Source organism: Galleria mellonella, unplaced genomic scaffold (genome assembly GCF_026898425.1).
Source record: "Galleria mellonella isolate WM207_F2 unplaced genomic scaffold, CSIRO_AGI_GalMel_v1 utg264, whole genome shotgun sequence".
Lineage (NCBI taxonomy): Eukaryota > Metazoa > Arthropoda > Insecta > Lepidoptera > Pyralidae > Galleria > Galleria mellonella.
In genome coordinates, this window is record NW_026442060.1 from 1321890 (window position 1) to 1610247 (window position 288358).

General features: G+C 31.5%; 1 protein-coding gene across 1 annotated transcript; it reads right to left on the bottom strand.

Annotated features, from left to right (window-relative positions):
- Positions 1 to 6079: 6079 nt before the first annotated feature.
- Positions 6080 to 165157, bottom strand: LOC113522134 (zwei Ig domain protein zig-8). Its single transcript, XM_026907810.3, has 8 exons — positions 164778 to 165157; positions 65344 to 65542; positions 39365 to 39498; positions 28564 to 28641; positions 27642 to 27774; positions 20449 to 20568; positions 12074 to 12271; positions 6080 to 8779 (listed from the first exon to the last, which is right to left on the bottom strand). Exons 2-8 carry the CDS (start codon positions 65447 to 65449, stop codon positions 8646 to 8648), a joined length of 903 nt encoding a protein of 300 aa, XP_026763611.3. The 5' UTR covers positions 65450 to 65542; positions 164778 to 165157; the 3' UTR covers positions 6080 to 8645.
- Positions 165158 to 288358: the final 123201 nt, after the last annotated feature.

The window sequence follows — 288358 nt, forward strand, 5'->3', positions numbered from 1 at the left end:
CTCAAATTTATTTATTACTAGCGACCCGACCCGGCGTCGCACGAGTGGACATTTTTAACATTTCCCTACACTGCTCTGCTCCTATCGATCGTAGCGTGATGAAAAGTATACTATAACCTGCCCAGTAGTATGAAAAATAATTGTGCCAAGTTTCGTTAAAATCCGTCGAGTAGTTTTTGTTTCTATAACGAACATACAGACAGACAAAAATTTTACTGATTGCATTTTTGGCATCAGTATCGATAACTAATCACCTCCTGATAGTTATTTTGGAAATATATTTCATGTACAGAATTGACCTCTCTACAGATTTATTATAAGTATAGATTAATTTTTTTTCCTTAAAAAAAATAGCTAAATTGCATTGTGTTTTCACTATAATTACGTATATAATATCTAAAAAGATTATTATTTAAATAACATTTTCTGTAGAGAGCTACTTTAATAAGATATCAAATCTTAGAAAATCAAAATACGAAACCGGTCAGCTGTTTGTAAATAATTTTGGAAAGTGATATTTGTACCGATATTATCAATACCGGTATCAAACGGCCATCGAAAAGTTTAATGAAACATTTATTAAATGTTTGTCGAACGGTATCAGATGAACGAAATTCAAGAGTTTCTTGTTAAAATTCGACGATAGCTGTAATGAATAGATGTAATTAAATACGTATACTCATTTTTACTATTTTTTTTTTTATACAACTTAGAATGGCAAACAAGCTGACGGCCCACCTGATGGAAAGTGGTATTCAATTAGCTCAAGATTTTAAACATCTTATATTCATCATCATAATTCGGTATCATGGGCGAAACTGTATACTCTGTTATGTCCATGGTACTGCTCATGTCTATAGGCGACGGTTACCACTTTCCATCAGGTGGGCCGTCAGCTTGTTTGCCATTCTAAGTTGCATAAAAAAAACACTTTCCATTAGGTGGGTCGTCAGCTTGTTTGCTATTCTAAGTTGCATAAAAAAATAAAAATAATCTACTTTTTCTTCTGAGTTACCTCAGAACTATGTTAAAGCAGTTGTGTTTTCATGGCTGTGTTTCGGTTTGAAGGATGGGATCTGGCGTGAATTTACAGAGTATAGAGGAATAACATCTGAGTCCTCAGGAATGGCAACGCAAAGGGGGTATCATGGGCGAAACATTATACTCTGTTATGTCTATGGTACTGCTCATGTCTATAGGCGACGGCTACCACTTTCCATCAGGTGGACCGTCAGCTTGTTTGCCATTCTAAGTTCTATAAAAAATAATTGTGTAGGCATGGGTGATATCAGTACCATTCTGCTATCTATATATTTGATTTGTCTGAACAGTAATAGTAAATAAAACGTTATCACTTATTTCGATATCGCCCCAATACAGATATATATATATATATATATATATATATATATATATATATATATATATATATATATATATCTGTATTAATTTCGATCGGGTTCTGCATTTTGCTATTATATGTGGGATAATCGATATGTAATGTATCTGTTATTGGGCCAATATATATTGAAACCACAATATATAGATTTTGTTATACATTACCCACTCCATGGTGTTACGCAACTATTCCCTGTGATTTCATTGCTCGATTCCACTCTTTAAATCGAAACAAAGCCAAGCAAGAATCGCTGCTTTAGTCTACAGCAGAAGTACAAGTAGGGAGTGTACCTCTGTCAGAGAAACTGATATTTTTTACGTACCTACAATGTCTGTTTAGATAATGCATTGAAAACGATATCGTCCTTTTCAAATTCCAAATATTTTCTTTTACTGAAATTCTTAGTGAGATTATTAGAAATATAAAAAATAGCCAAATCGGCTTTATTCTTGTTTATATTCTCAAGTGATTTGCTTACAAACGAACACAACACAATTTCATTTTTATATATACCATACAGAATGAAGTCCAAATCATTAGCATATTTTTTGTGAGTGTTCTACTAAAAGTTTGTTTTCCCAATGAAACTTGTGTATAAAAATGATAAAAAATTTAGAGTTTCCATAATAACATAACATGTCTTGAGAATATAATTTTTTTTGTCATTTATCGACTCGTGCTGCTTATTTTATTTACTTCGATTTTTTCGATTCAATTTGTATATAAGACTAACTTTAACCGCAACATCGTCTGTATGATCTATATATGTTTACTTATCGATATAAAAAGTAGCCTATGAGCTTTTCCATACCATATATGTGTATACCAAATTTTGTAGTGATTGGTTAAGGCGTAAAGCGTAAAGAGGTAATAAACACACTTTTACGTCTGTAATATTAACACTTTGCTAACCGGTGATCAGTTAACTCGTCTTTTCATATTCAACCGTTGCTGATGGGTGACGAGTAAACTCGTCATTGTACTAATATGTAGGTATGTCCTCCTACCACGACGGGCAAGACCGTTTGGATTACAAAGCGTTCCGGACTAAATAATTACTTTTATTTGTATTTAGGTTTTTATCATAATTTTAACATAATTCTAAAGATTATCAACCATGACGAAATTTCCGGTCGGCAAAGTGTTTATAAAGATAAATTTATCTAGTTTTAACTGAACTTAGTATCAGTAGTAGATTTATGTTTTATATGTTGTTTGCATTGACGTCAGGCAGGTGGCCAGTCGTAAAACTAAAAACCAAATCTTTTTGTAATATGGATAAAATCATATTACGCCGACCCCAAATAATAATTGGGATAAGGGTAGGAAGATGATGATGTTGTTTGCATGGACTCTCGATTTGATTCATATTTCTCTCACCAATCTGTTCTATACTTGTCAACTATATTTTGGTTTAAAAATCGAAGACTCATACCGGGTCCGTACAATTGAATATCGACTCATATAATTTCAACGCGCGATTAAGCATTCCAGGAGCTAACAGATTGCTTGAACTGGGGAAATCTATAATTTTATATCAGTAAATATTTATATAAAATAAAATTACAATCTGTAATCTCGATACTAAATTGCGGTTTCTGATCTTGAACCTAAATTGTACAAGCATGATTGAATCGTAAAATCATTTATACTAAACATGTATGTTATGTTAATGTACGAAGTGACTGGTTCGCCGTATGATCCTGGCATAGAATAGGCCACCCTTTTTTTCCCGTAGGTGTCTTAACTATGTGGGTGGTGAAACTTAAACGGTCGGTTGGGGAACTTAAATGGTCGAGGCTGCAGCGTCCATCTCAAAACATTACCCAAGCCTAATTGCGGTTGCCAACCCACATGTCTAGCGTGGCAGGCTATTGGCGAAACCCCCCAATCTATGAAGGAGGCCTATGTTGAGCAGTGGATAGATAACGATTGATATAATAATGCTTATAGAGCCCGGTTTAACTCACGTGCATTTTAGTCGAGCTTTCAAGTCGCACCTTCCTTTCCCGTGGGTGTTGTAAGAGGCGACTAAGGGAGGGTGAGGGTACAGTAACGTCCCTCTTAAAACAACTCTCGCTCTTTTTAAAACTTTAAAGCCTAGCTGTGGTTGCCGATCCGCCTGCCGAGCGTGGCAACTACTGGCAAAACCCTTCAAGAAGGGGGGGGGGGGGGGGGGGTTATGTTCAGCAGTGGACAGTTAAAGGCTGATATGATGATAATGATGGTTGTATCTTAATAAAAGATAACGAGGTATTGTTGAAACTATTACAGTAACATTTCCTAAATGATTAACAAATTTAAACATTCAACTAATAAATCAATATTTGATTCGTGCTACTATTACTACCAGACCATCTAAAGATTTACACTTTCATTGATAATTATTGAAACAAAATTTACTACATGGGGTTAAGGACATAGGCGACGTTTTATCGTAGTCACGCGGACAAAGTCATGGGTAAAGACTAATGTTAAAAAATTGAAATGACGGTATCTATTCATCACGTTTGTGTACTGTTAACTGAATATAATGTAACAAGATAAGCAACAAGTGGAGATGAGATTCGTGTTCACGTTTTTGTTGAGGCTTAAAATTTCAGCTGTCGCGGACTTATCTTGAATTTTAATTAGTCGTTTGCCAAGATGGTTTCGTGGGGGCGTTACTTTTACAAATATCTTATTAATATACTAAAATTGTAGATAATGTCTGTACATCTGTAATAATATTATAAAGAGAAAAGATTTATTTGTTTGTCTGTTTATTTGTAATGGACAAACTTAAAATTTACTTATCCTATTTAAAAAAATCTCTCACCTAACATATTATATAGAAAGTTACATTACCAGAGAGTGACATAGGCTATATAGGTATATCATTTTAAAAAAATATACATACCTGTGCAAAGCTGGGCCGGATTACTCGTAGAACATATGTAGGAAAAAATAGTATTCCCGATAATAACAATAGAAGCCTAAACATTATTTTTTAGAATTTTTGTTTGCCTCTTTGTCTGTGTGTTTATATATGGCATTACGTAAACATTACTGCAGTGAATAGAATATAGTTTTCATAGTTGTATTCCCGGTGCTCTAACCTAATATATGTATATATTTTATTATTTATGTAATATTTTATTATATATATTAAAATTTTATTTAACTGCATATTTGCTTATGTATTAACAGTTGTATCACTTCAGCTGCCCGCTAACGAAATGCTTTCTCACTGTATTGGGTTGCCTGGAAGAGATTTCTGTCAGAAATAAGTCCACCCTTGATCACAACATTTATAAATACATTATTTTATATGTACTTCCAAAATCCATGCATTTGAAGTTATGGATAAAACCTAGTATTGGATAATTTTATCAACGTTGTACAAATTTAATCTTAAATTTTGTAATTACAGATTATATTTAATTGTAAGAATAGATTAATTTACATATATTTTAGTCGAGAATATTCGACTATCTTTAGAATAATTCGAGACTTAGTAATGAGTGGCCACGAAACATTAGGCTCGTATCCGCATATCATCGCCGCTCATGACTAAGAGTCCCGGACGGTTCCGAAGCCAGTTGTTCATTTAACGAATGTACGCTATTTCTATCTCAGTGTATTTCTTTTAGTTAATCTGCAATGTATAAATCTACACCAATATCTTCATTCATTGGTGCTTTAGACATAGACGCTTCAATATATCTGCCAATTGTTTCAAAAATTTCAGAAGCGTATAAGATGTCTTCGAGACGAGTCGTAAAATAACGTTACACACGTATAATGAAGGATAAAGCGACGTCTGTCGGTTTATGACGACGTTTTATTGGCGCGTGTTTTTACTATCTTTTGAATATAAATCTATGGTTATGACTTTATGACCTTCAACACTTCTTGGGCTCTAAAGGAGAATATTATTAGATTTACGACTGCCACTTAAGATAAAGCGGTTGTTTTTTCTATTACTGAAAAATTAAGCAATGATAAAGAACCTCAAATTTGTGGTGTACGGTGGCGTTTCTAATAATTTTATTTAAACTGATGTAAATTTATTACACTCATAATTGTGAATGTTAAAGTTTGTGTAAAGATGTTCAATTGTTTGTTACTCAGTCACAATAATACTTGTGTAAACGGATTTAAAATAAACTAGGAACACACATAGAACATATACGAATAAACAGATATATAGGTATACCTATATTTATAGGTACAACTTCTCCAATCCAAATTCTACACGTACAATGAACAATGTTTGTCTCTGACAATCTTTGTATGTTTGTTTCAGTATCTCGCAAGAACTACAGAATCAAATTCAATGCGGTTTCCAGAGTTGTTTTTCCGAAGATCTAACTTAAAATCTGGTATATGTTTCATCTTGATACACCGTCCAGAAGTAGTATATATAATTTGTTTTTCTTATTGTAAAATCTACGTGCACGAAGTAACGGGCTAAAGTTAGAAAATAGAAACAATTACATGATCTGTGAAGTACAAATTAGAAATGTACTTATGCGATTAAGGTATTCCTTCTATTCATTTCTAAGGTAGCCATTTATAAAAAATGAATGTTGCAAATTTTAATGAAAATAGGAACGTATAAAATCATTAAACATGACATGATTTGAATTTTATTATATTTATGTTAAGGTAAAAATTAAAACACTTCTTAAGTGTTGCTATCTTTATTTGTCAAATTTTACCTTAAATTTATAATTGTAATTACATGATCTGTTTATAAACGTGTCCAACTACCCACAAAGTAAAATAAAATATCTCATAAATAACTTATTTAATTCACTTTTATAAACTCTATTACAAATTCATTTGTAAAACTAAAGAAGTAACGTCATTTATTGTGTCATATTGAATCATAGAAATTACATTTCAAATTATTTACAATACAATAATGCTATTTACAATTTTACATTAATTTATACTTTATAAACAATAAATATTTCTATTTATAAAATTTCACTAATTTTAATCTATAAAATAATACCTTGTTATTTATATCAGTAACGGTAATAAAATAATATTGTATATTTATATATAAAAAAACCCTAAGATATTGTTACAATATTGCCAACGTAAAATATTTTATTTTGTTTTCAGAATTAAAATGATTTTTACTTTCATTCGTATATTTATAACCAAAATAATCTTACTTTTATTGAAGAATCGTGCAATTACTCGAAAAGGGATTCAAATTGCTTTAGTAATCTTTTAAATTCAAATTAAATTCTGTAAAAGCTTTCGTAAATAGAATGAAAGAAAGTGACATTAGGCTTTCAAGTCAAAAGAGGTGAGCGGTGTGCATTTATTTATTTTAAAAAGTTTTATTTGACTCTAGTATCCATAATGAGACCATTAAGTGTTACCTTTACCTTTAATAATCTCAAATTAAACCGTTACCTTTAATAATCTCAAAATTATAATAAACAAGACCAAAACTCAGATAAAGATCCAAAAAATTATAATAACTTTAATTATAGGCAGATCAAAGTGTAATAAACTTTATAGGTAACATATTTTTAGTTAAATCGATGGCGCTACTTATTGCTTATATTTTTTTTTTATTTATAAAAAAACAAATCTCAATGAAATTAACTTTAAAGTCAAGTAATGATAGTGAAACAAATATCAATTCTTACGTATCTGTAATAGTTTAAATACTCTTGTGTGAAACTAAATTTATTTAAAGTATAGTTTGGTCTCATTGAGATTTAAGGTGAATTTACAATTTGTTCTACCGATGTCTATCTCGTAGTTAGGTGATTTAATAAAAAGTGGTACATCAACAGTAATTTTGACTATTTTCTGAATCCTATAACCATACCATAATCCATCGACATGATATAAGCATAGAATTAATATTAAAATTCTATATCACTCACTCGTATAAATAATGTATAATTTAATACATTTTTTTTTAAACAAATCAATGGTTTCGTAATAATAAAATTGATATGGACTAATTGAATCCATATGAAAGTCAATATTTTCGAAGACGTCGTATAATTTATATATAAAACATTTAATTAAATTAATAACATCTTTCGTTTTGTTTTTTAAGAAAATATTATTATTATTAATCTTTACATTTTCTCTATGATATTATGTAGTTATTTTTAATCATATACCATAAACAAATTGATATTGTTTATGGTATATGTTTGTTAATTTATTATTTTGATATAAATCAGATTATAAGATAAAGAAACCATCTATGTATACAGCTGTCTCTGTTTAATTCATTTATTGACCTCCAAGAAGTTATATTTGTATGGCTATATTTTAGTTTAAAGAATAGGATGTCTATAGATGTCATTTACCTATTTTTATCATATGGGCCATTAGTTTCGTTACCATTTACGCCACGTATAAAAAAATAGTCAATCCATATAAATTAATAGACTTCGTTACCTTAAATTATATAGATAGAACATCGAGCCTCAAAAACGGGTCAACTTTTTGTCAGCTAATTGTCAAATTAGCTGACTCGTTATTTTTATCAGTGTTCTGGATACTTATAAAATGTATTTTGATATATAATTTAATAAATAAAATAAGTGTTTACGCATTAAAAAGATGCAGAAATTGAAACAAACAAAAAGGACAAAGTAAATATAGAAGTTATAAAGGAATCAGTCATATCTATTTATCATGCGAAATTGTATGAAAGAGTTGACCAGTTTTTCTCGAAGCATTTCTATGGACACTATCTATATAATTTAAGTTTGTTACCTACAGTTTAACATAATACGCTCTCCGCTAGTCGCACCGCTACCGCCTGTCACTCATTTTAATATCTATCTAAATTTTTTATTTAAGTTATTTACATTTCGTTTCGCCGAAACAAGAAGGCCATTTTATATAGGTACAGTTTCTATGCCTTTATTTTGTATTTACAAAGACCATTAACTTGTACATAAATGTTGGAAATTGTCATTAAGTTGAATTTCTGTATACATTTTTTTTAACTCAGATTCTTTCTCTTGTATTCTTTTTTTGCATAAACTTCAAGTAAATATGTTTCATTGCAATTTATTATTTTTACTCTCAGCATTTTCTGAAATTTTACGAAAATACAACACGACGCCTCCATTTTCTCTTATGCGTTGTGCACATTTTCTCTACAGCCGCATCATTTCAACACAAATCTTACACTATACAAAAGTAAGAAAAAACTACTATGAATTTACAATTTGATGAAACGTTTGTTTAAAGCTGTGTTTTGTAATTTTCATCTAAAACCGTCGACTGTACTGGTGTATAGAGTCGCGAGTGTGCAGTACAGTGAGATCAGGAGGTTGACCGACAGTGCACAGGGTGATGCTGTGTTAGCGTTGCCATGCTGCATTGCAGCAGGATGCTCTCCTGTTAACAATAAAATTAAATTAATTTAAAAATCACTTTTATAATAACAGAATAAACAACTATTTCTTAATCGATATAAGTATATAATGCTATACAAAGAAACAAGCAACCTTTAGCTTTAGATATAACGCTAAGAACAGTAGTTTTAAACATCACAATATAAAAATGGAACAAATTCGGGCATAAATTTTATCGATTGTGCAAAGAATGTTAAAAATCGGTTCAGAATTGTCAACATAATGGTATAAATGATAAAAAAAAATTATTTAGCAAATCATTTAAAAATAAAAAAAATAAGTATTAATCAGAACGTCATCAGAGATTGAATAGACATTCTTATTCATAGTAAGAATACAATGTGTCATCTTTTCGTCTCCGGGTTAAAACAGGAAGTAAATAATATATACTTTAAAATAAACTATACTTTAGTTGCCAAAATACAATACGTCGACCCATGAGATAGTAAACTCGAAGTAAACCCCTATAGGCCCATAAGTAGCTCAGTTTTGCACTCATAAAAAGAAGACCTACTTAGAGAGATTTTCCCTTAGTTATTGATGAATTAAATAAATCAACTGAGACATTATATACATAAACAAATACAAACATATACAAAGCTGATAAGTTAAAATAGAAAACGTTTTAATGGATGTAGGTATCTAACGTCTTATCAGGATTGTATGGGGTCAAGATGCCTGATTACAAGTATCAAACTTTTTTAGAGGATAGTAATATTAAACTAATATGTTTTATATTTGTACTAATTTTATAAGGGGGAAAGATTTTATTTTCTTTTTATATATTTTTTTGTTTGTAATAGATAAACTCAAAAATCAGTCAAGTAATTTTAAAAGTTCTGTCACCTATAAAAAGCTATATTATCAGGAAGTAACATAAGTTATATTATATATATTATTTTCAAAAAATTAGACGACTACGAAAATTACAATAATATAACACAAGGTATCAAAAATTTATTTATTTATAATTTTACACACATTTAAATATGTTTAAAAGGCGGACTTAATACCTGATAGCATTCTCTATAAGTCAACAGAGAGGTGTATTTATTTAAAAAAAAATATATATTGTTATATTATTAACATATACATAGAATAATATACTAACAAAAAATATATATACATAAATAGCATATAATACAATATACATTTATAAATAACTATACAAAGTTCATATTAATTTAATAAATACATAAGTCATAACTAATTATATAATATTACAGATTGAAGCTTATCATTGTTGTAATATTGTTAGTGAAATATAATAATAATAGATATGAAATATCTCACAGTACCTAGTATTTGGACAATGATAGATTGTTGTACTAAGAGAACTTTTGAAAGCTTGTATCAAACTATTTGGCCATCATGAGAATAGCGTGCTAATTATATCTTTTACTTAGAGAGCGACCTGTAATTAGTACTCGTGGTAGCATAGCGCAAAGCGCTGTATACAGCGGTAATAATATTTTAATAGTAGCAAATTGCAAATTAAGATGGTTTATACTATAATAATGCCCTTAACGTCTGGATTAGATGCTTCTTAATGATTTTAAACAACTAGCAATCCGCTTTTTTGAAAACACAATGTCTAGTATTTTAAATGTCAGTTAATAAGGACTTTTTTATTTTATCTATTACAAACAAAATATTACATCTTTCATCTTTGTAATATTATTTTAGAAAAAGTGTCTCCTTTGTTTTACTAAAAGGAAAATATTAAAAAAAAATTGACGAAAAGATTACCTATTTCTAATCAATTTTATATATATATATATATATATATATATATATATATATATATATATATATATATATATATATATATATATATATATATATATATATAGTTGTAAATATATATATATTTACAACTTAGAATTGCAAACAAGCTGACGGTCCACCTGATGGAAAGGGATAACCGTCGCCTATAGACATGAGCAGTACCATGGACATAACAGAGTATACTGTTTCGCCCATGATACCCCCCATGCGTTGCCATTTCTGAGGACTCAGGTGTTGTTCCTCTGTACCCAGTAAATTCACGCCATATCCCACCCTTCAAAACGAAACACAGCTGCTTCACGGTTGAAACACGAATGGGACAGAGGACAATAAATTCATAATCAGAATATATTTCTAATTCAGTTCATTTAGAAATATGTATTTTTAAAGTCATTTAGAAAAAAATTTATTCCATTCTCAAGAATCGTATAAAATAATGAAATTTTATATCGAAATAATAATGGCAAATCGTTTTCTAACGATGTCCTTCACTTTAATATTTTTAGTAAAGAATGTTGCTCTTGTACTTAATTATTTTTAGATGATACAGACCATTACTAAACGTATAATAACGAACATAGCGTTGAAAATATAATAACATGAGTAATTATAAAAGACAACATTTTCAGCTAGAACTTTTATATTATATACTTGAATTTGGACTACTTTTTATATAATCCTTACTGATAAGTCAGTGAAATTGAAAAATTCATAAGTTCTATGTACCTATATTATTAGTATTACCTATATTCTTGTTAGTAATAACTGCAAGTGTCAATAAGTTAAGATAAGGATCAATTAAAAAGGTTAAGTAAGATTAGACGTTGATGAGTGACTGTTTGTTTTTGGGGCAAGCTATTCTTTTACTTTCAGTTATTGTCATATAATGATTGTTAAATCATATTTAATTTAACAATATGTATATTAAATATATGAGAACTTTTAATTTATTAATGAACAATGAATTTTTGGTAATAAATTTGTCGATTATTTTATGTTGTTTTATTTTTGTTTGTTATTTAAGTTATTGTGCATCAAATTTTTCGTTTCGACTTTACGTTGTGTTTTACTATATCTATTTTTTACGTTAAGTCACACCTTTATTTTTCTTTAAGCATTGTTACAATATAAACGAGTATTTCTAAACGAGCTCCCTAGTTTTCAAGTAGTAAAGAAATTTTAATTTTAAAATAACTTGTTACTTTTGGTATACTTTATGTCACACCTTTATTTCTTTTAAGCTGTCTTCAGGTACAAAATGGGCAATTCCATTCTAGTATTAAAAAGTAAACAAATAAGATGTGAAATAATATTAGATTACCGTCAATTTATTTAAATTTTAATCGTAGCCTAACTTCCCAGATTTTTTCTGTATAACCTATATTTCTTGTAATTTTTGTACCTGTTGGGTATTCCTCTAATATTTCAAAGGTACCAATATTGTATATCTATCTATTTTTTAATGATATTAATAATTTAAAACACTAACCATTGATTACATGAACGTTTACCGAAGCTGCTTCGGCCATTGTCGGCACACAACTGTAGTTCCCACTGTCCCCTGGTAGTAACTTCTCGATAGTCAGCCGTGACGTCAGCTGTTCAGTCCATTCTGTTCTCAGTCGAATTCTCGGCTCCTCCGCTATCTCGTTCTCTTCTAATTCCTTATACTCTATTAGTTTTGATCCTGAAAAAAAAATACAATTACAAAAGGATAATTCATAAGTATCTAATTCTAATATTGTATCTATATATTTTAATTAATTATATTATAGCAAAACTAAATGAAAATTACAAATGCCTTATTGGCGAAATATACATAATTTGTAATTCTATTATTATATGACATAATAGTGAATCTAATAGGCGACGTGCTGAAGAATGGCCAAATTAAAAGTACCCGTAATCGGCGAGCATGTATGAAAAGATTGATGAATATGGAAGAAGCAAAAGAGGTTTGTTTGAATCGAAGCATTTGGCGTTCCATTGTTTCTGCCTACCCTAATGGGAGACAGGCGTGACAGATATGTATGTATGTATGTATAGTGAATGTATTTTTTCTTCATCATTAATAAATAACAAGAAAATACATTAGGTAATTATACCTAATGTATTTTCTTACATTCATTAGGTTTCATTGGTGGGACAAAATATAAAGGCTTTCAAGAAAGTGTTTTATGAGGAGTACCATAGATTAATTTCTATAGACACCATTGCCTAATAATAACTATTTATTACAGTTTGTTTGCCTTTCCATGCTGCATAAAAAAATAAGAGATAAATTCTTTAAACTGTAATTAAAGTCAGTTTTTTTTTGTCACTTTCCTTTCACTTTTTAAACAAAAAGTATTAAAATTTAGCTCCGTGAACATTGTAATTTATAATGATTACATTACTTTATACTGTTTTATAGATATGCATATTTAGTACATAAGAAAATACAGTTTTAGAATTCTTTTAAGAATGTAAAAAATCATTTGAGAACGTTTTACATAAAAAAGATAAAAGCATTATAATCAAACAATAAATCGGAGGAAGAATTGTGAATAAAGAATTCGATAAATTCCTTAAAGACAATGGCATAATAGAACGATTGTCCACACCGTACACAACAAAATGATGTAAACGAAAGGAGAATCTGGTCTTTCATTGATAAAGTCCGATGTATGATTAATAGCATTAGAAGTTACTGATTTATTATGGGCAGAAACTATTTTAATTGCGAATAATGTTGTAGATATTCATCTATATATACGATATAAGACAAGAATTATTGCTTATAAAGCGGAGTTCCGAGAACCACTTATAACTTTTTGATTCTAAATCTTTTCGAATAATAATAAACAAGAATATTTTTAACATAAAAGTAGCTACTTTAAAATACATCGAAATAATAAGATATTTTGTAAATATTGTATATTAGATTGATCTTAATTTAGAATGCGGAATAATGTATTCACAATTTTTTACTTAAAATTAGTTGACGGAGTTTTTTTTTATATTATTTATCACATTATATGTTACTGATATAATTACGAGTTATTTTAATTGGTTATAGCTAGAACCCATTCCTACTTCGATTTTTAAATAAAAAGAAATCTCCTTGATTACTCTTCTCCATCCAAAGATTGCCGCCTGGAAGAAATCGCTCTTACCGATCAGGCCACCCATTGTATTGTGTTGTATTTATAATAAGTTTACTATTGTAATCTTATGCACAAAATAGTAAAGGAAATCTATCTATCCCTGAAATAAATTTAATTTTTGTATGTAAAATTAAAGAACCAAGCAGAAGAAGTAACTTTAATGAAGTTCTTTTGTATTTTTGTACCAATATAAAAAAAAAACTACACCAAAGTAATTTAAGAACATTAGTCGACATCAGTAAAGCTAGAATTACCAATACAATTCCAAGAATGAAAATGAGGTAACTGACATACAATGTAGGATACAATTATAAGCCCATATTCCGGGAATAGCACAAATCAATGCATCACGCGAACCGGCGTTTAACATTTGCTTTCATAAAGCAAACAATGTAATTTTTCTAGTAACTTTTTATTGGGTAAAGCCAAGTTGTTTGTAAAAGGTCACTTGCCTTTTGGTTCTAAATTAATACCTGTCATATAAATAACTATTATCATAGCATTTCATATGTATTTCACATCCGCAAAAACCAAAGTGACCGGCATAGCCAGAAAGATAAATAAGCTGAAGTAGCAATGGGCTAATCACATAACTCGAAGAACTGACAACTAGTGGGGAAGATAGTTTCTTGAGTGGCGACTCCGTACAAGCAAATGTAGTGTAGAATTTATTAATAAAATTTAATAGAATATTGTAAATATATTATTTTATATATTCTAACTTGAGAGATAGAGTAATTTTTAGCTCAATAAGAAAAAAATGGATTCAGCGTATATGTTATTTTCTGTACATTTTTACATTGAGCTGTAATTCTTTGAAAGTATTCTAGAACAAATATATAAATATTATAATAAAAAGTAATTCACATTATATCATCTTCTGCATTTCTTATGGTCTATATCACGCAAGCCTTGAAATACATTTCTACGCGTGTTCCACTACATTCTCTTTCACTGAAGAGTGAATGATAAATGTCTCAGTATGTTCCGGGAAAACTTAGATATAGTAACATATTTGAGTACCTTATTTGGGCCAACTTACTCATAATAACATACGCATTCATATTCCCAAGGTAACTAACGGCTTTGTATGAGTAAAGCACTTTCGGTTTTCCCGGCAATAAGTCAAAACACCTGATATCTGTATTGTTGAAGAATATTCTTAAAAATTATTTTAGTATTTCACACAGTTTTTAAATATAATATTTTAAATATAAACGATTAGATATAGCAAAGTAAAATCGGAACTCTATACAATATTTTTTTGGTTGTCGTCATATAGCCTAAAGTACCACAATTATTCTACAATTAGTCAAAAACGTTGATAAACCGTTTATAGAATAGACTCTATAAATAAAAATTAATCAATAAATGTATTAGCGTGTAGAAAGTTCGAGAACGAATGGACTAATTCGCCTAATTTTCTTTTAAATACCCATTGGTTGTTAACTGATAGGACATCATAACCTTCAAGAAAAGAGCATATTCCTTTTTAAAAACTAGTAGCACACCTGCAAAGCAGTTGATGTTGTGGGTGATCATGGGCGTCAGTAATTATTTACCGTCAAGTGTTATAAAAAAAAAAACCAAGGAAAATCTTCATGAAGATAAAAATTGCCTAGAGAATCTTAATTTTGTTTCGCTAGCTTTTGACAGAATGAAGTCCTTTGGAATAACTAAAAGAACATATTTTTGATCGTTCAAAAGAAAAAGAAACTATATAAAATAGAAAGATCCCTGTCTCAGCATTTTGTTAGCCACAGCAGGTACGTACCTAATGTTAGTAGATTTAGTATTCTAGCATATCCCTTGGCGTTGCTACGGGTACGGTAACTTAATAGTGGCATTTATTTAGCTATATCATTGCATATTGCCAATGGTAGAGCATCGAACATAAATAAAGGCACAAATACGTGAAAAGAAAAACAAATTTAACATAATTTAAAATTGCATTTAAAAAAAAAAAAACTGAATTCAATTGTAGCAAAACCGCTTCTTTTATCTATAAATTTAATTATTTAATCCATAGAATTCATATAGAGTCAATCCTAAAGTATATCTTTCAGATAAAAAAAGAAATTTCCAAATCGATTTTGAGATAACAAATATTAAAAAATATGTAACCGAATTAAGGACCTTTTTTTTTGAAATCAGTTGAATAAGAAAAATTAATTCATAATAAGATATAATAAGACATAATAAAACAATTACATTATTATTTTTGAATATGTAGTCTATTTTTAGGGTCCGTTATTTTAAAAAAAAATTGGACTATCTTATATATAGTTGAAAATCAAAGAAAATCTACCATATTTTTCTATTAGCAATTGGCAAAATATTTAAAGTATTTATTTTTTTATACTTTGCACACATTAAAATACTCATATGACTACAGGGCGAACTTAATGCCTGATGGCATCCTCTACCAGTATATCGTCATAATCGTAGAATAGTGACGGATCTGACAAGGATTACATATAAAGATCCGTCAGTATTCTACGACTATGACGATATGTTTATATGTATATTTTTATTAATTATGTATGTCTATATTCATCATAGGTTTTTTAAGTACCCTTTATATAACAAATATTGTTATTTTACTATCATTATAATAAAAATTTAATTATGAAAGTTTTAAGGGTTCATTGATTAATTATTACTAATCAACTGTAATATAAATATTGGTCCTGGCATAGTAAGGGCCCATTCCTTTCCAGTGAGTATTGCAAACCACAAAATTTCTTTAGTTACTTGAACTAAAGAAATTTAGTGGTCGAGAGATAGGCAGCAATGTCCCTTTTAAATCATCACCAACCCTAACTGCGGTAACTAGATATTGACAAAATACCTTAATAGAGAGAGCCTATGTTCAACTGTGGACGGTTAACGGCTGGAATAATAACCTAATAAATCAATTGTAAATGTTGGCCGTGTAGTCCCCGCATAGAATAGGGTACCGCTTCCTTTTCCGTCGCTATCGTACAAGACGACTAGGGGAGCTTAATGCTCAAGGAAAGGGCAGCGGTGTCGCTCTTAAAAAAATATCAAAGCCTAACTGCGGTTGCCAATCCGCTTGCCAAGCTTGGCAACTAGTAACAAAACCTCTCAATGGGGGGAGGCTTATGTTCATCAGGGGACATTTAACGGCTGATATAATAATGATGATGAAATAACTGTAATCGTTGATCAGTTTAAGTCTTTGTATATCGATAAGGACATGTATTTCATTTTAATTAAATGGATGCCCATTGCGTACGCAAACAATATAAAACCACAACTGCCATTGTACAATTAGGGTTACCAAAACGAATGTACATTAATTTGTTAGAGGAAATGAGAAACTCAATTGAAAAATATCGACGACGTAATTACGTAATTATCGTCGTCCGCTAAGCTAGAGTAACAGTGGGATAGACGCTGTACATTTGATAATTCGTATGTATTTTTTTAATTCTAATAGTCTGAAAATAAGACTAAGAATTTATTTAAAAATATTTTTTAATTAGCATGCCAATCTCATTGTACAATGATTCACAAAAAAAAAGTATGTGTTGTGACTACGCATAAGAAATACCCTCTAAAAAGCTAGTACAATAACAAAATAAAAAATACATAAAACATACATATATATGTGTAATATAGTCATTTAATATTTACATAATGCAGGTATTTGAAATGACAGCATATTACGTTCAATTAATTTGGCGGCCATTTTCTCTTGTATTTAAATAATTGTGATAATAATAACACGCAAAATCTCACCAATAATAGAATATTTACTTATTTTAAAATTTAAGATATGTTTTGTCATTTCTAACTACTAACAACTAAGGCGACAATCCTCCTTGGACATTTAACTACATTTCACCCTATGAGTATATAGGACAGGAAGGCAGCTCGATTAGTTTAATCGCTTAAAGGTGAAGTTAGATAAATAGTTCTCGGATTACATCCAATGACAAGTCCCGATGAAAGAATAATGAACAAGAAAACTGAACGAGAAGCCAGGACCAATTTATAAAGGTGAGATTAAATACTTTTTGGGAGGGTTAGAAAATCTATCTGGATTGAGGAACTTACAGGACTTTCTACGCAATAGCTATAAAATATTACCGTTGGTAATTTCCAATGATTTTTGTTTTGTTTGTACCAACAAACTTTTGGTAGGTCGAGATTTTTCCATGTCAATTTATAAAAGCATTTCCCTTATTTAATGATATTATAAAAATAAATTTATCTATATTTATTTTTAGAGAAAATATCTAACATCCAAGAGAACAGTTGGTAGACTACCAACCCGCTGTTCAAATGATATGGTGTGAATAACAGGGAAGCGGTGAATGAGGTTAGCACAGGACCGTTACAAGTGGTGCGATAAAAAATAATCCTATGCCCAGCAGTGGGTTAATATATTCGTAGTAGGCTAAACGGATAGTTAGATATATTACAGATAATATTTTTTAATACTATTTTTTAACGTTAATTAAGTTTAAATGATTCTAATTTAGGTACTAATTAATGTTTTTTTAATTTAATAAATTTGACAATGTTTTGGTATAGTGCACAAAATTTATTGTAAGTAATATTATTACCTACTCAAATAAAGTGGGTACAAATAAATATAGTAGCGCACTATTAACAAAAAACTTTATTTACAAGTATCTCTGAAACTCTGATGAAACATTGAATAAAAATGTAATTCTTTTTCACGTTAAACTTTTTCCTTACTTATAACTTTGTATTCTATGTCTATTATAAGCAAAGAACCACTTACTTACCAATCACGAATTCTCAACAACCAAAACGTCTACAAACATGGAAAATTTTGCACAAAAGATCCACGGGGAAAGGATTTTTAGCTTCTCAAGGGGAAGGGAGAAAATATTTTCCGAGCAGGAAAATCTTCGTATTTTTCCTTTTGATTTTTAACATTACGTTATTGAAAAATTTTATGTGGGTAATCGGAGATTCAATATGTAATGCTATTTGTGTAATTGTCACTAAGTTTAGCATATTAGGAGTGATCTTTAAAAACGATTGTAAAAATAGTAATAAAAATTGAGAATTCCGTGTTTATTAAATTATTATCTTTCTACTATTTGGGCTAGTTAATGTTGATAATCCGATACCGGTTGTACGGCTTGAAGGTCATTTTACCACGCGAGAGAGTACTGTCGCATCGCACCTGAGCTGCTCAGGCTGAGCGCAACTATGTTCGGATAGAAGAAAAAAAAGGAATATGGCATTGACGCGAAAAGTGATCATGGGATGTTAACAGCGTACGCTTTGTTTCGTGTATTTTTTTATAACAAACAACATCTAAATAAAATTCATAGTTTACTACGACGTGGTTTTGTGTGCAACTTGCTAAATGTCATAATAAGACTAAGTTTCTATTAATGGAAAAACTGTTACGTGTCATGGACATGTGAAGTACCCTACATCACGGCATCCTATTTCAATACAAGTTTTTGTGCGTGCTCCAGAGCCCGTGAGGATCCTTAACTGAGCCGTGGAGAAAGACAGCAGCCCAAGGAGGCAGGTGAACTGCAGTATTTCATCAAAGAGGTACGACTAATTTAAGTTGTTGCGAATGGTACTCGTATACCGGTCTAGGAAAGTCATCGTTAACCGCCCTCTCTGCTGACCCCTGGACTTTTAGTTTTTCGCTCATACACCTATCTTTATCCCAATTATATAAATTTCGAGGTTAAGTATATTTTTATACAAATTACCTAATGTTTTGATTTTTTAATATTCCACTAACTTGTATCCAATACAGAAGTAATTGCTTCATAACACGAGCTTTCACTATTTTCAGTCATCTATGTAGTAGAAATAATAAAATGGATATATTTAACATTAGAAGCAGTTATATAAGAAAAATCGTCGTAAATTATTCATTCTGTGATTTTAACAACGTTTAGCCTATGTTTGCACACTTATTAATTATCTAGACTGTAAGCAATTTCAAGTTTCGTTAACTATATGTAGTAGCTTTTAATTAAATTATCGTTTGTCATAATGTTATTATTAATTATTAAGTTATTATAGCTATAAAGTCCTCCCAAAAATAATAAATAAATAATAAGTAAATTTAATTTTACGACCAGCAACCTGCCTGACATGAACCCTCTTTGTGAATGCCTTTGTTGGTAGTACCTGCCACCTACGTTATAGAAAAAAGTATTGAGGAAAAAGGAAAGAGACTTTCAGAACGAGTAAACAAAGTTGACAGAATAGGAATGGAGAATTTATGGGGAAAAGGGAAGAATATAGTTGTGGATGGAATACTGGTCAGAAGTTGTAGTGGTTTAGTAGACCAGAGTCACTGTATGGCCTTACTTTAAAACGGGACAAATTACTAAAAGACCCTAATGTTTAACACATATTGGAAATATTGTTATAAATCTGCCCACTCTAATGGGAAACGGGCGTGGCAGATATGTATGTATGTTTGTATGAAAATTTTAAACAAATACTAGTCATTTCACGCAGATACAGTGGACCTATTCACTCCTACTTTAGTTAGAATATTTTCATGAGAGTAACAAATTTATAAAGAATTCAAGATAGGAATCGACTTGATATAATGCTAGTAATGGGGACTAATGCCCCCATTTACTAGTGCAATATACAATCTACATTTACTATAAAATTCGATGGAAGCACCGAATATTATAGTATAGATTTAGAATTACTATTGCATACTGACCCTTATACCAAAATATGGTGCCCAAATCGTGTGGACCTTGACTCAGGATACACGTAAGTGACAGCGTACTTCCAGTCTTCACGTATAGGTCTACGGGACCCAGGATGTGAGCTTTAGCCTCTGTTGACAAAAAAAAACAGATTATTTCATTAATATAAACTACCATTTTGCATAACTAAACTAAAGTAGTATTTTTTACCGTGTGGTGCCGAGTTCGAATGAGCTGTCCCTTCTTATACCGTGGGTGTTCTAAGAGGCGACTTAGGGAGCTTATGGTGGACGGACAGGCAGCAGGGACGCTGCTATTTATGTATAAGAAATGTAAGTATTTTTTATGGTGTTCTATGTGGGAGGCCTATGTTCAGCAGTGGACAAATAATGGCTAAAATTATGATGATGATAATATTTTTTTTTTTCCAAATTTATACGCTTTGCTTTATTTTTTAACCCTATTTCCGTTTTATTTAATCATGCAACATAAAACAAAAAAAAAAAACTCTTTTTACCTTACCCTCTCCTTAATTTATCCCATTTTCACTTTTGCTACCTTCATTGATTGAATATTTTATTGTATTGACATACCTATATCCACTTTACAAATACCATAACAACAACAAGTCCAAAAAAATTACCCAAATATCTCCAAAATTTCGTGAATTTTTTACCCAAGATTGCGTAATAAATACCTAATCTGCCAACGCTGTATTTCGTAGATATTTTTGAAAATATTTGAAATTTGAATACGAAATTGTGTCTACAAGTAGATTAAGTTTTACAACAAGCAGTTGATTGGTTTTACTAAGAGAAATATCATCTTAACATTAAGATTCACAACAAGAGTTGTGAATCGATAGAGTTTAATGTTATTGCGTAACGTAATCGTAAAAAAAGGTCAAATTATCACCTCCATCATTTTGACTTTCATTACTTAAAAAAATTGTAATATCTTAAATAAGAGATTTTGATCGGTATCATCAAAGACCCTTAAGGGCAGACACCACTTCAAAGTCCTTCATTTACCTAAAAACCTCACATTTTCAGCAATGTAATTTTGTAGATTGTGCTTGTTAAGATATTAGGGACAAAGTAGCTATTGAATAGCGACTAGCTCTGATATAGCACGTTTCAGCACCAAATGACCGGGAGACGACCGTAAAAAATGCTCGTGGAAAAAATTAGAATCGAGATTAAATCTGGGCGCCTTTCTCGTCGTCTTCCGTTTCGAATCGGTATAAAGAATTTCTACGTCTTAGAATTTTTTAGAAAATAGATTTTTTAAAGAATTAATAAAGAAAAGAACTGAGTTTTTATATTCTGAGTAGCATAGTTTATAGATTAACCATTTTTTAAATAATATAATACCTACAAATGCATTATGTTACTAAAAACCAATATACGTATCTCTGTGTAATACCACTGTATAGTTAGTATTTGCTATCTTTGGCGATTCCTAAAAAGAGGTTTTCGTTTTGTCAGAAATTTTTGTTATGCTCTATTTTGCACCAATTTTCAACTAATTTTGTAGATTAATTTTACAGAAATTCAATTAAATTAATCTTTCATTTCATAAAAAAATAAATATAATTAAAATAAATTTCAGTAATAAAATTCATCTTATTTATTTTATTATAATTTTTTGAATTATATTAAATATGAATGAGTACAATAATGGATAAGATTTACTAAGATGTTTTTCATATATTAATTTTGTAATAATTAGAATTATGCTTTTTTTCTGTGGAGTAAAATCTATTTAAATAGATACCTAGATCACGCCGTGTTCTAAATTTAAATAATTAAGATCTAAATAAATCAATTGTCTATCGGTGTGTTTTACTCATTTTAAAATGAGAATAGTAAGATAATAATTTTGGCAGAATTGTCATTGTTTTTTTATTTGTTACAAATGTTGCAATATGATAATTTTAAAGGTAATTATTGGCTGTAGTAATAATTATCATTATGACATAAAACAACAATGATAATTAAACACAAATTTATTTAAATGAATCGAAACGCGATAAGAATATAATAAAGAATAAAAAAGAATAAACATAACGGAACTTGTTGCTAATTTATAATTGACGGGTTTATACTATCTTGAATAATAAAAAGTTATTGCTTTGGTTTGTACAAAAATACTCAATTAGTATTCCAACATCTGCTAGATTTTATGTTTAATAAAATGGAAATTGTTGTTACTTCCACCAAGCTTTCGGAATAAATTTAATGTCTTATTCGGCAGGTATTATTTCAAGGTAGTAATAAGATTAATAATTTTAGCTTTGTATTAACTAATTATACCGATGACTTCATTCGCGTGTACAGCATATATTCCATGTATTCCAAATTTCATACTTAATTGAAGACATAAGGTACCAAGAGGGGACAAATAAACAGATTAACTCGCATTCTTATTTATAATATTAGTAAGTCTAAGGAATGATTATATTGTAAAAACTTTGTATGTTTACATAAGAAGAATTAGAGGTTTTTTTTAAACAGTTTTTTATATAATTGAAAAGAATTGACCAAAATATCTGCATGTACAATTCCGCAAAAGCAATGTTTGTTCATGCCAATCTCCGAAATAGGAAAAATAAATTTTAATAAAATTTTGTAATTGTGTGACATTTAATGGAATTTCGTAATTGTATATCGTTTGCGCCAACTTTAAAAATTAATTTTTAACCTAATAAAAAATATGCCTGACAAATGTTGAAAAGCGACAAATCAAAAGTTTGTGAACAAGTCTATTTGAATAAGGATGACTTGAATTTGATATAATAAATTGGCAAGTTTTTTTTTAAATTGAAGTCGATTTATATTTGGAATAAATAATTGTGTCTCGAAAATTTGCCTTCATTGTTTCAATAGTTATAGACGATAAAATTAATGCTCCTAAAAAAATAAAAACTAAATATTTTAAATATTCAAAGCTGCTTTCAAATTATTTCTATTTTAACTATAATACTCAAACTGAACATACTGTTTTTAAATATTACCAGTACATATTGGAAACCTCTTTCATGTTCGACGCATTTACATAGCTCTTACTAAGCAAATGTAGCTTAGTGCACAGTTTGAAAGGTAAAGAACGTTTGTTAGTTCTGCAGTTACGTTCTGCGTCATTATATTATTCATATTTGACCAAGTAGTTACCTGCAACGGTACACATGACTTCGGCAATAATTTAATGACTAGCGACCCGCCCTGGCTTCGCACCGGTGCAACATTTGTTTGTGTAACTTTTCAAACTGTTCAACATACTTTAGTAAAGCTGGTATTTTGGCGTATGTAAAAATACTGCACTAATATTCTCTTATATTTTAAAATGCTTGTAAATAATATTTTACTTTTAATATAAAAACCGTCTTTTTGGCTCAGATATTAAACTTAGATATAGTGTCGCAGACTTATTTGTAAAGTTAAAAGTAATGAATGCTACTGATGCTTTTCTACTGATTTTATTCCTTTATTTGAAACCACTTTTTGAATTTTGAAGCGCACGACATAGTATAGAATTTTTCAGACTTCAATTATATTATTTGTGATTAATTATTGAAATTATTTATTTATCAAAATAAAAAATATTTTAGAGCACTCAAAGATAATATACCTTTCTAATAATGTAAGAATTCTCCAAAATCAGATCAGTAGTACCAGAGATTACCCCGAAAATGTAAGCTCACAAAATTTACCTCTTTATAAATATTAGTATAGATTTCTAAACATGTCAGGATACAAGGGTGGATAGTTCTATTGCTAATATAATCTGGATATGTCATTGTTGTAAATACTTTTACATCTATTTGAAAATTGTTATGGGAAATCCAAAAACTCTATAATCTAATAGATTTCCCTTACTTACTACGGAATATAATTTATACGGAATATATTTGCATGATTATAATTACACATTTATTTAACTTATATAATTTATGATATAATTAAATAATTATTTTATTTAAACTATTATATAATAAAATTAATATTTTAATTTTATTATATATCTAATAATTATAAATTTACATGTTTGTTTAATCAAATGTAAGTTTATCTATTTATTACCTACTCATTCTCTCTCTCAAATAAACTATTAAGAATGCGACTACAGTTTTATTTATTTATATAAACTTTATCAAAATTAATATTATGTAAATGTAAGTTTTCATTTTATATTTAGTAATGGACAAACACAAAAATAATTAACGATTATAAAAAAAATCTCGTATAGAAAAATACATTCAGCCAATGTTGTGCTGTATTTTATTAAAAATAAAAAATCTAGCTGGAGAAGTATAATTGGTTTTCCCTATTAACAAATCTTTTCCGTGTTAATTTCCAAACGTTGGTTTCAAAAACAACAAAATATTACATAGATATGACTGTATACAGCCCTGCCAAGTCATTAGGTACAATGTAAGTACTAACAAGAGTAGCATGCAAAATTGCAATGTCAAGTGTTGCTAAGCTTAGTGTTGCATTGTAGTTCTAAACTTAGACACGGCAAAGTTTGACATTAATGAAGGTTTGTTTCTAAGTTCAGCTTTATTGAAATTTTGATAAAGGGCGACAGTGTCAAGTTATTGCCGTTGTGTAGATTTGCTTTTGGAATATTAATTAATTCTTTAGGAAAGGAGACTCCTTGTTACTCAAGGATGACGGAGTGGATTTATGAATTAATTACACTCGACTGTAAGAAGTGCAATGTTTTATTTTTGTCCTTGTTTATTTAATGTTTTCACGTCGACAAAATAGGGATTTGTTGTGTTGAATACACTGTTGCTGTTTTGAGTGCTTAATGCAAAATTATTATGTTAAATTATATTATTTGCTAGTATATATTGCTCTGATTAAAAAAAAAAGACTTTAGTTGTAAACGAGAAATTTTTTCACACCTACTTTATACCAACTTATTTCGAAGATACTCGTATAATAAGTACTGTGTGTTTACATATAGATTTTATTTTGCAACTAGCAGATTTTTACAAAGAAAAATGGTGGGTTCAAATATTACAAAATTAAAATAGAACAATGTAGTAGGAAACATCGTTTATTGCAAAAATACTTATTAAAATCGATTCAGTATTAGTGACATAATTGCGTAATATAATCACAAAAAAGTCATAATAGTCTTTGGAGGATTTTTTTAACAAAAAAAAAAGTTAAAATAATATTTTTTTAACTTAACCAGACTGTCTGTTTGTATATATGTATGTTTGTTCCGATATTACGTAAAAATATTGTACCAAATTGGATGAACTTTTCACATTTGTATTTTTGAAGGTCTTAATCGAAATTTGATATACGTTTTATCAAGATAAATATGAAGTGCCGTATCAAGATACGCTAACTAGAAGTGGTTCTATGTGATTTACTTCCTAAGTTTCCTACTTATGAAATCAAGGTCTACGATGCGCGCAAAAGCAAGTAAATAATTATAATTGGTAAAATAGTAATCCAAAGTACGTGACTTGGTAGAAATGATGTGTTATTGTGGTGTTCAGTTTATTTATATATTAATTAAACACATTATTTATTTAATATCCGTTCGTTGTTAAAATATCAAATACCAAATTTTATTTGATACTGAATCACTTATTTGATGTCTGGTTATTTTCGATATTAACAAGATTAAATGAACATAATAATGGACTAATGTTCAATTTATCTTTTATTCGTTAAAAATTTTATTTGAATAGGTAATTTGTTACTTTGTTAGACATTAAAGATACTATTATCACAGAAAATAACACTATCTGTTATTAATAACCGTCTTGTGTATTGAATTTTTTTATTGTAACGTAAATAGTTATCGACATACCGTATAAAAATATAAATTTACGAATGTCAGAGTTCGTTAATGCAAAATCTAATGATCAAATTTTATTGAAGTTTATTTGCGTCGATAAACTGAGTTTGCGTATAGATATATATAAACTCAGTAAGTAACTAAGTAACAGTAATATAATTCAGTAGGAATCATTCTATGTGATTATATATACTGAATCAAATGTCTATTACTCAGTTGCTTACTGAGTTTATATAAAAAGTAGTCATTACATAAAATGTCTAATTTTTACAAAATTAATAAGCACAGAAATAACATAAAAATAAATTATTAAGATTGAAAAAGAAACGATTAAAATTTGATGATACTTTACAAAGCATATATGAGTAAACATAAAAACACAGTCGAATTTAAAAGTATGCCCTTTTCAAAATAGGTTAAACATATAAAATAAATGCCTCACAGAACAAACACAGAAACTCTCATTAAATAGTCACGAAAAAGCATAACTTAAATTCGTAACTAACACTCCATCCCTGATTACTATAGTATTAGTGAAAAAGGTACAGTTTTAACGTTGTTATGCTCCAATTTCGAAAAGTTTCAGTACAAAGTTATTTCTTTGACGGCGGAACTTTTGAGTACTTTTGATTGTATTAAATTACTAAAAGGTGAAATGTTTCTAAAATTTTAAACAAATTACCGACTATGACTACAGTGTGGCACTAGCAACATAATAATTGCATTTAATGTAATGAAATAGGTACAGTGTGTTGAATGGAAAGGACGAACTATTTTAAAAGCACTACAGAATAGGATATAAATTAAGGATAGGTAGGTTCTATCTTCTATCTAAGTAGGTTATATCTCAATCAACGGCAGATAAATTAGTCTTAAAATATTTGAATTTCGAATACGGAAATGATTATTTACAACTAGATATTGCAATGCAATCAGCAGTAATTGCTTAATTTACTGTATTCGTACTGGTACATACATACATACATTATATATATATATATATATATATATATATATATATATTATATATATTATATATATAATGACTTCCCAGTTACCATGATATAAGGTAATAGTAGTTTAATATATTCTTATTGGGCGTGTGGTCCCGGCATAGAATAGGCCACCTCTTTATTTCCCGTGGGTGTGTTAACAGCCGTCTAAAGGAGGACGAGGGATGGGCAGCAGCGTCCCTCTTAAAACATCTCTAAAGCCTCACTGCGGTTGCCAATTCACCTACTAAGCGTGGCAACTACTGGTAAAACCTCTCAAGGGGGAGGCATATGTTTAGCAGTGGACGGTTAAAGATTAGTTCCTTTAATGACGATGATGATAATGATGATTACGATAATGATTATAATAAAAAAAAAAAACTCACCAACGACATTTAGCTGAAATGCCAGTGACATTTTCGGCTCTGTGTTCACTTGACACTCGTAGATGCCCGCGTCTCTCTCTTGCGGAAACTTTATTTGTAATGTCCAATTTTCAGATTTGTCTGGTCTGATAACCTGTGGAAGATATATTTTGTTAAGAACATTATTTTTTGTACAATTCATTGTTAAGAGGTTTGTACTAAAAAAGAAAACTTCTGTGATATTATTGGAATACAACAGACTTAGCATATATATATAACCTATTGGTTGTATTGTTTAAGAGAATAATCTTTATACGGTTCATTGTAAGAGTTATTTATTAAAAAAAAAAACTACGAGGCTTTAACAGAATTAGCAACTACTATAGCGAATGTATTGTATATATTTGTTAACTATTATTCGATAAACTCACATTTAATACATCTATCTATATATATATAGGTAGGTACATTATAATAGTCTACTCTGAATCTATACTAATGTTATAAAAAAGAATGACTTAATTGTTTGTTTGTTCTCTAAACAACTCAAATAAAACTTAACCGATTTAAAACATCATTTACGTATAGAAAGAGTAAGTGTATATTTTTTTTCGAAATTTCGAGAATCTCCTCGTACGAAGCCGGGCCGGATAAATAGTAATTAATGTATGTAGTAAAAGTCAACATTATTATTCCTATAATTAAAATTATTATAAAGTGTTATGTCTTTAATCAAAACAGCAGCATGGGATTCTTTAAAAAGGGGTAAAGAGGTTTCTTCAGAGTCAGCAGTGCGCGTATTGTTCCTAGTAATGCAGGTGTTCATATGTTATGGTGGCCATCAGATAACCCGTATACTTGTTTGCCATCTCAGTGATAAAAAAAAATTTGATAGATAAATACAAAGATGGACTAAAAAGGTTCACGAAAAAGATATTCATACCTGAAATCTTTGATCTGATGTGTAAGTTAATATTCCCGCTGTCAGTATATGTAAATCTCTTTTCCTTATCCACGATACCTGAAACAATATAAAAAATATTGCTTTGTAATAAAAGTAGTGCCTTCTATGAAGGTAACGATTACTTGACTAAATGTTAGAAATAATATCAATACAATTATCTTCTTGGAAATGATTATATTCGTGGATGTATCCTATCTGATCCTTAGAATTATTATAAACCCAAACACGACTTCACACGGATATAATAAGGACGAAAATGTACTATGTCTTTACAGTACGATCATGTAATGAGAACAATAAAGAAACCGAACAAATGAATATTAATTTGTTCTGTCAATAGTTTTGAAAATCGACGTTAGCACAGATCTATCTCACTCACTCACTTTTTTATATGAAGATATTTTAACCGAATTTTTTTTTTCAATACCCATACTCTATTCTAGGGGACTCCAATGTTATGCCTGTTACTTCACTATACTTTGTTATAACACTACTACATATATCCCACTCTACAAATTGAACAACAGCAATAAAAGCATAATCTTCACGGTAAAATCGCAAGTGGGACAGAGTTACCCATAGACATGAATTTTGTACAAAGTCTCTTTCGTATATCTCTGTCTGGTACGAGACAAAGTGATATCTAATAAAACATACGTACTACGTGTTAAATTAGTAAAATACAATGTTTTAATTCTTTTATTCTTCTGACCCTGAATAACTTGATTATCTATACAATTTTATCAATCTATCATCAGTCAATACACAGTCTTTAGTTATATAATATCGTACGAAAAACCACTCAGATACAAGAAAAACACCAGCTTTAGACATGGTAAAGTATCTAAAATATACTACGATTCTATGGATTCTAAATAGAAAGAATAATTGATAATTAATATTTGACCAAACTTTCCTCGTTGCTGAAAGTTTATTTTTTTTCCATAAAACATGCCTATGAAGTATCTTGATTGAAACGAAATATGTACCTATTGGGGAGTCAAGTAAATATACTTCATCTACAAACCAACCCATTATCGAAATAAGTAGATTACAAATAACAGCAGGATATTATCATAATAATACGATTTGTTAGTCAAGTAGTACGATATTGAAATAACCTAAATCAAGTTTGCGTAAATACCGAAATTATACTTTGTTTACCTATTTAGTTCTTACAACAACTTGGAAATTAAGTGGATTATCAAAATATTGTATTTTCACTCCATAATAATAGTGATGATATATACATACAGGGTGTAAGAGACAAGTTAACAAAAACTGAAACAGTGATTTTAAAGAATTTAGACCATTATTCTGAACTAAAAACCAATGGAAATTCTTTCCGGAAAATTTCAAATCCATTTCCTGTTTTATTTTTTATTTTTTTATTTATTTCAAAAAGTGTAATCTATAATATTATATCATAAAGAAATAATAATATATTATAATGAAGTATTATCAAAAAACAGGAGTGTAATATTCATATTAAAATTCTACTGCGATGCGCGGAATCAGCTGTCTAAAGTCAACGTCACAAGCGTCCAATAACAATACGTTGTAATATTCGAAATACATTGCGTAGTATTAAAATTAAGCATTGTCAATTATATGGCTGTGATGCATTTTCGGAAAGAAAATAATCTACCATCCGATTCAGTCCATTCATCTGAATCAGCTGTTTTCGTTTTGGCTAACCTGTCCCTTCCACTCTGTATATAAAATACTGGCATTATTCTCGCTACTTCGCACGTATCAAAAAAATTAAAGAACTGTATTTATTATTTAAAATATTTAATATATATATAATATGTTACTGTAGGGTAATATGTTTATATAATAATTTAACTATGTAATTATAACTTTACGCGTATATGATATATATTCTTTAGCAATATAAAGGTTGTAAGCCTCTTAGTGATAAATAGAAATGAAGCACAAGTATTTACAGTTCATTTAATTTAGATATACTATTAAATCATATATTTACTTCTTTTACTTTGCATATAATATATATGCAAATAATATATAACATAAATACCCAACTTCTGTTAATCCATTGACACTTATTTAATTATAGCTCCTTTAGGACTTCTATCAACAATAATTGTGATATGTTTTATATAATGACCATGTGGTTTACTATACTTGTTCACTCATGATATGTTAGGGAGCTCCGCTCTATTCAACGGTTGGACAAGAAATGTCTCCCCACCCAAATGACAATTGACAATTTTATATCCACACGGCCGAATTCGTGTCGACAAGTCAGTGAGACCACGTGTTCTTACAATTTCATTACTTTTTTTTATTTAAGTATCATGATAATAAATAATTATAAAATCAATTAAAATATAAATTAGTGTTCTATATACATTACAAGAATAATTTATTACCAAATTCGGTATAATAACAATTTTAATACTTTATTATATTTAAAGTAGTTACTTTGATTTTTATTATCAAACACATTTTGACATAAGATGTTTAAGAAAGATAATATAATTTAAAATAAATATTTAACACGGCCATTCTGAAATGCATTTCGCTATCGAAGTACATAATATATCACAGTACAATATCTATAAGACTTAATTTCCCTTATTTCTTAAGTTTAGAAAACAAATATAAATAAAAAAATATATCTAACACACGCGTAGTTTTTAGAAGTTGTAAAATAAATAAAATAGATCACTTATTGATGTTATATATATTTTAAGTTAGATCTTTAGAAATACAATAGCGAAAACTTCATTCAATTTGGTCCAGTAATTTTTGCATAATGTCGGTACATACACTGTATATACAAACAGAGAGAGGAAACTTCTAAACAAATCTCTTACATATATATTTTTTTAATATTTACTATGTACAAACATTATCCAGTTATAATTTAAATTTATTGTATTTTTTTGTATTAGTCGTTAACTGTCCACTGCTAAGCATAGCCTATAAAGGGGGGTTTCGCCAATAGTTGCCACACTTGGCAAGCCAATTGACAACCTCAGTTAGGTTTTTATTGGTGTTTTAAGAGAACCTTTAAGTTCCCTTAGTCTCTATAATATATTTATCTATATAAATTCCTATTAAGTGTTAAAAGTAATAGGTAAGTGCCAAAGCAAGACTTTGTACAAAAGTTGTTTGCGTGGGTGTTTTTATCAAACTCGTGTTCCTAATAAGAAACTGTGCGCGTGGGTTTGTTTCGATTTGAAAGGCGGAATATGAAATAAGTATGTATAATGTGTTCCGTAAATTAAAAACACGACGATTCAAGCATTTATAGTGCCATAAAGAAACTCACATATTTGAATTCTGAAAACATTATGTTTTTTTTTAAGAGTCCTGCAATTATGGTACAAGTACGTTAACTTCTTTGCCAACATAAGTACCCAGCATACAATATATAAAATTCTCAAACATCTAATCCGATAAAATGTAATACGAGCGGTACTCAATGACTTTGAAACCAGAGTAATGGATCTCTCCGTTCAATAATCTCAAATTGCCCACAGCGGAGACGCAAGTGATGAGAATTATTCTCTTTAATGTTGTATCAAGTCTCATCGTTTTAAATTGGACAAATCTGCTAGGATCTTTTTCATATAAAAAATTTGGTTTGATTTTGTGTTTAAAAGAGAAATTCGATACATAAAATAAACATATATACATAGATAAGATACACAGGCGAACTTATTATGTACAGAGATGTCTTCCAAATCCAACTAATCTTGTTAGTGTGTGTTTTTTTAATGGCTGTGTACTGCTATGGACTGGTAGAACACTAGTGAGAGATATTAGGTGGAATGAAAGCAGGTCAATTAGCCCATCGTGACAAATTCCACAATAATTAACTACGATGGTTTCCAAGGGGAATCACATAGAGGTCGCCCTGATAGGATATATCACTAGCAATGAGACTGTTAGAGCCCATTATCATCAATCCTTTTCCCTACTGTTACTGTGTGTATACAAATTTTATGAACTTATTGTATTTGTCTTTTTTGACAATTTCCGTTATATATTACATATTAACATATATACAAATTTCAAATGTGTATAACATTTTTAAGGCATAAATAAAAAAAAAATCCTGTTACTTATTCAAAAATTAAAAAATATTGATAAAATTTAAAGTCTGTGTAATAAGATTAAGATGGTCTACATTACACATGAAGCATTGTTGTCTTTATAAAGGTAGTAATTGTAACAGATTATTATTATAGTCCACAGGTTTTTAACCAAAGTACCTATTAAGACCTCTACGGAGCAGCGAATTAAGAATAAACATGTAACCATTCTTTTTCTTTTCCATAGTATAATAAGAAACAATTAAGATAAGAAACACACTACAACAAATCAAGAGATAAAACTTTATAAAGTACTTGGCCAGTATGGTAGTAATGGGTTATATTCTTTTTATGGGGAGAACCCATACCAAGCAGTGAAACTTGAAAGAAGTTTTTATACTATGGAGTTTCCTATTAAAAAAGATTTCATATTTATAGCAGAAAATAATGGGATTTAATTTCAAGTCACAAGATATCGAGTTAAAATCTAAGTCCAAAGCTTTCACTTTTATAAATTATTGCATAGACCGTTTAGAATTTCATTTACTCAGGCTGTATATTGAAGGCTTTATAACTTATCTTTCAATAAGTCACCTCTAAAGTGTCCACAAATTCGATCAAGAAACTTTTGTCATTAGAGGACTTTATGTATAGAATTAGCAGCATTATTGTCCAAATACTATAAGTAGTAAATAGTGAATAGTGGTAACAAAACAAACAAAATTAATTCATTAAAGATAAAGTTTATTTCCGTTACAACACTAAGAAGAAGTTCTTGAACTATTTTCGGGCGAACAATGACTTAATATCAATGAGGTATTCCGTCCATTGTGAAATTAAAGGCTTTATTTACTTCTTGACAAATGTTTGTTTTGTAGGAAACCATTAGTTAATGCTATTTGAACTAGAACTTTTGAAAAGCAAGGAAAGTTTCATCTAAGTTTACCTCCGTATCTGTATGTGTTACATATATCATCTTTAAATCAGAACTTTGGATGTTTTCTTGCAAACTTAAACTAGTGCAAGTATAGTATGTAGGTGCTTAGAAAATGAACGATGCAAAAGTTTATTTGCCAGATCTTGAAGGAACAGCATTTCTTACATCTGATACCAACATTCGACTTGTACTCGTAAAGGTAATGTGTCTAAAGGATTAATTGTTAATCCATTATTTACAATGCAATATTTAAACGAAATTGCCGTATGGTCTTTGCATAGAATAGGCCACCCCTTCCTTTCCTGTGGCTGTCGTAGGAGGCGACTAAGGGAACTTATTCGTAGAGAGATGAGCAGCAGCGTCCCTCTTAAAGTATCACTAAGAACTTAACTGTGGTTGCCAACCCGCCAAGCGTAGCAACTACTAGCAAAACTTCCCTTATGGGGAAGGCTTATATTCAGAAATGGACGGTTATTGGCTGATGTGATGAAGGTTTAGGTGAAATATATACATATATATAACTCAATGTTTAAAACTTCTTTCTCCACCTATACGTTCATAAATTGATACATTTATTATTAATTGTTTTCCACGAAATCCTTTATCTTCTATTCTCATGGGAAATTTCAATAACCCTATCCGCTTTCAAACCTAGTTACTAAATTTCATCTTAGTAGGTCAAGTGTTTTTGAGACGTCGTATCTAATATTTCACTACTAATAAATAATAACGGGCATTTTGCTTTTTTATGAACATTTGTCTGGAAGTATAATAATATAAAAGTATCAAGAAGAAATTTATTTGTTTATACTTTACTGTACATACTAATAATACATAGAAATATGACACACGTTAGCAAAGAACTTAGCTCTAAAAGAGTTCCCTTCCAGCAAACCCAAAGGGGTAAGGAGCCTCAACAAACAAGATGTTTCTTGAGAGATAGATATATTATGGATTCAGTTACTGTGATTGAATACCAGAGGAAGACTTTGTACAAAAGTCGTTTGCTTGAGTACCTCTGTCCCATTCGTGCTTCAACCGTGAAGCAGTCGTGTTTGCATAGCTGTGTTTCGGTTTAAAGGGTATGATATGGCAGTGAATTTATGGGGTACAGAGGAATAACACCTGAGTACTCAGAAATGGCAACGCATGGGGGTATCATGGGCGAAAGAGTATACTCTGTTATGTCCATGGTTACCACTTTCCATCAGGTGGGCCGTCAGCTTGTTTGCTATTTTAAGTTATACATAAAAGAAAAAAATCTGTTACTATAAAAAATATGAGATAAATTAATTTTATTATTTAAAAAAATATAATAAAATTAATTTTTGTAAATATAAATTAAAAATATTAAAATAGTTTTTGGCACAATCGTATATAAGGTACGGTAAGATTAAAGTTATATAAGGTAAATTCAAAGTAAAATTTATTTCATTGCTTCCGGCTGTAATTTCATTTTTGTAATTTAAAACCTTGCTTGAACAGTAAAAAAGAATTAGAGAATGAAAAATAAATTATATAAAGTAGAATATAAATTTCATGAGAAATAAGTATTTTTTTTATGTTTTTGTTTTTTATGTTTAAAAGACATGATTATCTTGCTTGCTGTTTATAACAAATATAACCAGTATCACTCGGTATAATCTAAGAATTCTAACGATACAGTTTACATCCTAATACGTTTAGGTAATAATTTAAAGTTATCTATGTCTTCAATAATTAGACATGGGTAATACATATAACACCGATCTTATATCTGTATATTGGGTCTTCCAGGACATTGATAGCGGAAAAAAAGGTCATAACTTATTTCAATATCGTCCATATTAGTCGGATATCTGTTTTCGAATATATTAAAAGTCTATTATCCAATATTATTTTTAGATAAACTATAGATATTCGTTATTGGGCTCATATATATACATACATACATACATATCTATCACGCCTGTCTCCCATTATGGTAGGCAGAAACAATGGAACGCCAAATGCTTCGATTCAAACAAACCTCTTCTTCCACATTCATCAATCTTGTCATACACGCTCGCCGGTTACGGATACTTTTAATTTGGCCCTTCTTCAGCACGTCGCCTATTTGGTCGACATACGTCCGTCTAGGGCGGCCCCTACCGACATCTTCATTCATTCTTGCTCGATAAATCTCTTTCGTAATTCTTCTTTCATCCATCCTCTCCAAATGACCAAACCAACGCAACATTCCTTTTTCGATTTTTGTCACTACATCGTCTTTCAGTCCACACTTCTCTCTAATCACACTGTTTCTTACTCTATCTTTTAAAGTAATACCACACATACTTCTCAAAGCTCTCATCTGTACAACATTTATCTTACTTTCATATATATATATATATATATGTCGTTTTAGTAAAATTAATGCATATGTGCGCCGTCAAGGGTTGAGTCGATTTGGTTGCTCGCGCGTGTATATATATGTATATATATATATATATATATATATATATATATATATATATATATATATATATAATAAAATATATATATATATAATAAAAATGTGCAGATATGGCTAAAGTACTTGCACCCATAATTGGGTGCAAGTACTTTAGCATTTATGAATAGTATTTTTTTTTATAAATCTATTATTATTATTATAATTGAAAGACGAACTTTTTCAGGCAGAAAAACCTGTAATGTACTACTTTTCTGTAATTTTTGTGCTCGCCTTTTTTTTAACGTTCGCTGCTAATTCCTATCAGCAATATATAGCAATTTTAAGATGTTATTTATAGCGATGTTTTTGTCTCCTCAGGACATAAAGTGTATTTTCCAAAGGAGATATATCTTGCATGTATGTATGAGGGCTACAGCAACAAATTAAGTTATAAATGTAACGCCTAATTCTAATTGCATTTTCAACTGAGAAGAACGAGCAAGAATCTCGGTTGTTGCTTAATTCCAATAAAAGTTGTTAACAAAAATTGAGAGTGGACAAAGTCACGAACTTCATTTCGATAAAGAACTACAATTAATCACCGTATTCTTGAACAGACCAGTCCCTACTTGAAGCACCCGTTCACTTATAACCCACCCGTTATACTTATAACGGGTGGGTCAGCCATCTTTGTGTTCAACCATATTATAGAGAGTCCATCGACCCGGCTCACCACGCCGCCACCAGTCTAGACATTATAGTGAGTATGACATGTCAAAAACAGTTTGTATAGGAGATTCAATTTTTTATGTCGTTTGTAAATTTTTTAATTCGCGAAATTTCTGTCCAATACATTCCAATATGTTTAACATATTCTATAATATGGGTAGATTCTTAGTTTTATGTACCGATAACATTTTGAATTTCATCTTGTAGGTATATAATTATTCATATTTTTTTTATCTTTTATGCAACTTGAAATAGCAAACGAGCTGCAATTAATCCGAAAAACATTTTTTTTTCTATAGTAATTATGTAAATATTACAAGTATATATACGAGTTAGCTAATATTGAACACACAGCCAATTTATTCAGATCTGAGATTACTCGTTCGAAAATAGACTGATCGATAACTCCAGCTGTCGCGGGCTTGTAGAAACCCCTAGGGTTATGATTTCACTGAATCTCGTGAAATTCACAACCAATGGATTAAATTAAAATGATTTAATTTTTTTTTTAAATAAATGTTTTTAAAAATATGATGCTATCAATTACAATTATATAAATTAAGTACAAAAACAATATCAGAATTCCGGTATTTTGAATAGACTAACTTTTACCAACGAATTTATCTGCGTGACTGGAAAAAGAAGTAGCTTATGTTCTTTTCCATTCCATTACCTGTATACTAAATTCGATAGTCGATGTGATTGATTAAGCCCTTAAGGCGCTAATTACAAACAAACAAATAAACTCACTTTCACATTTATAATATTAGTAAGGATTAATTTCTTCTCTTCAATTGTTATTTATATTCGTTTGTAACTCATTGATAGCTCTAATTTATAATAAGAGATTTGTTATTATTTGTTTTTGTTAAGCGTAATAATTGCTTTATTGGAAAATATATAGAAGAAATAGAAATTGAAAAAAAATATAATATTAAAATTTTGTTAAAATAAAACACTGCTGGTTGGTAATTAGTGCTCCTTTCCACTCAAAGTTAGCTGGAAGAGAAGTTTTATAGAGTTAAGTTTGCCTGTTATACATCTTTATTTAAAATAAATTATAAGAATGCAATCTGTGTACAATGAAGTATAAATAAATAGTTTATCATATATATTTTTTCATATTTTATCAAACTACATAATACAGATTTATTAAGTTGTATATATTAAATAAGCTGATAAAGCATCTAAGTTTATTTTTATATACCAAACCCAAGATATATTAATATTTAACGCAATATCTAAAAAAAGGTTACTTTGAAATGTTACGTGACACATTATACTCGAATAAGAGACCTAATTCTTCAGAAATATCACAGTATTACGGACAATTCTTAAAATAGCTAAGATTTTAAGTAATAAATTTCTAGAAAAAACGACGTGAAGTCTATTTTGTACTTATTTCTATTTCTCGGCATCTAGCTTTATTAAATTAAAGAGTAATGTAGGTGTTTCAGCATTTTCGGAATTTAAAAAAATTAAATATTTTGCTTCATTTTAAAAGATAAATGTCTCTAGGAGGATAACAGGTGTAAAAATCATATTAAAAAGGTATATGTAAATTTTTTATCACACCATTTTGTTATTTTTTGTTATTTTGTAGTGATGGATAGATGGATGTTTGTTACTCATTCATGTAAAAACTATTAAAGGCATTTGAATAAAATTTCGTAATCGGATAGGTTATATCCTAACTTAGCATATAAGATACATTATGTACTGATTCATAAGGACGAAGCCGCAGAATACAGCTATTTTTTACTACAATTTTTAATTTAAATTTTTAAATAATAGTTTATATTACATGAAACGGTTTGCTGATTTTTTTTTGTATTAGAAATAAGCTTTCTTAATTACGTTTAAAATTAAATGCTTTTAGCACAATGTTTGTGTACATAAAAAATAAAACTATAAATGTGAATTCGTTTGTTACTTCTTAGCATTTTAATGTTTAAATTAATCGTCTTGTTTAGTATACACATACTACATAATATAGTGTTAGAGATGGTTTGAAACTGGTAAAATGAGGAATCTGTTGCTTCTATTCTTGGTCCAATATAAAAACTGATCTATTGGCCTATTCCAAAATAACAGACTACTTTAAAATTACATAAATGTTATAACGAAACATTATTTCGACATAGATGACTGTTCTACAGTAAAGAACAGCTACTGTCTCTTTCTAACATACGTTATGTTCACATGCTAGATAGAAAACAGTTCTGTGTTATTATTAACTGCAAAAAGAGAAAGGTTTTTAATTTGTTTGTATTTTTTCATGTTTGTTACCTCATAACTCCATCAGCTCTAAACCGATTTTGAAATTTATTTTATTATTTAAAAATATATACTTATAGATTAGTCCCGTACAAATTTTATCAAAATCGGGTTAGTAATTTAGTTTTTAGACCAAAATAACGAGATTTGACACAGTTGAAGTCGGCTTTTGTTTCGTGCTGTATAATCTTTAATTATTTTTACAAACTTGTTGTGTTTGACAGTTTTGATATATATCTCTCATCTCTATATAGTATGAAGAAGACTTATCTAATATACTATTTATTCCATCAATATATCCTGATGACACTGATGAAGTTAAGGGTAAAAGCTATTATATGTATACATGATACTTACCGCCTTGTCCCCAAGTTGTTCAACCCTACAATGCAGGAAGGCGGTCTGCCCAACGACCGTGGTCACATTGCGTGGAACATTGTACTCGAAGTATGGAAATGAGCCGACACTGTCTTCCCCGTAGTGGGCTGTACCTGTAACAGAGAGAGAAAGAGCTATTGTCACTACGATTTTATGATAAGTACAGTATTATGATATTGGGGGCACCGTAGTAATTTATGTTCATTCCTTCAAATGCCAAATCTTTTTTCACAGATTTTAATGAATATTCTCGTTTACTTATACATAAACTTACTTACTTACTTACTTATAAGTAAACGAGAAGAGAACATTGATTAAAATAATAAAGAATAGAAGAGGCAAAATGCTGGGCCACCTTATACGACATGACGATTTTTTTAAGAGCATAATAGAAGGAAAGATAGAGGGCAAAAGAGGAAGAGGAAGACCGAGGATTAACTACATGGGACAGATAAAGAAAACACTAGGCGTCATGTCGTATAGGGAGATAAAGGATATGGCCTGGGATAGAGCTGGCTGGAGGAAGATGCATGAATTAGTTGGACCGACAAGAGGAAACTCTTAAATGAAAATGAAAAAATGAATGAATATTATTGTGTCATTATTAAGCGAATTTTATAAGTAAGAGGTTCCTAATTATATATCTTAAGGTGGGTTTTATTTTACAGCTGATATTTTTTTTACTCCTCAAAGAAAGAATAGACAAAATTAATAATTAGAGCAGACACTATTGATTGCAAAATTATAAAAATCGATTTAGAATAATCAATGACTAATAAAAATAGTATAAATATTAAGTATGTTTGTTTGTTATCTCATAGTGCCTGAACAGCTTCACCAATCACTATGAAATTTGGTATATACGAACTCACTGGATGAAGAAGGCTATACGCTATTTTTTAACCGACTTCATAAAGAAGGAAGTTCTTAATTCGTTTATATATCATAAACTCACTAAAGATATTACTAACTCATACTGGGTTACCACTGACCGCGTAACTCCACTGTAAAGCTTGTTTGCGTGGTCACATGGACTATAGTCTACTCCGTCTAAACGAAAGGTAATAATATGTTCTTTGATATTTCAAAGTCGTCCGGTGATCACAAGGACAGACACCACGGTATAATGACGCAACAGTGTGTTAGTCAGAAGTATTGTCTACGAGAGGACTAATTCGTTTGTATTGTTTTTTTTTTTTAATATTTTTATCACCTCCTAACTGCGTCAGATGTAAACCGATTTGGAAAATTATAACACATTGTGATTTATTAATATTTGTTGAGTGCCTACGATACAGGTTAGCCTAGTGTGGGCCCCATTGTGTCTTGTGTTTGTAACTTTGTGTTTTTTGTCAAATAAATAAAAATAAAAAAAAATTAAAGGATATAAGAACAGTTTGGTCCTGTATAAACTTTATCAAAATTGTTTCACTAGTTTAATTTTTAAAAAATAATAACTGGATTTGTTATATTGATGTCGTTTTCTTTTATAAATCACAACTTAATTATAAAAAAAACATCAATTGAAAAATAATACAACCGAATTGGGAACCTTCTTCTTTTTAACGTCGATTGAAAATACAATTCTATTTTATTAAAAATCTATATTTTTATTAATGATTAAAAAATCTTTTATCTCTCTTCAATATCATGAACAGCCAACTCCCCTATAAAATATTATTAAATACGCCAATGCATAACATACAAATATACACAGTCAAATTGAGAAATTTCTCATTTTCGAAATCGCTTCAAATTTAATTAAAATTTTTCATTTCAACGTATTTTTGAAAGACAAATGTTTGTATTCGCAAATAATCACATTTCTTGAACGCCTTTGTCATTTTATTTAAAATGTGAACTTTTTTCTTTTGCAAAAATATAAACAAAGCATAATTAAAAAGATAAGGGCAATAAACAAAATCTGTTGCAAAACATTTTCGCCTTTATTCCATCAGTTTTGTTTGAAGCCAAATAGAATTTCAAATGACACAATTAGTGTGAACAAAGGTGTGTTGATTAAGAAATTATCCGGGTTGTAACATCTGTACTGTAATGTACTTACGTGGTACCCTTAATTTTGAGGCTCGTACCCTTAAATTTTATAATTATAACAGTAGAAGTTTTTGGATATGGCAATATCTCTATTTTAAACTCTTTTAATTCGTATATTTATATTTATGACTCTCAGAAATACAATAATAATAAAAATTTGAAAATAATATGAGCAAAGGCGAACTTATCTCTAAAATAGATCTCTTCCAGTCAACCTTACACAGAGTATAGGAAATCTTGAGTAGGCATCAGTAGTAAAAGGGATTATTGAAAACAGATGTCAAATTACCAATAATATGTAACTATAAAATTTCATTATTCTTCAGTGTATAAATCTAAATGTATAAAGTAGCCAGTAAAAAAACAGTATATAAAAAAATCTGACAGTGAGTTGACCTGTGAGTAAAAGTGTTATAAGACTAAACGAACGTACAGGAAAAGCGGCGACAAAAAGCTAGTCTTTATATAAAAATATATGTATTTCCAAGTCGTGTGGAATGAAGGGGAGGATAACCTAAATTCTAAGTGAAATTTTCTGGGTATGCCTTATAATCTAATCTTTTATACATAAATCTAGAAATTTTTGATACGGTAATCTTTAGTAAACTTTCAAAGTTATATTATAATATATAAAAATGAGTTTGTTTATTAAATTTATTGTATGTAATAATTATATTTGTTGAATTAAAATATGACAAGAAGACAGAAGGATCAAAGGGCAGAAGAACAAAGGACTAAATAAGACGTACTTACTATGAGGTTACATTCTTGTTTACACTATTATGCTAAAACCAATTCTTAGATTCTATATTACAATATTATCACTGAAGTTTGAAGGTCATTAACCTTCTGTGCTCATAGTAAAATTTTGTACAAAAGTCGTTTGCATTGACAATCATCTATTCCACTTGTATTTCTATCGCTATTTACTTAAGTTTATATGGCTGTATTTAGATGTATATGTATATGTATATGATAATAAAACTACTAAGTATGAAGAAATCGAAACATATCATAATATAAATTAAAATATCAATGAAAACTTTTACGCATTACCATTTCCAAAAATATAGTGGAATTATAAAACATTGAGGATTTAAAAAAGCTAGTAAACAAGTCTATTTAAATAAAGTTTATTTCTGTTCTATTCTGACATATAAGGATTGTTATGAGTGTACAATAGTAAATAGATATACATAACAGTGTATTCTGTAATATCCATGATATTGTCCATATATTGTAGATAGTCAACGAGTAATTAGTATGTACAAGGAAGTCTAAAAAAAGCACCAAGTTATGAAGAAGTTGCAAAATAATAGAATGTCTTGGTATGGTCATATCAAGCACAGAAATGAAAGCCATATTTTAAGGAAAGTGTTTAGTATAAAAATAGATGGACGCTCGAAGAAAATGTGAATGGATTGTGTGAAATGTTGTAATATAATTGTAAATAGTTAACGATCATTAGTTTCCATCAGGTGACCCATTATCTTGTTTGCCTTTTGAAGTTATTAAAAAAGATACCAACAAGAAAAATAGAATACAACTCTTACCTCGGAATTATAAAGAAAGCATGCTAAATAGCTTATAAAAAGAAATATATGCTTGGTCCAAACAAAGTAAGCAACGTAAAATGATATATCGTCACACACTGAGATGCATTTTAAAATTCTATCTTACACTTCGTTTTAATACTGGTAGCAATAATTTTCGAGGCAACATTGTTCACTAAAGGTGAACATAGAACACTAATAATACAAAATGTATACCAGTACCGTTTATGGCTCAGTTTAAGCTTCACTCTTGCTCTAAAATTTTAAATTGTTCTCTTTGCTGTGTGCAATTGCTTTCAAATTAAAAAAAATACTACTGGTAACTCGTATCTTATCCAGCGCCATCTAGTTCCAGACACCAGAACTAATAGTATGGAGATTTGACACTTTTTATTTGTAAATATATATATATATATATATATATATATATATATATATATATATATATATATATATATATATGTACATATTTATACGAGGATCAAACACCTAAATTTTAAGGTCAGGGACTATGAACCGCTACATCACCGATTCGTTACATAGAAAAAATATTAAAGCTAACGTAATTAATGAATATTACAACATATTTTATTCCAGCTGTTATAGTCAATCAGTCAGACGACGTTTAATTCTAGAAATTTCATAATAATGTCTAGTTTAATATATGATTTTCACTTTAGTCTCACAAAAATAAGAAAGCTACGTCATTGGTCTTTGTATATAACTAAGACGCTCAAATTTTTAAAACTAGTTTACTTTTTATGTATTTCATTGTCATCCTCGAGAATGAAGACAATGTTTGAAATAAAATATTAAATATGAATGTGAATGGCTATAAGGATAGAGAAGGAACTAAAAAGCAATAAATTATGTCACGGCATGGGTAGGTTTCTAACCGAGTACCGATTAGTTTATATTTTCTTTAGCGATTAAGTTCAAAATAAAATAAGTCAAATATTATTCAAGGATGTGAAGACATTTTGGAAAGTGTTAAGATACAAATATTCTTTAGATGTAATAGGTAAAGTCATAAGATTTGATAGATACACAATATTCATGAGATTTTATGACTCTCAACTTATACAATGTATGGCTAATTCAATAGTACTCACTAGTAAATACTATCTAATTATCTGTTTATCGTGTGTAACTAATTTATATTTTAACTGTGTAAAAGATAATTTCAAAACGGTGTGAATGCAAATAGAAATGAGTGGAAAAGTATAACTTATTTCGTTAACCTGAAATAATCGAGATCAAGGCAGGAAAATGCTGATGATTTAATTCTTGAAGAACACTTGAACAAAACTTTAAAACAACTAAAACACAAATAATACATACTTTAGTACAAAACCGTTCTCTAGTAACTTTTCTTTTTTTTTTGTTAACACTTAGATATAATTGTAAAATATTTTTAGAACAAAATTCTACATTCTAAATTATAAAGTACATTAAGTACAGTAATAAACAGAAAGGTCAAACCGTCCATTATTAGCTCCAATTATGATATCATTTGCCGAGAGAAAACAAAACAAAAAAGCAATTTGTCCTTTAATTACCACAAACACGATAATACCGCCTCCAAAACCGCTTCTATCATCTGCGTTGTACCCTTTTACAACGAAACCACCGTCATTTAGCCAAATTGCCAGACTTAAATCGCGCGGTTCACATCTCATTTACCCCCTTTTTACGATACTACTGGATGTTTTTAAAAGAGTTACCAACATCATACAATATTTACGCTTATTAGGCCGTGCCATAAAGTCGAATTTTGCCGAGCACCGCCGAGCCAGGTGTATGACAATGAAAGTGGATGCTGTACGCAATTGCGGTTTTCTTTGCAATTTAATTAACGTAATATAGTTTTGGGCCTAATAATTGAGATAAAAAGTTATATGAGTGAGGTCGCGACCTAAAGGGTAAGGTTATTTACATTTTAATAATATACTAATATATGTGGCATATGTGAATATAAAATATATTGTTGCTCATAAGGGAAACAATTTTATTTAATGCGAAGCAATATTAATATAATATATTCGTGTGTGAATATGATACTATGTCTCCACGCCATGACGATGAAGTGACTACACTGTGACAACTTTCTTATTATGCAAACTACCCCTATTATTTACAAAAACTAAAACTTCCTATAAACCTATTTTAACTATTAGAATGTTCTGTCACAGTCTTTCAAATTAAGAAATTAGGGCAAAACGAAAGGGATAAAACACTTCAACATCTAAATTAGATTTATGAGAGATTTGACATTTTCATTTATAAGAAGGTAAATGTTTATAATTCGCAGAGTTAGGGGTAAGTGCTGAAAACTAGCGCTATAGTATGCTATCTACAGCTAATGCTGAGTTTAAAACTTTTGTATAATATATCTTCTATGATATACATGACTAGTTTTGACCTACGACTTCGTCCATGTGACAAACATATACTCATTGACCAAGATAAAAAGTACCCTACGATATCATTTTATAATGCAATCAACAGTTTAACCGATATTGAACCATTAAGACGTCAATAGGGTAATAAATACACAAACAAACAAACTGACATTCACACTTATTTACTTATAATAAATCTGTAGAGAGGTCAATTATGTACATGAAATATATTTCCAAAATAACTATCAGGGGGTGATTAGTGATACTGATGCCAAAAATACAATCGGTAAAATTGTTGTCTGTCTGTCTGTATGTTCGTTATAGAAACAAAAACTACTCGACGGATTTTAGTGAAAGCCTTATGGCCTTATGGCCTTAATGGCCACTTTTTAAAATGTAAAAATGTCCACCTGTGCGAAACCGGGACGGGCCGCTAGTAGTATTTATTTATTTTACCAGAGGGAGACTTTGTACAAAAGTCGATTGCTTGGATACCTCTGTCCCATTCGTGTTTCTACCGTGAAGCAGTTGTGTTTGCATGGCTGTGTTTCGGTTTGAAGGATGGGATATGGCGTGAATTTACAGGGTACAGAGGAATAACACCTGAGTCCTCAGAAATGGCAACGCATGGGGGGTATCATGGGCGAAACAGTATACTCTGTTATGTCCATGGTACTGCTCATATCTGTAGGCGACGGTTACCACTTTCCATCAGGTGGGCCGTTATCTTGTTTGCCATTCTAAGTTGTGAAAAAAAAACTATATAAAAGGATTATAAAATAAATAACGAGAAATAAATATGATTTATTTTTAACTAAAAGTATAAACAATAGTAGACGGAACAAAATTGGGAACGAGATTATAACAAATTTCTCTGCTAATATACATACGTTTCTACTGTAGTAAATTAGTACTTACATGCCCACAAATTAATTTAAAACGTAATAGAATTTATTTATTTATTATTTTTAGGGAAGATTACAGGTATAACAACATAATAATTAAATGTTATATATATATATATATATATATATATATATATATTTGCACCGTATATTATAAAAAAAAATTCGCTGATGTTCTCTTCTTATGTAACCGGCAGTGGAAAAAGTAAATGGATATATTCAATTATCGTTAAATAATATATATATATATATATATATATATATATATATATATATATATATATATATATATATATACATATGACAACAATAGGCTAATTAAAAGCTACCACATATAGTTAACGATAAATGAATTAGTTACAGTCTAGATAATGAATACATGTGGAAACACAAGCCAAACATCATTAAATCACTGAATAAATAATTTAAAATGGTTTTCCTCATATAATTGCTGCTACTATTCTTCTTTACCGCATAGTCCCGGCATAGAATAGGCCACCCCTTCCTTTCCCGTGGGTGTCGTAGAGATGACTGAGAGAGGACGTGGGATGGGCAGCAGGGTCCTTCTTAAAACATCTCTAAAGTTTAACAGCGGTTGCCAATCTGTATGCCAAGCATGGTAACTACTGGCAAAACCTCCCAAGGAGGAGGCTTATGTTCAGAAGTGGACAGTTAAAGGCTGATATGATGATGTGATGATTCTTCTTTAATCTCTTCGTATTATTATAATTATTATACATACTCGTATTTGTTGTTCGTGTTTTGAAGAAAATAATCTGATAATTTTGCAGTTAGTTTAATAAAAACATCAAGCGCACAGCATGTTCTTAAGCATGTCAGATATTACAGTCTGGACCTAGATATTAATATAACCAGCTTTACGTAAGGAAGCCTACAAGCCACTTGACCTAATAGCTTATACTAACCCGCTTAGGATTTTAAAAGGAGCTCGCAATTTTAAACGGTTAGTACGGCTGCAAGGGTTTTCTATAAAATAAATAGTATGAGGATTTAAACTTATCATTAACTGTCAACTAGTTATACGTGATAACATTTAATAACAGTTCATTTACATTTCCCACTGCCAACTGACAGGAACTACCTAAGAAGACAACATTAGCGAATTTTTTTTTATTATAATATACGGTGCAAATAAGCGGCAAGGGTCGGCAAGACGCGCGTGTCATCCCTGATGTTAGAGGCGTGCATGTGCTATGGTAACCCCGTTTACCATCAGAAGGACCGTATGCTTGTCTGCCATCGAAGTAGTATAAAAAAAAGTGAGTCGCCGCCCATAGGCACAGGCAATATCAGTGAAATCACAGGTGTGTTGCCGTTTAAGAAGAAATATGTTCTTTTTTTGAAGGTTTTAATGCCGGTCTGTCTAGAAATACAGTTGCTAGGAGGTGGTTCGATAAATTGGTCGTATGTGGTAAAAATTATCAACATAAACGCACGGTTAGTGCTTTGTTTTTCCTATTTTCTATTTCATTAAATTAATAATTTCTTATAATATTTTATATGCAGAATATGTCATTTGGGTAAATAAGATGTAATAATTATTATGCATTAATTACGGTGTGATCCCGGTTGAGAATAGGCTACCTCTTTCTTTCCCATGAGTGTCGTTAGAGGCGACTAAGGGAATTTAATGCTAGAGGGCAGCAGCGTTCCTCTTAAAACATCACCAAAGTCTAACTGCAGTTGTCACCTCGCCCTCCAAACGTATTAAGTATTAGCTAAACCCCCCAAGGGTGAAAACTACATTCACATTTACCGAAAAAAATACCCTAATTTCTCCAAGCGCTTTTTATACTTTTCTCGATACTTATATTTTATGTACAATAATTTATTTACTTTTCTCAATACTGCGCTGTGCTCCAACTCTTGAAGAAGCGAGTTGACACAACCATCGCAGCGAAGTGAGTTGGTGCAATTGCGAGGTGTGGCATAGCGCAGTGTTTCCCATGTCTAAAGCCAATTATCAATGATCTTAACATCCTATGTAACTTAAATAATTTAGAAGGTTAAATAGTAATTTGCTCGAATAGGTCTAGTAGAATATACACTAAGTTTTTATTAATATCAAGAAAGGTTGACCAGTAGAAAAAGCTGCTAACATTATATCCACCTTTAGTACCATAAATATTTCTGGTCAATAAAGTTATTTAAATAAATAAATATCTTACTGTTATTTTACAAAAGTCGTAAATATAACTGCTAATGGTGGTGTAATTCAACAAAATGCTGCTTAAATGTGCCGGGCTCAGACACCGCCCACACGCAGTACAAGTGTTGACTGCGCCAAAAATTCGCGGATTTATACCTCTGTAGAGTTATTAAACTTTGGAACTTTCCTCCGGTTACGTGCTTCCTCGTACCTATAATCCTACGATATTTAAATGAGGCATAAAGAGACATATTTTTAGACTTTCAAAATGACGACTGCCAACACATAAAATGTGATGATGACGACCCTCACGTTTGAATTACATTATCTGATTATCATCAAAAGAAATATGGTCACTTTCACTATAATAATATAGCCTTTATTCAGATCAACTTAGTACATTAAAAAATCAAACAAAATTTAAAAAAAAAAACTTAAAATAACTTATTGTAATAAATTGTTTCTTGCTTATTTTTTGAAGATCTGTTTGCCATTTGGCAAAGGCCTTCTCCAACCGTTTCTACTCTCGCCTATCCTGAGCCACTCTGTCCCACATTTTCCAGCCACTTCCCTGATGTCATCATCCCATCTTATTCAGGGTCTGCCTCTTTTCCGTTTGCCTTCCCTGGGATACCATCTTGTCACTTTCTTACTCCACTTGTCATCTCCTCTGATCATGTGCCCTGCCCATCTCCATTTGAGTCTTTTTATTTTTAAATTTACATCTATGGCTTTTGTTTTATTTTTGATGACGCAGTTTTTCAGTTTGTCTGATCTTTTGACATTCAGCATACTTCTCTTCATAGCGTATTGACAAGTTGCGAGTTTACTTCTTATGTCATGAGTTAGAGTCCATGATTGGCAGCCATACACAAGGACGGGTAGTATGCAGGTATTAAACAATTTTGTTTTGATATTAATATGTCACTTTCACTAGCCTCTATAAAAACATTCTGATTAACTAATCAACTATTAATATCTATCTATCTGTATATCTATTAATATCTACTGGAATATAAAATTATAATTAATTAAAATATTTTCTTATAATGTAACAATGATAATATTTCAATTTTAAACACAGCATATTGATTTCCTTTTATAATTTCAATTCACCCTAATTTTCGTGAATAAAAAGACAAAATTTCCGTCTCTTATTTTATTGTTATACCTACAGATTATTTGGAAGATAATATTGTTATGCATGAAAGAAGAGTGAGCCCGGGTATGACGGCTGATAGGGATCAACGGAAAAAGGAAACATACTGCACCAAACTCAAATAAAGGGACAAAGGAAATGGGGCGATTCGTATCCATTTGACCAAATACATATGACACCTTATATAGAATTACTTTTAATCCGATAAGCTGTTTATCTTGACAGCTCAGTTGGACAATGTTTAGCCGCGGTTCGAGGATCACAAGATCAAAGCCCAGCTTAAATATCCAAATTTTCAAATTCATATTTGGATCATTTAAATGACAGTCACTTCTTCCGTATTCAAAGAAAAATTTTGTTGTTTATTGTTATTTTATCAGAGGGAGACTTTGTACAAAAGTCGTTTGCTGTATTTCGGTTAAAGGGTGGGATATGAATTTACAGGGTACAGAGGAATAACACCCGAATTCTCAGGAATAGCAACGCATGGGGGGTATCATGGGCGAAACAGTATACTCTGTTATGTCCATGGTACTGCTCATGTCTATAGGCGACGGTTACTACTTTCCATCAGGTGGGCCGTCAGCTCGTTTGCCATTCTAAGTTGCATAAAAAAATCTGTGACATTGCTTTCTATTTATGCATCAAGTAGGTAGATGCATCGGCGATGTAGGGAAACGACCGACATGAGGAACTACCAAACTCATTTGTTTTTTTTTTTTACACCCAAGCTATGCGTTATTTTATATTTCAAAATCAACCACCAAGTACCATCTTTCACTTGTACCAATTCCAACCCTGTACAGTTTCTAATACGATCAACGAAATGTAGACATTTCAAGTACTACGTTAACCAAAATGGCCATTGAGAAATGCCTTGAATCTAGAAAAAAAAATATGTTCACGTCTAATGTGTATTATAATGGTATGCATTGTTTTATTTTCAATCTTAGAAATTCCAATTTCGTTTTGAATTTGGAATCATTTACTTTGAAATCTAGATTTCTATCCATAAATATATTATTTATGCTTTTTTATAACAATTCTTTTTCGTATAAAAGCTTATTATACTTATAAAAGCCACCCACGCCAAAAACTTTCCCACTCCTTCACAAAGTAGTAATGATTTTACCCGATCAAGTGAAATGTTCGCGGTATCGTGATACACGCTTTGAATACAGATTGCCTTCTTCTGTTGGCACCTTAAACTTTCGGTAGCAATGAAGATCCGACGTTACAAGAGAATACACAATGAACGCCAGTCATTTGCAAATTGGCGACTAAAAGTCGCTTGTATTACAATATTCTACGTATACTTATAATAAGATTGTATTTGATCGATGTCTCGACATAAAATGCAAAAGATATTTCTATTGCATTTTTAGAGTATACTAGTGGTAGTCCGGTGGTCAAAATTCGGCCATAACATATATTGTAATAAATGGATATATTATGTTTGACAAATAATATTAATTTATTCTCAATTTGAACACAAACTTTAACAATAAACAAAATAATATATATGCGTGTGTGTGTCAAATACATGTTAGTGTGTGTATTTTTTTTTACTCAGTTATTGTTTTCTTTTTTTCTAAATAAAAAAATATTACAACACAGGGGGCAAACGAGCATGCGGCTCACCTGATAGTAAGTGACTATCGCTGCCCATAGCTTCCTATACTCCTCTATATAAACTATAAGTGTAGGTACCAAATTTCATACTACTCCGTCCGCGCAATTTTCGTAAACGTCATTGTTCGGGTACAAAGTTTTTGCATCACGTCTTAATATATAGACATAGAAGCCAAAACTGCCTTTTTTAGTTGTAGGACATGTATTATATGCATATATATTTATATGCTTTAATATTATCTAGAAGTTTGAATCAATTTTATTGTTATAGTTAATTTTATTTGTTAATAGAGTAAAAATACAATAACTCATCACTTCTTATACTGGGAGTTGTAAAAGCATGAATTATTGGATAAATATATTGTTTTCGTATAAATCTTACTATTACTATATGCGAAAGTTTGTGAGGATTCTTGATTGTTACCCTTTTATATAGACACTACTCAACAAATATGAATGAAATTAGTACACATGTAGGTTATATCATAATTTTAACACATGAGATACTATAATTACTGATTTACGTGAGTAAAACTGCGAGGTGCAGTTAGTTTTATATTCACATAAATAGTCTAGAGGCCATTAAATTTATATCATATTAGTTGCCAAGCGAATAATTGTATATATCTTTTCAAAGAGATATCACGCCGGCTGGTGGAAACCGAAAGGCTGGCCTATACTTTGGTCAACGCATTTCTATAGCTATTCAGAGTGGAAATGCAGTAAGTCTCCTCAGTACCCTACCAGTTGGCAGTGATCTCAAAGATTTTTTATTTTTAAGTAATTTTTTAAGGTCTTGCTTTTGATATTTATATATTAATATTTTTCGTTGATAATTAACATAGAACTTAGAGATTAGTTCCATAATAATTTTTAGATCAAAATAAATAGTTGTGTATATATTAATTTTATGATGTATGAGAAAACTAGGTGTCACATCATATAGGGAGGTCAAAGTTATAGTATATAATAGAGCTAGATGGAGAAGTACATATGAAATATATGCACTAAGAGCAGATTCATAAATAAAAAAATTGTCGCAGCTGCAATAAAATCGCTCGTCTATACAACTTGTTTTACTTTGATCGGCGGCCGGCGTTACTGTAGCTTCTGAATATTGTACCGTAATTTTCGGTTTATTGAATGGCCTTACTTTTCTTATCGGGGATTAACGACCCACCTGCTACCAGTAATAGTCAAATACGCACCTCAACTTTTGTAGTTTGGAGTTGGCGAGTTCGTTAGAACGTATTGGATGGCGATTGCTTCTAGGTACTGCGATTAGAGGAATTAAGGGTATTTAGTGTAATTATGGGCCATATTTACCAGTGAGAGGTATTGTGTAAAAGTCATTTACTTGGGTAACTCTGTCACACTCGTGTTTCTTCCGTTAAGCAGCTGCATGATAAAGTTTCGAATTGAGGAGTGTAATATGACAGTGAAACTACATAATATGGAACTATAATAGCATAATTCTCAGGATTGGTAACGCATGATGGATAATAGTAGCCCTCATATGTTACCTCATGCGTCATAGCATCACAGGTTTTTCTCATGCAGGATGTTCATGCGTTGCTAATTTATATGGAGACCATTGGCTTGTATATTGTTTAAAGATGCAGAAAAAAAATATTCATATTTCTTCATTGGAGATATTTGTTTACATGAACTTAATTAAAATGTGATACAAAACGGTTATTCTTTTGATATTGTCTACCGTCTATTCTTTATAATGTCCGGATTTATTTACATTTGATATTTCTAATCTAACTGTTATTATATTAACAATTTTTTTTTAAAAGATATCAGATATCACGTTTTTCTATTATCATCGAAATTATATTGATATTATAAGGAATAAAAGGTACACAATAACAATAATACTTATTCTTTGTACCACATTTTATTAGTTGATTAAGTTTATGTAAACAAATATCTCCCTTGAAGAAATACAAATATTTTTTTCTGCAATTTAGAATAACAAATGTGATATTTACTTTATTCTTACTATATTCTATCGATATTGATTTTATTTGTCTATTAATTAATACTCAATCTTTTAAGTTACTAAATTATTATCAGTTATCTAATCCTACTCGCGGTTGCACTTTTAGTTAAATTTATTTACTAAGTTTGTACTTAAGAGCGTCCTTAACTTTAGCTTACTGCATCGTGGCAACATCGTAGTTCTGTCAATTATCAAAAAATATTTAATAATTTTTAACGTTTCTCATTGTTTTGTTAGTAAACTAAAATAATAAGAATAAATATGCTGTATATAAATCTACAAATAAAAATCACGAATCTACTTGACGTTTCGATTCAGAATTTTATTCAATAATGAATTTTTGTCATCAATATTATTACAAGAAATAGAAATAATAAAATTAACAGACAAATGCAATGTTGCTATACTTCAGTAAACTGAAGTTATGAATGCTCTTAATTGATAAGAAATCCTAACCATTGAGCCGTGCGGTTCCGGCATTGAGTGGGCTATCCCTTCCTTTCCCGTAGGAGTCGTAAGAGGCGATTAAAGAAAATTAATAGTCAAGAAATGAGCAGCAGTATCCTTCTTAACATATCACCAGAGGCCTAACTGCGTTTGCCAACCTGCCTATCAAGCTTGGCAACTATTGGAAACCTCTAGTAGATGGAGGCCTATGTTCAGCAGTGGACAGATAATGTTTGATACGTTGATAATGATTATGAATCTGATATAATAATATATAGTAATATTTAGTTTTCAAATTATTCAGCAAAAAGTAAGAAAGTTAATTTTCAGCAGTTTTATAGCTCAGATTTTTTATTTAAAATAGATATTAGATAAGCAAGTTAAAAATTTTAAAAATGTCTTAACGCAGTAAACAGATTTTCAATAACCGTAGCTAAAAACAATTTTAATAAAACCGATCTGATAAAATCAGATAAAAATTCATAGACAAAGGATTTATTAAAGCATCTTTTTTTTAAATCGGTATTTCTTACTAACAGTTTAAATGTGAAAAAGAATATGTTTGTATGTTACCTTCTAGCATTTTAACAGCTTATCCAATCCAAATTTGGTATACACGCACTATATAGGACGGAGAAGGATATAAGTTACTTCTTATATCGATTCGAAAAAATCCTGGTTACGCGGACGAAGTCACGAAAAAAAGCTAGTTAAAAATGAATGGCGAGGTTTTCTAACAGTATAGTATCATGTCCGTAACATGTGAAATCAGACAACCCAGGTAGCAATTATTCGTCATATTGACGCCGATTTTTAGTCACCGACCTTAAAATGATTTAAAACTGATGTCTTATTTTAGTCGCAGAGATCATCTTACTATCTGGATATTCAAGATTTTTTACTACTACAATTCAAGGAAATTTAATTTAATATTTATTACACTTAAAATATTATATTATTAAGTGCGTTCACTGGAAACTTTGCTTTGTTATATTCTATAGATGCCTACATATTAAGTAGCAGTCCTCACTTTGAAGATATTTAAGTAGCTCTTAAGTATACTGTGAAATATTCTCCGCTATAAAGAAACTTTTTGACTTGGTAATTTATCTTGGGTGCGGTAATTGCATGAGGAGGCAAATGTATGGATGAATCTTTAATTTTGAGGAAAGAGATTTGAATATGTTTAGTTTTGTTGAATAATAACTATTGTAAATCATACTGTATTGTAATTGGCTTCATTTTTGTTTTGAATTCGGTGATGCGCGACTAGTTTCAAACTTTATAGGAGCTCTTACTCATGAGCGCGGTTTACAGCTGCGTCACGAGCAGCACTCCGCGACCAGCGCGCTGTTTGTCACTATGCGCGTACGGTCAGTGGCTGTGGTGATGTAGTTGGCCAATTGTACAATACTATATATCATTATACAGTCATGTTCTCGCACCTTTCGCATCGTGACGGGTTTGATTTTCGAGTAAATCCATGAGTTAAAATTGAGTAACCGTATTTATTTAGTTTTATGAATTTAAATTTATTTATATTTGTATTATCAGGTCAGAAATTTACCAATTAATTACAATGGATTCTAATGAATACACAGTAGAAATCGATCTGAGATAAGGAAAAGAGCTCTTTATTAACGATCCTTCCCCTATCTAATCGGTATTATGATCTTTAATTTTGAATGTAACTTAATGTGAATTAAAAAAATTATAAACATACAACTGTAATTTGACAATGACTAATACATAGGAGATATTTAAGAAAATATTAATCATTTGTTATGAGAGTCCTTGAATTTTTGTCTGATTGTATTGATTGTAAATATGTACATTTACTACAACACCAAATTGGACCCGGTTTTGATAGTTGAGTTCCTGATAGTCTACATTAAAATATAGTACTCGTATATGTTTTATATTGATATGCCATCTAGAAATTTTTAACAACAAACAATATTTTAAGTTTTAGACTTTCACGCTGCATGTTTTATGGTTTATAAAATACGATTATTAATGCTATTATTAAGTTAATCATTTAAATGGCTAGAAGAACAGACTTCTCGTAAGCAGAGACATAACAGCACCAAATCAGTCTACTCGTGACTACGACCGATGTAACTTGGTCAAAACATTGAGATAATACAGGTATTAATTGTCATAGTTCACCTAAATGATCGCGTTAATTCATGTCTCTTATGAACTATCATCATATCAGCTTTTAATTGTCCACTGCTGAACATAAGCATCCACCTTGGAGGGTTTTGCCAGTAGTTGCCACGTTTGGCAGGCGAATTGGCAACCACATTTAGGCTTTGGAGATGTTTTAAGAAGGGCGCTGCTGCCCATCACTCGCCCTTCATTGGTCACCTCTTACAACATTCACGTGAAAGGAAGAGGTGGCCCATTCTATGTCGGAGCAGACACAGCGAATTTCCATAGTTTTACCAAAATAATCGCGTTAATCCCCATATCTTATAAACCATATAAGAGTATTTTCTAAAAAAAAAAAACAAAACAGGAATTTCTGTAATATATGTAACTATTTAGTATTATGACGTTGGAGCCACTCACTAGTTATAAATGGTAATGAAATTTTGTGTACGTCTTCGTTACGTTTCATTATGTATACACAAATTGCGTTAACAATTTGCTAAGTGCCACTTACTTAATGTCGATTAAAACAAATTGAAGTAACCTTGTTTTACTTAAATTATTTTCCTTGTCAACTGTTATTAAATGGGTTAAGAGAGATACAATTTAATTTTTCCTTTTAGATTTATTAAACTGATAAAAAAGATTTATGTTCAGATTTTGTATTTTATAAATATCAAATTTAAACAAAAATAAATATTAAAGATAACGACTCTAATCCCTAATAAGGTAGGCAGTTATTAGTCGACTATTATCGAAATAAGATTAACAAAGGATTTACCCATATTTCACCGAGCATATTATAATCGCAAGTATCACAACCAGAAGGTAAGCCTTTTACTCGGATTAATTCGGTTTGTTTTCTATTTGTGGAAAGTTAGACTTTTTACTATATTTAATGATTTTAAATCTTGATTCAATGTTTTTGGTCATAACTAAATTTGAACTCACAACCTTTGCAAATTAATAAGTCAGAGTAGTGTATTGCTAGGCCAAGTCCCTCTTCTCGTTTCAAGTGAAATTTGTATAGATATTATTTGTAATTAAGATTTATAGCGCGAATCAAGTGACATACTTATTGAAAAGTTAAACGACTGTCGTAAATCAACGTCCAATGAACTAAACGTTGGACTAAACTCAGTAATTAATATGGTTATTGCGAAGTTCCTTTCATATTGCTTAATTATTATTCGAACCTTGAGTTAGAAATAATTGGAAAAGTCTTAAGAATTGTTAATAATCTAATTCCTACTCAATATTATAAATGTAAAAGATTGTAGACATTTTTGGATGTTTTTTAACAAATTAAACATAAAAGATTCGTGATTTATTATTTATCCCAAAGGTTGACTGGTAGAGAATGTTACTAGCATTAAATTCACCTTTTGTAGCATATTTTCTTTGGTCAGTAAAGTTAATTAAATAAATAAATAATATTAAACAGAGCTGTATAAATTTTAGTACAAGGTTAGACCATGTCCTAAATTAATATATAGAATAAAGATAAAAGGATATATCTTAATGCATATCTTACTAATATAACAAATGTTAAAGTTTGAAACAATAGTTGGACGGATGGATATTTGTTACTCTCACGTAAACTAATAAGGGATTTGAATGAAATTTGATTTTCTTCTTCTTTTAACTCAATAGGAAAACTAAATGTATTTGGACCAGAACTTAGCAACTTCCATAGCATGGTTGGATACCTTATTAAGTTTTTTTGGGTGTAAAATAAAGGATACAAAGACACGATAGAAAGTAATACATGGTCTGCGATTGCTCTCCAAAGTCGAAGGCCGCCCGAGGTGTAACACTCTGTTTTACCAGGTTGTACCTGCAGCGGTCGATCTGAGGTCGTAGTCTATTAAGGGATTCTAGATTGGCCATTGCAAGTTGTCACTTGGCAGGTGCTCAGCAACTCCAACATAATCTAAAGGAGTAGGATAACTGGATTTCCACAAATCGATTTGTTGTATATTCTAACTTAGCATATAGGATACTTTATATACTGATTTACACGAGTGAAACTGCGGGATACAGATAGTAATTGATATATAAAAGAGAAATACAATGTACATAGCGACTAGTAATGAAATATCCGGAAATAAAACAATGAAACAGGATAAAACAAATATAACAAAAACAAACGAATTCTCATCGTAGGCATTAATTTAAATTTTTAAGAAAAAGCGTGATAAGTAGAAATCATATGCCAATTTTATGCATATTAGCAAACTACTTGTCAGAATTAAGTGAATACTTAATTCTGAGAAGAATTAAGAAGAAGAATCAATTTCAGAGAATATTTCTGTTTCAATAAATAATACACCCTACCTATTTAAATGACAATGTACAAAGTTATCCCTTTGATAAATCCCATAACTTGAATAGAATTTAATAAAAAATTGTAATAATATAGATTTTTTTTATACAACTTAGAATGGCAAACAAGCTGACTGCCCACCTGATGGAAAGTGGTAACCGTCGCCTATAGACATGAGCAGTACCATGGACATAACAGAGTATAATGTTTCGCCCACGATACCCCCCATGCGTTGCCATTCCTGAGGACTCAGGTGTTATTCCTCTGTACCCAGTAAATTCACGCCATATACCACCCTTCAAACCGAAACACAGCCATGCAAGCACAACTACTTCACGGTTGGAACACGAATGGGACAGAGGTACCCAAGCAATCGACTTTTGTACAAAGTCTCCCTCTGGTATTTCTATTTTATTAAGCAATACACATTATATATTTAAAAAAAGACTATGTACAAAGTTTCCCGATTTAGTAAATATTTTTAATAATGCAGATATTCGCAATATTTTCTCTATTCTAATCTTTTCTACTAGTTTTCATATTGAGAATGTATTAATAATTTATCCGTGATTTGCACGGATTCCCACCTCGGTATGGCAAAGGTTTATAAGCGCTCTGTTTTGAACATACTTAAACCAATTAGTCTAAATCCTTTTACTTCATTTATTGAAATAGAATACTTTATAGTGACATTTAACTAACTTAAAAAAATATCTTTTAAAAAGGATTTTTTAATAAAAGTAAATATATACCTATATGAAATGCGACGTAACGAAAGTGACAAAGTTTACAATGAATAGATGTAGATGAATAAATTAATATGTTGATACGGAACAATAATTTCTTATTACCTAATTATAATAATCGATTTTCATATTTTACACGCTAGACTTAGATTTTTTATGTACTTTTTTGTGATTAATAAAAAAAGGTCTAAAAAATTTCGTTAATTTATATGTCAATATTTATCAGAGCTCCAAAATTTTAAGTCTTATTTGATTCCGTTTGTTATTTGTATTTGTATTATTTTTCGAACAGTTATTTGATTATTTAAAAATATATAAACAAACAATTATTTATTATCAGTAACAAAAATCCGTTTAAATATCAAATAAGATTATTTTTTGTTGCTGTATTGTTTATAAAAGGCGACTAAAGGAATAAAGCGCAAATCGAAATAAAACCTTACATTAATCCCCTTCTTAAAAGGAGAGACTAGCACTGAGACATTTGTCTTTGTAATTTCACTTCGTAGCCACTTGTAAAAAAAAGTATTTTACATAAACTAGGTTAAATAAATTGTACATAGATACTTCACCTTCTTCATTCGGAGTGGATGCACAAACACGACATCTAAAGGTTCTATTTTCGAATACAGTTTTCCTTGTTATTCTCTTGTCTTGTTAGTTTATTTTCTGCATTATTTACATGATATATTTTTGTAGTGTACTAGCTTTAACCCGTGACTTTTTGTACGTGAGTGGTAATGTTGATTGACCGGACTCGCCTGTATATTTCTCCATCCCAAATATAATACGTGCATATTAAATTTCATGGTTATTATTTGACGTATTAGAAAAGTGGAGTTGTATATTTTTCGGTAATTTCTTTTTAATTTATATTTTCTTAATTATAACTTTCCTTTGTCGAATATTTGCAAAACAATAATTGAATTGGACCAGCTATTCTTGAGTTTAGTGCTTATTAATACACTTAGTGATTTAATTTAATTTATATAGATATATTTACTGTATTGCTCATTCTATAATCTTAGATTATATAGATAGAGAGAGCATCGAGTGGCAAAACCAGTCAATTTGACGTTTGGTTAACTAAATTTGACACATTTTTTTAATCTAAACAAATCTGTATATATATATATATATATATATATATATATATATATATATATATATATATATATACACGCTATTCACATACACATCAATAAAAAATTCGACCTGTGTTTAGCAAAGCATTTGTATGGCGACACTGCCTATATAATCTATATAAGTTGTGTTAACGTTTCATTTTACTCTGTAATTACACACAGTGTTGTAACATTAATTTTATTAACATTATTATTATTCATAGAGCCATTATCCAGCAAACTTTAATTTCTATCCAACAATATGAATTCTGTCGATAATTTGATACAGTTTACTTATTTATAATATTCCAACGGCCACTTCTAGTTATTCGCCTCTGTGTTCCCAAGCTTTAATGAAACACATTAATAACATCTGCGCACACTAAAATGTCTTTTGTTTCTTGTACGATTTCGGAAATTGTACTCTCTTTTGTGCTATACTCGGTTAATATTACACCGTTATTTTCCAAGGGAAATATTATTTGGTCTAATTTATATGAAATAGTGGGAATTATGTTCAGTTTCATTGTGCTACAGTCATTCATTGAAATCCAGGGAGTAATAATAAAGGTTATATTAAATTTCTCATGAGATATAATGACAGTCCACCTCACTATTGTGTGTCTACTAGTTTTTACCCGCGTCTACGTCTGTATGACCAGTATGTATTGATTGAATGGAATAAAAATTGTCGATGTCTTTCTTTACTCCAAATACTATGTGCATGCCAAATTTCATAAGTGACTGAATCCTTAAGGAACTAGTAACAAACACACAAATACTTTCATATTTTTAATTAGTTCTATCCTACTTTGTTCGCGGGAATTAGTACATAAAGTATCTTATATGCTAAGTTAGGACTTAATTTACACGTATACCAAATTTCATTCATCCAAATCCAATATTTATTTTTTGTTTGAAAAAGTAACAAACATCTAACAAATAAACAAGTAACAATCTGTCCATCTTTACAAACTTTCTCATTTATAATATTAATAGTTTAATATATATATATATATATATATATATATATATATATATATATATATATATATATATATATATATATATATATATATATATATATATATATATATATATATATATATATATATATATATATATATATATATATATATATATATATATATATATATACGTACTGTATGTACCGTACGTATGGCGACTACTAGCCCTAAGGGGAAGACTTATGTTCAGCAATAGATAGTTAAAGGCTGATATGATAATCTACCTGTGTACAAAATTTTATTCAAATCTGTTCAACCGTTAAAGCGAAATGAAGTAATAAATACCCAAACAACTTTACAAATTTTTATATTTATAGAATTAGTAGGATTAGTAAGAATTATAAAAAAAAGTAATATTATGTAAAAAACTTAAATAAGCAATAAATTTACAACTGTTTTCGCTACAGTGAAAACATTAAATATTTATCTACCCTCATTCATAGAAATAAAAAGGTTAACATCAATATGAATATCAAACAAAGTAAGCCAATAACCATCACAGTGCATAAAACATGAAGTTTTATGCAATTTGCAAATATACAAAGTGCATTTAAACATAAATAATTACCTACGTTATATGCATATTAAACATGTAAAACAAAGTTGCGACTGTAACTTTGGGTACCACAAACATTGTACTTGAGCAAATAGTTAACGTTAAATGACATTGCTCCAGGCAGATTTACTCTAGATAGCAAGCAATAGGAATGCTATGAAATAGCTAATTTATTTTCTGACCTAGATGTTATATCATTGGAAGTCCGTAGCAATGGTTATGTAATTAGAATTAGTTTTTTTTTTACGAAACTTAAAATGGCAAATAAGCTGACGGCCCACCTAATAGAAAATGGTAACCGTCGTTTATAAATATGAGCAGAACCATGGACATAACAGAGTATACTATTTCGCCCATGATACCCCCATGCGATGCCATTCCTGAGGACTAAGGTGTTATTTCTCTGTACCCAGTAAATTCACGCCATATCTCACCCTTCAAACCGAAACCCAGCCATGCAAATACAACTGCTTTACGGTTGAAACACGAATAGGACAGAGGTACCCAAGCAATCGAGTTTTGTTCAGTCTCCATCAGTCTTTGGATGTTGGTAGTCCCACAATAATGATAGCAGAATTAAACATAATAATTTTAATCAAAAAATGTAATTTATTTCTGAATTAAATATTAATTAATTAAAAATTAATTAAAATTATTATAGGGGCCATAAAATGAATTTTGTATTTTTTTTTTCTACTAATATAGTTTAAGTCAATTGTTACTAACAAGAATGGATCTTTGTAATCTATAAATAAAGAAATATTATATTATATTATTATTAAATTTAAACTGCTTGTAGAATATATTTTGTACCTATTTGTTGATTTTCTTAATATTATACTCGTAGATACATAAATAAGTTTGTTCGTTTCTTCTTGCAGCTTTAACGATTCAACTATTCCTTTTGAAATTTGAATATTTATTAACAACAAAAAAATGGAACACAGGCCACCTTTTCCTACAATGAATGTATGTTACGGCCACGCAGACAAAGTCGCGGAATAAACATGTTATAAATAAACAAATAAATTAATCACAACGTGTCAATTTAACCTTGTCACAGTCGATGTCATTGTTTTCTTTTTTTTTTTGCGCAGCAAAATCTAAATGTTGTGGAAAAAGTAAATAAAAAATTCAAATCTTAAATTATTTATAACTTCTCTGGCATTGGCCCGTTTTTACTGTCGCTCACTTGGTTTCGCTGGAATCAAATCAATGTATCCATAAATCAATTTGTTACTTTCTTTCCTATTCCCATCGGGCTGTGTGAATTCTGTTGTTTATTGTGACACTTTGAAATATCTAGAATAAAACTTTTGGATATTATTTTACGCTGGAGCAATGGAAACATGGTTGTGCAGGTTTAAATGGGATTGTCTTTTTATTTTTAAGATATTTCTAAAAATCTAAGTGTGTGTGCGTGCGTGTGTCCATGTTATTAATGCATGCATGTTATTAATGTGTGCACATGCTCGCGCGCCTTTGTCTGTGTGTGCGCACCCATGCGAGCGTGCGTGCATTTGTGTGTGTGCGTGTATATGTGCGTGCTTTTGTGTGTGAGTGTGTGTGCGTATATGTGCGTGCTTTTGTGTGTGAGTGTGTGTGCGTATACGTGTGTGTGGTTGTGTTTCATTTTCTCTGTGTATAATACGAAATCTTCCTAAATTCTGAACAGATTTTTATTACTAAACTATACTAATTTTAGACAACATTGAATTTTCCGTAACATGGTATTTAAATTTTTACTTTTCAATTAATTATTGTTAAAATCCGATAAAGAAAATTAATCTGAGTAACAGCGACAAGTTCTCCCCTTGCCACAATGAGTACATTACACAACTATATTACATATTCGGCGAAATGCGGGCATATCGAGTGTTTATTTATTTATTTATTTTCAGTGTTGACTACAATAGTAACAGATATCAAGTGTCTGCGGCTTCCATCAGTAATTATAGTCGTAAATAACTTTATTTTTCAGATAGAGATTTATTTGATGATTCACATTAAGTACTTGTACTGTCATATGCAATTAATTCGTATTAACTCAGAATATCTATTATTAACAAATCAATTTGCAATTAGTTTGAAATATTAAATGAAAATAAAAGTCTTTCAAATCATATATTGTGAGCAGATTTATAGAATTTGTAATTAATAGCTATCACAGTCATAGATAAATCATGTTTTGAAGTGAGTAATGAATACATGTTTGAAATAAATGTAACACAGGCCCATTAATAAATATAAATATTAAAAGCCGGTATCAGTTACTAGTATTAGATTAAACATTTGATAATATAATATATTCGTGTTTCTACCGTGAAGCAGTTGTGTTTGAATGGCTGTGTTTCGGTTTAAAGGGTGGGATATATACCGATACGAAATAACCATCAAGAAAAGAGCGTATTCCTTTTTAAAAGACCGGCAGCACACCTGCAATGCCGTTAGTGTTGTGAGTGATCAAGGGCGGCGGTAGTCACTTACCACCAGGGGAGCCGCATGCTCGTTTGCCCGAGGTGTTGTAAAAAAAAATATGGCAGTGAATTTACAGGGTACAGAGGATAACTCCTGAGTTCTCAAGAATGACAACGCATGCGGAGTATCATGGGTGAAACAGTATACTCTGTTATGTCCATGGTACTGTTCATGTCTATAGGCGACGGTTACCATTTTCCATCAGGTGGGCCGTATGCTTGTTTGCCACTTCAGTGGTATAAAAAAATGAGTACATACACGTTTATTTAAATTTAAATACATTTATTAGAGAAAGTAGTAGTTAGTTTCTAAACTTTTTCCATTTATAATAGATATTACAAGCAATGAAAACTTTAGTAAGACTAGTTATTTTGAAATTGCAAATACGAATGGCAAAACTGAGTATCAATTTAATAATAGATTGTGCCAGGCGTGGCAACTACTGGCAAAACTGCCCTTATGAGGAAGGCTTATGTCCAGCAGTGGACAGTTGAGGGCAGAAATAATAATGAGGGTGCCGCCCTCTTGTGTTAAAAGTTTCTGGTGCGGTTTTTATGAATCTATCACCCAATTTGGAATGCATTTTCAATGCGGAGAAGAACTGGTAACAATTACAGCTGTTGCTTATTTTTCAAATAAAAGTTAAGTTTATAACAAAAAAAATATGAATGAATAATAAGACTATAACAAACTTCATATTGATAAAAGGAAAGAAAATAAAAAAAAAAACTACAAAGCTACAATCAAGCACAGTATTCGTGAACAGACCAGTCTCTACTAGAAGCACCCGTTCACGAGTATGACGGATGAGTCAATTATCACTGTTTTCAACCATATTGTATGAAGCCTAACGATCCGGCCCACTATGCTGCCACATTTAATTTTTTTTAAAGAACTTAGAATGGCAAGAGCTGTAGACATGAGCAGTACCATGGACATAACAGAGTATACTGTTTCGCTCATGATACCCCCCATGTGTTGCCATTCCTGAGGACTCAGGTCTTATTCCTCTGTACCCTGTAAATTCATGCCATATTTCACCCTTCAAACCGAAACAGCCATGCAAACACAATTGCTTTACTGTAGAAACACGAATGGGACAGAAGTACCCAAGCAATTGACTTTTGTACAAAGTCTCCCTCTGGTGACTTTCTATTTGAAGAGTCGTCAGCTTACTTGCTATTTCAAGTTGCATAAAAAAAGTCCTGTACCAACCTTGGCTCTCGTTGAAGAATCCAAGTACCATAATAACAATGACCACCACTCCGATCTTGAGTCGGTAGCTGACTGACATTGTCTGGACTTCCACCGCCCTCCACATCTCGACGATGGCTCAACCCTGTCTCATCCATTCGTTGAACAGTTTCGTGTCTTCAACACGAGGCGACTTGTTCGTTTTTGGATGATGCATTATCTGGAACAACCATGAACACGCATTTGTGATGACAAGTACACTTTACTGCACAAAAAACAGTGACATCTATCGTGAAATATAGCGAAACGGTGTTTCGTAAACTTAAAAAGTTTGAATTTAGAACTTGGATTTGTATGTATAAAAATAGTGTATTACCCTCTAAAAATAACTTTTCTTCTATAATTACAAAATTAATATAGGACTAACACGGTAACAAAATCTATTGATTGCAAAAACAAATCATAATTTGTACAGAATTACGGAAGTTATCATGTAACGTATACATATAAAAATATATAAGTTTATATAATATCTAAAATATATAATATCTCTTCTTATCCTGTGTTTTAAAGCGATATGAAAATACTCGTTTTCTGACGACTTTAAAAAAGGAGGAGGTGCTCTATTTGGTTGCATTTATATGTTACTGTTACTTCACAACTCTATCATCTGAAAGAATATACTTTCAAATTAGCTCTAATGAAATTTTATCAAAATCGTTTAAGTTAAAACATAACCTAACTGTATATATCTGTTCATTGCTGAACATAGGCCACCCCAATGACTGCCATATGAAACGGTTTTAAGTCACCTGCATCCACTAAGTCCCTGCAATGCACTTGAGATCGTCACTTCATCTAGTGGAGGGTCGGGGGGGATTGTTAATAATGCGGACTACCAGTTCCATTGCTAGCAATATATCCTGTCAGGTAAACCTCCACGTGGTCTCCCCTGGAAACCATCGTACTGAATCTCAGGTGTATTCATCACGACGGACTAACTGACGTGCCTTTTCATTCTCACCTGTCATCCCTCACTGGTGTCCCGCCAGTATATACTGTTAACGCAGGCGAGCTAGCCATTTCATTATCATCCATTAAAAAAAAAGTGGAGGGTCGTCCTACACTGCGTTTGCCCGTACATCAAAACATCAAAAGTCGATTGCTTGAGTACCTCTGTCCCATTCGTGTTTCAACCGTGAAGCAGTTTTGTTTGCATGGCTGTGTTTCAGTTTTAAGGGTGAGATATGGCGTGCATTTACTGGGTACAGAGGAATAACACCTGAGTCCTCAGGAATGGCAACGCATGGGGGGTATCATGGGCAAAACAGTATAATCTGTTATGTCCATGGTACTGCTCATATCTATAGGCGACGGTTATCACTTTCCATCAAGTGGACCGTCAGCTTGTTTGCCATTCTAAGTTATATATAAAAAAAAATCTTTATAAATTTCCGCGTTCATAATATAAGTATTATTCAACTGTGAAGTTTAACAACGTGATAATTGTTAAAAATAAAGTATACATAATTCTAGGAGATGCTAATTATTGTACTTTTACCCCGGTGGTCGTGCTATTATGAAATTAGGGTTGGCCCATTGGCGCACGATAAACAACTGGCCCCCGAATCACGCACAGAAAGTTTTTGTCCCAAAACTCTACGACTTGTGGGATGAGTTTTCATACAACTAACTATACATTTTAAATTTAACAGTTTAAACAACTTAGCATAATACATAGGATGGGGGAAAGGGATTGTTAGCAATGGAGTTTGACAGCCCCATTGCTAGCAATATTCCTCATTAGGTCGACCTCCACGTGGTTCCTCCTGGAAACCATCGTGAACAAGTCTTGTTGAATTTATCACGATGGGCTAACTGACCTACTTCATCCTCACCTATCATTCTTCACTGGTGCCCCGCCGGTGTATACCGATAGCGCAGGTTGGGCTACCATTCCATTATTATCCATTAAAAAAATACATAGGATTTTACCTATTTACGATAGAGTTTTGTAGACAATGGGTAAAAGGGAACACTTATATCTAGGACATAGTATTTTTTTTTAATTATTAGTGAGATCTGTAATTACTCAAATTCTATTACTAATTTATATATGAGATATTGTTGATTAATTTACTGACCTATATATCAACGAACGGCCGAAACCGTTAAATCTAGAATCTTGAAATTTTGTAGATAGATTCTTTATATAACATAGGTGAACAATAATAAAGAAATTTAAAAAATCCAACTTTTAAGAGGCTTTGAGGCTAAGAGAGAGAAACGAGGGTTGAAAGTTTGTATGAAATTTCGTCAGTTTAGAAATTAGACACCTGAAATTTTAGATTTAGGCTCCTAGTTAAAAATAAAAATTAATATGTTTATTGTTTTTTTAATAATTAACACCTAAAAAGGTGAAATAGACAATGAAAATTTGTGAGCGAGTTCTATTATAATTAAAACTAGAAATATTAAATTTTAGTTTTTGATTTCTGATTAGAAATAAATACTTTTCAGCATTTTTTGAAATTTCACCCCTAGATAGAAAAGTGATATTTTCGCGAGTAATCACATACTCGTATCCCACTCGAATAAAGCCGCAGGGAAGAGGCATTTTTGCCATGTAATAACAAAAAAACATAACTGCACGGTAAGAAGAGTGGAGCAGTGTGGAAAAACAAAGGAAAGAAGAAAAAAGTCACTGTCTTCGAATAAGTAACGTATTCATTGAATCTCATCAACTTAAATAAAAAAAAATTAAATCACTTTTAACGCAATTTTTTTAATGAAATTTGTCTATACAATACTATGCCTGAAGTAATTTTAAATTAATTTATTATTGTCATTAGAAGGATTTTTAATAGTTACATATAGCTAAAAAAAATTTTTTTATAAAATTATAAAATAACATCTATCTTTTGTTCAATTGTCAACCCTACAATATTTCGGCATCTTTTGTTCATTCGCAAGAAAACTTCTCAATTAGCGAGTTTACCGCTCACAAGGAAAGTTACCGAACCCCCCCAACCATTAAAGCATCTTTTAGAATCACCGGAGTTACCAACGTGCAAGTTTTAATGTCTTCAGAGAGAAATTTCTTTGTTGTGACACGGTTGGACGCACAAATAAAAACATCTCTTTTAGGTTTTACACCCCTTCCTTAAATTAGGTTTGAGGTTTTTTTATTCTATTCAAATTTTTATTTTTTTTAACTTCATCTTGGTCAAGTTTTCAAATTTATAATATAAAGCAAATACCAACAAGTAGGTACACTTTGCGACCCAAAAACGAGATTTCAATTTTACACGGTATACACACACGAACACATTGATGTATGATGATTGACAACTCATAACAATAGATTAAAAATATTTATTTATTTTATATTTTATTGCACCAGTTATACAAAATAATAAATACAGAGTAAATTATTTATGCGAAGCTTGTAAATATAATTTGAATTTAGAATGTAAAATTTGATCAGGCGTTTTCTGTGCATGTTATATTATACAATCACAAAAATTTGGTTTTGACCAGTCAAAAAACATCTGGGAGTTACTATTCGGAATTACATCAATTCATCAAAATAGTAAGGTAGAGTTTTGTCCAAGGTCTCTTGAAAGACGTGGTGCTCTTTCTCTAGATATAAAGGAAGCGCATTTAACAACTTGAATGTCAATTTTTACATATCATCAATAACAGAATAAGAAACGTAAAAAACATTCGTACCAGGAGAACAAAGATTGACACATCTACCATTTGGACGTACACCAGTTCTAAAAAAATTGGTAAGGGTTTTGTTCAAGTCTTGATAGATAGTCATTTAAATCACGTGATGATCTCTTTCCAGATATAAAGGAGGCAATCTAAAAAAAAATTACCTAAAGAGTGCATGCACTAGGAGAACAGAAATCGACAGAGCTGTTATACTCGACCAACTTTAAGAAATTAGAAACAAGTAGCGGCTGTGCTTGGAACCTTTCAGAACATTGTTCTAGAATACTTTAGTATCTGAACGAAAAGTTTAACTATTTACTAACTATATCCATGATAAATATGTATTATATAGAGAGGCCTGGAATGCCTTGATAGCTCGTGATATGAAAAACACGATACCTGTAATACCTGAAAAATATTTTTCTCTTTGTTTTATATCATAAACCTACCCAAAAAGCCATCATTAAATTTTCTATATTGAAATATTATTTTACTCATATTTATATAAAATTGCTGATCCATTTTAAAATAAAAAAATCTCTCTCCTTATTTCAATATATTTACTGTAAAAAATAACATTTCGAGCTTCACCAAAGATGAGGATTAAAAAGGGTTTGAATGAATGATTAAATGAACTGAAATAAAGACACCGTAATCCACATCGAAGAGGGAACTGCTATGTTATACTCTTAATTCTGAAAAAAGGTGAAAATAAAAAGACATACATATATGGTAGCGGAATTATATAAATTTAGAGAAAATAAATAACCAGTAACATGGACTTCCTTAAGATAACACCTAGTTCAGGAAAAAAATAAAAAGAATCATTCGATAAACAGCCTCCTTCAGATGCTAAAAAGATCTAATGTCCTTCAGATATTCCAATTTCGCTCTCACTGACGTGATAAGTCATAATTAAAAGAAATAAGGTCAGAAGCGAGTTGAGTCGTTAGTCGAAGTTACTCACTAATAATCTATAAATAGGGTATTGTTTTATTTAAATAAAAACATTTTGAATTACGTATTTAGTGGATGCAGATGGCTTAGGACCGTTCCTTATGGCAGTCTATGGGGGAGGCCTATGTTCAGCAGTGGACAGATAATGGTTGAGATGATGATGACGATGTAAATATAATAATTTCAATATATAAAGATGATTTAAGTGCTTTGTTCATTATTAAAGTCACTTATAAACCAGTCGAGTTCATGTTACTTAACGTGTCTACATATTTATCGTATTTACATTGTCACACACTAATTATAGACAAACAATGCTTGTTATGTCAAATAAATTATACAGACAAGTTACAATAACTATGTAGGAACCACTAAAATTTCCTGCTTACAGCTACATATTAAATTCTTGTCAGAAAGGGACGCCCGACCATGACAGGGCACACTGGTAATGGCTCTCATTAACTACAGTTGCGAGAAATCCATTAGACCGATATATACCCATGGAAATAGGTTATATTCTTATTTGCCGAAGCGGCAATCATATTTTCCCTCGGTGTTTCCTCGTTTTCTTTGATTCGACCGAATTAATGTAATAAAAATATTATAAGATTATACACAATTTTATTTGTATATAAGAATACCTACCAATACGCACTTTGTCTTTCCATATAAAACTGATCTTATTTGCAATTGGTGAAACAAGATTTAATGAAATATATATAAATACTTAAAGAGAGTAGATTTCTTGACCTGCTTTTAACCTTAAAAAAATATAGAATCTTTTTTTTTCTTTAGGAAATAAGTAATTTCCTAAATTTCATTTAGCCAATTTTGATTTAGTCCACTTTTTATTTAATATGAATAGACTAACATAATAATAGATGTTAAGTATCTCAATATGTATTTTATAATGATTAACTAAATAGTTAAATAAAAAATAAATAAATATTTATTTTTTATTAAATTATATAATGTGATTAGTAGATACCATTTCAATTTCAATTATGGACCCTGTTGGGCACAGCAAGTAGGAGAGAGGAGGCTAACCATTTTTTCCACTTTAGAAATAGTTTAAGTTTGTATTATCCAGTTATTGAAATTATTTCACAATAGGTATGTATTTTCTGTATTATTATTATTCATTATTTAAGTATTGATGTGTATTTATTCATATTGTAATTGTAATTATTATTATATAGTTATTTAATATATTCTGTAGTTTATAATTATTCATATTCATATTTTAAAAATAATCAATAGATAGTTCAATAATAAAACTTTAAAACTATATTGTCATTACATACTAAAACTAAAATAAATAAACGTAAAACTGAGTTAGTTTGTTTTCCAACTTATAACGCTTCAACGGCTTAACCAATCACTATGAAATTTGGTATATACGTACTATATGAGATGGAGAATGATATACGTTAGTTATAACTCGGTCAGTAAACATATCCTGGTTACGTGACAGAAGTTGCGGGTAAAAGCTAAGATAGGCTTTTGGACGATGCAGCCCATCCCTCGACTGTTAAGTTTCCTTAGTCACCTTTACGACATCCACGGGAAAGGAAGGGGAGATCTATTCTATGCTGGGACTACATGGTATATGTAAATAATTAGTAACAATTTATTGCAAATGTCATAGAAATGATAATACTACATAGAAATGTATCATTTATTTAACTAGAATCCTGTTGGTGAAATAACACAAAGTGCTATACTCGGCGTATTTTATAAAACAGTTTGAAGTAATTAAATTTTTGGTCACAGCGTTTCCTGAAAATAACAGTTCCGTAGTGAAACATCATACAATTTACATAAACAAGCCAGAAAGAGATGCTACGAATAATGACATGGTAAAATAATAATAAATTGCTAGTTATTTAGAAGCGACTTTTAAACGAAGAAATGTATCAATTTGCTTGATTTTTTGGCAATTCTATTATGAGATGAAGTCGTCATTTGTAAACCTAATTCCATAATTCGGATCGGTTATATTTTTTTTAATTTGTTACCTCACAACTACGTCAGTTGTAAACCAATTTGAAAAATGTTTTTTTTTTTTATTTAAAAGGATATACTTACAGATAGTTTGTATAGAAATTTTATCAATATTTGTTCAGTAGTTTAGTTTTTAAATCAAATTATTAAAAAGTGTAAAGGCAAGAGCATACTGCAGTCAAAATTGTTTTTTTTTTTTTTGTGGAATACAATTGTAAGCTATTTAGTCTATAAGATAACGACAATCTTACGATATATATAAAAATCTTTTGTCACCGTGTTTGTAGTTACACTACTTTATAGCGGTGCAACCGACTTTTATGAAATTTTGTATAAATATATCTCATACTTACCATTTGGTAAGTATGAGATATATTTAAGATCGTAAAGTATATTTTCTACCGTTGGGTGATTAGGGTATCCCTAACCAGAAAACTCATAGATACTGCCCGCAGGTTTCTCTTCCTGGGGTCCTGAAACAGGCCTGTGTTTCTGCCGGGGGTTAGTCTGCCATGTCCTCTTCTTAAGAGACGTGAATATTATAAAAACTAAAAATAATAATAATAACAAATAATTTTTATTTTTTAAATTAATTAATACTAATTTTTGAATATTTTTTTTTTTATAAAGTACCGCCCAGTTCGAAACACAATTTCAGCTGAGAAGAACTGGCAAGAAACACAGCTGTTGCAAATGTTGCAATTCTAAAATGCGAAACGTCAAAATTTAATAACGATTATTCGGAATAATCAAATTTAATTACAAGATTAATCCAGCTGGATTTATTCGTACTTACGTTTATTTGTGGAGAATGCTCGACTAGTTTTGGGACTGTTCGGGTCCTCTATTAATAGAGTTCTCAATAAATATACCTATGTAAGTAGATATTACTATTACAACTAGTGGTCGAAATTCGACCATAAGATATATTGTAATAAATGATTTTATTATGGTTACGTTTGAAATCCAGTAAAACTATAGACAAATAATATTAAAGACGAACAATATTCTCAATTTGATCACAGACTTTAACATTATTGTTAAAGTTTGTTTGTTTATACAATAAAATATAGATGCGTGTGTGTTTTAAATATATGGTAGTATGCGTAATGTTTTTTTTTTTATTTTATGAATTTTTATCCATAATTTAAAACTAATTAGCATTCTACCCTCTTTCTCTATATGAACTATAAGTGTGTCAAATTCCATACTGACATATATACATCAAGTGCGCAGTTTTCGTAAACATTCACGTATTAATATAGAACTAGGTAAATTAAAATATATACTAATGAAAGTGAAGGACTTTTATAATTGAATTTCTGATAAAAAGTAACTTGCGTATCAATATAAGATTTAATCTGGGTGTTATCAATTTCGATTAAATTCATACAAATTTATAAGTGTTAATGAATAACAAACATACGAACAATTTCAATAATATATTAATAAGCGTAATTGGCGGCGCTCGGTAGAATTTTGTACACATGTTGTTTTTATGGGAAAATATTTGTTGTTTTCTATAAACGTTATTGACCAGTTTTGTTGATTTGATGACATTTTCAAAAATTTATTTATATGTGTTCTTCAAAATTGAAATAAAATATTACTTGATAGTTTATTAACTTCCAAGTGTGAGTAATTAACAAGTGGGCAGATGTATCTAGTAGAAAAAATCAATATGTACTAAAATACTAAGAATCTTTGCTAAACTTAGGTAGTTTTTTTAGATGTAATGTTGCCAACACAAAATAATTATTTTGTTTAGTAGAAAATTTATTATTATTATGTATTTCATTAAGTCCCAATAATTACTACTTATTTATTAATAATTTCACAAACTTACACATTTTGTATATTAGTATATTTAATGAGTAATTAAAATCTCACAACAATCCAAGCGACGCTAACTTATTCCTTTACATTGGATTAATAATATATGCTAATTATATACTAAATAAGCAAAATAAAGTCTATCGAGTGTTACGTTCACCATAATGGCAATAGTCAACAGATACTTCAGATTATTGGTTATTTCATTACAATTATTTTGTTTAATCCCACTACTATTAGTATGTGTGTGACCGCCGACACTCAAAGATTGACCATTAGCAATTATTCTTAAACATTCTCCATGTAACGTGTATAGTCCCAGCATAGAATGGTCCGCCCCTTTCTTTCCCGTCGGTGTTGTAAGAGGCGATTAACTTAATGGTCGAGGAATGGGCAGCAGCGTCCTTTTTAAAACACCACTTAAGCCTAATTGCGGTTGCTAATTAGGCGAGTCAAGCGTGGCAACTACTAGAAAAACTCCCCAATATAGGAGGTCTATGTTAAGCAATGGACATTTTATAGCTGATATGGTATGGTATGGCATTTTTCATGTACAAGTACTATCTAGTTAAAATTTTAAATTAGTAAGTATTTTTTTATGTTACTTAGAATGGCAAATAAGCTGATGGCCCACCTGATGGAAAGTGGTAACCGTCGCCTATAGACATGAGCAGTACCATGGACATAACAGAGTATACTGTTTCATCTATGATATCCCCTGTAAGTTATTGTTCCTGAGGACTTAGGTATTATTTATCTGTACCCAGTAAATTCACTGCCATATTCTACCCTTCAAACCGAAACACAGCTATGCAAACTTTGCATAGCTGTGTTTCAGTTTGAAGGGTATTGCAATGCAAACACTACTGCTTCACGGTAGAGACACAAATGGGACAGAGGTGCCCAAGCAAATGACTTTTGTACAGTCTCCCTCTGGTATATATAATAATTAGTATATATAGTTAAAGTCATCATGAATATTTCTTAAATTATAATAAGAATATTTATGAAACTGCAAATTATATTCGTAGTTCTATTTTAAAAGTCCAACAACAGCCACCAAGAAAGATTATTCGAGATGAGCTTTCCAAGTATGAAACTAACTTAGATAACTTGAGTTTCTTTATAAAGACAAATTAAAAATGTTTTTCGCATTAATCTGGAGTAAGGAAATGGCACATAAAATTTTAGTGTTAACGGAGATTTTGTTCCACAAACAAACCGTGACCTCGAAGTATATTTAGAATTGACTAAAACATTAGATAACTTGTGAAGAATAAATGATAACTTTAATAAAGATAAAAAATGATAAAAAATTATAGCCTTCTCCATTTTTAAGTTCATTAAAAAACGTATATTCGTACGTACGTAAACGTGTATTGTGTATATAAAAAAAAATAATAACAATGCGATAGATGAATGAAATTTTATTATATTTAAATAATACTTATGTAACTTTTTTATGCAATTTAGAATGACAAACAAGCTGACGGCCCACCTGATGGAAAGTGGTAACCGTCACCTATGTCTACTCATGTCTACATGAGTAGTACCATGGACATAACAGAGTCTACATTGTTTCGTCCATGATACCCCCCATGCGTTGCCATTCCTGAGGACTAAGGTATTATTCCACTGTACCTGTAAATTCCTACCATATCCCACCCTTCAAACCGAAACACAGCCATACAAATATAACTGCTTCACGAGAGAAACATGAATGGGATAGAGGTGCCCAAGCAAACGACTTTTGTGCAAAGTCTCCCTCTTTGTAATAACTTGTAATAAAAATAAACTAACACCTTTAAACGAAGAAGATAGAAAATAAACAGATATTAAAACATCTGCGTGTACTTTCTTCATTCTTAAATAAGCTATTATCTGCATTCATTATTATTTTCTTTGTCTCCTTTATTTTTATCGTCAAATAAAAAGATAATGAAACAAATACCAGTTAATAAAACAAACATTGGAGGAATAATCCTTTTTTCTCATTTATCAATACATTGTGCTTCATATAAACGATCAATGAAATTATTCTTGTCTACTAAGCACGTAGACGTTTAACGAAAATGTTCATTTCTCGGAAATTTCCATATTTTTCATGCATGGAACAGTACGACCTTGATTCTAATGACAGAGTTGAAAAATTACATATAAATGCGTGAGGCAATCTACCGCGTCGTCTCTGGAGGGATATTCGTTCGTGAGAAAAAAAAATCCGAAAAATTGTCTTCGGTCTCGCGACGACGTTATGCAGAAAAAAGCAATTTTCGCCATAAGCAATATTTTTTTTTTCCTTTAAAAATCTACCATAAAACCCACCGAGTTTCATGCATATACATTAAAAATGTTCCGCTTGCTATAGAGTTTCTTTGTAGGATGGAATCTGAGACGAAGTAATTCGCCAGAGGACCAAAATTACTAAAGTTGCATAATAGGAAGTTGATAAAAAAGTTTTGATAACGACTAAAAGAAAGAAGATTTAAGTCTATTACATTTAGATAGTCGCCGATACTGTGATGCAATTGGATTAGATTATTTGGAATAAACAATTAATTACACTTCAAAGCAAACTGGACAACAATAGCTCATAATCTACACTAATATAATAAAGAGGAAAGATTTGTATTTTTGTGTGTATGTATATTTGTAATTAATAAACTCAAAAATTACATTGCCGATTTCAAAAATTCTTTCACCATTAGAAAACTACATTCACGCTGAGTAACATATGCTATATTTACAAAAGATTAGGAATCCTTATTAAAACTTTAGTAACGTTACTCAAGGTGTAAAAAAATGCTATAAATGTCCAACTATTATCGTTATGTCACAATAACTACTTTTAACAATTTAAAATTTGATAGAAATACCGACCAAAATTACACCATGTTATTCATACTTCTGTTTAAATCCTTATCCAAATAAATCATATTGTTTTCAAAACTGTTTCAATTTATGTAGATTACTTTCTGAATTGTTCAATTTGGTTATTCCATTCAATAGATATTACGAATTTAATAAGTCATAGAAATAGAAAAAATAACGCCGTCGCGTTGTACATGTTATTCATACTTATTTATTAACCCTTATCCAAATAAATCATTTTGTATTCAAAATTGTTTCAATACCTGCAGATTACTTTTCTTCACAGTCAGTGTACTTTGTTTTGAACGATCATAACTATGAGTGTATCGAATATATTGAATTGACCGGTTGAGTATATCAGCATTTACCAGAGGGAGACTTTGTACAAAAGTCGATTGCTTGGGTACCTCTGTTTCATTCGTGTTTCTACCGTGAAGCAGTTGTGTTTGCATATCTATGTTTCGGTTTGAAGGATGGGATATGGCGTGAATTTACAGGGTAAAGAGGAATAACACCTGAGCCCTCAAGAATGGCAACGCATGGGGGGCATCATGAGCGAAACAGTATACTCTGTTATGTCCATGGTACTGCTCATATCTATAGGCGACGGCTACGACTTTCCATCAGGTGGGCCGTTAGCTTGTTTGCCATTCTAAGTTGTATAAAAAAAAAGCATATATTTACAAAATATACTAAGTAGACCAAAAGAGTATAGCTCTTCTTTAGAAATTAGATAAAAAGCCAAATAATAAAAAATGTACAAGAATGGAACAAATAAACGAAACATAAATCATAGCCTTTATCTACCTGCTGCACGAAACTGTTGGGGAGATAAAACTTCGTGCCTTCTTTAAATAGTTTAGAATTCAAAATTGAGCTGATTTATTATACCATTTCATTGTGGTGCTTGTAAGTTTATCTCTCCCTGTTATATTACGTTCAAAGTGCGGTAAGATTTGTCTCCGTTCCATTTTATCTCGTTTTTAATTGCAATTATAACTTCGTTTTGATCGTCGAGAAGCCTTATTAAGTTATAGCTCAACCAGTAAAGAAGATTTATTTCATTCGTTATTCGTATTTGCAATCTAATTGGTAGAAAATGTGTTATTGTTCTGTGACTATATGTACAGTGGAAATTAAAATTTATAATGTCAGTATAAGGGTTGTTTATTTTTTTTTTTTTCAAAAAACATCTGTCGAAAATAAAAATAAAAAATACTGATCTAACGTGTCCTGTTACTAATGTAATATAGAAGTTCAAAATTTTATGTAATTTTTTATTTAATGATTTTTTTAACAAAATAATAAATATGTCAAATTTAATTAAGGCACAATATTCTCTTAAATAGACGTTAATGGTTTTTATTTTATTATGTAATATTTATATTTATCATTATTATTAATATATGCCATCAGGAATCTCTGGTTATATCCTTATTTTAATGTTTTTATTGAAACAGACCTTCCATTTCCTTTGACAAATTGAAGCAATTGAAAACATATTGTCTATATCTAAGATCTCTAAGATTGTTACCCGTGTGAAATTCGTTTGAGCTTCGTTCCGATAGAGATTTGAGATTTACTCAAATCAATTTTGAATTTAAATAATGTTCTAACCAAATCTTGTAAACATTGTTATCAGTATAGCTAGTTTTTTTTTTTTTATCAGAATAGATTGAAGAACAAAACAACATCGTGATGTCTAAGAACTGATTAAGCGTAAAAGAAAGTACGTATAGGATATATCATTTGTACAAATATAAGTAGAGAACTGCGCAATTTGGAAGGTTAGTGACTCAGCATGACGTTAAGATTTCATGGCCTGATATCAAGCCTTAATAGAATTTAGTCAAATAAAATGGTCCACCTAAATCTTGCAAATGTGGAGTACCGCAGTATTGTATTATATATGTGTAATGTGAAGCTGTGAATTACATGGGCCTACGTGTATGTAAATGTATTTATGTAATACTCTTTGTTGAATGTTTCATTGTACAAAAACAGGGTAACGATATTTTACACAAAGAACGTGACAAATAATATTTCGAATCGAAAAAATATAATAATAATAATTTTTATTTTCAGACATATATTCATTCATATATTCTTTTTATATTATAAATTAAATATGCTCTTGAAATTTTTCGCACCACCTACCCACTACTGTCTATTCTCCATTAAGCAAAGGCTATCTGCGAGAGAATAATAAAACTGCCTTTGTATCATTATGCATATATTTTGATCGGTAATGTATTTCATAATTATCTAATTGGCATTGTATATTTTTACGTTTTTGGTGTAATAAATAAATAAATACAACTCTACTATGCTATTACAGATTCTATCGAGCAGTACAACTCTAAGCGTCTTGTGGCTTAGACATAAATATAATAATTAAGTATTAACATATAGCCTATATAGCATACAGCCTTGCCATTTGGTCCCGGCATAGAATAGGCTAGCCCCATTTTTCCCATGGGTATCGTAAGAGGCGACTAAAAGAACTTAATGATCGAAGAATGGGCAGCAGCGTCCCTACTAAAACACCTCCAAGGACTAACTGCGGTCGCCAACCCACGTATCAAGCGTAGCAACTATTGCGTAACTACTCAATAGAGGGATGCCTACATTCAGCAGCGGACAGTCAACGGCTGATATGGTATCGTATGGTTTAATAAAAGTCTGAATTCCATTTTAAGCGGTTGGGTAATGCTAAAGCTTCAAACATACTTACAGAAACGCATAAACATATACCCAAACACATTATTCACCTTTCCACTGCAATCGGTTAAATACGGAGACTTTTCGAAGCCGCTTGAAAGAAACAGCCAGTGATTTCTGATTCAGTTGCACTTGAGTGGAATCCGTTTAATTTAAGAATAAAATTGACTCCGAGTAACCGAGTCACATTCACTCGGCAGCTGTCAGAAACAAAGCGTTCATTTCACAAACATTTTTCCCCCTATCAGATCTCCCTTCTAAACAAAATTTAATCAACGACGAAAAACCTTCATTTTGTGTATAAACAGTGTATTCTTTTAGCATGAGTTTAGAAGACCGGGCACATAGAAAACGATATTGGAAAGGAGTTTGCCTAAGCCATTCTTGGGGAATTTATTCATGACGTATCCCAAACAAAGCCCCGGGAAAATATATTTTTCACAGACAATGGACATGAGTTAAAGAGAAATGCTCTATTGATATAAAAATTTACACCGATTGCTTGTTGTATGTATATGCATTATTCATCATACGTTTTACGAGGTATTTGAATATTTTTTAGATCATTCCAATTCTCATTGGAGATTTTCGTTTAAAATTTATGAGCATCTGCCAGTTTAGTCCAAGTTGTCAATGTACAAAATACAAATGAAATTAAATTATAATAAACTTTCTTACTTACAAACGTAAAGTTTCTTCAATTGCTTTTTTATTAATTTTTTTTTTATTCTTTGTGAATGTTGTTCAATACGAACAATAATATTGTAATACAAACTATTTCAGAATTGTAAAATACATTTTTGTCTTTCTTTTGTATTCATGGAATGTTCCTTTTGTCTTTATTATTACATCACAATACATTGTTTTTTTTCTATACAACAGAATGGCAAACAAGCTAACGGCCCACCTGATGGAAAGTGGTAACCGTCGCCTATAGACATGAGCAGTACCATGGACATAACAGAGTATACTGTTTCGCCTATGATACCCCCCATGCGTTGCCATTCCTGAGGACTCAGATGTTATTCCTCTGTACCCTGTAAATTCACGCCATATCCCACCCTTCAAACCGAAACACAGCCATGCAAACACAACTGCTTCACGGTAGAAACACGAATGTGACAGAGGTACCCAAGCAATCGACTTTTGACTTTGCACGTTTATATATGACATTTTTATTTTTATCTAATTTTATTCTTCCGGTTCAAAGTTTTTGCCAAATTAACAAAATAATAAAACCAGCGAACAAATGTAATCAAGGAATGGTTTACCGTGTGGCGAGATGATTTTACATAGTTTTATTGTCACCAATACCGATAATAAAATAATAGGAGAGTAATATATACAATTATGTGAAAAAGACAACGATCTGTAATATTTTAACGTACAGTGTTTGTAACTCGCCTAAAATTTATTTTCATTTACGATATCCAAATCTAAATAAATTGTAAATTAGCAGTGCACGAATTCGAATGATTTTGTTATTCGAATAATTAGTAATTACTAGTTTCAGAATTCGACTACTGAATTAGGACTATACTAATATACGTATTCGATTTTATTAATTAGTAATCAATCAGAATAATGAAAACAAAATCCTTTATCTACTACTAACAAGTCCGTTCCCTGTGTACACTACTGCCACTACCTTAACAATAGGTGATAATTAGTGACGCTTAAAAAAAGTAAGTAAAATAATCGAATAATTTGAAAATTATTCGAATATTCCGAACGAATTGCTCGGTCGAATAATTAGTAGTCAAATTAGTAAAGTCACGCATCCCTATTATAAATGTATTTTATGATAACATAAACTATATTTACAATAGTTATTGTTAATATACATTAACAATAGCAAAATTATTATACAGTCTATGCTTGATATTATATTTACCATTGTATTTTTTTAATTTATTCGTATAATTTTAATAACTTGTAATACTTAAAGTGTAAAATCTGCATGTCACTGTCAAGGCAAAAAAATCCTAATTAAGTAAAGAGATAAAACCTTGCGATTATTTGAAAAAATCCTACAAATTTTTTGGAAATTTTTAAACATGTTTTTTAGTTTGTATGCGTGTTACTGTCACGGTACAACCGTGGTTTAAATGTTTAAATGGGTTTGAACAAAATTGTGCACACAGAATATATCCTATATTAACACAAAATATTTTATATTAATTGACGCGAGCAAAGTAGCAGGATACAGTTGATATTTTTATAATATTTATAAAAACAGATTTCCTCCTAAACCTTATAATTAACTCGCTTCAACGAGCGTATAGGATGGAAAAAAATCGTATACGTGTAACCAATAATGCTATGAAGGATTTTATTTTATTAAACAGGGATTTATGTCTAGTAAATCCGAAAATCGGATATCATAAAGCGAAAAGAAAATCTATTATTGTTTGACAGTAATGTTAGAAATAAAAAGAATATTTCACTATTTATAGAAAGAGGTATGATCGCCGAAATAGATTAAATCGGTTTAGTTGGTCGGAGTGATGAGATTGGTTGCAGCTTCTTGTGTTTTGTGCGCAAATCTTTGATTCTATACAACATATCTTCACACCATTTTCTTTATGAAATAGACAGTTCTCTGTCTAGCTAAGTTCCATTTAACGATTTTGTAAAACATGCTGCTTAAAGGTTTGATTTGCTTTTTCAGTTTGTGGAAAAAAAGACAAAAAAATTAAGCCAGCCATCTATAGTCTGAGAGATATATTTTTTATTTATTTATCTAAATAAATAATAGAAAACTGCATGGTAACCATTAGTTTACGCTAGCGGTATACCTGTGAGGAATGAATAATGATAGGTGAAGATGAACTTAGATAAATCTATTTTATTATTAAAAAAAATAATTTCGAGCTTAAACTGATAAAGTTACCGGCTCACATAGTACTGAAGTAAAACAAGAAAGAATTAAGAAGGTTTACTTTAGGAAGGTTTATTGTAAAAGTTAAACAAGAATAAAAAATCGCCTTAAACGCGTTTCTTTTTTAATTTTTATTACCCTTTGGCGCCCGAGGGTGCCTTCAAAGTGCTTTTAAGGATAACACTTTAAAACCTTATAAATACCTGTCTTCACGTGCCATACTTTTATAAATTATTCAAGTGACGTGACAATAAGGACCGCGTTCTTTTTTATTGATTTTAGGGTCCCGTACTAAGTAGGGTAAGCTAAAAAGACACCTATTGAAAAAAATTCGAAGCGGATTTTCTTTATACAATATATACATGGGGGATATAGATAAGGAGGGAGACTTTGTACAAAAGTCGATTGCTTGGGTACCTCTGTCCCATTCGTGTTTCAACCGTGAAGCAGTTGTGTTTGCATAACCGTGTTTCGGTTTGAAGGGTGGGATATGGCGTGAATTTACTGGGTACAGAGGAATAACACCTGAGTCCTCAGGAATGGTAACGCATGGGGGGTATCATGGGCGAAACAGTATACTCTGTTATGTCCATGTTACTGCTCATGTCTATAGGCGACGGTTACCACTTTCCATCAGGTGGGCCGTCAGCTTGTTTGCCATTCTAAGTGGTATAAAAATATATAATATATATATATATATATATATATATATATATATTATTCCATCTGTATAATATGTATTTAAAATAACAAAATTTTCATAGTGCCTCTGATCAAACTGTTTATAACTACTCCCCTCTATACAAAGATAGCCTGGAAGAGATCGATTTTAGCGATAAGGCTGCCCATTGTTTTCTCAGTGTGAACATGGAGGAAACAATAAAGATCTATAATCTATACTTTTAAAAAGTAGGTTTCATAAACTATTTAAGATACATGTCTATTTAAAAACACGTTTAAAATGAGCTTTATAATATAATGTGTCATCACAGACATTGCATTGTTGAGTATTGAATATTGCATTGTCACTTGAATTAAGTGTGTATAAAAACTTCAACTCAAGCGTATGTCAATAAGTAGTTTATTTCTAGCTTAAATATTTAATCAAATCAATTAACTAACATACATTGTAAGTTAAATAAAATCTTATAAAAACTCTCCTGTTTTAGACAATACCAATCAATCCTATATTGAGTTAGCCAATTTTAAGTTGTGTCCATGTAGCGAATCGCATCCTATCGTCCTGAAGTTTCATTCGCACCACAGAAGTAAAATATAAGTCCCCCACACTTTAGCATATTTATGCGCCTTATTTATTCATATTTGGAAACACTCCAAATGGGTTTCGGCCTTTTTATTTATGACTGAATATTTTAGACACTCGTGTGTTTTAACGATATGTGAAAAATATTAAAATATGATATTTTTTTTGGCTTACCGACACTTATTACGGGGTTTATGACCGGCTAACTTAAATATTGAAGATACGAAAGAGCTACAATGTGGAGTATTACCAATATTTTATAACGTTTGAACTGTTTTACAATGAAAACTCCGTGTTATTTTTTATTTTCTGTTTTTAAATAAAGCCTATTGATGAAATGGCTGACTAAAAGAAATTATGAACAGTATGTACTGGTTTAAGATATTATTATACAATTCTATATATATTATATATTTCTATAAACTTCTGTCTTTTTGAGTATTGCTGAGTTTGCATGTTCATGAAAATAATATTAGTATTGTAATAATATTAGTATACTCATAATTTTATGTTGGTAAATATACTATATGGACAATTTTACTTTTTCTACGTGCAGAAGGCTCGGCTGTTCCTTATGACAGTTTATATATGAGGTCTTTGTTCGACAGTGGACATTAATAATTGAGATAATAATGGTAATGATGACTTGTTTCTATCCCAATTATGTGATACAAGCTCTTTGATACCAGTTACTTCTAATTTGACTTTATTTGGTCGCTATAAACGCAACGAAGACGGTACAAAAATTTTAGACCTCATTAGATGCTCTCCTCTCACGACGACAGTTCCTTCAACTAAATTACTCATTTGCTTCTCATCTTGACTTAATATGAACGATTGAGGTGTTCTTTCCGTGATTACTTATTTATTCGAATGGATTTTTTAACCCTGTTTACATAGTTACAAAGTAAGTGATGTGGAGATCGCGGGATATCGTTAAGGTAACACAAAGGATCTATGAAATGATGGTATAAGGCAGGGGGAAACACAAAAGATCCCGATGGGTCGACGTGCAACAGCTTAGCTGACCCCATATGCGAATATAAGTGATGTGGAGGATTTTAAATGAGTCTTCCAATGTAGTTCTTATGTAGAAAACACTTAGGTACAGGGATGAAACTCAATATAGACATGCAATCACGATTTTTACTATTATAGGTGATCGAATAATTGCGATAATAAACCATAGACTGTATATTACGACATGTGAAGAAGCCAATATCCGGCGGTGGAAAATAAATAGATGGATAAAAATTATAATATCATTCGATTTTAAGAAAATCAAATACGTAATCTATCCAAATAGGGCCGTAAGTGTTAAACAGATGGCAAAAAAGATTCGACTACAATAGAATCAGGCGGAATCGATCAATTGAGACAGAGGTTGTGTCAACTTGTTTTGGCTGGGAAGACGAAGAATTTGACTCACGAATGCCATAAATAGAACAATTCTCCTGATAAGGGTTAACATAAATACAACCTTATCGTCATCATTAATAGGCTAATTTTTTCTTTAGTGATCTTATAAGATCGGAAATATACGATATTACATGAACATTTGCAACTTAAACTTTATTCAGACTGCTATAGGGTTAGTATTCAATTAGCCTTAAAATATTCATATAGTAGGAAGCCTGAATAAGGCTATCTAAAGTTAGGTACGTTCTTGTCGTCTCGCCTATTTATAGCTGATCTATATTCACTGGATCTATTTAGTTGAAAGTAGGGTACGCTATTAACAGAATAAATAGGCGATAGCAGAGTTAAGTTTTGTGGTTTCAGCTCATTGAAAACCATGTCTGCGATATGGTTCATGGTAGTTTTCGCTATAGAATCGACGGGAACAAATTTCTGTCATAATCTTCTATTTAAATATACAGATGATAAAGAAATTATTTATATAAATTTACATTTTTTAATTTATTAATATAATTTAAAGTCCTACTTATGAAACTGAGTTGTTTTCCTAAAGAAAATGAGGCGAAAATATTAAAAATTTTGAGAACCCCATAATAAAACAGTGCAGCTGTCAAATTAGTATAGAAATAGCATTATAAATCATCATCATCCTATCATTCACCTGTTCACTGTAGAACATAGGTCTCTCCCTGTTATGGAATTTTGATAGTAGAACTTTTGATTAATATAAAGACTGTATTGAAAAAAATAATAATATTTTAAGTAAAAAAAAAACACAGTAATGGACTTGAAACTCGATCCATCAAGTTGTGACACAAGTGACATCTGACGACAGAAAAATTAAGCTTCCGAATCGTTTTTTAAACGTCAGAATGCCATCAATCATCCGTTGCTTAGTAATTTTTCACTGTCTATTTAAAATGTTTCCTATACTTATGTATTTTCATGCAAATTAATAATGGCAGATAATAATACAGAACTTGTAATGTTCGAGATACACAATAGAAAGTTCCTTTGTTATTTTCCACGATTCGTGATGGAAATTATGTGAACAGTAATTTTACCCGACTGCCGAAGAATAGAGTAATGTCTTTAGTCATTATAATATGTAAATATATATTTTCCTGAGCGAGACTTTATACTAATGTTGTTTTTCTTCGATACTTTTACTTGGTCTTAATATGTTAGTTAATTTTAAACTTTTGCGTTGTTTACATATCTTTTTAAATACACAATCGTCGGTAATAAAGAAGCAGATATATACATACTATTTACCTGTAAAAACTTTTTCATCGCGTTAAGACCCGACCGTGTATTTAATATGTTAGTCCTGATAAATGAAAACACATGGAGGGTGCACAAAATAATAGTAACCATGGAGCTGTGTATGTTTATAAGCTATCATTATCACTTTCATTACGATAGATATGAACTTGTTTGATATTCCATGTTGCATATAATTTAAGTTTGTGTTACACACAAAACAGTTTTTTTTTAATTGAAAACTTAAATTACTAAACCGACTTTGATAAAATTTCTATGCAAAAATAATCTATAAGTATATTCTTTCAAGAAAATACTTATAGATTAGTTGCATAATTTTTGAAAGAATTTTACAAATCGGTTTGTAACTGATAGAGTTATAAGTTAACAAACATAAAGAAAAAAAATACATTGAATTGAAACCTCCTTCTTTTTTAAATCAATTGAAAATAAAAAATAAACGAATTATGATGGTATGCTATTAGTATTTCTATATGTAAATATCTCACTGTTCAACTGCGCATGTTATTGAAGTTTAAAATGGTAACAGTTTTAGTTACAAATTTTACTTGTTAATATTATTTATGCCTCGATTGAAGTTAGTTTTTTTTTTTTGCGTAGCAAAACCAAAAAGTCAATAATTCCGTACAAATATTATTTTCAATATATTTTTTATACCAATAAAATACAGGCAAATGTTATAAAAGATGACAAGACGATTTCTTTTAACAAGGGCGCAACGGAAATTGCTCCATAAGCGTATAGAAAAATACAAACAGAACGTATCTACCAGGTTATGTGGAACGCCATTTTACCTGTTCATGTATTGAAGCGGCTATGTACATACATATGTATGTATTGGTGGATTTTCACGATTTTTTATCACAAATTTTTACGCATGACTTTGTCATATGATCGAGAATAAAAGGTAGCTTATGTCCTTCTCCTTCGCATTTGGTACGTGTATGAGTACATTAAATTTCATGACGATTAGTCTAGGTCTTAAAGCATCAAGAGGAATTACGAAAAAATACTTCGTTTTATATGTTAAATGTTAGTAAGGATTTATTACTCAAAAAAGACTTCAATTGCAAAAACATAAGAGTTATAATACCATAGTAATTTTGTCACGGTACCAAATCCTATTGATAGTGGAAAGAACTATCTAAATCGATTCAGAAGTTGGTGAAGGTATCGTGTGACATACATAAAAAAATATCTGTTGAATTGAGAACGTATTCCATTTTGAAATTTTAAAATATTTGTAGAAATTATACATACATTCAGTTCCCATCTTTTTTTTTGTTTTTTTTTTTTTGTCATACAGAAAAGAATGATGTAAAAATTTGAAATGATATTTATACAAAATATACACAAATAAGTTAAGTAAATATGCAAGCTAAATATTAAATCATGCAGGCAAAGCCGTAGGATAAATCCTTAATATATGTGTAGATTTATATACTTATGGCATAAGAAATGTTAACAGAAGGTTATTCTGTTTGATCTTTCGTGTAAACACATCTCATCAATTTTGATCATAAGAGTTTTTGCATGAACGAGATGTGATAAAGGTGGGGGTAAAGGTCATGACCTCGCTTTAGAAATATTAAGGTGCAGTCACATCAAACGAGCGAATTTAACAAAATAAAATGCTACAAAGCAAGTGGATACTTTCTTTTTAATAATTTAATACATGGCTATAGTTATTTTACTGTTAAATCGGTTTTATATGAAAGATGATTGCTATTTCCTCATTTGCTTGCTGATCACTAATAATAATTGACAAACTGAGAAAAAATCACAATCCTGCAATATTAGAACATTTTTAAAAAAATCACAGCGTTTTTGCAAGAAATTGGTAACAGAATAATTTATGAACTCCTTTCATAAAGAAAAAAATAAAATAAATACAAGCGAATGCTTTCCTCACTCCTCTGACTTTTGTTTCGTGTAAATATGACAGAGCATTCTTTCGATACTTTCTTGCATTCGAATTTTTTTTATTGTTCTAGAAAATTCTATGAATATATGCAATGAATGTATGCAACATTTTTGCGGAATTGCCACATTCACAAAAAATAATGAGTGAAGCTTCTATTGATTCTGTTTCTATTCTTATGAAAGTACATTTCTCTAAAGCGTTCAGTCGAGGTTTTTTTTATATAATAGGCTATATTAATAAATAAATTTAAACATTTATTTATTGTAACCATAAAAATATATGTTTAAAATAAACAAATAAATGCGTAGAATAGGTATATGATTAGTAAATTATTTTTTATAAATACGATTATGTTTCATTCCTCAGCGTGATATAATTACAGTATAAAATTAAATTTCTAAACAATAATATTATATTAAAGTTAATAGCTTCATCTGAAATTATTGTCAATGATGCAATAAAACACTAAGTAAGGTGAAGATCATAAGAGAATTTTAGTGCCACTGCTGTTGTTTTCTTACAACCCTTGTTTGTGCTTTTTTTTTTTTACAACACAAGGGGCAAACAAGCATGCGGCTCACCTGATGGTAAGTGACTACCGCCGCCCATGATCACCCACAACACCAGCGGCATTGCAGGTGTGCTGCCGGCCTTTTAAAAAGGAATATACTCTTTTCTTGAAGGTTATGTTGTCGTATCGGTTCGGAAATACTGCTGCTGGAAGTTGATTCCAAAGAATGGTTGTGCGTATTAAAGAGTCCTAATATATATGTTATACATATTCCATGTAGAAATAAATACATATTTACCAGAGGAAGACTTTGTACAACAGTCGTCAGCTTGGGTATCTCTGTCCCATTCGTGTTTTTACTGTGAAACAATTGTGTTTGAGAAGCAGCCATGTTTTTCAGTTTGAAGGGGGGAATATGGCAGAGAATTTACAAGGCACAGAGACGTAACACAATTCATGCTATTTCTTCGTTTGGTGTAACTGCGCCTTTAGGCATCTAAAGTACATAGAAAATATCAACGGGTGAACCACCAGGTTATTTATAATAGATGATATGGGGGATAATGAATGGTGATACGATCTTGTTTTACGCACACTTTTGTAAAAATTATATTATTCAAGCAACGTCAAAGAGAGAAGATTCATAATTCTTCTATTAATGCTCAAGGTTATTGGCACTTGGTGTAATTTGAAATTTATATTTATAAGTGGGTAATTAATGCTTTTGCCGTATTTTGTGTGTACGTTATACGATTTGGATTTCCTTTTTCTTGCAGTCAAGAGAGTTTCCTTTTGCGTTGATTGATTAGTAGTGCTTAACAACAGCACTATTAGATCGACAGCAGCTAAATTTAGCTTTTGATACAGTTAATAGAAATTGTTAAAAAGACTTGGCTCAAAGCTTCGGAATGGACTCATTTAAAATTTCACAATCTCATTGTCGGCGTCATATACCTATCATCGTATTAGCCATTGATTGTCCACTGTTAAACATAGGCCTCCCCTATAAAGGGGGGGTTTTGCCAGTATTTGCCACGCTTTGCAGACGGGTTGGCAACCGCAGTTAGACTGTTAGTGATGTTTTAAAAGGGACATTATATAGACACTGCTGCTCTTTCCTCGACCATACTTTCTCTTATGATCTCCGTGAGAAAATAGGGGATGGCTCATACTATGCCGGGACCACACGGCATATTAAATGTATACCTATCTAAATTATACGGTTAATATTACATAATAAAACAGGGTAATATTACATTCTGTTAATAATGTATGTAACCATTAAAATATCAATTTTAATATTATTAATAATGAACATTGAAATATCTAACTGAGAGAATAACTCGGTTCATTGTATTTGTATTAGGCTTAATTTCACATAAAATGTGAATGCAAAGCTATATAAATGATTACCGCAGCTAGTGCGCACCAATGCGTTGCCAACCTTTAAGAAAGTATACATTGACTTTCTGATGGTCTTCATATCGTATTAGCTGGTACTTCTAAAATTAAGATTATTTTCATAAAATAATATAAATATAGTATTAATTCAGATGTAAAAGATTTTTAAATGGCAGATCAGAACTGTTCCTTATAATGTAATCTATGGAGAAAGCAGTGACAATATACAGGCTGAAATGATAAGGGTTTCAATCTAGCATAGTAAAGAAGATAAAATCCTACTCTTATGGGGAGAAAATATGAATACGTAAAAAACATATAACGTACCCCAGCCTAAAGCTAAAGCTGGCTGGGCCTGATAATGGTTATTTATCTAATGTAATTGATGAATTTAGTAAAACAAATATTTCTCCATGTATACAAAAACCTACCTATTGAAATGAAGGTAATCCTAAGTCATTTCGCGAAAGGACAAAAAATATTCATTTTATTATTTAGTTAATTTAGCCAATCCTGACTATACTTCGACTATTTGATCTCTCTCCCCCCTCCCATCTAACTTGATAGTTATATCTACCCTTAGTCTCAGTAGCACGATAATAGGTTACTGTGCGCGGAAAGGGATTGTTAGTGATAAAGTTTAACAGTATCATTGCAATACACCTGGTAACCATCGTAGTTAGTTCATGATAAATTCATTACAGTTGACTGACTAACCTGACTTCATCTTCATCTATCATTAATCACTGGTATCGCCAGCGTACATTGATGACGTGGATTATGTTACAATTCACCTTTAATTCTAAAAAAATAAGTTACTACGTTAATCATAATGAAATTATTATTATTAGTTATTTAAAGTTAAAATCATATTCGAATGTCAATATAATAAAGCCACCTGTGAAGTGACTTTCAAAATCATTGACAATTCGTTTTGCATTCGACAGAGTTTGAATCCATTTAATTGTGTAACGATTGGAGCCGCTGTTGTGAAACCATATTTACTTAGCGACAGACGATTCCGCATTCTAAATTCAAATATATCAAATGTAATACATTTGTTTGTTAAAGATATCCTAACTTTATCAGTAAAGAGCTTTTGAAATGCTTTTTCAACCGATTTCAAATTAATGAGGTTCTCTATTCGGTGGTAATGTAGCTATCGAAGACTGTCTGCCAAACATGGCAACTGCTGTCAACCCCCCTCTTTCTGTAGGGGAGGCTTATGTTCAGCAGTGGACAGTTAATGGTTGATATGATAATAATGAGAGCTATCGAAAATGCCTTTACTCCAAAGGAAAGGGTGTTTTCAAATCGGTAGTATTTTTTTTGTGTTTGTTACATAATAACTCTTTTTATCTAAACCGATTTGGAAAATTCCTTTTTACCTAAAAAGGTATACTTAAAGGTTAGTTTCTTAGAAATTTTATCAAAATATGCTTCATTAGTTTATTTTTTATATCAAGATAACCGGTTTTATCACAAATGCAATCGGTTTTTTTTGTGCAACACGAATCTTTATTTGTAAAGCGAAATATTTATACTTGGTAGATAAGAAAAACCGAGTACACTAAAATTAGAACAAAGCTACAACAAAGAGTGCATTGTTGTGGTCATGTTCACCTAGTGACACTAATAAAAGTCTTTGTCTTTCACCGTCGGTACGTGAGGCAATATCAGCTGCATGCGAGGACATTGTAATTTTATTCTTTCTCAACTGTTTCTAAAAGAAAATAGCTGAATTCTTAGACGACATTTTTTTTTTAATTTAAATTTGATAGTTCGACATAAAACTACTTAGAATTAAGGATAAAGTTGGATTTTTAAAACTTGAAAACAGAGATTACATTTATACATATATATGTATGTATTTCATATTATATGAAGCTTTTTTTATTCAGGTCTTCACCGTAATGGAATTTTTACTCAAAAACTCACGGACAACAAGAGAGGTGTGGGCAGGGCATTGTCGTGGTGAAGAATCCAACGCCCCTCTCGCGCCAATTCTGGAGAAGTTGCCACGCTTTGAGGCGTCTGAGCACATCGACGTAGAATTTTCCATCAACTGTCTGGCCTGGAGGGACGATCTTGATGGACAATCCCCCGAACATCGAAAAAAACAATCAACATTGTCTTCGGCCCTCTCTGAATCTTTTTAGCCACTTGTGGACGGTTGGTTCCTTCACAGCATCATCCCCATAAACTGTTCTGAGATCGGCAAAAATTTCACGGCATTCTTGCCGAGTTTCGAGCAGTTAGGCTTTATAGATGTTTTAAGTGACAAGCCAGTTCGCACCGCACGGCGGGGACGAACTGAAGCTGCTCATCTGGCCTCCCCACTCCTCTTTCTCGCATTCGCCCTTTCCCTTAGTCGCCTCTTACGATACCCTTGGGAAAGGATGATCTATTCTATGCCGGGACCACACGGCGATACACAAACAGCCAGTGTTATGTCAAACTAAATGATAAATATTTGTGGACTCAACTCAGACATCCGGACTGGGCCAATTTAGAAAAGTTTGTTATACAACTTGGCCTGACCAAGAATCGAACCCAGTATTTTATTACGCAAAGTGATACAATTCCAACATTAGTTATATTGTTTAGTATCAAGGAATATTAAGGGTTGATGAATTCTAATGGTTGAAATAATGTATTCCGTGTTTACGATGCTGTTCATGTATATATAATTTAGGCGTCCTATTATTTAATACTAAAATATTGATGTACCTATAAATATGTAGATAGACCAAACAGGGTTCAGTGTTACACACATATATTATACGCATAATGACGTATAAATAAAACATAAATCCGTTTTACGCACCTTTAAAAGCACGAGCCTCTGTTTTGATGAAATTACAACAAAAACAAAACAGGAAAACGAGTGCTCGTTTGCCATCCCGAAAAAATAAATGCAACATACTTTGAAATTTGTCTGTCCGTATATAGAGTAACATATCATAAACAAAAAGACTTTCTGTTATTATATCATATTAAAGCTAAATACATAGATATTTTTTGTGACGTGACTTTCAAATGTAAGAGGTTCACAATTTATGTATTTTTTTACGGACATAAATTATCATCATTATATATCATCATATCAACTTTTAACTGTCTACCGCTGAACATAAGCCTTCCCTGGGGGGGGGGGGTTTGCTAGTAGTTGCCATGCTTGTCAGGCGGATTGGCAACTGCAGTTAGACTTTAGTTATATATTTTAAGAGGGCCGCTGTTGCTCATCCCTCGCCCTCACTTAGTCGGTGTCGTAAACACCCACGGAAAGGAAGAGGTGATCTAATTTATGTCGGGATTACACATAATTATATAATCTGGTAATAAATGTTTTATATAAATTGTTATACGACATAGTTAACTCCTATGGGCGGAGCTAGGTTGGCTGTACTAGCCACGACTGATACGCATAACGGCCCAAATGAGAGACTAAGTGCGGAAAATGGAGTCCTATTTACATTTACATTACAGTTAACTCCTATATTACTAGTTGCATTAATTATGCGTTTATTCATGCAATCAGTTTTCTTTACAGAGGAGTTTTCTATATAAATAAATTAGAAAATTCATCTATTTTATATGTAATTTATCTATTAATAATATTTTGTTGTTTATGTATATATTGTTAAAGATCTATTTTCCAAGAGGTTTCTAAAAGAAGATTACTCTTAAATAGATTAGATTTAATTTTTTTGCGTTTATATTGTTTTTTTTTATACAACTTAGAATGGCAAACAAGCTGACGGCCCACCTGATGTAAAGTGGTAACCGTCGTCTATAGACATGAGCAGTACCATGGACATAACAGAGTATACTGTTTTGCCCATGATACTCCCCATGCGTTGCCATTCCTGAGGACTCAGATGTTATTCCTCTGTACCCTGTAAATTCACGCCATATCCTACCCTTCAAACCGAAACACAGCCATGCAAACACAACTGCTTCACTGTAGAAACACGAATGGTACAGAGGTACCCAAGCAATCGACTTTTGTACAAAGTCTCCCTCTGGTAAATTATTATGTAATTATTTTAATTAATTAATTACACAAATTTTTAATTGACAAAGATTTTCTCAATCCTTTTTTAAATGGATAAGGTAATTGTTAATTATTTATTATTATTTACTTTAAAATTTTTCTTATATTAATACTGTAACAATAGAAGCAGTAGTTTTTCAATATAAATCAGAAAATTGTCTGGAAACATGTATTCACACATTTCTGCATTATAATTTCAAATATTTACAATGCAATATATCTAAGAGACAGTCTCGTCATTTATTAATGTGTGTTCACAGTAGAAGCCATTTTTTCATGGAACCAAAAATATATTGTTATAATGCACCTTTATAACTTCTAAAAGGAGTGTATTTATATTCCGTATAATTAAAAGAAAAAAAAAACATTTTTTTTAATTCTTATTGTTGTTTCTCTTTTTGTCATGTTAGGTACTTTGTCTGCTCTCTTTTATATAATGTGTCAGTTTTTTATGGAAATTTCCCTCATTTATATTATTTCTATAATAAATATTTATAAAGTAAAAATAAAATAAATTGTTCCAGAAGCTTCTATTAAAAATGTGTTATCCAAATAGAAGTATTCTCTCGATTTATCGGGAAGTTTCGAGAAATATCGACTGTATCAAATCAGTATATAGAACTATAGTTCTAGAAAGGCTCATTGACCTTGAAGCATAAATCTAGAACATAATTATTTTCTATACATGTACAGCATAAGCATGTTTTTATGCATCCAGTAAATACAATTCAATTATTAGTATAAAGATTTCGAACTTTTTAGTACTCATTACTACTTTCTAGAACTTTCTGGATACTGGTACGGAGGAATTTTTTTACACAACTAAGAATGGCAAATAAGTTGATAGGCCTCATGATGGAAAGTAGTAACTGTCACATACAGACATTAATAGCATCATGGACATAACAGAGAATACTCTGTCGCGCATGATTGCCATTATTCGTTGCCATGCCTGAGAACTAAAATGCTATGCCTCTGTATTATGTAATTTCATAATTATATAAAATGAAAGTGACGCGAGTCGTTTACAACTATAGCAATTCGATTACCTCTCAAGTGAAGAACAATAATCAACTACAACTACTAGAAACTAATATAGACTGTGAAGACTAAAAACGGTGACTTAGATTGTTAATTCAAGATATTTGCGCCTAATTGTTAGTACTAGGTGAATAAACGTACATACATATCTTCACAACTCGGCATTTAATTATCCTGATTATTTAAGTAGAATTGTTTTATTTAATGTCGGTAGGGGCCGCCCTAAACGGACGTATGTCGACCAAATAGGCGACGTGCTGAAGAAGGGCCAAATTAAAAGTACCCGTAACCGGCGAGTGTGTATGAAAAGATTGATGAATGTGGAAGAAGCGAAAGAGGTTTGTTTGAATCGAAGCATTTGGCGTTCCATTGTTTCTGCCTACCCTAATGGGAGATAGGCGTGACAGATATGTATGTATGTATGTATGCTTTATTTAATAGTGGTTAATATTCCATTTTAAATAGCAGTGGTCTATCTTCGAATGTTGGCAGTCACACGCACACTAATGGTATCGGAATTAAACAAAAGAATTATAATAACTAGCCTATATTACTGTTTATAAGTTGTCATATCTGTGAACTAACATATTATTTATTTATTTATACTTTAATGCACAGTGAAACAATATACATTTGGCGGACTTAACAGCAGACGGTGTTTTCTACTAATCAACCATTGGACAAACTGAGAAATAAATTATCAAAAAAGTAACCAATTATATTCATTTTGTTTAGTAAAATACTTATTTATTCCACACGAAATAATATTTTATGTTTAGATTCGCCTTTTTTAATTAAATTCAAAAAGAAGAAAATTCTCAATAGGGATGTAAGTTTTTTTTTAATGTTTGTTACCTCATAACTTCATCAGATATAAACCGATTTAGAAAATTATTTTTTACCTAAAAGGATATACTTAAAAATTGGTCCCATAGAAATTTTATTAAAATTGGTCCAATTATTTAGTTTTTAATTTAAAATAACCGATTTTGCCGCAAAAATGAAATCGGTTTATTGTGAAATACAATGTTAAATTATTGTGTACTTGTTCACATCCATGATCAGCAATGACTACGGAACAACATACAATCAATACAAAATATGCTCATTTTCAATTTCTAATATTTATGAGCAAATGAATGGAGTACGTGTGAATGGTTGTGCGAGCGAATGAAACGAATGGAATCGAATTAAGGAATCGAACGGAAATTATTTACAGAGATGCTTTTGTGTGGTCGTTTTTATCTGTCACGAATTAATAAGGCGTGAAAGTTTCATGTAATTTTTACTTTACTGATCTGTAGTACAGGTTTCGACCTAGTTCAGACTCTAGACTCTCACAAGGATAATAATTTTAAGTTAAAATCCTAAATAGTCATACAATGTAAAATGTTCCTTGTGAGTAGTAAATAAAGATTATTTATTATTATCATTACTTTATCATTTTTGTTCTAGTTAAGTTTCTCATTATACTCGTACTTTCACATTTTAAGAAGTGACATATATCACTTGAGCTGAGTTATTTTACGTTTTACTTATTCTGTTAGCGATTGTGTTCTGATTGATTTGGATTTTATGTTTCATTTTTTAATTTCAATGTTTACATTATCAATATAACTAAAAATGTTGCTAATTGTATTAATTGGCTGTAAAGAAATTTATTGTCATTTCATAATTAATGTAATTTTCTTTATATTAATTTTCTATGAGACTGAAGTTAAAACAGAATAATCAAAATTGTTAGAAAAATGGACTTTGTTCAGAATAAACTAAAAAATTATATAACGATAATTAAAATTATCAGAAAAATGAGATTGAATAGGAAATCTAATAATATTAGAAATTTATTTTTTTTGTTATTTATTTAATTGTTTTTTTTTTAAATGAACATATCACGACTTTATGTAAATACTTAAATTTTTTTTCATAACACAGGGGGCAAACGAGCATGTAGCTTATCTGATTGTAAGTGACCATTGCCGCCCATGATCACTCGCAACACTAGAGACATCGCAGGTGTGCTGCTGTCCTTTTAAAAAGAAAAATGTTCTTTTCTCAAAGGTTATGATATTATACTTATTTCAATATTAACAAAAGTGAACTGTTACGTAAAATAAAACATTAACTCTCTGTTGGACAAGGACTCAAACTGACTTCAATGCGGATTCAAATATGAATTTTTATCCACTTTATTCACCGTCAAGGAAGTAAGTCTCTAATACAAATGTAAGCTGGAATTAACTTTGAGCTTTGTTTACGGATGAGTCTAAAATATAATCAATGATCGTTCGAACAGGATAATAAATTACTATCGGGACGATATTTACGACCGCACTGGTTTATAATTAATCGCCGGGTTATAAGTTATAGTTAGGGTAGATTCGGTTGCCAAATACTGGATGTATCATAAAGTTACTTTGTAAGTAGTCTTTGTAACGAGATGTAAATTGCAACATTGTCCTCGTGAATTAGGAAACAAAATATATATAGTACTAATCTGAATGTGATCTATATATATATATATACAAATTTTCGTTGAAATCTGTTTAGAAATTTAGATAACTTCATGAGCGATTTAAAACATAACATTCTAAATCCGCTTATTTTTTTCTTATATGTGTGTTAATGCAGTATTTCTGACAATTTTGTCTTTTTTTGTAAGTGGTAGAAAATTTTTTGTTAAAACTTAAATAGGTGTAGCTACTTGTTGAATGAAATTTAATACAATATTGATAACAAATAGTTAAGATTATTGTTTAAAAAAAAACATAGTTCAAATCGTCGTAAAGTCAAAAACCTCATAAAACAGAATTCTAATATATAATAATATTATATAAAAAAAATTGTTAATTGATAACTTTCTTCATTTTTAAGTTGATTTTAATAATTGAAACAACGAAGAGCTTGTCAAACTTCGTTATAAGCGCTCTTTATCTGATCTAAATATATTTTTTATGCAAATTGGAACGGAAAACAAGCTGACAGTCCACTTGATGGAAAGTGGTAACCGTAAATTAACACCATGGATGTATTGAAATACACTGTTTTTCCCATATTACTATTTTACTGAACTAGGTGTTATTTTGCGGAAATTCATATTACTGGTTATTTGATTGTAATTAATTTGTTTAATTCCGCCATTTTTTTTTTGATGGGTTGTAAATGGAATGGAACCCCGCCTGCGCTAATGGGATACGCTGGCAGAACACCAGTGAAGGGTGATAGATGAGAATGAAAGCAGGCCAGTTAGTCCATCATGATAAATTCATCAGGAATTAACCATGATAGTTTCCAGAGGGAACCGCGAGGAGGTTCTCAGTCTCCATTACTAATAATTCCTTTCCCCCCATACTAATAATGGAGGGCTATTAAACAATTAATATATGTATATAAGGTCTAATTTCGAGTGTTGACAGTCACACACATACTAATGGTAACGGAACTAAACAAAATTGTATAATTATTATTATTTCAGCCATTAACTGTCCATTACTGGATATAAGTCTTTCCCATAAGAGGAGTATTGCCAGTAGTTGCCACGCTTAGCAGGCGGTTTGGCAACCGCAGTTAGACTTTTAGAGATGTTTTAAGAGGAACGCTGTTGCCCATCCCTCGCCCTCTCTTAGTCGCCTCTTACGACACCCACGGGAAAGCAAGGAGTGGCTCATTCTATGCTAGGACACACACGGCGATTAAACGTAATAATTCAAATCAAATAACTAGCCCATGTTACTGTTTATAAGTTGCCATATGTGTGAACTAACATATTATGTCTCCATACCTTCTGATTTCACTGCCATATAAGATATGTTTCACTTCAAATCATACACATTGATGATCACGGTAATTCCTTATGAGATTCTACAGTTTCTCAGTTTTATATTGTACCCTTCAAATAGAAACTCTTTATTTATTTTACAATGTTTTTATTATCTACATGAGTATAGACTGAATAACGGAATAGTAGTAAAGGATATAGTCTCTAATAGTCAATCCCTAGTGTTAATAGGATAAAATCTGATTGATGCCGTCTTTTGCAGGTTTAAATGGCAATCCATAGATTGCGGCGAAGTGAAAGCAGCCAACCCGGGTGCATTTAATTGTGATTTCATTTTTCATTTAAAACAAATTTCATTAAAAAACCTTATACCTACAGAAGGCAGAAAAATCTTAACCTATAAATGTTGGTAACTGCACGCATACTTACAAATTGAACAAAATAATTCTAAACAAATAACACAGTATTTATTTTACTTTAAAAGTAAATTAATATCTCAATAATAATTAAGATTGTTTCACAAAAAACTCTTTGATTGCGACAAAAACAGTTGTTTTGATTTAAAAACTAAATCATTGAACTGATTTTGCTAAAATTTCTACGTCACCAATGTATGGGTATATCTTTTCAGATAAAAAATAATTTACAACCAAAAAAAAAATACTGAAAAGCTCCTTCTTTTTGATGTCGGTTGAAAATAGTAATCATACCGATAAGGAAGGCCATTAAAACAACCGTATATCGGTTGGCCAATGTATTCTTGGCAAGTGCTGTGAACACATTGCCAACGGCCCATTTCTTGTACTGATACATGAACTAGGACGATACCGAAACAGCGAATACAGCTTTTGGGTTTTAGCATCACAGATGGCGTTATACTAGTTTAACATTTTTCTAGTTTCTTCCAATAACAGTTTACGTGTGGATTTTAGAAATAAGTAATATACGATATATATTTTAGGTTGGATAATATTTATATTTTATTTTGTATTTAGTAATTTCCATTTTTATATTACAATAAAAAAATAGCTTTTTTTTATTGTAATATAAAAATGGAAATTGTAATTCAAACTTCAATAATTTGTTAATCCTATTAATATTATTGATGTGAAAGTTTGTAAAAACGTTTAAATGTGTGGAACATTGTATGAAATTTAATACATATATAGGTTATGTTCAAATTTTACATATAAAATACTTCAGTCGGAGGAACAATTGAGAAGAAAATTTATTTATAAAAATGCAATAATTTGAGCATGTTATAATTCATATTAACAATAATATTCCTGTAATATGTACCTAAATAACAAAGAAAACTAATAAGACAATATCGATTGATTACATGACGCTAGCAGCTTACGGCGTAGCGCCGAGTTAATTGGCACATCTTTCATGCCTAGAACAGTAATTAATTCAATTGAAGATGAAACTCGTCTCTATTATGTACTCGAACAGTATTATCATTATAATAATTATTGTAAATTTTTATATAAATATTATATTTTTTTTATACCACAAAAGTGGTAAACATGCATACAGCCCGTCTGATGGTAAACGATCACTGTAGCCTATGGTCACCTACAACACTAGAAGTGTCACGTGCGCGTTGCCGCTCCTGAAGAAATCATAATATACCCTTTTTCAAAAACTTTTATTAGATAAATATTTTTCTCTGCCTTATTTTCTTTTATCTGCTATTCTAATTTATTATCATTAGAATTATAATGACCACGTGTTTAACTATACTTGTTCACTCTTGATACGTTAGGGAGCTCCGCTCTGTTCAACGGATGGACAAGAAGTGTCTCCCTACCCAAATAACAATCTTTTATATCTACAGGGCCGAATTCGAGTAAACAAGTCGGCGAGACCACGTATTCTCACAATCTTGTTACTTTTTATTCAAATATCATGAGAATAAATAATTATAAGATCAATTAAAATATAAATTTATGTTTTATATACATTACAAGAATAATTCATTACAAAATTTGGGATAATAATAATTTTATTATTTTATTATATTTAAAGTTAGTCTGATTTTTATTAATGCACGTTTTGACACAAGATGTTTAATAAAATAATATAATCTAAAACTATATAAAGGATAACAGAAATTCATTCGATGTTGTTTTGTTCTTAAAAATAATATATGATTCAGTAAGTCTTTATTTATTACATGTAATAAACATAATATTGTTTTTCATGGAAATATACTGTATATAGTTAGTTTAACAAACAAAATAAATAAATCCAATCAATGTAAATTGAAATAGATTCGGAGAAACGGAATTACAAATGGATTTTAATCGTTAAATATTGTTTTTCATTTCAAATAAATTTAGTACCTCGGTCTCTTGATAGTAATATACATTATTATGTTATACATAAATAATATAATCTAAAATCATTACTTTTCGAAATGAATGGCAATTAGTAATGTTTTGGGACTATTACTTAGCAACAGCAATTTGAAAACATGAACAGACAAATTTTGTCCTCGTATTATTATTTTTAGATATTACCATGTAGTCCCATTATAGAATAGGTTACCCCTTCTTTTCCCATTGGTATGGTAACAGGCGACTAAGAGAACTTAATGGTCGAGGGAGGGGCAGCAGCGTCCTTCTTACAATATTATTATGATAAAATACCCGTATATATGTAATTTATTTTAAAATTAACTATATATGATTTAATGAAAGAAAGCACTAATTTTTTTACGTGCAATTAATCTTTTATTATTATTAATAATAATTCAATTCAAATCAATTTATTCGACAACAATATTGCATTGTGATGAATATGATAAGATTTTAGGACTGTACGAGTGCTAAATCATAAACATACAAAAATTTTATATATGTATTAACAATGTCATACACAAATAAGGTAATAATAATTAGCTTGAATTAATATGAATAAGGCCGTCTTCTATTTACTATACTTATTTCCATCAACAATTCATATAATATCGGCGCAATAAAATGGTTAAATAAATAAACAATTTTCTTTTAGCCGCATATCAATCAAATAAACTTTGAAAAATTTAGAATGGTCTCGAGGAACAGCAGCACTTAAGCCGTCTCTCGCAGTGGACCCGAAATGTATGTTGTCAGAAACATTCCAAGGTAATATTTCACGTGTTCACCTTTATCAAATATCACGGTTTTATTGAAGTGACGTTCCATTACACGTGGTAGCGTGTGATAGGTATACGTGACGCATTTTGTGATAAACACATTCAGGCGTCGACGCGTGAAAAGGAACGGTTACGATAACTCGTTACGTTAAAACGATCTGCTTATAGACGACACGTCTAAAGTGTTCTGAGAAACCATCCATAATACACCATACATTTTTGTTTTTGTTTTATATCGTCACTGAATAAGTGGCTAAGACAGTTTTCTTCGAAAAAAAAATAATAACTTGGATGTGAAGTAAATAATTTTTTTAATGCATGATAATGGAACGGCAACGTCGCCTGCGCTATCGGGATACGCTGTCGAGGTATCAGAGAGCGATGATAGATAAGAATGAAAAGGCAGACTAGTTAACTCATCGTGATGAATACACCTGGAATTCAATACGATGGTTTCCAGGGGAGACCACGTGGAGGTCGACCTGTCGGTATATATTGCTAGCAATGGGATTGGTAGTCCGCATTACTAAAAATCCCTTTTCCTCAATTAAATAATATTGACTTATAATTTCATTATTTTTATTTTGAAATGACTAAAATGCATCGACGAATGACAAATTTTGTCGTAGACGTATTCGATTGAAAATATAAATATTTGAATTGAGAACGCGGAATCGGGTTTACAAGTAAATTGTGCTTCGCAAAAAATCGTTTTACTTTACGAAGAAAAATGATGCCTTTAATCGTCACGGGAATAAATTTTTTGATTACTAAAAGCAATAGTCAAATTTAATTCAAAAAGTGTAACAAATTTGCAAATTGCAATTGATTTTTCTGTTTTTGAAAATCATTCAAAGAATCCATTAAGTCATTTACATTGATTTGAAAGTTAAGTGAAAGTCAAAACTTGAACAATATTACCACCTCTGTGGTACAATAGAAGGTATGTTGATGATGTAAATAACATCGCGGGTGCGACTCCCGGTCGGGTCAATTTAGAAAGTTTTTTCTGATTTTTTTTATACCATGAAAGTGGCAAACAAGCATACAGCCCGTCTGATAGTAAACAGTTACTGTAGCCTATGGACGCCTGCAACACTAGGGGTGTCACGTACATGGTACCAACTCTAAAAAAAACCTTAATATAACCTTTTTGAAGAACTCCATACTGTAGTCTTTAGGGAAAACCTCGGCAGGGAGCTCATTCCACAGTCTGAGTATTCGCGGGTTGGTCCGAGGCAGGTTGTTGTCAATGATGTCCCCAGATATTTATTGCCTGGTTCCTCATAACACAAGGTTGAGGGCCAAGCGATTAGTGTTATTATCTGGTACTTATTATATTATTATTACAAAACTGAACACCAAGTCCGTTAAGAAGTTATAATAACAAAACTTTAGTAGATACCTACTTACTACAATACTGTCACCTCCAAATGCCCTAGTTACGTCAAATAAGAGAATTGACGACGCCCCGGGGAACGCCTGGCCACGTAGAATGTGATATTTCTGAATACCTAAATCTTTTTCGAGAACAATGAAGCTTATTAGGAGGAATCGATTTTTAGTAAATTCAATTTTCAAGGTTCTTTTTTTTTACTTTATTGAGAATTGCTATTATTTATATTACTCCGTAATGTAAAGTGTTGGAATCGACTTCGGCTGTGTGATCCCGGCATAGAATAGGCCACCCCTTCCTTTTTCGTTAGTGTCGTAAGAGTCGATTAAGAGAACTTAATGATCGACGGACGGATGGATTTTAAAACATCACTAAAGCGTAATTAACTATATATATAACAATTTGTTAGAATTTGATGAATACTTACCTACATACATGAAACTATAGTTACCTTTCTGTTACTGGTTGGTTATACTTACGATAGATGTCATTCAATATGTAAATAAAGTTTTGCCTACTTTTCTTTAGACAATTAGTAATCTTATTTTTTTTTAAATATCTTAATTATAAATAACACAAGCTCTATTTATTATAGAGCAATTAGCTTAAGTTAGTACTACTGAGAATTAATGGTAAGTAAACGTAATCCATCTATATCTGTAATTCGAACTTAATTGAATTGCGCCCTTAATGCAACCGCAATAAAGTTTAAAATTTAAAAAAGCAAAGAATAAAAAAGTAATTTCTAACCCCGTCAGGAGAATATGAAAACATAATGTGCACAAATATGTTATGTTATTCCATCCATGGTAACGAACTTTGTCTATTTCTACGTGAGACCTAATAAAATATTTCATAGCATTATACAAGGAAAATGAGAGGGAAAATAGGATATAAAGTATCTAACCTACTCATAACATCCTGCAAAGGAGAAAATAATATAAAGATACCTTGGAGAGATAAAATTTACTCGAATAATCATCATAAGTTAGACCCGTGTAAAGTTATAATATTTGGTATATTTTAATTTTTACTCGGATATATACAGATCTTTCATAGGATTGCGAAGTTTTTTATAGTTATTGATATTTTCTTCAATATTGTAGAACATACTTTTATTCTATTACCAATAGTTTCCGCAACGCACGCGACGATAGCATTTTTTTACACCTTGAGTTACGTTACTAAAGTTTTAGTAAGAATTCATAATCTTTTCTAGCAATAAATATAGCATATGTTACTCAGGGTGAATGTAGCTTTCTAATGGTGAAAGAATTTTTGAAATCGGCAGAGTAGTTTTTGAGTTTATTCATTACAAACATACACACAAAAATACAAATCTTTCCTCTTTATAATATTAATGTACATGTAGGTATAAATTGAGATAAATAGTTTTATGTTTCACATGAAGTAAGATTTTAACCATGTATTTCATGACGCTGTTTACTCACATAAGTTGTTGTTCTCCAGTAATCTATTACAAACACAAATCGAGTTATTTACTCTCAAAATCAATTACTAGTAATATTAACTTTGTGATTAATATTAAATATTATATCAATGCAATACGCACTGTATTGATTTATTGGAGCAAGAGTAGTGATGTTTATACGATTAACAGTTCCTCAGCAACTAAATGATGGACAAATATTAATGATTAATTATTACTTATAAACTGCCATGTGCAGAACCGTAGCGAAATGTGAGAAATGCCACGACATATTGACTTATAGCCATATGATGGTATGTTGTTATGGAACTGTCTATTTGGGCCGTAGGTATAAAATATACTATATATTGTGCTGTATTGATAGAAAAAATATTATATATATTACAAAACGTATACACTCATAGTTATATATATATATTTTTATTTAAAAGTACTTGATCATAATTTCACTATTGATATTAGAACATATTGTTTGTCCGAAATAAAAAAGTAACCCATATTTTTCTCCATCACAAATAGTATCATCATCATCATCATCTCATACATTACACGTCCACTCCTGAACATAGCCCCCCACATAATTGGGTGTTTTGGCAATAGTTTCTATGCAAGGCTGGAGAGTTGGCAACCAGCACCAGCAGTGGACATTTAACAACTAATATGATGATGAAGATTAAACAGTCACATTACTGATAAAGTCGTTGAAGCGCCAAGCAAAAACAAACAAACAAACTCACTTTCCTTTTAATCAGGATAATAAATTTCATCGTGAAAAAATGTCTTAAAAAATATATAACTGTTACTTCGATATCTAAACTTACCAACAGTCAATATGATATTTTTCAATAACTGCTTTTACCTGTAAAAAATTAAATCAAGTTAAATTTAAAATTTTACGTTAGTATGTATCTACTGAAGTAACTTTAAACTTTAAAATTGAAAGTAAATCAATGTTTAAAATAACAGTTTCAATTTGGGCCCGTATAATCCGCTTGTAACTAACTGGTTTACTTCTGAAAATCAATTTGGATCGTGTGATAAAGGACTTTTCGGAATCACCCATATAATCTGTGAACGTACAGGTGTTATTATAAATAGTTTTTATTGTAATTTTATAATAAAAAAAAAACAAGTAAAAAGCAGTGTGTATATTTTTCCGCTGGCCGATTTAAAAATTTTATTAAAAAAATAACATTAATTTATTACTCCGTCTGTTTTTGTTTTAAAAAGATCCGATAAACGAAGATACTTGTATACATCTCAGACGCATTAGATATTTGCCCGCTACCTCTTACGTGCGAAATTTAGAAATAGGAATCTAGTCGAATGAAATAAACCACTTGTAGATGGTGTCTTGAGATGATACATATTCCAGTCTTTGAGCTGAATCTTTAGGTACATAACTGTGAAAACCACATCCAATTGCGTGCAATAATCTTTGTGTGATGCCGGGATAAACATATAAACAGACAGACAGATAAACAAATGAGCAAAAATTCAAAAATATATTGTTTTCGCTGCTATTTATCGTATTAAAACCCCTTATATGTAGATATATATGTACATATTTTAAATATCTCCCATACACAGACATCGTCTAGTCGCGAAATCCTGTGTCCATATGCATATTTTTAATCCGCAACAAGCAGATAAATTAATAAGAAACGACACTGAAGTAAGCCGGTAATTGCAATAATAGTAACTGGCTATATGCGCAGATTAGTATAAAGAATTCGAGAATCATCTATTCCCGCTGTTTCATTTATTGTAGAATTATCAAGGTATATTCTGTGATTTCCACTACATTTAACTCTTTTAAAAAAACATCACTCTTTACCAACAGACCGTATCTTGTTTGTCTGAAATGGAAATTTATAAATAACCCCAAAAATATACAAGATATAAAAACGATATATTTTTCTAGGTCAAGCAAAAATGAAAAGAATACATTATTCCATAATGAAAAAATAATACAGCATATTTAATTTAACTCCTGTACCTTCCACCGCTTCAAAGGTTTCAAATTTAGCAGAAAAACAAGATTGTTTTTATGTAACCCCATTAAAGTCTTACAGCTTGTGTTTACATAACGTTATCACGGACGGTAAATTACAGTTTGTATGTAAAATTGGTTATTTTTCTTTCCATTATAGTACAAACTCGCCTTTGAACTGTTAGCGTTTAGGTCTAAATTTGATTCTCATGCATTACTCCGATAGGACTTTTTTTATTTATGAATGTGTATGTAAAGGAAGGGTACCACTAAAGCAAAAGACGGGTGGACTTTGTGAAAGATGATATGCGAAAAAGAAAAGTAAACTCAGGGTCAGATATAACGATAATAAAGGTTAGCGACAAAATTAACTTAGTATCAACATTGGAGTAAAATATATCGATTGCAAAAAGTATTATCAAAATCGGTTCAGAATTAATCAATTCTAATAAACTAATATAATGTTAACAATATATTATTGGAACCCTTATAGAATCTAAATAAAATATATATTTATTTATAAGGAATTAATAATTAAAAATAAGAAAATATAAATAATCTACTGCATTTGTCAATTTTAATTTCTTTTTTATACCACTGAGGTGCCAAACAAGCACACAGCTGAGCTGATGGCAAGCAGTTACCTGAAGAAAACTTTTCGCCGTTTGTTTTAAGAACCCCATGCTATAATCTCTAAAAAAAACCTCGACAGGGAGCTCATTCCACACAATATCTATTACTTTTAGTATATATAAATTAATTATTATTATTATTTACTGACTTTTACCCATGATTTCATCCGCTATAATATATATATATATATATATATATATATATATATATATATATATATATATATATATATATATATATATATATATATATATATATATATATATATATATATATATATATATATATATATATATATATATATATATATATATATATATATATATATATATATATATATATTATCCGCGATAAAAGTAACCTATATTCTTCTCTATCCTAAAATAATACTATTATTATATACTATTATTATTCTAGTTTACGATACGATTGGTTAACCCATTAATACGCCAAGAGATAAACAAACAAATTCACTTTCTCATTTATAAATATATTATTAAAGGTTTCAAGCAACTGGTGCCTATAATAGATATGTCAATATTCAAGCATGTATATTATATATATAATATACATGCAACTACTTTATACGAACTCTCCACATAAAAGTATAATATGCTACAATTTATCTCACTCAACAAATTATCAATCAATCGGCCCATCTCATATTTTCTCTAAGGAGTAACAAAGAAAACTATATCGTGCCACTTTCTTATATGACAGTAATGGGTCAAAGGTGCCATTTGTCACAAAATATACCCAATTTGCTCATTTTTCTTCCTCTTGATCTTATAACAAAATAATAAAATATAGAGTATTTCTGATATTGGTGTGGCAACTCTTAAATGATTAATATTAGAAAGTTTAATGATTTTTCTACTTATTTTTAGAAAAGTTTTCAACAAAAATAGTTGTGTTATTATAAAATTATAAGATATGAACAACTTATGAATATTTTTTTTTTGTTTTTCTTATATTATTTTATTTTAATAATATATATTGTTATACTTATTTTACTGAACTAGGTGTTGTGGAAATCCATTTGAATTTGGTTATTTGAACAAATTTATTTTCTTTAATTTCGATATATTTTATATGTGTTTGACTGTCAACACTCGAAGATTGACCACCAGTATTATTACCAGAAGTTCCACAACTTTCCATATTAGCCATCATTCTCCGACTGCTACTCTGTCCACGCACGTTTTGCGATAACTGTTTCACCTCTAAACGAGGCATCTTCAGGCACATTATTAGATCGCTGCTACTAGGAGCTAGAGTCCGAGTCTAGTGTTAACCTTTCGACACCCAAATTGCGAATATATTGCTAAAAGATACTATTACGACCATCGTATATTTACTCTTTTATTTTCAGAAGAAGGGAGAGACTTTTTAGGTCAACCTATCAAGGCATATTGATAGTAACGGGGCCGCCATTACTAGCAAATATACGAATTTTCTCGAAAACCATTGTGGTTAATTTTGCGGTAAAATCGTGCTGAATGAATGAAATTGTCGTGATAGGCCCACTGATCTGACTTTATTCTCCACTAACCCCTACTGGTATCTCGTTAGCATAAAATAGCATAGGCGGGGTTTCCATTGAATATTCAATCGTCTTCTTATGTAAGAGGTCTGTGCCCAATAGTAGTACATTAATTAATGGGTCGTCAAAATAAAGAAATAAAATCATTTACGAGTACTACTTTTAATTAGCCCAAATAGATCTTGTGATTTTATGATCATAAACAATATAGACAAATCCACTTTTAAAATTTATAATGAAGACTCTGTGGAGTTTAGAAAACGAAATATTATATTGTCTAAAGCAATGTAATTAGCTATTTAGTTTATGTATGCTCAGGCTTCAAAATAAATACACTTGCAGAATTTAAAGTCATTTTATTACATAGTAAAATCTATTGTGTAGTGTGCAAACTGCACACAGAATATTCCAATCTATTCAGAAATGAAGTTGGAAATTTGTATTAAAATAATTGTCTGCTGTCCATAATGTACATACGTTTATGTACATAAATTTAAATTAAGTTTTAAAAGTGAACTGACTTATAACGTTGCCTCTTTTATATGTCAATTTTAAAAACAATTAAACACTTTTCAATATTACCGAATAATTTTTAAAAAGATGATCTGATAGTGAATTATTAATTATTGATCATTAAACATTATGTATATAAATCTGTCGTTAAATATCTTGCAGTTACGTCATATTTTGCCTTTAAAATTTCGAATCATATTTTTATAGCACACAACTGAAAGTTTCGGTGACGAATTAGTAAGCATCTTACTGCAAAATTAATGTTTTATTTTTGTATCGGATGAATTTAAAACTTTTTGTTAATTATTAATTCGTAGGTACTATTATTTGTAAATGAAAGATGGGCAGCAGTGTCCTTTTAAAACATTTCCAAAGCCTAACTGCGGTTGCCAATCCACTTGTGGTGGTAATTGTTGACGAAAGTCCCAATAAAGGGAGGCATATGTACAGCAGTGAACAGTTAATAGCTAATATGTGTGAGTTGATACAATATTACAATACCAAATTATTGGCGGGACTATTGACAATAAAAAAATACAGCAAAAGGTTGTGCGTATGAGTCGTAGCTGTACTAACCATGACTTATACGCACAACGGTCCAAATGAGAGGCAGCGTCCCTCTTAAAACATTTTTAAAGACTAATTACGATTGTGCGTTAAGCGTGGAAACTACTGCCATTACCCCCCAAGGAGGAGACTTATGTTCAGCAGTAGACAGTTAAAGACTGATATTATGATTATTTGTAACACCTCTTTTCTATTACTACTTGCGTAAGGGTGGTGTTATTGTGGTGCCCTCTAATATCAAAATTAATTTTAATGTGACGTTAGACATAAATTCACCTACAGTTAGTAAAGATATGTATTTTCAATTAAAAGGTTTAGCTTCTATTTAACCCAATTCTTTGCTCTATATCATTTTTCTGAATCAATAATTACTTTCTTCCTCTGCATTGAAAGGTCTTGCTTACTGATTTTTTTAATAAAGTAAATTAATGAATTATTATTTTTTATTTTACGATGAAGATTAAAGTTATTAATGAATATTAATACTATTAATATTCACACCACAAACAGTGAATTATTGCGATAAATGTGCTCACCAATATTGTCCTTAGAGCGAGAGGATAGTCACAGGTCAAAGGCATTGTAATTTCTAATCGTTTAAATAAAAATATGAACACACATTCAGTATTATTTAAAAATCTAAACCGTTAAAGTCTACCAACAGTACTGAAAAGCCCTGGCGGCGTATTATTCAGGTTAGCGCGTAGAACATAGAGAGATTCAACAATAGGCCCCTGAGGACGAAGTAATCAAAGCTTCCTAAATTAATATTGACAGGAGTATTAACGTACTCCAGAGGATCCGCCGAGGATGCTATACCGAATATTATTTGATTGTTTACTCTATTATTGACGAGCGTTGTACGAAACGTGTTGGTAAATTATAATCAGATGTTTGTTGATGAGAACAAGGAAAAGATTGTATTCCACAAATATGTATATTTATATAATATAAATCCTGTATCTAATCAACACATACAAAAGTAAGAGGGATTCTAATACACACTCACATGGCCATTCGATTGAAAAACAGAATTGGCGAAAATAATAATATTGCATAACAAACATTAAAAGAGACAGAGGTGAAAGGTGAAAGTGTGGTTCCAGCATAGATTTTTTTTAATAACCAACGGAAGAAAATGATAATGTGATATAACCTTATGACATGCCGCTTAACCAGAATAGTAATTATAGTCTTAATATATCTTCCCGTAATTAGGAGAGACTTACGCCTAGTAAAACGACGTTAAAGTTGATCATTATCTATTTTTTTTTGATGGGTGAAAATGGAATGGTAACCTCGCCTGCACTATCGATATACGTTGATGGGGTACCAGTTAGCGATGAAACGTGACGATGAAAGCAGGTTAGTTAGCTCATCGTAACAAATTCTATTAGAATTAACTAGGATGGTTTCCAGGGGGAACCGCGTGGAGGTCGACCTCATAGAGTGTATTGCTGGCAATAGGTTAGTTAAACTCCATTACTAATAATCTATTTTCCCCCTCCGGCATAGAATTAGCCACCTCCTTCCATTCCCGTGGGTGTAGTAAGAGGCGACTAAGGGCATTTAATGGATGTGGGATGAGTAGTCACGTTCCTCATGATACCACTACCAAAGCCTGACTGCGGTTGCTAATACTCCTGCCAGGCATGACAACTACTGGCAAAACTCTCCAAGAGGGAGGCCTACAGTGGTCAATTAATAATTGATGTGGTATATAGTTAAATAGTAGATAAATTTAAAGTGTATTTAATAGAGAATTGAGAATACAAATGAAAATATATTGTCTAATATTGACTCAAAAAAAAAGGAACTAAAAACTTTAGTCCATGAATAGGCTTACTCAAAAAGTTTTTAACACTCGGTCGCACGAAGGGCGAATAAGCTAACTCTCTATGTTCACAAATTATTTATACACAAATATATTATTAGTGAATAGAAAAGTTTACTAAAATTTCTATCCTGTAGCTCAATACTCTATTTATTTTTAAGCAACTAAAAGTAACAATGGCGGTCCACTTGATAGAAAATGACTTTCGTTGTCTATAATAATATTATATTATGAATATCACAGAATATGTTCTCACGCTCATGACATAATCAAGATTTACCATTTTTTTTTTGAAATTTACATACGGCTTAATTGGCATAAAAGTATCAAATATGGTTTACAATTGGCGATTTTTAAATTTAAAGTATGTTTTTAGAAATTTTCTATTTTTAAAAACAGCTTAAAAAATTGAAGTTATCTTCTTATATTACTCATATAATAAAATTGTAACTAAAGAATATGTGTACATAGGAGTTATTTAAAAATAATTATTATAAGAGGCCTTAATACAATAAGACTACGAGATACCATAACAATATTTCTTTAGAAGCTTTGTATCTGTATGTTTGTTCCGGTATCAGCTACTATACATTTTGGAAATCGCTAAAAATTTAAGCTTTTTAAAAATAAGTAGTATAGAAATATAGCAATCATAACAATGCCAAGTATTCATCGTCATTATTAAAAAAGATAAACATAAAATAATAATAGTTGAAGCTGAAGTAAACTCTAAGAGTTTCAAATTATCAAAATCTGATTAAAATAACCAATGATAAATGAATTTAATAACATTTACATTAAAAAGCCACAAAATAAATAATTAAAAGCCACTAGAAATTGAAGTTTTTTGGTCCTGTTTATCTCTAAGGAAAAGGCAAAGAGTACTGACAATAAAGCTCATAATTAAAGTCTCTTAAATACAATGGTACATATCGTCCATAATAATGCCAAAACCAGAAATATTGACAAGAAAAAAGTACAAAGCGAAAGAGGTCTGTTTGAATCGGGACATTTGGCGTTCCATTGTTTCTGCCTATTCGAATGGGAAACAAGCGTGACGGATATATATGTAAAATATGTGTATGTAAAAAATACAACAGAAAGATAATTGAAGTGGAAGTAAAATTTTATTGATAGTCCAATTTTTGAAAAGAAGCCAATTTGTTTCAAGTTTAAAATTCGTATAATGTACACAAAAATTTAAAATGATAAATAACCTTTTCTTTACCAAAATTTTTTAAACTACTAATAAAATAAAATATCTTTAACATAGCGACACATCATATAGCATTCGTAATATTGCCAAAACTTTGCCAGGAACATTGACAAGAAAAAACACAATAGAGAAATGATTGAAGCGATGCTAATATTGACCCGAACAAATCTGAGATCATAATGAAAGGGCCTTGTTTGTTTGGCACTTTCACCTTGAGCACAAAGTTTTATATCTCCAAAATATAGACTGATTTGGGTTCCTCATAGATCGATAAGTAGGAATTAAGATATTCTCTGCAAAAAGAAATAGATCTTAGAAAATAGTCTTTTATCATAACAAAATTAACATGAAGCCAATATGGAAGCTAGAGTTTGAATTGTTGCAAAAAGAGCCATCAATATTAGATTTTAATTTATAGGATATGATTTCATAAAATTATTCCAATTTCTTCGAATTTTGCTTTATTTAAAGAAGAATTTATCTTTAACAAAGAATAAACAACGTACGTCGAAAACAAAGAAAATGTAATCTTTCAATTTCACTAAACAATGTCTTGAAAAGTAGTTACCCAATATTTCCCTCGAGTGTGATTGGGTTAGTTGGTTATCGCTCAGTTGTTTATTTTGATATAAACCAGAAAACAATCGTTTTACTTGAGCTTAATATACAATTATCATTCGGATATATACCTAAATATTTATGCTTTTTTTGTAAATTATATATATTTTAATATTTTAAAGTTTACTGTGAAGTAAAATTAAAAGTGTCATTTTACATCTATATTCAGCAGAGAGAAGGTAATAAATTCAAATGACAATTCTAATATTACTTATAAACGATTATATTATTTCCAAAAAAAAAAAATGAAATATTTCATGTCAATCGTTTCAGTGTTATTTATAATTTTAAATTTTCTTAGAAGTGAGATGTCCTAAATTACTGAAATTATATAATCAAAGAAAGTAAAGAAGAACTTACTTTTTTATAAAGTCTTGAAGAGGACACGCGAAATGCTGTTTATTTTGATGATTGTTAAAATGTATTGTTTCACATTACACTTAAAATATTTGAATTTGGACCGTGTAATCTTGTACATTTTTGAGTAAACAGTCATTGCTAAGCACGAGTCTATCCCAATAAGAGAAGATTAAGTTTTAATCTATAATTACTACATTGGGTATGCCTAGGTATTGTTTTAATTTAAGATTTTTTAAGCATCAGCAATTCGCATTTTACACCCCTGGTATTGCAAGCGTTATGAAACCTACGATAAACGTTTACTATCAAACTAGCTATGTTTTTATTTACTACTATTGTAGCATAAAAAAAAAGGCTCAGTCAGGCTCGTGCTCGCTTTACAGCCGCTCATGATCGAGGATCACAAATTGTTCCCGAAACTAGTCAAGCTTTCTTGATCTAATTACATGTAAGTTAAATCGGTAGTTGTTACATTACAATTGAAAAAATTCTTCGAATTCAAAACGTAAGTAAAGACGACATAACCAATTGCACCTTAAAATTCCTTCATAGTGATTGGTTTCGTGTATAAACGGAATCTGTGCTTTCATTGAAGTTCAAGCTTGACCATTCTTTTTTATTTTCAACAAACATCGTATATAAATTGGCTGCACGGCTTGTCAAAACAAAGTGTTATTCTCTCGAATTTTCTTGTTTGCCGTCATTTCGTCGATGTGTTTGTTTGTTGGCCTTTATTTATTTCTTTAGTGTGGTAGGCGGTAATGACTGCTCTAGTGAAATATCGCTGGAACTCTTGAGTTCTAAAAGGCTTACTTACAAAAATAAATAGGGTGAAAGGCTTTGTAGGTTTTCCTTAGTATAAGGAAATATATTTTATGTTTCATTATTCATGAAGGAAGAAATGCTTTGCTTTGCAAATCGTATTTTTTTTATTCATCTTATAAAGGCAAATAAGCTGACGGCCCTCCTGTTGGAAAGCGGTAATCATTGCTTTTAGACATGAATAGCATAATCGTCATCTCAGCCATTATTCATCCACTTCTGAACTTAGACCATAGAATGTCACAAGGAACGGTCCTTGGAGATATATAGTATATTGTCAAGTCTATGGTACTTGTCATATGTCGCTGTTTCTTAGGAGTAGGATATTATGAATCCATGGCATGTGATTTCACTATATAAGATTCTATAAGAGTAGACTCTTAGAACTGAAACAAAGCTGTCCAAATATAACTCCTTGACAGCAAAACAGGAATGGGAGAGAGGCATCCATGCGGACGACTTTTGTACAAAAGTCTCACTGTGGTAATTAACAGATAATAATAAATTAATGTAATCATAGAATTATTTCTAATGTAAAGTAGAAGATGCGAGTTAAAATCCTGCAAATAAAAATGAATTATCAAAATATGATTTTATGCCAGATTTTGTTTTTGTTTATTAGATTTGGGTACATTGATTGATAGTTCAACTAATCATTGAATAAATTAGTGCTAGAAATACGAGTATTAGCAACAGTTATTACCCGCCACTTTTTTTATATACCACGAAGGAGGTAAACAATCATAAAGTCAGTCTTATTGTAAACGGTCACTGTAGCTGACAGATACTTGAAACACTAGGGACGTCACGTGCGCGTTATCGACTTTGAAGAAACCTTAATATGCTTCTTACATGTGACTGGGATATTGATTTAGCAGGATTAAAAGTAACCCTTTTCTTTCCCTATCCCAAATCATATCAGCCTCTAACTGTCCACTGCTGAATATAAGCCTCCCCGTTTGCCAGTAGTTGCCACACTTATCAGACGGATCCTATCCTATCCCAAATACTAAGTGGATACTAAATTTAATAACAAATAGTGTTATTAAATAAACATATTTATAATTTCAGCAATAACATTAAGACTTATCCATTGTAAACTTGCAAACCAACGCTCGATTGAAACTCAAATTACTAAGAGATATCAGTAGCTCCAAAATTATTCAACTTTCAAGATACATTGTTCTCAACTGGGGAATGCGTGAGTTGAGATATGGCATGACAATATAACTTGGAGGGATTAATGTTGAACATGGGATACGATAACAGCACTTCTAAACACGGATCATTGTTTGAAACACGGTGCAAAGGATAAGTCATGTTAACTTTAGTATGTAGAAACATAAGTGTGTTTGTAGTAACGAAATCATTAGTACAAATATTAGATTAAGAATTTGGTTTTTGGATTTGTTATTATACATAAGTAATATCGGATATATTCTGATATCTATATATTGGATTCTACTGAATACTGACAGCGAAAAAAGATCATCACTCATATTTATATCGCCTATACCGGTCAGGTGTATATATATATATTAATTCTAAGTCTATTTTAATTTCGATTGGGTTCTTCATTTCGATATTATAGATTGGATAACTAATATTTGATATATCGATCATTAAACTAATATATGGATATGTTATTAAACCAAGTAATTGTTTTTGCTGTATACAAGTCCAAGAAAAGGTCCCGTAGACTTTATATGCGATAGAGAGATGATGTCCCACAGGTATTAGTATAACCTATTGTCTTATGACTATGGGAGGTAAAACATTTGGGGAAGTTCTTTGTTCATCAGTGGGGTCCCATAGAGATTTTTGTTTATTAAAAAAAAAACTGATTTTAACCTAAACTGACTTGTCCATTTAATAGGAAAAAATTTATTTAAATTGAATAAAAATTTTATTTATTATTTACCTAAATTCACGGTTAACGTACGAGATGAGTATATTTATATCATATACAATAGCCGCATCGATTATTATGTTTTATATATCTAGCAGAAGGGATGGGGAGTAAAAAAAACGCTAATTTTACGCTTCCCCAACCAATCACGCATGAAAAGATGTGTATTTAGTGGGGGTCTGAAGTGAAGTGCGTCAATTTCACGCCTGGCAATCTCTGACCACTGGAACACAGCTCTTCACGCATGTATACTTCTGCAGTTTAATTAATGGCTCTTGTATTTAGTTTAGATATTTTGTTAGGTAGCTGTAGCTAGTTAGACTCGTGATTTATATTAATAATATAACAATATTATAACTGTAGTATAATTATGTGGGTAGTGTAAGATGAGGTTTCTATAACCTCATATATGAATAAACAGTATTCAGCAAAACAAAAACTATTTAGTGAAATAGAACCTTGCTAGCTAATTTGCAGGTAATTTACAGAAATCTTAATAATGATGCTAAAACAATATTTTTATAAATGCTATCTGTATGTTTGTTCTGATATTACGCAAAAATTACTGAACTAAATTAGATGCTGTTTTCATGGTTGTGTTCCTGAAGATTTAATTTAAAATCTAATATGTTTTAACTTGATACGTCATCTAACATATAATTTAATTGGTTTTCCTACTTCTGAAATCCATGCGATTAAAGTAGCGGGCAAAAAGTTAGTCATAAATAATTCCTTTTAAAAAAACAGGCACAGAAAGTACTTTATATATATACCTACTATTCCAAGGAACAATGAAAAATTTTAAAAAAAAATACAATAAATTTAATGCATATAAATAAATATCGTAAGATTGAAAAAAAAAATAATTAGGGATTGCATGTACTACAAAAATAATAATAATAAACGAATTGAGAATCTTTATCGTTTCAAAATTCTTATAAATTTACATAAGCCTAGTTTTAGTTACTTTTGTAATTATAATTTTACTTTGTAAAGAAAAAAATTCAAGTGTGATAAAATTAATATTAAACCCACAACCGAGCAAAGTAAATCTATTGTAAAAATAAAGTATTAAAATATCAGTTTGGTTTTAGTATAAGATGTTGCGTAATACACAAAATATAAAGAAAAACGAAAAACAAATTAATTTAGAAACATTCCACATTGAAGTCTTTTGAAATAAACCTATATTAAAGCATTTTACATACCACTAGAGTGACATTGCAAGAAAGATAAAGTTACATTTATAGACCTTACTGTAGGTCCAATGCTTTTAGTAGAGCTTTAGTCGAATTATATTATGAAATTTAATTTAGTTCGGACACTGTAACCAGGGGCAACCTAAATAAACTTACTAATAGAAAATGGCTTGAGTTAGGAGAGGTAGCGAAAAGAAATACTAAGAAAAAAATTATACTTACGACTATAATCACTAGTGGGGTAGTCATAGGCAGTTACTGTAATAATAAAAGTAAAGCTCGATATATTCACATTTCGCCGAGCATATTAGAGTCTAATGCAGCAGGTAGTGAGCCTACCGTTGTTACTTGGATTAATTTAGTTCCTTATTAGCATTTTCCATAATCGAAGAAATTGTTAGAAATTTAAATTGACCTACAACTATATGTCAAGATAGTATATTACTAGGTGGTGAATAATGCTTACTATGTATACCAATGTTATAAAGTAGAAAGATTTGATTGTTTGTTTGTAATAGATAAACCCAAAAATTACTCAGCCTATTTAAAAATTCTACCACCTATAAGAAGCTACATTATCAGCGAGTAACGTAAACTGTATATTATTTTAGAAAATTCTATCTATCACAGGGAAGTTGGGATTGCTAGTAAATTGTTTATGGAACTTAGAATGATAAACAACCACCCACCTAATGGAAAGTGGTAATCATCGCCTATAGTACCGGGAGCATTGAGCAGCACCATGGATATAACAGGAATACTGTTTCGCCTATGATACTTTCCATGCGTTGCCATTCCTGAAGACTAAGATGTTATACCTCTTTACCCTGTAAATTCACTATCATATTTTACCCTTTAAATCGAAACACAGCCATGCAAACACAACTGTTTTACGGAAACACGAATAGAACAGAAATACCCAAGAAAGCGAGTTTTGTATAAAATCTTCCTCTGGAAAATGTAATTAGAAATTAATTTAACTTGAAATTTGCTAATAATTAAAATTACTTCTCGACATACAAAAATAAATTTGATTTTGTAAGTTATTTATTAAATGCAAGTTGACCCAACAGAAACCACCCTATCCAAATTTCAACGCGATTACCTTACTCTGAGTTGCTACTGTTTCAAACCCTTCATCATGTTACTTTGTTGCCAGTATTTCTGGGATCAACTAATAAAATCTCTTTGAAGCACTTTGTACATATTATAGGAGCGTATGCGAATCTCTTTTCTGCACTTTGATGTCATGATATTGTTGATGTGTCAAACTTGTACAATTCCAAGAATCAACAAAATATCTCGTTCTTATCGTCGGTCATGGTCGGGAGAGCAGGAAATGCAATTTTCTTTATTTTTGTTCCGATTTTTTGGGTAACATTTACAATTTTCCTTTCCTAAAACACCTTAATTTAATATAAGATTACAAAAAAGCCAAATCAATCGATCGTTCGTAAGTCATGCCCTTACTGAGGAAGAGTTTTTTTTTTCTTTTCTGATAGTTCAGCTCATAAAACGATGACTAAAATAACATAGTGTTCGTATATTCGTTAGCGGTTTGCTGTGAATAAATAAGATGATTTTTTAAAATAGATTATTCAAGATAGACGGTTTATTAAAGAAAGTAACTTTTAGTACGCTAACCTATCATGTGAGAAAATGGCGAGAAAATAAGTAATAACCCTTTTAATATTTAAACGCGAAAGCTTGTAACGATGAATAGATGAATGTTTGTTACTATTTCAAGCAAAAATTATTGAAACAATTTGAATGAAATTTAGTACACGAGTAGGTTATATTCTAATCTAGTACATAGGCTACTAATTCACCTGAGTGAAGCAGCAGAATACAGTTGGTAAATCATATTTAAATATAGTTACTAATATTACAATATATTCCATCAATCATTACGAAACTAGCCTATTTGCTATGCGATTTATCTTAGTCATAGTGGCGAATTATAAGCAAGCTGAAGTGGCATTGGCCTGGCCACATAGCTCCAAGAACCGACAACTGATAGGAAAGAAAGATTCTTGAGTGACGAGCCCGTATAAGCAAATGCAGTGTAGGACAACCCTCCATTAGATGTAGTGATGATTTCAAATACATTGCAGGGAATCAGTGGTTGCAGGTGGCTTAGGACCGTTCCTTATATCAATCTATGGGAAGGCCTATGTTAAGCAGTGGACAGATAATGACTGAGATGAAGAAAATGACATGGACGAACTTAATTATATTCATGAGGAATGCGTAAACATTAACAATTACATTTTATAAAAAGATATTATTAGATCTCAAATAGGTGAGTATTTATATTTCACGAACATTTTACGAAGCCGACGGCAATAAGAAGTTTGCGTTCACTACCGCTCCAGCTTTCTCCCTACGGCAATCAGTCTGTGTTTCTAACCCAACTTTATTAAATTACCCCGTCTTGGAAGTGTATAAATTGTCGAATTTATCGCCGGAGCCTTTGGTGTGTACATTACGAGGTCTAGAGTGGTCATCGTTTGATGTACATTTTGTAAGCCAATGTTAAATTGGGTCAAATTGTTTACCTTTGTCTTTGAACAAGGCTCCACAGATAATAGTTCATTTGAAGTTAAATGAATCTCTGAATCATGAATTAATGTTTCAATATGTATAAGGTAAGAAATGAAATGTCTTTTGAAGAAGGTATTTCTATTAAATTTGAGAAAATTTCCAAGAGATTCATTCCAAATTGAAACAGTTACATTTTCAAGTCAATATCAAAGAAGGGCACTTTCATTTATAGACTCGTCGGACAACTATTATATAGAAAAAGTTTTTATACATATATATCTTAAATGTATATTTTTTCGTGTTGTATTAAGAACACTTTCCTTGTATGAGAATATTTTTTAATGGGTGGAAATGGAATGCTAACGACGCCTGCGCTATCAGTATGGTAGTTATGCGTATGAGTAAATACTGTGTAAATTGGTCTATCTACATGAAAACCTGTTAATTATTGATGAATTCGTCATGATGGGCTTAGCATGATGACTGGTTAGCCAGCTTATACATCTAAAACTACTAACTTCATTCTGAAAAAAAAAAATGTACTGCTCAAATATCACCGTTCAAATTTGAACACAGCAAGTCAACTAATTCATCGCAAAATAAAATTGAGATAGAAATACACGGAGACTACTTTGTAGGTAAAAAAGTCTCCCTTTTCGTGGTCTGATATCTTGTTATATCCCTCCCTACTTACTTAAATTTCATTGGACTATTCCAGGAATGTACCCTTTATTGAAATCTTGTTTACCCCTCTACATTGTCCCTGTAAACATGTAAAGTACTTTCTAATCACCTTTATAAATTATGTGGGTGTATTATTTGTCATTTTACGTAGGTAAAGTGACAAATATATTATATGTATATATAAATATAGTAATATGTAGATATTATCGAAAACTTTTTCACTAATAATAAATCTTTGCTGGTAGCTATACAACATACTAATAGATCGAAAATAGAATACGAGGGTCGCCGATTCGATCCTTGCACAGTAAGAATTACTAAAATTTGTGATATTGTATTAAATTAAAATTATATCTGTAAGCGATTTCCTATAGAAATAAGTTTACCACCTAAATTATTATTATACGAGTAGTATTTAGAGTGCGACATTCATAAACCCCTATGCCTACGTCTGTTTCTATTGATCCAAGTATTTTTTGTAATTATATTATTTTAACTCATATGTTTATTAATTTATTTATTACAAATAAAAATAAAAATTTGCAAATAGAAATGAGTATACTACACACCAGAAGTTATAAAATATATGTAATAAAATATTTTTAATAAATTTATAAATCAAATTTATGTATATCTATTATAAATAATATAAGCTTGCTCTTTAATATGGGACTAGATGCAACTGTGTGAGTGAGTAGCTCAGTCCTAAATAGGAATTAAATTTAAACCAAATTAGTTTATTTTAGTTATTTTTATAGTATATTGTCTTGCGGAATATTATTATGGGTATAAAACAATTGATAAACAATGCATGTTTGTATTACATAAACGTGCAGTTAGCACAATTTATTCTAGGAAGTACTTACGTTAGTTGGAAATCTTGAATCATTAAAAGTAATAGGATATATAAATTGTAATTCAGAAACATTTACTTTTACTTAAATAATAAACGTGTATGGTGTTAGTCGGTCATGCACGGACTTTTTATTAATCATGTAATTTCAGTTAAATGTACTATAGATTTAAGTTAAGTTAGTTGAAATTGTTATATAATACTAATATTAAAAGAAAGTTACAACTTTCATATTATTTCATATAATAAGTTAAGGAAATATTTATTTGTTTACAATATAAACAAAATGTTACTTAAATCTCTATCGTATTCCAGAGTATAGTTTGGTCTGGAAACAAAATAAACATGTTGCCTTGAATCCAACATGTTCACGCTCCCTTTTTTACTTTATCCGAGCAGTAAGTGCTTTATATTATTCTTAATATCGTGTATAATATAGTATATGTCATATATGTGTAAGTATATTTGTTATTCATATATATTTATTCATTCGTTTATATATTTAATTTTAGTATGTATGTATATCAATAATTAGTAGCACCGCATTCGAGTATTCTGACACTTCCCTATGGTTGACTGGGAGAGAATGCTTTTAGTATTAAGTCCGCCATGTATTCATATTTGTACTAATGAATAAATAAATAAATAAATATGTAATAATCCTTCGCAGTACTATCTAATTATGTTATAAAATAGATACACTAATTGTTTTAACATACATAATGTTACAAAAATTTAAAACAAAAATTGAATTTCTTGCGTGTTTTTCCCTACAGATAACTACATTCCGAATCCTGCAGTAGATTCATAAATGTGACAATTTTAAAGTGTTTACAAACAAGTATATTAAATAAATATGATTTAATTTTTTTTAATTAAAATATATAAAAAATTTTCGCCATTAAATATCAAATTTATTTGCCAATAAAATATCTTTTCAAACTTACTTAGTGCATAAAACTTTTAAATAACCGAGTGAAAGAAAACAGTAAAACAAAACAACGCCACTTGGTCCTAAAACAAAAACTCTGTAAAATATTTACCATAAAACTTCAAGCTGACTCGATAGATTTTATGGAGTAAGCAAGCAGTAAAGAGTAACATCAGGCGTCGTGGTTGCCAAGTGGAACAAGAATCCAGCCAAGTTTGCCAGTAGCTCGTATTAAAGTTAGATTTTTTGTGACAATTTGCCAATAATAGCTACGTTATCTTATGTTCTATAAAAATGAATAATATATTTGTCATCTCTTAAGTTTATATTGGATCAAATAAAATAACTAAGCGACTTACAGGAAAATAAGATTTTGTAAGTATTTGTTATAAAATATTACGATTTACTTCTGCGGTGGTTTTATAAAATATTGTGATTATTTCTGTTTTAAATCTTTATACTTATTTATACTTCATACTTATCATCATTATCATCATATCAGACGTTAACTGTCCACTTCTGAATAAAGATATATGACATAAATAGACTGTCATAAAGAATGGTCTCAAGCCATACGCATCCACTCTCTGCAATGCATTTGAGTCTATCGTTCCATTTAGTGAGGTGCTGTCTGACACTGCGTTTACCTGTATAAGGTCGCCACTCAAGAACCTTTATTTCCTATTGGTTGTCGCTTTTTCGGACTATGTGAATAACCCATTGCCGCTGGGGGGAAAGGGATTCTTAGTGATGGGATTTAACAGGCTCATTGCTAGCAATACACTCTATCAAGTTGACCTCCACCCGGTTTCCCCAGGAAACCATAGTGATTAATTCTTGTTCAATTGGTTACTATGGGCCAACTGATCTGCATTCATCTTCACTTGTCACACGTCATTGTTCACGTGTCATATATGTGATACATTGCCATCTAGTTTTAAACTAAGCAGAACTCATATTATGGATACAACTTACAGAAATACGATTTTTTTTTATAAAAAGCTAAATTATACGTAGAAGACACGCAAATAGGTATTATTATATTACAAAATTTGTTAATATTACATATTACAAATTATGTGTGTACATGTCGAGGTCGTGACTGCCAGAAAAGCTGATTCTAAAGTAGCATTTCTCAAAATTTATCATTTTACCTAATGTTTTAAATTGATAATTATGTAAAGTTACTGTTAAAATTTAAAAAAAATGTTAAATCTATTAGAAGTTATTTCATATTGGTCCTTATAATAGATATTTCGCTGTGATATCAAATTGAAATTAGAATTTTAAACATAGGTTTAGAAAAATTAATCAAGAATCATTATTTCAAAATCAACTCCATTGCGTTAAACCAGTATACCACTAAGGTCTTCAAATCTAAAATCTAAAAATATGAGTGAAACAATATATTTATTCGCATTTAAAATTTGTTTTACTCTACTGCGATTATTGTTTCTGAACTAGAAAAGAAATCAACAACTATGTGAACTATTTCATTTTAAAAATACGGAAATCTTTAAAAATGTCATAACTTACCCATTCGCTTCTTTTATAACTTTGTGTCAAGTATGATTTTATAGCTTGGAACATAAATTGTTATGTGCTAAATCGAGTCACTATATGATTTTGACTACTTCAGTTCGTTTTATTTTCCTACGTATATATATATATAACGCTATCATTCTTTTATCTCATAAATCTTGTAGAATTTATCGTATGCATATAAATTGTTTATTTTAATCATGAGCCACTATCTTTTAAGTATGATCTATAAATTTTGTGTTTTAATTCAATACACCACTATGAGAAAAATAAGTTGAAGAAAGAAGCTTGATTTGCTTGGTATAAATCCATCATTAACTGAAACATCGTCATGGTAATTTCAGCCATAATATTACTCTAAGCGCAATAGTATGATGCAAGAGACAGTGCACTAAAATCAGAGTAAAAAAAAAAGTTAAAAAAATACTAAAACAAATTTATACATTCAGCACAATATTGAAAGAAAGTCTTATGATTTTAGATAAACTTCGAATTTAAAAATCTCTCTAAAAATAGTAATTTTACTATATTTTATAATAAAGAACGCAAAAAATATTTGTTATCGTTCGCACTATTTCATAATGAGCAGATTCTGATTGCCCTCTCTTAATCATATATTTCTTCCATAGACAAAGAACAGTCCTATACCAATTGTATATTGCCATGTAACCCCGACATAGATGGGCCACGCCTTCATCTCCCATGGGTGTCGTAAGTGGCGATTAAGGGGATCCAACAGTAGAGGGATGAACAGTAGCGTCCAATATTTTATATTATCAAGGTCTAACTGCGGCTTCTAAACCACCTGCTATATAAGCGTTGTAACTACTGGTAAAATCCCGCTGGCAAAAACCCCCCAAGGGGGAAGCCTATTAATGGCTGATACTATCTTCATCATATAATTGTACATTCTACTACTTATAGTACTACTGTACTTCTTATTGGATGAAAATGGAATGGTAACCCCTTCTGCGCTAACGAGATACGCTGGCAGGGCACCAGTGAATGGTGATCGATGAGGTTGAAAACAGGCCAGTTTGCCCATCATGATGAATTCATCTGGAATTAATCATGATAGTTTCCAGGGGGCACCGCGAGGTGGTCGACCTGGTTAGGTATATTGCTAGCAATGGGATTCTCAGTCTCCATAACTAACAATCCCTTTCCCCCCACGTAGTACTACTGTACTGTATTGTATTACTACTTATATTAGGGTAGCGCTCTCTAGTGTCTAGAACTTTTAGGCCACCTTTGTTATATTACGTGAAAATCTCGTGGCTTATCTCTTTACCGCTTTACATGTCCTGCAAAACACGAATGAACTAAAAATCATTTTCAAATATTCTAAATTTAAAATTTTAAGTTTTAACCTAGGAATCGATCTTAGGATTCCTAGACTATCTGATTGAGCTATTATCGCTTCAAATATATCCACTGATTCCCTTTATTATATTTGAGGTCGTCGGTGCTTCTAATAGGGAGTCATTGTATAGTGAGTGAGACTACACGGTCGCTACTCAGAAACTTTTATTCTGTTAGTTATCCCTTTAATTAAGTGCTACCAAATTTAATCTTTAAATGTCATAATAAAGTAATTGAAAGTCAAAATTCTAAGCACCTCGCCTATCGCAACTGAACCCTAAGATATAATAAGTAAAACGCCTCCGGCACCCAGTAGGTATTCTTGTATGTTGCTGGGAAGTTATAATATTAGGGATTTCGTGTAATACCCAATGATAACAGAAAATTACGAAATATTCACGGAATATACGATGTAGTATATTGTCTATTACATATTTTTATTGGAAATATCTAATCATATAATAAATTACATAAAATTAGATTTTTAATAGAAATTAACGAAAATGCAAATAAAGGAATAATTGTCCTATCCATAAGACAGATTGCAGATGTCCAATAATGAAACATACTAATAATTATTTGAATGTTTCAATTTGTAACTAATTTTATTTAGAGAATTTCTGTGATATTTTTACACAACTATAGGTGCAATATATTCAGTGAGACGACATTTCATTATTTGGTATAAAATATTTTTTTATTAATTGAGGACCTAGTAACATCATCATCTTCCTACCCTTATCCCAATTATTATTTGAGATCGGTGTAATATGTTTTTATCCATATTACAAAAAGATTTGGCTTTTAATTTTACGACCGGCTGCCTGCCTGACGTCAACCCGCTTTGGGACCTAGTAACATATAATAAATAAATATAAATATACATAAAAACTTTCAAGTTACTAAATATAAATAATTGTATATAAGAAAAGTTTTAATTCGACTATAAGTTTGTCCTTATTTTAGTCTATTGCAAATAAGCAATTAATTATTCGCTATTTAGGCACCGAACAGTTAATACTTGGCTCCGAGCAGCTATTTATAAATAAATTGCCTAAACATGCCTTGTTTAGAGGCGAAATACGTATCTCAAAATATGCGTGGATAGAGTGGCAGTCGGAGATTGATAGCTAATATAGAAGGTTGTGGAACATCTGGTAATAATAATGGTGGTCAGTCTTCCAGTATTGGCAGCCACACACATACTAATGGTAACGAAATTAAACAAAATAATTCTTATCAGATAACCATTTAGAAGACTGACCGTGTGATTCCGGCATAGAATAGTCCTCTTTTTTCTTTCCTGTGGGTGTCCTAAGAAGCGACTAAAGGAATTTAATGGTGGAGAAATGAGCAGCAGCGTCTCTCTTAAAATATCTCTAAATACCTAATTGCAATTGAAAATCCGACTGCTAAGCATGGCAACTATTAGCAAAACTCCCCATAGGAGGAAGGCTTATGTTTAACAGTAGATAGTTAATGGCTGAAATGATAATCCAGTTAGAACAATTTGTAAACGAATCTATTTGAATAAAAAATATTTTTTATTCTTTCTTTTCATTTAAGAGTTTCCTCTTGTCGGTGCAACTAATTCATGCATCTTCCTCCAGCCAGCTCTATCCCAGGCCATATCCTTTATCTCCCTATACGACATGACGCCTAGTGTTTCCTTTATCTGTCCCATGTAGTTAATCTTCGGTCTTCCTCTTCCTCTTTTGCCCTTTATCTTTCCTTCTATTATGCTCTAAAAAAATCGTCATATCGTATAAGGTGGCCCAGCATTTTGCCTATTTTTTCTAGTTTACTCGTATTATATTTAATAATTATTAGAATATGGTTGTCATATTTAATTAATATTTCAATTTCAATAAATTCCTAATAATCTCATCTCTCTGCGACATATACATATATATACCGCAATTCGTCTGTTATACATATAAATTACAGCAATTAATATACGACGGGCTTAGTACAACCCATATCAGAGTTACCCATATCAATTTTAGGCTTATGGTAAGGTACAATAAATTAGTTTTTGCCACGTAACTTGGGGTATTCATAATAATTGCCGTAAACGAGGTTTCGTGTTTATCAGTTAATGTTTTTAACTGTTGATATTTGGTTAAATTTATGGGTAATACGTTTGTATAGATATTTAATTGTAAAGGGTGGTCAGTTTTTGTTACGCCAAGCTTTCGCCTTCGGGAGTTAATGGAATATAATTATAATATTTTATTTACTTTGATTGGAGATTCACTTTAGAACAACCATACTTTAGAATCAACTTCCAGCAGCAGTATTTCCCAAATCGTTACAACATCGTAACCTTCAAGAAACGAGCATAAAATACCGGCAGCACACCTGTAGTGCCTCTGGTATTGCGGGTGCTCATGAACGGCGGTAGTCACTTACCATCAGGTCAGCCGCATGCTCTTTTGCCCCCTGTGTTATTAAAAAAAATACCTATTTTGTTTCGTAGAATTTGGAAATCATCTTTATAACAAGAAAATATTTGCACTTTTTCCATAGATATATATATATGTAATGTATATATATATATATATATATATATATATATATATATATATATATATATATATATATATATATATATATATACAGAAGCTGCTAAAAATTAATTTTAAATAAACACTAGAACTAAATTTGAATCAGTATTTTTATTTATTTATTATTTTTGAGAGAAGCATACAGTTATAATAACTTAATAATTAATAATATATGACAAACAATAAGCTAATTAAAACCTACTACATATAGTTAACGAAAATTAAAATTACTTACAGTCTAGATAATTAATAAGTGTGAAAACATAGGCTAAACGTCGTTAAAATCACAGAATGAATAATTTGCGACGGTTTTTCTTATATAACTGCTGCTAATATTAAATATATCCATTTTATTATTTCTACTACATACATAATTGAAAATAGTGAAATACGTCAAAATTATAAATGAGTGTATCTAAGAAATGTCTCATAGTTCATATTTTATCAATTTTTAAACAAAGAATAATTTTATTATTAGCCAATATATAATAATAATAATTACAAATAGTGCTTAACTTAAAAAATATATTAATCTTACCATCAGGTGGGCCGTATGCTTGTTTGCCACCTCAGTAGTATAAAAAAAAAGTTTGGAAGAAAATAGCAGCGACTTAGATTACTTCTTTTTAATTTACTCAGTTGTGATGGAAATGCGTAAATGGATATAAATGAACGAAATGTCAACTAATTTGTCCGTTCGTACAGTCTATTTAGCTAAACGTAGCCGATTTAATAATTAAGTGATATTTATTGTTCCGAATAGACACCGCAAATTAATAAATAGATTTATAATACATATACATATAATAAAATTGTAACTAAATGAAGTCTGTTCATAAGAGACAGGCATTTAAAAAAATATATGAGAGATAGTATATATATATATTATATTAGTTAGATATTTGGTGATATTTAAAACATCGTGTGGTCCCGGTATAGAATGGTCTACACCTTCCGTCCCTAAGACTTAAGGTACTTAATGATTAAGGGATAGATAGCAGCATCCCTCTTAAAACATCACCGAAGCCTAACTGCAGTTATCGATCCGCCGGCTAAACGTGGTAACTACTAGCAAAACGCCTTTATGGAAGAGGCCTAAGATCAGCAGCGGGCATTTAACGGTTGATATGATGACGATGGTCGTAAAAAAAGGCATTTTTTTTTATGCAATTTACAATGGCAAATAAGCTAACGGCCCACCTGATGGAAAGTGGTAACCGTCGCCTATAGATATGAGCAGTACCAAGGACATAACAGAGTATATTGTTTCGCCCATGATACCCCCTATGCGTTGCCATTCCTGAGGATTTAGATGTTATTCCTCTGTACCCTGGGGGTCTACCATGAAATGAAATTCGAATTTTCGGACTCAATTTCGTGTTTTTGTTCGTACCGAAATCGCTCCAGTAAATGGAGCGTAACGTTTCGTTTATCATATATCCTACCATAATAGTTCAGAGGAACGATATTTTAACATTTTTATTAATTTTAAACGCTATGTATTATGTAATTTTAACATCAAATTTCTATTTCGTTCGTCCCCGAAATTTAGAAAAATATTTCATGGTAGGCCCTCTGTATATTCACAGCATATCCCACCCTTCAAACCGAAACACAGCCATGCAAAACACAACTGCTTTACGGTTGAAACACGAATGGGACAGAGGTATCCAAGCAAACGACTATTGTACAAAGTCTCCCTCTGGTAAAGATTGCAAGAGTTCGTAACAGTGATCACTTACTATTTGTTTTCCACTCGTGTTTTATGAAAAATATTTGTTTTAATTAAGCAGTCTTTTAATTTACTTGGTATTTAATTATGAATATTAAACATTTTCCTTATTCAACTCAGTTGATGTAAAATATTATTTTACGCACAAGTCGGCCTCGTGTCCATATAAATTACTTATCAGGAAAATGAACTTTTGCATCCTTTGTTATTCGTTAAAAACAACATGTTCTCGGAATTCATAAGGAAAGTTTTTTTTTTCTTTTATGAAAAACAACGTAATTATGAAAGTAGACCGCTGTGTCAATAAATATCGCATTCATCATGCCAGCTTTTAACTATTCAGTGCTGAATATAAGTCTTCCCCTTGGGGGGATTTTTCCAGTGGTTACCACGCCTGACAGGCGGATTGGCAGCCGCAGTTATACCAAGAGGGAGGGGTGAATATTGTATTACGAATGAATATATTAAAATGAAAATAAACATAGGTTAATTATTTCAAGTATGTTTTCAATTTCAAGCGACTTTTGAAACTAATAGAATATAATCAAAAACATTTATTGCCAGTAAACATACAATTACAATATAAAATATAGGTAATATATACAAAAAGTCCCATACTAGGCAAAAAAAACCAGCTCAGCTGATGCTGTGAGTGTACCAGCTGCACAGCGCTGGTTTTCAGCCAGTCCCTCTCTTAACAAAATAATTATAACCAAAGTGCAGGGTACCACTGTAAATTGCTTCTCACAAGAATTATTTCTCTAACAATATACTAATTAAAAAAAAAGGAAAGAAGATTAATAGATTAAGATAATAGATTTCTGAATTCCCAATTTATAATTATTTTTTGTGATGCGATTATGTTTCTAATTATAAACCTCTTTTTAACCGACTTCAAAAAGAAATAAATAACAATTATGTTAAATTGTTACAACTTCCAATATGTTTTGTTCAGGGTAGAATAATAGTGGACTGTATAATAATAAAGGCTGATTTAATAATTACTGGTTTTAAAGTACAAACTTTAGCCCGTCAATTAAATTTACGGAACGCATATGTGCGCGTACGGTTGCCACTATGCTGATGACCTGATGACAGTTTACTGTCATTGTTACTAGGTCGTTTGGTTGTTTTTTTTTATGTTTATCTCATAATTCTGTCCATTGTGAACCGATTTGGAGAATTCGTTTTTTATCTGAAATGAACTTACAGATTATTCGCATAGATACTATTTACCTAAAAATTTTTATTTAAATAGTTGCATAGTAAATTTATCAAAATCAGTTCAGTACTTTAATTTTTAAACTAAAATAACTGGATCTAACATTTGAAGTTGTTGTTTTTTTTTTGTGAAACATAATCTTAAATTTGAATAAGTATTTTCATACTTTACAGCGCATATTTATATTATTGTTTTCCAAAAAAACTACTCACTTAAGAGCACCTTTTGATTATTGACTATTTTCTCCTCAAAATATTGTAAATCAAGAAAATAGTGGTAGAAATTTTGCGTCATAAAGGTCATGCGTTTGATTGCCAACTCAATGTCAGAAAAAGGAGCTTTTCTAATTGGGCTACGGTCTAGTTTTTCTACACTGTGCCACTTCTTCCTTATCTACTCTCATAAAAAGTTGTGTTTAATATCGAAAACCAAGAAAATTATGCAATTGGCACTTTTTACAATTATGTATTGTAAAATTTTATATTAAATCTATTATTATACACACAGAACCCCCAGCGCGGAATTACGACTCGTACTTGTGGGTTTTATTTCAACGATAAAATTTTATAACGCCGTAAAATAAAAAAGCTCCATGGCTCTATAATATCATGCCTTGAGCTATGAAGTTGTTAAAAAACCTCGTAATAAGACAAAGAATCTTTTCACGGGTTAATTAACTGAAAAAATGAGCTGCAGAAGTAACTGCAAAGTACAGTCGGAGTTATTAAAACGTGTTGTCTACAATAACATGATAAATCCAGCGCTTGTAGCCGACATGGCAGGTTTGGACGTTTGCCAAATCATTTTGCTACATTTTCTCTATGTTTCGGCGTTGCGGCCTAAAGTACAAGAGATAGCGGTAATTTGACGCCACACTGCAAAGTTTAAATGAAGATTGGTATTAGTAAAAGATGACGCTGCCAAATTTTAATAAAAGTGAAATATTTAGTTCAACTTATTAGTTTTTTTTTTTTTTTTAATATATATATTTATTAATATTCACTATCGCCATGTAGCTCTCGGCATAGAATAGGTGACCCCATTCTTGCCCATGGGTGTCGTAAGAGTTCATTAAAGGAGCTTATGGTGGAGAGATGGGCAGCAGCGTCCATCTTAAAATATCACCAGAAGCCAAACTGTGATGCCAACCCGCTTACCAAGCGTAGCAATTACTGGAAAAACCCCCTTTATGGGGAAGTCTATGTTCAGCAATGGACAGTTAACAGTTGATACAACAATAGTTATTATAGTGAAATTTAATCTGTTTGTTATATATGACGTCCTACCATCTCAATTAATTAGTATAAAAATTGCAATATAATACTCGGCTTGGGGGAAAACATTAATAAATCAATTATTCAAGTCATGTAAAATAAATACGTGATTTCTTTAGTTTATTTATCCATACAATTTGTAACAGCAGACGTAAACAGGAAAAACATCATATTGAAAGTGTATTTCATTACATTAATATTTCTATCTACAAAATAACAATATTAGTTGATTCGTAGATTATATATAATTATTTTACTAAACTAGATTTTATCTTGCGGAAGTTCATAACACTGGTTATTTGATTTTGATTAACTTCGCTACCTAGTGGTATGAGTGTGACTACCAACACTTATATTTTTTTTATACAATTTAGAATGGCAAACAAGCTGACGGCCCGCCTGATGATGACATGAGCAGTATCATGGACATAACAGAGTATACTGTTTCGCCCATGATACCTCCCATGCGTTGCCATCCCTGAGGACTCAGGTGTTATTCCTCTGTACCCAGTAAATTCACGCCATATCCCACCCTTCAGACCAAAACACAGCCATGCAAACACAACTGCTTCATGGTTGAAACACGAATGGGACAGAGGTACCCAAGCAATCGACTTTTGTACATAGTCTCCCTCTGGTAGTACTTGAAGATTAACCACCACTATTACTACCAGAAGTTCCACAACCATTATTATTATTTCAGCTGTTAACTGTCCGCTGCTGGACATAAGCTTTCCCCATAATGGGAGTTTTGTTAGTAGTTGCCATGCTTGGCAGGCGGATTGGCAACTACAGTTAGGCCTTTGAGGGTGTTTTAAGAGGGACTCTGCTGCTCATCCCTCGCCCTCCCTTTGACGCCTCTTACCCATTTCATGTCCATTCTATGCCGAGCACACATATATAACATAAGCATATTAATCTTCTGCTACCATTTTGTTATTGCACGTTATGCGATACATATCTCGCTTCTAAACGAGGTATCTTCAGGCAAATTATTAGATTGCTGCTCGAAGTCTAGTGCCAACTATTCGGCACCCAATTGCGAGTAACCAATTTTTGATCGTGAAAAGCAATAGTTCTGTATCGTGGACAAAGTAGAAGAAAATTGATTCTATTGTTACGCTGTGAAAATTTTAATTTAACGAACAATTATGATAGCTTTCTGCTATTTAGAATACCAAAAACAACAAATCAAAATGTAAACTTCGCCGTGCGAAATTTACATTCTACTATCATATTCATCAGAGTATTTAAGTTTAAAAATGGAATAACATGAGTACAGCGAAGATTTGGAAAACAAAATCGAGCACACGCATTCAGGATACATTGTATAATTTTTTTAGTTCGAACTAGGAGACATTTTATAAATATAAATAGAGTATCGGCATATTGAATTTGAACAAAACTAATACTTTAAATAGTTTAATTCGCATCTCAACATTCAAACAACCACACAGTCCATGCAGAACCTCTGGTCTTTTAAATCAATTACGCATGACATCTAGTACGTATATTTTAAATTGCAAAATTTTGTCCATAACAAGACCGAGATTGCGTACATATGACACATGTTCTATAACATTTCTTGATAAAATAATGAGTGAGAAGTAGCTATTATAAATACAGATAAACTTATCTGTATTTATAATAGCTACTTGTCACTTGGAGTTCAACGACATGTACATAGAACTTATTGGGAATTGTAATCTGTTCTGGTCAGACTAAAAAGTTGAGATCCAAACTTTCATTAATTTTATTTGCTACTAAATTTTAACCTCTTTTGACAATGATAGCGTGCCCTCGAATTGAAGCACATAAAATGCGCGTAGCTTTTTAATAATAACAATAGTTGAACTAAACTCTTCAGACGGGTTATACAAAAACTAGTAGAATATTAATGTAGTGTAATATATTTTTTCTTTTAGTTTTGATTGTTCTGCTATCTCTTTATGTCTTTATTATTCTAATTAACTTCATTATGGATATAACTTCGCTTATGAATTGTACCATTTTTTTTTCAAGAAACTATACAAAACCAGAAAATAAGGAACAACAAGCTTTAATAGGAAAAACTTTAATTAACTTCAAGTTGTTTTTGTCGCCTGCTATTATGGAATAGAACTTTTATTTTGTCCTAAACGTTTAAAGTTTTACACAAAAGACTTTTTTAATAAAACATTATGCTTTTTTTAGTTTTTTAAATTACACGTCTATTATAAACTTAATTGACTTAAAATTTATTCTGTCTTAATAAAGATCAAAAGTCTCTAGAACCTGTGTGTATACAGAGACGACATATGAAAATGCAGAAAGCAAGAGACATATGTAAGAGATCTTTTGCACTTAGTTTTCTCTACCTACCCCGCAAGGGACTTGGCGTGAAGATAGATAAATTGAAAATAAAATTAAATATATATATATATACTTGACGCTGAGTCCCTTTGATGTAAGAAGCGGAAAATGAGGGTCATCCATCTCTCTCCTTACATTAAATCTTTTGCTTCATATAACTTCATAATTTACCTCATAACAAACATGTCTCTTGACTCCTCCTACATGGTAATACACGGTCTATCTAATAAGGATAATTAATCCTATTAATATTATTAATGTAAAAGTTTATAATAATTTTGCGATGTTTATTACTCAAACAGCTAAATAAATTTGAATGAAATTTGGTACTTGGTTATGTTATATTCCAACTTGATGTATAGTATACTTTATATACTAATTCACGTGGGAAAAACCACTAAAAATAGCTAGTAACAGATGAATATACATAAGCTCGTATAATGATAATCATAACAAATGTTTTATAATATATAAATTTTAAATAGAGTAGTGTAATTAAAAATGTCTACTTGATAATATACTATGTACTTTCTAAAGTGGTTGGGCGTGGAAGAAAGTACCTTGAAAAACACACGATAGAGGATCACCATTCATCTAGATGGTTGGGATGAAACTTTATATGTTACAAGATTCTAATTATTTTGTTTTCATTGAAGACAAAATTTACTCACTTAGTCCAATACAAGGTAGTTAGCACAATAGAAATTTATAACTGGAACAATATTGGTTCGGATATATTGTATGTATACATATAGATATGTGTAAATGATTGTTTGGTCCATCGATTGCCTTTTAGGGTTGCCTATTGTCATCGCAGGGTTGGATGCGGTCATTGATATTCAAATTTACGGTAACTCAATATGCGAAAGTGATAATAGCCTCTATAATTTTGCGGACATCTGTGGCAGGTTTGTTACATGGGTAGGGTTGTTCAATAAAGTATCAAAACGTTTTAATTATATTTCATAACGTTGGTATCGGTTTGGTTCCCTCGAGGCCTTTGCAAACGGTTGATATTTTTTCTGCAAATTTATTTTTGTGTAAAATATGTTTTTTTTTTATACAACATAGAATGGCAAACATGCTAACGGCCCATCTGATGGAAAGTGGTAACCGTCGCCTATAGACATGAGCAATACGATGGACATAACAGAGTACTTGTATACTGTTTCGCCCATGATACCTCCAATGCGTTGCCATTCCTGAGGACTCAGTAGTTATTCTTCTGTACCCTGTAAATTCACGCCATATTCCACCCTTTAAACTGAAACAAAGCCATGCAAACACTACTGCTTTATGGTTGAAACCCGAATGGGACAGAAGTACCCAAGCAAATAACTTTTGTACAAAGTCTCCTTCTGGTAAATGTACTTGCATAACACGTATACATAGTAGCGTGAAATTGTCGGAGTTTATTAGGATCGAGCTATATTTTATGTCAAGAAGTGCGATTAGCTTGGAAAAAAGACACAAAAAGGAAATTTTTTTTGTGGACAAAATTAATAAATAAGTTTATAGTTGCAATTGTTAATGTCAGTATCACTCAGTATCACTCCAACTAATGATACTTGATTCACATTATCTATACCTTTTATACAAAAGTCATCCGCATAGGTAGTTCATACATACATACATATATATATATATATGTATATATATATATATATATATATATATATATATATATATATATATATATATATATATATATATATATATATATATAGGCCCTCTTAACACGTATCAGACGGGCATGCTCACATGATACTCACAGCTACCTTTTATCATCGCACTGCTCACCATCGACAGAGAATTCATCCTCACATGCTTTAACCGAAATAATCACGTACAATGCGATTTAAAAAGATTTTTTTCCCGTGAACGCTCAGACTGTGGAATGAGCTCCCTGCTGAGGTTTTTCCTAAAGACTACAGTATAGGGTTCTTCATGGTTAATTCCTGATGAATTCATCATGATGGGCTAATTGGCCTGTTTTCATTCTCATCGATCACCCTTCACTGGTGCCCTGCCAGCGTATCCTGTTAGCGCAGGCGGGGTTAATATTCCATTTTTACCCATCGAAAAAAACACCCCCAGTGTCGCAGGCGTTCAAAGCCTACAGTGATCGTTTACCATCAGACGGGTTGTATACTTGTTTACCACCATAATTATCACTATCACCTCTTAAGAGATTCTAAGGACGAAAAGAAGTGTTAACCTATTGTTACCTATATAAGTCTTTTACATTCGGAAAAATACAATTATCGAATCATGCATTGTTAATGTATTCGATTAATAAACTGTTTAAATTAATGGTATTACTTTTATTTGTCGTTTACACAAATTAATGCAAGTTAGCAAAGACGTAGTCATGCTGAGCAATCTTGCTCTCTGATGTACAGATATCCATATATCAAGGAACAAAGCGCTGATGAATGATGAGTACGAAGGAAATAGGTCGTCGTAACATCAAAAACAAGGGGAGTAAAAGTAGACGAGGAAATATATTTGACCGACGATGCGGTAAGTAAACACGCTCTGATTTAACAGAGCGGTTACGAACTCGCCATTGATTCGTATCAAAATTAATCAAGTACGAGTATTAACTACATAACTAAAGCTATTGTAGTTAATGAGTATTGTGAATTACTGAGTATATTTTTATAGACAACATACGGAATAAAGGAACATAGTATTATTGAGAGAATAAAAAGAGCATATTCCTTTTAAAAAGGCCGGCCGCACACCTGCAATGCCGTAGGTGTTGTGGGTGACCATGGGCGGCGGTAGTCACTTACCATCAGGTGAGCCGCATGCTCGTTTGCCCCCTGTGTTGTAAAAAAAAAAGACGGATTTTTTCAAGCAGAAAAAGCTGTTTTTTTTTAAGTTTTTTTTTAAAGTTCGCTGCTAATTCCTATCAATGATAGGAATTTTAAGGTGTTTTTTTTAACGACGTTTTTTTATCACCTCAGTTTTTTTTTGATGGGTGAAAATGGTACGGTAACCCCGCCTGCGCTAACGGGATACGTTGGCGGAGCACCAGTGAAGGGTGATAGATGAGAATGAAAACAAGGCAGTTAGCCCATAATGATCAATTCATCAGGAATTAACCATGATAGTTTCCAGAGAGAACCGCGAGGAGGACGACCTGGTTTGGTATATGGTGATGTTTTAAGAAGGACGCTGCTGCCCATCCCTCCAAAATAAGCTCCCTTAGTCTCCTCTTACGAGACCTACACATACTATTTCATTACCATGCACTTGTATAATAATTAAAAGTTCAGTTATATTTTTTTAAATATTCTTTTTTACACAGCAAACGTAGATGGATTGTTTTTTTACAACGCAGGGTGCAAACGAGCATGCGGCTCACCTGATGGTAAGTGACTACCGCCGCCCATAATCACCCACAATACTAGCGGCATTGCAGCTGTGCTGCCGGCCTTTTATAAAGGAATATACTCTTTTCTTAAAGGTTATGTTGTCGTATCGGTTCGGAAATACTGCTGCTAGAAGTTGATTCCAAAGAATGGTTGTGCGTGGAAGAAAGTGCCTTGAAAAACGCACGGTGGAAGACCGTCACTCGTCCAGATGATTGGGATGAGTAAATTTAAAAAAAATATTATTTTTTGACATTGCTTTTATTAAGATCCGTCATATCAATTTTTATTTAACATCTTATACATAAACACATCATGTACTAATCTAATTTAATTATATATACATATAGATAAATGTACTTATCTAGTTGACAGTAAATTTATAATAAGATTAAACAATCGATAAGCTTATGAACTACTACTGTTCCAATAAATAGAAGCGTGTATACAGAATTGTGATATAACATTCACGTTACAATCACATTTAAAAGTTACAACAAGTTACCTGTATACAAACTATGGCGTGTCCCTGGGAATTTCTGGTTGTGTATTATTCTATTTTGACATGTTTGTTCCTTAAGGTGGTTAATAAACAAAATTGGAAACGAAATACTAGATGGCGCTGGAATCGAGGCTTGTAATTTTTGTTGATTATTTTTTAATTAAAGATAATTTAAAGTAAAATTGAATAATTAGCATTTTTATTACTTTTATTATTGTATTTTATACACATGCGAAGTGACCGATAATACGCAATCTTTACGTAAATGAGCTATAATGCACACAATCGCAATGTTTCTTGCTAATATGTTCTTTTTTACAGAGTTGTATATTACAAGAGTATGAGAATTAAAATTATAATAAATTATTACTATATGGGAATTAAATAAATAAAACCACTCGCCGATTTAGAAATTGTACTTCAAATTATCTTTAATTACGAAATAATGAACAAAAACTACAAGTCTCGATTCTAACGCCATCTAGAATTTCGTGTCCAATTTTTTTTAGTGACCAACTACTAAAAATATTTTTTTATCAATTTTTTATACTTTGTTGGACATATTTGTTTTTTTTTTTTAATTTAAAGCTTTAAGCTAATGAAACCAACTATATTAGTAGTTGTGGAATCCATTTAAATACGGAATCTATGGGAAAATACTTTCCATCAATAGACCTTTGCTTGTTCCATGGTTGACTGGTAGTGAACGTTTCTAAGTGTTATGTCCGTCATATGTATCTGATTATTTTTGCTATGTACATAAAAGTCAAATAAATCCTTATTAACATTATAAATGTGGAAATACCTTTGTTAACATATAACGCCTTAACAGTGAAATTTGGAATTCACTTATTATTATATTATTTATTTATTTATTTAGAGACAACCAACAAAGCATACATTTATATCTATTTAAAATACATTATAATAAGGTTACATTATAAAATGCTGCCTCAATTAAAGGCCGCCACGAGATGCGTACGAAGTACATACGACATGAAGAAGTACATAGGTTACTTTTTTATATCTTAGTCAGGGAACGTATATCGGAAAGAAATCGCGGTTGAAAGCCAGTAAATAAATAAATAAAACGTTCTTTTCTTCAAGGATACTAAGGCTTTGTTAAACTTCTTGAGAAGGGTGTACAGGTGCTAACTCTGGTACTCAAAGAAGTATAAGAAAATCCGGTCACGTACCATCATAAATTGGCCGAAAGCGGTAACATTTGGCAAAATTTTCCCTTTTCACGGTGTATCATGTGTGTTAAATGAAAAACACCATACAGGCATGTGTTGTAACTTCTTACAATATTACGAGTACTAAATATACAGTTCCTTGTATTACTCTTGTTTCTTTTTCGGAATTTTTTGTTTATATCACTGAAGTAGCATTCAAAATACAACCCGCGTGGTAGTAAACAGTCTCACACAGAGGATACAATGACAAGACTGGAAGCTTTTGGGATGTGGAGATACCATCATATTTTGAAAATCTGATGGCGTAAACGAGTTATAAACATTGAAGTATTGGGTAGGCTTAGGAAATTTGAAGCGTTAGTTGAAACATCGTTATATATTAGAAAATGTACTACGATCATGTGATCGTATTATTTGAAGTATTTTATACTTTCATTCAGAATGTCATTCCCGGGAGGAGAATGAAGAACCAGCGGGAGTAGTTTAGCTGTAACACCATCTAATTCTTCAGAATGGCAGCTTCAAATATTAAAATTGCCCTTATGTTGTCCAAGTTTCGATAGTAATGGAATCTCTAAGAGAAGATATATGCTAAACAGTTACTTTAACCATAATTTTATAGTTAGATAGTTGATGTATTTGCCTATTATTGCTATAAGAACATCCTTAAACAGCCTCCTTACTGTGTTATTAAAAAAAAATTGCTTGCAATCTAGTATTTTATGTTTTATTCGCTTTAAAATAAAATATCAATTTCATTGCGAAGGAAACTAACAAGAAGAAAGCTAAGGTGATCCAAGGTATTGCAAAGCAATTTATATTTATGGCCAAGTAGGTTATCTCAGTATGATGCTTTTATTTGCTCTCTTAATAAAATATCTCCACAAGATAGGCCAAATTTATGGCCCAATAAAGCTGTTAGCTGTCACATAACCAATTTAATCTTCTCTCTATGATGGTTATACGATTTGTTATAAAGTAAGATTAATATTATATGTCAGCAGGAAACATGCAAGTGATTTCTAAGTTGCATTCAATTTTATGTTTCTTACTAGTGCACGTTTTAATAGAGATAGTTTGTATACAATAGCCTTTTGAGGTTTAAAAAGCCCACATTACATGATTCATAACAGGAATCGCTTTGTGTAATCTGCCGATGTAATAGTCAGTTAATAATGAGATAATAATCAGATGTAATAGTACGCTCTTAGCACAAAAGGTATATTTGACTCGGTGGGTTATGCAAAGCCATTCCTAATATGGTTTATCTAATATGAGCTTATTAATAATCCTGTTAATAATGTTGGGAATTTCTCTCCCCTCCCTCTCTTCTCTCTCTCTCTCTCTATCTCTGCTACTCATATGGCTGTGTTATAGTTTATGAAGGTCCTCAGAAATGATAATACATCTTAAAATTTAAATTCAAATCTTTATTAAAATAGACTTGTTTACAAGCACTTTTGAATCGTCATTTTACTTTAATCTACTGCAGTGTTCGGAAGGTTGTTATCTGTTAAAAAGAGCTCGCAAGAAACATAACAATTACGTGAGGGATATTACAGATGCTACAATGTTCTGTTATGTCCATGGTGCTTTTATTATCTAGACTACAATATGAAGTTCTTTAAAAGGGGCGTATTAAGGCTTGTTCAGGGCCAGCAATGCACTTGTAACATCTCTAGTTTTACAGGTATCCATAGGCTACAAAGAGGTTAATACGAGATGAACGCTTATTCACTTTTAATCAGGTACATTCTAAATTGCTTAAAAAGTAAAAAAAAAATTCTAATTCATTTTTATAGAACAAATTGGAACAAATAAAATTATAAATCATAATAAAAATAATGGGATAAGACCAAGTTTATGATATTTTAATGACTATTTCAATTCATGAGAATGTCACGGGTGGCAGTTTGTATGTAAATTCCAAAGTCGTTACCATTGGTCTCTTATACGGATCACAAAAAATACATCCAAAGCTTTAAATCACCCAATATCCCTCTATCCCTTCAACAATAACAGAAATCAAAGGTAGCCATAAGTATATAGAAATAACCAAGACGCATGTCACCAATACGAGACGACCAAATAAAGTTGATCTGTGACGTTCTTTTGTAAAACATACATCTTATACTAATGGATATGGTTCCATAACCTCATGTGGTTCAAGCTATAGTGGGAGCTTCATAAAGAGATTTATATCTCATTTCGCGTGACAGTCTTGACAGGCGTTACAATACGTTGAGGAAAGCGAAAATAAGAAATATTGATATATCATCTGTAGGAAATAATAAGCCATATTGTCCAAAAATCAGTAGTGAGTGATCACTGCATAGTTTGTGAACTGCGACTGTTTTTCTTTATATTTTTGGATGTCGTATACTAGTTGATAGCTGATGTAAAATGTACTAATCGTTATTTTTAAATAGGAATTTGTGACATTCATGGTACGTTTTTCAGTTGCTATTCATGATCTACTGTTTAACAAACAACAAAGTAAACAGTGATCTCTTGCTTTACTAATTTGTAATAGCAAGAAGAGCTATCAAAGACCAAAATTCATTTAACAGCGTTTCAAAATCAGAAAGCTCAATGACGAACTTAGCACGTACAATTATATTTTAATACAACAGATTAAGGAATTTGTACTTAATATAAAGTCTCATAAAGTGCACTGCAGTAGCTTTTTACTAATACTCCAATTACAAAATTGTACTTAAAATTCGCTTGCTACTTACTACCGGTGAGACAGGTATTTTAATAGTAAGAAATAGTTTGAAGACTATCATGTAGCAACTAGTGAATGAACTGCAAACGTTTTCTAACAACTGTATCAAGCACTTACATCACTTTTTCTACTTATGTCGCTTTCCTCGAAAACAGGATAATTCCTTTTTAACGAGGATTTAACGACAGTTCCGTAGAGTTACTCTTTTAAATAATGACGATCAATCGATCAATCGATATTGGGTTTGTATCGTTTCGCACTCTTGAATTGCAATCTTGGCAACATAATATATTTATATTGAGTTGTCATTTTCCTCTTTTCATTTAAGAGTTTCCTCTTGTCGGTGCAAGTGATTCATGCATTTTCTTTCGGCCAGCTCCATTCTAGGTCATATCTTTAACCTCCTTATACGAGATGTCACTTAGTGTTTCCTTTATCTGTTCCATGTAGTTATTCCTCGGTCTTCCTCTTCCTCTTTTGCCTTTTCATTAAAGCAACTAAAAAGTTATTCAGTTAATATTGTAATACATTTAATGGTCTTATACCCTTGCTAATGTGAACGAGATCCCAATTCTAACCCTCCTTATTGTTGCGTTTCAAGAGGACGGTGCAAAATTGTCGTTAGCAATAGATTGAATTGGGCGTAATATTGAAATTAGATTTAAGGATAAATCTGTATTTCGCATTTAATACAATGATTATGGGACACATTATTGGCATATTACTTTTATTTGACATTGACTGGCACTATAGACATGTATTTTAATAAAAAATAAATAAATAATCATGGAAAATGTTAATTTTTAAATATTACACTATTGATCTTTGGATCCTCTGGTATGTACTACTCGTAAATTCCAAAACTTGTGAGTTCGAATCAGACTATCTGTACAATATCAAAATATTTGTATGTCAATTTAAATTCACGAGTAACTCTGCAATGCTAGAAAACATTAACAAACCAAACAAGTTCAAGTCAAGGCAGTAGGCTCGCTCTCTGCCACGTTGAATTTTGATATGCTCGAGGAAACGTGGGCATTTCCAGTGTATCGTTCATCGTAACAGTAACAATCCACAAATTCCTTTGACCACCTCATTAAGGACTGTAATTATGGATATACTAGCTTTTACCTGTGACTTCGACCATGTGACCAGGATATGTTCACTGACCAAGAAGTGAAAAAGTAGCCCATATTCTCCATCCCATATAATACGTATATATCAAATTTTAAAGAGATTCATTAAGTCGTTAAGGCACTAAGATGTAATAAAAAAGCACTCTTTCATATTTGTAATATTAGTAAAAATTTATCTTCATTTAATATTTATTTAAAAACTGGAAGAATCCTAAAGTTTACTTGTAAAATAATCAGGGAAGTCTTTAAGCGTAATTACGAAAAATTCCAAATATCCTTTACGAAAAACCTTTAAGTAAATAAATAATAAACTAGGTATAATATTCCGAGTAATCTTGTTTGAAGACAGAATAAACTTGGGAGATAAGAAACAGTCTTATTTCAAGCTTTATGGTGTACTTTTATTTTTCGCCGAGTTTACCAAAGTAGGTCAATACCTCTTTATACTTTCACCATTAAAGATTAAACATTTATTTGCCTACATAAAAAGTAACAAAAACATTTAAAAAAAAACATGATAATTTCAATCGAGTGTACTCATGTATGTTCAATATAATTACTTCTCTCCATCCAAAGGTTGCCTGGAAGAGATCACTTTTCGCGATAAGGTCGTCCATTGTTTTCTCATTGTGATTATTTCTTGTAATTATTTATATTTATAATAAGTTTACTTTTGTAATCTTTTGGAGGAAACAATAAAGAGTGTCTATCTATCTATCTATCTATCTGTATGTTAACTTCGATGTGTATGTACAACACCCACACTCATCATAGAGCAACAAAGTGATTCATAGACACATTAATGTTAGATGCAAATATAAATAAGAATACAGAATTATGTCTACATGACAATTCTACGATGCTATATCAATTATAAAATACAGTTGCGTTTATTTACTCTGCAAAAAAATTTAATATGCGATCAATACAGAAACATATATATTAAAGACTTGTCAAAATCATACCAAGCTTCAGTGGCGAGCGAATCCATCGATGGAATCGTTATCGAAAGCGAGTCAATAAGTTGGAACGAGACATCTGACGTTGCTATCTCATTCTATCTCACGGACTCGCTAGCGATGTCTATTCCAACGACGAATTCACTTGTAACTTGTCTAGAAGGTGATCGGTGATGTAATCGTTTAACTTAACCACGAAAAATACATATAAATTGAGATATTCTGTGTTTTGGAATTTACTTAGATATAAAAAAGTCGGTCAAGTAATAGGAAAGTGATTGAATAACATATTATTTCAATGTGTGCAGATTAGACTCACATAAAAGCATTCAAAACAATAGTTTGCTAGCGCTAAAATTTCACACAGATGTCGCCATTTATTGCCTTACGTTTCTATCGTATGTAAACTAACAGGGACAGCATATAATGCCTAGTTGCAATATCCATAAAACTAATTCTGTGAGCCTTTCGTTGTAACATTAAGAATCCATTTCCAAAATTACATCTCATTGACAATTGTAAAATACTATATACTGTATACATAATGCGTATATATAATGCGTTTAATTAAAATAATATTGTACTATTGTAACCTTTTTTGGAGGAAAGAATAAAGAGTATCTATCCTTATAAAATTATGACATCTTTTAGAATTCTATACAAAGATTTTTTTATGATGTGATTTCGCGTGTCTATTTTTCAGTACATCTTAAAAAATAAATTTTGAAATTTTAAATCATTTTAGTTATTATTGACCCACACATATTGCAAAATAAATGTATATATATTTAACTCTTTTCTGAGTTGAGCAAAATTTCCAACTGGATATACTAATCCACATAAAAGGGATTAATTTGTAAATGCCAAATCCGTTTTTATTTATTTTTATTATGTAATTTTAAATTCACAATAAAAAACCCTTCTTTTTTGCCTCCGAAGATTGAGAAAAGAAAACTTTACAGTCTATGCATGTCTACTACAGTTATTGAGAAATTATCAAAAGACTTCTAAAAACAAACTTATTTACGGCATCACAGAAATTACCTCCTTATCAGATGACATGTGTTGTTATTCCTAAAGACTAACATATTACGAGTTACTATAATATACACTGAGCATTGTCTCGTACCCGACGAATTGTTAGACAGAAATGATAAACACATTTATTATTGCCCGACGCGTTTTACCTTGAAACGAAATAAAATACTGTTGATGGAAAACAGGAGCACATTAAAACTTATTGTGAGTATATGTATATATATATAGAAATGTTTTAAGAGGGATGCTGCTGCCCATCGCTCGGCCTCACTTGGTCGCTTCTTACGACAATCACGGAAAAGATACGCACAGCCCATTCTATGCCAGGGCACACACGGCCAGGTCTTTTTTATATTCATACATATGTGTATATTTTTTTTTTCATATTCTTTTTGATATATGTTTTTGCATACCTTTTTTTGTTATTGCAAATGTTTTGTTGCAGTTTACGTGACATGCATTGCTTTTATCGTTTCTTCAGTTTTAAATAGATATAATGATTTACCATATAACTTACTTTCGTAAATTATGATGATGCCGTGCAAAGCTGGGACGGATAACTAGTGTATTATATAAACAGGTCAGTATATTATTGAAACTACGACTTCGTGGAATGTTTTGCTTAAATAAAAGTAAATTATGTTGTTTACAAAGGAGAGAATTATTTGTTTTTATGGAAACATCTCGAAAGTCTGTATTATGTTCAGAATAATTACCTAATGCTTTGTTTTAGATACAAATATTTACTGCTAATTTATAAAACAGCGTTGTGATTGTGTACAGGAAGGTTTGAAGGCTATAATTTAAGATTTCAAAGAAATTAAGCAAAATCGTAGAAAAAGAGTAGATAGAGTGTTGACCTCAAATACATTGCAGGGAGTCAGTGGATGCAGGTTGCTTAGGACCGTTCCTTATGCCAGTCTATTGGGGAGGCCTATGTTCAACAGTTGACAGATAACGACTGATATAATAATGATGATGAGGTAGAAAACTGTAGGGGTACTAGAAAATAAGCTAAAACAATATATTTATATCTTTATATTTTATATTCTAGGTTAAAGGTTACTATAATTGTCACATATTTTTCACCACATCTGCCCTTCATACGCTTTCTGTTTTTACCTAATGGTTAGCTGGTAGAGAATACCATATGGCATTAAGCTAGCCATTTGTACAAAATTTTATTGTGCAATAAAGAATAAATAAATAAATAAAGGATCAGTAAAGGTACACACACTCACAAATACACACACACATACACACACACACGCACGCACGCAAGCACGCACACGCACGCGCACACACACACACACACACACACACATATAAACTAGCATATCTCTTGTTCCAGCGTTTTCGTAACTCATGCAAACACACCAGTTTAGGAGACCCTTGACTTTTCATACAAATAGAAGACGCTCTATCTCATCATAATTAGTCGACTAATTCCACTTGTCCCTACCAACTTTTCCCCTGGGGGGTAAGAGTGCAATTTTTTTTCCTTATGGTGTTATATTTTTGTCTTCATAATAAAGGCTGGGCTGTGGCAGATTGGGTGAAAGAGATCTCTTTCAGAGATAAGCCCACACTTGCTAACAAGTTGTTAACAAACCACTTTATCTATTTTTTTTAAATGCAATAAAGAAAATATATATAACATACATGTATATGTAAAGTTGTGAAACAGACAGCATAGACAATTTCATAATAGAAATAAAATTGTTAACATAACTAAAAATGTCACATTTCGTTTACGTTAAAGAACATAAAACCACTGAGTCGTATTTCATATAAAGTTCGTCTGACCTACTATTTTGTTTAGCGCATTCTTATTCCATCGGGATAGAATACGGGCGTTGTAGCACAATTTCTGATATTTATTCCTGACTATTCCACAACAGAATCATTTTTCAAAATAGATTATATTATGCACCGTAGAGGCTACTTTATAACTTGGCAAAAGGCGTAACTCCCGCGAGAAACTGAGAAATCACATCCTCGCGCATGGGTCGGCATATGAGGTATTTTTAGAGAACTTTTTTGATTTAACTTAAATTGGCAAGCAAGCTGATAGCCTATAAATAGCTGATAATTTTTTTTTTTTATATAACACAGGGGGCAAACGAGCATGCGGCTCACCTGATGGTAAGTGACTACCGCCGCCCATGGTCACCCACAACACCTACGGAATAGCAGGTGTGCTGCCGGCCTTTTAAAAAAGAATATGCTCTTTTCTTGAAGGTTATGTTGTCGTATCGGTTCGGAAATACTGCTGCTGGAAGTTGATTCCAAAGAGTGATTGTGCGTGGAAGAAAGTGTCTTGAAAAACGCATGGTGGAGGACCGCCACTCGTCCAGATGGTTAGGATGAAATTTTAGTTTATGGCGGGTTATATTTTAGTTTATAGCTGATAAATGATGAACAGTACTATGAATATTACAAAATTCTTGAAAGTAAAGGACAATCAATGATTGAAAATTTTATGTAAGTATATAACGCAGTATAAGAAGATACGCCACTATTACCTTACCTTATCTTAGTTATGTAGTAAGAAGTCAATCTATGTAAATAGCTCAGAACAGTCACTTATGGCAGTTTAAAGACGTCCTATAGCTTAATTACGGTTGCTAAACCGATTGTCGAGCATGACGATTAAGGGCAACGCCCCCCAAGGAAAAGGCCTATGTTCTCACAGCTGAACATGAATGACTGTATCGTCATAATAAAATAAATTAATTTTTATTTAGCATTATATTATAAAAATACTGTTCATTCCAAGAGAAGATATCACACGGTATGACTTATGTATATGCTAGATATAAAAGTAGACACTACGAATACTTTGTTGCTGCAAGATATTCGAAAATTTAAATTTGTATGCAACAAATGGGCACGGAATATACCAAATTCCATCTGAAGGTGCCTCTGACAATACAGAACAATTTCGCAATTGTCAAAACCAAATTTTTCTTCGCTCTGCAACACGAACGGAGGTATTATAATTTTACTTCGTATTGGTTTGTTTTATCTACTTTATTCCTTTGTTTCAAATTTCTGTGATTGTGAAAATGAACGGCACAATACGAATCATCAAAGTGACGATGCCTTTATAAATTTGCTCTCTTTGTACGTCTTGTAATTTTATTATTGTGTTATTAGTTTGTATTCAAAGCTGAAGCATGAATTTGCTTGCTTTAAAACTATCATCCGTAAATTTGCTGTAGAGACCACAGACCCGTGGGATGTTGCGAAGTATTTCTATTAGACGATCGCAGCGCGTTATAGAGGTTACTGGTGATCCAAGAGCTGGTAGTTACTTTGCACGAAAAACAAAACATAATGCATACAGGTAATGCTATCAACAAATTTGGGTGCACTACCTCGATGTTCAGGATACTATTAATTCATAAATTAAGAATTTAGGTCTAAAATTAATAATAAATTCATAAAGTATATTTACTTTTTAAGGAACTAAATAAAAAATATTCTTTTTTTCTATTTATTTTTTTATTATTGTAAAAAACAAATACTAAGAAAACCAGAGGGAAATCTTGTACAAAAATCATCTGCTTGATACCTCTGTCCCGTTCGTGTTTCTGCTGTGAACTAGTTGGTTTGCATGGCTATGTTTAAGTTTGAAGGGTAGGATATGATGATGAAATTACAGGATATAGAGGCATAATACCTTAGTCCTCAGAAATGACAACGCATGAAAGGTATTATGGGCGACATACTTATTATGTCTATTGTCCTGTTCATATCAATAGGCGACGGTTGCCACTTTTCATCAGGTCAGCTGTCAACTTGTCTATCATTCTAAGTTGTATAAAACATCTTAGTTCTTATTTATTACGGCCCGTAATGCAAGACGAGATTCTACACATAAATACCGTACTCGCTCTGAATAAGACTTCCGGAAGAAGTCGAAATAATTGTCGGAAACGACAAACATAGTAAGTTCATTAAAATTCTATTGTGTAGTTTTATATAAACCGTAGAAGCTATTGAAACTCAATTATCTTTGTCTACTCCATAAGAGACTTCAGGTAAAGTAGTCGTAAATAATTTAAATATTATTTTATTACCCTAACAATAACGAACTTAATAATATCATAATAGGATTTATAGTAAGTATTTTCTATCTTGAATTTACCAAGAGGTATAATATAAATTGAATATCTGCGATTATGTCAAGCGTGAAGTGGATTGTACTACATTCGAGACGTGGTTCCGATTTATTTATTTTTTTACGACCAGATTCTCGGAATAATCATACAATTTTATGACTGGAAAAACATTGCTTTATGTTCATGAAAGTAGAGTTTTTCTACGTCATTGGTCGTCCTTTAATAGGATTTTCTCAATCGATTTCCTTTTTTAATTAAAAAATAAAGAAGACGTATCTCTGTATATGAATATGAACCAGAGGGAGACTTTGTACAAAAGTCGATTGCTTGGGTACCTCTGTCCCATTCGTGTTTCTACCGTGAAGCAGTTGTATTTGCATGGCTGTGTTTCGGTTTGAAGGGTGGGATATGGCGTGAATTTACTGGGTACAGAGGAATAACACCTGAGTCCTCAGGAATGGCAATGCATGGGGGGTATCATGGGCGAAACAGTGTTATGTCCATGGTACTGCTCATGTCTATAGACGACGGTTACCACTTTCCATCAGGTGGGCCGTCAGCTTGTTTGTCATTCTAAGTTGTATAAAAAAATATATATTGTTAACTATTCTTTAAATACAACATTGCTGGCGTAAATGGGATACAAATTAGCCCTTCGCCATACTAAATAGAACGTGTATATTAAATTTTACGACACATTAAACACATACAATATTACGACTGGTTAATACGTAAAAGCTCAGAAAAGTAACAAACAAGGGATCAAACGAAAAAAATAAACAAAAAAAAAAGGTTATATAAAGGACTTTTCATGATAAAAAATACGGTACGCATCATGTCACTTTTGTTCGTATCCTTTTAGAGTTTCTGCTCTGAAATTGTTTACTTTGATTCCAGACTAGTATTATATAAATTATATATATCATAGACGAGGTCTATTTATCTATCCTATCACGGTAATCCTTCACGGGGTAGGCAGAGAGAATCGAATGCGAAAAATCTATCTATCTATACATCTCTTGCATCCTATACTTTCTACATTTTCGTCTCTTGCATGTAGGCCGGTTCTGAAGTCTCTTGATATTTCCTTCAAATAGAATACAATCTTCTGATTCATCTGATTCTAATAGGTCAATCTAGATTTTCTCTGTATTTTCGAATCCAGCGAATACGCCTTGAGGTATGTCGTGACATTTCAGTGGGTAAAACTCCCACACACTATTCCTCTTCCTACGGCAGTTAATACGATTTTTGGAAGATTGTTTCACGTCAAGGAAAAAACTCTTCATATACCTACATATTATATACGTATTTGCCTACATAAACATAGTTATTGTAATCACATAAAAAAAGCTTATCAATGATTAAAAATTATATCAAAACAAAATCAGCACATTATTCTGTTATTTACCCATGAAATGAACTTCTGTATTATTTAGTATGAAATATAACTACTCTATATTCTTGTTCACAGCTATAGACAAATTTAAAGGAGGGCTGGTTAGGCCGTGATCATTTCATAATCATCTGGTATCGACCCCAAGAACAGAAGCGTAACTTTCAGCTATAGGCAGAGACATGTCTAAAAGTATATATGTGCCTTCTTATAAGGGGCTTCCCCTTACCTGGAAAATAATCTAATATACGTAGGCCAACGGCTACAACAGTTTTGTGTGCGTAAATCAGAATGTGCCAGCATAGAATAGGTCAGTATTTCCTTTCCTACGAGTATCGTAAGAGGCGACTCAGGGAGCTTATGGTGGAGGTATGGGCAACAGCGTCCTTGGTAAACCATTATCAAAAGCCAAATTGTGGTTGCAAAGCCGCCTGCTAAGGATAGCATCTACTGGCAAACCCCCCCACCCTGATGGGGGAGGCTATGTTCAGCGGTGAACACTTAACGGCTGATACAACATAGCAGGATATCATGGTTAGCACTATATAATCAAGCTATATTTTATTGCATAACTTTACAATATTCAAAAAAAATTAATTCTTTAGTACATATTTACAATTCTGAATCCGAATCGACTGAATCAAATTTCTTACAAAAATATCCATCAAAAGAATTACATAAACTGTTACAAAGTTCCGTGAAAACGTATCGTATAAAGCGTTTGATATATTGGACTATTTGTTCAAGTTAGTACTTGGAGATATAAGTAAGTATAAGAAGCAAGTGCTAAACACGATTCGTGGAATCGGGCCAAACAATGGCTTACGTAAATAGCTGAAAGAGGACATCAAATATATAGTACAATATAAATGCTATATGTCAAAATAAGTACGGTATGTTAGCCTTGGTCAAACCAAATAAGACGACACATAGTGTGACGTTTGTTGATTATGCTTTGCTGTTCATTAATATTGTTATACTATAAAAACTTCATACTATAAGGTTAATAATAAAAAAAAATATTGTAAAAAATTACATTATAAAATATATTTTTTCTACAAACTGAGTAATAAATGTATATTATGGTAACCCTATTCACTCACATATAAATAAAAAAGTTGAGCTATTTTTGGCGAAGCATTTGTATGGTGACATTCAATATCTTTATTTAATTTTAGTGTCGCCGCGTGGTCCCGGCATAGAATAGGCCACCCCATCCTTTCCCGTGGGTGTCGTAAGAGTTCACTAACGGACGGCAAGGGATGGGTAGCAGCGTCCCTCTTAAAACATCTCTAAAGACTTAACTGCGGTTGTCAATCCGCCTGCCAAGCGTGGCAATAAATATAATTTAAGGCTACACGGAATTCTTTAATAATAATATATAATATAGTACACGTAATTACGTTAACAAATAAATCGAATATATTTAAATTCAAATCCGTTAGAACAAAAGCTAATTCAAAATTATACTTTCTAATAAAATTCTTTTAAATCTCAGTAGGTGTAAAGAAGTGTTACCGGATTTCCGCTAAATCAAGTTCACTTGTAACGCTTACGGAATAAGTAACTTTTTCCTTCGTTTTTGTTCTATCTTGACATTCTTTGTTTGGCGGTTCTTTGATGTGGATGGAAATTTTCATCGTGTGTACTGTTTTTAATGGAAATACCATCAAAAACAGTATAATAATATAAATAAGTATTTAAGTATAAGTTTCAGAAAATAGAGGCTATATTCGTGTACATACGTTGAGATATAAATAAATATATATTAAAAAATAAATAAATATAAATAAAATATTTCACAGATATACTAAATGTTTAGTAAATTGTAAATATTTGAATTGCGGACGGATAATTTAGTTTTTATATACATACTAACTTTTACCCATGACTTCGTCCATCTGATAGGAATATGTTGAAAGACAGGTATAAAAAGTAGTCTATAATCCTCTTTATCCTTTATTTTATATACGAGTATATACCAAATTTCATAGAGATTGGCTAAGCTTTTAATGCACTAAGAGGTAACAAACAAACTTAATTTCTCATTTATATTATTCGTAAAGACTTTGTTTCTCATTAAAAAACATTTTTCTTCGTAAAAATCTACAGCATATTCTGTAATCTTAAAATGTGACGAATACGGGAGTAAACCCTGTCAAATGCAAAATAATTGTGAAAATCTCCATGGATTTGTCAACATATTTACGTAAAACAACCGCAGAAAAAAAAGTCAAACGAATTGGGAAACCCTTTTTTTAAATTGTTTAAAAATATAAACAAGCTACTGTTTAAAACTCGTAAATTGATAAAAAAAAGACACAGTTGACTGTCATCCTTATTAAGATTATAATTATAAAAATGTGTTTGTTTGTTTATAAACTTATAGCGCCTTAACAGCTCAACCAGTCACTATGAAATTTAGTATACACGTACTACATAGGACGCATTATACGTTACTTTATTGACCTTGTTAAACCTGCGGGTCTACCATGAAATGAAATTCCGAATTTTCGGACTCAATTTCGTATTTTTATTTATACCAAAATCGGACCAATAAATGGAATTTAACATTTCGTTCGTCATACATCCTATCATAAATGTCCAAAGGAACGATATTTTAACATTTCTAATATTTCCAAACGGCATGTATTATGTTAAAATTTAACATCAAATTTGTGTTTCGTTTGGCTCTGAAATTTCGGAAAACATTTCATGGTAGGCCCTCTGGTCATTAAACATATACCGATCACGCGGACGAAGTCGCTAGTAAAAGCTAGTTTGTTGTAATTCTTTTTTTCATTCGTTATTTTATTTATTGCTATAGAAGTCTGGGTATGATAAAAAATTTTTTACGACATAATTTATTAATAGAAATACATAAACAAATTTAAAATTGTTTTTTCGAAATAAATCTAGATTATCTATATTTCACTTCTACTACATACATATACATTAGGCATGGGTAACATGAATATCGGTCCGATATCTATATATTGGGTTTCAATATATAGATGTCGGATTGATGGGAAAAAAACTTCTTCACTAATTTCGATATCACCCATATCGGTCGGATATCTATTTTCAAATAAGTCAAAAGTCTGTTAAGCAATATTACTTTTTGGATAACTTTTAACATATTCGTTATTGGACTAGTATATAGATATTGCTAAATATTATCCACCGATTATATATATATATGCACATATGGTCTGTGTGTGTGTGTGTGTGTATATGTACAATATTCTAATAATATTATAAATGGGTTATGAATACATTAGATCCATGAATAGGATATCCTATCATAATACATAGGACACTTTATATACTGATTAACAAGTCATAGAAAATAGCTAGTATTATATATAATATCATTTTTATTTATTTAATACTTTATTGTACACACTAGTTATAAGAATATGACAGAGGTAAACAAAAGTACAAAGGCGAGCTTAACTCTGATAGAGTTTTCTTCCAGCAACACCCAAAGTGGAAAGGAGCATCAATGTCAGCAGATACAGCAGTCTAGATAGAATAGATAGGATCATATTATATAATAAGCAATAAATAAATGTGATCATATGTTAATTTCTCTTAATTAGTTTGTAATTTTCAAATGAATTATAATATTCTTATTGAAAAAACTCATTCGACTTCACTCCGGCGTCTAATTAATTTTCATTGCATAAATTAACTTCATTACATTCAAAAATTTTAAGTCTGCCATAGAATTATTTACAAAGTCGATTATTTTTAATTAGGTTAACTTTTTACATTAATATTAATATTCTGTTAATTCAATTTTTTTTTATGGAAATACATTTTGAAATTGAAGTTGTTTAAATTTTTCTTAAGCGCTAAATTGTCTATTTAAAACGCTCTAATTATTATAGTCTAATAGTTAAAGTTTGTAGTTATTATGAATAAAATGGAAAATTGTTAAAATCAAATAATCTATCATCATCATATCAGCCTTTGACTGTCCACTACTGAACATAAGCCTCCCCTTTGGGGGGTTTTGCTAGTAGTTGCTACGCTTTGTAGGCGAATTGGCAACCGCAGTTAGGCTTTGGAGTCGTTTTAAGTGGGATACTGTCCTCGTCCTCTCTTAGTCGGCTCTTACGACACCCACGGGAAAGGAACGGGCGACCGATTCTATGCCGAGACCACATGGCGAAAATAATATAAAAATAATCTATAATTCATTTTTATTAAAAAAAAAACAGTGCATAAAATACATAACGAAATATTTGAAAGTAAAATTCTTTTATTACTTTATTAAACAACTTATTAGTTTTTTTTATTTTTTAAATACTTGAATTCCATAAAAAATCGCTATCTCGAGGGAAGCCAGACCCTATGCTAAGCTGGTCAAAATTAGCACGCCTCTGTCACTTAATATGCTACCATGACTATAGAACCATTTGACAATGTACTGAGAATAAAAATACATGCATTATACAACTTAGAATGAATGGCAAACAAGCTGACGGCCCACCTGATAGAAAGTGGTAACCGTCCTCGATAGACATGAGCTGTAACATGGACATAATGTGTTATTCTGCGTATCCAGTAAATTCACGCCATATCCCACCCTTCAAACCAAAACACAGCCATGCAAACACAACCGCTTTACGGTTGAAACACGAATAAGACAAAGATACCCAAGCAATCGACTTTTGTACAAAGTCTCCCTCTGGTTCCCTAATTATATAAAGTTGCAAATATAAATCCTAATGCCTATATTTAGCAATGAACATATAACGGCTAATTAGATGACAAGTATAAAAGAAAAATATAATTATTATCGTTACTTATTACAGTAAGTACTTAATTATTCAATAATTTATATTATAATGGTGAAAAAGCATACGGCTCATCTGATGAGATGTGATAGCCGTCGTCTATAGACATGAACTGCATCATGGAACGCACATCACAGATTACTGTATGCTATGGTATCCTAATGCGTTACCATTTTTTATTACTATGGTGTTATGCCTCCTATAATAATATTTAAACAGAAAATTCATTTAAAATTGTTTTTATCACTCCATCAAGAACCAAATCAAGACCTAGGCTCGAAATCTCATCTAGTAACACGAGTCTGCGTAAAATAAATGCCCTCATTTCCACCGCGTTCCAGATTGCACATCTAAAAATACTGTCACATTTTGTCAAGGTTGATCTCCTATTTATAGCTTGGAGCTTCATATGAAACTAGCTGACTCCTATGAGTTCATATCACAAAATAATATAGTCGTAGAATATATTGGATAGCATATATCGATCTTATAGTAAGAAAGTCCGCGCTTCCCCAACAATCTCTTAGGAGGAAACTTTCAAGATAAACTTAGACACGAAAAATGAGTTACTTAACGTTATACGAGATATCTTGATCGAGCCATCGATATATAATAAACCCTAGATGCACAGTCTAAAGAAAAACTAAAGAACGTCACTGAGAGTACGGGTAAATTAACAAAAAAAATGGCACATTTGACTATAAACATACGTGAACTGAATGGTTAGAAGTAAGTATAAAATTTAGTTAAATATACTCGCATCGCTTCCTTTTAAAACGATGTTCTACCATTGAAACTATTTATTACAAAGAAATATACATTGAAAATGTTGTGTCTCTCATAGTAACGCGACGCGTTTAATGGCCAAGTAACTATGTAATGGTTTAATTTTTTTTTTACTATTTTTACCCTGTTTCTTAAATATAAAAAATATTTACTTATTACTACCTATTACTATATTTTGTTTTCAGAAATTTTTTTAAACACAGCCTTAAATATAATATTTATATGAAATTGTGGATCTTGGGGTCTTAGTATATCGCTGAATCCTGTTAGTAAAAAGAGCTGACTATACATTTTCTAATAAAATTATGTTATATTATATTATATATTTACAATATTGAACCTTATTTTAGTTACTTTGAGTGTCAAGTGAATAACACTATTGATTTTTTTAACCTTGTTTATGTTCAAGCTTGAATTCACATGAATGACTATAACAATATCATAGGTATTTTTCCATAGAAAAATAAGAACACAAATTTTAATTGGTTATTGAGAAGACTGAGCTAACTGGTAATTTAGTACAAAAATACGTATATAATAGTAAAGTGTTATCTCATATTACAATATTGTATTGTTATAATTTATTATCTGAATATAAATATTTATTCAAATAAAATATCTAAAAGATTTAACATCCATGTATTCCGATTTTTCATAAAGGTTTGTGAAATATAAAATTAAATCATTCCTCAAATATGAAGCCATATTTTAAAAATTATTATGGGAATATGTATATATCAATAATGCAATTAATACATTTCCAAATATCTAAAAGTAATTAATTGTTAAAAAAAAAACTAATTTTTACTCGTCACGCAGACGAAGACACGGGTAAAAGCTAGTTAGTGTATAAAGTAACATATTGTATGTGTTATATAACTTACCCGTTTTACAATTTTTATTCAAATTCATTCATCTATTTAAGCGTAACTGATTTGTGTTTATACTTTTACACACGTAAAAAAATGTCTACAGGACGGATTTAATGCCTGATGGCATTATCTACCAGTCAACCGTAAAGATAAACAGAGAGAGCAAATGGCGGTGCATTGATCTAACAAAATCAATTTATAAATTATCAATTACAAATTTTAATTTATCGAATTATAAATGATTGAGTAACAAACATTCAAACATCTAAACAACCTAGCGTATTTGCATGGTTATTAGAACGATTATGTACCTGAGGGAGACTTCGTATAAATTTCTATGCATGGGAAAATCTCTCATCTAATAATTCCGTCGCTGCACAACTGTTGTTGGGTGGCTGTATTCCGATTTGAATAGTAAGATTATGGCACTGAAATTATAGTGTACGAGCATATAACATTATTATAACACCTTTGAAACCATGAGAAATAATGTCACAAATGTTACACTGTTTTGTGTAACGTCGATGAGTCTATTTATATTTTTAAGGTTTCATATATATATAAAATGTTTAAACAACTTAGATATTTGTTGTTCCAAATTCAAATTGAAATAAAATAAATAGATACTCTTTATTGTTCCCTCCTAAAGATTACAGTAGTAAACTTAGTAAAAATACTATAAAAATTATGAGAAGAGTTAACACTGAGAAAACAATAGGCAGCCTTATCATTAAAGGCGATGTTTTCCTAGCAACTTTTGGATGGAGAGCAGTATTGCAAAAGATGCTATCTTTCTTATATCTTTAGGCTAATTTCAATTATTCCAAATATTCCAAAACCAAATCTTTTCCTTCTAACAGCTAATTCAATTCAAAACAATCTTTTCAATTCAATTCATAGATTGATAACAATTCTTATAAATTCAATCCCTGACTGCTCTTAAATTAAAATTTAAAAACCGAACGATGGCGCTCGGGAACCGAGTAAAATTTAAAAACGTAGTAATTTACGAGTATTTTCCAACACTGATTGGGAAATAAACAAGTCTATTTGAACATTCCAGGAACATATTAGAACAGTTGGAATGTCAAATGATGTTTAACCTGAAATTTGAACTCATTTACCCGTCAGTTTCAAGTTCTGCGCATGTATTGTTTATTGATTGGGATTTTAAAATATATTGTAAATAGGTATGTTGGTACATCAGCGAAGTTACAGTTTTTGAGTTGTTTAAACGTAAAGATTCAGTACTCAATCTGATGATGGAAATTGTGCAATAACAGGTTATGGGCGCAGTTTGAGGAGGGAACGAGAAGGAGGAATTTGAAATTGTATAAAACATAGTATAAAATACAACACCGTACTTTAGAATGGTTACGGGTTCAATAAAAAGATATGTATTTATCAGTATGACTTCAATTTGTTGTTGTTCTAAATTATTGATCTGGGTGTTTTGATGTATGTATTTATATGTATGTATTTACGAGGAAAAAAGTACGTATGTATGTCTTTAAGTTGTTTAATATACATAATACAAGATTTGCTTAGTTTTGGACTAGACTGCGCTATGTGATATATTCAAGAGTATTTATACAGTATTTATTTATTTTAGCAAGTTTTCACTAGACACTATAGCATCGGGTACTTGAAAAGGAAATGTCATTGTTTCTTTAAAGCTTCCAGTGCGCTCGGGGGTCGGGATACCCCTGATATTTTAAGGGGTTCATAAGCCACTGTTACCATTTCCCATGAGATGAGCTGTTAGTTTACTATAAAAAGATCGGTCAGGGCAAGGGCAAGATGTGTAGATAGATTCCCAGTGGGAGATATACACCAACGAAGATTTTTGGGTTGTATTTGCGATATATTGTAAACAGTAGCCTATTTTAAAACTTTGCCTTGTCTGGCCTGCAACAGACTAATTCCTGTAAAACTAAGCAGTTCAAATATCGTTGAAGTAAAATAAAGTAAATTGTTTTAAATATAATTAAATTGTCTTCACCAAAAAAAAAAAAAAACAACCTCAGTTGTGGTAAAACCAGTTATTTTAGTTTCCAAACTAAACTAAAACTTATCTAGTTTTGTTTTTAAACTAAAATAATTGGTGATAACTTAATAAAATAAACTAAGTATATGTTTCAGATAAAAAAGAATTTTTCAAATCGGTTTGCAACTGGCGAGGTTATGAGGTAATCAACATAAAAAATACAATCGAATTTAAGAAGATTAAAATTAAAAAAAGAAGATTCTTTTTGAGCCGATTAAAAATATAATAAAAAAATGCAGTTGTATTAAGAATTTCTTTAAAAAGAACTGTATTTTATAGTGTCATAAATGTTATTATAAAATCTCGTGACATATCACTGAAGATTATATCAATTAATCATCGAATTAAAAATGAGATTCAATTTTTTATCATTCATGATACACTATTCACAATTCAATATACACGAGTTAATACCAAATAAATCTTTAGTAACGTAACCTAATGTAAATACTCGGGACGAGATTCGAATAAATATACCAATCCGCACTTACCAGTGTAGTGGACCATAATCCCAACATCTTCAGCCCAACCCTCATGGGTAGGATCAACACTTACACAAGTATATGTAAGCATATATTATTTACATTTTACTACAGCTACATTATGAACTTGGAGGAAACTACGCATCTTTACTCGCACGGAATCCGTTATTTTCAGTTCCCGTGAGAATTTCCAAAATTTCTCTCTTACTTTTGGCTCGCGTATTATAAAGAGCATATGTAACACATTTGAAGTATGTATGCCATAGACTGTATACTTTAGGTTCATATTCAGAAAAGCCGAAAAAGTATGATGATTCACACAATTAATGTTCTTCATTTATTTCTAATAATATGGGTGTATCGCTCGAAGTTTCTATGAACTTCAGTCGAATGAATATTAATTGACAATATGACTTTCACGAAAGAAATTTCACCAAAAGAAGTAACTTGTTCTGTTGCTCTTGTTGAATTAAAGTTGAATTCTCAATTCTGTACAGAACTGTATGATGAATATCTTAACATTAATGTGTGTTTTACTGTTTTGCTACGTGTTTTAGAAGCCATGTAAAGTAATTATTATCCAGTAGGCAACGAGTTCCATACGGTAGTCTATGAGGGAGGCCTATGTGTAGCAATGAACAGATAATGGCTGAGATGATGATGATAATGTGAAGCCATGAGTGAAGGTTTAGTTTATAATAAAGGTTACTTTTAGTCTTTTGACACAAGATGATTTAGTTAGAAGAGAATTCCGAATGTTTATGTTACTTGGATTAGCAAATAAACTACATAAACAATCCAATAGACAGAAAGTAGCATTAATATATGAGGGTTTCAAAAAGGACGCATAAAGTTTTCTTCAGGGTTGGCAACGTGCATATGACATCCTCGGTGTAGCAGGCGTCCATAGATAGTTTACCATCAGACTGGCCATATGCTTGTTTGCCACCAAAATCAGTACTACGAACTCATGATGAAGGTTATCATGCGTTATCATTTCTGAGGGCCAAGGTATTATGCTTCTATATTTTGTGATTTCAGTATATTGGATCCGATCAAACTGAAACACAGCCTAGGAAGCTTAACTTCTCGCCAACACAAACACTGCCTTTTGTGCAAAGACTCCCTCTAATATTCTTATTGAATGCCTGTAGCTTAGGCATCCGAAAGTTATAATAAAGGGATGGCCTGAGTTTAAAGGTTTTTATAAATTTGCACTGTCATTAAGATATTATTGAGAGATAACCGTTGCTTGCGATGTCTTTTACGTATACATTCATTGTATTATTTTATGGTTCTACCTATCTATACGTCTTTTCAATTGTAAAGACATTTTATTTATTTATTTTAAAATATAACATTTAAGTCGATTGGTACACATGTATGACTGTAACTACTAATAAACTGTCAGTTTTCTCATATTGGGTTTGCTGGAAGAAATCTCTATTGGAGATAAACTCGCCTTTGTGCACTATTATGTTTGTTTTTACATTTCTTGTTTACACCTTTGGTGTACAATAAAGAATAAAGAATACTCTGTATACTCAGTATATGTATATTCAGTATTATCTGTTATGTCCATCGTACTGCTCATGTCTATAAGCGACGGTTACCACTTTCCATCAGGTGGGCCATCAGCTTGTTTGCTATTCTAAATTGTATAAAAAAATATAAATCTTTATAATAATTAGAGATTGCTTAGCGATGAGGCTGCCTTTTTATATCATTTTGTATTAATAAGTTATTATATTTCTTATTTATGTAACTGGTGTAATAAAGTATCAATTAATAAATAATTTACAATTTGTAAATTAAGGAAACTTAATCTGTAAATTTTAAATTATTTACAATTTGTAAATTAAGGAAACTTAATCTACAAATTGTAAATTATTCTATTAGGTAATAATGCCTGCAGTACTGTTTCCCAACAGAAATGTATAAGACCGTTTAAATTAATTACTCCTAATAACTCTGAGGAATCTGAATAATCAAACTGTCTGAAGTTGAGTGGAGCATTGAGTTAGTAACGGAATCATCGCCTGTCTAATACTCTTACAACTTGGTTCAACTCTGATTATCATACCTATATACTTTACACCTTGGGATTCCAGTGTGAAACTTACAATAAATTATATTGTTTGCGTAATTTACATTAAGAAATACAATAATAATAAATTAATAATAAAATATAAGAATTGAAAATAAATAAATAACAATATGTTTATTGTTACGTGTATTAGTGATTAGGATGGTGTATAAGTAATTAGAAATCAAAAACTTTTAAATGTCTGCTGAAGCATAGTAACTGCTAAAACAATAAAAAAAGCAATAATAAAATATTGCCCAATTATGAAAAGACATATTTTACTGAATTTGCTAGTTACGGATTTAGTTAACTTTAAATGTGATGAGGGATTAAAAATACAATGTGTTACCGTCATTTTTAACAATCAAGATGTCCTAAGATACGACTAAGAACACTAACATACATACATCAGTACATATGAAAGAAAACTCGAAATAGAACTATCTACCAAACCTCTTGACCAGCATAGTAATAGCAGGATAATATCGTTCTCTCGTATAGATAGACCCAGTGGATTATCAAAGTAATATTTTAATTACGATACACTGTGATTACTTAATTTTTACAATCAAGAACTAAATAAGTTTTTTAAAAAGAATGTATGAAAGTTTTTTGAAGGACAGAAATGCATGTCTGTGTTACAGGCAACCATAGGCCACGGTAATGGTTTACTATCAGATGGTTTATGCACATGTTTATCACCATAGTAGTATAAAAAAAAATTACAAAATGTTCTTGAGAATGTTCTTGCAAAAGCATTGCAATAAAAGCAAGAAGATCTTAGATCAATAACGAATGATGAGGATGATAATCATCTTCTGATAGACGGTGAAAGACTTTCATTGCTGAAAATTGAGGAAACTATAATTTAAAACAGTCAAAAAAGGTAGTTCTCATAAAAAACAAACAAGAAAGAATAAATAGTAAACAGTGTCTTTGATTGTTATAGAACCAAAAAAAGGGGGTAGGTAGGTAGGTAGTGTAAGAAGGGGTATTTTTTTATGAACGACAATGCAATAGTAACCTTGCTGTCGATATATGTAAAAATGAAAGCAAGTCTTCTGGTCTGTCGTAACCAATTCATCAAGAAAAAATCACGATGGTATTCAAAGGGAATCGGAGCGAACCGGAGATCAACCAGATAAAATATATCACTAGCAATGAGGTTTCTACACCTCGTTACTAACAAACCAAAAATTATATATTGATCTGACTTAATCATCATCTGTCATGGTTAATTCCATCAGTGAATATCAACAGCCTAGCATGTGCCGTTCTATTCTCAACACTTAAACGGGAATAGATCTCATTATTAAAAAAAAATAAAATTCAGTTTAAAACTGACGAAGATATCGTATAACATTCGATGAATATACACAATAAATTAAACTATCTATAATAAAAAAATAAATGATGAACATACAACTCCATCGACTGATTGATCAGTAACCATAATAAAGAAACAGCGATCAAATATGAAAATGAATTAATATTTTACTCTTAGTAAATGAAAGAAAAAATAATAAAAGCATGAATGCATAACATATCCAAAGGTTAGTATTTTAATTTTTTGCTAAACGATAAGATCGATAAAGTAAAGGAAACTGTTTTATTTAAGTATACATGTTTAGGTATAAAATGTTAAGTTTTTTTTTTGTAAATAAATCAATTTGTGGTGACTATATTTTAGTCTATGTCTGACAAAATTTGTAATTAGTTGGTTCGAATTTTTATTTTTGTTATAATTTATATTGTGTATTTACAAAAGAGATATAAAAAAAAAACGCAAGTTTGTATAAATAAAATATATCAAATAACCAGATATTTTCTTTAATTTTTATTTAATATATTTAAATAAAAAATATAACAATATCTTTTCATGATATTTTAAGTAAAGAAAATGTAGCATTAAATAGGCAATGTGCATATAATAATATAAATAATAGTACTTGTATATTTAATTTATACTATTATATATATATATAACTTACCTGTTAACTTTCCTTGCAATAATTTACTTCTTGTTTATAAATACAATTCGTATATTATTACAACAATATTTCACTTATTACAACTGTAAAACGTATTTACAACTGTAAAACCACAATACATCCACTTCACTTTACAAACTTAATTGAATATTGTTAAAGTTTCCACAATTCTATTTTAGGAACAACCAATTTTCATATTCAACAGATTATGTCTCATAAAGTTTACTAGCACTTGAGTATATTAACTACCAGATTTATTCCTTACGAATTCACATCTCGCCACATTTTGAACGAGCTCGTACGAACATTCGTGACGGCAAATACGTACGGTCGAAGACGGCGATGCCAAGTACGATACTAACGCACGCAGCATTACCAGGGTTGGAATTGTTGGCGTGTGCGCGCGACAGCCCTATTGGAGAACATTGTGTATCAACGCTGATTTGTCTCTGTGTGTGTACCTTAGACGGTGGTGTCAGTGATTTTGCGCCATCGCAATACACAAAATTATAAATGTGGTTGTAACCGATCACCTACAGTTATGTGTGTGTGCGTTACCGGCACAACCGGGGAAAAACGGACCCACGAAATATTTGGGCGCATGCCCGGAGCCACTGAAAAATAAAATCGTGTTTGGCGCTATTTAAATACTGATGTGAGAGGACAGATTATAAATCCAGTGTGTTGCCGACAAAGGAGGTAATTTTCAGAATGGGGTTTTCATTAAATTCTATGTGATTTCGTATCGGGAAAATCTTGTTGTTTATTGGCACTGTTTGATTTGGGATTATGTATTTTCTTGTCACTGTTCTGTGAAATCGTGTCGCTTTGAAATTGTACGTGTCAATTTTAAAGGTAGTTAAACGTTATGTGGATTTTTAAACCGTTCGATAAAAGGGTCTGTAATATTGGATCACATATCTGCATATTGATATGAAATGCACAGTTTATTTCATCAAAGAGAGTACGGATATCTAAAAGTATAGAGGAGAAGTTAGCTTCCTTTTTAGTAAGTATTCTTTATGAATTTGAGCATTTTTCTATTTTTAAATAAATATGGGTAAATCATAAAAAAAAAAATTAACTGTCAATATCAACGTAGCGCGTGTTAGCTATCTATGAAGTTAATATGAAAAGTTTAAATGTGTTTATCATTTTTCGACCCATAAATCTTTGGAAAATATATTTTAATGACTTTTTTATGTTACTTTGAGGGACAAATAAGCAGACGGCTCACTTGATGGAAAGTGGTAACTGTCATCTATAGACGCAAATAACACCATGAACTTTACAGAACATACTATTAAATTTCGCTGATATAACATTCCCTTAAAATGATGGTGAAATTTTCGATTTCATTCTGTATATTGCCAATATTACCATGATATTGGGAACTTTTCAAATATACAAAATTTCAAATGCTGAAGTTTATATTAAAACGTTTGCGTCGATCCAATTTCGCGTTGTAAATCTATTTATAATATAATTCTAAGAAATCTCAACTCGTATCAATATGCCAGAGGTTGTGAGTTCGAAACTGAGCAACATTAAATTTTATATAAAATTTCAACACATACTTAATTTAATAGACTTCCTCTAAAAAGAATAAAAGTAACTTTTATTTCTTAAATAAAAGAGCGAGGATCACTTTTATTAATAAGAATATACTACCCTATTTATACTCAAGTTATTGTAAGAAATACACTAGCATTCACCCGCGATGTCGTCGGTGTGACCGGAATATTTTGATTGATTGAACATGGGGAGTAGCCTATAATATCCTTCTTCATTCCAAATACTAAGTGTATACAAAATTTCATGACAACTGGTTGAGCCGACAACGCTATTACACAATAAAAAGCGCGGTATTTTAATTAATAAAAGGAAAGTAGAACAACGAAATTTGTGATATAAGAATGCATCCATTTTAAAAGGTTCTTTTTTTTCCTTTTTTTTATCAACAAATTCCTAATCATTTGATTCAATTTGAATTTTAGCTAGCCAACTTCGTGTTTACTTCATACTTTATATTTAATAAAAATTAATTAAATTATTTTCACAAATATTTGGATTAAATCTGATTGCATTTAAAATGAAATTTGTTTAGGATTTAGGAGTTTACTTCCACAAAAATAAGTCATTGTTTACAAGATTGAATTTTAAATTGTTTCTATTTATTAATTTCTATTTATTAATTATCTAATTTTATTTACAATTTATCGTAGGTATTTGTCAATATTTTATCTATATAATACGCGATCAAATCATGACCAAGAATTTAAAATATTATTTTAGAATTTTCTATTCTGAACTGAGATAAAATAAAACAATCACATATTTAAAAAAGAATCTTTAGAGAACAAGTAAAGTATCAGCGAGTGGTTTAACAATTACAAATAAATCATCCTTAAAATCGATCTTGAATTAGCTAAAATTATACACTAATATTTTCTAGTGTGTAACTCAGACGTGTATAAAATATAAGCGAATTTACAACCCCATATATTATGTGTGTTAAAAATTTTCTGTAAATCTCACTAATGTTTGCGCAAAGAAAGAAGAAAATATATTACATTTTGTGTTAAAAATTTCATCCCATACAAACAGGGGTCGAATGCAAGGGTCGTTGAGTGCTGGACAAACAAAGTGCACGTTTTTGCTACCCGAGACGTTCACAAACATTGCTTGAGTGATTACACGATCCGTATAATTTTTCGTAGAATGTCTTAAATGAAATAAGTTGCTATAGCTTAGAACATAATACGAGTATTTTACAGTGTCGCTGGTAGAAGATGCTGATAGCATTAATCTTGCTTTTTTAATATAATTTATTTTTCTATAAAACTTAATTATAAAAAAAAATACGATATTTATAGTATATACTTAGATTATATAAATAGAGCATCGAGTCTCAAAAACGGGTTAACATTTTTCAAGTATTTTTTGTATGTATATACTTACGCACATAATGTATCTCGACATATCTATATTTAATTATTTAATAAGTAAAATGAGTGTTTATGTATGAAAAAAATGCAAAAATTATAAAACAAAATAAATATAGAAACACACAAAACTATTTATCACGTATAATTGTTCAAAAAAGATAGCCTGCTTTTCTCGAAGCATCGAGTGCTATGGTACCAAGTATCACCATTCTTAAGTACTAGGGTATCATGACTAAACAGCTGGTACGTTCAGTGCAATATAAATGTAAGAGATAGTCTATTCACATTCAATGCGGAGGCGTAAATTAAGTTGAATAGAGTAATTTAGGATCTGGAATGCAATAAATGTCACTAGCGTACCAAAAGAATTTGCAAGTTCACACAAAGGGAACTATTATTTTTATACATTTATCAACCTTTACTTCTTTTTTAACTTCATTTGTATGAAGGTAAAAAAATGGAAACCTTTTTTTTAACCATTTAAAAAATATCTGGTTTTTATTTCAACTTCCTAATCTACTATAATATCAGAACTATAGAAGTTCTAAATCGATTTTGACGGTTCTAATTTAAATCAAATTAATTTTCTGTTGGGTAAATGACACATGATTTTTACTCGTATTAAAATAGATTACCAGCTAGCTATCAAGAATCCCACATCGTGGAGATACGCATGAACCGTGCTTGTGTTGTTTGTAATTTCACTGTCATATTCATCCGCCAAAATGAAATCATCCAAATACAACTAATTAGCGGTAGAAACACGAATGTAACAGAATGTAACCTACGCAGGTAACTTTTGTACAATCTTCCTCTGATAAAAGTAACTTAGCATTTCAGATAGATTTTTATACCACAAAGGCAAACAAGCATACAGCCTGTTTGATGGTAAACGGTTATTGTAGCTTATGGACACCTACAACACTAGAGGTGTCTCGTGCGCGTTGCCGACCTTGAAGAATGCACACCTGCAATGCCGTAGGTGTTGTGGGTGACCATGGGCGGCGGTAGTCACTTACCATCAGGTAAGCCGCACGCTCGTTTGCCCCTGTGTTGTAAAAAAAAAAAACTTTAATATAATCTTTTTGAAGAACCCCATACTGTAGTCTCGTATAGGGAAAACTCGTGTAGGGAAAACCTCGGTTAACTTATTATTACCGTGTGTTGTTAATTTATAATATTATTATTGTTGATATTTTATTTATTTATTTAAGGCAAACAAACAGCTAAAATGATACATAATTATATACTTAAATAGTAATTTGGTAGCCACTAGAATTTGCACAAAATAAAATACAAGTAAACGAAACACAAAATTAGACAATATTATATTAAACAAAATTAAACAAACAAATACTATTTATTGAAAACTACAGCAACATTGTCAATAATAATGCTCAGAAATTAATATAACATTTTGTATGGTATTCAATTCTTTTTTAAATTTTTATTTTATTTTTGTTGACCACACATAATTCATGATTAAACATGGAGTAAATGATGACACACTGGGGGTAGGTAGGGACACTAGGGGTGTCACGTGCGCGTTGCAGACCCTGAAGAAACAATCAACATCATCATCATCTTCATCATATCAACCTTTAACCGTCCACTGCTGAGCATTAAACATAAGTCTCAAGCTTAGGGAGGGGGGGTGCCAGCTGTTGCCACGCTTGACAAGCAGAATGGCAACCGTAGTCAGGCTTTAGAGATGCTTAAGAGGGACGCTGCTTATGTTCAATGTATTTAGTCCTGATTAAATTCGTTATTTTTTGCAGAGCAAAATTAAAACAGTTTAATTTTAAGCTGGTGAAAATTCCATTTATGCAGGAAAAGCGCTTTGCTTCTTTGTTTCTTATTGTAACAGTCAAGGAATGGAATTTTCTCCTTGCATTCGTATTTCCAGTCTCTTATAATATGTCATCTTTATGTGCGTAGAATTTATATTTGAGTGAATCTAGAGTGAATAGGTAGACATTATTTGAGTCTACGTTCTACCACGTTATCAGTTAACATTAGACTAGACTGTGATCAAACGCGTTCGAATCCCACTTATATTATAAATACGATTTTTGTAAAGTTATTTATTTAATTGAATATAATAATAAGTGCACACAAACATACTAATTTCTTGCTTCTTTCAGCTAAAATACCGTCTGTTACCAGACACCAAGCAACAAACTAAAAGGGGCACACCCAGAAAACTTTGACCCTAGCTAAATCAGGAAACGAGCTTTTCTGGTTCGTTATCATCTCAGCCATTATCTGTCCACTGCTGAACATAAGCCTTCTCCATAGACTGTTACAAGGAACGATCCTAAGGCAACTGCATCTACTGACTCTCTGCATTGCATTTGAGGTCCTCACTCCATCTAGTGGGAGTCGTCCTTTACTGCGTTTGCCCGTACGAATTCTTCTGATTGGTCCAACCAAAAATAGAACCTGAAACCTTTTTCACAACTTTTTGACAGAGAAACGTGTCTATCACTGCACTGTGGCAGTCGTTGATATTACTCAGTTGAGCTTGAAAGGAATTGATTAAAATTTTGTACAAGGGTAAATTATATCCTAATTCAATAATAATAAACTTTATATACGAATGCAGACAAAGATGCAGGAAATAACTAGATTAATAATAAAATATAAATAAATACTATGTTCCCTAAAAAGCCCATTTATGTTTCAATAGGCCCATAATACAGATTGATTGAAGCCGTTGCCAAACCTCAAGTAGTATTTGAAGACAAAAACCTCTTGAAAGTTCAAGCCTTATTGTTCGGTACAATTTTAAAGAAGGGAGCGGTCATTAGTTTATATATAAAAAGTAAAGCTTGAAGTAAAAAATATGCATTTATGTATATATAATTTACATTTTTTCAGCATTGAAAATGGTATTTACGATAGAAATAGAAAAGATGTACAAAAGTCAATTGCTTGGGTACCTCTGTCCCATTCATGTTTCTACCGTGAAGCAGTTGTGTTTGCATGGCTGTGTTTCGGTCTGAACATTTTGAACGGTGAATTTACAGGGTACAGAGGAATAACACCTAAGTCTTCAGGAATGGCAACGTATTGTGACGTATAGTCCGAAACGAAGTTAAGTTTATAATTATTATTGACAAGTGACTAATATTGTAACGTACAGACTATACGTACATACGTATACCAGAGAAGATATTGCACGAAAGTCGTCTGCTTGGGTAGCTCTGTCCTATTCATGTATTTGTTGTGAAGCAGTTGTATTTACATGGCTATGCTAAGGTTAAAAGTGTGAGATTATGCAATGAAATTACAGGGTACAGGGATTGATGTTTGAATAGACTGACAGCATGGAATGGAATGGAATGCATGAAGGGTATCATGTGCAGTACAGTATAGTCTGTTATGCCCATAACACTGTTCATGTTTATGGGCGATCCTCACCTCTTTCCATCAGGTGAGCCATCAACTTGTTTGCCAATCTAAGTTGCATAAAAAAATTATCCATTTGAAATAATAATTGAGAATAACGTCCACGTGCTCGAAATATATTCATTTACTAAGATAAAATGTAGCCTATGTATTTCTCCACTTCTTATAGTATGTGTATACTAAATTTCATAGTGATTTATTATGCCGTTCAAGCGCTAAGAGGTAACAAACAAACAAATTCACTTTTCCATTTATAACATTAGTAAAGATATTTATTCGTAGATGTACATAAACAAACTTATGATTATTAATAATAAATAAATAAAAAATTAAGGATCTGTGATGTGTAATTGAGGAATCTGCGAACAGTAATTAACTCATCGGTATTTCCGCTATATCCTATTACTTAACACGGAGAAGATGCGATCTGAATTGTAGAAGTTAACAAGAGGACTTTACCAACCTCCAAGGCCATTGTTTAACACGAGGGGCCCAATCTACATTTTAAAATAATGTTCATGATAATTCAATCACCGGTATTAAATTAATCTAATTAGAATTCAGAATTTGTTTATTTATTTATTAATGTATCATAAAGTTATAGAGATGTTAATACATTAATTAATTATTCTCTACATGAACCCTGACAGTATGTTGCGAATCACATATACACTCTTTAATCGTACATTTATATAGTTAAATATACTTAATTACAAGATAAAATATATATTGAGGATAAAATACTGTCAAGTCAAATTTATAGCAGTAGTTAGTTCTATCTAAGTATGTGCGTGTGCGTGCGTGCGTGCGTGCGTGCGCGCCCGTGCGTGCGTATGTTTGTGTGTGTGTGTGCGCGCGCGTACGTGCGTGCGTGAGTGCATGATAATATGTGTATGAGTCTGTGCGAGAGAATGAGAATATTATTTAGTAAAAATGTATAAATTAATTAATGAATAAATTATTTATTAGTAAACCATACCATTCAGACCAGTCAAAAATAGCACAAGCCATATTTCTTCATATTATTTCATGTGAAATTAATGACAATTAATATATAATACATCGGAATAAAGCTTATTCCTACAATCATATATATAGACTTGACAATCCAAAAAACATTGTATCACCTACAATGTCATCTATTAAAAATAATTCAAAGTAGTGATTCCCATTCAAAATTAATTTTCTTTTAAATTTTTCAGCTAAACTTTAGGGTTTCTCCGTTTTTTTTTTTTCTTTTAAACTACCCTTTGATTATAACGACCAAGACAAAAAGAAATATATAAATCAGTCGAGCCATTTCGTAGTTTAACAAGACTAACGATCCGGAATTGGTTTTTATATATATATAAATGTAAATATTTACCTCTAACTAACGCTGCAACGTACCATAAATTGTGACACCACATAAATTATCGGGAAAACCCAATGACTGTGAAATCAAACAAGGATTGTTTACAACATTAGATTTATAGGTTGGTTTTGTTTTCCATGTAACGAGTAAAATATTCCTATCTGTTTGTCTGTGCTATGTCTTCACCAATATTACATCAACCTTCCTGAACATAGATTATAAAAAAAACGGTCTTGGGCTATTTACAAACGTTAAAATCTTACTGCAGATATTGAGGTCTTACAATAAGTATACACTGCGTTTGTCTGTAAAAGGTCGCTACTTGATCTTTCTAGCTCATTAAAGTTACTAAAATATTCTGCGCTTGTACTACAAAGAGGTGCCGTGTGGCCCTGGTATCAAATGGGTCATCCCTTTCTTTCCCATAGGTGTTCTAAGAGACAATTAAGGGAACTAAGTGGTCGAGAGATGGGCAGCAGCGTTACCTCTTAAATCATCGCCAAAACCTAACTGCGATTGCCAATCCACCTGCCAAGCGTGGCAACCGCTTGTAAAATTCCCCCAATGGTAAACTGTCATAAGGAACGGAAGCGTTCCGTATGGCAGTTTTAAAAGAGGCCTATGTTCAGCAGTGAACAGATAACGGCTGGAATGATGATGATGATGTTCAAAGAGGAATAATTTATTTATCTGTAGAGATAGTCTTTGTATTATTGAATTTATTCTGATAATACTATATTTCCCAGGACAATGTCAGTGACTAAAGTAATAGAAGATAGCTAGATTGTTTTCCCCTTGAACTTAGGTTTAGATAACACACTCGAAACAGTATACTCTGTTATGTCCATGGTACTGCTCATGTCTATAGGCGACGATTACCACTTTCCATCAGGCTTATTTACCATTCTAAGTTGTATAAAAAAAATATAAATCTTATATAATCTTATAAATCAATAGGTAATAATTTCCATTGGTCATGATAACGTTAGTATTGTTGAATTCGTTGATAATGAAAATTATAATAATGCACCATATTAGACATACGAGATACGAGGTAAGAGAGAAAGCCGTACAAATTTTAAGTTGTATAAAAAAAAAAAGAGATTCGATTTTGTAGGCCAACAGTCAGAAAAACATTGAATTTAAACCTGTATCCCACTCCAATCAAAATCTTCAATCCCACAGAGTATAAGGTCTAATATTTCTAATCTCGCTAACGAAATAACTTATAAGTATTATTAATTGACAAAAACAATATCTCATATTACATCATTGAGACACTTGGGCGCCATCTTGGCTATATGACGCCTACGTGCATACCATGTTTCATAATATTTGGTAATTTAATAAAACCATTCTCCCTCTAAAATAGAGCAACCTTCAGTCCACGCTCACTTTGGTCTACACGTTTTGCGATTTAATCTAATTTACCTAAAAGTAGAAGAGAAGCACGTGTAGCGAAACGTGCGTGAACAAAATGGTGGTCGCAGATTGATGGGTAATATGGAAGCTTGTAGAACTTCTAGTAAGAATATTGGTGGTCAATCTTCAAGTGTTGGTAGACACACATACTAATGGTAGTGGAATTAAATAAAATAATTCTAATCAAATAACCAAATAGTGATATGGACCTCCGTAAGATAATACCTAGTTCAGTAAAATAGAACAATTTAATCTGTAACTTCGTTCACGTGATAAGGATCTCTTAACTAATCAGAATAAAAAGGAGTCTATGTCCTTCTTCTTCTCATATAGTTCGTACGTACCAAATGTCAGAATAATTAGTAAAGCCAATATGGTGTTAACAGGTAACAAGAAAACAAAAATATATCTGATGATAAAATATTTTGTGTTACGTTTATTAAGTATACGTATTATTGTTATTTCCTATCCAAATAATGAAGTACTGCGTTTGTGATTCACTGTTCATGTCACAGAATACCCTTTGTAAGATATACGAGGTCTGTCCGGAAAGTTCGTATAAAAGTGTTCTGGAATGCGAGAAAGAGGAGTGGGGAGGCCAGGTAAGCGCAGGACCCCTTCCTTATGTCCCTAACAATGCTTCAGTTCTGGTCTGACCGCCGTGCGGTGCGAACTGGCTTGTCACGCCATTGTGAAGTTACCTCTTAACGAAACCCCGTCGGCATGGATTGAAGAGCAGCGCGTCGTAATCAAGTTTCTCTCAACTCGGCAAGAATGGCCGTGAAAGCAAAGAGTGGAAGACATCCAGGGAACCACGAACAAAAAAATCAAGAAAATCCCGCTCAAATGTCAAGACAATGTTGATATGTTCGGGGGATTGTCCATCAAGAATTCGTCCCTCCAGGCCAGACAGTTGATGGAAAATTCTACGTCGATGTGCTCAGACGCCTCAAAGCTCGTGTGGCACGAGTTCGTCCAGAATTGGCGCGAGAGGGGCGTTGGATTCTTCACCACGACAATGCCCCTGCCCACACCTCTCTTGTTGTCCGTGAGTTTTTGAGTAAAAATTCCATTACGGTGACCGAACAATTCGCCGGATTTGGCCCCGTGTACCAAAAATCAAATTGGTACTTCGGGGGCGGCATTTGGGGGACATTGAGATAAAAAAAGCTACGACGGGGCAGCTGAGAAACCGACAAGCAGAGGACTTTCAAGGAGCCTTGTCACAGTGGAAACGGCGTTTGCACAAGTGCATTATGTCACAGGGGGAGTACTTTGAAGGGGATAAAATTGATTTACCTGAATAATTGTAAAATAAAATTTTTAAAAAACTTTTATACGTACTTTCCGGACAAACCTCGTATTCATTTAGTCAATAAAGTTGTTTAAATAAGTAATGAATAAGGACAAATTGAGAATTCTTCAGGGTCGTCAATGTGCACGTGACACCCCTAGTGTTGCAGGCGTCTATGAGCTACAGTAAACGTTTACCATCAGACAAGCTTGTTTACCACCTTTGTAGTACAATTTAATAAATAAATAAATAAAACTCACTATTATAAATAAATAAATAAATAAATAAATTAGAATAGTTTTTGTATGTTCTACCGCTTGCATAACGGATTGTGTTCTAAGGAATTTGAAATGATGCCTACAACCACCTTTTATCATCGCACCTCTCGCCATCGACAGGGAATTCATCCTCACACGCTTGAACCTAAATGGTCAAGTACAGTGCGGGTCTAAAGAAATTATCTTCAACGAACGCTCAGGCTGTCAGCTCATCAGCTTCCTGCCGAGGTTTTACTTAGGGACTACAGTATGGAGTTCTTCAAAAAGAGTAGATATGTTAAGGTTTCTTCAGGGTAGGCAACGCGCAGATGACACCCCTAGCATTGCAAGTGACAACAGGCTACAGTAATCGTTTACCATCAGATGGGCTGTAGATAGATAGATACATAGATAGATAGATAATTTATTTGCATTACTTACAGCACACAAATTACAATACACACATATACTTAATACAGACATACACAGTAAAAGAGATAAAAGAATGCTGTATGCTTGTTTACCAACTTCGTGGTATAAAAAAGTCTTTAATTAAACATGCTAAAATGATGATTACGAGCGCATATATAGTATGTATATATTTCAGCTTCATAATACAAATAGTACCTAAGTTAATAAGCATACCGGAAATATTAGCACACTATAAACAACAATATACCGCTGACGATCAAACATGGACGGACAACAGTCGGCTACGAATCACGAAATAAGGCTATTTGTAAATAATCAACGCATTTATATTCGGTTTGCAGGCCTGGCCTGGGATCCGGAGTAAGAGGCACGAATTACAATGGATATGGCATTGTGGTACCTGTGTGTGTAACGACTTGTTATATACGTATGACGAATCTATCGGAACACATCATAGAAGGGTATTTTTTTTCAATCTATTGATAATTTAATATACTAATTTGTATTACAGTGATAGTATTAGAGTGATTGACCCAATCAATTCGATCTCTCTTACGATTTGTAATTTAATATTAATTGTATCTGGATATATATATATATATATATATATATATATATATATATATATTGATTTATCATCATATACTATAATAACATTTTTCAAAATTTATAGCATTAAATTAAAAATATATATATATTCGCATATAAATGAAAGATTTTCATTTTTATGATAAAAAATTTTAAAAAGTTGAAAATCTTAAAAAATTATAAAGATGTGTTCAATCAACATTGTATTTTACGTAATTTAATTATATATATATATATATATAAACATAATTACATTATTACTTATTATTATAAAATTATAATAGTAATAGTAGTATATTTAGCAAAATTTCTATATCATAATATTTTTGAGAGATTGACTGTTTACGATCTGTAAAATTCGACAAGTTTGCAATATAATATCGTAAATACTCCAATAAATCTATTTTAGTTATTGAGTGCTTATTGAGTGTTTATGAATAAAATAGTGTTATTGGACATTTTAGCTAGAGAGCTCTTTAAATATACAATGAGAATTTTTATGAATAAGACTATATACTTACAAGATCTCTGTTTTTATTGCTGTAAGTCTACTGAGTGATATATTTGATTTTTTTATATTTTTACCATTGTATATTTAGACTTTATTATTAATAATAATTATATATTATATACTAATGAGGTGACAGTTTTACGCAAGCTTTCTGTCTATTTACAATACGACAAACATCTTAATTTGTCTCATCGTTCACAACATAGAAACTTAATTCAGTTCCAAATAAAAAGAAAGGAGGATTACGAGAAATTTCTCGTAATCCTATTTCCTTTTTTGTTGTTTCTATAATTCTTAAGTTAATCAAAAAATTTAAAATTGCTGGAAATCGATCGAAAATAACTTTTTTGTTTAACTTTCATCTTACTAACATAATGCTACGTATGCTTGTTTGCACCTCATTACATAAAACATATGCTAAATTGTTCATAGCAAATTTATTATATACCCAAATTGGTATATTTTTTATTTAACTTTAACTCAGAATAATTTCATTTAGTAATACTCGTAAAATTATATTATTTATCTATGCTCCAAATGTAATAAAATGTCATATCCATCATTTTCCTTTATTTTTTATTGTTTCGTGTATTCACTTTCTGTATCAATATTAGAACACAGGTAGCGTGATAACATCCAGTTATACACATAATTATAACAAAACCCCGCTTTTATCACCACACCTAATAAAGGAGATAGTTTTAACTAGATTCGATGTCGTGGATACGTGACAAAACTTGCTTTATGACTAGTAGCTCTAGGGATAACTTTATTGAGCTTTCGCACGCGTACCTTTAAATTTGTTGTTGTTAAGTTTGATTGTAGATACTTCTAACTTCTATTTGATTCTGGAAGATATATGTTGACAATCGTTTTTTTAGAGACTTTTTAGAGGAAATAATTAGCGAATTTTACAGATAATTTTAGCATAATAGTCCATAAATGTAAAAATTAAGATTGTTTTCAACAAAAACCGAATTCATTTGTGGCAAAAACTTTTATTAGGTATTTTGATTCCAAAATTAAACTACTGAATCGATATTGGTAAAATTTGTATGGAACTAATCTGTCAGTATATCGTTTCATATAAAAAAAATTTCGTAATCACTTTACGACTAATGGAGTTATGAGTGTTAAAATATAAAAAATACAATCGATTTAAAAACCTCCTTTTTTTAAATAAGTCCAGTTAAATGAATCTTTGTAAAAATAACTACATATATTGTATTTGGGATAGAGATAACATAACTGATTTTTATGCTGATCCTTCAATATGTAAAGATCGTTCACCCAAATGGACGTGTAAATACATTTTTTAATTTTATTTTTATTTTAATATTATATTTAGAATCGACAGCTTACATCCAGAATAACTACAAATATTATATTTACACCATATATTAGGCAATTATAGATTCCCAATTTATATACAACACAATATTATGTTTATTTTTGGAGGGTAGATTCAATTATAAACAATAAGAACGATAATAATAGTATTATTGAAAACTATACATCTCTATAGCGTTGTTTATACATTTTGTTGGCAACTGTTATATCTTTTCGCACCAAATGAAACTGCACACGACCAAAAGAGGAACTAACTGTTAATTAGAACGATTTCATCGCTTTAGAACTCTTTCGCATCGGACACTTCATAGCGCGCCGGACATCCTGTAGCTAAAATTACTTTGAATTCTCGTAATAAAATTCTACGTGTACAAAGAATATTATATAGATAGAATATTATATAAAATATTTTACAGAAGCTTTTTTGTAGGTAGAAAATTCTTTACTAACCTGTTTGTCTCATGTTAATTATGCGATAGAAATTGCCTTTCTTATTCGTGAAACAAAAAATTGTTTGTTACTAAATAAATTTTGAAGACGTGAGATTCTGTGTTCTGAATTCTGTGTAACTTCAAAAGAACTTATCGTTTTGTGACTGTTGATGCCGCTGTTTTTTGTGGAGAAAAATGGAGGTATTTGAGATTATAATAAAGTGAATACTTTCTCTCATTTCCCTTCCCCTTAATCTCACTCGCCTCCCTCTCCTCTCTATATGTATGTGCATCCAGGCATGTATGCGAGCCCGCGTGCATATGTACGTGTATGATAAAGCGCGCGTGTGCGCACGCGAGCGTGCGTGCGCGTGTGCATGCGCGTGAGCGTATGCGTGTGCGTATATGTGGGTGGGTGAGTGTGAATATTTCTACATAATGAATTAATTGTACATGTTATGTTAGAATATTTTATTAAGAAAAACCTGTGGCACTGCGACCTTTATTATGATCTTTTACCACAGGCAGACTTTGCCCAAAAGACCTTTGCTTAGGCACCTCTGTCCCATTCGTGTTTCTACCGTGAAGCTTAAAGCTTGTGTTTGCATGGATAGGTTTCGGTTTGAAGAGTTGAACATGGCAGTGAATTTACAGGGTACAGAGGAACAACAACTAAGTCCTCAGGAATCGCAACGCATGGAGAGTATTATGGGCGAAACAGTGTACTCTGTTCTGCTCATGTCTATAGGCGATAGTTACCACTTTCCAGCAAATGGGCCGTCAGCTTGTTTGCCATTCTAAGTTCCATAAAAAATTGTGCACGCCCTTTTTTAAAGTTTTCTACTAATTCCTATCAGTGATCGGAATTTTAAAAGTTCTTTGTAGCCATGTTTTTTTTATCTTTTCGGAATATATAAGTGTATTTACCGAAGGAGATATATCGTTTATATACGAATGAGTTACAGCCACAAATTAAGTGCTGCAGCGTTTCTTCGTCATTGTGACAAAATCTTCAAACACTTCTTGAGTATAACCATAAGTTAGAACATAATATTGCTATGTATCAAATTTAATTCAAAACCGTTTAAGAGATGATCAAGTAACAAACATCCAAACATATTTATAAACATTCATACTTATAAATTTAATACAATGAATATTCATAACCATTATTTACTTGTTTGAATTACCCTAATTAGTAAGCAAATACATAAACCTATTGTTAAGTTAATTAGAGCATCCCGTTTAATTCCACGTAATTGAACTAATGCATTAAAACATACATTGTATCATAGTTAACTTGATTAGAAAATGTAATATGACTTATTAGAAAATTACATACATTTGGATTCGTTAGTTTTACGTATTTAAATAATGTATGTAACATTAAATAAGTGAGTGGTATTCTAATGAGGTATTGAAATTGGAAATGTAACTCATTGACAATTTTATTAGAATCCTTACTAGCCCTTATACTCATTTATTGTTAAATTTATTATTGTTGTAATTATGGAAGTGTATTTCTTTGTTACTTCTTAGCATCTTAACTGCCAAGCCAATCACTATGAAATTTAAAATATGAAGGATTAATTATATTTATTATAATAATAATAAATGGAGAAGGACGTAGAGTACTTTGTATCACATTCAGTGAATACATATCTATTATATGGACGAAATGGCTGGGTAAAACACTGGGGTATCAGTATAATTTAATGTAGCCCATCATGACGAATTCATCGATAAATTAGTCACGATAGTTTCCAGGGGGAACCGCGTGGAGGTCAACCTGATAGGATATATTGATAGCAAACTAACCTCCTCATTAGTATATATATATATATATATATATATATATATATATATATATATATATATATATATATATATATATATATACATATATATAAATATATAAAAATTAAATTTTTTTATAGATAAGTGAGTATTTTTCTAGTACTTAAGGTTTATATGTTTATTACCTTATAAATCCTTCAGTTCTAAACCATCATTTTTGTCTTATCTGAAGGAATATGCATACAGATAAGTTTTATAGAAATTGTATCAAAATCGGTCCTGTAGTTTACTTTTTAAATAAAAAAAAACTGGTTATGTTGCAAATGAAATCGTTTTTTTTTTGGGACATAATCTAATTTAATAATAATTCTATTAAAACAAACTATAAGGTTATGTTATAGTTAGTGGTCTATAAAGGTCTAAACGGAATATATTCACCAAATAAAATATAGTTAAATAATATATTAATACTGCTTATTCTTATATACTTATAGTTAGTATTGAAGACTCGACAGCATGTGTTGTTTTTGAATTTTGATTTACGAATTTTCTCTTCTGATATCTACATAATGTGTAGACTAATTTTATGTAACATCAACGATTCTAATATTATTCAATGTATCTTAGAATAGTGAATAATTTCACCTGTGTATTAATTTTGATTCTACCCTTTTACATATCTCATGTTATCTACTAAACTGAAACATAGTGTAGAAGCAAACTGCATCGCTACATATATACTTAGTAAGTGATTGTTATCCATCTAATGACTTTGTAAAATCTCTCTACGATAAACCTAATATCCAACATAGCAGCACAGCTAGTCCCTATATGCGTATTTAATGAAGAACCAAAATTAATTAAGCATTTCTGCATACATTGTAAAACAGTAAATTTGTTTAGTCAGCAATTACATGGAAGTACACACTTAAGCTGGTAGGGGGCATCGAATAAATACCCGGGGCTCGTACTAATTAATTGTGACACGTGGATTTATATTGGGGTCTGCGTATTTATTGTTATATAACATTGTCCTTCTGGCCGCCATGCGATTCCTGCATAGAATGGGCTATCCCTTCCTTTCCTGTGAATGTCGTAAGAGGCGATTAAGGGAATTTAATGATCGAGTGTTCGACAAAAGCGTCATTCTTAAAACATCACTAAAGCCTAACTGCAGTTGTTAACTTGCCTACTAAGAGTGGCAACTACTTATAAAACGATCTAACAGAGGAAGATCTATGTTCAGCAGTGAACTGTTAACGACGGATATGACGATTGTTCCTCTACCGGACATGTGTTTATTTCTTTTTATTAGTATATTAAAATAAAAATGAAAAGAGATGAACTTAGTTCAAAATTTCATTCCATAAAAAAAAAATTAACAATTGTACTTGGGTACCTCTGACTCACTTATATTTCCACCGTGAAACTACTGTACTTATGTACGTAGGTATGGAGGCTAATACCATAGTACCATAATACGAGCGTCATAAAGTATTTTGTGTTCATGTCTATAGTCGACGGTTACCGCTTACCATCAGGTGGATTGTCAGCTTATTTGCTATTCTGAATTGTTATGCAACTCAGAACGGAAAAAAAACAATAATATGAATGTCATTTGAAACCTTTATACCTATAGGTATTGCGCTAACTGCCAAACAATATAATCTAATTACTCTGCGTGTTTTAATAAAAATTTTGATCTGTAATTTTTTTTTGTATACAAACAAGTTTATGTTAAACGCAGTATATAGTCTACAGATGCCTACAATAATAGGGTTGTCAATAGCTTTACTTTAATTATGAAAAAATACAATTAAGCCATTATTTCAAAAGGGATTATTAAAATCAGTTTTGAATTAGCGATGTAATCGTGTAATATGCATATAAGGGAATTTAGATTTTTTTTAATAAATAAAAAATAATGGTAGTATAGTCACAATGCATTAAACACACATTTTCTTGTTAACAAAGCTATTTTAGAAGAATGGAGCGTGGGGAATGAAATAAATCCCTTTTGGGCTTGCCACTAATTAATTGTGACGTGTGCTGAGTAAGGGCTTTTGCATAAATTACTTCATTAATGATGTAACATTCAGATAGCCCTAAAGGGGTCTCGGTTTGTGCATTTGCTACGTGGAAACATTACATTCTGATCAAACAAGGTCATAAATGATCAAACAGACGAGTCCAAACTTTGAGTTTTCTGCTTTCAAGGCTCTTGGAAGTTTGACTTTGCGCAATCGTGACATAACGTTGTAATATAAAAGCAGTCCATCCGTTTGACACAGTGTAATAACTTACAAACTACTAATGCTATAAATATAATAATTCGAGTAATTTTAGATATAATACAGTAATTATACATACATTCTGCAAGAGAAATATTTGAAAGAACATTTCTATTTTCTATGCTGGGAGTTCAAAATGAATGTTCATATTCATTTTAAAATTGATCTTTTTTTATGCAACTTAAAATGGCAAACAAACTGACGCCCCACCTGAAGAAAAAGGTTACCGTCGCCTATAGACATGAGCAGTACAATGGACATAACAGAGTATACTGTTTCGCCCATGATACCCCGCATGCGTTGCCATTCCTGAGAATTCGGGTGTTATTCCTCTGTACCCAGTAAATTCATGCTATATCCTACCCTTTAAACCGAAATACAGCAAACGACTTTTGTACAAAGTCTCACTCTGGTAAGTCTTATTAGTCCAAGTGGGATATGACATGAAAGGGCTTCTTTTCTACACTTTAATAATGATAATATTTTTTGGTGCATAGTTTTTTAGTTATGATCAAAAATAAGAGATAATATACCCCCCCCCCCTCCTCCCCCCCCAACGTTCTTACCTCCAAAGTTTCTAGAAAAAATAAATAACCTGTAACTTCCCTACCATATACCATCCTTCAAACTGGAACATAGCCACTTACTTATGTTTACATTTTTCAGGTGCAGTTTGTCAGTCGAGAGGCATGTTGTTTACAAACTTTTTTTGTTTCCGCAACGCCACAGTAAAGGACATCCCCATGAACTGCCATAAAGAACGGTCGTAAGCCACCTGAGTCTACTCTCTGTAATACATCCCGCACTAAGTGGGGGGTCGCGTCACACTGCGTTTGTCTTTATGGGGTAGCCATTTAAGAACCTTTATTATATCCATAGTTGTCGTAGATTCTGTTTCTTCTTCGAGCTATATCGCTAATTTTGTTTCTCTGTCTAAATCCTCAATTCAAATGTTAATTTATAAATCAATTCGAAAACTCCAATTAATTTGGATCGATTTACATAACAATCTGTGAAAATAAAAGGTTCGATTCAAAGTTTAGTCATAGATGTGTATCTAGAATTGGAGATGTGCCGATTAACCGTCATGCCCCGGGCGAGTGAAAGGTGATTACGAATGTGTCGAATCAATAGATCGAACGTTGGTTTCAAAATGTTTCATCGATTGTCACTCAAAGATGAGTACGAAAGGTTTTAATGTTTAGTTCGTGCAGCTATACTCATTTAGTCTACCTTAGATTGAATTAAATAAATCTCTTTAAAAATATTTTTTCCTTCAAAGAATATTACAGATTATAAAGATAAATAATTAATTACATAAACTTAATTACTTAAAATCAAGATAAAGAGGCAACAATTGGCGATCTTGTCGCTAAATAGCGATCTCTTCCTGCCTGGAAGAACCTTAGAATAGAGAGGAGTAATTAAAATTGTATCTGGTCAATACGAACCAGAAAAATAATAAGACTAGAAAATGAGAGAAAAAAAAGCTAAAGGTTAATTTAAACGCAGTATAAATAACACAATATTTACACATGATAGTAACAAAATTCGTAGTATGTATTACGTTTTAACTGTGAGAAAAATGGATGGTTTCATGTGTGTATTGTTGAGAATGTTAGACTAGTTTTGGGGATATTCGGGGCTGTTTTCTTCTCTTTTTAAAACTCTTCTTAAATTAATGGCTATTATTAGGAGATTGACAAGAAAGACAATATCTGAGTTAGAATAAAATGCTGAAAACATTCGAATATTTCTAACCAAAATATACGTAAGACAATCCGATTTTTTTATAGTCAAAATAAAATTTTGTTCTTTTGATAATTGTAGGTGCTAAACTAATTTCCATTCCTCTAATTACTAAAGTAGTTTGAATTTAGGAAATTAATTTAAAAGTAAATTTAAATATTATAAATTACTAAACGTTTAAATATTGACTGTAATGAAATGAAATTCAATACGTTGGTAGATTAAATTCTTCATTAACATACGAGGTTTGTCCGGAAAGTACGTATAAAAGTTTTTTAAAAATTTTATTTTACAATTATTCAGGTAAATCAATTTTATCCCCTTCAAAGTACTCCCCCTGTGACATAATGCACTTGTGCCAACGCCGTTTCCACTGTGAGAAGGCTCCTTGAAAGTCCTCTGGTTGTAGGTTTCTCAGCTGCCCCGTCGTAGCTTTTTTTATCTCATTTATGTCCCCCAAATGCCGCCCCCGAAGTACCAATTTGGTTTTTGGGAACAAGAAGAAGTCACACGGGGCCAAATCCGGCGAATAGGGGGTGTTCGGTCACCGTAATGGAATTTTTACTCAAAAACTCACGGACAACAAGAGAGGTGTGGGCAGGGGCATTGTCGTGGTGAAGAATTCGCGCCAATTCTGGACGAACTCGTGCCACACGAGCTTTGAGGCGTCTGAGCACATCGACGTAGAATTTTCCATCAACTGTCTGGCCTGGAGGGACGAATTCTTGATGGACAATCCCCCGAACATCGAACTCTTTCTCGGCCCTCTCTGAATCTTTTTAGCCACTTGTGGACGGTTGGTTCCTTCACAGCATCATCCCCATAAACTGTTCTGAGATCGGCAAAAATTTCACGGCCATTCTTGCCGAGTTTCGAGAGAAACTTGATTACGACGCGCTGCTCTTCAACGGAAGCGGGCTCCATGCCGACGGGGTTTCGTTAAGAGGTAACTTCACAGATGGCGTGACAAGCCGTCGCACCGCACGGCGGTCAGACCAGAACTGAAGCATTGTTAGGGACATAAGGAAGGGGTCCTGCGCTTACCTGGCCTCCCCACTCCTCTTTCTCGCATTCCAGAACACTTTTATACGAACTTTCCGGACAGACCTCGTATAAGATAAATAATCTTAATTCAGACAGCCACAGATTACAGTTAACACCACAATAAGCCTTTAAAGTTACGACAAGTTCACAAATATTGAAAGTGTTAAGCCAATTTCGCCAAACCCTGACACAACTGTCCAACTTGTAATATAATGAAAAGTTCCTTATTTGTTTAGAATAGCGACCCTCGGTAATTGTATTAAGAAATACAACTCGACAAATAACTTTGTCGGAGTATCCTTCATTTTATCTGCGCAGTGGCTGCAAATTGATACTTTTTTCAGGTTTTAAATGGTTTGCTATAAATCTAGTATTAAGTTTTACTGTTTATAATCTATTTTATTAGTACATTAAAATTAATAAAAAATTTATAAGTAATAAAAATTCTTCTATCGTCTGTGTAATGAATTGTGTTTTATAAAAACTCTTCGACATGATATTTACAACCACCTTTAACTACCACACCGCTCGCTATCGACAGAGAATCCAATCCCAACTCCTAGAACCACTTTTTAAAATTAATATTTTTATTTATGGAAATTAGAATGGCAAACAAGCTAACCACCCACCTAATGGAAAGTAATATTTGTGGCCTATAGACATGAGCAGTACCATGGACATAACAGAGTATACCGTTTCGCCCGTTATACCCCCCATGCGTTGCCATTCCTGAGGACTCAGGTATTATTCCTCTGTACCCTGTAAATTCACTGCCATATCCCACCCTTCAAACCGAAACACAGCCATGCAAACACAACTGCTTCACGGTAGAAACACGAATGGGACAGAGGTGCCGGAGCAAACGACTTTTGTACCTTCTGATAAACTTTTCAGGTGAATATTTTTTTTTAATATATTTTGTTTATTTAAAAATCGTAAGAGACTAGTACTCTTTGTTTTAAGTGTAATAGTACTCTTTGCTTTGTCCTCTTTGTTTCTTTGTATTAATTGTTTCACAATTAAAATCAGTCAGTCGGATTAATTGTCCGATGAATTAAATCATTTACGAGTAGACTTTGTAATACGTGTCGCAGGGGGGAAAAGGATAGTTAGCAATGGAGTTTGACAGCCCCATTGCTAGCAATATATCTTATTAGGTCGACCTCCACGTGGTTCCTCCTGGAAACCATCGTGAACAATTCTTGTTGAATTCGTCACGATGGGCTAACTGACCTACTTCATCCTCATCTGTCATTCTTCACTGGTGCCCCGCCGGTGTATACCGATAACGCGGGTGGGGTTACCATTCCATTATCATCCATTTAAAAAAAATACGTGTTGCAATATGTATGTACGTAGAGTAAATACTTGTTATAGTTTGACGACTAATAGGTAAAGTCGTAGGAACTCTACAAATAGTAGAAAATCTTCAAATATTGGTAACCGCATGTATACAAATGGTAGCGAAATTAAACAAAATAATTCTATTTATCTAACCATTATTTATATTATTGCAAAATAATACCTAATCCAATAAAATGTTCGAGTAATGTGATTTTTTTTATCGAGTTAAATCTACTTGTATGAACTCTGCACAACCCATTCATAAATTAACACTATTAGCACTCCGTTCGAAGGTCAAGAACTTTATCAAAGGTCTTAAACTTTGAAAATTTCCAACGAACACCCCAAAACTTCGATGAAGCGAGCTTAATAAGTAATCTACTTAAAAAGCTACCGATGACTGCGTAATATTATAGGATGTTATGAATTAAATATAACTCCAAGAAGATACGGAACCATTCAGAGCTTAACTCATGAAGGATTATATTGTTTACATTGTAATCATAAAAATATAATTCTGAGATTGAACCTGTAACTATCAGAAAGCTATTTAAAGATTGCTACATAAGCCTAATGCCTCCATTGTTAGCTGTCAGGTCGACCTCCAGACCATTCTTTCTGAAAACCATCAAGGCAAATTTTTGAAAAATTCGTCAAGTTGACCTGCTTTTATCCTCATCTACCATTTGGAACTGGTTCTCCATCAGCTAATGAAACTATAGCTACAGTTCTATTTTCACCCATTAGAAAAGCATGTTCGCTTCACTAACAATATACTTGTTGTACGATCAATCAACGCACATTTCGATGTATTAGCGATATTTCGCAACACAAGTGATGGGCATAATAATAATAAATACATCCGATTATAATAATTTTAAATAATCGTTGTCTGCGTTCGTCAAGCAAGTGGATTACACGTGCCCGCAATAATATCAAGTTGTATAAAATATTAAAATTTTAAAACATCAACAAGATTTCTTTTTGATGTTTATCTAGAACTTCTTCTTAAAAATTCCTATATCTTTATGGTCCTTCGAGCCGGGATACGGATTAATAAATAACTTGCACGAATAATACCATAAACAGACACAGCCAAAACCTTCACCCCTTTCTTGTTAATAATAAATACTTCCATTCAATTTCCCCTTTACATATTTATTTCACCAACAGCATATTTCAATTTATACATGTTAACGTTGAAGGAGGATACTCATTCATACTCAACTTACTACTTGGCATTCATAACCGACACCAGAGCTCTATTCAAGAGCCGCTCTGCTAACCACCCACACCAGCGAACCGCAACGTCGTAAAGTGGAATTGACGGCGCGCATTACATTTCGCCATAAAACGCCGTTTTGGGGGATGCACCTGTTATTTTATATTATAACTTGTTATAATACGCGGGTTTTTCTGTAGGAATTATATAAAAATATATATATTATTTTAGGTAGCTTTAATTTGTAATATCATTAAACTATTACAAATTTCTAGTAATGGTAGAAAAAGTATCGCTTTCAAACTAAGTTAAACTTCGAACGTCTACAAAATAAGAATTTACTAACAAGATACGTGAATATCTACTGTTTATTCAAATTCAATTCCTTGCAAGTTCAGGACTGTCGAATGCACACATTTACATTACATGCACACTACTGTAATAAAGTTTTGACTTCGCTTCTGTCATTGCTTTCCAGTTTGTCAGAACGTGAGTGCATTATACTATGTCTATGACTAAAGCAAACACCTAAATCTCAACTCTTACTAAGTAAAATAATATCGTCATCCGGTCTTTCAGTAATATACGTTGTGCTTGCTACATCGCGACTACTCCGCCGCTATCATCCAGTTATTCACTTATATCTATATTGAGCGGCTAAATCAGCTTACCTAAAGCTAACTTGGCCGCTCAATATGTACTTCAAGCAGCTAGTGACATCTTGTGATATTTTTAAAACAGTTATTAACTGATTATTATATAATAACCGTTAATAACTAGTTATTCATACTAACTAATTTTTTCTACTGTTTATAAACATTCAATATCACATTTATTAACCAGTTACTTTCATTGTATAATAACCGATTATTTATTGATAACACAAAAACTGTTTTTAACCATATACAGTCACCTTTGTTTTCCAAAAAGAGCAAGCTGTTTCATGTTTATATTTTCCCAATAGAGTCGATGTTATTAAACTTTGATAGCCTTTCTATTGAATAGTGAACTAAAATATAGTGTGTAACTACAAAACACACAACTAACTCTAGCAAACATGTCCTAAACAAGTAAAACAAGTTAATGATAATAAAATTCAATTTTCAAACTTCACCATAACAAAATTTTAAATGTTTTGTTGAAATTTATCACAAACAAATAATATAGTTGTGTTATTAAGTTTCATCTGCGAATAACTGCATAATTTTATCTATCTGTCTGTACACCTTTACGCCAAACCCTTTGTAGGGTAGGTAGAAAGAACTACGTATATTTACGTACATCTTTTGTTTTATCCAATTTCGTAATTTGAATTATGCATTCGCCGACTTTAAAAAACATTGATTTTTCCTGAGAATACAATTTATTATATAAACATTGTATGTCGGTTTAAGTTTTTCTAGTACCTGTATGTACCCATCCACTTTTGCATTTTGTGTATATTTGTTCCGTCAACCTTTCATCTAACATTATTTCTGCATGACCGGATCTACGTAACAGGTAGCGTACCCTTTATCATTTTTACAGCGACATTTTTTTGTCAAACTAACTTACCTTCATACTACTATATCGTATTAAGTACTGCGTGTTGCATGTTAAAAAATATACAAACAAATAAATATGTTGAATCTATTTTGTAAAAGGTATTTTAAGCTGCAATAATATCATAGGCAAAATTTAGACCAAAAAAGAAATAAATAACTAAAATTAAGACCTTATAAGTCTTATTATGATTATAAAACTAATTTCACGGATCATGTAATGAGAATATTGTAATTGACAATTTATCTCAATCAACTTTTTTTTTTAAACAACTTAAAATGGCAAACATGCTGATGGCCCACCTAATGGAAAGTGGTAACCGTCGCCTATAGACATTAGCAGTACCATGGACATAACAGAGTATACTGTTTCGCCCATGATACCCCCCATGCGTTGCCATTCCTGAGGACTCAGATGTTATTCCTCTGTACTCTGTAAATTCACGCCATATCCCACCCTTCAAACCGAAACACAGCCATGCAAAGTTGTGTTTGCTTTACGGTTGAAACACGAATGGGACAGAGGTACCCAAGCAAACGACTTTTGTACAGTCTCCTTCTGGTAAACTTCAACTTTAGAAAGAAAGAGGTTTTCAGTTTTTTTTTTCTTCTTATGTTTGCTGACTCATAACTTTGTTAAGTCTAAATCTATTTGGAAAATTAGTTTTTTTATCTGAAAGAGTATATTTCCAGATTGGTCCCATAAAAATTTTATCAAAATCGGTTCAGTTGTTTAATTTTAAATAACTGGTCTCGTCACAATTGATTTTTTTTTGTGAAGCTCAATCTTTAATTATGTGAAATTTATTTTAACAGACCAACAAGAATCATCTCGTCATTTATATCAAATAGCAAGATGCCCTACAAAAGCCTTTTAACTTAAAATAACTGAATAGTTTCAATAGCTCAGAAACTGTGAACCTAGAGCCGTGATAATTTTCTAATAGTAATTAATACTGTATTTTAACCACAATTGAATGAATAATTATTATATTAACAGATAGACCTAAAAAGAGTAAGTTACCAGTTCTGCTTAGCTAAAATTGCTTACAAAATTATGCGGTGAGATAAATAAATTGATAAAATATGTCATATATAACTATTTATCCTTACTTATATTATAAACTAGCTGTTTCCCGCAGCGCTGTCCGCATAAATTGACATATAAAATATCCAATGTGTTAAAATTTGATATATAACCTACCTTCATAAAGTTTCACCCAATTCAACTGATCGGTTTTTTATAGCATTTTATATATGATTTTTTAGATTGATATAACTTTTTATTTATGAAACGATTGAAATAAAACAAACACTAAATGTTAAGTGTTAAATCGGTTACGACGTTTCTAAGATTAGTGTGCACAAACGTACTGACAAACAGACAAAAATACTAAAAATCATTGTTTTGGATTTTATTGCATTCATAAATCTCTCCCTATAATAATTTTTCTTATATATCTTCTATGTACAGACAGCGACCAGTTATCCTTTTATTATATGTATTGATGTAAATGTGATTTTATTTGTTTGTTACCTCTTGCCACCTTAATGGCTTAATCAATCACTATGAAAGTTGGTATATAAGTACAATATGGGATGGAGAAAGATATAGGCTATTTTTTATCTCGATTAGTGAATATACCCCAGTGAATATGTCACACGAACGAAGGCGTTAGTAAAACGTATTAAAATTATATTTTTTACTACACAATAGCATTATTCTAAAATTCATCACCTCGTCTCGGACATATTAGTAAATTTTTATAACCAATAATAAAGAGCATTGCTATAGCAAGTGTCAAAAAACAACCATCTATCAGCAAGTTATAAACTTAGTTAGTCGAGTTCGCACAATGGAGTGAGTAAAATGTTTTTGAACTACATTTTTCACGTGGCAACTCGGCGTGAAGACACTAGCGTCGTACAATATTAGTTACTATTGAATTGTTTCTCTGAATTGATCGACATAGGCCTTAGTTTCTGTTAGTGCTATTCCGAGAATCATTTCAGGTGTTTACTATCCATTCCTGGACATACGCCTCCCCCATAAAGGGAGGTTTTGCTAGTAGTACCACCTTTGGCAGGCGGGTTGGCCACCGCAGTTAGTCTTTTGGTGTTATTTTCAGAGAAACGCTGCTGCCCATTCCTCAACCATTAAGTCTCTTTAGTCGCCTCTTACGACACCCACGGAAATGAAAAGGGTGGACCATTCTATGCCAAAAGTATACGGCAAAATTATAGATACTATATGTTACAGTGTTCCAAATTTTATTCAAATGAACTCAGCTTCTGTATGATTACTTTAAAAATATTTTTAGAACATATTTATAATATTAGTAGGTGATGGTGGTACTAGTAATTTACTTTACTTAGTAAAAAGAAAACTATAGTAATTCTTTGGTTTGATATTTGTTACTGAATTTCACTATCGTATAACTCACAATAAACTAAAGTTCCTTCCCAACCATCTAGATAAGTGGCTCTCTTCCACCGTGTGTTTTCAAGACACTTTCTTTTACGTTTAACCATGTTTTGGAAGTAACTCCCAACAGCGGTATTTTAGAACCGATATAATATCGTAACCTTCAAGAAAAAGTCTTTTGTAAAAAGCCAGCAGAACATCTGCCGGCTTTCTTTGGTATTGCAGGTGCTTATGGCCGGTGATAGTCACTTACCATCCGCATACTCGTTTGTCCCCTGTGTTATAAAAAAATAATATATTTTTCTATATAAAACATGTTCGGTCCAAGTTACACAAAAAATCCCAACAAATAAAATAAATCCTGACATATTAAAAATCATATATTTTTTTTAAGTCAGTTATAAATATACATTCCAGATATGACAGATATAATACGTAAGTTCTTAGAATATTACATTACTCTATTCAGAACTATTCGTGTTTCTGACCGCTAGATCACATTCGGGAAACCACATTTTAGCGATAACTTTGAAAGTGAAACTTTATAAAATATCAACTGTCATTTTCTTTGATCTAACTTTATGGTCATTAAAACTAAAGTTTTTGGACTTCAAAAGGCGGTTTCCCATTTGAGTGAAATTCCTATTTTGTATAGGAATATTATACGTGATCCGATATTTTCATAAAACGTTATTCTTATAATTACTTTTTATTATATAAAAATGTTATAAAATAAATAGACATATTCATGAATATACCTTGCATTTTGCCAGGGATCGAACTAGCAACTATCCACTACCGAAAATAGGCTTCTCGTAGACTGCCACAAGGAACGGTCTTGTATCACCTGCATCCATTGACTTCCTGCAATGTATTTGATCGTCAATCTATTTAGCAACAGTGTATCCACTACCGAAAATGCTTTTGCTGTTGTTTCGTAGATAGTACTTAAACATCAACAAAAATCGTCTAAATAGATATCTAAGTAAAAAAAATGCTTTTACGTTTCAACTCTGTTCCGAAGTCTAGTGATGGTCTACTTAATTTTGGTGTAGATTTTTTATAAATATTAAATTAAATGAAATAGTAATGTCACAGCTTATAAATAAATAAATAAAAAATAAAATAAAAAAACAGCAATATTAGTTTACGTTTACAGAGATACTTTGCTTACGTTCGGCAGACGGATTGGCCTACTTTTGAGTTGTTTTAAGAGGGACGCTGCTGCCCATTTCTCGCCCTTCCTTAGTCTTAAGACACCCACGGGAAAGGAAGGGGTGGTCTATTCTATGTCGGGACCACACGGCAATGAATAGGCCAGCTCTCATATCTTCTGACGTATTCAATAGTAATCAGCTACGATCTAAGCTTTTTAAGAGTTGGTTGTAAGAAATCCCTCTTAGGAATAAGTCTGTGATTATTTTTTATTTCATGCGTTTAACATAAAGTATGTACAATAAATATACCACCCATTCCTCTCCCGTGGGTGTCGTAAAAGGCGACTTAGAAAATTTTGTGGTTAAAGGATGGACAGCGGCGTCTCTCTTAAAACAACACCAAAGCTTAACTTTTAACAGCAGTTGCCAGTCCACCTGCCTAGCGTAGATACTACTAGCAAAACCTACCATATGGGGGAAACCTTTATTCAGCAATGGACAACAAAAGGCTGATATGAAGATGTACAATAAAGAATTACATGAATAAAAACGATGGTTCCCAAAGGGAACCGAATGGAAGTCTACCCGTTACAATATACATATAGTTATCAATCCCAACTAATAAGAAATAATTTTTCCCGCGACTTCATCCGTTAACTGGGATATGTTAACTAACCAAAATTAATAGAAACCTATGAAAGGGCCCATTCCATATAGTATACGTATCTTTATATCAAATCTTTTAATAACTAATTAAGCCGTTAAGGCACCAAGAGATAACAATCAAACAAAGTCGCTTTCACGTTTATAATATTAGTAAATATTTCTCACTGTATCCGATCATGGTGGTTTAGTTAATAAGTCAACGTTGCTAATTAGTGTTTTGATAAATCACTGCTTTGTTAATGATTAGGAAAGGCAATGTTAGCGCTAATGCGGTTTGCGCCAGCTAATGAGTTGGTCAGCTCAGTCAAATAGGCTTAATTTATTTATAGGCAACTAATGGGGGCAAATTTCAAATGCAGCAACGAATTTTATTTATGTTCTTTTAAAGCGACCTCAAAAAGGATAGAGGTTCACTGTTCAATTATATTTTGGGTATATGTTACGTGATTTACTTACGATATCAGCTCTGAAGCGATTTTAGTAATTTTATTCTGAATTTGATAAAGTTTACTCCTATGTGTCCGAGTGGACTCAAATAAATAGACCACTCTTTCCCGTGGATGTCGTAACAGGCAACTAAGGGAGGGCGAAGGATGGGCAGCAGCGTCTCTCTTAAAACATCTTTAAAGACTAACTGTTGCCCGTCTGTCTGCCAAGCGTGGCAACTATTAGCAGAACCTCTTAAGTGGGAGGATATCTTCAGCAGTGGATAATTAAAAGCTGATATGATGATGATGGTAACTCCCGTGTTGGTCCTGTATTCATTTGTAACGGTTAAAGCAGATTCATAAATTGTGATAAAATTGTAATAAGAATACTAAAGTCGATTGCTTGGGTACCTCTGTCCTATTCGTGTTTCTACAGTGAAGCAGTTGTGTTTGCATGGCTGTGTTTCAGTTTGAAGGGTGGGATATGGCGTGAATTTACAGGGTACAGAGGAATAACATCTGAGTCCTCAGGAACGGCAACGCATGGGGGTATCATGGACGAAACAGTATATTCTGTTATGTCCATGGTACTGCTCATGTCTATAGGCGACGGTTAGCATTTTCCATTAGGTGGGCCGTTAGCTTGTTTGCTATTCTAAGTTGTATAAAAAAAGAATTGAAGAACTGTTTTTAACATATGGTCGATATACGCAAAAAGCATTAAAATATTGTAAAAGATAAAAATTCTTTTCACCTTTTAACTATAAGATACTTGGAATTTCGAATTCTTCAAGTTATAACCCTGTAGTAATTTCATTTTACGAATTCACCTTTACTAAACCGTGTTAATTTCGCCCGTTCTGTTTGTATCGCCCTTCTGTCTGCGCCCTTCGACAATTTGTAGTGCGTGTTAATGGAATCATTGAAGCAAATTGAAATTGTCTCCTTTCAAATGACGGGTTCCGAGTTCGATGACCGGATCTTGTTGTTTTTTGTCTGGCATCTAGACTTTTCTTTCTGTCATTGTACGCCGATTTCTTTTTCTAAAATAAGAAAATTTCCTTTTTCTATTATATTCTTTATTTGAAAATAAAGCTTAAGTTATTTTTAATGTCATAAAAAATTGTATTTTATCGTTGATATGTCAACGATTCGAGGCAAAATTGTTATTGCTTTTCAAATGATTGGTTTTCATCAGATATTTTTATAAGTTAACGTCTTTTTAACATAAAATGACAGAATAGCAACCTCACTTGAACTATAAGTTTATGTTAATGACGGTCCAGTGAGATACGAGGATCAGGTCAGGTCTCAAAACACATTGTGATGAATTTACAAGGAATTAACCACGGCCACGATGGTTTCCAGAGAAGGACTCTGAGATAATGAGATAATAATGAGACTTCCCTACGGTTGACTGGGAGAGAATGCTTTTAGCATTAAGTCCGCCATATACACATATTTGTACTAATGAATAAATAAATAAATAAAAAAATAATCGACTTGAGAAATTACATTGTTAGCAACGATAGCCTCATTGCTAGCGATGCAATTTCTAAATTAACAGTACTTCATAAATTACTTATATGATATTTTTATTAGTAAATAAGTACTTTGATCGTCACCCAGAAATCAAGAGCAAACAAATGAATTTAAACTATATCAATAATTGTTTTTATAAATATGCATAAAAAATAATTTCATCTACTCTTTTATTTTGGGTCTGTCAACTTATCACTCAAAAACTAGCTCTAGTTATAATATTACTAGCTGATCTCGTTAACATTATTTTGCACCCTACTGCCTTACCTATGTGATCCAGTTTTCCTTATTTGGATAAAACGATCCTATCATTCAAGTTGAAGCAAACAATTAAACATTTATAAAATTTCATTAAATTCCATTTCGAAAATTAGCGTAAGCGAACATTGTGACACTTCATTTGTATAAAGATAGAAATGAAATCAATTTAAGTACTCAATACTTTTACAAAAAAAAACTCGCCTAAAACCCTCCTGATTCTCAGTTTCGATTAATGAAGGACGGGAATTTTGGCCTAACAGTAATCCGTTTAACACCTTAACTTGGTGAATTTATCGCAAACTTCAGGCCGTTGGAACGAATTCCCAACTGATTATACCCATTTATTTAATATGATAAGAAGATCGTCAGAATTGTGACGCGTAAATTCATGGCGGATAATAAAATTACTATGCAATAAACAATACTGCTTTGGGAGGATCGTTCGAAACTATTTTAACTTAAAATGGTTGTGATTATATCTTTTAATATTTAATTATTTTGTTACTATATATAACTGTGAGTAGTCATAAGTAATTAATCTATATTAAAACAGTCACTGTTTTCCTTTTTTTTATTTAACTTAGTATCGTAAATAAGTTGGCGATTTATCTGGTAGAAAATGGTAATCATTACCTATTCACTATACCTGTAGGACCCATCATATGTGGCTATTCCTGAATATTAAGATACCTTGAAATTTCACTGCGATATTACATACTAAATACTCAGTCATGCAAGCGCAGCTGTTTGTCTGCAGAAACACTAACAGGACAGAAGCACGCATGCAGTTGACTTTTAAATAAAATCTCTCTCAGATTTCTGCTCTCCTCTGTATCTATTATCTATTTCTAGGTATTTTGTCTCTAAAGAGATAGACGGGTATGATATAACATACATTATATATGTTATCAGTAGATATATTTAGGAGGTAACTTAATATTTCGTTTATATGTACGAGGTCTGTCTGGAAAGTTCGTATAAAAGTGTTCTGGAATGCGAGAAAGAGGAGTGGGGAGGCCATGTAAGCGCAGGAGCCCTTCCTTATGTCCCTAACAATGCTTCAGTTCTGGTCTGACCGCCGTGCGGTGCGAACTGGCTTGTCACGCCATCTGTGAAGTTACCTCTTAACGAAACCCCGTCGGCATGGAGCCCGCTTCCGTTGAAGAGCAGCGCGTCGTAATCAAGTTTCTCTCGAAACTCGGCAAGAATGGCCGTGAAATTTTTGCCGATCTCAGAACAGTTTATATATGATGCTGTGAAGGAACCAACCGTCCACAAGTGGCTAAAAAGATTCAGAGAGGGCCGAGAAAGAGTTCGATGTTCGGGGGATTGTCCATCAAGAATTCGTCCCTCCAGGCCAGACAGTTGATGGAAAATTCTACGTCGATGTGCTCAGACGCCTCAAAGCTCGTGTGGCACGAGTTCGTCCAGAATTGGCGCGAGAGGGGCGTTGGATTCTTCACCACGACAATGCCCCTGCCCACACCTCTCTTGTTGTCCGTGATAAAAATTCCATTTATATATCTTCTTGTTATTTGGGGGACATAAATGAGATAAAAAAAGCTACGACGGGGCATGAGAAATACTTTCAAGGAGCCTTCTCACAGTAACGGCGTTAGTGCATTATGTCACAGGGGGAGTACTTTGAAGGGGATAAAATTGATTTACCTGAATAATTGTATACTTTCCGGACAAACCTCGTATATTCGAATAGAATATTATAATTACCCTAATAATGTTGAACTCCCTTGAGAATTCTCATATTTATTAATATGAGAATTCTCATGTTGGAAATTCAGTTATGAGAATGAAATATTGTAGTAAAATATTAGATACTATCTGTAACTAGCTATATCCTACGGCTTCATCCGTGTGGAAGCTATGATTTTGTTCCTGTGGGAGTTTTAGGAAATCCCTCGTTTGTGCTTACTTACAGCGAATATAATACCAAACATCTATACAAAATTATATATTGAAATATTAGTATTTTTTTTATTTTCTAAAACGTGTTCTTATATCTTAGTAATATTATAAATTTGAAAACAAATTTGAGTACACAAGTAAAGGGAACAATTCGAAAACCGTAAATTTGTAATTACTTCACAAAAAAAATTAACTTGATGATTTTATATGGAACCCTCGTTGTGCGAGTCCGATTTGCAATTGACCGGCTTTTTTGTAATTTATTTACTAATGTTTCTTTGAGAATAATATTCACTTTCTTTGGTACAACTTTTTATCAATTCAATAGAGGAGTCTTAAAATATCACTGTCACTTTCAATTTTCGAACCCGATTATTTAAGAAAAAAGTCAGTAACATTAATGTAATTTTCTATTAATTATTTACTAATAATGTATTACTAATAATTTAGATTTTACCTTGTATATGTATATACATATTTTTAAGTACCCAAGTTAATTTTATCAGTGGCGGCTCCTGTTCCCAACCACGGCCAGCCCACAGACATCCGGTAGCCATCTTTGTGGTAGCGAAGTTTGCTTACGAACACATTGTTTGGAAGTTTCACAAATGGCACTTCGCCAAATTCCTTGTTAAGGTGATTTTTCGCTGAATTTAAAACGTAATTATTGGGTTTTATGCTCAGAGCATGTTATATCTGATGGAAAAGTTATGAACCTTCGAAACAGAGATGAATTCTTAAGAGGAGTTATGTAAATGGATGAAACAAGAGATGTTAACAAGGATAGAGGGCTCTGGTTCTTGGATTTCTCTATCTACCCCTCAAAGTACTTGGCGTGATGACAGAAATAGGTTTTTTTTTTCAATTGTCAAACATAAATCCAATATCTTTAAAAAAAATACATTTTTAATAAACAACCAAACACTGACAAACTTTCTCAAACGTAAAAGTTTGTAAAGATATTTGGACATTTAGAAACATGAATACATTATATAATCACACTTCGCTTGTAGAAGAGATTTTAATGAATATATGTATTTTAATGATAATACTGATAGACCATTATTATAATTTTTTTTTGTACAACTTAGAATGGCAAACAAGCTGACGGTCCACCTGATGGAAAGTGATAACCGTCGCCTATAGGCATGGAAAAAAATTATCACTTATATCATTACTTATTATATTAATTATTTTATTATTATTATTTCAGCCGTTAACTATCCACTGCTGGACATAAGCCTTCCTTATAAAGAGAGTTTTGCCACTAGTACTCACGCTTGTTTTTTTTTTTTTATGGGTGAAAATGGAATGGTGACCCCGCCTGCGCTAACGGGATACGCTGGCGGAGCACCAGTGAAGGGTGATTGTTAAGAATGAAAACAGGTCAGTTAGCCCATCATGATGAATTCATCAGGAATTAACCATGATAGTTTCCAGGGGGAACCGCGAGGAGGTCGACCTGGTTGGATATTTTGCTAGCAATGGGATTCTTAGTCTCCATTACTAACAATCCCTTTACTCACGCTTGTTAGACGGATTGGCAACGGCAGTTAGGCTTTGGAGATGTTTCAAGATGGACACTGCTACCCATTCCTTTGCCCTCACTTAGTCGCCTCTTACGACACCCACGGGAAAGGAACGAGTGGCCTATTTTATGCCAAAGCATACATTAACTATTACTGCTTTACATTATTTGATCACTTCTACGAATTTATGTAAATTATAGACGTGCTCGTAAAACGTCTATTTACTAATTAATAATAATTAATTATTATTTAATATTCATATGCTTCTACATATTTGCAATAGCTACAAGTTACTAAGTGAGCTATAGAGAGCGTTTTTTTTTTTCAATGTTTGATAATGGAATAGTAATATCGCCTGCGCTATCGGGATACGCTGACAAGGCACCAGTGAGGAATGACATGTGAGGATAAAAAGGCAGGTTGGTTAGCCCATCATGACGAATTCCACTAGAATTAATCACGACGGTTTCCAGGGGGAACCGCGTGGAGGTCAATCTGATAGGGTGTATTCCAAGCAATGGGTAATTAGATCCCATTACTAACAATCCCTTTCCCCCTATAGAGTTATGGTCGGAGTTTCTTTGCGTAATAGAATCTAAAATGAGAATATCCGCGTAAGAACCAAAGTGACCGACGTAGCCCGAAGTATAAGCAAACTGAAGCGAAAATGGGATAGTCGCAGAGCTCGAAAAACCGACAACCGGTAGAGAAGAAACCCCAATACGGCAACTCCGTACGAGCAAACGCAATTTAGAACTACCGCTCACTATATGAAGAGACAACTTGAAACGCATTGCAGACAATTTGTAGATGCAGGTAGCTGAAAATCGTTCCTTATAACAGTCTATGGGGAAGGCCTATGTCCATCAGTGGGCAGATAATGGTGATGATGATAATATGATGATGATGATGTAATACTTATAACACAGGGAATCCTATTTTGAGAAGCAGGCGATTAATGTGATTTTACAGCACTTGTGTGTGTAGAAGCTTATGTTTAGTTGTGAACTTAACTTAAGGGATGATATTGAATGGATATGAAATGTTCTCCAGTCACATTTTCACTAATGTATATTTTATATAAGCTATTTGTTGGCAGGGTAGTACTAACACTTTTGTATTCCGGATATAATTAAAACTTAAGCGTAGCCCAGACGGCAACAGTAAAATAGTTAATGAATTATTCACCAATCATAATGCGAATTATACTTTTCGCTTTACGTCAAACTTCGTAAGTCAAAGAGAAATTTATATTTTATACCTGTAATGGTATAGAAACATTAATTAGTCCTGGACTCTTTCAATTGTATGTATTTTATACAACGTGTCGGTGTAATGGTAGAATGTTGTTAACCGACTTTAGAAAAAAGAAGGTCTAAAATTTAATTTTGCTTTGATACTCATAGATATAAAACATATGATAATATATCAACAACAATAATCATCATCATCTTTTGAGCTGTTAACTGTTCACTGCTTAACATAAACCTTTCCCATAAGGTGTGTTTTGCCAGTTGTTGCCATGCTTCGCAGGCAGATTCGCAACTACAGTTAGGTTTTTAGAGATATTTTAAGAGGGACGCTGCTACTCATCCCTCTACCATTAAGTTTCTTTAGCCACCTCTTACGACACCTATAGGACAAGATAGGATGGCCCATTCTATGCCGGAGATACAAGGAAAAACAATTATAACAGATATTACATTTTTTTAAATATTCCTTTCTTAACGATATCAATACACGTACATAAAAGTAATTTTATGAATTTACTATATTTTTATGTACTTGCAGTATGGTACGTAATTATATAACCAATTCGGAAGCGATTTTAACAATTGTTTTTGTATTATTTTAATATCCATTTTGCTTTTGTAACGACTGTAGCTGATTGTAGGCAGTTTTATTCTTCGCCGAGTAAAAACTGTAAAAACTGTTCTAAAAACTAAGTAAAAACTGTTCTTGTATTTATTGTGAAACAAAATCTACTATGAATGCGGAATCGCGGATTGAAGAATACGGAATCTAATATTGAAAATATTCGATCCAAATAACTTCAATGTAATATATTTATAATCTCTTTATGAAATCTCTTTATATATAAATATAGTATTTTTTTTATACAACTTAGAATGGCAAACAAGCTGAAAGCGCACCTGATGGAAAGTGGTAATTGTCGCCTATAGACATGATCAGTACCATGGACATAATAGAGTATACTGTTTAGCCCATGATAACCCCATGTGTTGCCATTCCTGGGGACTCAGGTGTTATTCCTCCGTACCTAGTAAATTCACGCCATATCTCACCCTTTAAACCGAAACACAGCCATGTCAAACACAACTGCTTCACGGTAGAAACGACTGGGAATAGGTATCCAAGCAATCGACTTTTGTACAAAGTTTCCCTCAGCGCAAATTTAAGGCAAATGTGAATAGGCTATTTGTTGTCTCGCGAGCTCATCATAATTTTCCATCATGATCAATTGTGGAACTCTTCAGTAGTACATTTTTTTTATTTCAATTAACTTAAATCCGCAATCTGGATCCACATATGGATTATTAAGGATATTTTTTTCTTTATTAATTATAATTTAGAATATACTTATGTATATTATTAAATATATTATTTGTTTTCTTTATTTATTTGATTTTTTATTTATTTATTTATTTATTTATTCATTAGTACAAATATGTGTACATGGCGGACTTAATGCTAAAAGCATTCTCTCCCAGTCAACCATTTTTATTCTTTATTAACAACATTACATAAAACTGATACAAAAGGCGAACTCAATACTATATAGTATCTTAATTCACTATTATGGGTAGAAAAAATTTTGCATGTAAATACTCATAGGTCGCACGAATGGCAAATTATGTTACTGCTATCCCATTCTTCTGTACGGAATATTTGGGAGCATGATCCAGACTTGAGCCAATTTAAAAAAGTTCGTTTCTTAAATTGATCCAACCAAGAATTAAATTAGGGATCTCATTAGGCAAAGCTGAGTATCAAAAGCTGCATCACTGAAATGTCCTCAAATATGTTAGTGATATGAGAAACAATATACCCAACCAGGTAAGTATGAATATAATATACCTATTCCATCTCAAAAAAAAAAAAACTAAATTTGAATATAATATACCTAATCTCTACGGTCTCAAACAGCTTTAAAATCGTTCTCCGTCTATTCGCAAATATGTGGCGTATATACAAAGTTTGTGCGTTTTCAAATAATATAAAGGCCGTCAATTTAACGTTGGCGCTAGAGTCCAAACTTCGCTCTATTTAATACACCGAGCGATTTAATTAATCGTTTCAATTTTAAACGTATAGAAAGTTGTTTATAATTGCTTGGGTAGAACACTTTATAAAATATAAACATTTTTCAATACATTTGATTATAGCAAGTTATTAATTACAATTCTCGTATAGTGTCGTTTCAATATTTTGTACAGTGAGTATACAAAGATAACACACTTACACACAAGACACACACACACCCACACATACACAGAGAGAGAGAGAGAGAAAGAGAGAGAGAGAGAGTGGAAAAGAGACAAAGAATATGCTTTATTTGTATTAAACATTTTACATTTGGATATTAGATACAGTATTTTATATATAGGCAATAAAGAGAAGAATACTTTAAGGATAATATGATAATAACGAATATGATGATACTCTTCATTTCGATCCTCTTGCGAGAGTGACGCCCTCTAACATCGATCGATTTGATGTTACCTTTAATATACACGAGAAAATAAACTAAGAATAAATATATTAAGAAAAGTGAAAAGGCCCTACAACACAATGCCACCGTAACAAACAAACGAAGAAGAAGCCACACCAATATGTTCGGCATCATCAAAATAACTGATTTTGTCACAATTGAAATCGGTTTTTTTTTTTTTTGTAGCACAAAACCTTTAATTATTCTTTATAGTTTAGGACTTTTTTTATGGGTGAAAATGGTATGGTAACCCCGCCTGCGCTAACGGGATACGCTGGCGCTGGAAGCACTAGTGAAGAGTAATAGATGAGAATGAGAACAGGCCAGTTAGCCCATCATGATGAATTCATCAGGAATTAACCATGATATAGTTTAGGATTAAATGACGTTGTATGATAAATCCAATGGTGTTTATTTTTATTTTAAATTCCTAAATACAAATAACAGGGGGAAGGGATTATTAGTTATACGGACTACCAACAAGTACCATTACTAAAAGTTTTTTTAATGGGTGGTAATGGAATAGTTACCTCGTCAGCGCTAACGGGATACGCTGGCGAAGCACCAGTGAAGAGTGATAAATGAAAATGAAAATAGACCAGTTAGCATATCATGATGAATTCATCAGGAATTAACCATGGTTAATTCCTGATTGGGTATTATTATATAAATATAAACCTGGTTGGGTATATTGCTAGCAATGGGATTCTTAGTCTCCATAACTAAGAATCCCTTTCCCCCCATTGCTAGCATTATACTTACCCTGTCAGACCAACCTCCACGCGGTCCCACTGGAAACAATCATGCTTAATTCCAGGTGTATTCATCATGATGGGCTAACTGACCTGCCTTTTCATTCTCACCTATCATCTCTCACTGGTGCTCCGCCGGCGTATACCATTAGCATAGGCAGAATTACCATTCCATTATTATCCATTAAAAGAAAAATGTAAGTGACAATAGGGAAATATATAATAGATGTGGTGGTAACCGGTGAGATTGTTACAAATATAACTATCTTCTATAGAAAGTATCACGTTAGAACAGGCGTGAATATTGCCCACGGGTAATTCACGCCATGGTTTGTTAAACCGCACATAGAGAGAAACACCATAATCTCAAATCTTACATATAATGTTCCATTTAATATTAAATCTGTTTTTCTAATGTAAACGCTTCGTTACGTATGGAGAATTATTAATAATATTATGCTAAGCCTTCATGTAATGTAATCAAAATATTCCTACAGAAAACTTTAAGATATAACTATAATATAAAATGAATTTTATTATGTTTTATGATGAAATGAATATTCATGCTTTTTTTTTATTTCTATATAAAACTTTATCAAGGCTGACTGGAAGAATCCCTCCAAGAGATAAGTCCGCTTGTGTACTCTGTCTTTTTCGTTATAATATAATATATGTATTAAAAAAGTATGTACAAAAGTATTTATTTAAATAAATAAAATTTAGTAATATACTCGTAATAAATTCATATAAGTCTTGTCGTTTGTTTAAACGCAATGTGGATACCGTGAATGGTGACAATGTGAGGGTATCCGAAGAGACTGTGCGAGCTACTAAACGAAGACACCGCTACCTCAGTCCTGCCGTAACCACGACGTGGTATAATCCACGTTGAAACGTCGGCAATATTACCAGAGGGAGACTTTGTACAAAAGTCGATTGCTTACCTCTGTCCCATTCGTGTTTCAACCGTGAAGCAGTTGTGTTTGCATGACTGTGTTTCGGTTTGAAGGGTGGGATATGGCGTGAATTTACAGGGTACAGAGGAATAACACCTGAGTCCTCAGGAATGGCAACGCATGGGGGGTATCATGGGTGAAACAGTATAGTCTGCTATGTCCATGGTACTGCTCATGTCTATAGGCGACGGTTACCACTTTCCATCAGGTGGGCCGTCAGCTTGTTTGTCATTCTAAGTTGCATAAAAAAAAAAAAAAATATAGAAGCAGGTATGTAGGTGCTATTTACCTGTAAAGGCTTTTACATCGCGTTAAGTCCCGATTGTGTATTTAAAATATGTGTAAACAACGCCAACTTGAGTCGAGAAGCTGAAAACTATAATATAATATCAACAGGGGCATATGCATCTTTTTTCCTTGGATTACGAGACGGGATGTGTATTAAAATCGACATAAGACGAGAGAGTGAAATCAATAATAATATAATATAAATGTTAATGTTCCAGACAATTGGCTTTATTTTTTTTTTTAATATTGTTTTCTTTTGAAAATGACTATATTAATTACATGTCAATGGACAAATAAAAGTAAGAGGGCGAAATTATCTTTGTTTGACGGAACTCTAAAATAATCACGTCTGAAAAAATTAAAAATCCCAATGTCATTTCACTCGTCTGCCAGATTTTGCTGACACGTATTTCTTTTAGCTGATCCCAGTCGGACTCATTGTGGGATGGGAACTGTTCTATTATCCTACGTTCGTTCGGAAGCTTTGATTGGAATCATATGGAACATTTTATGCTGATTGCGTTTTGTAAAAGTTATTATTATTATTAATTATTATTATTATCTCGAAATTAGAATAAAATATAACAAATTTGTAATGGGAATAACAATTAATAGAAACTGGACTTGTAATTTTTAAAATGATGAATAAATTATCTGTATACGTATTACTTTACAATTAAGTAGAGATACGTTTATTCTTTGTATGTGGTTCCGGCATAGAATAGGCCCTCATTCTTTTCCCATGCGTGTCGTAAGAGGCAACTAAGGGAACTTTTGGGTCGAGGGTTGAGCGGCAGCGTCTCACTTTAAACATCACCAAAGCCTAAAGCAGTTGTCAACCAACCTACCAAATACGGCAACTACTGGCAAAACCCCTCAATAGAAGAAACTATATATTCTGTAGCGGTCAGTTAACGGCTGATGATGATGATGATGATGATGATGATGTTTATCCTTCCTTTGTTTGTTTATTATAAATTAGCTTTTATTCGCGAGTGTTGGAAGTGTCATCAGGATATGTTCATTAATCAAGGTAAAAAGTGTACACAAATAGCTAATGTTTATCTCCACCCCAAATAGTACCTATATGTGAATTAACTTTCATAACATTTCTTTTATACAACTTAGAATGGCATACAAGCTGACGGCCCACCTGATGGGAAGTGGTAGCCGTCGCCTATAGATATGCACAGTACCATGGATATAACAGAGTATACTGTTTCGCCCATAATACCCCCCATGCGTTGCCATTCCTAAGGACTCAGATGTTATTTCTCTGTACCCAGTAAATTCACACCATATCCCACTCTTCAAACCAAAACACAGTCATGCAAACACTAACGATTACTCGATAATCTTTTTTTGGTTATACAAGATATATATAATAAGTTTGATACAAGTTTACGAGATACGTAATCAGGGATGTTCAATAAATACATAAAATCGATTGGAGTCATTGTACGAATCGCAACTATCAAATCGTGGCGATTAATTCGACATTTTGATATCGAGCAAGGGCCCGGATACGTCTGCATCGTTTCCGTTCGCCGATAGCTATCAAATCTCAAATTTCGATTCCGCCCGGAGTCCCAGATTTGGTTGGGACCTAAATTGTTTCAGCGTGCCAGATAAATGTAACCTAGATATTGCTTTTTAATTTTGTTTCCTAACCGTTTGTATGTGAGTACACTGAATCATATACAATACTTGTTTTTACCCGCGAGTTTGTTCGCGTGAGTAGGATTATGTTGATTTCTTGGGTAAATAAATAACCTCTGTTTCTATGTGAAAAACGATGGGATACGATAAATTTTATATATAATCAGTTGAGATGTCAAATTACAAAAAGTTTACATTGAAATAAATTCCCCTTCACCTTTATAATATTAGATTGGACGTCAAAAAATTATTGCTATGTTATACCAATAACTTTTTATGTAACTCTAAATAGAGATCAACCTAACGGTCCATCTAATAAAAAGTGATAACTGTTGCCCAGGGTTACTAGGTATGACTTTTTATTTTTACCCAAATATTGTTTTTCTGAACAGACAGATTTTTCTTTACTTTTTCCTAATCGTAATCTTGTATTAATTTCCACTATATTTTTCTATAGATCACAAAATAGGCACTTTCGTATCTTTTCCCTTTTAGCTTGCTTTTCCTTTTTATCCTCTAATAATATATCTTCTGTTTTGCTATGCTTCATTCATATATTTTATATAACACATTACGATTCAGAAACACCTAAGCTGTCAAAAAATAACACAACTTACCAAGTCCATTTGACTTTTCTGCAAATTTTTTTCCAAACATATTTCATTTCGTTTCTCCATAATTTAGCAAACAGACAGATTTGAACCTAAAATTGCAAAAAAATATGTAGCCTAACAGTAATTGCCAACCTGCCTACCAAGTAAAACTGTACTGGCAAAACCCTCCAAAGGGGAGAGTTATGTTCAGCAGTGGACAGTTTATGACTGATATGTTATTTTTTTATAGTTATATATGATCCGCCATTCAAATCGAAACACAGCCATGCAACACACAATTGCTTTTTGAAAACACGAGTAGGACAAAGCAAAGATACTTAAGATAAAAGAATTTTTAAGATAATTTCTGTTAAATATAAATGTAAACTATATGGCTACATGTTATCCAGTAAAACTGGTTCCCTATATACATATTCGCCACCTGAATCTATCTATTAGCGATTCACATGTCTCTTTCATTAAACCGAGTGAATAAAATTTCCATATCTAAATTCAATATCAAATTGAATTATTCGATAAAATTGAAGGTAATAAAGCGGAGTAAATTAATTTTGTGTTCGGAGCTAAAAGTTTATTCAAAGATATGTGGGTTTATTTAAAGAAGAAAGAAAACAATCGACAGTTACTTTGTCTATGAAATGTTATAAGCATGTTGGGCTATATCATAATAATTTTAAAATTAAACATATCTGGTATAGCATTGAATGATACATTACATTCTTATATGCTCAGCGAAATGTAGGCATATCAAGTGTTACGTTCTGATTTTGAGTCTGATTCTTTAGGATTACAGCCGTGAGCTTATTATTTTACTGTTTTAAATATTCGTCAATTACATATTACGCTCATAGCTATTTAAAGTTTTCTAGAATCTTTAATGCATTTCTTGTTACTTTTTTACTTTTTTTAGCTATATCCCGCAGCTTCGTCCGTAATGATGTTAAATAAATTTGATATTAAATAGCATTAATGTTGAATAACCTTACTCAACAAATCAGCTATGGAATGCAAATTTAAAGAATTTACAAATCCGACTGGTAGATCCAGAGGTTTGCGCATGAAAATAATAATAATTTATTTGCTTGAATATGACTAGAGACTGTACAAAAGTCGTTTGCCTGGCTATCTCTGTCCTATTTGTCTTTCTACCGTGAAGTAGTTGTTTGCATGGCTGTGTTTTGGTTTGAAAAGTGGGATAAGGCAGTGAATTAACAAGGTACAGAGTATTATCACTCGAGTCCTCAAGAATGGCAAGGCATGATGGGTATTATGGGTGAAACAGTATACTCTGTTATGTCCATGGTACTGATCATGTCTATAGGCGACGGTTACCACTTTCCATCAGGTGGCTCGTCAGCTTATTTGCCATTCAAACTTGCATAAAAAAACGACTGTTACAGTTGACAATATATATTTGTTTAATAAGTCTTCCAACTCCCATTTTACATGAGCATGTACTTACTCGTAAATAGTTTTTGAAAAATCACTTCAATTCATAATTAATTTTCATAATAGGTATGTATAAATCATAATATTAAATATGAAATTTAATAGAATTTATTTTATTAGTTAATGAAATGTCATTTAATTCTATAATCAACTTTGATATAATTGAAGAATATTTAGGTATACAGTTTTTAGAAGTATTTACTATGTGCCTAGGTGAAACGTCAAAATATCTAAGGTAAATTATAATAGTTTACCTTAATGATCGCATAAAATGCCGTCTCTTTTAAAACCATAAACCATGCAAGGCGAAAGTCTTAAATTCTCTCAAGTAAACCTAATCAGCTAATCGAGACAAGTATATTTTATAGTATAGCTAGCTATACGAGTAAGAAATCAAATTAATATTAGTTCAGGTCGATGCCATACGAAATTCCTTATGCATGAGTCCATCTATTCAGCTTCTATTAGATAGATAATATTCCAGACGGGTCCTAGATAAACATCTGCAATACGAAACAGACTGTTCTACGAGCAACTTAGCAATTAAGTGTGATATCTAAATGATTTGCTGTCTTTAGAATAATATAATAATGTCAGTGCAAATATGTTATTTTAGTAAAAATTTTGTTGAGAGAAAATTGTTACAGTAAGTATACATTCATGCGTAAAGACTAATGCCTACATACAACAATTTTACTGCCATATCCCATCTATTAAACAGAAATAAAGCTGTGTTGTCCAAAGTGGTTATCAGAATAAACAGGAGTGGGCCAGTGGTATTCATGGCGACAATATTTGTATGAGGTCTCCATCTGGTAAAATTCAGACATAAATTAAATATACTAACGTCCGAAAACAATTGTCCTCCTTTTTACACAGTTGAGTAAAAACAAGATCCTCGTGGACATAGTTCACGGTCACTAAAATAAATGTATACACATTTTTCCTGTCCTTTACCTTAGCAAAAAAAAGGTGCGCCATAATCAACAAAAAGGGTTTCCAATTAATTTCATAGAACCCTTTTTATACATATTACACAACTTACGTATAAACATCGTTCAACAATTGTTATAAAGACCCTACTTAACCGTCACATGCTAGCCTTACGAAATGCTCAATCATGAGGTCGGCGACCTTGCCCATCTCATCATATTATGGATCCTTTCACACAAGCTGTACGGTAAATGCTCCTTTTGTATATTTCAGGTCATTTGTTGGATATGAGAGTAGGAAACTTGCGTGATATCCGCACAACAAAATATCTTCTGCGTTTTCTGTAAATAACAATGATGTTGTTGCGGCCATAACAATTGTTTCGTATTTTCCATATTAGTATTCTAAGTCATGTAATTGAATTAGTAAAAAATAAGAAGATAAAAAAACCGACCTCAATCGTGGCCAAACTAGTTATTTTTATTTAAAAATTACTAAACTGATTTTAATAAAATTTGTTTTAATATATTTGATTTTAAAAAAACATAGTATTATCTTTTCAGATGAAAAAAAATCAAAATCGATCTATAACCGAGAGTTACGAGGTAAGAAATACAAAAAAATACAAGCGCCTTCAGAACATCCTCCTTTTACGAAGTTGGTTGAAAATGAATTTTTTGTAGTATTATAAATTAACCACTGGTATATGAGGTAAAATATATATTTGGAATTTACTTCCTGCCCACGTGTTTCTCCTTTCTTTCAATTTTCAGGCCTTCTGACGAGATGTAATAAAAGTAAGTATAACAGAAGGTAATCAAGGCGACGATCTCCAGCTCAGCGCTTATTACTGCCTATTGCTGTTATCCAACTTTGTATCTGGATAGCTACATGCTTAACAACAGGAGGGTGGCCACTTTGATCAGCCATTATAAAAAATAGAGCTAAAATTACGTAACAAATGATACCTCGCTGTTAAACCTTGCAACATTGACATTGTAAAAGAAAGTACATGCCTACTTTCTATCACAAATTTGTCACCATTTTTTAATAGGATAATCTTTAACCATTTCCATTACATTATAAGAATCCTTTATACAATGTGGAATCGAAATCTTTCGTGTCCTTTTTACAATGTATGTAATGTATTCTATTTGCGAAACTAAATATTTCTTCCAAAGATACACGAGTTGATAAATCTTTACTAATACTCGTGTTAGGTATATATTTCAATTAAAAAAAAAAACAGAAATCAATTGTAACAAAACCAGTTATTTCAATTTCAAAATGAAACTACTTGACTGATTTTGATAAAATGTTTATGTTTATAATAAAAAAAAAAAAGAAATTTTAAGTCGGTTTACAACTGACGAAGTTATGAGGTAACAAATATAAAAAAATACAATCGAAAGAAGAAGGTTCTCTTTCTTCTTTTTGAAGTCGATTAAAAAATAATCTTTGTTACTTCTTAACGCCTTAACGGCTTAATCAATCGATTTTTTTTAAATCAAAATTCAAATATGTATCCAAATGCTATATGGGACCGAGAAGGACATACGCTACTTTTTATCTCGTTCAATCAACATATCTCTGTCACACGAACGAAGTTGCGGGTAAAAGCAAGTTACAATTAATTTAGAAATTACCATATTAATTAGACTGTTAAACGCGGCGTGTTAGTATTGGAGACTCAAAACTATACGCCGAGGATTGACTCTCATCAAACTTAAAACCTGAGCAGACGAGGCAAACATAAGAATAAATTTCGCGAGGCAAATATAGAATACCCTCTTCTGCACAGGCCGTAAAGTTTACTACCAACATACGTACATAACATGCACAGAACCTTGTAGACACTAAAGATTTATTATGTATTTTCTGAGGTTACCGCCCGCCGGCTGCTTCGAATAATGGTGATTAACTTATTCCGATCTTCATAATATGTATACACGGGGGGAATGGAATTATTAGTAATGGGGTCTACCAGCCTCATTGCTAGCGGCATACCCTATCAGGTCGACTTCCACGCGGTTCCTCCTGGAAACCATCGTGTTGAATTCCAGGGTGTATTCATCACGATGGGCTAACTGATCTGCTTTAATCCTCACCTGTCCATCCCTTACTGGTGCCCCGCCAGTGTATACCGATAACACAGGCGGGGTTACCATTCCATTATCATCCATAAAAAAATAATATATTATACATACACGTCATACGAAATAATATACATGTAAGCTAATTAGTGTAATTAATTACTTCCTGTTCAACCGCTGTCTTTCAAATATACAATGGATTGTTACAGAATGTTGAACTCTGTAAATATAGATACAAGAAATATCACTATATCCCTCTAATTAATAACTCCAACTAACATAATTTAGTTCCGTAATGTTAAATATTTTGTATACTACTATATATACCTATTTAATTTAGACAAAAAGAGATACGATGTCTTTATGAATAAGGAGGTTATTCATAAAGACATCGTATCTCTTTTTGTCTTTCTTTTGTGTTAAATTCTCAATTTGAATGAATAGTTAAAATAGACTTGTCTAAGGTTTTTGTTTTTATGAATTTTAAACTAAATTGATAATGTAAAAGAGAAAAAGCATAATAATAGATAGACAAGTACGACACTCTACTACACTACTACAATCAGCTTTAAGCTTATATTGTGTAGGCGACACAATATAAGCTTAAAGCTGATTGACGGGAGTGTGAAAAAGTTTTTAATTATATTTAAGTTTTGAAGTGGATTTAGTTTTAAGTAAATATAGTTGGTTAGAATTAAGTGCGTTGTATCTGGATATAATACAATATAAATTAGAAAAAAAAACCTAAAATTGCATATTTACGCCATTATGTTTTAATCGTTTATTTATTTAAATATAATATTGTAGAAGTATCGATAATATTTTGTATAAGAATAATAATAATATGGTATAAAAAGTATATAATTTAAAAATAAAGTTTTGAATATCCATAAACTGAAACTAAAATTATAACGAATACCTGATTTTTTGCTAAATTTATAACTGAAGTCCGATAATAAATTCAGAATTGTCACACGCATATATTTACAGTACACGCACACTAGTGCAACCATTTTATTGACTTGTAATATAATATATGTCTATGTATGTATATATTATATAGATACCAAATTTTGATTTACAAAACAGCATCTACGAGCTGAGTTTCTTGTCAGTTTTTCTCATCTCGAAATCATTCCGAACCGACGGTAGATTTGATATATCATAAGAGCCTGTAATAGACCTAAATGAATAAAGATATTTTGAATTTGAATTCCAAAAGCATCTTCAATAGACTTCAAAAAAGAGAAGGTTTTCAAGTCAGTTGTTTTTTATTATGTTTGTTACCTCATATTTCCGTTATTTATAAACCGATTTGGAAAATTAGATTTTTCGTCTGAAATTAATGTCTTTTAATCTAAAATTCTTTCTTAACTTTTAGATTAATTTTATAGAAATTTCATCAAAATTAATTTATTAGTTCAGTTTTAAATTAAAATAACTGACTTTGCCACTAAAGAAATCGATTGTTTTTAAAAATAAAATCTTGTCACCACACCACTTGGACCACATATGTATTTCATCTTTTTTTAGAAAATTTCCAACTTAATTTTATATGATATCAAATTGAAAATTTAAGTGTTTTATTTTATACTTAAGAGACACAGAGATGTTTTAGCACTATTGAAATTTCGCAATATAAGATAAAAAGTTTTTGCGGGTAAAGCCAAATTAAATAATTAATTTCATCCTAAACGTATAAGCTCTTTCAGTTAAATATGATACGAATAATATTATATGAATTTTATAATTAACTTTCAAAATAGTCATATACGAAATGTAAATTACATTGTAGTGGAATCATCCTGACGAGATTCACCCGTAGGCTACATAAGAGATAAGCTGTAAATAATTCATTTCAGTGCCTAGAATATAGCTGAAGTTAATTTTGTTTGAAGGAAAGGAGATAGGAAAATACGTTATATCCTAGATTTAGCTCAAATTTAGAAGACTAAATATAATATTATTAACTTTATTCAGCGTAGTACTGATGAAGCGTATTGTTAGAATCAGACAAGTACATTTTATAAGCCTTAACAGTGTATATTTATATTATTACCAGAGAGAGACTTTGTACAAAAGTCGATTGCTTGGGTACCTCTGTCCCATTCGTGTGTTTGTGTTTGCATTGCTGTGTTTCGGTTTGAAGGGTGTGATATAGCGTGAATTTACAGGGTACAGAGGAATAACATCTAAGTCCTCAGGAATTGCAACGCATGGGGGGTATCATGGGCGAAACAGTATACTCTGTTATATCCTTGGTACTGCTCAAATCTATAGACGACGGTTATCACTTTCCGTCAGGTGGGCCGTCAGCTTGTTTGCCATTGTAAGTTGTATAAAAAAAAATCCAAAAATATCTAGATGCAGTTTCATAATTAGATATAAAACTGGATTTTGTTATTAGCTTTTGAATTGCTTCATGTATGTATGAACTTGTAGTACAAGAAACAATTGTCTAAACTCTCTTGACATTCTCACAAGAATAATAATCGTAATAGTCCAAAATAGGTTAGAACTTTCAATTCTATTCGTAATTCGGCAACTAAATGTACTATGTCATGTATAGGCTTAATTTTTTATTATTATTATTATTTCAGCCGTTAACTGTCCACTGCTGGACATAAGCCTTCCCCATAAGGGGAGTTTTCCCAGTAGTTGTCACGTTTGGCAGGTGGATTGGCAACCGCAGTTAGACTTTTAAAGATGTTTTAAGAGGGTTATAGGAGGGCTGCCCATCCCTCGCCTTCCCTTAGTCACCTCTTACGACACCCACGGGAAAGGAAGGGGTGGCCCATTCCATGTCGGGGCACACACGGCTATTTTTTTTAATGAAATATTATATTCAGTTAGTCTATTAATGCATTCCTATTAAAAAATATCCATTATTGGAATGTTTCATCTTGTATATGATGAAATATATAGTCGACTGATAGAGAACACTGTCCGGTGTTACATCCGCCATATATACATAGAATTTCACTGTGCATTAAAGTTAAAATAAATAAATATTACTCCATAACAAAAAAGATTTTAATGGCGGTTAATATTGTCTAACGATACTACTATTATTATTTTAAAACGAACAAAAACACCGATTAACAGATAGTTAATTTGCAGATAAATTAGATTTTGATATTTTTGAATTCAGAATGGTTAATATAATTTACTAGTGACCTGTCGTAGTTTCGCACGATTTATAACATCTCCATGTTTAAGTAAATAAAGATTTGTATGTGTAATAATAAAGTCAGAGGATATAGTTGACATAGAACTATTCATCATTTCACTCTGTGAGTTTCAGCGGGAAATAATGAATGGCAAGAATTAATTACAAATACAATTACATTATAATAATTAATTTACATTATAAACATTTCTGAATAACATATACTCTTCATTAAGATTTTTTTTTAAACAATTTAAATAAGAAAACAATATTTATGCATTGAGATTACAATTAAAAGAGGCAATAAACCTACGCAAGGAATATTATCAAATAAGAAAACAATATTTATGTATTGAGATTACAATTAAAAGAGGCAATAAACCTACGCAAGGAATATTATCAAATAAGAAAACAATATTTATGCATTGAGATTACAATTAAAAGAGGCAATAAACCTACGCAAGGAATATTATCAAATAAGAAAACAATATTTATGCATTGAGATTACAATTAAAAGAGGCAATAAACCTACGCAAGGAATATTATCAAATAAGAAAACAATATTTATGTATTGAGATTACAATTAAAAGAGGCAATAAACCTACGCAAGGAATATTATCAAATAAGAAAACAATATTTATGCATTGAGATTACAATTAAAAGAGGCAATAAACCTACGCAAGGAATATTATCAAATAAGAAAACAATATTTATGTATTGAGATTACAATTAAAAGAGGCAATAAACCTACGCAAGGAATATTATCAAATAAGAAAACAATATTTATGCATTGAGATTACAATTAAAAGAGGCAATAAACCTACGCAAGGAATATTATCAAATAAGAAAACAATATTTATGTATTGAGATTACAATTAAAAGAGGCAATAAACCTACGCAAGGAATATTATCAAATAAGAAAACAATATTTATGCATTGAGATTACAATTAAAAGAGGCAATAAACCTACGCAAGGAATATTATCAAATAAGAAAACAATATTTATGTATTGAGATTACAATTAAAAGAGGCAATAAACCTACGCAAGGAATATTATCAAATAAGAAAACAATATTTATGTATTGAGATTACAATTAAAAGAGGCAATAAACCTACGCAAGGAATATTATCAAATAAGAAAACAATATTTATGTATTGAGATTACAATTAAAAGAGGCAATAAAACCTACGCAAGGAATATTATCAAATAAGAAAACAATATTTATGTATTGAGATTACAATTAAAAGAGGCAATAAACCTACGCAAGGAATATTATCAAATAAGAAAACAATATTTATGTATTGAGATTACAATTAAAAGAGGCAATAAACCTACGCAAGGAATATTATCAAAATTATTAATACCTTGAGCCAGAATTAAAGTACGAATATCTACTATTCATAATCTTTGTTACTCGTTGCAAGCTCATTGTTTTTATCAATGACGTAGAATGAAAGGCATTGTCTTGCATAAGACTCGAATAAGAGTTATTATCATGCTACTCAAAAGTTAGTATCCGTCTTTATAAAATGTTTTGATCGCTATAAGAACTCCATTAAAGAGTCTCCATGAATCGCAAATTAATTTGTATTTTATATTATTAACGATTTTTGGAGTTAATATTTGTCATCAAACTTTTTTCTATGTACCTTAGAATGGCAAACAAGCTGACAGCCAACCTGATGCAAAGTGGTAATCGTCGCCTATAGACATGAACAGTACCATGACCATAACAGAGTATTTTTTTTTATACAACTTAGAATGGCAAACAAGCTGACGGCCCACCTGATGGAAAGTGGTAACCGTCGCCTATAGACATGAGTAGTACCACGGACATAACAGAGTATACTGTTTCGCCCATGATACCCTCCATGCGTTGCCATTCCTGAGGACTCAAGTGTTATTCCTCTGTACCCTATAAATTCACGCCATATCTCACCCTTCAAACAGAAACACAGCCATGCAAACACAACTGCTTCACGTTAAAAACACGAATGGGGCAGAGGTACCCAAGTAATCGACTTTTGTATAAAGTCTACCTCTGGTTTACTGTTTACCCATAATATCCCCCATAAGTTGCTATTTCTGGGGGCTAAGATGTTATGCCTCTACACCCTGTAATTTCATATCCATATTCCAGCCTTTAGATTAGAACAGAACCATGCAAACACAATTGCTTCACAATAGATACACAAATGGAGGAGATGTACCTAAGCAGACGACATTTTTTGAAGTCTCCCTAGACTTATTTAAACGTCTACCTTAGGGGCACGATTCCCGCACAATACAAATATTTGTATTCCTGATTATATTTGTTAGCTCTTGAATATTGAAATATATTGTATGTTTAAAAAAAAATGTTTTAAATATGCCTTAGTCTGTTGTATCAATAAAGTGACAATACTTAATATAAAGGCACTGAAAAGTATTTCCAATTTGAGAGTAAATCATGACATGATCAATCCAATACGAAATATATTAGATTGACAAAACACGTTAAATCGCGTTAAAGCACCACGCGATAGTAAGCCATATGCAATCAGCTTAAAAATCCATCAACTTCAAATTTATTATTAAAATCTCTTATACAATAAATGTTACAAGTATTTGTTGAAGCAAATGTATATAAAACAAAACAAAAAATGGGAAAATTGCAAGTGAATTACCTATTCTGAAAATATTGTCAATTGTAAAACGGATTGTGGTGAAAAATTATAGATAAAATTGGCACAAAGCTCCATTGTAGTTAGACGATACTTAAGAGCATTCGTAACTATAGCTTGATGGAGTCCGGCAATTATTTGTCAATTTAAAAAAAAAAAAACATTAAGTCTGATTGGTCATTCAAAAAATGCTTTGATAGCAAACTAAGATGTTAATCATGCAATAACTATTAAAAAGTGGCTGGAAATATGGATTTTGTTAGCAAAAAAGTATTGAAAAAACTTCAAAGTACAATAAGGCGATCTTATTGCTGAAAGCAATCTTTTCAAGACAACCTTAAGATAATGGACTAAACTGGACTGTTGTACAAGGTGGTATAATAGTATTGTATAATTAGAAAGTTAAACATTAAGGAAAATAATTATATGTATCTTTATCAAATATATCATCATCATCTTCCTACCCTTATCCCAATTATTATTTGGGGTCGGCGTAATATGTTTTTATCCATATTACAAAAAGATTTGGCTTATAGTTTTACGACCGGTCGTCTGCCTTACGTCAACCCTATTTGGGAAAATTATCAAAAAATAAATAAATATATATATATATATATATATATATATATATATATATATATATATATATATATATATGATATTTTATATACACATAACAAAACTTACATAAACAAACAAATATATGTGTTCGTATCTGCCATAACACCAAAAGATGTTCTCTACTACTCAACTGTACAAACAGATTTTCTATATCTTTGCCCAATTCTATCTTCGGACTGCCAGCACCAAAATAACTAGATCGTAAATTTCAATTATGAGTTCTCTAAAATCTGTGGACCACGAATAATATTTTAATCTATTTACCAAAGTATGTTTGCGATTGTCTTATCCAGAAATTTCACATTTTACAGTCTCCTTTATCGTTGTGATAGGTATCAAAACTTTAATTTACAATCGAAACTGAATAAAACTAAACTCGCAAATTGCTGGAAATACTTGGGAGTAAAAGCATTTCTGTTTTCTTGAAATCGTTGAATGCATATTGCACTAAACTTAAGAATAGCATGATCGGATTGGAATTTCTCCAATGAATTTAATTAAATTGTTCTTAAAATTGTACGAGCTATAAAAACAATGAATGCTCTATAAATATCCGTTTATTTTTAACGGAAATATTATGAAAAAAATATTATTTATTCATTATCAACATTGTTTAATACGGAATGTGGACTAATAGATATAGCGAAACTTGATTGCCATATATTCCTTTTCCGTGGGTGTCGCGAGACACAACTAAGGGAACTTAATGTTCCAGAAATGGACAGCAGCGTCCCTCTTAAAACATCATCAAAGCCTAACTGCGGATGTAAAGCCCAAAGTTGCTCAAAGTGTAAGGCCACCTGCCAAGCATGACAACTACTGATACAACCCCCCATCCCACCCCCTTATGGGTGACAGAGGCCTATGTTCAATAGTGGACAGTAATGGCTGTTATGTATCGTTTTGGTTACCCATAGCTAGCGCTAAGTGACATCGAGCTTTCTCACACAATTTACGCAAAGCAACTAATAAAATCTTACATAAGTACTGTAAAAGCTGTCATTAATTAATAGTGGATATTTTAATTAAGACTGTTAAGCTTTCTACTATCTAGCCGTTAAAACAATGGAGTAGAGCTTAATCCACTCCCGTCATCCGCACAATTGAATAATTTCTCAAGTAAGTGAAATGCTGACGGCACTATTTTAAAAAATCCAAGGGAATATCCACAAAACCCTTCAGATAACAAAGGCCATAGTAATTGTGATTCCCGTTTGCAGAGAAATTTTAAGATGAGTCCCGGAATGGCCACTAGAGAGACAAGTGAATGAGATTTTGTGGCGTTGATGTAAAAAATTGGCTCCTTACAAACTCTCTGCAATTGTTGTGCAAAATTGCTCATTTCTACCAATTCTGGCGAAATAATTTACATATAAATAACAATTCTACGTTTAATATTTTGAGTTAGAAAATTTGTATAATTTGCACCCTGACAATAGAATAAAATATTATAATCTGTTGATATTTTAATAAACAGATAGTATATATGTTACGTAAAAGAACAAACAAGCTGAAGTGGTAATGGGCTGGTCACATAACACAAAGAACCGACAGTTGATTGGACAGAAAAGTTCTTGAGTGGCGACCTCATAGGGGCAATCGTAGTGGAATACTACCCCTCACTAGATGGATTAACGAGCTCAAATGCATTGCAAGAAGTCAGTGGATGGCTCGTGACTGTACCTTGTGGCAATATATGGAGAAGACCTATGTTCAGTACTAGACAGATAATGGCTGAGATGGTGATGATGATGATGATATACGTAAAACAGTTAAATAGTACAAAATAGAATGATAAGTATAAAAGTATATTTTTTCATAAATACATAAAAAAACACACACAGTACTTTATTTTTTTAATAATAAATTAATATATTTGTTACTTTGTTTATCTGTAATATTCTAATATCAACAATAAACACCGGAGGGAGACAGTAAAGTTATCAGCAAAAGGGACCTCTATCTCACTTGTTTTTTTACCGCCATTCAGCTCTACTTGCATAGCTGTTTCGATTTGAAGGGTGAGATATGGCATGTAAATTACTAAGGATGGCGATACAACACCCTATCTTTCGTCATTTGATATAACTTGGAGAGTTTCAAGAATGGCAGGGCTTAAAGATACTGTGGGCAATATAATTTATCTGAAGCTGTTTATATCTATAAATGATAGTTACCATGGTTACAGTAGGTGTACCGTCTAGTTGCCACGTTGTACAAAAATACTTTAATACCAATTTGTGCGCTATTGTATCTGTCAAAATAAATTGACAATTTGTCAATAAATTTATCAACAAACTGTGAAACTGTCCACGCCTTAAACTGAAATAAATTACTACATCGATCTCAAGTTTACCTCTTTTATTTTCTCAAATCCCTCTTTGAATACGAAAGTTATTTATATCTGTCAAATAATTCTCATGACATTAATGTGAAAATGCTGTACGTATGTCAGTTTATCCATCTGTTATTCAATCATGAATTGACTGATCGTTCTGCATGTTAGCAGACATAATGTGTATTGGAGATTAATGTATATTGAAATGTAATATATTTTCGTGAAGGAATCTGATTAGAATGGAATGTGATAAAAACGTCTTTATTTTAATATTTCGTATACTTTAAATATCGTGATGTTGAAAGATTGAATTCAATTTATGTTCGCTGGGAAAAAGTAACTTTAGAGATGTAAATTTTAAAGTCTTTGAACTATATTTGATACAAAATCTTAAAAATTCGATCTCTAAAAACCTTTATAAACTTTGTAGACTCTTTCCTATAATACCTCTTAAAGTAATTTATCACAGTATGCTTTCAAGCGAATTTTGTAAATTTTTAACATTTTTGAAAATTGCATCTCTCGCAAGAAGCAAATATTTACGTGTTTGCTCCTTTAAAAATTTAACTCTTTTATATCTTCATTTTGTGATGTTGTTTAGTTTATTTTCTACATTTGAAAGTTCTGCACACGATACGCATTTTTTAAAAATATATCAAACTAGCTTTTTCACGCGTAGATCATTATAATCCACAAAATAATCCTGCATGCTAAGTTAGGATATAACTTACCTGTGTGTCAAATTTCATTCATATCCGTTTAGTTCAACCATTTAAGAATGATTGAGTAATAAACATCCAAACATCTTGCAAACTTTTACATTTATAATATTAGTTGAGGTAATTTTTCAATAATCTTTGTGTCCCAAACACAACCTTTTTTCTTAGATAATAATAAATCCTAATATATTATTATCTAAGAAAAGTATTTACATTAATTGCTTCATTAAGCGTCTAGACCCAGCTCGCCTGGATACGTCATTACGCGGTACTTAGTCGAGAATTCACAGAATCCATAAATTTCAAATTGTCCAAATCATGGTTTTCTTTCATTTCAGATTTATTCGCGACTTTCTTTGCTTGTTTTAATTTAAAAAGTTGGATTGACGTCCCCGAAGCGATGCGAAACACTCGCTTTTTTATGTCACAATGTTTATGGAGTACGAATTACCCGTGTTTGCTTCACTTTGATGAGTTTTTCTTGTAAGATATTTACGTCTTATTTGCTTTTTTTTTCTTATAGTTATGAGTCGCAATTCATTCATTCAAGGTTATCAGTAAAATTAATTTGCTTCCTTCACTTCCTTCGGTGTAAGCATATTATGTATGATAAAATTGAGCTCGTTTGCAGTATATGGGTTTTGTCTATGTGGTAATATATTTCACCTTTCTTGTTGCTGTTAATCTGATCTCATTTTCTTTGTTAGTTTCCCAATCTTCTTACAAATAAATTACGCCCTCTGACTTCTGCAGTTTATATTTTTTCTTCTTCTTTTATGTAACTAACTAAAATACTATAATAAGTCCTAATGCGAATTCTTTCCACTTCTAATGGCAATTTATGTATATTTTATTTTGTAAAATATGTAAATGAAATGTCATTGCTATAGAAATAAAGATTATTATTACTATTAATGGTCGATAACAGCTCAGAGATCGTTTGACTGAAAACTGGAGCTTTTAAGATTAAACCTTGGTCTAAATTTCTAATTTGTCTTATAATTGTTGTTTTCTTTATACTTCGTAGAATAATTGGTATTGATAAACTTCAATTAAATCGAATGCAATGTGAAGTTCTTTTTTTAAATGTTTATGAGACAAGTTTTCAAGTACAAAAGGAAAAAGGCAATAGTTCGATATAAAAAAATATTTTTTTACTATTGAAGGGTCTCGCCGAGATCACAAGATCGTGATCAATCTTATCTGATGATAAGCGTAATATAGTCCAAGATAGAATTCCGGGTCTATGAATAGTCTATTCACATTCGTCTTAAATTTTAGGTCTAGAGACTTTTGATTACTTATATACATCTGTGGTCATGTAGACTCTCCTACCCTCGAGTATAAATATTAAAAGTACATTGGTAGGAAAAAAATTTTATTAAGTAGGCCTAGTGATTCCAGTCAAATACATGGTACTGCTCATGTCTATAGGCGACGGTTACCACTTTCCATCAGGTGGGCCGTCAGCTTGTTTGCCATTCTGAGTTGTATAAAAAAAAAAACATGTCTAGTCAATCTCCTTTGGTAACATATCTTACATATCATTCCTCATTAGTACTTCGCCAGCATAAACCAATAGCGCAGACGATGTTACTAATCTATTATAAACTATTTATAAAAGTTAATTCTACTTGTTCAACTTACTAACAACCTAAGCTTATGCTCGTAAGATAACTACAAATTCAACCTCGTAACAGAATCTGATAATTCAAATCCGAAATTAATTAATTCAAGAGACAGCAGTGTGCTTATCTCTTCGTATGTTGCATTTAAATGTGTTCAAATAATTGTGGGTATATCAAGTATTATACATAATTATTGCTGATGCTATGCATGGTGCTGATTACGTGATGTAATCAGTACCATGACAACATTCCACAAATACTTCTGACTGCCCCAGTTGCAAATTCAGTTTTTTTTTTGTGATACTTAGAATAGCAAACAAGCATGGTACTACACATGTCTGTAGGTGACAGTTACCACTTTCCATCAGCTTGTTTGCAATTTTAAGTTCTATAAATAAAGCATTTAGGGTTTTTAACGCAACAACAGCAGCGGTTTTATGCTTGTTTGTATAAAAAATAAAGTTGACGAAATAAAAATACATCCAATGTAAAGTAATAACCATTGTTTATAGCATGAATAGCACTATAAACATCAAAAAGAGTATACTACTTTTTTCACAAAGTGTAACTATTTCTGAAGCCTCTGTTTCAAACTGAATATACTCCTGCTTCACAGAACAAACTCGAATATGACAGAAATACTCAAGCATACGACTTATGCACAAAGTCTCCCTCTAGTTTCAGGAAAGATAATAATAATAACTAACTAAAATAATAAGTTCATAAAAAAGACACAAAAATACTACTCACCAATTATGAAATGATTGAACGTTGAATATACGGGGCTTTGCTGTAAGCCGTCTCAGATTAGTGAGGACTGCTACATTATAGGAGGTATAAGAGTACAATCAGAAAAGTATGACGTAGATCTGTTACATATCGCTCATTATTTCAACGATCTTACACGCATCACAGAGGTTTTTTTAGCTCTCCGAGGAGGATCGGTAGGGGGTTTCAAGGCGAACCGGTTTACCCCAACTTCATTACCTTGAGAATAGCATTATTGATTTGGAATTCATTTCGAAAAGCTGGTTCTTCCACTTCTTTCTTGAGATAAAAAATATATTTTTCTTTTTTGTTTTTAAATTATAAATAAAAGAAACTACATGGGCTATTTTGTAACTTAATTGTCGTATGTAATTGTGTGTATTTACATTAATGGTATAATGGTATATTTTGTATTATTTTTTTCCAATTTAAAAGCAGGATAGTTTTTATTCCTACAAGTATCCTTCAAATTTTTATATGCGACAAAACAAAGTTTTACAGGGCAGCTAGTCTAAACTTAATATTATAAATATACTTTACCGACTTTAAAAATTATATCACCTACAGAAACCTACATTATTAACAAGTAAGCTACATTTTATAAAAAAAAATTCTTGGTAACTGAGATGTTCGTTAACCACTTTTTAACGAACAGGAACAGGATTTTTACTATCGAGTTATACTACAAAATTAAAATTCATAAAAAAAAATGTTCCACAAACATCACGACTGTATGTTAAACAATATTCCTCTTCGAAGAGAGAGAATTGTTCATAAATGACACAATTATTAGGTTTGTGCCATTGTTATAAGGGAAGCCGGCGATTTATCTTAATAAGATTTTACTTATTATAGAAATAACTCTGTCTGGATTGTGAGGCGCTTAATCAAGGGAAATTATAAAGAAAGGATTATCTAGATTTATTTTAGATATACTTGTTTTGCAGCCCACGTAAATTAAAACAAACAGAATCGTGTAAACCAATTCTTCCAAGTGCACATTTTTCTTAATTTCAATATTATAATATTAGTAGAAAGTAAGCATAGTAGAGTAAGGTTTGAGTAATCTTTTGCAAAAACTTATTGTCCCTTAAATACAATAATATATTGTAAAAAAAAGGAATTTTGTTGTAGATTTCATTCTAAATAATTGTCGAGTTTTATATACAGTTATTAAGAGTTATTGCACCCTGCAAACAATGAACCGTTCATTTTCAATTCTCAATTATCATATATATATAAGGAGTGGGGAAGAAAAATTGTGAATAATCACATTCACAATTTCTCTTCTCCATTCTATGTTAACATTAAAATATATATAAAAATATAATAAAATACTCATTTAGAGATGTTTTCTTTTATACTTACAACCTGTAGCTACACGAAATTAGCTACACATTCTATTAGCCAGATCGCTGAATACAGGATTATATGTTCACATCATTTCACAAATTGTTAGAAAATTGTAATCTTCAACAATTCTAGTCTAGACAACGAATTTGTTAGTGATACACCACCATTTTTTATCAGGTGGATCAAAGTTTAACACTGTTATAGTGTAGTAGTGTAAAAACTGTTACTAATTGAAGTGTCAATCATCAAAAAGCAAAAACTGTCAAAACATCAGCTGTCTACACCAAGCTACTATTGAGCGACGACCTCAAAACTCATGCAGATATCAAGATAGCTTAGTAGCGTTAACGTTTAACAGAATATGGAGAAGATCTATATATAAGTATCCTAAGTAGATAGTAGATTGTAAAAGCAGTGATGATAATGATGATCATGATTATCAATTACTATATATTAATAAATAATAATAAAATATTTATTTATTTCTACTTTTGCACACATTAAAATATGTCTACAGATCAGACTTAATGCCCGATGGCATTCTCTACCAGTCAACTGTTACGCCAAATAGAGAGAGTAAATGGCGGTACATTGATCTAACAAAATCAAATTGTAAAAGGTATAAGTATTTTAATAGATAACAACATTAATACGAAAAATTATTTCTAGGGAGTTGAATAAATCAAATTGTAGAAGAAATAAATATTTTGATAGGTAACAACACCAATACAAAAAAATATTTCTAGGGAGTCGAATGTTACTTCTAAATAACAAAGATCATGACTTTCAAAATGGCCGACACCAAAATGTTTGTATGTCAATTTAAATTTCAGATTATCTCAGCGGGGAATAAATACTAAAACAAATCGAATTAATCGTAATAAAGGTGGTAGTCCCGGTAGTACCATATGCTCTTAGCTTAGAATGAGTCACCCCTTCATCTCTCGTATCGTAAGAAGCGATTCAGGAACTTAATAGTTGACAGATAAACAGCAGCGTCCCTTTTAAAACATTACAAAAGTCTCTCTGCGGTTGCCAACCTGCCTGTCAAACATGGCAATAACGGGCTAAACTATATGGCCATAGGCTTGCTCTCAATTGTGTCGAATTCTTCTATACTCAATAAAATGTGAGCATATCGATTGTCAACAGCAATAGTCGACAGATGGCTCTGATTATCCCACTAGGGACTATAGTCTCATATACTTTTTTTTATTTTTGGAATTTTACTAAAGACAAGTTATTATTACATACAGTTAAAATATATGGGTAATTCGTAGAAAACAATTTTATCATTGAATGGACCAATCTATAGGAGTTCAAACGAATGAATAGATCAGTAATGAGGGATCTGAGATAATTATTAAGGCGAAATATTATAATAAAATTCTGTGTGGTACAGAAAAAAAAATAGCTCGATAACGCCTAATGAGGCGTTTGTTTATTATCCAATGGGTAATCTAAAATTAATAATGTTTAATATTGGCTGTTTAAAAATTGTATACTGCTGTATCCGCTGACGTTGATGCTCCTTTCCACTTTGGGTTTGCTGGAAGAAAACTCTATCAGAGTTAAGCTCGCCTTTGTACTTTTGTTTACCTCTGTCATATTTTTATAACTAATGTGTACAATAAAGTATTAAATAAAATAAATAAATAATGTTTTTAATTTTTAAATCCATCTTATGATATTAAAAAGGCAGTTCTCAATTCGTCTGAATTTCAACTGTCTTTAAAGAAAAAAGAAAGCCTAACTGCGGTTACCTGCTAAGCGTAACAAATACTGGTAAAACCCCAACTTATGGGAGGAGAGGCCTGTGTTCAACAGTGGCCAGTTAACGGCTGAAATGATAATGATGAATAAATGTATATTGCTGTATATGTACGGGGAATATCCGCGTCGTAGAAACAAGATTCCGTATTCTAAATTTACATAATTTGTGTATCTACTTCTAAACTGGTTTATATAATTTCATTTGTTTTGTTTAGTCCCACGTTTGTTAACAATTGGAAAAACAAACTTTTCTCAGAATCCGAGGTAAATGCTTATATGAAAGCTTTGTTTTTTATTTAATTTCTACAATTGCGTAACTCTCTTTAAAATATAGTAAAACAGGCCCGTAATTAATTATTTATTAATACGATAAATGCCGGTTACGTCGTGCATAATGACGTTTGAAACACGTTGAGAAATTTACCACCTGATAGTATTTCTTCGATAATGTAATTGGGACCACTTGCTCGGATAGTTGAGAAATGTGGGTTTGAATTCCGTCAGATTGAGCTGTCGGATGATTAAATTTAAAATGTAGATTTTAGTAAAATATTAAAATAGAAAAGTATTTTTTTTTTATGCAACGCAGAAATTGCAATCTAAAGTGGAATCGAACGCTTTTTTTATATGGATGACTTCCTTTCGCTTGCTACTTCGTACACGTAGAGTTCAGAAGTAAGAAAATCAATTAAATTAATTACTTCTAGATTACTTATTAAAATGAAACATATTTTACACTACTTTTAAGATAGACCTTTCGGAATACAGCTGTGAAAATCATGTCCAATTTGGTATTGTAATTTTTGCGTAATGCCGAAACAAACAAATAGACAAACAACTCTATTGGTCTCATAAATACCCCTAATACCAATTTTTCTTAAATATTTCTCATGTATAGACATTGTTGAGTTACAATTTTATCATATTAATAAGAGAAGGCAATGAATAATAAAAATAATGAAATAATAACTCCACTCTCGAATTACGCTGGCAAATTACTAAATGATAGGTGAGGATGAAAGAAGGATAGCGAATTCAGAAGAAAAAAACAAAGATGAATTCCAGAGATCACATAGTGTAGTACTAACCCAACCTAACAGACTATAGCTAGCAATTGGAGACTGGACTTCCCATTGTTAAAAATATCTTCCACCCTCTTAATATATCTTGTTAATTGAATACACTGCTAAGGCCATCAAATATTAATTAACCCTTAAAAGCCTGATTTTTTAAATCAAATTGAAAATGTATAAGTGTATCCTTTACTGTGTTTACTAATGGGGAAAAATAGTAAAAAAAAATCATATATTTATTAAAAAAAAAAAAAACATTTGGTAACATGTAAGCAGCCAAATATTAAAATAAAATCGATTGTAGGCGCCCAATGCGATTTATAACCCCGGTATCAAATTTGAAACTAGGTATTTTTAAATTTAACTAGGTTATTAAGGGTTAAAACAGAAAGTAAACATGGAAGCTATACGTAAATACCACAGAGACTGTAAACTCTGCTTCTAAAGGTATTTTCTGGGTTGAGTATTACCCGCTCATCTTTCTTGAGATAAAGCTGTTTAAAATACAAAATAACAGGTTAAATTCTCGAAAATAATGGTTGAAAATTACTCAAATACATTTTATACGGTATTTTCCACTCATGTAGCAGACATTCCAAATTATATGGCTGTTTATAAAGCAACAAGCCATGGTGTTTTTATATAATCTCATGGATATCAATCTCAATTTACGCCAGTAAATTGCTGTTAAATTGAGTTTCTGTTTGTTTACACATATTATTATTATAATCGCATCAAAACAGGCGACTGATAAATTATAATAGGTAGCTATAGGCTGTAGCTTTTAATGGAATTTAATGAAAACGAATCCAAATGTGGTAAACACTCTTTGAATGGAATTGGTAACAAAGCAAAATATACTGGACATTTTATGTATAATATTTATTTATTTACCAGCTGTTGCTCGCGACTTCGTCCGCGTTTCTGTCGTTTTTCGTAAAATAAGTCTATGTCTTTCCTCACGGTTCAGTGGTTTTGATGTAACAGACACATTTACCTTCACTGCTCTGCTCCTATTAATCGTAGCTTGATGAAAAGTATACTATTACCTGCCCAGGAGTATGAAGAATAATTGTACCAAGTTTGATAGACAAAAATTTTACTGATTGCATTTCTGGCATCAGTATCGATCACCTCCTGATAATTATTTTGGAAATATTATTTCATGTACAGAATTGACCTCTCTACAGATTTATTATAAGCATAGATTAGAGCAATCAACAAGACTTCCACTATGATTATAGTTTTTATCTTAAGCAAATAGTTCAGGTATATAGTGTTGGCTTAATTACTGGTTACCACAGCATGCATAAATTATTAAGAATAAAAGGAATATTTTATATTTTATGTATTTATTTTTTTATTGAAATTACATTAGTAGAATGTCAATTGTTTACTAACTTTTACCTGCGACTTTGTTCATGTAACCGGGATAATTAAAACTATATCCTTCTCCATCCTACGTATAGTACGTGTATACCAAATTTCATAGTAATTGGTTAAGCCGTTAAAACACTATAAGGTAACAAACTCACTTTCAAGTTTATAATATTAGTAAGGATATTTTCAACAAATAAACAAACTCACTTTCACATTTGTAATATTATTAAGTATTTTTATTGTTACTATACATACATTCTGTATGGTCCCGGCATAGAACCTTTTCTTCCTGTGGGTGTCGTAAGAGGCAACAAAAAAAACTTAATGTAACAGGGATATTCAACTAGCCATGTCTCTATTAGAACGTCTCTAAAAACCTAATTGCGGTTGTCAACTCGCCTGCCAAGCGTAGCAACTACTGACAAAACTCTTCTTATAAAGAAGACTTATGTCCAGCAATGGACAGTTAATGGCTGAAATGATGATTCTTACTCGAATAGAATATATTTATGACTGCTTGAGTCGACTCTAAAATTTCAAATCTTTTTAGTAGCTAAACACGGAATCAATTCGGTTTCTTTAGTAAAAAAGTTGCAAATAACATTAGGAAAACCATGTTACACTGTTTCGAATATTACAATAACAATCACACCCAAATAGGCTTTGCAAACATCTTCATACATAATTTATTCGCTGTACACACCACTAAGATCGCGGTAGGCAAGGTCAAAAGTGGATATTATCATCATAACAACCGGCATTAGATAGTAGACGCCCCAAACATGATCATATTACAAATCCGTCTGGGTATAACCTAAACATCTATATTAATGTGTATATATCTAACCGCTATGAAATTTCTAACATCCGCGGCGTGTGCCCGTTTTACAAATTCTCAATTGGTGCTCTTGTATATCAATGATATCATTATGTACACACGTGTTTAGAAAGATGACACAGGTATAGAGGATTGTAGATGACGCCTCAATTTATTTAAGTACGTGTTACGTTACATCTTGTCAAGTATTACAGTTATTTACAACTATCCTTATACAAATCTATTTCGTATAATATTCATTCCAAAAGATGACTGATAATTGCCATACTACTGGCGTTAAGTCCAACTTTTGCACTATATTTTTATGTGGTCAATGATAATTAATTAAATAAATATTTTAATGTACAATAAATTTGTATTAATTGATTACTTATAGAGAATTTATTTGAAAACTCATTATGATATTTCTTTTTACTTATTTTCATTCATTGACTGTAAACCTTCTTTTAGACTAAAACTCTTTGAAAACATATATTTTTTTAATTATTATGTAAATTGTAAAGAGAAACTCTTAATAGTTTACATGATGGAAAGTGATAATGTTCGCATATAAATATGAACAGTAATCAGAATACGCTGTACCAACTACGATACTTATGTGTTGCCCTTCCAGAGGATAAGGTGTTACTATACCCTTTAATTTCGGTACCATATCTATCTTTTAAACTTAAACTGTGCTGAAATACAGTCATACAGATAAAGATATGTTGGTGTTGTGGGTGATCATGGGCGGCGGTAGTCACTTACCATCAAGTGAGCCGCATGCTCGTTTGCCCCCTGTGTTGTAAAAAAAAAAAAAAAGATATTTAGATGCAGAAACACAAGAGACAGATGTATCCTCGAAGATGACTTTTGTATACAGTTACCCCCAGGTAAAATTCCAGTTGTATTGTTGTTCTTGCGAATCTTTTAAACTTTTTTCTTTGAATTTAAACTTTTGTCCGGTCTTCTATTCTAAATTTAGCGGGAATTCTAGTAGGCTCTTTTGAGATTACTTAAGATAAAACAATGCAAAGTGCGACATCTATTTTCTAGATTATATAACATATCTGTGGATTCTAAAGAGGTCTGTTATGTGTACGACACTTAGAAATTAACTAATTTTAATGTGATATCCTTGTATTAGAATGTCGTACAAGATTTCCTTTAGAACTATTAGATTACTATAAGTGACAACTATGACTGGAAATAGTTAACAGAGCATTTAACATACACACTGTTACTAAAAACAGTTGATTCAATAAATTACAAAACCTGTTCTTATTGCTAAAGCAATTTACAAAAATTACGCATCAACAAATTTGCAGTTTTGTTTACATGTAATAAAACACGTTTTAATTCAAAACAACGAAAGAGAGTGAAAGAAAATAAGGATTACGACACTGCTACCTGGCTGAGAACATAACACTTAATTACGTCAAGATTATTTATTTTCGTTTAAAATAACGAGCTTTTCTTTTTTTTTTCTATATCTATGAATAACAAAATATACAGTAAACAATACTTACATATTAGATTTATTTTGATTAGAAATAGTATTTAGTAACAATTTCATCCACGTAACCAGACTTTTTTATTCCATTGAGGGAGCAAAAAAGGATTCCGCCTACTTGATGGTAAGCGGTTACCGTAGTCTATAAACGCTTGCAATATTAGAAGCATTATGTGCGCATTGCCGACCTCAAAGGAATCTTCTTTATCCTTTTTTTTTTTGAAGAACTGTAGTGTCTTGGAAAAACCTCAACAGATACCTCATTCCATAACCTATAATAATCTATCCGTGTACCGAATTTTATTCAAATCAAATATCCACCCATCTTTACAAACTTTTGCGTTTATAATATTAATAGGATTAACGATTAAAAAGAAGTATAAAAGTATATTTAAATAATAATTGAATTTAATTAACAATCAATCTATAGGTCCAGCCTCAGAATCACATTTATAATAGTGAAGGGATAGACGAAGTCACAGATAAAAATTATTTTTGTATACATATTTATAATTAGCTATTCTGATATTCAATTGTAATTTTAATGATAAAAAATAACAAATTTACCAAACAACATTGTACAAAAAAGGACAAGACCACGCGAACTATAAACGTATGGAAGCGTTCCCCTTAGGTGACCCTTGAGGATTTACGAGGGAACGTAACGACGTCGGGAACAACAACGGGTTTGTTGCAATACGTCTGATATTGCATTTTTACTGTAACACGTGGCTTACAAAATTGCTACACCTTTTTTCTGCACGTGCAACAATGTTTTTCTATGTGTGTCGTATAAATCGCAAAAGTCGGGGTATGTTTTTAAAATTATTTTTCTCCATACTTTTTTGATGATGCCGTTAACTTGATATTATGTTGTTAGGGGGCGTTTCTTTATTGTGTGAGTTTAAATGTCATCAAATGTCATTATTAAGAAGGGAGCGTCCCCACACACTTTAACATTTGATGCTTTTTAAAAAAAAGTTTACCTACCTTATAAATAGCTTAAAATTTTTAATGGATAGTCAAAAAAGATTTTTTTAATTATTCAACTAAAAGGTTTTAGAAATTAAATAGACGGAGATAATAGAAAAATTTTAGTAGTCACTTATTACAGAGTCCTTTTTTAACAAAATATTTAACTACTTCACAACCCTTAACATCTTAATACAAACAATTCATAGCAATATTTTAAAATTTAGAAGATTTAATTCTAATCTGAATAATGAAATCACATAATAGTTATAGAATTATACCTTTTTAATCTTACTAAAAAATATGTTTATTCTTTTTTTTTTTTTATCGTGGGGAAATGCATCATGCGGACCCATATGCCCCGGGAGAAGCATATGGGTACTGCCGGACTCCTACCGGCTAAAACCACCACGGTATCCTTCGCCGCGCCATAGTTTTGGGGACCCGGGTGCCCATATTACGTTTAACCTCCATGTTGAACTAAAATAAATTAAAATTCTAATAGTGGTTTGATTTACCAGAGGGACACTTTGTACAAAAGTTGTTTGTTTAGGTACCTCTGTCCCATTCGCGTTTCTACCGTGAAGCAGTTACGTTTGCATGGCTGTGTTTCGGTTTGAAATGTAAGATATTTCGGTAAATTTACAGAGTACAGAGGAATAACGCCAGAGGCCTCAAGAATTGCAATTCGTTGGGAGTATCATATGCGAGACAGTATACTCTATTATGTCTATGATACTCATGTCTATAGGCGACGGTTACCACTTTCCATCACGTGGCCCGTCAGCTTATTTCCCATTCTAAATTGCATAAAAAACCACTAAACACTGGTGGCTACCAAAGAATTATTCCGATTAAATAAAACATTAAAAAACACATCAAAATCGGTCTACATTTTTTACAGTTATAGTGCAAAAAACTTGAACATAGACATTAACAAAAACTACCAACTTATAATACCGAGTTGAAACTAAAAACTGCTTTATATTAAACTATAAATCATTCTAACTGCAACACCACAAACACTACGGCGAGACTGTTCTCGGAAACTCGTTCATACTTCAGTTGCATTATTATAACTTTTATTACATTTTAGATTAAGATATTGTTTAGAACAGATGCTCTGATACAAACTTTCGCCCCCTAAAAAGAAAAAAAGTGGACGGAACATGAACATGAAAAAGTGTTTTAATTTTTTTTCTATTTAAAATTTTCTGTCATTTTTTTCCATCGCATTTTTATCTAAAAAAAAAAACTGAACTTTATACATTAATTTTTCTTTTTCAAAAGGCAAAGGAATTGCAAATTCTTTCGTTTAATGGGATAAACGTAACATATGTATGTTTGTGTACTCTTTTACATTATATTTGGCGTAAATTGAAATATCGAATTTTTTTTTTAAGAAAAAAGGAAAAACTCCCTTCAGGTACAAAATTTTTGTTTTTTATTATAATATTTCGATTCTGCATATCGGCTGTTAAGTTACGCCCTGTTAAGATTCGTAGAGAGATGTTTTTATTTGCTAAAGTATGAATAGTTATGTAACTATGAGGGCTTGTTTTATTAGCCGTTAATTGTTCAATGCTGAATATAGGAGCCCATAAGGAATGTAGAATACCATAAATGAGGTTTCACCAGTAATTGTCACCCTTGGTAGGAGGATTGGCAACAGTAGTTTGGCTTTTGGTGATGTTTTAAGGGGGACGTTGCTGTCCATCCCTCCACCATAAGCTTCCTTAGTCGCCTCTTACGACATCCACAAGAAAGGAAGGAGTGGCCTATTCTATGCCGGGACCTATACAGCTGTTATGAGGGCTTTTAATCGGATAAATGAACACTGTATCATAGTTAAAGTGTAATAAATTAACAAACAGGTAAACATTACTTAGAGACACCTGTATCGGTATAATCACACCATCCTGATGGTGCATATCCGAGTTATGGATTCGATTCCTATCTCTTATACTGTAATTGTATATACTTCCTTTAAAAAGATGAACAACTTCATCCTCCAATTGAGCAATGGAAAGCAAAAAATATTATTATATTGTAAGCTAATAGAAGATTTAATTCCATATAGACTAAAATAAGTAGTCGTGTATCGCTTTACGCTTTTATCGGGAAAATGATTTATTGCTGACTGGTAAGAAATAATAAAGGCTGCCCACATACGCGAGATATTAGGGTTGGCAAAACAGAATTTGATTTTCCTCTATTTATTTAACAGGTGAATGCTCTATAAAATAATTGTTGTAATTTTTTTTAACTTTTTTTTTTACTTTTTCATGTACAAATTACCGGGCGGATGAAAATATGATCAGAATATGTAGATTTTACTTTCATTTATGTACTTTGACCTTAAAAATACCCAAACCTTTACTTACCAATTTTATAATACTTGTTATTTTACTCGACCAAAGAACAAACTGTCCATTTATAGACTAGATATTTTAACGATTATTTTAATTATAAAGTATATAGTAAATATCTTTGTGAGAAGCTAATCTCATCATTTATAAGCGATTAAATATGTTAGTTGTGTTATCTTTTATCGCTTTAATCAATCAATCAATTATCATGGCAGTCACCAAACATGTAGTATTTGGAATGGAGAAAGACAAGAACAACTTTTTATTCTGGTTAATCAACTTTTATACCGATCACGTGATCGAAATTGCATTATTGGAAAAAAAGTTTTTAATTGTTTTTCTCTTTTTGCCATCCCTAGCTCACAAAATCACCGTGTCACGATGAGCCTACGAGATCTCTAGGTTTAATCGATCGCTCGTTCTATTATATCCAGCAGCCTGTTGTTTTTAAGGTCAGTTGTTACATTGTAACTCCACTGATCAATTATAAAAGCTCAGTTATTGACCCGTAAAAAGTATTCGAGGAAATATTAGAAGATTGATTGTAAATTTGCTTATTTATAATTAATAAATAGTATAGAGTTAAAGATTAAGATACAATAATGGTACACAAGCTGTATTGTGATTTAATTTGTGTTACTATTTGGAGATTATTTAAACCAAATTCACAATATAATGTTTGTCATAGTTCATTTTTTGTCTTTTTTTTTTATAGCACTGTGGTGGCTAACAAGCAAACGGCCCACCTGATGGTAAGTGGTTACCGTAGCCTATGAACACCTGCAATACTAGAGGTATTACGCGTGCGTTGCCGACCCTGAAGAATCTTTTTTTTTGAAGAACCTGATCTGAGTCTGACAAAATATTATTATGTAAGGTACTATATATTTACATTTATACTATACTCGTATATACAATCCAGTTGCATTCCAGTTATGATTAATCTCGAAGTGCTTCTACTTACCAGCACGAGATGGATCCGAGAATGCACCGTGACTGATTATAACTATAGTGTATCTCCAATCCTCATCCCCGAGACTGGAATTTATCAGAACTTTCTTTAATTTTGGAGACTGGTAGCCCAAAAATGAATTAATGCTTATTCTGAACCAGATTCTAAGATTTTTAAGCCAGAGTTTATCGTATACCATCTATTCTGCGACCTTTAACTTGCCTTAGATAGAAATATAATTTGCAATGATCTATATATTTTATCATTACATATTGTTATTATATTTATATAATTATAAAATATTGCTAGTTATGTTCTGTTAAGAATTAGATATCTTCTAGTAACTACATTCCGTTTACTACATATCAAAACCAAACTTGAAATACCGAGAATGGATATCGTGATGACGAAACAAATGAAATTGATGGCATTTGTGAGGAAAATTTAAGTTATCTTCAGAGAAATTGTACATGGTTTGGTCATTTGGAGAGAATGGATAAAAGAAGAAATATAAAAGAAATTTATTGAGTACGTATAAATTTATTTGTCGGTAGGAGCCACCCTATACAGAAGTATGCCAGCCAAATAGGAGATGGGCTGAAGAAGGGCCAAATTAAATGTACCCATAACCAGCGAGCGTGTATGAATAAATTGATGAATGTGGAGGAAGTGAAAGAGGTCGTTGTTTGAATTGGAACATTTGGCGTTCCACTGTTTAAGCTTACTGCAGTAGGAGATAGATGTGTATGTATAGAAAGAGAAAGGTTTTTGAAGCAACGTACCTGTATGCATAAGAGAGGTTATAAAAATGAAACTTGCAAAAGAAATATAACATTCCAAAATACAGAGCATATAAAGTATCAAATTTTATGAAGTTAATATAAAAATAACTAAACCAATGATATAAATGATTTCAACTGCTCATATATATTGACAATGATATCATTGAACTGACAGTGACTTTAAAAGGCTTTGAAAAATTCAAAAGGGAATCTATAAGGAGTTTCAAGTAGGCCTCAAATAACTGTTTGTAGATTCTGTAGTGTTTAACGCAAATTTTTATTGCTTGTCCCTTCCTTTTTGCGTATAAAATTCTTATGCTAATGTATGTACGTTTTACGCCTTAACTCTACACGGTAAAACAGAATTTAAATATAAATTGAGGTGTACTAATGAGTTTCTTTGCAGTAAATCTCCCTAGCGCTCATTAACTTGTCCCTGGAAATTTAGACTGAAACTCCGTAATGGCGCAGCCATTAGAAAAGGGCCCGTTCGATGACGTCTTGATACATTTTAAATGTCTCTAAAAAGACAGATAAGGGGAGGTATTCCTTTTAAGGGCTGTAAAGTAGCCGAGTCTAATGATTTTGTTATTTTTGCTAGATGCCCTAAATGAAGCATTGGAAAATGTTCTTGTGAATTAGTGACGAATAATAATATAGCTGTAGCTTGTTTTACGTTTTTATAATACTTTAAAAAGAATATGTTGTAACATTTTTTAAATTACATACTAGTTAAATATTATTCTACTGCTAGAGACACATGTTTTTGATTGAATTTTTATTTTTAAATGAAATGTTTTAATTAGTTTTTATTTTTTATGGTTACATTAAAAAACATAAGTCGCCAATTTTAAACAGATTTTGATAATTTTTGCAATCGGTAGGATTTGTTTTCGGGGCAAAATGCATTTTATATAATAATATGAATAGTAATACATATTCATATAAAAAATTATCTGTAAATAAATAATAATAATCCGAACACTGGCTGGCTGTGCCGAGAGTTAGTTTGTCATCTCCCTGCTTCAGAGGAGAGATATGAGTTTTGGAACTACCTAATTACCCTTATCTTCAAAGTTTTCTTTATAAAAAAATGCTATGAATGGATAGAGTTATTTATATAGTGCATATCTATTATAAGTAATAATAATTAAAATTTCAAATATTTATGCACAGAGTTCAAAGTAATATGCATATGTAGAGTTGAGACTGATTTCAAGTACCTATACGCTATAACATTTGAACAGTTAAAAATGTATCTTTAAATTACATTCTAGAATATTATTTATCATAAATAAGTTCTTGGGTTGTCTACTAAAATTGTCTTTAAGAGGCTTTCTAAATAATGAGCCACTTTCTTTTATGTCACTCAAAACAAACTCAACGCAACGTGAAAGAGAAACCGGAAATTTTTCGGCAAATTGTACCGCCTTTTTATTATAATGTATGTGGGAGCCAGGACACAGTATATATAATTTTCAATGAGACGTTTTATTCAAAAGGTTGTCTTTTATAAGAAGGTTTTTACTGTGATTTGATGGAATGAACATTTACATAGAGGATTGTTAAGGACAATATAAATAAATAACAATAACATTTCAAAAAGGATTCAATTTGGTGGCAATCTTCACAAAATCCCAAAAAGTGATGAATAAATAATTTATCTATTATTATTAATTTATTTATTATATCTGTATATCTATATAAAATAAATCTTTTGTTTGTTCTTTCCATAATTTAAAAATATAATTAAGATATGGTATAAGAGATGTGGGTTCTAATTCTACTAGTTTAGTCAATCACCTAATAAATTATTGGAATAAGATTTACATATTTTAATAATATTTCTAATTAAATACTACTTTACATGTTCCAAGAATAATACACTAACACAAAGGATTTATATTTATTAAGCCGCAGTAAAGGAAAAACGCCTAGTATATGAAAAAAAATGCAAAAATTACCATCCACGATAATATCTCAGCATAAGCAGGGGAACCATAACAGGAAACAATCAACAAAGGAGCAAGTTAAGCGAAAAATTTTATTTAGTCTCAGCATAAAAGTGAATCATTAATTTGTAAATTTGTCGAATTTATATCTCAAGCATTATAAATCAGAATATATTATAACTTGTTTATATCAAGTCTTTAAATGGATTATAAATAATTTAAGACTGTAAAAAAGATTGTTAAAAAAGAACTGTCTTCAATGGTGGTAAGATCAGTAGTTTTAATTTAAAAACTCATCTACTAAATCAATTTGTATAAAATTTCTAAGCGACCGATCTGCAAAAATATTCTTTTAAATAAAGAAACAATTGTTCAAATCAGTTTACAACAGAAACAGGTAACAAACAAACAAAAAATACAATCGAATTGAGAACTAACTTCTTTTTGCAGTTGGTTGAAAATAAATAAATAGATAGATTATGTATGTGGTATACTGAGTCGAATTATTAACGAAATATACTTTTAAGTTTATTTAACGGTAATTCTTTTATATCTTTAAACATATTGTTAAAGATACTTAATAACATCTGTAAATTTTTTAATAATCAGCTTGTTTCAAGGGTAATATTTGTAACTAGTTTTTGAAGGTAATTTCTGCTTCTTTATGTAATATTTGTTCTTTTGCTTCTATGAATATGTGTTTATTTAATTTGACAAATATACCAGCTTCAAGTGTATATAGACTGCAATTCTGTATTGCATTATTTCTGCTTACCAAATGGGAGACAAACGTGACAAATATATATATATATATATGTACATATATGTAGTTTAAAGAAACAGTAGATAAATACTATCTATTATTCTTATCTTCGTATATAATATAGTATATTTTATATATATGTAAGCATATTTGTTATTTATATATATTTATTTGTATATATGTAATATATGTTATATGTATAAACTTTAGTAAATATCAATTATTTCAAGTACCTATTGCATTCGAGTATTCTGACACTTCTCTAAGGTTGCCTGTGAGAAAACGCTTTTAGCATTAAATCCACTTTGTACACATACATGTACTAATAAATAAATAAATAATTGTTACGAATTACATTTTAGTTATTTAATAACTATTACTACGTTTAGGTCTTTGTAATAATCGATTATAGAGCTAAAAGGAGAATGTCTTCGAATAGCTTCAGAGGTGCAGAGTTGAAATAACTGGGTAATTTGCATTCCACTTTGTGAAACACTAGTTCAAACGCCTTCTTGCTAGCTAGTATGTGGAGTATTTAGTATTAGAAATGGATGTTGAATAATTTAAATATAATTTAAATGTATATTTAAATTAATATTGTTAATTTAAATCTACCGAATTTATCATGGGGAGTGCTCTGAAGAATTGTTCGGATTGATACCTGCTGCTGACTTTCACCATCGTACAACCCGCCGTAAACTAAAATTTCATCCCAACCATCTGGACGAGTGACGGTCCTTCACAGTGCGTTTTTCAAGGCATTTTCTCCCACGCACAACCACTCTTTGGAATCAACTTCCAGCAGCAGTATTTCTGAACCGATACGACAACATAACCTTCAATAAAAGAGCATATTCCTTTTTAACACTAAACCTACCAAGCGCGGTCAAATGACCGTTTTTGAAATTTAGTTTAAAAATTTTCATGTTATAACCTTACTGTATCACCATGTAACTTATTGACTTTTCCTATAATATACATACAAGCCATTTTTCAATATTTACAACTTACTATTATTTACTTGTTTACTATCCAAATAGATAAAATCTCTTTTTATATTAAGATACATAGTTTATTTTTAAAGCGGTCATTTGACCGCTCATGGTAGGATTAGGTATATATGAAATGTTGGTAGGTTTAGTGTTAAAAGGCCGGCAGCACATCTGCATGGTTGGTGTCGTAAGGTGTAACTATGGCTTTTGTGAAAATTATGGCATTATTAAAAATTATTTATAAATTATTATTTAAGAGCCATTACGGTCTTTTAAGTGCAGCTCTTGCACTAAAGTTTTTTTTTAAATACTTATAGCCAGACAAAATGTCCGTGTCGTTTGCAGATTCGAATTTATTATTTTACTACATACTTTTTTCTCGTTTTCCATATGATTTACTAAAAGAAGAAACAAATTAAAAAAAATCATAAGTGGACAATTTTTATTAACTTATCGATGAATATTAATAATATGAAGATATCTGTTTTAATTGAAGCATTTGGTATTCACAGTTACTACTTACTTCAATGGAAATTGCGTAAGATGTTTAAGTATGTACCTATTATATATATATATATATATATATATATTTGTATATATGAGGACATCTGCTTCTTTTTATCCAAGTCAACTTAGAAGCGGTTCAGAAATAATTAGATTTAATTACTAATTATCTAATTTTATATAATATATAAATAATATTGTTACAATATTGAATTGATTTTTACTGCAATGCTATTATATTTATTTCAATAAATAAATAACATATCCATATAAAAGTTAGTATATACATGTATTTAATCCCTAACATTAAAACAAAAGCCCTCATTCGTATCCACAACCATAGACATTCCCTAATAACAAAAGCGGCGTCTAACAACAGTAATTTCACACTAAATAGTTTGAAACACAAGTTCAAATGTTCTCATGTAATACAGCATCAATTTAGCGAAATTGTAGAAAGTTAATGCAACTTAGTTGCAATATAAGTTTATGATCTATGCACTCTATTATTCGAAAATTAAATTACAACGCTTTGTACAACTTTGTTAATAAGTTGAGGGTTTTAGTGTGTAGTTTTAAATTCAATATATAACTTAACGAAGTGAAAACTTTACATTAAGTGTTTTTAGAAATGTAATTTTTAAATACATACGATTATATATAGTGCAATACTGAACTTAAATTTTTTGTTGATATTTTTCAATTTGTCGGTTTGTGTGATGTGTTAACTCAGTAATAACTTAGATGACTTAGTAAGCTAAACGTGAATTTGCATACGGTCTATACAAAGGAATAATATTATTTTTTTATGGATAATACCAAAAAAATATTAATAAATTCTGTGCGTTGTGCGTGTGAGCGTGCGTGCGTGCATGCGTGCGTGCATGCTTGCATGCCTGCGTGCGTGCGTGTGTGCGTGCGAGCGTGCGTGCGTGCGTGTGTGTGTATATGTGTGTGTGGATGTTTCTAGTTCATTTTTTGCACAGATAAATATTTGTAAAGAAGCGTGGGTTTTTAGCCCACGCTTAGTCTTTAAAAATTTTATAGAAACATAATATGTATTTATTAATCTTTATGTCCAAGTAGCTATTTCTCTATATGGTAAGTACTCATGCTGTAGCTAACAGCAACTACTGACGTAAATTGTTAAGTTTAATTTTGAAATTTCAATTACTCAGTAGGCACTGTAATTAACCGTATTATCTTAATTAATACGCCAGAGCTGTATTTGGTTGAAACGTGAGTAATTCTCTGGGTCAAACATGATCTTGTTCTATTTAGGACTCAGTAATTGGCACCTCATTTTAATACAAATATTAAATTAAAAGTTTCTAAATAAGTTATTGTATTTCTTAATTCGCCATTCCCAAAGAATAAAATGGTAATCGCAAAAACTCAACTTTTGACAAAAAATAACAAAGAAACACTGAGTAATATACGAGTACTTAGAAATAAGACCGAACGCTTAAATGAGAGCTGTTTTATTAATCTTTGAGTAAAATTTTATTAAGCTAAAGAAACTAGAATTATTTAGAATTTAAGAAGTTAGTAAAATAGGAACGTTATCTGAATTCATTAATCTTACCATTTTATTCTCATTGCATCGTACAGACAGTGAAAATTCGTATACTTCTGTAAAGGAATTTTCGTAAACTTTACAATAATATTCTTTATATACTTGGAACAAATATATATATATTACATAAATGAAACTATAACTGCGTTTAAAATTATAATTCCACGAATACTTAAATCAGAATATTGACTTGTCATTGTGTGACGAATACTGTTACATTGGTTAATAAAAAAAAATATGAAATATTAATATTATTTCAAAAATATTTATTTATACCTAGCAATATTATAGAGAGGAAAGATTTGTTTGTTGGTTTGTAATGAATAAACTTAAAAACTATAACCGATTTTAAAAATTCCTTTATTTATATCAAGCTACATCATCAGCGAGTAACATAGACTATATAATATTTACTATCTATTCATGCGAAGCCAAGGCAGATCATTATAAGTATGTAGATAGGTATGTTATAAAGAAATTTGATAATAGGACAGACTAAGCACAAAAACAATAAGAACAACTCAATAATGATACTTAAATGCATACAATACCAGAGAGAGACATTGAACAAAAGTCGGTCTGCACTAGGCATGGGTAATGGATATCAATTTGATATCGTTATGTGTTTTTGTGTATATATATATATATATATATATTAGATAGATAGATGTAGTGATCGTTTATTTGTTTGTTACTAATCACACACAACATGTACATAAGAATAGACAATACATAAAACAACATAAGATTTATAATTGTGTTATTATGTGTGATCTGCAGCAATACAAAAACGTGAACAAAACACTGATTTTCAGCTTTAACCCATTTGAGGGTACGTGAAAATAATAAATAAAATAAATAGGTAATATTTTTGGTGATTGTCTGTGCAGTGTGTGTATAATTTAAATTTCAAGAGTATAATTTGATATAATTTTAACTGAGTGGTAAGGATAAAGCGAAAAAAAAAAGAAAATATTAATAAGAGAAACATGGAAAAAAAAAAAAAATATTAAAAATCATTACATGAGTTTGCAACTAGCCAAGAAATTTCTGTGGAATGCCTAAAATTTGTTTTTTTAATAAGTATTCTTTGTGATGTTTTTTAAAACTTTGTACGGTAGTCAGATGCCTAAATGGTGGCGGGATGTTGTTCCAACATTTTGTTGCATGAAGCTGCCAGTAAATGCCACAGTTCTGTGTGCTTGAAATGATAATTTCGAACAAATGAATCTGTATCCATACATACGTGAAGAGAAATTTAGCTTTTCAAAGAGATAAACTGGCTGTTCACTTTTTATTACATCGAACAATAGACTAGCCAGATGTAACTGTCTTCGCGATTCCATATTCAAAATTGAAGCATTGTTTAAATAGGGACTAATATGGCTTCGGGGGGGACTATTAAAGCAAAAACGACAACATGCATTTTGCACTCTCTGAGTCAGGCGTTGAGTTCGTGTCGTGTGTGTAAATTTGGATAAGATTGTGTGTGTGTAATGTGTGTGTGATAAAAACATTGTTGTACTACATTTAATATATGCCTTTCAAATCGCAGCCGACTGTCGTGTTTGTATATCGTTCAATACTTGATCCAGGATATTTACTGTAATATTTTTATTTATTATGTCAGTAATTTGTTTTGTTGATCCAAGAATCATATATTTTGTTTTGTTGGGATTAATAACCAATGCATTTTCTTGTGACCAGGCAGCAATTTTCTCCCAGTCCTTATTAAGTTTATGAGCAGCGTCAGTAATCGCAGCGGGGGCTCCAGAGATATAAATTTGTATATTAGCGTAACAATGAAAATTCAATAGTTTATTATTTTCAATGTCAGCACAATAAATAATAAAAGAAGTGGCCCGAGTATCGAACCCTGAGGTACTTCTACCTAGGCTCTGACACTGAGTAGGAACCATCCAGCTTTTGTATTTTTACCGATTGGTATCGGTTGCTAAGGTAACTATGAAACCATCCCACAGAGTGCCGATCCAAACCATAATATGTCAGCTTTGAAAGCAAAAGAGGTACATTTAAACAATCAAAAGCGCGAGAGTAGTCGAGTAAAGTTAAAATAGTACCATTACCAACATCTTGTGAAGCAAGAATATTATCTACAACATCCAGTAAAGCAGTGGTAGTGCTTTTACCTTTACGGAATCCTGACTGATACTTTGGCAGGATGTTGTTTGTTTCAACGTATTTATGAACGGCTTTCTCCAAGACTTTGGACAGAAAGGATAGAATACTTATTGGTCTGAGATCATTAAACTCGGCAGGATTATTAATTTTGGATAAAGGAGTAACCAATGCATGTTTCCATTGACTAGGAACTTTAGACGTAACAATAGATTTATTAATTATGTTGGTTATAATTGCTAGTGTACGAGGAAGAGTCAATATATATGTCTCTACTACCCGATCACTACCCAATGCATTAGATTTTATTGCCGAGATATACCTAGCAACATCACTCTCTGACACCGGCTGCAATCGAAAACCAGCTGGACCATACCTATGAAACTCATAGTAAGTGAGTTTTGATAAAGACACATTATTCGGTCCAGGTACATTTAAAAAATGTGCATTAATGTTGTCGGGGTTATTGAAAAAGGACGGTAGTATATCACTTTTAGGGGAGTCCACGGAAATATTTTCCTTTAACTTTTTCCAGAATATTTTACCATTACTTTGTTGAGAGTTTATATGATAATTATAGTAAGCTCGCTTTTCCCGATCGATACTACTGTGAACGAGATTTTTAAGGTCTTTATAATATTTATTGTGTACCTCCAAATACATTAACAGTGCTTTATTACGCAAGTCAATCATACGTCTGATGGTATCGGTTATTAGTGAATGTTTCATTAATTTTAATCCTTTTTTCAGGAGCATGTCCATCAAAAAGGAATAGCAACATCGAGTTAAAAGTGTCGACCATCAAGTCAACACAAGGCAGGCTATTTATGTATTCCCAATTTATAGAATTTAAATGTAGATTAAAATATTCCAGGTTAATATCCCTGATGGGTCGATGTATAAAATATTTAATTGGCATTTTACACTTTTTTATTGTGAGTTCGAAATTAATCATCGCATGCCCCAAGGAACCTCTAATAAAATTGTTCGAAATACTGCGGACCGGTGCATTAGTACACACTAGGTCAATAAGCGTTTCATTGACAAGTGTGTTGGCTCAGTGACTATTTGCGTGAGGCTAGTATAGTAGAAACTCTACTATTTTTTGTGCATTATTATTATGCAAATTCAGCATATTAACATTTAAATTCCCATCGTATAGTCATAATTAGAAAAATAAGTCACAGTTTCCGTTATAGCATCAAAAAATTATCAATGTTCATCCATTGAGGACGATATGCCGTACCGATTAATATATTGTAGCAATTAATACGCGTAGACAAATCTGTTCGATACTAGCCGCTGGGTGTTTCGTATGCGCACACGCACATTACGTTTCACGTAGAAGTCCCCCCGCGGCCGGCGCGCATGCTTACCGGTCGCGGTGAGCTATACAGTCTGTAGTCGGCGACGGCGGGCGCACATCCCTCCTCACCCGAGCGAAGCCATGTTTCATTTATTGCAATGAAGTCGGCGTTGAAACGATTCACTGTAACTATAAATTCGTCTCGTGCTGTATTATGACCCGGCATTGTATAGACCTAACTTAATGAACTTATTTATATATATATAAAAATAAATACCACAAAGGAGTCAACACAATAAGCATGCGTACTTAGTTCTGTCATTGTAAATAGTATAATAGTAGGCGACGCCGACGAATAGATTAGTGATTTTATCGTTGTATATGTAATCTTGGATATATAATATAACATAAATATTTTGTGTGATTGCAGAATTCGCACAAGATCATATTATCATGGCAAACAAGATACAAATAAAATGAAATATGGTCATTCATCTTTTTAGAAAAACATGATTGATATAAATTATTAATACAGATTTAAATATTAATAAATAATTTATACACGCTGAATAGTTTATACATGAAATAATATTATATTGATTTTGTATTGTTTCAGATTATGTGAATATATGGATGATACAATAAAAAGTATATACATTATGATAAAAATTGAATAGATTTTACTCAGTATGCTATACAACACCGACAAAATGGAACAAATAATATAAAATTCATAACTAAAGTTTATAAAATACTGTGGATATATAGATACCGATATTGACATAAAGTGACCTTCAGTGGACTTATACTTACCTTATTTTATATCAGACCCAAAAACCCTAAGAACATCATCAATGCGCGAGGAAGAGCATCCGTACCGTGGTCTTGTCTTATATATTATTTTATTTTAATTAACCCTTGTCAACCTTTTTAACATAGAAACGCTTTTAATTGGTACCCCTTATTTTAGCTTTAAGCAGTTGATCACGAAGAACTCTGCGGCCAAGTCGAGTACCAAAGTACCAAGTAGTCGAGGCCAAGTCCTTGTATATATATATATATATATATATATATATACAAGGATATATATATACTATGTTTCAATTTAAAGTATAGGCTATGGTAGTAAAGTTACAGGGTATGGAGACATAAAATCATAGTCCTCATAAATAGCAATGCATTGGAGGCACATGGGGTTCACAATATATTCTATAATAACCCCACAGATATTATAGAATATACCATACGTATAACGCCTAAACAAATGAACAGCAATGGTGCTGTTCATATATTTTGGCGCAAGTTATTACTTTACATAAGGTGCGTCACTAGCTTGTTTGCTATTAGTAAAAAAAGCATGCGTTATTTAAAAAGTTTACCAGAGGGAGACTTTGTACAAAAGTCGTTTGCTTGTTCACCTCTATCCTATTCGTGTTTCTACCTTGAAGCAGTTTTGTTTGTAGGGCTGTGTTTCGGTTTGAAGGGTTAGATGTGGCGTGAATTTACAGGGTACAGAGGAATAACATCTGACTCCTCAGGAATGGCAACGCATGGGGGGTATCGTAGGCGAAACAGTATACTCTGTTATGTCCATGGTACTGCTTATGTCTATAGGCGACGGTTACCACTTTCCATCAGGTGAGCTGTCAGCTTGTTTGCCATTCTAAGTTGTATAAAAACAAAACAAACAATACCAGAGGGAGACTTTGAACAAAAGTCTGTCTGCATTAGGCAATATGGATACCGATCCGATATCTATATATTGGGTTCCTCTTGACATTAATAGCGGAAAATAGGTCAACACCCTTTTCGATATCGCCCATATCAGTCGGATATGTATTTTAGATTATATTAAAAATCTGTTATCCAATATTATTTTTTGGATAACAGACTTTTAACATTCGTTAATAGACCATTCTATATCGATATTGTAACTAAAATATATAGATATTGTACTCGTAATATATTACCCACGCCAAGTCTGTATGGTAACGTGTGTTATACTTGTATTTTATCGTGGCAATAGCTGTGCTTAAATGACTATGTTTCAATTCAAGGGTACGAGTATAGGCTATGGTAATAAAGTTACAGGGTATGGAGACATAAAATCATAGTCCTCATAAATAGCAATGCATTAGAGACACATGGGGTTCACACTATATTCTATAATAACCCCACAGATATTATAGAATATACCATACGTATAGCGCCTAAACAAATGAACAACAATGGTGCTGTTCATGTATTTAGGCGCAAGTTATTACTTTCCATCAGACGAGCCGCCAGCTTGTTTGCTATTCTACGATTAAGTATTATAAAAAGCATGCGTTATTTAAAAAGTTTACCAGAGGGAGACTTTGTACATAAGTCATTTGCTTGGGCACCTCTGTCCTATTCGTGGTTCTACCTTGAAGCAGTTATGTTTGCATGGCTGTGTTTCAGTTTAAAGGGTGGGATATGGCAGCGAATTTATAGGGTCTATGTACTCTACTGAATTAACACCTGAGTCCCCAGGAATGACAACGCATAGGAGGTATCATAGGCGAAACAGTATACTCTGTTATGTTCATGGTACTGCTCATGTCTATAGACGACGACTACCACTTTTCATCGGGTGAGCAGTCAGCTTGTTTGCAATTCTAAGTTGCATGAAAAAAAAATGTTTTGTCATAAGTAAAAAAAATGTATGTGAACGGGGCATTATTAATAAATATCAACGTACCTTCTCATAATTAATTTGAACAAACAATATAACCAAATTAGACAAACTACCCAATGGTTTGCAAAGGGCCCATAGTTTATGTCAGTCATGTAACGAGTATAAAGGTTTCCTTAACGACTCTGGGTCTAACCACGTGTTCCGGATACAATCCGAAATACTTTGGATTTGTTTGAAAACATTTAACAACACCAAGGGAACATTAAGGTATATAATGTAACCATAAAATTAAGAATTTAAATTAAAAAATATGTGTATAAATCTAAATTGTTTATGTATCTAAAGTTTATATATTAGTTAATAAGTTTTGTAATTAGAAGAGGGCCCAAGACTTCACGACACAGGGAATCCTAGTGTGAAGTTTTGGGAACAAATGTAAAATTGAAACATGTATTTGTGGATTTAATAAATATGGTTATTAATTATGTCACTTTTTTATACAATATTCGACAAATAGTTCGTATAGATAGAACACATGCGTCATCCATCGTTATTTGTGTTTGTGGTCCTAATATGTTTCTTTTATCATCATTACCATTACAAACATATATAAAACAATAATAATATCATATCAGCTGTTAACTATCTCCTGCTGCACATAAGCTTCCTCCATAAAGGAGATCCAGGTAGGTTGGCAACCGCAGTTAAGCTTTGGTGATATTTTAAGAGGGACGCTGCTTCCCATTTCTCAACCATTAAGTCCCCTTAGTCGCCTCTTACGACACTCATGGGAAAGGAAGGGGTGGCCCATTCTATGAGGACCACAGACTGGTAAAACTATACTATACAACGATGATAATATACAAGTGTATATTAATTCTATTGTAGCAATTTAATGAATCAAAAATTTCTCAGTTAAAAACGATTTTCTAAATTTAAATTCAGAACTATTTTTATGATACTAGTATATATCGCATATTTATAAAAATGGCGGTCGGTTTCAATTTAAAACGAAAAGATATCCATTAAAAAAAATATTAAGACGAACAATAAACAAATGTACGTACATATATTTTTTTTATAACACGTGCATGCGGCTCACCTGATAGTAAGTGACTACCGCTGACCGTGAGTTCCGACAACACCAGAGACATTGCTGGTTTTTTAAAAAGAAATATGCTCTTTTTTGAAATGTTACAGTGTCATATATTTTCGAAAATACTACTAGCTATAATGCTAGAAGTTGATTCCAAAGCGTAGTTATAACTGTCAACATAAATAATATTCGCAAGTTCATACAAATTTTATGCCAACTATTTCCATTACACCAGTACGCAATACTCTGATAAATACATAATAACTTTTGCTATACTACAGTTTGAAGTCAGGCAATAAAACTAGCTATGCATTGTTATATGAAAATATGGAATGTTTAATTACACAGTGCTGTTAGATATTCTGTGGTTTAATGAAGTTTCTATTTGTGTTAAATAATATTGAATTCTATTATTATTTCAATAGTATTGAATAAAAATATGAATTATTGACTAGTTGACTCGATTATAAGACAATCTAATGATGTCGGGGGGGAGGGATAGTTAATAATGGAGACTGAGATTCCCGTTGCTAGCAATATACCCAACCAGGTCGACCTCCTCGCCGTTCCCCCTGAAAACTATCATGGTTAATTCCTGATGAATTCATCATGATGGCTAACTGGCCTGTTTTCATTCTCATCTATCACCCTTCACTGGTGCTCCGCCAGCGTATCCCGTTAGCGCAGGCGGGGTTACCATATCATTATCTCCCATCAAAAAAAATCTAATGATGTCTAGTAAAAGTAGATATTAATAATCGATTGAATATTTATATTTGTTATTCATCATTTCGGCCGTTAACTGTCCACTGCTGAACATAAGTTTCCCCTACTCTTGAATAGAAACTGCAGTTATCAGCTCGCCTGCCAAACGTGGCAACTACTGGCAAAACCTCCCAGTAAAGGGAGGCCATATGTACGGTAGTGTAAAAAAGATGAGAAAACAGAAATGCCACAAAATTCAGTGCACTTCGGAACATAATATAGTTTTTTTTTCCATGCAACTATTAAAGACAAACAAACAGATATATCTCCAAATGAGATGTCATAACTATCGTCTGAAAACAAGTAAAATCACCATGAACATCTGAGTATACTGCGATGCTCATAATTCTTGTGCATTACCATTACTGAGGACTAAAATTTTTCAAAAAGGGTATATTCAGGTTCCTTAAGTATCGGCAACGGGCGTGTGACATCTCATATGTTAAAGGCAACGGTAACTCCGTTTATCATCAGACGGGCCATATGCTTGTTTGATACCATAGTAGTATAAAAAAATGTTATATTTTCGTATTCTGCAATTTCACTGCCATACTTTGGCCTTTAAACCGAAACTCAATCATACAAACACGACTGTTTAGCGGTAAGAAACACGGATAAGACAGTGATATCTATATTGAAATTTCTATATAAAACCTCTCTGTGATAAAAAATCATTATTTATTTGTTTTATACAAAAATCCACAGCTCTTAAAACCACAACTTACATGCTAAGTCTCTTATGAATACAGCCAATAATGGATTTTATTTATACAAATGAAAATTATAATTCCAAAGCGAGGAAGGCAAGTTAGAGTGGGTGTATGCAAGTAATATAAATGCATGTATGAAAGAAATCATCTCACATTAGCCATTAACTGTTCACTGCTGAACACAGGCCTCCCCTAAAGACTGCCACAAGGAATGGTCCCAAGCCCCGTGACTAACTCCTTGTAATGCATTTAAGGTCGTTCCTCCATTTAGTCAGGGTAGGAGGTCATTCTACGCTGCGTTTGCTCGTAAAATAAAAATTTACTAATCTTAATATCACATTTTCTTAAAAACGAAAAAATATCTCCCATACATACACCCACTTCGGTGGATTTCTCACGAGTTCTATCCGAGTTATTGAATCGGTATTCGATGCATAATAATAATCGGTATGCGATTATATGAATTCCTGTATGTGCTCGATTCCATTCGATTTCCACCATATCTCGACCTTTTTTTCTACGTGTCTTGAATGCTGAATCTGCTTGAATGAATTAACACTATGGAAATCGTTAAAGAAAAATGTTTTACCATATGTATAATGTACATAAACAGTGTTCTCTGACTATATCAGTGGCGTAGTGGTAGACAAATTGCTATGCATAATGAGGTTGAATATTCGATTCCCGCTCGGGCCAATTTTGGAAACGAACTTTTCTGAATATTTTTAATGGGTGAGAATCAAATGGTAACCCCGCCTGCGCTATCGATATACACTGGTTTGGTACCAGTGAAATATGATAGGGGTGAATGGAAGCAGGCCAGTTGACCCCTCGTGACCAATTCACTACGAATTAACCACGGTGGTTTCCAGTGGGAACCGCGCGGAGGTCGACCTGATAGTTCATATTACTTCTCTAAATTTTTATAAAATAGATGATAACGGAACGGTAACCCCGCCTGAGCTATCGGTATACACTGGCAGGGTACCATTGAGTAATGATAGATGAGAATGAAGCAGGTCAGTTGGCCCATCGTGGCGAATTTAATAATAAATCAATCACGATGTAAAAAAACGAATCACGGTTTCTAGGGAGAACCGCTATGAGGTCGACCTGGTATTGTATATTGCTAGCAATGTGGCAGTTAGACGCCATTACTCTGAATATTTGTATGGATGATAATGGAATCGTAACCCCACCTGTGCTATCGGTATACACTGGTGGGGTACCAGTGAGGAATGATTGGTGAAGGTGAAAAGCCAGGTCAGTTAGCCCATCGTGACGAATTTAACAGTAAATTAGTCACTAGTAATCCTTTTCCCCCCTACTTCTCTGAATTAGTCTGGGTCTGGTTAATCCAGGTATATTCCCAGGTATTCGTCGTCTAATTCCTTATAACCTAGGGTATCCTAGCTTGAGGGCCAAGTGATTATGTGATCGTGTGGCATTCACATAAAAAAATTGAATATGCTTTTTTTTTTATAAAACATGTCCTAATTAGTGGTGCTCAAACTTGAACTACTGGCAATCTGCTCGATATTATTAGACTGCGATCGATAGACTCTGAGAGGCTGCAAATATATATGATGTATGAATTGTCATCTAGGAAGGATGTATCGTGGCATAGATATTAGTTTTCTGTCAATGTGTATTTTTGCAAAATTAAATAATAGACTAAATTAATTATATTATTACCTTTATTTTATTTGTTTTGAAGAAATAAATAGTATTTATATACCTACAACTATTTTATAAATGTCAAGAGATATTGGTAGTTAAATATCTATTTACGTGTTACCGCAACATGGCAAAATATCGTAGACAATCGTATTTTACCGTCACGATATAATAAGCTTTTCCGTGGGTGTCGTAAAAGACGACTAATGATTGAGGGATGGGCAGCAGCGTCTCTGTTAAAATATCACCAAAGGTTGCTGTTTTAAGAGAGGTGACTGAGGGAGAACTGCGATTGTCGGTCCACCTGCCTAGTGTTGCAAGTACTGGCAGAACCCCCCTCATGGGGAGGCGTAAGTTCAGCAATGATGATTATGATGATGATGATGATGATAATGAGAACAATACGTAACACATATTTACAATGGTATGGAGACGCTTTTAAATTTCCGTAGACGTATACGACAAAATTGTTTGCTTAATTTTTTTAAATTAGAGGCCAAATAGTACATTAAGTATTTGAAATGTTCATCATATTATATTGTGTTCTTATTGCTAAACTGATGATTTACAAATAATTCTTTATTCAAATAAAAATGTCAAATAATTTATCAACCTACCTAATAGAAAGTGGTAACAGTAGCCTTTAGCCTCATGGATATCACTGAATATCCTGTGACATCCATGTACTCCTTACGTATTGCCGTTCCTGTAATTTCGCTGTCATATTCCATCCTTAAACCTGAAATACGGTCATGCAAGCGCAGCTACTTGACCGTAGAAACAAAAGTGGATTCAGACGATTTTTTACAATCTCCCTCTGATATAAAATGTAAATATATATTTATAAATTATACAAAAAAAATCTCCAGTAAAATCTATCAAAAAGTGTTCCGAAATAATGAAATAATTAATTTTTTTTTATTATTTTCCTCAAATAATAGTACAGATTACATAACAATAGATACAAAAAAGTCTTAATTGCAAGAAGTAAGGTAAGGAGGCATATAACAGGCGGCCTTATCACATTTAGTGATAAGTCTATTCTAGGCAGCCCTAGAATTATCCTATCCTAAGATAGAGAGAAATAATTTATGTTGCGTCTTGTCATGTATTTTTTTAATACGACACATCCTAAAAAATATTCAGAACCGTCAAATCTGTCACAGACAAACGTACCATTACTTTCTAATGCATAAATAAGCATGATTAAAAACTCTTCATTTTACCTTTCAAAAAATGATACAAATTACATATATTAGCATTTTTTTTTTCCTATTTAAGAGCTGCGCTCCTGTCAGTGGAGTTCTTACCACCTACTAGGATTTTCAGCTCTTCACCTCTTGACACGACACGACACCAACTTTTTTCTTGATCTGCCTGTTGTAACTATGTTAGCAATAGGTACACAAAAAAAAATGAATTGCAAAGAACACGGTAATGAGGCAACAAACGGTCTTATCACTAAATAACAAGCTCTTTCAGGCAACTCTATGATGAAGAGAAATATTTAAAGTTGTGTCTGGTCATGTATTCTTTTTTTTTTTCAATATAACGCTAAAACATGCAGAAAATAAAAAAAAAAGCCAGTGATATTCAGAACCGTGACATCTGTCATGGGCAGACGTGCCGGCGCGATGGACCGACAAAAGCAATATTGAACTAGCCAATCGATGAGAAACAAAGGCGAAATATCAACTATCAGAATGGCCAGATGATTGTGAATCGAATAGCCAAAATGTTTGTTTAAATACATACGTAAAAGCGATGCGAGATCATATTACTGTAATCTGCAATGACCGTAAAATCGGTGACAGTGTCGATCACGCGAATCATGGAATTCTGACACCATTGGGCACTTTCATAATTTACTGTAACATAGCACAATATCGTACGATTTTACAGTAAAAAAAAAAAGAAAATCATTCGATGCTGGGAATAAAGAGAGAAGTTTGAGAATATTATTTTACCTATTTAAACATAAAATTTAATATGTGGCATAAATTAGCAAATTATATTTTCTTTATTTATTTAAATTTAATTCTTAACGAAACTATGTACATATGACGGACTTAACAGCGGGCGGTGTTCTCTACTAGTTAACCATTGGACAAACTGAGAAATACGTAGGCGGTGGATTATTGAATTGAGGAAATATGAAAAGATTACTTTTATTTATTATATTATAAACATATAAATAGACAAATATAAACATACACATAATACATAAAATAAATTGATATATACATGCATAAATAAGTACATATATAAATAAATACATAAATATTACTATAACAAACAATTAACTGTATTGGAAGAATAAATGAAACAATCTATGTATGACTCATACAGAGTAACCAGCAAGATTAAGTTTGATATATATATTCTTAATCTATATTATGTATTTTTTTTTTGATGGGTGAAAATGGTATGGTAACTCAGCCCGCGCCAACGGGATACGCCGGCAGAGCACCAGTGAAGGGTGATAGATGAGAATGAAAACAGGTCAGTTAGCCCATCATGATGAATTTATCAGGAAATAACCATGATAGTTTCCAGGGAGAACCGCGAGGAGGTCGACCTGGTTGGGTATATTGCTAGTAATGGGATTGTCAGTCTCCATTTACTAACAATCCCTTTCCCCCCTATATTATGTATTAATATATAATCTATATTTCTTTAATATATATTAAGTATTACTTTATATTTCCACAATTAAATAATGCACCGCCTATTTATTTCTCGGTTAGTCCAATATTGTTTGTTGACTGGTAGAGAACACCGTCCAGAATTAATTCCGTTAAATACATATAGAATTTCACTGTGCAGTAATGTTTAAATAAATAATTTTATTTACTTTTGTAACAAATTTCATAGTGATTAGTTAAGGTATTGAGGGGTAACAAATAAACTAACAAACAAGAAAAAAAAGTATTTTTTTTAAATGTCATAAAAAATAAATACCTTTTACACACCTGAATCACTTTAAATTGATCAACTCAGAAATAAAAGTCAGTACTAAAAACTCATCAAAACTCGTTTTCCAACTACACTAGTGCAATGAGGCGCACCGGGAAATTACGCCAGTGATATGGGTTTAAGAGTAGCCGGGTAAACGTTATATGAGTATTTTATTACGTGGCTTATGTTTATGTTGGCTATAAACTATGCCAGTAATAGTAACTGCTACTGTAATTAGGTGTTTGTTAGTAGAATCCTTTATGTCTTAAGCCATCCTCAAACTTTGTTAGGACTAATGTTTAGAATGAGTACATTATTATGTTTGTACTTGGTAGCTTTTATCTTTTCAACTTTGAAATTTGTGTGTATTTTAGTGTCATCATCATGTCAGCCGTTAACTATCCGCTGCTGATCATAGTTCTCACTCACGAGGGGCTTTTGCTAGTAGTTACCAGGCTTGGCAGGTGAGTTGAGAACCTGAGTTAGAGTTTGGTGATATTTTAAGAAGGACGCTGCTGCCCATCCCTTGGTCATTAAGTTCCTTTAATCACCTCTTATAATGCCCACTTTGAAACTTTGGCATATTATGAGTTAGTAATGATAGATAATTTATTTGCATTACTTGTGGTGATATTCAACAAATATTTCGCCTTAAATTTTGATATTTATTCAAATCTTTACTAATATTTATAAATGTGGTAGTGTTTGTTTATTACCTCTTAACATTTTAACAGTTTATCCAAGTGATGGTATACATGCACTATGTAGGAGGATATATCCTTCTTCATCCCATATATATGTTCAATGACCGAGATAAGTCATAGCCTATGGTATAACATATAACATATATAACTTCGTGCGTATACCGATTCGTGATCGTATTTGCACGAAGTCGCGGGTGAAATCTAGTTAAGTCATAATTAACATAAATGTTAAGTTTTTCTACAATATCATATATAAATTTAATAGATTTTAATCACAAAATCAAATGTATGCTAATGTAATAAATGTGTATAATACAAATGTCTCAATGTAATTATAATATTATGACTGATACATAAGATCGATATCAAAATGAAATCTCAAAATCGGTACTAAATAACTTTAAACACTATACATAATTGCGAAAGGGAATAAGATTGTATACCACAAAGATAACTGACCTCAATTGTGTCAAAACTAGTTTTTTTTTATTAACTAAACAACTGAACCGATTTTGATTAAATGACAGTGGAACCAATCTATAAGTATATCCTTTCACACATAAAAATAAATTTCCAAATCGGTTTATAACTGAGACAGTTATGAAGTAACGAACATTAAAAAAAACTTCTTTTTGAAGTCGATTTAAAAGAATAAAATTGTAAATTATTATTAATAAGTATTTTCAATAAATTAGGCTGCTAGACGTAAACTTTAAATTTCTTCATTCGGAACTAACACTCAAGAAACGCAGCAAAAAACGAGCTTTCTACTCAAATAATCCCAGATAACTATCTATCGATAGAATCGTTTTAGTTAACGCTCACATGGGAAAGAACGAGACGACGTACAAGACATCGCTGTCTCATTCTATCTTATAAACTCGGTAGCGATAACCATTCTAACGTTCTAAATTATTTTATCACTTATCTAGGGAAGCAAAGTGTGATGTTTGTATACAAAGATTTTTTTATGCAACTTAGAATAGCAAACAAGTTGATGGCCCACCTGATGGAAAGTGTTAAACGTTGCCTATGTTAAGTATAATAACTTGTACCTGCCCAACAATGAATTTGCATGCTTTAGACTATAAGGTAAACATTTGTACTTCGCAATAAATGAGGATCTGCAAAAACAGTATTCTGGCAAATAATGTATCTATCTATCTATCTATGTACATGAACAGTAATGGAGATTACAGAGAGTATACTGTGGTGCCTATAATATCCCTCATACGTTGCCATTCCTAATTACTAAGTTTTTATACCTCCGAACCCTAATTATCACTGCTATATACAGCACTTCAAACCGAGACACAGCCCTGCAAAACTAGCAGGTTTATTATGGGATTTTTATGTCTTTTAAACTTCCTTAAGCTAGGCTAGAAGAAATATAAAGCTTTTTTTTTTTATACCACTGAGGTGGCAAACAAGCATACGGTCTACCTGATGGTAAGCGGTTACCGTAGCCTATAAACGCCTGTAATACCAGAGGTATTACGCGCGCATTGCCGACCCTGAAGATACCTCTTTACCCCCCTTTTGAAGAACCCCATGCTGTAGTCTCTTGGGAAAACCTCGGCAGGGAGCTCATTCCTTAAACTGAAGAGTTATTCAGAAATGTTAATGATATATATTTTTGTTAGTATCAGATTCGAATACACGATCTTTGGTATAGTAAAGTGAATGACGCAAATAGCTTCTAATTAATTTGTCTAATTTAAATACACGCTTTGAATGTCAAAGAAAACGTACCGCTTTTGGTCACCCAAGTAGGATTCTTGGAAAGGTTTTGATTAGATCAGATTAGCAAAATGAACCTTAAGTCTTTGTAATTAAAGTACTTCGAAATATCAACATAGTAGGTATGCACAAAATACAGCTGAAATTTAATTCATCTATAAGTGACTAGCTTTTTGCCCGTTACTTTGTACGCGTAGATTCCAGAAATAGAAAGAGCAATGAAATAAATCAGATTTTGAGTTACACCTTGATAGCAGTTTTTCATGATGCCTGAACAAATATACTGATAGACAAACAAAATTTATAAAAAAAAATATATTTAGGCATTTTATGGTCTCATTTAGAGCCCTTTTTTATTTTTACTTAAATATCTCCCATGTACAGACATCGTTTAGTTACAATTTTATTATATTAGTAAAATATAATAAAATCATGAGGAAAGAAATGTACTTGCATTAATTTTTGCTCTCCAAAAGTTAACTAAGGAAGCTGAAAAAATAATGGAACCCAAATCAGACAGAAGAAGTACGTGTATTGTGTTTATAAAAAATGTCTGAACGAATTTCAAAAAAATTTTATAAAAAAAATGGGTATTAATTTAACATAAAAAGTGTTATTTGTATGAAATAGGCGATGTTAGGTTAGAGAATCTAGCATTTCAGTTGTTAACTGTCCACTAGTGATCTCTTCTACGAGTTTTGCTAGTAGATACCACGTTTAGCAAGCAGGTAGACAAACCCAGTTAGACTTTTAGATGTCTTAAGTGTGACATTACTGCTTGTCCCTTTATCATTAAATTCCTTTAGCGCTCTTACGACAACTACGGGGAAGGTAAGGGTGACCTATTTATTCTATACCGGGACCACACGGTAATCATTAAGAAAAATTAGAAATCATTATGTGCAAAAAATTGTATAAAATGATAATTTCATGTGTTATAATATAGAAAATTTTGTTAAAGATTAAGCTATTGTTAAGTATTTAATATATATTCATGTCTCTAAGTATTCTTAATTATACAATTAACATGATAATTATATTTATTAATACGAACAAACCTACAGTATATTACTAGTGTAAAAATAAATAACTTCCCATGATTACCTCAGCTAATCTTATCATACTTTGTACTCTTCAAAAGATAAATATTTCTCATTTCTAAGCAACTTCATTTTATCATTGTATATTCATTTTCCCGCGATAATGTTTAATGATTTATCCCATTAACTTTGGTCCAATAAAATTTAATTGACTCACAGTTAACTTCACGGAAACGGAAGCCTTTGGCTCGTATTTCCGTTGTAAACAGTCTACTGTACAAAAGTGAGATAATTTGTATTGAACCAGATAATACGGGAAATAATAAATTGAGTTGTTCATAATGAAGAGAGATATTACCGTCATAGATTATTTTAATGGAATAATTCTATTATGCAGTTACTTTTAACCAACATCATAAAGGAGGGTGTTCTCCATTCAGTGGAATTTTTTAAATTTGTTAACTCAGAACTCCTTTATATATAAACCTTTGGATTTGGAAAGATCTCTCTTTTCAAGACTGTACATTTAGATTAGTCTCATATAAAAGAAAAAAATGATTTAGTTGTTTAGTTTTTAAATCAAAATAATGGTTTTGTCATGATAGAAGATTGTTTTTTTTTTTTTGTGGAGCAAAATTTACTTGTCAGTTATTCATGCAGTAAAGATTTTATCAATTATTGAGTAAAATTTTGTATTTAAAAAAAAAAAAATATTTAAAAATATTACTAAGTTTTACCTGCAACTCTCTCCACGTGACAGAGAAATTTTTGCTGATCAGGAAAAAAAGTATATCTTCACCATATTTATACAGTACATGTATATCAAATTTTATGATTGGTTAAACCGTTAAGGCGCTATAAAGTAACAAACAAAAGCATACCGTATTCTATGCACATCTTGTGTATAAAGGTATATTTCGAGTTATGTCATAACTAACTAAAAGTTTATGCCTCTGTAACCTGTAATTTTATTTAAAATTAGATTAAGGCAAACTAATGTCACTATGTAGAAATAAACCGAAATAAATATTACAACCGAAATAGACATTACAGTAAATAAACCTATAATAACGCTTTAAAATCATAAAATTGCTACGTTCGTAATTTGCGCGCACACAAAGTCCTGAACTTGAGTTTGTGTTGAATTTTCAACATTTGTTTGCAAAGTGCAACCGTCAGATTTCCTGTTTGTTCTTGTCGGCTGAAATTACTTTTCAAAGTGATGAAAATGTACATTTTGCCCCGCAACAAAAGCAGAGACTTAAAAAAACCGACGAACGCGTAATCGTATTGAGACAGATTTCAAATATATACTCATAAGTAACAGAAAATTAATGAACCTACTGTGTTTTTGTCATTTCCGACAATTGTTTCGGTTTCATCTGGAAGTCTTCTTCAGGAGACGTTTAGCGGTTTGCGTCGCAGCGTCTTGCCTCGCACATGAATAAGACTTCTAAATTAAGTCGAAATAATTATCGGAATTGTCGGAATAATTGTTACGGTGTGATTCCGGTGTAGAATAGGCCAATCCTTCCTTTACCGTGGATGTTGTAAGAGTCGACTAAGGGAGGGCGAGGGATGGGCAGCAGCGTCTTTTTAAAACATCTCTAAAAGCCTAACTGCGGTTGTCAACCCGCCTGTCAAGCGTGGCCACTACTGCCAAAACTCCCCTTATGGGGAAGGCTTATGTTCAGCAGTGGACAGTTAACGGCTGATATAATAATATAACTGTCGGAAATGGCAAAAATACTGTGAGTTCATTAATTTCCCGTTACTCATATATATATAGACATGGAATAAAAAATAAATATAAGTTTTAAAGATTATCAAAGAATGAATGAACTAACAAACAAATGAATTAATGAGTGAACGAATGAATGAATATTTATTTATCGAAGTAACAAAAATTCATTTTGAGTAAAACTTATAAGAACTTACTAACATTATTATGTTAGTATGATATTTGATTTTGATTCGTAAGAAGTAAGTTATTGCTTTACAAAGAAAAACTCCAACTTCAATAATTACAAAACATGGAATCAACACGGGTACTTTTCAATGTACCATAACAAAGTTAAATTTTCGATAGACAGATGTTTAATACGTGATTAAATATAATACAAACTATAGATAGATAGATAGATAGATAGATAGTTAGATAAACTTTTTATTTGAGCCATTTATGACAGACGTAAATTTACAAATGAGTTTATAAATAATTTACACTTTTTTTTTTAAATATAAAACAAAAGATAAAATACGATAATATGGTTTCGCCATGTGTGTTGCAGTGACCCAAATAGGCTACAGCTCAGTGATGGTTTTGCAAAGCAAAGCACTAATTTTCATCTGCAGCCTGAAGTTAGGCTACACGGACGCGTACATCAAACCCAGAGTGTAACCTGTGTAACCAATTTAACAGCCAAAGATAAAATTGTTTTATATAGATACATACTTACATAAATGAAACATAAATAATATATTTCATTAATTAATTAAACATATAATATAAATAATTCACCACAATAATTATTATGTTGAAAGCAGTCGCTACCAGGCGACCAACCCAAGTTTTTGTTTAGTTAATAAATGCTGTTTTAATAACTTTTTAAAAATTGATTTGGATACATGCAGTGTACAATATTACAATAACGAATGTTATCTCTATTTATGTCTACTCAAAAGATATTCTATCTTATTAAAACTAAAAGATGTTTAAAGCAATTTTCAATCATTCTCATGACGCGACCCCCTTATTATGTAAAAATATCTTGCGACACCCTACACGGTTTAGAAGGTGTATGAATTTTATTATAGTACAATTATGAAATCCGTACAGTTATATTTATATTCACAATTGGGTATCGATAAAATAAAATAAATAATACATAATAAAGTATCTAAAACAGAAATGTAATCGATGTCTGTTTAATTATGTATTATTGATTGATTGATGTATTTACGGAACTATTGATTTTTCACTGCTTCGCGACCTTCCGCGACCTCCTTGTAGAGGCTCGGTTTCCCCCCAAGGGGTCGCGACCCACACTTTGAAAAACACTGATTTAAAGTATCAAAATTGATTATAACAGTTTATAGACATTGACACATAAAACTACAAATAATTATTATTTCATAGTATATAATTTTATAATGTTTAATGAAGAGGAAGAGGGAGACTTTGTACAAAAGTCGTTTGCTTGGGCACCTCTCTCCCATTCTTGTTTCTACCGTGAAGAAATTGTTTGCATGGTTGTGTTCCAGTTTGAAGAAATTTACAGAGTATAGAAGCATAACACCTTAGTCCTCAGGAATGGTAATTCATATGGGGTATACATGGCACTGTTCATGTCTATAGATGATAGCTACCACTTTACATCAGGTGGGCCGTCCGCTTGTTTGTCAATTAAGTTGCATAAAAAAAATGCCAGACGAATTTATTTTAATAATATTTATACAGCAGTGTTCTAAATATAAATAATATAATATATTTTAATTGTGTAACGTAACCACAAAAAGTACAAGCGAACTGCGCCTCCTTTTGGAAAATTGCTGTAAATGACAAACCGAGCTCATTACCATCTTGTTTCAATTTGTTTCAACATATCTCACATGTCGACGTCATTACGTTAAATCACGGCAACGCTCAAACGACGGATACTGACGTGAATTAACGGCACGGACATCCTCCGAGCTCTGATAAGCGATGCCTGCTCCAATTATCTTGTTTTCCTTTACCGTAACATTTCACGGTTGAAATTTTCACTTGCACTGCTCTACTGGTCGGGCTTTATTTGCGAATTAAACCTGTTTATGACATTAATTACGCGTTATAACAAACAAAAATAAACGATGAAATATGGTACTCATCTATACTTTTTAAATAGGGTGAAAATGAAATGGTAACCGTGTTTGTGCTATCGGCATATGCTGGCGGAGAAGCAGTGAGTAATAAATATGTTAGGATGAATTCCAGTTAATTGGACGTCATTTATAACGAAGTATTGCCATGTGGTCCCGGCATAGAAAAAGCCACCCCTTCCTTTCTCGTGTGTGTCGTAAGAGGCGACTAAGATAATTTAATGATCGAGAATTGGGCAACAGCGACCCTCTTAAAACTTTATTGAAGCCAAACTACGGTTGCTAATCCGTCTGCCAAGCATGGAAACTACTGACAAAAACCCCATGAGGGGGGAATATGTTCAGCAGTGGACTTCTAATGGCTGATATGATGATGATGATAACTGGCATAAATAGATTTATCTTAACAAAGAATGACTTTTATTCTTGTTTGCCAATCTAAGTATCATAAAAAAACAGTTATGCTTGTATAACCATATTTTGGAAAGGGAGGAAAGGGATTGTTAGTAATGAGGTCTAAAAGCCCCATTACTAGCAATATACTCTTTCAGGTTGACCTCCAAGCGGTTCCCCCTGGAAATCATTATGTTTAATTATTGTCGAATTCATCATGGTGGGCCAACTAACCTGCATTCATTCTCACCTATTATCTTCCACTGGTGCTCCGTCGGTGTATACCGATAGCGCGGGCGAGGTTACCAATCCATTTTCACACATTAAAAAAAAAACATATTTTGGATTGTAAAGTAGGATGTGGCAACAAAATTATAGGATACCAAGGTATATAAAACAATATACATCAAGAAATAATTAAAGTCAGTACGAATATGAGACATTAGGTAAAGACAGTTTATATTACTTTTTTTTTAAATATTTACTTGTTTGTAGAAATATATGACGAAACTAATGTTATACTCTGGTCATTTGTTCATAAATAATCATACATATATTATTGACTTTCAATATTGGATGCTGATTCTTGCACAACTAAGCGAGAGTTAATCACCTTGTTTGTTTGATTCAAGTTACGAGATAAGATTATATTAATTATACTGCTTACTATAGGAAACGGCGTCGGTAAGTTAGTTTGAGCATTCCATGTGTGAGGGTAGCGCCCTCTGGTGTCGGAACTTTTTAGGCCACCTTATATATACATGAAAACCGCTGACGTAGCATATTGGATGACTGGATAGCTTTACGTGCTCTACGAAGCATGAAGCAAGTGACTTTATTTAAAGTTCAAATATTATATAAATATATCGCATTTTGTTTAAACTTAGTGTTTTCAAGCAATTCCAAAATGGAATTGAAGATTTGTGAGTTGAGGCCATTTTGTATTACTGTGGCACACGCATGAAGAAAAAAATTTTTACTAATTTTATGCATTCTGATTTTGTTTTTGATTTTTTTTTTATTTTTTGTACTTTTTTTATCTTTTTTCACTTTGCATTTATGTCTTGTGCTGTAAGTAATGCAAATAAATTATTTATCTATCTATCTATCTATTTGTTCTTTTTTTATGTATATTACCTGAAAATATAATAATCGAATTGGTTTGCAGTTGGGGTATTTGATTCAATATTTTTTTTAATGAAAGATATTTGGTATGAACTGGTTTTACCTCAGTCAGGCTATTTAAATCGACCACGACAAGGACAAGCCTTTTACTAAGCAATCATCATCAATATTCGAGGACTTTAATTAGTCAAAAAACATTGACGTACGTAATTTATGGTTTCGGCTACATTTAACCTTATAACCTAAATTCTACCTGTTGTGAATATTGAGAAATATTCTCAGTACAATTAATATACTACCAAGTAGATTTGGTAACATATTTCCACTATTATATTGTAACACTTGTAGCGATTTATTCTAACAGTTCAGTATTGACTCAATACTGTAGTGCTGTATTTGAACTTTTACTTGGAATAGAGGTAGCTCAGCTAGTGATGTTCCTTAGATTTTTTTATCGATTTATTTATTTACTTTTAAATTTTGACGTATATAATATATAATAATGAAAATTCGTTTTATATATTTGTCAAATTTATACATTTAAAATAATATTTTTATTTGTCATATTTATAAATTATTTGTTTATTACTTCCATTAATTTCATACTATGCAATGCAGAATAGATTCGATCTAAAAATTTTGATAATATTATAATACATAAAGTTCAATTTATTAATTATTACTAATATTATACATGTAAACATAAAAAATATAGTAAAAAATATTTGATAATTAAATTTCAAATATCCACCCAGATTTTCAAATACCTGTCGATAAATCGATGTATTTAAACTCAAATTAAATATAAACGTTACGCAGACTTGAAAAGACTATATTTTATTATATTCATATTCTTTAGTAAACCTCGTTCGATTAAAAAGAAAATGCAAGAGTTGTAAACAAAAATAATAGAGAATAATATATTACGACTATTTGGAATTAATAAATATAATGACAATATAAAAATCTATCGATAATCGATAAATTTAAATACATTCCAATCACTGCAAATAATAATGTTATGCAGCCTATACAACTGGAAAAGGGTAATTTTGTTCGAATTCGCTGGAGCTGTATTGCTTTCAGCTACGGCGTAGTAGTTTCGTTTACAAGTGTTTTGTATAAGCTTGAGTTTAACTCACTAAGGGCATTACACCTCAATTTACTAAAGTAATCGCATTATCTAAGTATTAATCTACTATTTATTTTTAAACTTAAATTATTAAATCCATTATAACAATGTATTTACGTGAGTAAAATATATAAACTAAATATTGTTAGTTAATTAACTAATGAATCAATTATACATAAGTTTGAATTTATATAAGGTCATTACACCTGTAAGTTTACGTTTTCACGTAAGGAAATTACATAAGTACTGTAACTTAAATAGCTAATCTTATCGATTCAAGTTAAATGTTTCGAGTTATATTACTAAAGCCATTACGACAGTAAGTTTTAAATAAGTAAATACATTCCGTAAGTATCGTAAGTTATTTAAGTAATCTGTCGATTATGTATAAGTTTAAATTTAACTGAAGTCATTACATCTGAATGTTACTCAGACAAGTACAATTCATAAGTATCAAAGTTAATCCTAAATTCTAAATCCTAATTAGTGGATTACATATTTTGAAATTATTTTTATTATGTCTAAAGCTATTGCACCTTTTTCCTTTACATTATTTTTAACTGTTATTGGCCACCATATATATATCTTGGATTAACATAATTATGGCACTTACTTATCCTAACTCATCCGAACAAAGCCACGGGATATCGTAAGTTATTTATATCATTTCATAAATTTCACAAAGGACGATGGAGTTTTAAAATACAGACTATTATAAGATAGAACAGAAGATCGTTTCATAATACAAAGAGTAATAAAACAAGTAACACGACAAGGACAACAAACTCAAAGTCCATGAATCAAGTTGTAACGAACCATATAAAGTCGTGAACTATTTGTCTACTATCAAACAACCGTACTGGTAAGATCGTGAAATCCTTGATTTTATATTAATAGTGTGCATTTAGATATATTTGCTTTTGTACCGTGAAACTTATGAACTTTTACTATAACACGAGATCATGACGTGTGGTCCCGGCATAAAATGGGCCATTTCTTCCTTTTCCGTGTCGTAAAGGGCGACTTAGAGAACATAATGGTCGAGGGTTAGACTAACTAGTTAACTATTGGCAAAACTCCCCTTCTGGGAAAGGTATATGTTCAACAATGGACAGTTAATGGCTGATATGATGATGATTATGGTGTATTTCATTGTCATGATTTTTTAATTGTGGGTAGCAACGTTTTAAAATATCACCAAAAGCCTAACTAGAAAATTTCCCTTATGGAGAAGGCCTATGTTTAACAGTGGACAGTTAACGGCTGATATGATGATGGTTTAGGATTTTATAGATTTTTTTTTCATTGCAGTCATGTTATTTATGTTATTATGAAATTATCAGGAAATAACAACAGCAAAAAAGATCACAACATCATTCACAAGCGATACTAGTATCCACTGAAAAGTATTGTGATAAATTTTTCATCACTATAAATTTGATTACCCGGAACTATTTCCACAGATTTTAAAAAATAGTGTTTTTCTTTATACCACAAAGGTGGCAAACGAGCATTCAGCCCGTCTGATGGTAAATGGTAAAGTTAACATTTTTAGAAATAGTACAAGTGTAATTTAACTAAAATTAATTGCAAACTTTATCAAATGCTAACAAGAGGAAGAGTTTGTAAAAAAGTCGATTGCTTGGGTACCTATGTCCCATTCGTGTTTCTACCGTGAAGCAGTTGTGTTTGCATGTCGGTGTTTAAGTTTGAAGGGTGGGATATGGCGTGAATTTACATGGTACAGAGGAATAACACTTGAGTCCTCAGGAATAGAATAGAATAGAATAGAAATCATTTATTCAAATAAACTTACATTGAAGCACTTCTTTGAAAAGTCATACATTTTTTTAATCTACGCTCGCCTGGTCATCACAAGAAGAACGAGCAAGAAATTTGCGTGTTGCTCTTTTAAATAATTTTATTATTACTTTACATTTTTAAGTTTAATTGTGTGAATACAAACCACCAATTAGCACTAATTCAATTAAATACTCAAAAAGAAAAAAATATTGAATACATAACCAACTGGTTAAACAATTAATAAGAGGTCAGTCATATTTGGTCAACATACGTTCACGTGACGGATGAGCCAGCCATCACTGCGCTCGACCCCCAATGACCCGGCCCACCACGCCGCCACAACCGACATGACTCTCCATTCATTCTTGCCATCGATAGTTATAGTATCACATTTTCGTAAGAATGCTTCAATTTTCATCCATCCTCTCCTAAAATTAATCAATTAAATCAAGAAAGCAATGAGAAAATAAAATTAAACGTTGTATGCTAATAAACTAATTATTTACTTGATATGTTGTCATTTTTTGTCTATCCTGTAATACTTACATAAAAATTGTTTATATATATTGCCTCTCTGTCAGATTTAATTTTTTTTTATAAAATCTTATGCAATTACCATAGAATGAATTACTGATTTTGTGCAAACATTTAGGTAAAATAAGCTTATTTATATTCAGTTTCTACTTGTACAGTCTTTGAGTTTTTTAGTATACATAATATTTTCATAAATGTATGGTCTGTGAAGATATTTGAGTCTTTAACATTCTCTTGAACCCATACCATAAATAGAACGTGTGGCTCTCTTTTGTAAAACAAATATAGTATTTATAACTGCTTTACCCCACAGCAGTATGCCATAAGACATTATGCTATGGAAATAACTAAAATATACAAGTTTAGCCGTCGCCACGTCTGTTAATTGCCTAATTCTTCTAATTGCATATGCAGCAGAACTGAGTCTACTGGCCAATTTTGAAATATGGGGCCCCCATTGTAATTTCGAGTCCACTGTTATACCTAAAAAAACTGTATCATTAACAAAATTTACTATTTCGTCATTAAGCAATAACTGTGTATTTATTAGTCTTACATTAGGAAGTGTAAATTTTATAAGAATTTAATAATAGGTTATTACATGTAAACCAATTTAATATTGCAGACATAGCACAATTTACATCGTCTAATTGATTACTTTGACGTCCAATTTTAAACACTAACGAAGGCAAACAATATATCTGCAATTTTCTCTACCCTAAAGGGAAGGTCATTTATGTAGATTAAAAAGAGAAAGGGGACTAAGATTGACCCTTGTGGAACGCCCATCTTAATAATGGCAATAACAGTTTGAACCCTATCCTCTAAATAAGTTCTCATGAATGAAGACTGGCAACGTATGAGGGTTATCATGGGCGAAACAGTATACTCTCTTATCCATAATACTGCTCATGTTTATAGGCGACGGTTACCACTTTCCATCAGTCAGCTTGTTTGCCATTCTATGTTGTATAAAAAAAAAAAACAATATAATCGTGGTCCTTTTGGTAATTTTTTTTCTTGAGACTTTAAATAGTAAACAAGAATTTGTCACAATACAATTGAGCTGACTTCGTCCTCATTAATTATCATTAACTGGTAATGCAGGGAGTGTCACTGTTCCATTTCATCCATCAAAAAAAAAACTTATCTCGTGCAACAAGATTAGCTACGATCGTTGCAACTAATCTGTCATGGAGACCCACCCGTCCCGGGGGAGATGAATGGGCAATGCCTTACTCCTACTGGCTAAAATCTCGCGGTGTTTTGCTTCTTAGCCATAGTGCTGGAGCCATGGGTTCCCTCTCACATCTTAACCGCTTGTTGATATTATCGTCTATGTCTTATACGGAATTTTCACACTCACTAGCTTTTATCCGCGACTTCGTTCGCGTGGCTGGTATATTTTGGTTAATTGGAATAAAAAATATAGCCTATACCATATACTTATATATTGGACAATTGGTCGTTTTGTTAAAACCCAGCAATAAGCCAACAATTAAACAAAAAAACTAATTTTCACATTTATATTATTGCTAATCGTTTTAATATTATTTTCTTTATTAAAATAATATTTCATGAACATATAGACTGGTCTTACACTGATATTGTTAAATTCGAAATATTCTTTTAAAGGGAGAAAGGGATTGTTAGTAGCCCCATTGCTAGCAATATACCCTCTCAGGTCGACCTCCACGCGGTTCCCCTGGAAACCATCATGGTTAATTCTTGTCGAATTCATTATGGTGGGCCAACTGACCTGTATTCATTCTCACCTATCATCTTCCACTGGTGCCCTGTCAGTATATACCGAGAGCGCGGTCATCCATTCCATTATCACCCATTAAAAAAAAAAAAGAAAACTATTCTTTTAATAATAATTACTTCCAATCTCTGGAGAAAATAAAGGTTAAAAGCAGTGCTCAAATAAAACTTACCTGAACACCCCGTCTATTAAAGGTAAATACAAGTCAATCCCACCTAAGGCGTGTGCAATCAATACTGATTGAACTAGTTCGCAATTCGTGACAAGATTAATGTTTACAGAGTCGGCGGTGGGCGCGACTAGTGAAAGTAGAAAACCGCCGTGATTAAGTACCGTTCTCACGTACAAATGTGTTGTTGGCCAAGCATACACACTAATTCATTGTTAACGTGGTCTCCTTGCGCGCTGTTATCGACCTGACTGGAAAATGATGATTTATAATATAAAGTTTTGCTCTATGAAATTAGTAACTACAGGCGTGGCAAAATAATTAATTATTTTAATTTAAAAACTAAACTACTGGGCCAATTTCAATAAAATTTCTATGACACTATTTTTTTTTTATACAACTTAGAATGGCAAACAAGCTGACGGCCCACCTGATGAAAAGTGGTAATCGCCTATAGACATGAGCAGTACCATGGACATAACAGAGTATACTGTTTCGTTCTTCAGATGAGCCGTCAGCTCTCATCAGCTTATTTGTCATTCTAAGTAGTATATATATATATATATATATATATTTATATATATATATTTATATATATATATATATATATATATATATATATATATATATATATATATATATATATATAGAGGATATATATTATTATATTAGGATATATATATGGAGGCGTTCGAAACTTTCGTAAAGATAAATTTTAATAGTGTATCTAAATTTAATTATATAAATTAATAAATTAGTCAGTATAACTATTTAAAATAATTTATTTAAATAAAAGGTAATGATGGCAGCTGATTTATTATAATTGTTGCATATTTTATATATACTTTTATTAAGATCATGATTTTATAACAGCAATATTTTCTTATTTATCAATTAGTATAAACCCAAACTATTGTTATAAGAGACCCGAACTATCCATCAATTTACATTGCACCGGAACACCCTACACCCCAACAGTGGGGTGTATTAACTAATACTAAATCAAAGTCTTCCATAAAGGACTTGTCCCTCGGAGGGAGCGGATGAATTAATTAATGTGGTGTTGTTCGCACAAATTTCCCCGGCCCTAGGGTGTCGTATATTATGGAAACTTCTCGGACACGCGTGTCAATAAACGGGGTCAATGATGTTCTGGAGGACGGCGACATTGGACCGGATTAGTGTATATTATAAATGTATATAGGAATACATCCAGATCTAATATTCGATCGACATAACAAAAGGCAAAATTATGATTTTAATCTTTGTGTATCAATTAAAATTTCTAAATACCACACTGATAATTAATAATTTTTGAATATCGCTTCAGCGGTCAGTTGATTAGAATTATTTTGTTTAATTCCACTACCATTAATTAGTAGAGTTTCTACGACTTTCCCCATTAGTCATCAATTTCTGACCATTATTCAATCTACGCATATTTTGCAACACGCGTTTCACCTCTAAACGAGGCATCGTCAGTCAATTAAGAGATCACTGGTTGAAGCCTAGTGTTGACCGTTAGACGCCCAGACTGAGAGATTTCTATATTTATATTCGAAATCTGAGCGAAATTCTAGAAATAATATTCTTAATTCAAGCCAACTATAGTGACCCTGATCCTACCAAGCGTATAACCAAGTTTTCTTGCTTCGTACATTCTCATAATTTACGATTTTTAAGCAAAATTCCAATATCGTTAGTCGATATTAGCCGCTATTAAAATATTTTTTTGTTACAGAGTAATATTTATTTATTTAAACTTTAATATACAGTAAAATTCAATGTACATTTGGCAGATTTAAGACTGGACGGTGTTCTCTACTAGTCAACCATTGGACAGACCGAGAAATACGTAGGCGGCGCGTTATTAAAAGGGGAACAATAAAGCAATATTTGATGTAGTCATATAATGTAAACATATAATATCTGTATTTCATTAACTGTATCCTTCACGACCTCTCAATAGCGAACAGTATAAATTAGATATACAAACTTTGGCACTATTATAACTTGTAATGGCCAATAACATGCATTTTAGATGACAAATAATTCACAATATTAAGTGTAATATTGATATATTCTCCGGGCCATGGGATTAGAAACTTGAGTATGATAACAGACTCTGAATTCTTAGGGGTTTAGAATTAATCTTCCCTCATACACTTTATGGGAGTGAGGATACTGTGAAGCAAGTTTATCGAGGCCCAAGAATCTTGTAATTTACAAATGCTCAAATTATATAAATTAAATAAAATAGTTTAACACATGTAGTAAACATTCCCTTACCATAGACGATGCCATTGTTTTAATAATTATAATATCATTCCTCTATTATTAACCTTTTATTTGTTCAACCATAATGGACACACTAACTACTGGCCAGAAAAAAAAGCTAAAGAGCGAACGCTTTAATGTTTCATCACATACAAGGTACAGCGATTGTACATCTAAAAAAAAATACGAACAATTAATTAAATCGCTTAGTGTACAGATTTATGCCTAGGGTGCAATAAAAAGTTAAATAAATAATAAATATAAATGTAATTACAACCTTAAAATGTGGAAGAAGCAAAAGAAGCCTGTTTGAATCAAAGCATTTGAAGTTTCATTATTCCTGTCTACCCTAATGAGTGACAGACGTAACAGATATGTATATACAATGTATATTTCTACATAATTTTTTAATTAATATTACGAATAAGTAATAACAGTTAGGTACATATTATTTTTAGGATAAGATAGAAGTGCCAGAGTAGGTATAGTTGCCAACAACAGGGCTGATGAACCCCTCTCCCTTCCCTACAGTATTGAAATATTGAAATCTATAAAAATTCACTAAAATACGTATAAAAATAAACCATTTAATGAATATTCTATCGATAAAAATGATTCAGGATTAAGAGATTAACGTGCTTTTCGAACAGTATTTATGTTCATATTTACACATGTGCTCGTGAAAATGTAAACAAATATTTCAACAAACATTTTTAAAGTGATTTCTAAAATGTTTATCAATTTATTTAATAATATTTATTTATTTAAACTTTATTGCTCTGTTTATATGTAAAAATAATAAACTCAATTAACTTTAATAAGAAGTGATACAAAAGTTAATAGTTAAAGTTGACGAGTATGTGTTTTATGCGATAACGTCGTCAATCCTCTATTGAATTTTAATTTTTTTTTGTGAAGTATAATATAATTGTTAACATATGATTCACTATTCTGAATTAAATATTAAAAGTTGAATAAATTAATAATAATATTTAATAACATACTGCTTCCACTTCTTATTGTACGCACACTGCCCGTTGATATTTTTATATGCAACTTAGAATGGCAAACAAGCTGACGGCTCACAAGAAAAGTGATAACTGTCACCTATAGACATGAGCAGTATCATAGACATAACAGAGTATACTGTTTCGCCCATAATACCCCCATGCTGGCAACGCAGGCATTCCTGAGGACTCAGGTGTTATTCCTCTGTACCCTCTAAATACTCTGCTATATCCCACCCTTCAAGGCGAAACACAGCCATATAAACAAAACTGCTTTACGGTAGAAACACGAATGAGATAGAGGTGCCTAAGCAAACGACTTTTGTACAAAGTCCCCCTCTGTAAAATAATGCTTCCTTCCACTCATGGTTTGCTGGAAGAGAACTCCTTTAGAGTTAAGCTCATCTGTTGTATATCTTTATATGTAAAATATAAATTATAACAATGTAATCTTTGTGTGCAATAAAGTATAAATAAATAAAATAAATATTTACAAAAATATTGTAAATATGCTGTAGTTAAGGGTATTTGTATTGTCTGTCTATAATATATATAATAATTATTATAATTCTTGTAATGTTACGAAAATTTTGTTTCAATTTTAAACAATATAATGGCAAACAACCGTGTCAAGCTACCGTCAAATGTCACCCGTCAGTAGCAGCTTCGACTTCAAAGTTTTAAATGTTACAGTCAAAAAGACGGTCTAATCGCTTTACATATATATACATAACTATAAAGAGATATACAGCATTAGTTGTAATAGGTATATAGATATTAAAATGATAGTCATACAATAATATTTATGAAACTGAACACGTAGTCCTTAGTTTTTCTTTTTTAATTTAATAAAACGAAAATTAAGAATTTTTATTCAAAATGAATTTTATTTTTAAATTATAATTGTAATATTTTAAATTATTTAACGCCGTATTTGAGAATAAATTTAATCAAATAAAATAATTAGATTTTAATTAAAAGTAAGTTAAATGCATTAAATTGAATTAGATTACTATACTGCTATTCAAATTTATTTTATTACAATTAAAATATATTTTTAGATAATAATATGGATTACATATTTCAGATTTTTAGATAAAACATTTTTTCAACCGACTTCAAAAGAAAAGAGGTTCTCTATTTATATTAAAAATATATATATTTGAATTGAACTAAACTATGCATTTAATGCAAAAAATTAAAAATATATATATTTTAATATTTCGACTGCATTTTCAGGGATAAATTGTCCAATTTTATGAATACTCGGTTCCCGCTTGGTATATCTAGTACAGGTAACCCTGTATATGAATCAATAGTGACCGGAGACGCTATTGCACGTGAATACCCTTCCTAACTGACATGGTGGGACTCAATAAGCTGACGTCACTATAATTACCCCTCGTATCAAAAGCATCGAATAGCGTTTCATTAACGACTCAAAATGTTTGCAATGTTTGGTCCAAGTATTATGATTATTTACGTAAACATCCCACCACAATTTCAATTTAATAATAATTTATTTTTAATGATAATATAAAATAAAATTCAAATCATCTTTATTCAAATAGACTTATTTACAAACACTTTTAAATATTCTTTTTTTTAAATCTACTTCGGGGTTCGGAAAGTTGTTATGTGTTAAGAAGAGCCCGCAAGAACACTTACTTTTTTAAATGTCTGTTAACATTTTATTATGTCAAAAATTGCAAGGTAATGGTATTTATTAAACAGAAATTATAAGATGTAGATTAATAATAAAGCGATAAGACCGCCTTTTGTATCTTCATGTACATATTTTAATATTTAATTTATGTTGTTGTTTCACTTGAATTGTTTAATTTTCATTGTATATTTTTATGTTTCTGGTGCAATAATCAGTTAAACAAATAAAAAAATATTCTGAACAAATTGTGTAATAGGATATAATGATAGTTTTTGTATTTTATAACTAATTTGGTCTATCCTGTTAGCCTTTAACTGTCCACTGCTGAACATAAACCTCCTTTTTGGGTGGTTTTGCCAGTAATTGCCACGCTTGTCAGGCAGATTGGCAACCAAACCAAACCAAAGTCAGGCTTAAGAAATATTTTAAGAAGGGACGCTGTTGCCCAGCTCTCGTCCTCCCTTAGTCAGCTCTTACGACATCCACAGGAAAGGAATTGGGTGGCCTATTCTATGCCGGGACCACACGGCCAGTATAATATGGTATAATAGTAATATGGTTTAGAAACTCTTTAATTGCGTGCTACTAGTAGTTTTTGTTTCGCAACAAATAGTTTTAGCTCTATAATTAAAATACAGAAATAAAATAATAGAGAATAGAAAAGGCAAAAGTATTTAGTAATATCTGAGATAAAAACTATAAATTCACAACACCAGATGGCACCACCTTCACTCGAGTAGTAGTGATAAGCAATCATTTTCGCTCCGCTTATAAATTAGGCCCAACACCCATGAGCCAGAGGCGACTGATGAATACTTCATTACTAGGAAAATAGAGCGAAGGGCGCCTTCCCGAACGCTTTGTTAAACCTATTTTATTTATTTTACGAAATACCTTACTCTAGATACGTTCACGCACGTCCCGATTTTGTACGTCAAATAGATTTATTATTTACGGTTTTTGCAAATGAATTGTTTTAACAATGTTTTATTTCGCAAAAAAGAAATGGTAACGTCAAATTTTATAAAATCTGGAATTTTTTTATACCACTGAGGTGGCAAACAAGCATACGGCCCACCTGATGTTAAGTGGTTACCGTAGCCTATGAACACCTGCAATACCAGAGGTATTACGCGTGCGTTGCCGACCCTGAAGAAACCTCTTTACCCCCCTTTTGAAGAACCCCATGCTGTAGTCCATGTAATTGCTTGTAACATTGCAGAAAAAGTGTTTTAATTTAAAAAAAAAAACGTGTCAGCCAATTTAACGTTTGGCTGACATATTTTTTTTACACTCGATACTTTATCTTTATGATCTATGTATAGTACGAATATTATATTAATAAATTTGATTTTTAAATTTAGAAAGTGCAAACGTCTAGTAATAGAGCAATGATCGAAAGAAAAGCTACTTCAATTGTCATAAAATTAATGTAATAACTCGGAAGAAACCTTTATCGATCGATAGGATTTCCTCTCAAATTGAAAATTAATTATCAAAATCGGTAAAATTATAGAAAAAAATAAGGTTCTACATAATGACAGCTCGCTCCTTAAGGAATCAAGATATAAAAATAATTTAATCCGACTCTTATAGGACATATTTGATCACTTACGCGCGTCAATTGTTTAACACCAAAAAGTCTATTTCAGTAAACATATTCAAATATCCAAATAAAGGTCATAATAGTGTTATAAATTTAAAGAGCACTTTGAAATTACAAAAAAGAAAAGATATTTAATATTACTCAGACTAATTTGCTTTATAATTTAGCTATTAAGACCAATCTTTCGACTCAAATACAAGATGAATAATACATTTCAAAATTGAGTAATATCTGTTAAGAATACTAACGAATTTGCTTAAGAGATTTGATATTTATTGAAAAATCTAGCTATTTCCTGCGATGCTACCCGCGTAAGTCGGTGTGTAAAAATATGATATATAACCTACCTTCATAAAGTTTCAGCCAATTCAACTGATCGGTTATTTTATAGCATTTTATATGCGATTCTTTAGATTGATATAACTTTTTTTATTTATGAACCGATTTAAATAAAATAAACAGTAAATGTTAAATTGAACAAACCGCAATGCATTAGTGAATACCGCATTCAAATCGGTTAAACCTTTTCTGAGATTAGCGTATACAAACCTATAGACAAACAGACATACAGACAAAAATTCTAAAAATCATTGTTTTGGGTTCTATTGCGGTCATAAAGCCCCCCATATGTAAATAATATAATACTTTTTATCATATATCTTCCATATACAGACAGTGACCTGTTACGATTTTATAATATTAACAATATAAATGTATTAAATAAAATTAAAAATATTAATTAAAGTTACCTATATTACTCAGTTGATAGAGTCTAGTATTATATTATCTGTAATAGAGTAAACAGGCTTGTGGTTACTTTGCAATGACAGTTTTCCTTTGCAAAGGAAATTAACTGCTTGTTTTGATGCAAAATATTATCTAGCTAATTTAAATTATAAAATTGTAACTAGACGATAGTTCCATAATTAATATGAAAAAATAAACTAAAATAATGTCGAATATCGAAGGTTGTTGAACTTCTGGTACTAATAGTGGTGTCCAACCTTCGAGTATTGGCAGTCACACACATACTAATGGTAGCGGAATTAAATATAATAATTATATTCAAATAACTGTAAGGTTTTATTAACTGTGTAAAATGTCAGTGGCATCTGTCAGAAATGACGTTTAATATGTCATTCAATTGTCAAGCAAAGACTAAAATATGTCGACGACTAATAAGAATTCTAATGCGTATCTCATTAAATTGTTAGTTATAAAAATAAACTTTAATGTGTTAAAATAAGATAATAACAAGAGCAGCTACAATAACTATTGGCATAGATGTAAAATATCTACGAGATATTTATATTATTTTTATTTTGGACGGAAAATGATGTGTTATTTTGTCCCACAAAGTAAATAACGTAATCAATCATAAGAAAATTAATAAGAAACACGAGAGTAAATCCGATATGGTGCAAAAAGAATTACCATAATCGGTTCAACATATATCTCGAAAATATACCTTTTAGAAATTACATAAAAACGAATAAATGCGCTAGTTCACTTTTTTCTTTTCCTAAATTGGCATAAACGAGAATCAAACCATCAATTGACATGGTAAGAAATAAAGATCGTCAACCTATAACCCCTAAATCCAGCTCACGACTGGAAATATTTTATATCCTGATATTTCAAATGGGAAAGGTGTGCAAAAATGCGTGAAAATCATTTAAAAAACCTTTTAGAAGTCCACTATGTGAATAATTTGATCTTTTGTGACACTCCAGCCTAACATGAAATATAGTTTACTGGGAAATAGTTAGGTATTTCAAATTATTTTTACCATTCCCGATAAAATCTCTCTGACTAAAATACATCAAACAATAAGTCCACAAATGGATCACTATTTTTAAATAACTTCAAAAGAGGTTCTCGATCAATTTAATTTTTTTGTGGCAAAAAGATTTGATATTTACAAAATATGTTGTCAATTCTGAAACAGGTTTTAGTTTTATTTTGTTTATGTATCATTTTTGTGACGATTCAAGCTATCTTTTTTGTTTACAGATTAAAAAGTCGCTTTTAAAACCTACTCGTAATCTCACGATTCTTAGTTCAACTCGCGTAGTGTACTATGTCTAACTTCGCCGTGGGTGTTGTAAAAGGCGACTAAGAGAGGGCGAGGGATGGTCAGCAGTGTCTCTCTTAAAATATCTCCAAAGCCTAACTGTGGTTACCAATTCAAGTGTGGTAAATGGCAAAACCCCCAACCCGCTTATGTTAAGCAGTGGGCAGTTAAAGGCTGATATGATGATGATGATGAGAATGTACTTATGAAGTAACTTCTTTTCCAATCAATATTATTTAGGTACTCTTGTATTAATTTTATCATTATAGACTTCTGTTTTGTGTCCAATTTGAATCAAATTTTGTGAACTTATACGCAACATTATTAGCATTTTTAATGATCTTCTTATGGTATATATGATCACCAAAAGCCTAACTACGATTGCCAAACCGCCTGCCAAGTGTAGTAACTACTAGCAAAGTCCCCTTAAAGGGGGTGGGGGCTTATGTTCAGCAATGGACAGTTAACGGTTGATTTAACAATAATAAAATGTCAACAAATCCGCAGATTTGATAAATAAATGTTTTAGTAAATTTGACAGTTTGAAAAAAAGATTCAATCCACGAAATTGTAAAAAATAAAAACAATGACATTTAGTGACTAAACACCAAAACGGTGTATATATGAACTTTCTTCATTTTTCAAATCCATTATCTTGTTTTTGACAAATTTGTGGATTGTCATTTTTTTATCAAACTATGCCCGATTGTATGAAGAAATTAAAATAATACTAACTTTGATATGGCTAATAAAAATTTATTTCTTCAAATGTTACGTCAAAAGTACTCGTATCTAAATAATAAATTTGAAACTTTAACCCTTGAAAGGGACTCGAGGACTCAACCCCGTATCCTTGAATGAACTCAACCAGGGTACGGTTGAGATAATATATATATATATATATATATATATATATATATATATATATATATATATATATATATATATATATATATATATATATATATATATATATAATGTATTAACAAGAGAAGAGTTCAATAAGAGTACACTGATATGTGTCCTCGGCCTCCTGAGCCACTGCAGTTTCTAACCAGTATCTTCACCACAATTGCAGTGTCCCTACTTCTTTATTCTTTTTTTACCAACTCCTTTTACTCGCTCCCAACGTTACCCTCTCTTTTCTCATAAATCTTTCAGTCCTTTTTTACTAAGTTCCTTTCCCCACTCCCAATGCCCCCCTTCCTTTTCTTTGGTCCATTATTCTGTCCTATAGGCGGATACTACCAATGCATTCCTAAGGAGGGTGATGTCAGCCAGGCGGCGGTCGTAAAACCAAAAGTCAGAACTTTGAGTAATATAAATGAAAACATTACGCTGACCCCAAATAATTGAAGTAAAGGCAGGAAGATGATATAGTATTTGCAATAAAGCTTTATTATTATTTTAAATTATATAACTTCGTTAAATATTCCCAAGGAGGTTTGATGTTAGGCAGGACGCCTGTTGCAAAATCAAAAACCAAAACTTTGTGTAACATGAATAATAATTTCAGTTTGTGTTTCCAAAACAAACCGAATTCAATTGCAGCAAAACTAGTTATTCTGATTTAAAAACTACTAAACCGACTTTGATAAAGTTTCTATGGAACCAATCTATAAGTATATTCTTATAGATAAAAAAAAATAACCCAATAGTATTATAAATAACGGAATTGTGAGGTTATGATAAAATTCAATTGACGATTTCCTTGAAGATAAATGTAATAAATTTGCATAATTATAATTTTTTACTATAAATGTATGTCACATTGCTGATTTTGCTTTTCATATAATGTTTTTTTCTTATATAATTGCAAATTTATATACCTCGATAGATGGGGTTGATTATAGAGGACTTATATTGTTTTACCATCCATTATTACCTATGTATCACAAAATAAATAAATAAAAATAAATAAATGACCTTACTCACAACTCACTCAACTAAGTCTGTATACTAATCCAATTAGCGTAGAAAATCTGCAAAATAATATTTACTAATCCCGTTATATAATGTAAGGTATATGTAAACATTCTTTAAGGCTATTTATAAAAGGAGTACACGTAATAAGGACGGTTTTTAATTGCCTTCAAAAAATAGATTTATTTATTTATTTTTTATTGCACGATAAAATTCTTACAAATGGCGAACTTAATGCCATATGGCGTTTTCTATCAGCTAACCAAAAAAATAGAAAAAAAAAAGCATTCGAGGGTAGTGGTGGTGAATATAGATTAGAAAAAATATATCTATTAATATAAATAGGTTCTCAGTACTCTTGTTTTTTATCTTTAGGCAATATGTTTAATTATTCTAAATCTGACTTTGTTCAAAATAAAGCCTTGATCCCTTTGTAATAAAACACAGATTGTTTACAATATTGGAGTCCGTCACTATTATTTTTCTCCCACCTTAGTTTAACGAATAAAAAAAAAGTACTGACAGAATGGAGGCGTGTGCGCGGACGCTTGCTTGCTCCTGTAAAATAAATGTAATTTGTGTCTTTTAAACTGTATGTGCCCTGAAGAACCTGTAAGACTTTGTGTGTTCGTGCATATAGGAGTTGAGGAAGAACTGCCGATCACCTACAGCAGAAAAATTCACGAAGCCAATGTTAGGTTAGTCCTCCTCGACAAACAGAATATTTCCCTTATAAAACGCTTCCACTGCGGTGTTTTACCTTAAACAGACTTTAATATCTGCAATTGAAATAGCTCACTTCCATATTAATCCCATAGGGAAGAAAGGTTCTTGACTGGCGATCCCGCACAGGCAAACGCAATGTAGGCCGACCCCCCCCCACCCCTCCACTAGATGAAGTGACGACAGCTAATAAATTGCAGGGAGTCGGTGGATGGAGGTGGCTCAGAACTGTTCTTTAGTGCTTGTAGGGGAGGCCTATGTTCAGCAGTGGACGAATAATGACTGAGATGATGATGATGAATACCATATTAGTTCTATATCCATTTCATTAGCATTAAAATCGCAAATTCTTTGCGGAACAAAGCTTTAAACTCCTCAATGCATAAGTATATAATATTCCCAAATGCATTTTAAATGGTTTTTAAAAATCCTCTAAAAATATGTCTAGTCTACATTTACTACAAAACATTTAAGTTCCAAGTGCTTTGTATACAGCTGCAAAGCTTTTGATGCTGCAGCCCGGGGGCGCAATTATTACGGAACCCTTTGCCCGTTCTGTTTACCGACTATCTTCACTGTTCTTGTTGTACAATGTTCTTTTGATTTTGCACTAACGTTTTGCCCTGCGGTATTCTCTTGACGAATAGGCCACGTACTGCCCTTTTTGATATATTTCGGTGGAAATAAAATTCGTCGAATGTTACCAACATTCGTAGAATTCAAATTCTGGGACGGTCATAAATTTGGCGGTAGATCGAGCAAACTATTTTATTGTTTGAAGTGTTTTTACCAAGATGTTCAAAATAAAAATTTGGCTCACTACACGTTTAGGGAGACTGTAAGTGTGGTGAGTAATTTATAAATAAATAAAATAAAAATAAAAAAAAGAAAGTATTTTAATATTGTTACAAATGCGAAAATTTTTGACGAGAAATGAATGTTTATTACTCTTTCATTCAAAAACTATTAAACTTATTTAAAAATAATTTTAAATGTTATATATAGAATACTTAATATATAGAATAGAACACTATATACATATTCATGCGAGCAAAGTCGTAGGATAGAGTTAATCTTATGTAAGTTCTGAAAAACTCAAAATAAAATTATAAACCAATCCACTTGACTAACATGCTAATAGTAAGCCATATTCTTCTCGTATGCCTATGTAAAAGTTAAAAATACATCTATTTTGTCTAGTGACTAAAAATTGGCCTGAAGATGGCTCGTTTAGAAGTTAATCACTCTACAAAACAACAACAACAAAATGGCAGTGCATGAACAAAATGGCAGCCGGAGATTAATAGCTAATATGGAAGGTTGTGGATAAAATATCTCTAAAGCCTGACTACGGTTGTCAATCCGCCTGCCAAGTATATGTATATATTAATACTATGTATATAAGGGTAAAGCTGCAAGAAATAGATAATAATAATTAAATTAAGGGAAAGATAAGGTAAACGACATTTATTTGGATTCACGTCAATTAACAAATAATTTTCAAGGATATAATCTCGCTCGGTAAAATATGAGCTATCCTGACGTAATTGGTAAAATGATACAAGCGAGATAAAGTATCTACAAACTAACTAATTCATGAAATCTGTACTGAGTGGAGAAAATTTATAGTTTGTTACCAAAGCGCTGCTTGTACTTATCGCGGGTGATTAAGAAGCTTCTGTTCTTCCGTAGTTATTAAATTATTTATTTATTAATTCTAAACAATATTCTTATTTTCAATAGAATTAGGAATATTGTTTATTTTTTAGTTCAATCTTTACTTATCCTTATTTATAAATGAGGAAGTGAGTTTGTTTGTTTATTACCACTTTTACCAGAGGGAGACTTTGTACAAAAGTCGATTGTTTGGGAACCTCTGTCCCATTCGTGTTTCTACCGTGAAGCAGTTGTGTTTGCATGGCTGTGTTTCAGTTTGAAGGGTGGGATATGGCGTGAATTTACTGGGTACAGAGGAATAACACCTGAGTCCTCAGGAATGGCAACGCATGGGGGTATCATGGGCGAAACAGTATACTCTGTTGTGTCCGTGTTACAGCTCATGTCTATAGGGGACGGTTACCACTTTCCATCAGGTGGGCCGTCAGCTTGTTTGCGACTCTAAGTTGTATAAAAAAAACTTAGCGCCTTAACGGCTTAACCCTCGCGCCAACGCCATATTACTTTTTTTTTATCTATCTGAACATAGTTGCGCTCAGGTGCGATGCGACAGCACTCTCTTGTGTGGTAAAACTACCTTCAAGCCGTGCGATGCAACCGGTATCGGATTATCACCATTAAACTAGCCCAAACAGCTCTATTATGATTGAATTTCTTTTCTATAAATTCATTTTAAACAAATAAATGTTACATTGTTATGAATGAATTGTAAGAAAAATTTAAAAAAAAAAATTCATAAACTTGCAGAATACCTAATATCCAAATAACGATAGAACGTTCACAAAAAGTGTATCTTATTCAGGGACCCGGTCAAACTGTCAGTTTCCTTCCCGGATTACGAAGGCCAGATCCTAGTATTGAACTGGCAAATATTATGAGTAAATAACAAAGCGATAGCATATAAATATTAATCCTTATTGCCATAGCACAAGATTCAAAGTCCTTTATTTGAGTGAAGTGTGCACTGAATGACCTCTGTTTAGGTAAATATTGGACACATTTCTATAGAGATATTTATGTGAATTTTTTTGTAAGATCGTAGCATAAAATATATTAGAGTTGTGTAGCTGAACGGCTTAATGACACATTTATAATAAATATATCTCGGTCTATCCGTCTAGTAGTCTAGTTATAAAAAAAAACTTACAAATAATATAAAAATAAAAATAAACCGACACTATGTAGAGTGACGACCTCAAATGCATTGCAGGGAATGCATTGGACGCAGGTGGCTCGGAACCGTTCCTTATGGCAATCTATGGGTGAGGCCTATGTCCAGTAGTGGCCAGATAACGGCTGAAACGAAGCTGATAATGAATATAGCAACAACCTATTTTTTATCTTGAACCCAGATCACATGCGTAGTGAGAGTATGCTCAAGAACAACATGTCCTGATTTCTCCTTCACCCTTTCGACATTGGACGACCAAATGGGGCAAGAACCTCCGCACTTTGCATCTTCCTTCATCATGTGCACGGCCAAGGAGTCGAACTCTCTCCCTGCTTATGTTTTTCCATCTAAATATAATCTGCATCAATTTAATGCCTTAAATTGATGCAGATTATATTTAGATGGAAAGATGTGAATAGGCTATTCGTGGACTTACAGGGCCTATCTTAAACTACATCATTGCTTTCCATTAGGTGAGATTCTTATCAACTTCGGGACCCTTTCAATAGTAAAAAAAAAATTAAGCATGAGACTTCAGTTTAGAACATTTCGTCTCAAATAATATGTAAAAGGTCTATGAAACATGAAACAAAATAACCAGCCAGGCATTAAAGAGCCACATATAAACATACGGAAATTTATGATGTGACAAGGACGGACAGCTACATAAATATGACAAACTTATAAGCATTGTGTAAATACTATGTGAGACTTAGGACCCAGGCACGTGTTTCCTTTGTTTAGGTAAGCCGTATACTTATACAATACTAGCTTTTACTCACGTCTTTACTCGCATGCGGTATTAGATTTCTCGTGGATTTTGTTATGAACCATGAGCCTGAATTTAAAATTTCACGAGTCTTAAGTCCTAAACTGACGAAATGTCATACATACTTTCAAGCCCCGTTTAACTCCCATTATTATTATATCACTATTTGCTGCTAGACATTACTCTTCCCCATAGAAGCCAGCAGTTACCAAGCTTGGCAACTGTAGGCTTTTGTTGATGTGTTAAGAGAAACGCTACTACTCATCCCTCGACCATAAGTTACATTTGTTGCCTCTTACAACACCTACAAGAAAGGAAGGGATGGTCCATTCTATGCCGGGACCACAGGACAACTTTTAGGGGTTGAATTTTCAAAATTCCGTTCTTATTGTTCATTTACGCTATATAAAGAACTACTAAATTTCAACATTGTAAATTCAACGGTTTCGGCTGTGAGTTGATATACGAATCAGTCAATCAGTCATTGACTTATTAGATTGAGAGAAACTTCTTGGAGGTCGACCTGACAGGGTATCAATAACATTTCCAGAAAATAAAAAATAAATTGTCATATGTGTTTGTTTTTATGGGTGAAAATGGTATTGTAACCCTGCCAGCGCTAAGGGGATACGCTGGGGGAACACCAGTGAAGTGTGATAGATGAGAATGAAACAAGCCAGTTAGCCCATCATGATGAATTCAACAGGAATTAACCATGATAGTTTCCAGGGAGAACTGCTAGGAGGTCGACGTAGTTGGGTATATTGCTAGCAATGGGATTCTCAAACTCCATTACTAACAATCCCTTTCCCCCCCGTCATAAGTGGTTACCAAAGTAAAGTACCAAAGTGATATGGAAAAAAGATATTTAAAAAGTCGCTTCAATAAAATTGAGCATAAAAAATCTTAAAACCACTTTCAATATTCAAATGTAAAAATAATAAAACCCAGAAGATGTAATAACATTCAGATAAATAGATAAAAGCAATACCTTTTATCTATTCCATCGTAGCCTTTAATTTTAAAGGTCCCCAGATGTTAGATTGATCAAATCTTTCGGTTCAATTTGTAAGACAAATGAAAGCATCTGTTGTACCTTAATTGGATTATATAAACCAATTTGAATCAGTGCCACGATTAGATTTTTCATATTGCTTAATAAATAACAGAGTACGAGTATGAATTAGGAAACATTAATACTTACTGCGACCCATAATCTTTATCTCTGTGACGATAATTTTAGTACAATAGTGTTAATACCATTTTTTCTCGTATACTTCGTATGCGTGTATTTAAAAAAACAGAAAGGTAATAATATTTTATTACTTTTACTACTTTTAGACAGCGTATCAAGATAAAACATACACCAAATCTTAAGTCAGATCTTCAAAAACACAACTGTGGAAACCACATCTAATTTGATGCAGTAATTTTTGCGTGATGCCTGTACAAACAGACGAACACTGACAAATAGAGACAAATAAAATTTCCAAAAAAAATATTGTTTTGGAAACTACTGGTATTATTAAAAGTCCTTATATATTTTTTTCTAAGATATCTTCTATGTACAGACATTGTATAGTTACAATTTTATTATACTAGTAATAAAAAAAATAGACGTAATAGGAGGTATACAGACCTGCGGAAAAGACATAATATATGATCGAGTGTAAAAAACCTGACTTGAGAATATCAAGTCACTTCTTCTTTTCATTTAAGAGTTTCCTCTTATCGTTGCAACTAATTCATGCATGTTCTTTTAGCCAGTTCTATCCCAGGCCATATCCTTGACCTCCCTATACGACATGATACCTAGTGTCATATACATATAATAATCAATATAGTTTTTACTATACAACAAAGCAGTAAACAACCATATAATCCCACTAACGGTTATCGAAGCCTATTCATGTCTGTAACATATCAAACCCTGAAGATTTTTTTATACCACTGAGGTGGCAAACAAGCACACAGCCTACTTGAAAGTAAGAAGTTCCCGTAGCCTAAATAGCAGTAACAATGGATAGTTAATAGCTGGTATGATGATGATGATGATGGAGCCTTTACACAAACATACTATCAAACTGGCACCACGCTTTTTTGCTCCAATCACCATTGGAGCCGCAATTGTAACCAAACAAAATTTTCAAAACTACGTTTATAAAAAAACTATGTCTTATTCTAGAGCATTAGAGTTCAGAATTCACCAAATTCCAGTTTATTGTATTAGTATAAATAATGAATGCTAATAAGCTAGCAGTAAGTAATGACTACAAAAATATGATTTAACAATACGAGTTTTATTTTGTAAAAATTCGGAAATGTCAAATTAAGTATTCGCTTTCCTAGAAAAACAGACCCTCCAAACAATAACAGGGAAAGCAACTCATACCTAATTTCCAGCACTCCAGTGCTTCCGCATCTTACCATTGTGAATTACGAGTACATAAATTTATCGTACCCCCCTTTGTCGAGTAAACAAGAAACAGTATAAAAAGCCTGTATTTTTGTCAACAAAAACTGAAAACTGCCGGCATCGCGACGTTCAGTACAAAAGGTGAAAAATCTTTGAAAAATTGCCAAGCGCAGATTGTGTGGTGAATGAAATGAATCCGTATAAATTTGCTCTAGAAAAATAGCTAATATGACATAGTTTTTAACATATCGAAATTTTTAATAAAATGTAATTGTGGTCAAATTGAAATAATATAAAGAATAAATAATAATAATAATAACTGTCACATACACCAATCTCCTGATCTTTAAACTATCAAGTTTTATGAGGAACTAGGCAAAGAAGACCAGAGGGAGACTTTGTATAAAAGTCGATTGCTTGGGTACCTCTGTCCCATTCGTGTTTCAACCGTGAAGCAGTTGTGTTTGCATGGCTGTGTTTCAGTTTGAAGGGTGGGATATGGCGTGAATTTACAGGGTACAGAGGAATAACACCTGAGTCCTCAGGAATGGCAACGCATGGGGGATATCATGGGCGAAACAGTATACTCTGTTATGTCCATGGTACTGCTCATGTCTATAGGCG

Bases quoted from the DNA above. Each gene is read 5' to 3' on its own strand.
- LOC113522134 (XM_026907810.3), bottom strand. From the start codon at position 65,449: ATGTGGAGGGCGGTGGAAGTCCAGACAATGTCAGTCAGCTACCGACTC. The intron at 20,569-27,641 runs GTGAGTTTTTTT...TTTTGTCAACAG, and splicing joins ATTTCAGCTAAATGTCGTTG to AGGCTAAAGCTCACATCCTG. The intron at 12,272-20,448 runs GTCAGTATGCAA...TTTTTTTTTCAG, and splicing joins CACCATATTTTGGTATAAGG to GATCAAAACTAATAGAGTAT.